This window comes from Typopeltis vanoorti, chromosome 14, assembly GCF_054136105.1.
Source record: "Typopeltis vanoorti isolate ZY-2024b chromosome 14, IOZ_Tvanoo_1.0, whole genome shotgun sequence".
Lineage (NCBI taxonomy): Eukaryota > Metazoa > Arthropoda > Arachnida > Uropygi > Thelyphonidae > Typopeltis > Typopeltis vanoorti.
In genome coordinates, this window is record NC_143562.1 from 22,382,139 (window position 1) to 22,605,074 (window position 222,936).

Here is a 222,936-nt window from a genome sequence, read left to right on the forward strand (position 1 = left end):
TTCCTATCTGTGAAAACTGTGTGGACGTACCTAATATTAAAGATGATAGTCTTATCGGTAATTTTACTGAATGGATAGTAACATACCTGCTCTCCGACTGCTCTAACAATTAGCTTCCACTTGACTGTACAGCACAGTTGCATGCAATCAGTTTGCGTTTGTGCACATAAAAGAAAACCGCTTCCAAAAGTGTATGATTTATGCGGACTTTGCAGGCTATCTCCTGTCATGTGTACAATCCACATCCAGTGCTTTGTGAAGTTCATCAACTCGCGTACAAAATAAAGTTTCTTAATTTTGATATGCAATTACGCTAATTGCCAAATGCCCAGCCACATTGGAATTAAGAGCATTGAGACTGCAGATGTTAATCCCGTATACAGACTAAATAGTTTATAAGATCAAAGCTAATTAACCAATAACAGTGATCACGGCAGGAAGCATTGACAAATAAATTGCACGAAATTAAGCCCGAAATTATGCACTGGTACTCTAATCAACGTAAAAACAGAAGAGAGGAAGTTGTTCTTGCTAGGATCCGCAAGTTGGTTTAGGAGATCCACTGTGGATCGAGATTTACGTAACGTATACTGATTGTAACCGATTAATCTGTGAGCATCCAGATGGTGAAGGAGTTGCCTCTTGGTGATTTTCTGTATTATTTTTCATTGAACTCAGATGTTCAATGAAAAATAAACCTGTCAATGAACTGAGATAGGGCTTAAAAAAAAACGGCCTCGCCTACTCCCTATACGGAAACAAAAAGGCGTTAGCTGATTCTGATTTTTTTTTTTAACTCAGATGAGAGCAATGAGATAATAATTATACGCCAGTCTTTTATATTTCCTTTTTTTTGTTCTTTTCAATTGACTGATCAAAAAGCTTGCTTACACACTGAACGATGGATACTGGATGAACAGAAAATAGTACAGAGACCCTATTATCAGGAGTAGATCTGTTAATAAGTACACCAAATAATACCTTTGGTGTGCTGTTCTCGGTATAATAGGAGAGAAAAATTATGCAAGAGGAGAGTTTTATCGTTGGGTTATTCGAATAAGAGACAACACCTTGGAAGGAGAAAAGTTAGGTTCATTCCTATCTTTGCGAGAAATCAAAAGGGAAAACTGTCGTTTTAAACAGGAGAAAAATGTTTTCCATTTCGCACTTTCATTTGAATTTGTTGAATTTTCTTCTTTTCTTTTTCTTTTTTTTTTGCAATTACTGTTGCAACTTCAGTGTACGCTAACAGTGTACCTGAAGTTTCTGTCGCAAGCCACTGGCGATATGATAATGTTTTTTAACGACTACCTTAATACTTTTTTTAATTCTAAATTTTTTATTCTAACTTCATATTATACTACAAAAATTTGAGTAATTATACACCTGTGTATAATTACTTAAAATTATGGCATTCGTAGATGTAAAGTTGATTCTACCACAGCCTGGTAGAATCAACTTTCCATCTACGAATGCCATAAGCAACACTGGATTTCAGTATACCGAGACAAGTAGCAATGTCACGGACAGAAAGACCATTGATGTGACACCCAACTACCATCCCACATTGGAGGTCTGTCAGTTCAGCTGAACGTGGCATCTTGACCTTGAGTACAATACAAAACATGTAGCACATCCCACCGTCTTATGCAGACACTCCCTGAATATTTGCATATGGCTGGATCCGAAATTTGAATGGCATGTAACGTGTCCAAATACCTTTGTCAACATGGTGCATATATACAGAAAAAAGTTGAATACAATAATAACTTTTGGAACAAAATAAAATAAGGTGGTTAAGTAACATTTGAATTTTACATTTTACACATGAGACTATATATTTGAATATCAGTTTTATAATTGTATAAATATGCTAGAAACCATTATCTAAAACCAATAATTTATACAATTATTTTGAAAAGAGATTCCTCATTTCTGGAGAAAAATAAATAATCTTTAATTAGGATTTTGTATTTGTTTGGATTCGTTTCACTTCTTACTGTTCAAGGTAAGATGCGTATTGAAAATATTCGTGTATCGGTTCTTTATTTGATTTAGGAACTACTGTATATATTTTATGCCCTTATGTCTACTAAAGAAAGCATCTTGTTTGATATTTACGTATGCATTATAGTTTTATTTTAAATGAATAGCAGTAACCTATAAACTTATATAAGGGGTATGATGTATTTATTGCAGATTGCAGCATTCTTGTATTTCTCGTTAAGATTTGAATTACTTTAATCTGAGTTGAAACTAACGGTTTCAGTGTAGTACGATAGATTCCTCCCCAACTTAAAATACCACATTATAGCATGCTTGGAATCTATGCAGAATATAATATTTTTAACATATTTAAAAATCCTTTAAAATAGTAACGTCTGTTTAGCATAATCCTCACTTTATTTACGGCATCGTGATATGGTAATAATAATTCCAAATGAGTAGTGTAGTCACTTTTGACCAGATCAAGATCAAGATAAGATAAGGAATCGTGACATGTTTGGTTGTTCATTTCATGACGTCATTGTGTGTGTGACGTCATGGGTTTGGAATGTTGCGAATTTCCCAGGGCCATATGTGTCAATGGCTTCAGTTCTTGTGTTTTGGTTCGCGTATGGAATTATAGGTGATGGTAGAGATAAGGATTCGTGTTGTGATTGGTGGGACACTTCTGACCAGATCAAGATAAGATAAGGAATCGTGACGTTTTTGTTAGTTGTAAATAAGTGACGTTATTGTTTTGAATGGAAAAGGGAGATATATTAGTGGATAAGCATTTGTGTCGTGATTAGTAGGACACTATGAACCAAATAGGGTTAGGGTGAATGTGAGGAAGCGACATCACTGTCCTGGAAGTGTGTTGTTATGAGTTGTAGATAAATAAATGGTTTGCGTATGGCATTATGGGTGATGGATAGTGATAAGATAAATTTTGGAATGTTTGGAATTTCACTGGAGGTCCCCTTCTGTCAGGGACATTACGTGGTGTGTTTGGTTCGCGTTAGCATTGTGGATTTTATTTAGAGATAAGCGATCGTGACGTTATATGTTTGGAAATTTCTGGGGAACATGTCTCTCTGTGATATCACATGGTGTTTTGGTTTGCCTATGGAATTGTGGGCGATATTTTTGAGATAAGATATCTTGGAATTTTCGAAGGGTGACACACATCCATCATTGTCATCATGTTTTGTTTTTGGTTGTCTATAGATGGCTGTACTAATTTTCCAATACATTTTGAGGTATTTCTTTCCTGTTAAAGGGTGGGAATTCTTAGAGTAGAGTCGTGATGGCGGCAGTGATTAGGCTTTTCTGAATAATTTAATTATATGCTGGTGTCCCTCAAACAAACACACACACATTAGACATGAAAATCGCTAATGTATCCATGTTGATACTCTAATATGTACCCTATGATTATTCTTATGAAAACAAAAATATTCAGTATTAGAATTACGCTCACCAAAACATGCGAGCTGTGATTATTAAAATTACAATTATCAGTTGTTATGTTTAAGTTAAAAAAATTAACTTACATTTCTTTCCAGAATGGGAACATCTTGATACTATCTAGGTTTTCTGAATATTCCAAATTGTTGATTTTTAACATATATTCACAGCACAGAACTCAAACACAAGTCTGAAAATGCAGTTAACTCTTTCATTATAGGTTAATAGGGTTAACATATATTCACAGCACACAAAAGACTATGGAACTGCAGTTTAATATGTCTGTATTAATCACATCTTGTAATATATGAGTTATGGTGTTGTTCAAAAGGTATCATAATCCCACGGTTGGTTGTTTCTCAAACACTTACATGTGACTAACTGATTAGTATTCACATGATTGTGATGACACATATCCTAAACTTATTCATTCCATTAAGGATTTTATACACTTATTGTTTTCAAGTAGATGGCTTGTTTGTTTGTTTACATTTTGTGTTACTAGGAAACTGGAATTTATTTCAAATGAATATTAACTCTGTAATATATGTTTTGTTAATTTCTATGTTACCTTTTATTTGACTGTAATATTATTAACAAATTGTATTTACTGAATCTAACATACAGAAATTAAATAAAGTGAAAAAGACAGTATTCATTTATTTTTTCTTCTTCTTCTGATTTAACATCTGCGTTGATGTTCATAGTGTATGATTTGCCACTGGTGCTTATGTGTAATTCACGTGAATTTTGACCATTTAACATTTCAAAACAAGTTGAACTATGGTTTTTACATAGTTCAACTATGTAAAACTCATTTCCGTTAGTCCCAACTGACTGTTGTCCTCTCAGCCCGATATTTATTTCACAGTAGGGATATTTATATATATTTTAACACTATTATTATATTAGATATTCTTTCCAATACGAAAAAATTATTTATTCTTATTTCAAATGAAAATTAGCTCAGAAAGAAAGAAAGAAAGAAAAAAAAATGTTTACCATCAAATAAATATTTATGATCACAGCAAACAAGAAATTCATCAGCTTTTTCAAAGTTTTGAAATTCATGCAAATATTGTTTTCATCATTTGGTATAATTTAAATGAAGAACGAGTCTGCTATTAAGTTCGTTAATTTTTTCCGCTTCCAATGATGAGTATTATTTGATATATGCATGTTGATTCACTTGATATTATCTGCACACTACGATACCTTGTTTCTACACCAATAATTTTAAGAGTTTTAGTAATGTGTGTGGATTAAAATATCTAATGTCTCTCTCTCTGTAAAATAACCAAATTCTAACAGTGATATACTTTCAGTATGACTGTTTTTTCTACTGTGTTGGAGGATAACAGCTATAATAACAAAATTGTGACTTTTCAGGTGAAATTTTCTCCACTACAATTCTATCTATTAATTTAATACCCGATTCCTTTTGCTTCCAAGAGTTGACAGTTTCTTGAAATATTTGAGGGATTGCATGAACAAATAAGACATTTAATTCACTGAGTGGATTTTCAAAAAAAAAAAGTGTCTGATTAGATTGTGACATGAAATGTCACAAAAAAAGCGCTTCCTTAAATTTGTATAACACATCGACAACACCCAATTTGTTCATTCTAATTTACACATTTTATTTGAGTGAAAATTTTATTTATAATGTATTTACTGAATCTAACATAACAGAAAATAAATAAAGTGAAAAATACAATATTATATTTTGATCCTTAATCTGCTTATTGTTAATTTTGCACTGTTGTTCAATGGTTTTTCCCAATGCTGCGGAATTGCCATCATGTGGTTTACGACAATGTGGCTCTCATCTGAAAGTTTCTTCGTTTGTGTTGGTTGGGAATTTTTTGCTGCAGTAAAATTAAGGGTCAAATTTTTATTAATTTGAACCCAATACATATATTTTTGAACATTATTAAAAGTACAAAAACGTTCACTGTTTCCAGAAGTATTTAAAAGTACACCTTATGTTTTCAGGTTTTAAGCATCCAATTTCATTTAAATCAAGAACAGGTCTCTCTAATAATCTTGTTAATGTTTTTGATTTTTCTCTTCTTTTGGCAAGTAATATATGATATTTGCATGCTGATTCTATTATCCAATTTTTTCTTAGTTTGTCCAGAGATAGTGAACCAATTTCCCACTTCAGCTGATGGTTATATTTTATTAACCAAGAATTCTGTTTTTTTTTAACTCTTTCAGGTAATTTATTCCAAATACAAGGTGAATTTGTCAATGCATATCTTAAAATAATTCCATCAGAAATACAAATTTCTTTAGGAAATAAATTTGACGTCTTATTCAAAAGAAATTGAACATCAATTATACCAATGATAACTGAAAATTCGTATTTTTCACAACTTGTCAATTTTTCACATTCGTTTTCCTTCATTCTTCTTCTTAGATTACTTCATATGCCACCACAAATAAATAGTTATTTAATTATTATTATTTCACTGATTATTAGCTCTGATCGTATATTTTATGTTAACCTTCTGTTACAAAATTATAAAATAAAAAAAAAAATTATCTAACACCTTTTTATTCCCGAATACGGGGAGTAGGCGAGGCTATTTAGCCCTATCTAACTTTTGGAGACTAAGCGGGCAGTTCAATCTCCACTGGTACCAATCAGAGATCGATGGCCCAAGGCTATCACTAATTAAGCGGTACGTAGTGAAGAGAGACAGCTCAAATGTGCCGCCATCTCGTGGTCCCTAACCCTAACACAATATATTTAATGTCTGAAATAATGTGTGTTCTACGGTCGATTATCTTGAGTTTACGGGTCGAAAAACCCGAGTTTCCAGGAGGAAAAACCTGCTTGCCCGTGCCAGAGATCGACTAACTCGGGAACTGGCCGATAAAAGGCTTAGAAAAATTTCCTCTAGTCGCCGACTAGACTCGAAACCAAGTCTTCCTTCGTGCGGCCAAGCGCCGTGGTGTGTAAATGCCACATCCACTGAGCTACACAGGCTTACAAAATTCTAAACAATTAGAACTTTTCACAACGAAACTTTCAAAGAATTTTGTGGCTCACTCATTATTTTTACATTACCGAACACAAAACACCACAACACAACACAGCAGCAGCAGTGGATGAATGATTACCTTAAGTCCAAAGTCACTCAACTCTATGGTTTTTTCTTATAGTATTGTTTACCCTTACAATGCCCTACCCTGACCGTTCCTTCAAAAATGAACCTTTTGTGCAGATGACTAAACGGCATGTTTTCGCATGCTGTTGGATATACTGTTGGTGTGTTTTTTTATCTTACTTTGTGTGAGAAAAGGTAAAATTTGTATTTGTGTTATTTGGAGAGTACAAACATTTTTTCTATACCAAACTTTAAGAGTGTAAGTCACGTTTTTGGGTTAAATTATCTGCTGTCTCTCTGTAAAACCACCACATTCTAACAGTTCGGATTTTCGATTATGTTAACAAAATGTTTTCAGATAACTCAAACAATATCAATAGGTAGCATTAGACAATTTCTAAAATAATCAATTACATGGATATTAGTTTTCACCACTTTTTTTTCACCATTACCTGGCATTAATTTCACAGTAGTGATTTTTTTACAATAATTAAACAGAATTGCATTAAGGTATAAAGTTGTGGATTTAATATCAATTTCTAATCAGAATAACTGAGTAAAAAATTCACTGTGAAAAAACACAACAATGAAAGCACACATCTTTGTTCATTTAAGTTTACAAATGCATATTTTATTTTGCTGAAATACTATTTACAAGTATATTTACAGAGAAAAATTCAAAACATGTAATTACCTAAGAATATTTCACAATATTTAGTTTACATTCTTAACATTTTCCAAAGAGCTCAATGAATAAAATTTTCATTACTCACTATTTCTTGGTTACATTACATCAAAAGATTTTTAAAGCAGATAACATGGTAAGCACAGATTCATACATTTGATATTGCATCAGTCTGGAAATGACACACCATGCCTCCCTAAACATTCTGTGTATTCTTTTGTCACCAAATATACACAAACAGTTTTCGTAAAATGTTCATAAATGTCCCAAAATAAAGAATCTTTATTGAATTGGATAAAAATCTTGTAAGTCTCATTTTACCATTCACGAATTTAAATGATTAGCGATAATTTTCCCCATGATACAAATAGCTGGTAATTGAGTTTCCAAAAATAGTAAATGATTATCAATGTCGTACATTTTTGGTGAAAATCTCTCAGCTTCTTCACAACTAATAGAAAAAACTTTACTTCCATCAGCTCCTGTATCATCAAGTATTAGTTCCCCATCTTGGCATTACAGAATATAACACTCACCAAAGTCCATTTCATAGTCAACTCTTCTTTGCAAGTAGCCGAGGATATCAGAATACTTCCTGTGTAACTTTTCCCAAGTGGTCCTTGATAAATACATCACAACGTACGTCTTCTAAAATAATAATCGTTTTCCACCCTTTTAGAGCTATGTGAAGAGTTTTGTCTCATGCTATTTTCCTGAAGAAAGAAATTTTCAATGACTTTTGTGGCTCACCCATTATTTTACTTTACTTTCCTGGATACAAAACACCACAATACAATACGATACTTGCACTGGATGAATGAATTGCCATAACTGCAAAGACACTTGACTGATTAGTTTTTTCCTTATAGTACTGTTTACCCTTTGGAGGGGAAAAAACTCACTTTTTTTCCTCCAAAGTTATCAGTATCAGTCGGAGGTGAACATCACTAAAAGATATCTTTTAGTGATGTCACCTGCAACTGACACTGATAGAGGTGACATCACTAAAAAGATATCTGGAAATGATGAGCTCGCTCATCTCACTAGCCTGAGCAGCCCTCTTATCCCCCTCTCCTCCAGAAGATGTCTGCTCAGGCTAGTGAGATGAGCGAGCTCATCTCACTAGCCTGAGGGGGAGAGCATTGCAAGGAAGACCCCTGTCACCCTCTTGACTACCCTTTCATTTCCACCACCTAATGCTATTTTTTTCCATCCCAACAATTTAGGACATATGAGTGAGAGAACTAGTCACATGATCTAACATCAAAAACGATGTTTGAGGATAAACTACTGAACATAATAAGGACAAATACAGAGATAAGGTTTGCCCAATGATATCACAATGTAAGATAATCTCACATCAACATCATGTCCATGAATCATCTGCAAGAAAGTTTGAAAGGAACCCGGTCAGGGTACTATTTACCCTCCAAAGGGTAAACAGTACTATAAGGAAAAAATAATGAGTCAAGTGTCTTTGCAGTTATGGCAATTCATTCATCCAGTGCAGATATCGTATTGTGTTGTGGTGTTTTGTGTCCAGTAAAGTAAAATAATGTGTGAGCCACAAAAGTCATTGAAATTTTCTTTCTTCCAGAAAATGGCACGAGACAAAACTCTTCACATAGCTATAAAAGGATGGAAACCGATTATTATTTTTATAGAAGACACGTACATTATGATGTAATTATCCAGTACCACTTGGGAAAAGTTACGCAGGAAGTGATCAGATATCCTCAGCTACTTGCAAAGAAGAGTTGACTACGAAATGGACCTTGGTGAGTGTTATATTCTGAAATGCCAAGATGGGGAACTAATACTTGATGATACAGGAGCTGGTGGAAGTAAAGTTTTTTCTATTAGTTGTGAAGAATCTGAGAGATTTTCAACAAAAATGTACGACAATGATAATCATTTACTATTTTTGGAAACTGAATTACCCATTATTCGTTTCATGGGGAAAATCATTGCTAATTATTTAAATTCATCAATGGTAAAATTAGACTTTCAAGATTTTATCCAATTCGATAAAGATTCTTTATTTTGGGACATTTACGAACAATTTACGAAAACTGTTTGTGTATATTTGGTGACAAAGGAATACACAGAATGTTTAGGGAGGCATGGTGTCATTTCCAGACAGACACAATATCAAATGTATGGAAGTGTGGTTACCATGGTATCTGCTTTAAAAACTCTTTTGCATGACCAGCTATTTTGATGTAGTGACCAAGAAACAGTGAGTAATGAAAATTTTATTCATTGAACTCTTTGGAAAATGTTAAGGGTGTAAACTAAATATTGTGAAATATTTTTAAGTAATTACATGTTTCAAATTTTTCTCTGTGAATATACTTGTAAATAGTATTTCAGCAAAATAAAATATGCATTTGTAAACTTAAATGAACAAAGATGTGTGCTTTCATTGTGTTTTTCCACAGTGAATTTTTTACTCAGTTATTCTGATTAGAAAATAAATATTTAAATCCACAACTTTATACCTTAATGCAATTCTGTTTAATTATTGTAAAAATCACTACTGTGAAATTAATGCCAGGAATGGGGGGAAAAAGTAGTGAAAACTAATATCCATGTAATTGATTATTTTAGAAATTGTCTAATGCTACCTATTGATATTGTTTGAGTTATCTGAAAACATTTTGTTAACATAATCGAAAATCCGAACTGTTAGAATGTGGTGGTTTTACAGAGAGACAGCAGATAATTTAACCCAAAAACGTGATTAAACTCTTAATGTTTGGTATAGAAAAAATGTTTGTACTCTCCAAATAACACAAATACAAATTTTACCTTTCCCCACACAAAGTAAGATAAAAACACACGAACAGTATATCCAACAGCTGGTGAAAACATGTCGTTTAGTCATCTGCGCAAAAAGTTCAATTTTGAAGGAATGGTCAGGGTAGGGAATTGTAAGGGTAAACATTACTATAAGAAAAAACCATAGAGTCGAGTGACTTTGGACTTAAGGTAATCATTCATCCACTGCTGCTGCTGTGTTGTGTTGTGGTGTTTTGTGTTCGGTAATGTAAAAATAATCGGTGAGCCACAAAATTCTTTGAAAGTTTCTTTGTGAAAAGTTAGAATTTTGTAACAGAAAGTTAACATAAAATATAAGATCAGAGCTAATAATCAGTGAAATAATAATAATAATAATAATTAAATAACTATTTATTTGTGGTGGCATATGAAGTAATCTAAGAAGAAAGAAGGAAAACGAATATGAAAAATAAGAATTTTCAGTTATCATTGGTATAATTGACGTTCAATTTCTTTTGAATAAGACTTCAAATTTATTTCCGAAAGAAATTTGTATTTCTGATGGAATTATTTTCAGATATGCATTGACAAAATCACCTTGTATTTGGAATGAATTACCTGAAAGAGATAAAAAACAGAATTCTTGGTTAATAAAATATAACCATCAGCTGAAGTGGGAAATTGGTTCACTATCTCTGGACAAACTAAGAAATTGGATGATAGATTCAACATGAAAATATCAGGTATTGCTCGCCAAAGGAAGAGAAAAATCAAAAACATTAACAAGGTTGTTAGAGAGACCTGTTCTTGATTTAAATGAAATTGGATGCCCAAAACGTGAAAATATGTGTACTTTTCAATGCTTCTGGAAACATAGCGAACGTTTCTGTGCTTTTAATAATGTTCAAAAATATATGTATTGGTTTCAAAATAATAAAAATGTGACCCTTAATTTTACTGCAGTTAAAAATTCCCAACCATCACAAACGAAGAAACTTTCAGATGAGAGTCACATTGTCGTAAACCACATGATGGCAATTCCGCAGCATTGGGAAAAACCATTGAACAACAGTGCAAAATTAACAATAAGCAGATTAAGGATCAAAATATAATATTGTATTTTTCACTTTATTTATTTTCTGTTATGTTACATTCAGTAAATACATTGCAAATAAAATTTTCACTCAAATAAAATGTCTAAATTAGAATGAACAAATTGGGTGTTGTTGATGTGTTATACAAATTTAAATAAGAGCTTTTTTTTGAGAAATTTCATGTCACAAACTAATCAGAGACTTTTGATTGATTGGTGAAAACGATGGAATGATAACCGCTGTGGAGGATATAGTTGAGATATTTAGTTAGCAATTTCTAAAGGTATTTCATTCTTGTGAATGTGACATCATGCAAAACTTGAAAGCAGAGGGATAGGAGGAGGAGGAACTGTTAGTAAGTAAACAGGAGGTATATGAGGAATTGAATAGACTTGATGTAAATAAGGCCGTGGGACTTGATGCTATTTCACCACGTGTCTTGAGGGAATGTGCCAGAGAGTTAACAACAGATTTTGTATATCTTTTCAACATGAGTCTCTCAATGGGTCAAGTTCCAAAAGAGTGGAAAGAGGGTAAAATTGTTCCAATTCATAACGGAGGTGATAAGAGTAAGGCTTTGAATTATAGACCAGTCTGTGTGTCTAGAGTTGTGGTCAAGGTATTAGAGAAGTTAGTTAGGAATAAAGTTCAGAATTGGGTTGACAACAGAAAAATACTCTTTGGTGGCCAGCATGGATTTACTAAAGGAAAATCATGCTTTAGCAACCTGCTTACTTTTTATAATAAAGTGACAAATGCGTTGGATAAGGGTATTGCATATACAGTGGTATATTTAGATTTTGCAAAGGCGTTTGATAAATTGCCACATGACAAGCTGGTAATTAAATTGGAACGGATGGGGCTGAACAGTAGATTGGTTTGCTGGATTGGAGATTGGTTGTCTGATAGGTATCAGCGAGTTGTCTATGGAGGAGCGATATCCCAGAAGAGGAAAGTTACTAGTGGTGTACTTCAAGGGTCTGTTTTGGGTCCATTTCTGTATAATTTGTATGTAAATGATATCTGGAGAGGTCTGAATGGTGATGTACAGTTGTTTGCAGATGATGCAAAGTTGGACAGAGCTATCAGGAGTAGTGTGGATGCTGTAGCTTTGCAAGAGGACTTGAATACACTGTCTGAATGGGTAAATAAGTGGGGATGTCAATTCAATGTTTCAAAGTGTAAGGTTTTGAAATTTGGGAAGCAGAGATGGGATGTAAAGTACACAATCGGTGCAAATATCTTGGAAGAGGTAGAGGGAATGAGAGATTTGGGCGTGATTGTAGACAAGGACCTAAAATTTCGGGGACATGTTACTAAAATAGTGAAGACAACACAGCGGATAATGGGAATGATGCAGAGGACATTGACTTGTAGAAGTAAGGATGTTATGGTTCCTTTGTATAAGGCTTTGATCAGGCCACATATGGATTACTGCACAGATCTGGTCATCTGGTTTTCAAAAAGATGAAACTGCATTGGAAAAGGTTCAGAGGCGATTGACTAAGGTGGATTCTGGTCTCTGGAATGTAGAGTATGAAGTCAGATTGACAAAATGCAATTTGCAGAAATTGGTGGATAGAAGGAGGAGGGGGGGATATGATTGAGACATATAAGCTGTTAAGTGTTTATTACCAGATTAACATCAGGGAGGTTTGCACAGAATGGGTGAGGATAGCAGGAGAACAAGAGGTCATTCCTGGAAGCTGTATAAGGAGGGTGTGAGCAAGAGAGTGAGGAGCAGGTTTTTTGCATGGAGAGTGGTGAGTGATTGGAATGCTTGGCCGAGAGTGTGGTGCGTGCAGAGACAGTGAATATATTTGAGGTACAGTATGACAAAGTGTGTGTATAACAGTGGACCTCCCATGATGAGTCTTTGACTCCATGGAGGTTTTTATAATAATAATAATAATAATAATAATAATAATAATTTTTTTTGAAAATCCACTCAGTGAATTAAACGTCTTATTTGTTCATGCAATCCCTCAAATATTTCAAGAAACTGTCAACTCTTGGAAGCAAAAGAAATCGGGTATTAAATTAATAGCTAGAATTGTAGTGGAGAAAATTTCACCTGAAAAGTCACAATTTTGTTATTATAGCTGTTATCCTCCAACAGAGTAGAAAAACAGTCATACTAAAAGTATATCACTGTTAGAATTTGGTTATTTTACAGAGAGAGAGACATTAGATATTTTAAACCACACATTACTAAAACTCTTAAAAATATTGGTGTAGAAACAAGGTATCGTAGTGTGCAGATAATATCAAGTGAATCAACATGCATATATCAAATAATACTCATCATTGGAAGCGGAAAAAATTAACGAACTTAATAGCAGACCCGTTCTTCATTTAAATTATACCAAATGATGAAAACAATATTTGCATGAATTTCAAAACTTTGAAAAAGCTGATGAATTTCTTGTTTGCTGTGATCATAAATATTTATTTGATGGTAAACATTTTTTTTTTCTTTCTTTCTTTCTTTCTGAGCTAATTTTCATTTGAAATAAGAATAAATAATTTTTTCGTATTGGAAAGAATATCTAATATAATAATTGTGTTAAAATATATATAAATATCCCTACTGTGAAATAAATGTCGGGCTGAGAGGACAACAGTCAGTTGGGACTAATGGAAATGAGTTTTACATAGTTGAACTATGTAATAACCATAGTTCAACTTGTTTTGAAATGTTAAATGGTCAAAATTCACGTGAATTACACATAAGCACCAGTGGCAAATCATACACTATGAACATCAATGCAGATGTTAAATCAGAAGAAGCAGAAAAAATAAATGAATACTGTCTTTTTCACTTTATTTAATTTCTGTATGTTAGATTCAGTAAATACAATTTGTTAATAATATTACAGTCAAATAAAAGGTAACATAAAAATTAACAAAATATATATTTCAGAGTTAATATTCATTTGAAATAAATTCCAGTTTCCTAGCAACACAAAATATAAACAAAAAAACAAGCCATCTACTTGAAAACAATAAGTGTATAAAATCCTTAATGGAATGAATAAGTTTAGGATATGTGTCATCACAATCATTTGAATACTAATCAGTTAGTCACATGTAAGTGTTTGAGAAACAACCAACCGTGGGAATATGATACCTTTTGAACAATACCATAACTCATATATTACAAGATGTCATTAAGACAAACAGATTAAACTGTAGTTCCATAGTCTTTTGTGTGCTGTGAATATATGTTAAAAATCAACAATTTGGAATATTTAGAAAACCTAGATAGTACCAAGATGTTCCCATTCTGGAAAGAAATGTAAGTTAATATTTTTAACTTAAACATAACAACTGATAATTGTAATTTTAATAATCACAGCTCGCATGTTTTGGTAAGCGTAATTCTAATACTGAATGGTTTTATTTTCATAAGAATAATCATAGGGTACATATTAGATTATCAACATGGATACATTAGCGACTTTCATGTCTAATGTGTGTGTGTTTGTTTGAGGGACACCAGCATATAATTAAATTATTCAGAAAAGCCTCATCACTGCTGCCATCATGCCTCTACTCTAAGAATTCCCACCCTTTAACAGGAAAGAAATACCTCAAAATGTATTGGAAAATTAGTACAGCCATCTATAGACAACCAAAAACAAAACATGATGACAATGATGGATGTGTGTCACCCTTCGAAAATTCCAAGATATCTTATCTCAAAAATATCGCCCACAATTCCATAGGCAAACCAAAACACCATGTGATATCACAGAGTGACATGTTCCCCAGAAATTTCCAAACACATAACGTCACGATCGCTTATCTCTAAATAACACCCACAAAGCTTACGCGAACCAAACATACCACGTAATGTCCCTGACAGAAGGGGACCTCCAGTGAAATTCCAAACATTCCAAAATTTATCTTATCACTATCCATCACCCATAATGCCATACGCAAACCATTTATTTATCTACAACTCATAACAACACACTTCCAGGACAGTGATGTCGCTTCCTCACATTCACCCTAACCCTATTTGGTTCATAGTGTCCTACTAATCACGACACAAATGCTTATCCACTAATATATCTCCCTTTTCCATTCAAAACAATAACGTCACTTATTTACAACTAACAATAACGTCACGATTCCTTATCTTATCTTGATCTGGTCAGAAGTGTCCCACTAATCACAACACGAATCCTTATCTCTACCATCACCCATAATTCCATACGCGAACCAAAACACGAGAACTGAAACCATTGACGCATATGCCCCAGGGAAATTCCAACATTCCAAACCCATGACGTCACACCACAATGACGTCATGAAATGAACAACCAATCACATCACGATTCCTTATCTTATCTTGATCTGGTCAGAAGTGACTACACTACTACTCAAATGAAATTACTATCAATTTTTAATCCCAAATAACTTATTACACTGACGTTTTCTACTTCTATACAACCGCAATTTGATTTTTGTTCTGCAATTCCAATGATATAAGAATAATTGTGCAGTGAAGTTTATTTTGCTTGTTGCATTTCGCATGTTAAAATCGTCTTTATTCAGGTAAGGATTATACAGAGGATATAATACGAGGATAAAAACTCCTCGTATATATTATATATAATGTACATACGAGTGTTCTGAAAAGTTCTCGGCTTCGGCCATAGATGGCGACACTTACGGCAAGTTTTTTTTCCTAAGTTGGTACATCTGTCATAAGCATCCATGTTAAATTGCAAGTCATTCAATCAAGTACTTTGTTTTATACAGCTGTCTGAAGCAAAAGTGTTGTATGCATTCTTTGAAATGGATAAAATTGAGTATCGTGCAGTTATAAAATTCTTTGGAAATGAAGGTTTAACTCCAAAAGAAATTCATCCGAAGTTCATAAAAGTTTATAGGCACTATTATTCTTCGTTTCCGACAATCAAGAAATGGGCTGCCCAGTTTAAACGTGGCCGTACCAGCCTTGAAGATGATCCACGTGAAGGACGTCCAAAAAGTGTAACAACACAAGAAATTATTGATCAAGTGCACGATATGGTATTGGATGGCCAGCAAGTCAAAGTGCTTGAAATTGCTGAGACTATAGGCATTTCAAAAGAACGTGTAGGATATATTTTGCATGAAGAATTGTATATGAAAAAGCTTTGTGCAAGATAGGTGCTGGGCTTGCTCACAGCAGATCAAAAAGGCACTAGCATGAAAATCTCTGAACAGTACTTGGGGCGTTTTAACAAGAAAAAACTGATTTCGTGCGTCGCTTTATTACTATGGAAGAGACTTAGGTTCACCATTATACACCGGAATCCAAACAGCATTCAAAACAGTGGACAGAAGCTGGTTGTTCAGCGCCAAAGAGGTCAAAGGCACGAAATCACTTCCATCAGCACGAAAGGTCATGACATCAGTGTTTTGAGATGCTAAAGGCATTTTGTTTATTAATTATCTTGAAAAGAGTAAAATAATAACCAGAGAATATTATTCCGATCATTTAACCAGGCTAGACGAAAAAATTCGTGAGGAAAGACGGTTTGCAGAAGAAAAAAATCATCTTTAATCAGGACAATGCACATGCCCACAAAAGTGTTTTGGCAGTGGGAAATTAAGGGATCTGCACTATGAATTGTTGGAACATCCACCCTATTTCCCAGATTCGGCTTCCTCTCCCTCTGACTTTTATCTCTTCCCAAAACTAAAACTGTTCCTCGTTGGTGAGCGTTTTACTTCGAATCAAGAGGTGATTGGAGCTGTAGAGGGGTATTTTGCAAATCTTACTGAGAACCACTACAGGGACGGGATAATGGCTCTGGAGCATCGCTGGAATAAATGTATTAGTCTTAAGGGAGATTATGTTGAAAAATAAAAATAATTTTGAAATTATAAATTCGTTTTTTCATTGTTAGGCCGAGAAATTTTCAGACCACCCTCGTATGTGTATATAATGATGATGTGTTACATTACTTTCTCTAACTAGATGCATATCGTAACCTGGACGAGCTGTTACTCTTATCTGAAAGACCAAGGTTTGGATAGTATGCAGGGATATTAAGTGGAAGGAGATGGGGAAATAGTCTTTATTCAGGCAAGAATTATTTCTGTAAATAGATCAGAGCAACTGTTTTGAGCACGAGAGAGCTAGTGATCACATGGAAAAGAATATAAATCACAGCAGCCATCCCATTTAGCACCATTTTGATATGAAAGAAAACGAGACTGAGAGTGCCTGAGGGAAGGATGTTCCGTAGTAAAGGCACTTGGAAGAGATTGTGGTCTCAGTTACCAAGGCGAGAACGAACATCTTGGGTGTATTTCATATAAACACCGGTTCAAAGCAGGTAAAAAGTGTTGAGGCAGATTATCTGGTATTCTGTTGGGTAAATGAAGGCCTTTGTTGCATCACTGCTAACAGCAAGGTACTTCAGAATCTTTTCCATGGTTCGGGAGAACTTGAAAACAGAAGTCAGATGAAGTAGCGAACGTTACATTCTCAAGAAAGGTGGTGTCGCTATCTGGATAGTTGAACTGCAGAAAATCGAAATTTAACAATAAAAATCCGTAGAAGTCGGGGGTGATTAACCAGATTTTGTACAGCTACAGTAAACGAATGTAACAGAATAGCCAAGAAAATTTTTAGCCACCGGAAATCAAAAACGGGAGATTTTATATATATGACAATCTCTGGGATGGATGTTGAAATGCCCGACTGCACCACTGGCGGAAGGCCGTGCAAAGTATAGCTTGGGCATATTCGGCAGATATTTGGTAAATACTATTTCATTTAATTTTGGTAAACAATAAATAATAATAAATGTCCTACAAATTCTTCAAAACTGTGGCTGCACTATATAACACTATTTTTATCATATGTTCATGATTTAACAAATAGCTTTTCGTTAACTCAGCGAGATTATCCTGGTATCTTTATGCTTAGATTTACCCTGCTCCCAATATCAAAATATTCAATCCTCGTGGCAGGGGCAGAAAACACGTTAAAATGATCAATCAATACTTATCTACCTATAATCCCCTTTTTATCTATCTATCATTTTTTTTTCTCTCTCTCTCTCTTTCTTTATCGTTCAGTGTGTGCGCATATGCGGGTGTGTTCGAGCGAGCGCGAAAAGAGGGAGAAAGAGAAAAAAGAAAGATGCGTCAGTATTACGGTGATCGCAGCCAGAGGCATAATACTGGGTGAACGACCACAACGGAATGTCCACAAAACCTCCCCGCCGGCTTGGCGGCCTTGCCAGTGTGCCCTCGTGGTCCGAGCTGTCACCCTTTTCTCTGCAGCCTTCTTCGAAAAGAGAAAGCGAAGGTTGTTTGAATGCAGGATGAGGCAGAGATGGTGTTCCAGCTAACTGATGACCGAAGAATATGCCGGAACACACGACCGAAGATCTGGTTTCGTCAATTCATCGCGCAGTGTTAAACGGAAACAGGTGTTGACTCCGTACATGTCCTTGGCTGCAATGTGGCGGCCTCGAAGTCACATTAACATGTTTTGCACATCGTATTTCGAGTTTTCTTCTTCTCGGGTGATTCTATGTTTGAATAGTGATTGGGACACTTTCTTTGCTTCGTTTTCTTCATTTCTATCTTCAGCAGATTCACTTTGCAAATAAACATTCATTCCCTTTAACTGTATGTCTAAATATACCTTTGTATATTTAGACATACAGTTAGCTATGTACTTCATAATAATCATTATTTGTAAAGGGGAGGGGCTAATACACAATGATATAACAGTCTTATAGTAGAGGGTTTGTAGCAGAGAAGTGTACAAATGAAACATTTAAGTCACTCAAATGTTTCATTATTTGAAATTTGCATTTCTCTGAATGCGTCTTTATTTTTCTGTGAAAATAATAGTTTATGGTGATCAAACTTATACTCAGAGGCAATTGTGATTGGTTGGAATTACTGCCATAAAAAACAACTATTATGTCTGTTAACTGTGTGTTCTTCTAGCCAATCTGACTATTTTGCCGGATGAAAAACTGGAGATTCCGGGAAGAAAAAAACCTTGCCATCTCCGAATGAGACTGGCTAACTCACTTACTCTACACGTTCTAGAAGTGATTCGAACGTAGACTTTTTCAAACGAAGGGTAGCTTCAATACCGATGGAGCATAATTTAATCACCTTAATATCAAATAATATCCTGAAAGCTATCACAAGTATATATGAAAATAATCAAATACAAATAAGATTAAATCACGAGCTATCATATACGAGAGAGATAAACCAAGGGGTCCGACAGGGATGTTCCCTCTCAGCAACTCTCTTTAATATTTACCTAAATGAAATAACAATAAAATGGAATAAAAATTTCCATCAAGGTATGAACTTTCTCTTACTGTGAACTTAAATACCCTCCTTTTTTCCGACGACCAAATAATAATTACAAATTCTGAAGATAACTTACAGAAAGCTATTTTAGATCTAAATGAGATAGTCAAAGATTATGGTATGATAATATCAACAGAAAACTAAAAAACGATGGCCTTTAAAGGACAAGATCCAGTAAGAACTAAAATAGTAATAGATAACAAGATCTTAGAACAGTGAATTCATTTAACTACCTAGGATGTATGATCACATATGAAAATGAAAAAGATATAAACCTAAATGCAAAATAGTTAAAAATAACAGGTGTAATTAACTCCATATTTAAACCAAACCTTGTTCAAAAACAAACCAGACTAAAAATATACAATTCATCAGCCCTACCTGTCTTATTGTATGGAAGTGAAATCTGGACAATAAAACAAAAAGACAAACGAAGATTAACAACAGCAGAAATGAAGTTTATGAGAAAAACTGCAAAGTATACCCTATTTGATCACAAAAGAAACGAAGAAATTATGAAAGAATTAAACCAAGAACCAGTAATAGAAAAAATTAAAAAATATAAACATAAATGGATGGAAACACGTTCAAAGAATGAAAACAGAAAGATTACCAAAACAAGCCTTAAAGTACAAGCCATTAGGGAAAAGAAAACCAGGACGTTCTCTTAAACGATTCAACGATGACTTCTAAAGCCGGAACAGGCCACACTAGGCCTAAATCCTTGATATGCATGATGATGATGATGACTAATGTTCTTAATAGAATTTACATCAAAATACGGAATGGTTTAGTATATTTCAAATTGTAATGGCGCTGTCAAACAGTCTTTCAGCTGCTTGTTTGAAAGATGGGAATCCACTACAGCTATGGTTAGCTATGGTTGGGTTAGGTTCTTTGCAGTACTATGAAACGAGTACATCACGTTTGCGTATGTTCTCCGATCATTTTGTCTATCTAGAAGTAAAACCCTAGTTTGCAAGCGAAAAATCTCACCACCACAGTCTGAGACTACACAACTCAGCTTCTGCAGAAAAGTCAAGAAAATGTTCCTCTAAGGATTGCAATTCAGATAATCAGGTCGTTCCAGGAGGAGGAAATGCAAATTCAACTACCTTGAATTTTTATTCCAAATCGTATTTTATGTTGTCATCAGAATTGTCGCAGTTCGCGTAGAGATTGCTTTAAAAATATTCTCGAGCTAACTTGCAGGCCAACAAAATAAATACTGATTACTTCCTAGTCCGTGGTTAGTGTTATTGTTTCATCACACAGGTATGCTGATAGTTAACTCAATAAGCATATCATAAACATATTATTATCCGATATGGTATTTAAGTATACGAAAAAAACTCATTAATTTATATGTCATAAGGGTTTAATGAACCTTATTTTAGCTATAAAAAAGTAACAGAGAGAGAGAGAGAGAGAGAGAGAGAGATTATAATAACAGCTCCTTAAAAAAAGGTGGTAAACCAAGCGGTTGGTGGCTACTGAGCGCATACACCACCTATGGTGTACACTCAGTAAGCTAAGAATCAAAAGAATTCAATACAAGCCCTGCAACGATATTTACAAATAAACTGCAATTCGCAAATTGTTTTATTTATTCGATGCTAATGGATAAAGGATTATTTTGAATTATTTATCCGCACTAAATATTTTACTAAATATATTTTATTCCAGATGAAAGTCCGTTTAGGCATAACAAAATCCTTCAAAGTAAAAAACTCAGGATTTTATTATTTTTAACACCGTTTATAATGAAATTGTGGATGGTCGGTAGCACCTGTCAGTTCTGCAGAAGAAAAGAGCTAAGTAAGTTCTATCTTCCGGCTACAAACGCGGAAGATGAAACATCTTAAAAAGAAGAGTTTTTTTTTTTTTTTTTTTTTTTTTAATCCTTCCTCTTTCTTTGTTACGAAAGATAATTGCCGACCTTTCACAGATTGACTTATCATGCAGGGAAAGTGTTCACAGACATTAAATACAAAGAATGCATATGCGATCGGAGTTGGGGAGTTTTTTTTGTTTACGGACTGTTGATGGATTGCGGAGTCCAACAAATAAATGATTATTGTAAAAACACCTGTAGCCACAGCGTTATTATAATTGCATACTTTCCACTTTGGTTCCTTCCTTAACGATGCGCGAATGTGAAACCAGTCAGAGTAGAACGACCATTGTTATCGGTTGTCATGGAAACATGGGCTTCGCACATAAAGTACTGGCAACTAGAGTCAGCAAGAATTTTAATATCAATTTCACACAGTTCAAGTTAATGATTAGGTTTAGGAGATAGCGTGGGCTTCATAATTGAAATTCGCGGAAAGCTGGAAATTATATCAAATTATTCAATTCAATCATCGTAGTAAAACAGAGCAAGTGGCCCATCTGGAAGTAGAATATTAAACAGCGTAATGCATATAAATGAATAGAATTAGCGTGGGATGGTAACACTGCACAAGGCCATCTTTTCTCTTATCTTACTCTCATACTTGTGCGTTCACTAACCCATCTCAAATGCCTGCGGCTGAACTTTATAGCATTGTCGTCAATGGTTGGTCCTTCAATCAGTTACACTTCCATACTAGTGCTTTATGTGCTACCAAGCATGGTCGAAAGAAACACCTGCAAGTTCGACGTCCGCTCGTCTTTATTCTTAATCCTTGCCTTCTGGCCACCCACTAGCGTGAATTTTCTCCGTTTGATATATGGTTGACAAAAAAATAAAAAATAAAATAAATTAATTAATAAATAAAATAAAAATAAAACGACGTTTATTAGACTTGTGCGAATACAGAATTTAGCCAAGGTGTGCTGATACACTTGTTCGGCACTGTTATGTAAGCCTTTTGCTACAATATTGTGCATCGATACACCTTTTTGGAAGGTAGTGTACGCTTTCCTATACAGGTGGTTCAAAATAAAGTTTCAAGCAACGAATCACTTAAATTCTCTGACAGTGGCCTGTAACGAGTCGCTTGCGTGGACGAAATTGCTATAATTGAGCTTGACATGGTGTTGCTGCCAAAATACGTCAAGCGATCAACAATGGTAGAAGCTCGTTAGGCCTAATTGTGCAGTTTCAGTGCCTGTGCACAAATACGTAAAATCAACAATAGCCTAATGCAAAACACAGTTAAGCTGGTTAAGCCTGTTCTCATCATCTGTTCTTCCTTCCTGCTCTCCCATAATTCCTCTGACAAAGAAACGAGTGACGTGAAGTGGAGGATATCCGGAGTAAGCGTCCGGACTCACGACACTGGATAGAAATTGAGAAAGAGAGAAAGAGAGAGAGAGAGAGAGGCTGCTCAAAAAGACAGGAAGACGCCAGTGTGGAGCGAGCCCGGAGCGGTAGGACGCCCCTTCCCGTGTGCAACGACCGAGCCCTTCCCCACGCGTACTCCTTTGTTAGTCCTGTTGCCCCAACAACGGGGTATACAATTCAGAAGCCGCTACTTGGCGAGTACGAAGTTTTTCGGTGTATGCATGTGTGCGGTGACCAGTCTGTAATTTTAGGAGCGCCATGCCGACAGTGATACGTCAGACGCGTTTGTAACGAGACTGGCCACAGTCTCCTCTAGCTGTCCCAGCTGATCGTTTGGTGTTGTCGTTGGATATGTGCATGTGCAAGGAAAGAAATAAATGGAAAGTCCCGTTATAGTGATGTGTACCAACGCTGCGGGGTGGTAGGAATGTCTCTACGGGGTCTGCATGCAGTGGAACAATTTTTTGAGACTGGAATAAAAAAGTTACAATCGCTTACCCCTTTCGTTACTCCAGTCACTAGTCCCGTTGGATCGCCCCGGTCGCTAAGAAAGAAACCCCGCCATCGACCTGCTCTGTGTAACAAATATGGGGATGAGAGGGAAGTGGAAAGTTGCGATGAGTTGGATGGAGTCGAAGATTCATATCTCCAGCAGGTAAGAGAATATATTAACTGTTTATCCCTTGTTCGTAATGTCCACTGTGGCACGGAATTTCTTAAAATCTATCTAGAGATGAATTTACATTTAGTATTATTTCTATAAAATTCAACCATAACAATAAAAAAATACGAAATAACAAAATCCCACAACGAAACAGTTATTTCGTTGTGAGATGGTTTTAAATAAACATGCACGTTTAAAAATAGCGGCATTTTTTGCTGCTACACTGCATTAGATTTGTTAAGTGGGGGTTGTTTGATGCTCAGCATGGGTGAGTGTAGCTGAAAATGGCATATTTACTGCGTACTAATTTGAATAATTTCAGTACAAATAGGACTTGGCCTCTGATGGTAAATCTTCTCGTATATACCTTTTCATTTTTTTTTTTTTTCGTAATGGAAGGGGGAGGGGGTAAACTCCCAGCTGTTGTAGCTCATCCTGTCAATTGTTGTCAGGCATCAAAAGTCTTGAGGCGATGCCGCAAAGCAATAAAACCGAAGTCTCAGTCGCCTTACTAGTTAGTGACCTTGACCGTATCTAGCAAAGAGGCAGGTCAGGACTTCCGAACACACACACACACACACACACACACACACACACACACACACACACACACACACACACACACACACACACACACACACACACACCCTGGAATGACAAAGATACAATTAATTATTAAACCGTGTTTTATTTTCGACGAAGAGTATCAACAACACTTTTTTTTTGTTTTAGTTCATTTATTTATCAAACTGAAAACTGAATGTAAAGAATTTGTTTAATTCCAGCCTTGTCTGTATGCTGCAGGGATGATTGGTTTGTTAAACTATCTAACATTTTCAACTGATGGATAATTATAGAACGACAGACTTCTGGAACGATAGTTTTAGAATGCAAAAACTATCGCAGATGAGAGGCTGTCAACAGATGAACCGGTCAACGTCCTGGTGTGATTGCTCATTGTACGATAATGATGAACAGCGTAGGTAATTGGTGTGATGGATCTGGATGATAACTCAGTCATTAACATACTTTGATGAACGATTTTTGTTCTTAAGAGTTTTTTTTTTTAAGTTTGAAAACGTCACCTACCAGAACAAATTAGTACTTTAATCGTATTTTTTTATATTTATATTTCGGTGCAAATTATTGTAATTCTGAGACACTTTGGCACGGTGTCATCAGTACTATATCGTCACTAGTGTGTGTGTGTGTGTGTGTGTGTGTGTATATATACATATATAAGCGAGGAACAGTCTTTAAAAACTTTTCAAGTGAAGGTGACTTAACCGCTTTATACGGAAGTGATGCTGTTTTTTCTCCTGCAAAATAAACAAACCGGAATGGAATCTTGTTTAAGGTATATATATATATTACCATATCAGGTTATCATACTTATATGCGAGTATTTTAAGATACAGTGAATGGGGAAATGTATAAGATGAGTAAGAAATGAACAAGGATTTATAATACGCTTAGTTTGTTAGTATGCTAATCCCTTCCCCCAACAGCCTCCCTTCATGACAACTTTTTGTCTCTTTTCTCTGCATCTTCTATTTATATTTATTCTAAATATAAATTGAATATGGCGGTATCCAAGTTTCTTTCACCGGATATTATACGTGATACAGCAATGTTTTTTTTTTTTTATTTTATTGATCCCATACATCAGAGATGGAAAAATCTATAGCACAATGCGATGTATGTGGTACAACACGAGGATTGAGAATAAGAAATTTATTGGCTTTTTTTTTTTTTTTGAACAATTCTTAAGAAGCTAGTTCCGGAGTAGAGGGACATATTGAATAAAAGAGGAAGAGTGTGTTTTCAGTTATACTAAAAAGGGATGCAGGGCAGCTACTATTCTAGTTTTAACACGCCAAGCAGAAAGTGCAGGAATGATGGTTGTCAGTTCAGTAGAGCAGCAACCGTAGAAATATCTGCAGAAAATATATTAAGATGAAACAGTGCTCAGTAAGATAGAGGATGGCGTTAGTCTGTGAGGGAGAGATTATCTAGGAGTCTAATTGCTCATAGAATCTCCTCTGAACAGCATCAAGAATTTTTAGGAAGATTTTAGGAGCATCACCCCAAATATGTGAATAGTATTCCAAGGATGGGCGGATTTGTGATTTGTATAGAGTTAATAGCTGGGTGAAAAATAGCAGCTTGAGCAGAATAGAGTGCCTAATTTTTAGGGGCTGTGGAAGCTATTGATCTGATATGTTGATACCAGGAGAGATAAAAATCAGTACATGGAGAGAGAGAGAGAAATGATCCTGTCTTGTGACTTGTGTATTACTGAGAGTAAGGAAGGCGAGCTGAGATTTTGCAAGAGAAAAGGCAAGAATATGCTTTGGTGGGATTGAGATCAGGTTATCCTATCCCCGCTGAAGGATGGTACAGAAATCAGGTTTAAGGCGCTGATTACAGATGATCTTATTATATGATATTAGTGTAATATGTGAACACTGCATGGTCCATGGAATGAATGGAGAGTACTATCATCAGAAAACATGTGGATAGCATTAGCGTTAAGAGTAGGTCGTTTATGTATAGGAGAAAGAGGATAGGTGATAGAGCAGTGCCCTAAGGCACTCTTACATTGGTAGTGAAGCTTAAAGAGAGGGAGCCAGCTGTCATGATATGAGTGAATAACCAGAGAGAGAAAGCGGGCTACCCAATTACAGAGGGCGGCAAATTTTTTAGCAGGCTTCAATGCCAAACACGATCAAAAGTCCTGGAAATGTCAAAAGTGACAGCACATGTTTCTCCAAACTTTTCCCTCGCACGTGTACAATTGTGGGTTGTAGGTTGTGTAGGTTATTTTGTGCAGGATTGAGGTGATGCCGACTGGTTGATAGTTGCATGGCAAACTTTTATCTCCCTTTTTGGAATAGTTTGGTATATGGTTGGTTGCTTGCTTCCATATGTTGGGATAAGTGTTGACTGAGTTTAGAAGATTGTAGAGAAGATACACGGCAACTGTTAGCTACGGAGCGCAACACTAATTTGAATACAATGGAGAGATACCATCGAGACCAGGTTGTTTAGTATTCTCTTGTCTTTTTGCAGAAAAACAACAGAAAGCATAAGGTGCTCAGATTCTGGTATGACTGGAGGCAATTTGCCTTGGTCATCCATAGAGGAAAACAGTAATGTTAGGTGGTCAGCTTTATTTTTAGGTGCTGTAGCAATAGTGCCATCTGGAGGACAGAGAGTGGACAGAAGCGCAAGTGAGCAAAAGTTTTGTCAGGTGGCTTTACAAGGGACCAGAAGGCATGGCTTCCATTGGATAGAAGGCAAGTTTTCTGCTATTAGCGTTTATGAAGTCAGAGTTAGATTTGCTGATTTGCGTTTATTACATGCTTCAGCATACGCTCAGTATGAACCTGCAATAAGCTGAGATTTTCTTTATCTCTTTTGGTACATCTGTGTACAAAAAGTGGGCGAGAATTTTGGGTGGAATGAAGGCCTTCATACCGGTAAGGATAATTTCTGTGACTTGTTCAAAATGGATGCTTGGGTCAGCTGAGTGGAAGAGGTAATCAAACGAGGTTGAGAATGGATGGAGTGAGGACATTCTGTGTGAGAGAAGACTTGCACAAAATTGTGATCTGAGTTAGCGAGAGGAGAGGTGAACTCAACGGTGTGTCTGGGAGATGAAAGGATTTAAAAAGGGGGAAAAAAAGAGAGAGAGATCGGGGGGTGTTGGAAGAGTGGAGATGATTATCAGGAATTCTGGTTGGTAGCTGTACGATTTTAGTTAGGTCAATGCTTATAACAATTCCGCATGAAATCCAGGTTGGTTAGTGGTGTTAGAAAAGGGGAGCCAGTTGGAGTAGTAGATCACCCAGGAAGACTTGTGTCCAGAGGCATGGCTAGAGGAGGGGCGGAGGGGGAGAGGTCCGCTCCGGGCGGCACTTTGAACATTTTTGAACTTTTGCAGTTAATTCTAAAATATAGTCTCCAGAACTCAGTTCCAACTATTGTAATACTACTGCAAATTTTCCTCACAACTGCTGTAAGTGTTGCTAGTTGGGAGAGGAGTTTTTCCAAATAAAATTGATTAAGAATTACCTACATTACTATGAAATAGACTTCGCCAATGTCATCGAAGATTTTGCTAACAGAAAAGCAAGAAAAATAACATTTTAGAATGTTGAAATTAAAGTTTTACTTCAAAAATAAACATAGTGTTTTAATTTTTTTCCCTATACGTTGTTTTGACTTTTTGTAGTATTTATGGTGTGTATTGAGAGGGGCAGCAAAAGCTCTAGCTACACCACTGGTTGTGTCATATTTCTAGATGTATAAAAAAACAGCCACAAATACCAACACCAGAAGGGTGGCATTCAGAACCAAACACCTCAGTCTTACAGCCTGCAAAAGCTAATTTGACTATTTCAAAAATCAATAAAACAAATAGTTCGCCATTCATGAACAAAAAAGCCACAAGTAATTACGAAAAGCCAACCAAGCACGGGGGGGGGGATATAACCAAGAACCGAACACGTGTGGCCTGCGGCTCTTGAAAGGTAAGCTGACCTTTTAAAGTCAGTGAAACCAACATATCACCATCCCTAAGGATACAAACCCAGCCGGAAATAAGAAAACACCAAAAACCACCAAACACCTCTAGCCTGCGGCCCTTGAAACAAAAAAAAAAGATATTTCTCTTAAAAATTAATAAACTGCAATTGATAATCACAAAAACAGACATCTTAAGAAAATAAACACAAAAAAGCAGGATATCACACACCTCTTGAAAAAAAAAAAAAAAAACTACCACTACAAACAAAAAGATTAAAACAAACCCATTTCCAGCGACATTGCTACCAAATATCAATAAAACATGAGCACGAGAAAAATTAATTAAGCACCATTCCAAAAACACGTACATCGTTCCCCCCACCACACACACACATACACACATACCTCAGTAAATCTAATGAAGTCAACCGATAACATCACGTCCGATGACGTCAATCACGTGACACATGAGTTTTTCGCGTGTTTTTTTCCCCCCGATTTATCGGTTACTGAAAAAAAAAAAAAGCTTTCGTAAGGCAATAACCTACTCCCTGCCGAAATATTCATTTAAGTCACGGTCCTTCATTGGAACAACTTAGTCAAGAGCCAAAGAGAGAGTGCTTAGAGCCGTAATAAAATTCCCCTAAATACTTTCAAAGCTTTAAAATTATGCTATTATTTTTTCATAGCAAGAAATTCAATACCCAGTCTGGAAGGTCCAGAACTGACCTGTAAAAAAATTCCAAGAATAAATCGTATTCGTATTTCTAAAGTAACTGAATACTGTCGGCAAAAGTTTGTCTGAAGTTGCAAGTGATGATGCTAATGAATCCAAAAAAAAAAGTAGTATTATTTATTTATTTATTCGGAATACCTAGTCATTAACTTTGAATAATGGACATCTGGTAACCTACCTAAAGACGACCTTCAAGCGAAAAATAAAAAAATAAATAAATAAAAGAGTTAAGGTCAAATTGCTTTAGATCACGTGATATTTGTACACATTCGATTGACTCTATTTGTTTACGAAAATCTTGGTACTCAAACTGGAGAAGTTTTATAAAAATTTAGATGACTAAATCGACATATTAGTCCATACTGCTAATGAATATGGTCCAGAGATGATATCAGAAACGGCTGTAGCGTGTGATCATGGATCGTCTTGCAAGGTCGCCATTACAGAAACATAAATAGAAACAATGCTTCTCCGAGATTGGTTGGTTGCACGTCCATAAAATACAATCTTCCTTGAGACAGAATTCTTTCTGGGTGCCTCCCTTTTCCTATAAAATCAGAAACTAATCGATTTGAAAAACATATAGAAACATATATAAAGCAAACACACGCATAATGATAAGTTTTAAACCTATAGTTACATTCTGGAAATTATGTCCTCTGGAATTTGTTTCCAGTACACTTCTCAGCATTCATTAACCGGGGTGATGGCATCACACCGAGCGATGAAATTCATTTACCACTAAAAATATTCGCAAACATCTAAGCCTGCAGTGGGATTCGAACTCCTGACCTATTGATAGATGAGCGGATACACTAACTGCTTGACCAACCAGGACGGTATGGGGGCCAAAACTACTTGTTCCACCAACACAGCTCTTATTATCTACGCCACTATTGTTGAGCCAATAGCTAAAAACCTCCGTAAAATAGATAGACCATTATATTCTCTCTCTCTCTCTCTCTCTCTCTCTCTCTCTCATCATATACATGTATAATGTCATAAAAAAAGTTTCACGCATAACCAGAAAAAAACTATCTCAAGGTATTTTCAATTTGCAGTCGTATATTATTTAGTCCTAGCTCTCTCTCTCTCTCTCTCTCCTAGGAAGGTCACAGACTAAAGCATCTGAAAATTCTGACAACAAATCCTATTCAGGTATTCAAATGAATATTTGGGATAAATTCATTACCGTGGCCTTGTGACCCTCTAGGACACTGGGGCGTATCATTCCACAGCTTGTTTATAAAAATTTGATCAAAACAATTATACAATGGAACTCGTCAAGGCGTGGGTCAGTAAAGGAACTTCACACTTAAAAAAAGAATTGATCCGTTAACTCTTTCATTCAAGGGAAAGAAGAAGAAAAAAAAAAGACGTTGGATTATTTGCAAGGTCATGTGATCATCTGGGTGTGCACGTGTTTGTAATTGTGCTTGTCTCAAACAGACACCGTTCGTATGTTTTCTCGTTCGTTCTTCCTGGTTACGGGAGAAACTCCACCCACCCACGCGGGGTCACTTGGCTGTCGGAATTGTTAGCACGTCGATCCACCCTTTAAGAAATAAGGGACGATAGCGGGGAGAGGCAAGAGGGGGAGAGAAGGTGAACTGCCAAAACAGAAGCAGCAGGAAGCGACCTTTTTACAGAGAAAGGCGTCGAGGCAATTGTTCAATTCGCTACAAGGACAGAAACGGATATCCTTGGTATCAGCTTTGTGTGATAGAACAGGATATACTATAGAAAACAGAGGAAGCACAACTAGGTGATATCGTGCATAACAAATCGATTATCTGCAGCTACCTTTTTATGCCCACTTCATTCTGTAAGGGGTAAAAAATAAATAAATAAAAGTAATTCAGGATAATAACTAAGTCCAAATAAATTTTCAATGTCTCCCAGTGAGTGGTGGTTCATTCTATGTAAATTCGTTTGGCAATTACTTACTGTAGTGTAGTATCACGAAAAACATTTTTTGTTGTTAAAACATAGTTTAGTTTCGGAGCTCAGTCATATATTACATCAAATGTAGCAAAACAATTTATTTCATATAGCAACTAGCGACCTCTGTCGGTGTATAAGTACTAAAAGTATATTTCATGCCAAAAGATAATTTATTATTAAGCCTTGTACGACTATGATTATTACTTTTTTTTTTTATTCGCGTTTATCTTTCTTTATTAGAAGCACATTTTCGAACACCAAACTTTTTAATAGTTTACACAAAAACTTGTTGGGTTCACACTGATCTCGACGTAATTTTCAAAAGAATTATCTTTGGCTTTAACTTAATATTATTATTAACATCAGTGTTGCTATAAAAATTAAACAGCGCCCTATAATTTGATCGTGCATTTATCACCAACGAAATCTAATTATTTGCTATCTTAACACTACGTTTATGACTAAGAGAGCCAAACAGGATTTTCCCAAACATTTTCTGTTTTTCTTTACTGATAAGTAAAACAAAAAGTGCGATCTTGATTGATTACTATTGGGAAAAAAATCCCACGTGAATATCTTGCCTTGTCTGCTGCAGTGTTATTGTCCTTGGTTGGTTGGTTGGCGAAGAAGAGAAGTGTGACGCCAGAGCCATTGACCTGCCAATGGGATGAGACAAACAGAAGCTAGAAAACCGCTAATACAAATAGGAAGCCGTCTTATTTGCATGAATATTTTCTTGTGCGATTTAACAGTCACAAAGGCAACAGATTCCATCCCTATAACCTCGCCTTTGTTTCCTGTTAACTAGCGGTAGCAGATACTTCCTACTTCCTTGTTTTAGAGCACAGTTTAATGAGAAACGGCTATGCTTTGATTTCTCCGTTGGGATTTCCCATAATTCTAATCAACCCACCTTATTATTTTGTAGCATTATTTTGAAATAATACAGCAAATTGAAATTTTATGAACTGACGTGTTTAAAACACCGATATAGACAAAATTTTAATAGATAATTTCCCATAAACAATTCATGGGAGTCCGCAGAAAATTTTCCAGGGGGGGAGGGGGGGGAAGCTTGGAAACAAATAATTACATCAATAATTTTTATTTAATTAAATAATATAACTAATTAATTAATAATTAAAATAAATAAATTATTATTTAAAAAAATAAAATAACTCCATATCACAGAGTTTTCTAAATCCTAAAATTTCTTGCCTTATATTGTTATTTTCGTCAACAAACCTTATTAATAGCAAGTGAAAGCTGCTCTATCCCAGCAATATCTGCGGTTTCGTCAGCTAACCCTGAAAATCCAATAGATTTATTTGCAGCAAATACGATGCTTTCTCTTATTTCCATTTCACAAACTTCTGTTAGTTGATGTTTATTTCTTACAGAAGTGTACCGGCCATTTGCAAGAGCTTTCATCAAATGATCTTTTACAATTAAGTCTCCCGCTTCGATTCGAAATTGAAATAAATCATGTAAATTTCCAGAATCACTCATTTGCCCCCGTAACGGCAAATCAAGTGGCACGAAATACAATGGCTGATAAAATAAAACCTAATTTAATTCTATTGAACTCTATAGTTTTTTTTTTTTTATTGATTTATCAATTTAACAAATTATAGCTTTTTCTGGATGTTTATGGATTGTTATAAAATTCTGTGCATCAATAGCAGCTTCTCTGTACCATTGAGATCACATGCGATTTCTGGCGGCTTGGTTAAAATCTTTATATTTTATAAATGGAGTTTTTATAAATGCGCTTTGACCATCTACTGAATGTGCCCGTCTTTTTTGGGCCAGAGCTTTTTGAGGATTGTATGATTATAGTCAAAGGAGGTAAGCCTCGTCCTCCTCTTCCAAATTTTACACTTTTCAGTAATTCAAATATACCAACCAAATATAGCGTTCTCCTTCATTATTGTTTACTAATATATCTTAAAACAAATACGTTGCCCCACACTCCACGCAGATTTGGTTACGATTAATTGATAAATTAAAGTATTCAAAGTTATCCTACAATTAATAGCAATGGACCAATTAAGATGAGCGCTGGTGCACTCTTAAAACTTTCATACATCGATAAAAATGCAATCATACTGAAACTGATGTGAATTTTGTAGTATGGGTTGAATAACCACACCCAACCTAAACTTAAGTAAAAACAATAGACGTCATGAGGGTTAGTATATATAGAGTCAGATATCGCCAGGATGTGGTCCTCTAAGTTTCTGCTTGAGCATATCGCTTTTTGTGCTCAGACATAAATCGTTATCGTCTTTTTTCTTTATTTTCGTAATGCATTATGTCTTCGAGAGCTGGAGTGAACAGTGCAAGCATATTTTGTTATATCTGAGAGAGAGTTTGGATAATGAAAAAAATTCAACGTTATTATCGAATTGTGCATCATGCGCGATTTGGTTAAAATTCGGGGGATGAAATTTGGTTCTGCTGAAACTTGGGATCAAAATAAACCCTGGGTGCTACGTATAGATTGCCAGATATTGTTGAACAATTGAAATGGATTCGAAGTAACAAGAAAGCACTTCATTTTGTCTGTTCCGATTATGTGAATAATGGAGAAAACTGCTGTGTATACTTAACCAATATGCAAGGCATAATATTGCTAAGAAAAAGAACATCTAATATCCAAATCTTCCATCTGACATAAAGCTTGGTGAGATGGGCTCCTTATACCTCCCCCCCCCCATAAACTTCGCGTAATATACTTCTTTCGATGCATTCGAAATATGATGACAATATAAGCAAAGACAGTGATGTCTTTATCTGCTTGAAACAGAGAGAGAAAAAAAACAATGATGCAAACTTCGCACAAACCGAATCAGATGATCTGGTGAGATCTAATATCCAAAGGATTATGCAAGGATTCGAACCTACTCAAGGGGTTCTATTATAAAATGGCAATATTTTGCTTGCATTTCAGTCACTAATTCTGTTCATTTAAAAAATGTTTATGGAAGTCTTGAACTTCTTTATACATTGAAATATATTCGCTCCAGTCAAAATATTATGACCACTCCTTATTTCACAATCAGCATTCTACCGGATACACCGAATAAAAATTTAAAAAAAAATTGTATATTGCCGCCTCTTTGATCAGCCGACTGTTTGCAATTTTGCAGCGAGAGCAAACTAAATGCTTGCCTGCAGAATGTTGTGCCCACTGCAGTCTATCTAAAGTGAAATGGTGAACTGTTTTTATGCACAGAAACGAATTTTCGTACAAAACATTTGTTGCTAGTTAACCAGTCATATGGTACGCATCTCAGTAGGCTACTGACAGTAGCGCAGTGCGGACTATTATTTCTTCTCTGTGTCGTGTTGTGTAATAATTTCTTGTGGGTATAAAATAGAAATGGAATCAAAAATTTAAAAAAAGTTATCCGGTGCGCAAAATCGTAAGCGTCATGCTGCGAAAGAAGCAGATGTTAAGAAACAAACTGGGGCTCTTAATGAATTTGTTAAAATATTAAAATATTCTGATGCAGATTGTAACCAACTCGATACATCAGAAATCAGAGTTGAAGAACCGTGCACATCATCCAGTTTTATGAAAGTACTCTTGCAACTATTGAACAAGATAACAAGACGATTGATTTAAGTGAAAAACAGTTAGGAGAAGATTTAGTTGTAGTTAACCACGAAACTAACACATTGTTAGTCTCTGTAAATTTAGAAGATCCAGGTGAATGGGGAAATATTGATGAAAAATTACGAGTTGTTTTAATTGAAATGGGGCCTGTTCAAAAGAAAAATATAATATATCCCTGAGATACATATAGTTGTAAATTTGGCGACAGGTATTATAATAGAAAAACGGAAAACGGGGAAGTTCGTGCCGAGAACATGGCTCATTTATTCCGAAACTTTAAATTCTGTTTTTTCCTTTTGTTGCAAACTTTTCGCACCTACTGAATCAAGTAGTCTTGTAGATGGTTATAACGATTGGAGAAATGTAAGTACAACTTTACATAGACATGAGACTAGTTTAACTCACATGAAAAATTTCATGAAATGGAAGGAAGGTGATAAAAATTTAAAAAACAAAACTACTATTGATTGAGACTCAAAGCATGTATGAAATGGAAAAGAAACATTGGACGAGTGTTTTAGAACGCTTGATTGAAATTATAAAATTCCTTGATAGCCAAAATTTAGCTTTTCGCGGATCATATGATAAATTATATGAAAGGAATAGCGGCATTTTTTTAAAATTAGTCGAACTGTTTGCGAAGTTTGATCGCGTTATGGAAATTCATGTTGAAAGGGCCATACAATGAAACAATAGAGTACACTATTTGAGTAAAGACAGTCAAAATGACATATTGGAAACTTTAAGTAACGCAATCAGGAATACAATTTTATTATCAATTCGAAAATCTAAATATTATTCCACAATTTTAGACTACACACCTGATGCAAATAAAACAGAACAAATGACCATTATTATTCGCTTTGTTTCCTGTGACAATGTCAATATCAGGGAAAATTTTTTAGGTTTTGCAGATATATTATCAGATTCCACAGGATGGTTTATGTGCAACAATAATGGAACAACTGGAAAAATTGGAACATTCCCATTGAAGACATGCGAGGTCAAGAAAAGACAACGGGGCAAATATGAAAGGAAAAAATATGGGCTCCAAAATTTGCTTCTGAACAAAAATCCTCGAGCCTTTTACGTGCCATGTGTAGCTCATACTCTAAATTTAATTATTAACGATGCAGCCAAAGTGAATGCAGATACAATTAGTTTCTTTGCAATTATTCAAGAAATATACAATTTCTTTTCATTCTCTTACAAACGTTGGGCAATCCATTTAAAGTTCGTAAAAAAATTAACATTGAAACAGCCATCAGAAACGTGACGGGAAAGTAAAATTAATGCAATCCCCCCTCTACGATATCAGTTAGGAGAAATTTACGATGCACTTTTTGAAATTTTAAATAATGAAAATTTTAATAAAGAAACTCCGCATGAAGCACAAACATTATGTGCTAAAAAAAAGGACTACAAATTTATTTGCTCTCTTATAACTTGGCATGATTTACTTAACAGAATAAACCTGTGAGTAAAATGCTTCAAGACAAAAATATGAACATTACACTTGCTTTAGAATCTATCGAAAACTTAAAAATATTCTTACAAGAGTATCGATCAGATACAAATTTTAAAGAAGTTCTAAAAACGACAAAAGAACTGAGCGAAGAGGTGGATGGAGAACAAGAATTTAAAACTGGTACGGAAGTTCGACGACGAAAGAAGACACGCCAATTTGACTATGAGCATCATGACGAAACGCCACAATCGCCAGAAGAAAAATAAATTTAGATAATTTCAATTTCTTGTATAGATTACTACAAATTAATAACGAAGATTTACGAAAAAATTGTGACGATTTAGAGATTCTCTTGAAGGACGGCGACAATAAAGACATAAATGCAATAGAACTATATGACGAGTTATGCGCTTTCCGGGATATTTTTCGGAAGGATAATTTAAATATTCAAAACCCTTTCTTAATTTTATTGTGTCCAATAATTTATCGTTCCCTAACTTTTCAATTGCTTGAAGAATATTATTAGCCTTACCTGTTAGTGTAGCGAGCGGTGAATATTCCTTTTCCAAGTTGAAATTGATTAAAACTTACTTAAGAACAAGTATGTCACAAAAAAGGCTTGTTAGTTTGGCGTTAATAGCTATTAAAAAATATATATGTGCGGAATTAGACGTTAAGACCATTATTTCTAATTTTTTGAATATGAAATCAAAAACCCTAAAATTTGAATAAAAAAAATTGAAGTATATTTATGTAATTTAATTTATTTTCTGTTATTCTGTAAAGATGTTTTTTTTTGAATACTTATATTAAATGTTCTAATTATTTCTGAATTCTTTTCTTATTTTCTCATCTATCTCGAGTTTCGTTTATTTTACTTAAAGATAGTTCCACTTATAAAAATTATTAAAAAATTTTTACAAGTTACTAAGAATTTACTAACTTGTAAAATGCAAGAATTTTTTAAACTTTAGTTCAAATAAATTTTAACTTTAATTAAAATTCATTTTAATTTTATTAGCGATTCGGATCTGTGAGAAGGCTTTAATCCCTGTATCATTATATTCAACGATTAAAGTAATGTGGCTTTATCAAAATTTGGTTTAACTTTTGAGAATTTTTTGAATATTCGGGTTTTTAACGATTATCCTGCTTAGTCAACACCCCCGGTTCGTTACATTTAGCGAACCAACGTGTGGCTGCCAAAATTTATTTAAGAATTTTCAAATAATTTAAATTTTTATTATCGTAAAAGAATCACACACGCCCGGATCGTTACAGGAGCGCTTAGATAGAAATTGCATGCGGACGGCAAAGACCCTAGCGCCGGTTCTGGTGGTTGTATCCAGAAAGATGACAATATTGTAGGCTGTTTGCGAAATGCTGTAGGTGTTCCAGTTTACTCTTAACCATTGACGGCTACATCTATAGATTGCATTTGAGACGTGTCACATGACCATTGAAGACCGAAAAAAAAAAGTTGCCTTTTCAGACGAATCTCGTTTTCAGCTATGCCGTGTAGATAGACGATAGGATGGAGGGTTAGATAAAAACCTGGAGAGAGGAATCATTCCGGTGTCATTTTCCAGCAGAAACACGGAGAAGACAGCTTTATGGCATGAATGGGAAATATTTTCCTGGGAATCTTTTCGAGCTCTCGTATTTGTAAACAGTTCTATGAATGCCACAAAGCACCAGTAAATTGTAGCTAATCAAGTACCCCTTCAGGCTTCTTTCAAATAAAATAAAATTTCAGCAAAATAATGCACCATACCATGTTGCCGGTATCATTCGAGACTGGTTCTCCAAACATGAAAGGGACTTTCAGGTGTTATCATGACCACCGAATTTGAATTCCACAGAACATCTCTGGGATTACGTGGATCGAGAGAGCTGCCGTTGAAAGTGATAGAGAATCCTTCGACATTAAAAATCATATACAGAGTCCATGCCATGCCGTCGTGTAGTAGCAATTCTAGGTAACAAGAGCGGGGATAAGAACTGTTAGGCATTGGTCATAATATTTTTATTGCACCGTATAAAGTTTTTTTTTTTCTTTGTAAATGGGACAGCAGAGTCCGCATATAGCGGACTCTGAGAAAAACGAAACTCGAGATAGATGAGAAAGATGATATAGCACTGAATAAAAAAAGAAATAGTCAAGGGGGAAATTTTTTCATCAATCTTAATAAAAAATATTCTTCGTAATTCAAATAAATTTCTCATACCACAACTTCCTATAAAATTAGCGATAGCCGCGACGATAAAATTCATAGTGATCAGCAATGTCGTCTTTAAACAAGATAAAGACCTCAGAATAGTGATTTAAAAGACACCCGAACAAACTTCTTCAAAAAGCATAGGAATAGGAATTCCGAATTTTTTTTCATTGAGTTTTGTTTCAGTTCATTTTATTCGTCATTTTTAAAAGAGTGCTTAAATAAACTTCAGGAAAATAAAGAAACCTGTTGTACATTTTTCCTTTATATCATCGAAGCCAACTTGGGCATCGCAAGTTATTTGAACGCAAATCCTGTTCGACAAGTTTTGATATGTGGGCTGTGTTATCATAACTTGGTACTTTTTTTTCGTTGCTTCATGACTTTGCGCATATATACAATCGGTTGAATCTAAACTCAAAGTTCCTAATTGTAATAAAAAGTTAAATTTCATTTTTCTACGTACTAAGAAAAAAAATTTTTTTTTTCAAGAAAAAGTACACTTTTATTGTCTAAAATTCCCAATAGATGGCAGCAATCACGTTAAAATCAAAATTAATAAACGAGTACCGTTTCTTTATGTTACCTATTTTTTATTTTTTCTGTAATGTTTTATTTTCTAGGAATAATATAGAATTCAAGCTAGGCCGTTCTATTTTTCAAAGAAAATTTATAAGGCACGAGAGGGTAAATTATGTTTGACAACACAATGTGACCATGCATCAAACAAGCTGTTAGATCTACACGATGCATAAAACAACATTCTAGCGATATCATTCTACCGTAGTTACTCCCTTATAGCCTCTACGTGCTCTTTCTCGGTTAGAAGAGTTAGTCAGCAACATCAGTGTACGCAGATGGCTGACGAGTCAGCTTAAAAGGGGGAATAAAAGGTTAAGTTGGTGTGCTTTCGAGACTTGATGAACATAAAACGAACAGTTGACGGCACTGAACTTTAACCCATGAAGGTTAAAACAACTGTCCTTGTCCTCAACGTATCAGGTGTTTGTAGGACGATAAAATAGAAAACCAGTTCTTCAGAAACATGCAATGGAATTTCACTAAAAGGTGCTAGTACAATGTCACTGAAGAATTGAAATTCTAATATTAACTTCAGTTACAGAGGAGGGGGGGGGGGCGATGAAAATGCACCCTTAATGTGCCTCCTTTCATTTATAAGCCCGAAAGTTTAGAGTAAATTTCTTAAAAACAAACAAATCAATTTTCGGTTGGAAGGGATCAAAAGTTACCACCGACACTTTGCTACATTTGTTAATAATTTTCACATGTATAAAATACCCATTTATTGTTTGTTATTATAATTTCAGTTACTATACAAAACACTCGTACATACTTCAAAAAAAAAAAAAAAACTACAGTTCGATTACTCTAAGTGTGTGATTAAAGTGTATCTGAAATGGTTTCATTCCTATTTCGTAATGATCAAAATGGTCCATAGATGGCAGTAACAGCCATTAAAAACCGCAAGTGTCTATTTCTTGTTTCTCTTCGGTATTTCTTTTTTAATTAGATATTATAAATGACATTACTGTAATACATGTAAGAAATTTCCGTTCAACTATAGTCAGCCTATTGGGTTTTCTTATATATATATATTAATCTCTAAAATAAAGCAAAAACAAAGTTTCTCGATTGCATTTGTTTCCACCAATCAACTTTGTGGCGCTATCTGGCGCGAAAGACTACAACTAGTAGCACTTGATACTATATTAACTCGAGAGCCAATCTTATACATTTGAAAATGCTATTTTTCTCTAAAAGCAACTAAAAAAAAAAAAAAACATTTTAAATGATATCTTAAATAATGAAAAAATAGTTTTCCCCGTTGATGTCGCTGTAAATATGTTTCCCGTAGATAAACTTTAAATATATTTGTACACATAAAAATAACATGCACAGACATATTTAAATTCTATCGGTAAAATTTGTAAAACTATACATATATAATTTTCAAAAATTCTAACTATATTTACTTAACTTCATCTGTGTACAAACTGGCGACACGAATCTGAGCTGCCATTAAACACGCACAATTTAACATCGAAAGTTTACGTATGTTGGCAATGTGACTCATCAGTTAAAATAAATGCCTTTCTCTGGCGTAGCCACTGCCATGTTCGAGATTTCAGGGCCATCCTACACTAATAAGTATGAAAATATTCGTTATTATAATAAATTATAACGAATGTTTTCTCTTTTGGAGTCCGTAAAAATTCTGTACCTATGGTCCGAACTCTTTAGTTGTTTATTGGACGGGATAGGGAATGCTGGTACAGAAGTAGGTAGTCCCCATAATCAGTTATCTAGGTACCTTCTTTAACGTAGGACCCTGATTTTTCTTCTACCTTTTAGCTCATCTTTCCAATACTCTAACTGATCCATTCCTACCTAGGCTTCTTTCTTCTCTAGGGTAAATCTAAGTTCCCTAATTTTTAGGCTGCTCCCCCAGCCAACACTCTTCAATCATGATCCGACGGCCCAAACCCTTCAAGGCCATGAGAAAAGACGAGTTTAAGTAATGCACCTAGCCTCGTTGAAAGATTAGCGTGTCTCTTTTAAAAAATACTAGAAACCAGCCCGAGGCTTCCGGTTTCTTTTTTAAATCACAGGGCTTGTAAATGCATCAAGTTTTCCTCCATCAGCTGGAATTATCCATCATCAGTGGCATCAAAGCGTTTTAATTACGTGTAATTATTTAATTCTTCGTGTTACTAGCGACATCTAGCGGTTCTAAAGAAAGCTACTAGTTGTCAGGTTATTGATGTAATTTTACGTCAAGGCGGGAAAAATGCTATTATACATTTTCTGTATTCATCCTAAAAATGTTATCATAGTATTTTCTGTATTCATCCTATATTATCGCGCAATTAGCTGGTTTAAAATATAAGGACGTTCGTCTAAGTCGACTATATCATAGACATTCCACCTTGAAACAGTTAATGATCTGTTCACAGATTACTCCACCTCTTAATAATACCCCTTAGTGTTCAGAGCACCTGCATGAGTAGGAATTCTTAGAACTCGTACTCTTTAATTATCTACTTGCTGGTCAACATATTTGCAATTTAAGTTTTAGTTGAGCAAAGGAAGATACATTGTAAACACAAACTCGATACTTTTCTTACTTTTTTTTGATAAATAGTTACAATTTAATTTATTCCAGACAAAAGACTAAATGAAGAGGTATATAAAAAATAATGAATACGTAATTTTTTTAATAACTACAATAACCTGCCTGCAACTAAACCATCCAATTCCTGTCTTTGCTGACGATGAACTTAAAACCGGAAATGACATCATTTACAAGCCGGTCTATGTAGTTTTATGGAATGTAAAAGTTTGCACGGCGAGTCCCCTTAGAAACCTTGTGGTTTTATTTGTGCTGGTTTCAACCGGAAGTGACGCTGAACACCGGATATTAATCCCACCTTTTGTTATGTAACACGAACAGTAAGAGTGTTTCCTCTCATGCGAGTTAGGTAAATATGCTTTCTACGTAATTGCGAGTAACATACGCACAAAGGCAGTTTGACTCAAAAATTATTCGTTTGTTTTTTAATAATTTCTTTCTCTAATTGTTTAGAAAATATTTTACAATATTTTCTAAACTACATTTTCAATAAAAAATAAGACTCGAATTTTCAAAGCTCATAATACTCCGATTTTCATGTTGAAGAAGAAAAATAAATTTTTAAAAAAAATCACAAGTAATAACTCAAAATAAAAAATTTAAAAAAATATATATATAAAAAAAAGCATAAAATATCGAAATAAATTATACGAAATAACAAAATTATTTCTTATAATTTATTTTGCGTTAAATAAATATGTATGTTATGGAATGTTATATTTTAATAGAATGTCTTTAATTGCTATAAATGTTTTTTGGATTTCGCTTTCTTGATCTGATCTCATAGAATGGTTTTTTTTTTTTAATCCAGCAAAACAGATAGCAATTTCATGCCAGAATATTTTAAAATGCTTCTTCCCCTAGCCATTTAGAATGCTAGGAGCTTGAAACCGGTAAAAATGAATTTACTGGTTGTTAATAAAAATAAAAATAAAAAATACTAATAATATATAATAAATAAACATTTTGTATTATGCAATAGAAAGAAAACGCGGTAGGCAACACAACTTTTCTGGGAAACGGACATCAGGCTGAAATTTCACAAGAATTGGAGAAACTAAATATCGATATCAAACATTATTGATTGAATTTACAAAACAAAGCTTGCTCCACCTTTGCAACGAGTTGCCCTGGTGTGGCACTACCAAGTGGTCACTTACGCTTGGATACGCTGACAGTTCGTCGGCATGAAACGTTCAGATCGTAGTTTTCGATCTTAGTTTTGCTTACTGGCTGAAAAACAATAAGGGATTTTTATCCCCTTAACTTAACAAGGCAATAATGTTTATGAAATGCTGCAAACCTTCTGATGCACTTAGGTTTACAATATTTTGCGAGTGGGATTATCATAAAAAAGTTACATAAGAAAAAGCACATTTAATGAGAAATTATTGGTGTATAATTCGCAAAGAAAAGTCTACAATTGCATCAAAAATATTACTAAAAATGTTAGTTATTTCCTAACAAGGTTGAAAAAGACCAATAGCTAAGATATGTGATCAAAAAGTTTCTCGACTCACTGCTTGATAACAGTACTGTAGTAGTATAAAAATCCTCCGCTAGGTGTAGGTAGATTAGATCAGCTGTCATTTGACGTTTACTTCAAAGTTGAAAAAGTGATCGTCTGTTGTGTGTTTACAATTTCCGTACTATCAGAAATACCGAATTTAAAACGAACAGCATAAAAGAAAAATGCATGATGTCCTGCTTCGAACTGGGAAAACTTGTCATAGAAACGCGGAGATGTCAAAACTTGCGTTAGGAAAAGAAACAAGGAACAGAATGAAACACGTTTGACTTTTTTTTTTTTTCCATATTCAAAAGTGGAGTTACGTCGTAGGATGATACTGAACTTTAGAGAAGTTCATCGAACAGCCAAATGGATGAAATATGATACGGATCAAGGAACTGTTCCAGGAAAACAGAAACGATGTATATGTTTTCATGTGTAATATATGTCCAATAATGCTCCACTCACTTTGATTTGTATCTGCAGGAATTTCTGGCTAAAACTGATAAGATAACACGATTAAACAAATAAATAAAGATAACTAGAAATGACTGCAGCATAATGACATGAAAACTGCCGAGACGCTAGCTCAGCGAAAGAAACATTTAGAGATTCAATTCCTGTTACTGACAAAAACAACGTTTTTTAATTTTTTTTTTTCGCACAGTCTCCCCCACCCCAAGTTAGTCGACCACTAGTGAAGGTAAGTAGAATTTTTTCTTCCCAGAAGAAACGCGAGCTTTTAATCTCACAGGCTCGGAAAAATCGACCATAGAACTCCAACGATTTCACGCAATAATACTCGTTAGTATTAGAACCACAAGATGGAAACCGTTCTCTGTCATTTTGTCATCGCACTTTCGCCTACAAAACGGTTAGCAGAAATGAACTCAAGCGATGATATTCGAATGGAGACCGAGTGCTTACTTCATTTTCAAAATTAAGGCTAAGAGTTCTGCCTTCTCCCGTTAGAAACATAATGGCGTTCAAAAAGATTTTTAAAAAAATTCAGAAAACGGTCAAAACCGATAAATCAGTGACGCGAAAACTGATCTCGCTGTATCGAAAGAGAGGGACCTACTTCGGAAGGGACAGTATGGAACAGTAGATGAACGACATTATCCTACGGAGTAATCTACCCTATATATATAAAATGATAAGCCTTTTTATGTCACGTTTTTTGAAACGTTTTGAAACTCAGGGGGCTACCCTGAGTGTCGAGTCTCAAAATTCGAGTCATCAGAATTCAAGGAGAACCGGCCTACCAGTCCGGAACTCGGGGGGTTGGGCGCCGTAGCCCCCTCCCCCTAGTGTATATATATAGCTTAGCAACCTGCTTACTTTTTATAATAAAGTGACAAATGCGTTGGATAAGGGTATTGCATATACAGTGGTATATTTAGATTTTGCAAAGGCGTTTGATAAATTGCCACATGACAAGCTGGTAATTAAACTGGAACGGATGGGGCTGAACAGTAGATTGGTTCACTGGATTGGAGATTGGTTGTCTGATAGGTATCAGCGATATCCCAGAAGAGGAAAGTTACTAGTGGTGTACCTCAAGGGTCTGTTTTGGGTCCATTGCTGTTTAATTTGTATGTAAATGATATCTGGAGAGGTCTGAATGGTGATGTGCAGTTGTTTGCAGATGATGCAAAGTTGGGCAGAGTTATCAGGAGTAGTGTGGATGCTGTAACTTTGCAAGAGGACTTGAATACAGTCTGAATGGGTAAATAAGTGGGGATGTCAATTCAATGTTTCAAAGTGTAAGGTTTTGAAATTTGGGAAGCAGAGATGGGATGTAAAGTATACAATCGGTGCGAATATCTTGGAAGAGGTAGAGGAAAAGAGAGTCTGGGAGTGATTGTAGACAAGGACCTAAAATTTCGGGGACATGTTACTAAAATTGTGAAGACAACACAGCGGATAATGGGAATGATGCGGAGGACATTGACTTGTAGAAGTAAGGATGTTATGGTTCCTTTGTATAAGGCTTTGATCAGGCCACATATGGATTACTGTGCACAGATTTGGTCACCTGGTTTTCAAAAAGATGAAATTGCGTTGGAAAAAGTTCAGAGGCGATTGACTAAGGTGGTTTCTGGTCTCTCGAATGTACAGTATGAAGTCAGATTGACAAAATGCAATTTGCAGAAATTGGTGGATAGAAGGAGGAGGGGGGGGGGAATATGATTGAGACATATAAGCTGTTAAGTGGTTATTACCAGATTAACGTCGGGGAGGTTTTGCACAGAATGGGTGAGGATAGCAGGAGAACAAGAGGTCATTCCTGGAAGCTGTATAAGGAGGGTGTGAGCAAGGGAGTGAGGAGCAGGTTTTTTGCATGGAGAGTGGTGAGTGATTGGAATGCTTTGCCCGAGAGTGTGGTGTGTGCAGAGACAGTGAATATATTATGGCACAGTATGATAAACTGTGTGTATAACAGTGGACCTCCCCACAATGAGTCATTGACTCCATGGAGGTTTTTATAATAATAATAATAATAATAATAATAATAATATATATATATATATATATATATAAAAGAAAAAAAAAGGTTCAGTGAGGTTTGAGTTGGACTGCAAAAGCATGTTGAGTAGCCACTCCTTGTGTTTTAACAGGTTTGATGAAAAAGTGGACTGACGAACGGCAAGGTTAATAGAGCACTTAAAAAATAAGAGGAATTGATGTGGGCGAAATCGGTCTGTGACAAAACGAGAACGATAGATTTAACAGAGAGTGAATGATAAAATAGTTAATTAGGGTGGATTAGCAGGAGAATAAATGGTTTACATTTGTTTCTTGTGAATAGTACCATTCACTGGTTCAGACATATGCAACTCGAGGGTTTGAAGATGAATGAGATTATTTTCGAGGAGCAGTAAAGTGTTAATACAGGGAATATCCTAGTTTCGAATGATTCAACATGTTTGAAAAGTCCAATCAGAGATGGGAAAGATATTGGAATCACGTGTTTGGGATCAAAGAAATGAAGAAAGACAACTGTTACTAAACTGAAATTAGAAATTATTTCAAAGCAACAGTTAGCTCAGAAAAAAAATAAGCAAACGTACACATCATGACACTGTACAGCTGGAACAGCGAACATTAAATCTTCGTCGCTGATAAAGAATTGGATAGAACGCGACAGACATCTTTGCTACATTGAGTGAATATAAAAAAAAAATATGTAAAGAAATACGAGTCAAACATAAAATCAGGATATTAAAACAGCTTGAATGGAAAAGAGTTCCAGCCTAGGATTCGAAACTGAAACTTCTAAATAAGTGACATGTAGTCAAAATGAAGAATGAGAGAAATTTTTGGAGGTAACAGTGCAAACAGCAGAAGAATTGTGTAGTAAGATCAATTAAGAAAGAAAAGAGAGGATAAAAAAAAGTGATGGATATAAAAATAAACAAACAATTATTGTGAAGAATAAATTCATGAATCTAGTTCAAATGATGACAGGATTGTTTGCAATAAGAAAAACACAAGGTAGAGTTTACGAGCGGGTTGAAACAGATAACAAAGGAAAAGAAAAAAGAGAGAGAGAAATCGGAGAAGATGAATGATGGCCAGCAGAAATCAGAAGTTACTCAAACATCATTTAAGAGATTTTCTAAATTCAAATAAAAAGAGGAGTAGGATTAATAAGCATAAGTACGTTTTAGGCAAGAAAATATGGGACTTAGAAGATGAAGTATCCAAGAGAATTAGGAAAAGCCTGAATTACCTGTTGAGCTAGTTACTGCTTCTAATATAGGATCAAAATTGTTGTGTGTTGTTTTTCAATTAGCCTGAAAGTAAAATATGATAACTGATTGCTGGATAGAAGGATTATTCGACATATAAAATATGCCCAAAGAGGAGAAGAAGAAAGAGAGAGAACAGTGAAGGATGACATGACTATGTCATACAAATCTATATGAAAGTTAATAAATAAGGGATAAGATCCAGGAGGACGTTAAAGAAGTGGAGTTCAATTTCAATAAAGAATGGGAAGAAGAAAGAAAGAAAGTTTGGCAAATTATTTAGGTTTTGAGGTAAGAAAATAATGGAGAGACATGCATAGAACAACAACTCGTGCAGATAAAGTTAATTTTGAAGGCGAGCCAATATGCTCTGTTATGTACCAAATGGTGAATGTCAAATGATTCATGCGTCTCATCATCAAAAAGAAGTTGTTATATTTTGCGAAAACTGTTTTCTTGGTCTTCCTCCGTGTCCATTAGTTGGTCTGTAGAGAGCACGAGCATTGGACGTAGGTGAAAGTGGTAGGTGCTGTCTTTTTTTATGGTATTGTACATTTGAAAAAGACGTCCAAAAGGCAGAAGAAATAAAAAGTTTGGTAAAAGTTAGGCAAAAATAGAAATAACGAGATGGTTGTGGTTGTTGGAATTTACGAACGAAACTATTAAAACTAAGAAGTCAGTGTATTATGTCTGTGATTTGCGTGTGTGTGTTCTGGTCGATATGCCTGTTTTGTGAAAAATGAAAACTGCCTTCTCCATATAAGATCGGCTAAGTTCTTATAGAAAGGTTTTTTACAGATGAGATTCAAACCGAGGTATTTCCAAAAAAAAAAGAAAAAAAAAAAAGGAAAGAACATAGTCGATATCGGGTGAGCTACGGATGCTTGAAATAAGGAGAATTAAAATGGCAATGATTAAAACGAACTGTGTAAAATTCGAAATCTGCACAAAGGTGGCATTCGTTGTGGTCATGAGCATATAAAGATACAATGAAAATTCGATAAAAGGAGTTATAAAGTACAAAATTAGGATTAATAAAAAATAATAAATTTTAGACATTTTGACTTGGGAAGTATGATTTCAAGTGACAGAGGGCTACAGTAAGAATCGAAGAGAATGATTTGGTGGGAAGAGTTTTTAGTAGTGTGAGAAGATTACTCTGGGTTGAGATTATTTTTTACTTGACCTGTACAAACAGAGAAACCACTGGTTTCTCTGTTTGTACAGTAACACGATTAACTCTGGGTTGTCTATACTACCAGTGGTAGTATAGACAGCCCAGATGAAGTTTTCGAAACTGATAAATAGCAAAAGCAATGAGAAATAATGTTGTTATTGTTTAGGAACACGTCAAAACAACTAAAGCCTTAAAGCAAGTGCATATCATCAGAGTTAACCGTGTGGGTTCCCTGGTACTTTGTCACTGTTGAAATTGGCTGGCTCACTTTTAGCTGAAAACAAAATAAGAAACGAGAACAAGAAAACGAAGAAAAAGAAGCCTGAAATAATCTAGATATATTTTTAAAAAATGAGTCGTGAAATAATAGCAAGAATAAGAATGTTTACTGTGAAGAAGCTGCAGAAAAAGGATGCCTGAGATTTTCACTCAACTGATCGAACAATTTATGCTGAACCACAGAAAAAAATCAACTAATAATGATAAGTGTGAAGATGTATCATTACATCCTGTTCATGTAGCATTTCGACAGATGCTAAGTCATCAGTGATTCCAATTATCTAGGAATTAAGTGGGGTAGAAAAAAAATTTAGAGGGTGCTTCTTAGTTTAAAACGTGTAAATTTTCCACTAATCCAAACATCATGCGTTTCCCATATTAGTGCCAGTAAAGTGCTCTAGACGGCGCCACAAACTGCTAGAATGTTTTGCCGAAATAAACTGTCAACTGTGTACATAGTAAGAAAAAAGTAAAATAAAGATAGCGCTCGTCTAATAAAAGTTTTAACGCGGCTTTTCAACGTGAAATTAAGAAAATAAAAAGTATATTGGGGTCAATAAACTGAGGTTTTTATGTACTGTCAACCTTTATTAGCTAAACGTGTGAAGTGACAGATCCCACGAATCTGGCATGAATTCAACAAAGCCTTGCACTGTGCGCGTCTTGTTTGGAAGTGGTGTGAGGTCAATATGTCAGGTCATTTGGAGACCTCTATGAATAAACGTCATGACAATAATTGTCCGCTAGATGATATGAACATCACCTCGCGGTGCCAGTTGCTCCCGGAGGAAGAGGGGGGGGGACCTGTCAAAAATGGTTGCAATACAACTTTCCGGCTGGCCATCGTGTTCCTAAAGAAATGTTTCGAGATTTAAACAAAAAGAGCTTTTAAAACACAGACATCGTCATTCTTTAACACTTAATAATGTTGTTAAAGACCAGGAAGTATTAATGGTTCAAAGTGTGCTGTGGTTCGAAAAATAAAGTAATTGCAATAATCGCGATATTTTAATTCGTTGTTTACAATGAACTGCGTTTAAACTTTTACTCACCATTTCAACAAATGGGTACAAATGTCATGCATTTTCATGACGTGATGACTTCTTTTATGTATTTCGGTACTGAATGCAGACAGTATTCGTGCAATAAGCATTCTCGAATATTTAAACAATATGCTCAGATCTAAACAGATTAAAAAGGGCATTTCGACTTGACTAGCCAATGAAATATTAATTTTGATAAAACAGATTCGCCTCCTCTGTCTCTACTATGAATAGTCATAAGTGGAAGATAGGATGAGTGGAGAGAGTTTGGATCTGTATCTGTTGTTGAGTTGAAAGATTTGCGGTGGCACTAGTAAGGTTTTTGCAATAGAGGCAAAAAGTTTATATTCAATAGTGTCAACAACACAAAATTGCAAGGTCCTATGTATCTCTCTCTCTCTCTCTCTTTTTTTTTTAACAATCTTATATAAGATATGCTAAGATTAGATAATCGGGGATCCCTATTCTAGAGACCAAACCGGAACTTTAAAACGTTCCATGATAGATGAATGTCATCGCTCAGTGTAATGAGAATATTACTCTGCTTATTAAAATTCATGTCATAATGGGATTCGACGGCTTGCTGGTTAGAGATTGGAGATGTTATTCACCAGTCCAACCACGTGACTGACTTCTTTAAGCTATTTTTCTATTAAAAAATCTGAAATATACCTTTATCAGAGTTAGTTTGGTTCATGGTCTGTTGTCGTTCAATGTAAGCAACATACTCGAGGAGACAAATCTAGGGATGACCGAAGGTAATTTCCTTAATTGCAAAAATATCAGTTTCAGCAGGAAACAATATATTTACCCAATAAAATTGTCACGGGGGGGGAGTCACAGGACACTGGAATTTCTTCCTATCAGTTTTTTTTTTTTTCCCGGTGTTTTATACAATTATTTTTAAATTTATTTAAAAACAAAGAGTATAAAACATTCAAAATCTCGATTTATAAAATACCATTTTATTTATCAAACATAGAAAAACATCTTAATATGTACACGCAATGGCCAAAGTATGAGCGAGATTGCCATGCTTTCCTGATGCCGATGACGTTGAACATGGGATGATAGCGGAAGACAGATACGCCGATAACAGTATTTCGCAAATCATTAGCATGAGCGACATGCAACAGCGTTTCAGGTATACGGCCGGAAACAGACATCCGCCTGAATGGGGTGTAACAGCAGACGTTCCATGGGGTTCTTTCTTTAATCATCTGATGTCCAATGCCAATGTTCCTTTGCCTACCTTACATGTAGTGCCTATCTTTACTGGGCAGGCGTAGAACCACAAATGGCTCGTGATGAAGATTTTCAACAGGATAACGTGCTATACCAGAGGATTGTCCAGAAACTTATAGGGACATGATAGTGATTTTTTAGTGAGCTCCAATGACAAAAGATATTCTATCCCTTAATGGGTGGGATACTTTAGTCAGTGAATCATAATCACAAAGAATTTTTGGGATGGTAGAACGAGGTGGTTGTGACAGGATTAGGTTGGATTGTTTTGAATTAATGCAAAAAAAACTTATCTGTAGGATTACAATCTTTCGTGAGTTGGCAGCCACATTAAAAAAAAGAAAAGAAAAGAAAACGAAAAATACTAAAGCCGCTAAGCGACTATGCTAGTATAGTTCGCCCACCGTTTGTAGGTCTCTGCTTCGCGTCTTTCCAAGAATAGTCGATTCATGCTGAAATGAAGGACGTCCGAATTGGTCGCCAACACGTGAAATCACGTGCTTTATAGGTAAAAATTTCCAAATGTTATACAAGCAACATAGTTAACTACGATAATCATAAAAGAGAAGTTAATTTTCCGACCGGTAATAATAAACAACTCATCCCACAATACGGACTGATTACCCTATTATCGGAATGGATTCTCCTTTTTCTGAGATGCGCAGAAGTGTCGAAGGATCTCTAATCGGTGGGCGAACTATATGTATGTTAATTGAATGTGTTGTGGCTGGTTTGCCTTTTCTGGATGAGAAACCTGAGTTTTCCAAAGGGAAAAACCTTACCACTTCCATAGGAAACCTTTTGTGGCAGGGATCTATTGGGAAGAAATCTGATGGAACTACAGGAAATTATAAAGTCTGAGCTGTGAAATTTTTTAAAATCGCGAAGTTGAAACCTTAGTATTGAATCCATGGAACTCCAGAAGATATCCACTGTCAGGTATATATCTCAAAATAAAATTTTTATTCCCAGTTCAAAATAAAACCTGTGACTTGAGTTTGGTCTCGAATGCGAACGCTCGGAAGTACTAGTACGTATCTTACCACTAAGCTACTAAAGATGAAACCTATTATTGTCATGCAAACGTACATCACATCTGTCCGATGCCTCATTATTGAGTACAGCAGAAATTATTGTTAACTTACATTATCGTTCATTTCGTCGCTTTAATGAATAATAACTGACTCAAAGAAATCAACTAACTAAATATCTATTTCATTATTTTATTATTGCCAAAATATTTCGAATTATATGTTGTGTGAAATGCTTTATTACATTATTTAAAGCATTATTGCAATAAACGATAAATTGTCTTCATTATGGTGATGTTTTGTTCAGGGACCAAAATGATTTAACATTTTTCATGAATGAAAGGGTAGGTAGGATTTTAATAACAGCCTCCTCAGCCCCTGTAGCATAAAAGAGGAAGGCGCTGAGATCCTTAATTATAATATTAACTATAACTATTTAATTATTCTTATTTCAGGATTTAAAGTTTTCTCATTAAATACTTTAAAATAAGTATAATGATTGGGTTTTCATTAAATAAAATCATAACTATTGAAGTATTGTTTAAATGGTTGACAACAAAATACAAGCGTTTTTCCTGATCTTTCTTTATGTGCTGTAAAATGGAAGATGAAAGGCACATATATTACAAAGAAAGGAAGACTGTTTTACATTTAGAAGCCATATTTCTTTAAGTAATGACTTATATTTTGAAAAGTAAGGCAAACAAGGACTAGGACAGCGAATACAATATCGCACTGAGGTTCACATTATCCTACACGGAAAAGCATTGAATCTGTTTTATTAAGTAAGAATTCTAATTTTTATTTATTAAAATTAAAATTAGTATGTTTTTTTAATCTCTAGTGATTCAGTATGTAATACTTTGATAAAATCAGACTACTTCGTTTACAGTATGTCTCTGACACATTATAATTTCAACCACACAAGCTGCTCGTTATAAGGCAATATGTTTTACGTAATTTTCCATAAAACCTGTAATTATTCCTTATAAAGGCAATGTGTTTTAATAAATATTTTCTACTTTTGTTTATCAAAATGTGTTAATAAACAATCCTTTCAAATTATACGTGACAAGTGAATAAAGACATCAATCAGGAAACAACATAAGGAGGTTATAGAAGGCAAACAATCTGCCTCAACCTGTGATTTTTCATTTATAAAAAAACTTACTGATTAGGTGATACGCAAGCTTTAATATTTCGTAATTTCAATCGAATACATGTATTTCAATCAAATTCGTTTTTATTATATTATTGATCCTTATTCTCGTCACGGCAATATTATTTTGTTCAACTCTTGAAGCTGATGCCTTCCTCAGCAATATTTCTGAAATTCCGCTTCCCTGGATGTATATAGAAAATGTTTTTATTATTTTATTTTTTTTATAAATTTTGTCCAAAAAGCAACTCGTGTTTTAGTCAGACGAAGTTCTATATTCTGGAGCAGAGAGAAAGAAGAAAGAAATATTGCACATATTTTGGATCAATAAAGTGTAATAAAAATACTGGAGTATATCAGCAGGACATAGAATGTCCATGCAACAGCGCCACCTATAACAATAAAGGCTCTTTTGCGTTATTATGTCTTATGCTTACTCACCTAACTACACGCAATTAAAGGCGACCTCCCCAAATTGTCATTTCGTCATCTGAAAGCGGTTCAAAACCTCTCCACCCAACTTGCTGTTGCTCTCAAGAACAAAACACGGGAGGATACATTCATTGCATTTTGGGTGTACTAGGGGAGGACCCCGAATTCTTGTGTGTTTACAAAAAGCGCTAATAGTTAAGGTCATTTCATGGCTGTGGTTCCTTAGAGAGTGGAGAAATATTAGAACGTCGGCTAATATATCTATTCTACGAGGCATGACTTTGAGTAGCTCATCCGCGCCAAAGAAGGAATAATAGAACGATCCGTCTTATGGAAGATACGCGAAAGGCCAAATGTGTCAGCATTAGCAACTGGAACACGCGCAATTAATGAAGCCATACATGATAAGCAGGAAGGACTGGTTTGAGATTAAAAAAAAAAAAAAATCTTTCTCCCTAGATTCTTTTATTAGAGCAGTAGAAAGAGCAAGTAACTACAATGAGCTCTGTTATTAAAATATGTGATAAAATATTCGATACAAAGCTCACTGTACTTATTTTCTCTCTCTCATGCAGGCTTGGTTGGCCGAGTAGTTAGCATATCCCCCCCCCCTTTCTAGTCAATAGAATGCGCGTTCGAATCCTGCCATGGGCATGGATGTTTGTGATTGTTTTTCACTAATTTCACACATGCATACATTCAAATATACACCCTCCCAAGGTGGACTAGATCATCATAGGAGAAGCAGACCTAACACTCCAGCCTTAGGGAGAAGTGTTCTCGCTACAGGGGGAATTCTAACAGGCTGAATAGTATTAGCATATATATGCATACATACATATTCGATTTGAAACTACGCTTCCATTAGTAGCATATAAAAAGTTTCCCTATGATTTCTCAAATTAGAGCTTCTCTTTTCCATGTTGAGTATTAGATTTTTTCCTAGTGCTAAACAGGCCTGTTTACCTAGTTGACGGGTATATTTTGACCACATCTGTTTAGAATTATGGTATTCTCTGAGACGAGATTATTTTCATAGTTGGTGGATTTTTCATAAACTTAACCTCAGCAACATTAAAGCTTATTAATATATAATTTTTAATAGAGCCTCAAAATTCTCAAGTCTTCTTCTTCTGAAATGCACGCATTCTTTTGACTTCAGAATGATAAGAAAAAGAGAAAGGTGGTTCCTCTAGAAGGATAATGGCTAAATATTAGAATATGTTAATAAAGAAGAGACAACACCTTGGATGTTGTCTCATTTGTGACCCATAAATGCAGGAAGAATGGGGCATTTACTAAGAAAACTCGTTCCGGTTTAGTGAGATATATGTTTACCATCATTTAACGCCTACTCTCTCTCTCTCGTACACATATAAAGAAACTACTTGAACGTGATTTTACTAGTGTTCTTTGTGTGTGCAATACTCGGAATGAAGAAGTGGAGGATTCCATATATAAACAGACTCTAAAGAACAGATTGTTAGTGCACCAGTCATCAAAATAACAAATTAGTGTCCAATGGGTAATTCAGTGTTGTTCCGTGAGCTGCTTAGGTCTCTGAGAATTATTTAGTACCTGACGGAACACTCTCTCGGTCTCTCAAAAGCCAATGACCTTCCTTTAACCTTTGAACTCATCCACAGAAAGTGCGGTCTGTTTGTTAATCATTTTCTTCGTGATCTTCTCAACCTGTGTAGCGTTATCTGATCTTATCTGAACCTGTCTCCATAAATAACGAAACTTTTTATCTAAAACTGCTGGAGTGCTTTTATAATGAAACCATACGCCCACCTGATGAGGTCTAAAGACGGAAACCATATTTAGTTATGAACGTTACTTCCGCTGCTATTTGACGTTATTTCGCATTCTTGGCGAACGGAACATGTTTTGAACTTTTAACCTAAGCGTTTCAAAGGTCATCAAAGTCCTCAGTGGACTACAAACTTGTAGAGGGCAAAGTTCACGAATGACTTAGAACTTTGAGCCTTCTAATATCAAATTGACGCTCTCCATCTTCAAGAGCATAACAGAAAACAGAAGTAACGTAAGATTTCTTTCTGCATTTGGTTTCGCTTACCAAACACTCCAGGGTAGCTGAAAAAAATGAGCAAATTACTGCAGCCGGTTTCTTAACAAGCTCGATACATGGTCTTTGCTGCACCGCATGATGCCTCATTTTAAGAGACAGTAGCTTGTTTGCATCATCAGCCAGCAGGGGACGTTAATTATCACTATTTATGGTTGTTCACCGCTTGATGAGCATCAAAAGGGAACATGCAAAGTAACAAGGTTTCGTTCCTGAAGAATTCGTCCAGTAATCAGGTCTCTCCCTCCCCCTTTACCCCCACGTACACGCGTTGTTAGCCTACAGTTCTGGTGATCCTGATGACTCCGCAGTGAGAGCAGTGACAGAAACCAGATATGAAATTGCAGATCGCTAGTGTTTTGGATAAGAAAAATGTGAATTTGTAATTGATTGTCGTAATCCGTCCACAGTCACTGAGACCAAACAGTGATATTTACAAGATATCTATATAAATCACGCTCAGCTTGCCTCATATGAAAATTACTTGATCACGTTTTGTGGCCAACAGAAGAACACCCTGTGGACAGACAGCAACAATGTTGTATTCGGGTCACGGATAATTTGAAACAGTCTAGAAAGATATGCTAATCGGACATCTTATAGGTAATAAAATTGCTACGCCAATAGACTGATTCAAATAACTCTTCCTTAGGATTTTCAGAAAAGTGTCAATAAAACATTCATATGAACATTGTGTTTAAACACACTTCAGTGCCAATAACTGGCTCTTCCATAATTTCTTCTCCTGCTCAAGGAGTTTAGAAACATTTAACACATTCAGCTCCGATACATCTCTTAAGGGGGATGAGAAGTATATTTTTGTTGGTATGTGTGTTCACTGGGCAGATTTGTGGCTTGACGGAGGAAAAATCTTTATATGATACTGGCTAGCTCATCTTCAGTTGAAATGCTCCTTATAAAGTTTTTAAATTTTGAAAATCGTGTTGCTCCTATATTTGTAAATAAACAAAGAAAGCAAAACTATTTTGGTAATGGAATGTCCCTCTTTTTAAAAAAAAAAAATAATCAAACTAGGTTACACAGATGCTAAATAAATGGGATTACACCTAGTCTAGCCATAAATACTGTTACAACTTGAACAGCGCATAAAAACCTTTAATCCTTAAATCGTTCACAGCTTTCAGCGCATACAAATCAAAGTGCATATAGCAGCACTCAATGTCCGAAATGTCCCCCTTTTTGCCTTCACGCATGCCCAAAGTCTGTGAGGCCACATATTGATGGTGGCAAGTGCAACATCCAAAGAAAAGGCTACCACTGCTCGCTCCAAATCCGCCTTCAAGTTGGCGATGCTGGGGGATGTCATTTCTTCTGAACTACTCTCTCAAATTCCGACAACAATTTGAAGTCCAACGGATTCAAATCGGGACTTCCAGACGCCCAATCAGATCAACCACTGTTGTGTGGTCCTCGCCTTGTGTGCAAGGGCTCAGTCCTTTGGAAGGTCCACTGCCTACCGTGAAACAAGGTGCTATTTAGGGGCTGTACCACAGGTTCCAGCATGGTGTATTGATACACTCTGGCGGAGGTTTTGACCCCTTTCTCTCAGAAACAATTTGAATACCCACTGATACGTCACTCCCACCAAACCATCACTGACACAAGGTGACACAACCATCACTCAATCCTGTGTGTTATGGCACGTGCTGTGCGACCATTTAGTGCATATACCCCATCGTTTTGGCAGTTAAATGACTCTTCAATGAAAATCGTATTTGTGAAGAGGATATCTTTGTGTCTGTCGTTCGCGTACCGACGGAGAAGTGCCTTTGATTTTATCACCCTTTGGTGCCAGGAAGCGTCCAGTAGAATGACGATTGGCCCTCACTCCCAGGTCATTAGTTAGCACACGTGACATCATACTCTGTAAAACGTTCATCTCTCGCGACATCACTTTCTGCGTTCTCACAGAATTACGAAGGAGGCGTGCCTTCACACAGCTCTCACAAGTTGTTAACGCAGCGTGGTCGACTTGTTCTTTGGTAGTCAGATACATTTTCGGTATCGTTATAACTATTAATAGTCCGATACACAAATGTCCTACTGATTCCGAGTGCTTTTAGCGTGTTGAAAATAACAGATGACTGCATTCCAATCTTGTGAAATGGTTTACAGCAACACAGGTCCCATAATTTCCCCACTGCATGTTAACTCGTACAACTACTGAGTGGCTTTGAACAGCGCCACTAACGGAACCGGACTTGCGCAATTATGTGGGCAGCACGGGTGTGTGTGGAAGTTGTAACAGTATTTATGGCAAGACGATGCATTAAATAAGGGTTATTAATGTGACATACTTGTGTGTAATTGTTGAAGGTAAGGATGATACGGTACTTTGGACCAGGACTTAACTAGACTTAGTGGGCATATAATTAGGAGGTACTGAAGATGAAGAACCGATAGTCTGAATGAAGATATACTGTATTTATATTTATCAGATAACAAATAACGTGAATAAACCAATAATGAAGAAATGAAGTAAACAACTAAGAATTTTCAAGTGTTGAAAATAATGAATAAAAATGAATATTTAATATAATCCAATTTAGCATCTCTGTAACCTAGTTGGATAATTCTTAAAAATAAAAAAGGCATCCCATTACGAAAATAGCTTTGTTCCTCATAAAGGTTTCTTGCGTCGACGGAATTCGAACCAAAATGAATCCCAACTGAAGAGTATACGTCTCAACTTAGCTATGGAGACTTGGCAGTTAGGACCAGGCTGAAAATTCTGCTCTGAATTTTTAAAAAGAATACTAAAAGGTTCCTTTTAAGTAAGTTTAAAATGCATCTAAAATGGTGTGTGTGTGTGTGTGTGTGTGTGTGTGTGTGTGTGTGTGTGTGTGTGTGTGTGTGTGTGTGTGTGTGTGTGTGTGCGTGCGTGCGTGCGTGCGTGCGTGCGTGCGTGCGTGCGTGCGTGCGTGCGTGCGTGTGTGTGTGTGTGTGTGTGTGTGTGTGTGTGTGTGCGGGGGAGAAATGAGCGATTATTCGACAGTAAACCATCCTAGACTAGCTGTCTAAGCTACAGAAAACGACTGACTGCTGCATTAAATTGAGCAACACACCCACCCTCATGTTCCATTCCCACAATTCCAATTTTAGAAACTAAGCTCCACACTGCGCATATTCAGAACTTAACTTAACTAGACCATACTTTATGAGTGCAGATGCAGAATTCAGTAAATGCTGGTAACTAAAGTTTTTCAAGCGGCTAGAAAAAAGTTCCATGGTAATCTCAAGAGTAATGCTTCCGGTGTATTTAACCCTTAGCTCACCTACGATATTAATGTATGATGGCTTTATAACCTTTCATAGGCGAGAGTCACATTAAAAAAAGTTAAAATTTCGAAGGAGTTAATATTTTTGTGGTCAAAACACACAAACTATGTGACCTGCAATGTATTAACAGTGTGGACTACTGGACAAGAGGAGTTCTACTGGCTGAACTAGCAGTTAAGGATTCACTTGGAAGATCTTAATTTATGAAGCAGTCAGGATTCAGATTTGGTTCATTTGACCCTATGATGGAATATATATGGGTCCATATTTCGATGTTAATTTGATCTACAAATGGAATATAATCGCAACAACAACGGATGCTTCCATCTACACAGCCAATATTATAAATTCAAGATTCCCATTCCAATTATGATTATAAGATGAAATAAAAATATGCATTCAATGCATGAAAACTCGATTTTCTCAGTATTTGTAAGGTCTCTGGCATGCTATACAGCAGGGGTGATTAACCCATCGATCGCGGAGCGATTTTTGGTCGATCTCTTCTGTATTCCACCTTACAAATTTAATTAAAACCGAAAACATAATATTTTATTTATCATTATTTTGTATTATTTTTAATTCGCTTTAAGTGTATTGCTACTGTTTATTTATTTTTCGTTAAAATTGTCAAATCAGTAATTTTGTTATAAGTAAGGTTAATGAATTAATTTGTATCAGTGGAAGTCAAACAACGAGCCGAGTGAATAGTATTCACTCGGCTCGCTGTTTGAACAAAGTGTAAAAACTCGATTGTAGCTTAAATATTAAATATTCCAAAGCACATTACATCAAGTTTTTACTTACGTTAAGTCCCATGTGAATATTGTAAAAATATAAACTTTGTTTGTCTCGGTATAGTTTGTATTAGATGTTTTTGTAAATAACTCTTTTGAAGCTAACTGTATATACTGCTTTAATAAGAATATGTTATAGTGTTAAAAACAAAGGCAATGTTTTTGTCTCCGAAGCTGTACATGGCGTCATTGGAAAGATTGTTATTGAAACTTGTATGTATGAGAAAGGCTTGCAGGCTCTAAGTGTAAACATCTCCGAAGTCAGTCAGAAAGAGTTCAAACAACTTTCCGATGGCCGGCAACTTACAATCAAAAGAAAGCGGAGGAAAACAAAAGGCGTGCCGAACTTGAAAGATTCATACCGATTCTTTGGGGTTGCCAAACTTCATGCGAGGTCTCAGAGGAGGCCTAATAAAAAGGGACTGAAGCAAGCAGAAGGGGTTCCGGTTCCAGAATTGCTGTCAAAGAGGAGGCCGCCCGGTCCAGAGTCGCCGTCAGAGACACTGCCCGGATCAACGTTGCTTGAGAAAGGAGTTTCCCGCTTCCAGAAAGGAGCTTCTCGGTTCGAAACGTCGCTAGAGAAACACTACTTCTAGGCCGCAGACAAGGTTTCAAATTGACGACAGAAAGAGTTCCAACTGCCGGAGAAAAGTTTCCAGGCCAGGTTAATGTCAGACATTCACCAGTGTGTTGCGTTTTCATTACAATTTGATGAGTCAAACGACTTCACTGATATTGCTCAGTTAATGGTATTTATTGCATGGTATTTCAAGATTATTCAAGTAAAGAAGAACTTTTGAAAATTATACCATTATTGGGAAGGACTAGGGGAGAAGACATTTTTTCAGCATTTGATGAATTTGTGAAACAACACAAACTTCCGCTTTTTAAACTTGTGTCTATTACTACTGATTGTGTTCCTGCAATGATAGGTAATAAATCAGGCTTCATTTCATTATGTAAAAACGATGACAAATATCCAGATTTTTTAACGTACCACTGTATTATTCACCAACAAGTACTGTGTAGTAAAAGATTAAACACAAAAGATGTTTTGGATATTACATTTAAAATTGTAAATTCTGTTCGAGGAAAAGCCCTGCAACGGCGGTTATTTAAATTACAGGCAGATGATGATAGGGAACTTCTGTTGTACAATAATGTTCGCTGGCTCAGCAGAAGTCAATTTTTAGAAAGATTTCTTGTATTAATTAACGATATAAAAATTTTTCTTGATGAAAAAGGAGATATTTATCCACAATTGAGTGATAAAAGATGGTTGTTACACTTATCATTTTTAATAGATTTCTGTACGAAATTAAGCAATTTAAATTTAGAGTTACAAGGTAGAGATAAAAATTTAATTGACATGTTAAGTTCAATAAAAACTTTCCAATAATACTTACTTTTATTAAAGAAAAATATAAATGACCGCGAATTTAGACATCTCCCATATTTATTAAAATTTTTTGAACAAAATCAAGAAATGCTTCGCTATTATTTAAAAGAATTTATTCGTGAAATAGAATTAGTTGAGGAAGAAATAAATTCAAGATTTTAAGATTTTAATAAAACTGAAATGATTGTGTCTTTTATTAATAATCCATTTCAAGAAAACTTGAACATCACAGAAATTTCAAATAAAATTAGTGGGCTGTTTGATATAAACCAAGCTGAAGTAGAACTTGAGATAATAAACATTCATAATAGTTTACATTTAAAATCAATAAACAATGAAGTCATTTGGAAGTATGCACATGAACAATTCCCAATATTAACTGATGTTGCGCGAAAAATTCTGTCGTGTTTCGGATCGACATACTTGTCAGAATCCGCTTTTTCAAATATGACCGTCATAAAAAATCAATTAAGAAACCAAATTACAAATGATCATTTGGATGATTGTCTGCGATTGGCCACTTCTTCATATCAACTTTACTATGAAAATATTGCGAGGTCCAAACAATGCCAAATTTCACATTAACTTTTTTTTTAATCAACCAGCATTTCCTGTAACTTGTGAGTTTGTAATCAATCTGTTGTTTTTTTCTAACTTTGGTTTTCCAAAATACAGAAATAAATATTTTATTCCAATATATTTGTTTTTGTTGTATTAAAATAATTAAAAGTGATAAATAAATTTTTAAATACACAAATAAAGTTTTTAGTTGTTTATTTGTGCGTAATCAGATATCAGGCTGGGGGAACGTGATCTATATAAGAGAGTAGATCGCCGAATAACTTAGATATAAGAGAGAGAAGATCGCCGAATAACTTTTTATAGAAAAGTAAATGCTTGCGTAGTAAAAAAACTTGAACACCACTGCTATACAGGATTCGAATTGAAGTCTATCAAACTACGCTGAAAGTAAATTAGTAGGTCTAATAGGAAGGTGATAGGAGTTTTATTATTATTATTAGTCTTCCAGCAGGAGAGACATGTTCATCTAGGGTAGCAACAGCATGAACTCCACGAAATATCCAAATTCATATTTGCACTATGACATACACATAACTAAAACTCAAATGTGTTCAAAGTCGATTTTAAGTTTGCTTAAACTCGAGTTTTTTTTTTTTATGCAAGCAACTCAAACAAATGCTGAAAACACGTGGCTCATAGCAAAAAATAGCCCTGTCATAATAATACCAACAAGTGCCACTGATTATCGAATACGAAAATATTCCTCCAGATATCGCTCAACCGCTTGTAGCTGAATCATACATAAATAAACACACGTATCTCAAAGATGCAATTCTTTCTAACAACTTTTAGCTTATAATTCATAGACCAAGGCTATTTTATGTTGTTCAAGTACGCGTTTTATTATGATGCGTTTCGCTATGACGATATACGTCATAGAACAACTTGCTTTCTCTCCCCGTCCCCAGTAGATATAAAACAGAAATTGCTAACTTGCACTGAAATAACTGCTTACAGTTTTTCTAGATGTAACTAATACTGTGAAAAGAAACACCTTTTTTTTTTTTTCCCCGTGTAAGATTCGAGTTCCAATTCGCGTGCATGCAATTAATCCACCGGTAGAAACACAGACAGTGCCAATATTAACTAGCCAATCTATTCAGCGTTTTCGAACGGCTGTTGGCAATAACGCTGAAACACCTGCTGGATGTCAATGGGTCCCGGTTCATCGACCTGTCCTAATTTGGTGTGATGCCTCGCATCCGACCCCGCGTCCCCTTAATACACAACAAATATGTAAATTACACTCGAACCTCCACTCGTCCTACAACTTCTGTGTTTTTTACACACGTGTCCCACTTTGCTATGCAAGTCTGAAACACCATTAGCTGATCTAACGTGATCGAAGTCCTATGTATCAAAGAGAAACAAGACACGTGTCAAGCATGTGCAAAAGAGTTAGAGTGCATACCTACCTTACGTTGTTCGTATTTACAATGACCAATACTGCATTAAGCCTAAACGACTTAAGTCAAAGGGTTGAAAAACAAAGAAAGTTCTTTTTTTTTTTCCTTTGCAACCGCTACACGAGCCTGTTAGCTATACCTACTGCAAGACCCGTTATCTGTTTGACTTAGGAGGGCTGTCAGCGAAAGGGAGGAGGTGGCCATGTCAAAGGTCATCCTCTTCATTACTGGGACTCTGTTACTTGAGCTAGCCGGAGGGACTCTGAAAAGGAACCGAGCTGCTGCCTGTCAAATGTCAGACTGAAGGAGAAATTTTCAAGTGTGTGTGGGGATGAAAGCATGAAACGGAGGAATGCTGAACTGCGATAAAAAGCCACACTCGACCGCCCAATATAAACAACCCCCTAAATGGGCTCATTAGAAATGCGGTTACACGAATGTGGGGCCATAAATTTCTGAACCCTATTGCAAATCTGAGCGCAATTAGTTTGTATCATCATTCCAGCCATCTAAGGATAGATATTTCAAGAGACTGAAAAAAGACTTCAGCGTATTTCAATCTAGAAGGATAAAAAAAAAACGAATCCTTTTTTATGATCAAGCAACAGACAGACCAGAATGGCTTAGAATTTTACTTTGCTCATAATAAGAAAAAAAAAAAATTAGATCATAGAGACCATAGAACAGTAGAAAGTAATAATAATAAGATATCTACGTCCACTAGAACTTCCAGCTTGGAAAGAAACAGTCAAAACAAACTTAGAGAAGGAGGTTTACAGAGCTTTTGAATTTATTTATTTTTATTTTATTTTTTTTTAAATATTTGAATCGTCATTCTACCTACTATGCAGCAGCTAGAACAACCATAAAGGAACTTCAGGCATCGTCCCAAATGTTTCTGTTATAATTTATTTGTTTATTTTGAAAGAAGTTTCACAAACTTTCATATTACCATTCACCATGTAATTCGTATCCTCAGCCTGTTAGTGGCAAAGTAGCACATTTCAGTCACCCAGACCAGCAAAACCTGAAATGTTTAGTACGGATGGATAACAAAGCTTTTAAGGGGAAATTGCGCTTAGCCTCCGATTCTCCTGTTAGAGAAGCAATGATAACGGCTGGATAAACTATGAAGTATTTCTTTCACCTCTTGAGGCAGCTCATCCTTCAAAAGCATTGGACAGGATTTATGAACTTCTTATATATTCCTTGTACTTAATACACTGCAGCTAAAAGGAATACAAGAATGGAGAGGATGTGGACTTGCGCTCTGATGGAATAAGCAAAAAATTCAAGTTTTGTAGAAAAGGACCATCTGCGAAGATGTAAAATGGGCCAGAGAACAAGATCCCTTTCCAATTTATCTAGGGAAAGATGAGGACGGGAGAAACCTGATCCCTGACACAAAAAAAAAAAAAAAAAAAAAAAAATTGTTTATATACAAATGCTTTTTTTTGTGAGAATATACGTACAGCAAGAGCTGGTTTCGCTATAGCACCGTTCATTATTTTTAACTGTATTAATATTCCGACTGGACTAAAATTCTACATACATATTTGTAGTGATTCAGTAACGGCTGTATCGATGTACTCTTCACTATTATTTCACCCTGGATGCAGCAAAGTCGTGGTAGCTCTACAAAATATTTAGTTTTTATTAGATACGAGTAACGTTTTTTTTTTTTATTATTATTATTATTATTAAGAGAGACCTCCAGGGAGTCAGAGACTCATCGAGGGAGGTCACATATTACACACACCAGCTATCATATTTATTCTTGAATTCATTCACCCTGCTTGCACTCACAACATCCAATGGCAATCCATTCTGATCACCCACCACCCTCTGAGAGAAAAATCTAGTCCTCACACTCTTCTTGGCGGCCTTCATTCGCAGCTCCCAAGGATGTCCTCTCCTCCTTTTCCCAGTAAGTCTCTTTTTAACAGTAAGTCTCAATCATATCAACCCCCTCTTTCTCCTGTTTGTTAGTGTCTGCAGTCTACAAATTATCAATCTGTCTTCACAATCAGTATTCCACAATCCTGATATCATTTTTAACACTCTCCTTTGTACTCTCTCCAATATATCAGAATCACAACGGAAACCAGATCTGCGAACAACAGTCCAAGTGAGGTCTTATCAAGGCCTTGTAAAGAGCAAAATAAAATCCTTATCTTTACATGTGAACGTTCGTTTCACCATTGCAATTATCTTTTGAGTTGTATTTGCAATCTTTGCCACATGGCCCCTAAACTTCAACTTCCTATATATTAACACTCCAAGATCCCTAGCCTCATCAGTTTCTTCTAGCCTAATCCCACCAATATAATACGACATTGGATATCTAATCATGCCGAAGTGAATGCCTTTACATTTATTGACATTGACCTGACACCCATTTTCCCATGCCCACAATTCCAGCCTATTCAAATCATTCTGCAAAGACCGCATATCAGCAGCTTCCCTGATTACCCTAGCTATCTTTGCATCATCAGCAAATAACTGTATGTCACTTGTCAAATTCTTCCCAATATGATTAATGTGCAGATTGAATAACAGTGCACCAAGCACTGATCCTTGTGGTACACCACTTATTACCTTAAACCTTTCAGACTCAGATCCCCCGTATACCAATTTTTGATATCTGTCAGTCAGTCATCCTCTTATCCATGCTAATATTGTATAACCCAAACCCATTTTCTCCAATTTATGCAGCAGTCTGCCATGCTGTATTCTGTCAATAGCCTTAGCAAAATCCAAAAGTATCATGGTGTATCCATTCCCCTTGTCTAGTTCAATGGTAACATTGTTATAGAATGTGAGAAAGTTGTACCTAATAAACAACATGCAATGTTGTTCATTGCAAAGTAGATATCCACTGTCAACCCATTTCTGAATGCGGGCCCTAACGAATTTTTCCAAAATCTTCACCACCACTCCTGAGATACTAATTGGTTGATAGTTGGATACATCGGTCTTTGCACCACCTTCGTGCAATGGAATTACCATACATTCATTCCATTCCTGCGGAATCTTCCCTGTTCTGAGACTCATATTAAACATCCTGGTCAAAGGAATGGGCAGTTCAGCTGAACACTCTTTTAGCACACGTGCTGATATTCCATTAGTCCCTATTGATGAATTCTTATCCAGTTTGTGCAACAGCTCTAATACCCCGGTCTCACACACCTGCGTTTCTTCATCTAGTGAAGAGGTAACAGTGAGTTCAATGTTGCGTTCACCAGGTTTATAGCTTTTAACGAAATGGGCACTCATTAACTGAACAACCTCTTCTGCATCTGTAACCCTTACGCAATCTGGATTTAGAAGAGTTATTCTTTCATATCCATTCTTTCTTTTACTTGCAGCATATCGATAGAATTCTTGTGGGTTGTCTTTAGTACGCAGAGCCAGTTTCTTTTCATAATCAGACTTTGCTTTCCGTACAACAGTTATGACTATTCTAGCCTGCTGCTTATAACGTTCATAACGGACGTCATCCTTATGCAAACGGTATTCCTTCTACATCGTCCTTTTCTTACGAATCTCTTGCTTAATAAGATTACACATCCATTTGACTCCTACTCTGTTTATTCTTCGAACTCTCGGAACACATTCTGATATCGCATCATTTAAGTATTGTTTAAATGCTTTCCATGCACTGTCGATATTCTTTCCATCCAGCAACCGATCCCATTCCACTAAACTCAGTATTCTCCTCAGTTGGTCATAATTTCCCGCTTTGTAGTTCAGCATGTAACCTTTTCTGAATGGAACATTCATAAACTTAGTCACTTCCCAAGTGAGTACCGCGTGATCACTGTCACCAACTGGAGGCAGAATAGTTATGTCTTTAACCGAAACGTCCTCTGACACTATAATAAATCTAACACTCTTTGACCTCGAGTTTCTTCTGTCACATGCTTCTTGAGGAAGTTGTCCCGCAACAGCTCAATAAATGCATTTTCATTCTTCTCATGAGACTCTACTGCTACCCAATCAATATTTGGATAATTAAAGTCTCCCATTATGACTAAAATCTTTTCGCGCTCACCTTGTCTATTTGGTGATGCATTTCTCCATCACTAGCAACCGATCCACCAGGTCTGTAACAACACCCCACTATGTAATTTGTCTTGTTAGATTCCACCTCACACCAGATGGCTTCAAACTCACTGCCACATGAAATATTGTTAGTAGTATTACTACATTCATAGGTCTCAACTCGAACTGGATTTAAGTCATCCAATATCATTAGCAGCACGCCCCCTCCTCTCCTATACACTCTATCCTTCCTAAAAATACTGTACCCATGACACTCGATACTAGTTAGTAGGTCTGTTTCTGATAGCGACGTCTCACTAATTCCTACAATCTGAGGTCGTAACATATTGACTAAGGCAACAAACTCTACCCCTTTGTTTCTGATACTCCTAGCATTCGTGCACAGACATAATAATCTACCTGCATGTTCTTTTGTATACTTTTGTTTGCAGTCTGCCTGACACAGTTGAACATCTTGCAGATCTCTAATCTCCTCTGATGCCTTACACATGTAGACATCTTTGCACACATATGATGAGTCCGAACCGGACGAACACAAACCCGAAATCGTTCTCGCCTCGTCATCATTTCCATGACAAAGCCCATTTCGTCATTAACATAGTTACATAACATTGTCGCTCTTACACACATATTTTCACCATTCCTCCCATTATACTTTAGTTTTCCTGACTGTCTGTGTTAGGTCTCATACCAGTTCCAGACTCCTGATACCAAACGCATTCAGGTGTAGGCCATCCCTCTTATACAAATCCAATCTTCCCTCAAACTCACATCCATTCCTTCTACATAGCCGATGCATCGAATCGTTTGCCATCATAGCCCTTCTTTTTAATTCATTTTTATTATAGCGAGGTAAAATACTAACGATTTCACTTTCTCACTCTTCACTCTCACCTCTTCCAGCAACCCTTTCATGTCCTTTCTCATACTGAACTTATCGCCAGTTAAATCGTTCGCACCTACTACAACTACGATTTCGTTTACTTTTCTTTTCTGTTTTTGAATTACTTGAGTTATATTTTTAATTTTCGCTCCAGGAAAACTCGATGTTATAACTCTCTCATCTATAGCATGTTTTATTATAGAGTCACCATACCAAATAACTTCTTTCTTTTTACACAACGTCACTTACCTGATTTTCGTTATTTCCTGATTTACCTGTTTCCTTGCTTTGTTGTTTCTTATTTTCCTGTTCATTTTTCTTTTTCTCCCTGTGCTCATTTAAACGTCTCTCAACTTTTTTGCAATTCCCGCGTTGTCTCTCTGATGATCTGCTTCAACTTCGCTATTTTGGCGGTTAATTCATTTTCGTTAACCTCCTCCATGTGCACAATAACCTCGTTGGCAGGGCTAACCTTCTTGTTCTCGCCTGCGATGCTTTTTTTAGCATTACTTTTCTTGTCCTTTTCTGGTACCATTTTAAACGTATACTAAATATTAAAATATCTTTAAAAATATGATAAAATACTAAATACACTATAAAACACTAAAATCTACACTAGTACTACAAAACACTAATTTTCTAAATATTTTTCTAAGGGAAAACACAATAAAAACAGACAAAAATCACCAAATTTACAGGAGCACTAAATTCGCCGATCAACCACTATGTATCCTCGAACCAATAATTCCAGTTTGTCACTCTTCTCTCATAATTATGTTTTATACACAATTATGAGAGAAGAGGAAATGCAACGAAGCATGCGCACCTTAACAAAAGTAAATAGTTAACAAAATATGAAGAGGAAGATAAATTACATGAAATTATCGCTGAAGGCGCATACAAAGGAATTCTCATTAAATGTGCTTTTCATTTCCTTCTTTCTGACTGCTGCTGATTTTCTTATGGACACCGATCCTAACATTGAACGAAGCATAAAAGTTCGGCGAACACTGCAAAATGCTATTCAATGTTACAAAGATAAGCACTGAAGAAGAAAATGAAGAAAAAACCTGTGCAAACTCCATCCATCTATTCATTGTCATGATGTCCTGAGTGACCATACAACATCTGTTGATGTCGTGTGGCCATTCAGATCCTCGGCGATGTGCCACGCCATGTGGTCCTGTTACACGCTTTCCTTGAGGCTTCAACACTCTGGAGATCAGTCACACCATTCATACATGTCACTGTCCTTTCCTCTTTTTCCAGGAACCTTACCTGCTATTACTGTTTTGAGAAGTCCCCCCTTCCATCCTTTCATTGTGTCCAAAGTATTTCAACTTTCTTCTGTCAATATCTTTAAGGAGCCTTAAAAGTTCTGCCAATCCTTTCTAGCACCCATCCGATAGCCCACCTTTTAGTATGTATCCTCAACAGCCTTCTGTAACAGTACATCTCAAAAGCAGCTTTCCTTTTCCTATCAGACTTAGGTTCCAAGTCTCACATCCATATCCATATCCATAAGTCGCTGTTGGAAAAACAGCTGCATCCAAAATCATCAACTTTGTTTCTATGGAGATTGATTCATCCTTCCAGATTTTAGACAAGTCTCTGACTGTTGTTTCAGCCTTCTTAATCTTCTTCTGGCGTCTTCTGAACAGCAATTCTTCACATTAATAATGGATTCCGGTTACTCGCTGACTTCCTCAATTCTTTCTCCATTAAGGTACACTTGTTTCTCAAGAGCTTTGCTGTCTGTATTTCCCTTCAGAACCATAATCTTTGTCTTGCTAGGATTGAGCTGAAGTCCTCTGTTCTTACTGATTTCGTTAACTTTATCAAGAATTTGTCCTAGTTCTTCCTTGTCATTACAGAGGAGTACAGTATCATCAGCATACCTCAGATTACTGATCAACCTACCACATATCCTAATTCCTGTCTTGAGCTTATCCAATGCTTCACGCATGATGTCTTCAGTATATATACTAAACAAGTGAGGAGAAAGTAAACATCCTTGCCTAACTCTCTTTCCAACCTGAAGTCAATCAGTTAATCTAATACCTGTTCTTACCGTGGCTGCTAGTTCCCTGTACAAGTTAGCTATCAACCTGATTGTGTGTTTAGGAAAACCAATTCTTTTCATTACATCTCACAGTTTCACATGCTGAACACAGTCAAAAGCTTTAGAGTAGTCTATGAAACACATTACCATAGACAGTCGAAATTCTTTATACTTTTCTATGATCTGTCTAAGGCAAAGATTCTGATCTCTGGTACCCTTATCTTTCCTAAAACCTACTTGTTCTTCAGGCATCTCTGGTTCAACTTTGGCCTCAATCCTATTTAGAATGATCGTTAATAAAATCTTGCTTGCATAAGCGATTAAACTAATAGTTCTTGCACTCCTCCTTCATATCTCCCTTCTTATGTAGTGGTACTGTCTCCCCTATCCTTGTAATCGACATATGAAACACTCTTATCCCTCGATCTCCTGCGGCCTTAACCCTACTGGGATTCCATCTGTGCAAATATTTTCCAAATGAAAACTCGTGTTCAGTTATCAACAATAAAAAATGTTTATTATTTTTTAGTTTTATTTTAATCCTTTTTAATTTTTCTGTGCACATTAATTGCCATTTCTGGTGAGCCTGCAGTAAACAAATGCCGAGTAATTATTTCTTTTTTCCCCCAACCAATATTGTAATTGATTGGAACTGATTACGTTATTAATATATTATAATAATGTGTTAAATAGTGCAATTATGCATAGCACGGAATTTTTTCGGCGCCTATTAATTGCAGGGTATTACTGTATATATAAGATAGCTGGTGCGGATAGTATGGCCTCCCTCGATGACTCCCTAACTCCCTGGAGGTCTCTCTTTAAAATAGTAATAATAATTTATTATTATCCCATAATGCATAACATTATGCACATCCGAAAGGAAGTGTGTTCTGCATTGTGGAATACTGAGACAACTGAAGTGAAGTAATCAGTTTCTATATACAAATAGCCTAGAGATACTTCACGCGCAAGCTGGGCATCATTTTTTTTATTTTATTTTAATAGTTTAAAGACAGCTATTTATAGTGGCGCAATATATGCGGAGGCCATGCCCCCCCCCCCCCCCCTCTCTCTCTCTGACACGTTACTGCTTCAAATTTTCACACCACTCCTCGGAATGGTTCAGTTAGCCTCAGAGAGAGCGCCTCGCCAAGTCAAGGAAAACCCCGAGTACCTGTCAAAGTACTCGGTTTTATGATCTGACAGGCATATGATCTGACATTCAGTTATATGATCTGACAGGCACTTAAGTGAGGTTATCTAACAGTTTTTCAAATTCAGATGAGTAAAGGTGTAACCTGAATGTATGCATAGTATCATATGCAACTGAAGATTCGTCCATAAAGGCTATAGTGGTTTCCGATAATTTTATTTTGAAACTATTCCGTCAAATCGTTAATTAATCTTCGAGGTAAAAATTATCAGTCACGAAGAATTCTTTGAACCTGATGAAAGAATGATAAGTGGTCGAAAATGCAATAAGTACATTATTGAACTTAATCAATGAAGAGATCAAAAAAGATGCCGTTCTCCTACTAAATAAATAAAAAGCCATAATAACAATAGAGTCTCGCATGAGTACACTTGAATCAGGTTTGTGTGTTCATGTACTGCCATAGCCTAGTGACTACTTGAATGGTGAGGGGGAGGATGGGGATAAGAATTTTTTACCCTACAGGAGAGGTAAACGAACACCGGTTTTAGCATCCAAAAGAGTTTCAAGTAGAATCTCTCATTTATCATCTTCAGTCATCCTTGTGCTTTGCACGCGACAAGTGGGTGTTTGTTTTGTTCTTTCTTCTTCTTCAGGTTGTGCTACATCGGGATGCATAATTACTTTCTCTGACATCTCATTAAATCCCTGCCAGCGTGCAAGAATTACGTGTGGCCCCAAATACAGTAAAGGAGTCAGTCTATGGAGACCTACACACCATTTGGCACGGTAATGGTGCTTTGCGGACAGACAAAATCGCTCGTTTGTTATGCGAACCAATCCAGGTATTTGACAGACGACGTTTTTAGAATGACACGCTTGCGCAGTGACCGAAATAAGCTAATTAACATTGTAACTAATGAACTAGCAGCAACTTTATTAAAACGAGGATGTTTCTGACCTTCGCCGAAACATTATGACAGCTTCAATCTCTGACTTTCTCTAGTTTCGTCAGGCAAGCATAAGTTTAAGGCCCACGCTCCAAACTGGGGAGGACTGGTAGGGGGTGAAGGACTCCCTGTTGACTTGATTAGAGTTTTTCGTCTGGTGAAACATTCCTCAGTAAGATAGATGAGCGTGTCTCCTACATCCGGTCTTGAGCGGGTAGCACTACCACTTTCTACGTCACTCCAATTGATAATCACGTGGTACGTTTCCGGTAAGGCGCTGCAATGTTCCAAGTGCAACTTGCACAGTCGTTCGTGCATGTGTTTATACTTTCGTTTCATCATGATATTGTGCTAATATTGTTGTTGTGAGCTGGCTCAACAGGTAGAAAGGTAGTCTTGTTTTTCTCCACCCTATATAAACGTCGCAATCTCTCGCTGCTACCTTTCCCCATACTTTCCCATTTGTCTAGACGTTATTTGGCATTTGCGCCTCCTCTCCCTGTGACCTCATAACAATCGAAGGACGCGCGTATTTTCATGTTACACAACCTTCGTTTTAATGTTTGATTCTGTTTATTTAAATCTATAAGTCAGTGGGTGTGTGATGTATCACCTTGCTCTCTCTCTCTCTCTCTCTCTCTCTCTCTCTCTCTCTCTGTGTCTGTGTGTGTGTGTGCGCGCGCGTATTGACTAGTCTCACAAGCTTTAATATACGGCTATAGGTATTTTGCTATCTATTTTAATTTGCCTAAGGTGGACAAGATCAAATGGACTGACATATAGTAGGCCAAGACTTTTTTTGTAAATCTGCCTGTCTATCAGAGAAATTTATAGAGAAAAATTTATCTATAAATTTTTCTCTGTACATATTTATTCATTTTTGTTTTTGCCTATCTTTCTGAGATTTCTGCGTCTCCATCCCCATCCATGTATTTGTGTTCAACTCTATTATTTTTCTATGGTGAGTCAGTTCATGTTGGAGAGGCGATGGTGTTGCAAACACAGAGCTGACAAAAAGTGATAAAGATTCTGTTACTAGCTGACAGGGCCCATTCCAACTCGATGACTGCCGTAAACTAGATTTTGTATATCCAGCAGATGTGATTTACATCTGCCACGCAAACAAGCCACTCGAGCACCATAATGCATGCGTGTCTTAATAATAATAATCTTATGCTCAAAAACAGAACCAAATAAACAACCGGCAATTACTTACTCTCATCATGCTGCTGTTGTGTAATCAATGTATCGTGACTAAGAATCTTTAATCATTTCAATAGAAACCTTAAGACTTCAAACAGTGTCTATGAATTTACCGAAAACCATTCATAATACTGAATCTGACTTAACTCTTTGATGTGACATCACGAAAATCTATTATGACAGTTTCAACAATCAGAAAATGCAGCCAAGCTGCCACGAGTTATGCATGACTACGTTTTGCTCACGACTTCAATAATTATCAACTTCGTTTTTGAAACTGACAATAAAAACGTGTCTGGCATGGGAAAATGAAATGAACAAGTTTGCTTTTTTTTTTTTTTTTTTTTGTGACGGCACCCATTTAAACCAGCCTAAATGGCTCGAGTGGATAGCGTCTCCGCTTTTCAACCAATACGCTGAGGGTTCGAAACCTCTGCCTTCCCATAAGCATGGAAGGCAGAGGATTCGAACTTATGCTTACTGGAGACCTGAAATTACTTGACACAATTCCCTATTTGGTGTCTAGAGCTGACTTCCTTCAAAGGCTGGCATCTAACTTTAGCCTATCCATAGTAATAATGTGTTATAGATTTCTAACCTTGAGTGAGTGAGATTCGTATTTAAAAAAAAAAAAAAAAAATTAAATATGCATAGATAACGGGACTGCCTAAAATTGATAGATCAAATTGGACCAAAAATGAATTTTACAGATGTTCTCTGATAATGCACTCCCCACCAAATTTCATCAAAAAATCCATCGCGTGATTTAAAAAAACGAAACATAACAAACAAGATGTGACCACAAATCAGCTTCGTGAGTGAATAATGCTTAACAGGTGATACAATAAACGTTCTCAATGATAAACAGCATTTTAGAAAGATAATTAAGAGTTCTAATATAAAAACAGAACCTTTCATGTCAGCTAAAGGTTAACCAGCGCCAACTATTGATTCGATGTTTGCTAAAAATATAGCCTTATTATCACTCTGTCTGACTATCGGTCTATCTATCTCTAGTGACCTTTATCTGTGCATTCCTCATGTTTCTCCGATCTAATGTTACGCAACAGGGAAGGGCCGCCTACATTCCGAACGAAGATTGTTGGCACATTGCCAAGAACCGTTAAAAATTCATATTTACATGCCCAAAAGTATGTTAGGTGTGTCAAAAGTTAATTTGCGCAATCAACCAAGCTTCAAATTCAATACGCCAGTGAAACCGAGGCTTTTTTTTTTCGTGTGTGTGTGTATGTGTGTGTGTGCGCGAGAGAGAGAGAGAGCGTGCATGCGCATGTATGTGTTCCTACTAAGAGACAGCGAGCTCTAAGACTATTGTTACTTTCTAATTTACGGTGATTTTAGTCCCTTCCTCAAAGATAAACGTCTAGTGTAGTCATAATTCCGGATATGTGTCACTCTCAAAATTTTTGTCGTGTTAACCCCCCCCCCCCCCCACTAAGTAACTAACGTAAGCAGTTTTACGATATATACGTCTTCCTGATTGCCAAGAATCTATAAATTGTCTCCTCTACCTGTATACATCAGTATGACAGATTACAATCCACTGCTTAATGCATCAAAGCGCTAATAATCAGGTGTAAAATGCTTTGAAACCATGAGTTGTGTGGCACAAGAATTTCGCTGCAGCATTTTAGGAGATCGAATCTCTTTAACCTCCCCCCCCCCCCAGCTTATGTCTTCAAAAGAAAAGAAAAAGAAAACAAGGCTAGAACGCTAGACTTCATATAACACAAATTTACCCATTCTATCTATTTATCTATCAATTTTTTTTCGATATCCAAGTATTTATTGCAACTACTATAATTATTCCACCAACCCATCAGAGGATCAATGATCCATTGAAGGGTCTAATTTAGCTTGTCCTCTTAGCTGCTATTACCTCACCTGCAGCATCCAGTACTTAAAATCACTTTCCGTCTAACAAGTTGCTGTTGCTTCGTCCATCGATGCATGACTACGAACAGAGATATTAATAAAAACTAGCTTGTTAGACCGAAAGTGATTTTTAGTTTTATTATTATTACATATTTAGAATCTTTTTGTTGCTTGTAAAAGAAGTTGACTCCAAATCTATGTTGCAATCAGAAATTTATATACTTCGGGAAAGAGATTTGTAAATCTGGAATTCGCTAAAAGGAGTTAAGATTTTTTTTTTTTTTTTTTTTTTTGCATATGTTTTAGATTATCAGTTATTAATTTAACCGTAAACCAATAAATATTTCGTAAAATGAATAACAATAAATGATCTGACCAAATCAAAATTGAGATGACAAATTTTAATAGCAATTATACCGAATTTCACCGCATTCTGACCAGCCCCAGCGAAAAATGAACTAATTAGTGCTTAGAAAATGCACCTTAAAAAAAAAGCGATTATTTAAAGAAAATGAATCATGCAGATAGTTTTCATTTGGCTCTATTTAGCTAATAGGATCAGCAAAGCAGTCAACTAGATTGTTCTAAACTATAAACCGAGTAGACTGGCATATAATTATCTTCAACCTTGCAACAGTCCGCAATCCGCTCGTTAAGAATGCTGCTTGAAATGATCTGTTTAAGTTGAATGGAATTTGTATAATTGAAAGCATTAAAACAAAAATAGATAACATATACAAAGCGATGATAAAGTTTATAGCAGGGTACGTTAGGGAAAAAAGTATGATTAATTGTACACAGATAGCCAGCTTGAATGGAAAAATATGCACTCAAAAAATGTGATTTTTGATTATCTTATTTAATTTCTTTGGGTATAATTACCATGAAGGTTTTCACTAATGTTATAACTATAATCTTAGATTTATTATTTTCATCACCGACCATTTCATCAATTGTATGTGGAATCCACAGAATGTGCTGCATGTCAATCATGACCTTAGTCGTTGAAGACAAAAGAATAAAATGACAAGCTGGTTGGTTGGATTATGCTAAAGCAACTAGAAGAGTGTATTAGGAGTTACTTTTGAATGTTTTCTGGCTGATTTGCATGTTAAGCGCGCGCGCGCGCACACACATACACACACACACTCACACACAAAACAAAAACGCGTTTCCATGAGGAAAGTCTTGCTACCTTTATATGAGAATAGCTAACGAATTTTTAGTAGGACAAGCTTTATCAAATAATTATCTTCACTAAATCTAAAATTTCCTTGCAGCCATCACGTCTGTTATACTACTTTAAAAAACTAAGAGATTATGAGGCTTTTTTTTCCCCCGTTTCTTTTTCCTTTTTTTTTTTAAATCTGCTATTAAGAATGGAGTAGACTTGCCCTTGAAAGTTGCTACGTGATTGGGTTGGGTTAACAACTATTTCTATTTAAGTTGTCCGATGATTACTTGTTAGCAATGCTAATGAAGAAAACGATCAGTGGAGGCAAGAAGTGGGCATAAATCAGGCAGACAGAGAGTGATCTTTCACCGGAAGCAACCTTCACACGTGAAGTGCTTCAATCAGTGCCTGTCCTCTTGTAGACGAGAATTTTGTTTTGTTCGATTCGTGTTTTCAATAAGCAAAAAGTACCACTGGAGTGGGCAGCCAAACTCAGTTTAATGCCAACCTGGTGCTCTAATGAGGCCGTGTGTGTGACCCCGACCACCCAAACGTTTAAGTCATTGACGGAAAGCAAAGAAGATAAACGTGTGGTGTTTCATCCTTATTAAGGAAGTTCGGTCAGCTTGGACTTATCGTTTGAATGTTCTCGTATCCATTTCTCATCCAGAGCTTCCTTGCGTGTTGCGAGTAGTGTTAATGACTTCATTTACTTCAAACCCCATGGAGCGTGTCGATGAATCGCTTACACTGCGCATGTGTACTTTGCACGCGCTTTGAAGGTATCATTTCATTTTGTCTAGTAGCCCTTTAATGTAATCTTGTTAACCGCCATACGACAAAGTACATTACACAGAGCCTACACGTAATCTAAGCAACATAATGCAAGTGCGAATGTAATCGAGTGGAAATATCCCTCAAAGAAAAAGAAAAAAAATACAGCTTGAAGGCTTTTTTTTTTTTTTTTTTTGGTGATAACCACGTGGAGATAATCGTAAAGAAAGATTAACGTTACAGAAAAGAGAATTCACATTCCGAAGCACAGGTAGCCTTCTATATTTTTGCTAAATATCCATATACATGCAACAACATTATATAATCGTTAGTGTATAAAACAGTTCATATTGAAAACTGATGTATAGGAGAGCAAAAGAGGTTTGAATTGGAAACTCATAATCTATTGGAACGACCGAATCCTGGAATGAAATACTTTGATTAGACAGACCACAAGCAATACCTATCTGGTCGAGTTCATGAAAGTATGAAGGTCAGAATTTTGAACAAGGAAGAAGTAAGCGTTTTTCTAAGGGAAGTGGTCTGATAAAAATCAGGATACACGTGCACTCTTATCGGGTATACTTGTTTGATGTGAATCCTATCCATGAAAGTTGTGATACAGTACATTTGATAATCCAAAATCCTACTGTAGAGATCAAAACGTTTTTGAAACCATTTCAGGCCTCCCTCCAATAATCAGGTTAGTGATCTCACACTGGACGATGCAATTAATCTCCTACTTACTGGTTGGAGAGCGGTCATGCTATCCATTCGGCCAACTAAATCAGCATAGCCAGAACGATGGTTAAGTAGACTGTTGTGTGTTTTGCATTACTTTTTGATCAATGAACAAACAGTATGACAAAAACCCTGGAGGTGCTAATGCAAGAATAAATTCTTACTTTTTTTTCCCTTTTTTTTGCGACAATTTTAAAGTTCTCGTTATTAACTGTGCTATTTTTGAAAATTTAGAAATGATGTTTTCAATATATTTTCTTTCATCATGAAAAGTATTACATCCTAATTAATTAAATGTATCAACTTGTTCTATTATACTGTTCTAACGATTTTACTTCTATACCTTTGAATACTATTGATTTTCTTTTACTTATTGAAATTATTAGTTCCCAAGTTCCTTTCGATTTCGTTTAACTAAGTCACTGCACTTGTTTCATTCTCGTGTTGCTATAACAACCAGATCATCTGATTGTTATTGCAACAATTTCTCTTAATTCAATTCCTTCTTTATATGAAATATTCCATAGGAGACATACGACATTTTTGTCAATATCTTCTGTTAATAATTTTCCATGCTGCATTTCTACTTTGCTCTTCATTATCTTTATATATAAAGAATGTTTTCGATAAATAGAAATAGGGACTATTATAGATTCATCCTTATTTCACAGCCGAAGGGGGGGGGGGGAAATAGAAACTTTGAAACACTTCGAAAAACTTTGAAAAGTTTTCGAAAAATTGACCAGAGAGCTTACAAGAATACAACCCTCGGCATCGAAGTTGCCTTAGAATGCACTACTCTGACTAGGCATCCAAACAGTCTTTTATTGCCACTGGCCCAACAGCTGTTTCGAACTGGTTGGTTCTCATCAGTGACCAGGCAGAAACCTTAAGGCAAGAATACCAAAGCAATCCAATGTCAATGGCTCATTTTTTGGTTACTGCAATTTATTCACCGAATAAGAGTTCACTTGCGTAAAATACAACTCACTGACATTTCTTTTTATTTTTCTAGAAACTGTTCTGAGATTCTTGTAGTAAATATATTGCCAATAACCTTGGGTACAGCTTGAATCTTAGACGAGGCGTAATACGACCTCATTTTCCCCATGCCCCACTTCTTAAGTTAAATACTTAAATAATTCATTATCTAATTAATTAAGTGATTAATTAATATTTAATAAATTATGACTAAATAAATTAAATATTAAATAACTTGTTAAAGAAATTGAATAAAAAACTTCACTATAATTCTTAAGATTTCTATCTATCTCTCTCTTCTGGAATATTGCCATTATTTTTTTCTCCCACTGTCTATGGATTGTCATAAATATGCTATTTAAAAAATTCTATAATCTATATCATGCACATTTCAACAATCTTTCAAATATGCGTGATATAGGAATATTTGAAAAGATTCAATGATTCTTTATGTATTTTTCTCCACTCTCTCTCTCTCTCTCTTTTTTTTTTTGCTACAGCATGTTTTCTTTATAGTCAATTTTATCTTACAGATGAAATCGACTATAAAGTTATAAAAAACCTCATTATCGATCCTGCATGATCTGATCAACACTCTCATCCATTCATCAAGTCCTGACTATCACGCTCCAGTAACCTTTATTTGGAAATTACTGTAAAATTCCTGTAAGAAACTATTGATCTCATCTGGTAGAACCCATGAAAAAGAGGATAAAGTTATCCATATTATCTACGCCAATACAGTAAACAATATTTGCACATGAAACAAAGTTTCGAAAACATCGGTGGTACATATGAGAAAACGCAACCTTAAGCATAAATTGCCTCGGTATAGTCCTACTTCAAGGCCTCAAACTCCGTCCCATAATCGGTATATTGTCTTTTATTCGAGCATTAATTTATATTTATGATTATGTTTAATATTAATATGCATCTCTCTTTAAATTATGGATTTTCAGAGTAAAGAAGCATCTCTCTCTCTCTCTCTCTCTCTCTCTCTCTCTCCATAATTCCTCTATTTTTTCCCTCATAAGCATCCACATGTCTTGCTCTTTTAAAAGAGACAAACAATTAATAGTTCTAATAGCCTTCACCAAGTCCAGCCAGACCATATTATCCTACACGAATGCGGAAGACAGTAAAACACAATAAATTCCATTTTTTTTTCCATCCTGGAATGTCATTAGGTAGAAGACGTGTTAATGGCACGCGAGGTGTATGCGTTCAGCTATTGTTTCTTCAATCACAGCACCTTTTTCTATGCTCGCTCTTTCGTGGCCTTTTTTCTTTTTCTTTCTCTTTTTTTTTTTTTTTAATCTGTTTTTCTCTGGCTTGCTTTTAACGGGCGACCACACTTCATGAGCGAAAGAGGGCAGAGGGGTAATGGATCGTTCAAACCATTTTAACCGACAGACGGCGCTGCAGAGATATTATTAACACAATTGCATGCTGCTGTTTGTTTCTCGTGTGCGTCTTAATTCCTTTTCGACATACATACGTATTAAAGTTCTCTAAGTGGGTTGTTAAACCATCGATGACCTATAGAGACAGGTTGATTGTCGGCCTGTATCGAGACAAAGTGCCTCAAAACCCCTTCCAAATTTTCGATAAACTCTCGAAAGAGGAAGTGTTAAGGAGGAAAAAAAAAAAAAAGTGTTTGTATTTGCGTGTGTGTGGTCAGAATTATACTTCGTTTGTCTCCATCTCTTCCCCTTCTACATACTTGACACAGTTTATTAACCTACAAAAAGGTGTGCAAAGAAATGTGTACTTAGTCAATAGTGATCAAATAACTGCAGGCATTCAATTTTAGTTGTTATAAACCTTACTACCATTTGACTTTTTTTGTTTTTTATAAAGGTAATAAAGCGCATTGAAACTCGTGCTGAATTCTAAAATTAAAATAACAAAAAAGCAACGGTGAATATATTTAAAACCAGAAGAGGAATGGGCAGGACGTCTGACTTCGATAAAAAGAGTACATAACAAAAAAAGATAAAACAATACGTAGGAAAAATATATAAAGAATTGTAATGATATACAAAAAAAAAAAGCATGCTATTAAGGGATATGATTTCCCCCCCCCCCCCGCTAATGTAAAATTCACGTCATTGCATACTACTAAGTGAATTTACTAGGTCAAGTAGGCAACAAAGGAAATTAGTACAGTACAGTAGAGCATTTAGAAAATTCACGAACAAGACTGAAGAGTTGTAGCCAGATATTCTTGAAAGTTATATGTGACTAAACATAAAGGAAATATTAGTAAGATGTTTTTTTTTTCTTTACCCAAAAAGTCTAAGATGAGATCGATCATCTGGCCTTCTTACCGAATGTGTACGCAAAGACTTGAAATGAAATCTCAATGATCTCCAGAAGATGGTACACTCAAGACCGCTGCTAATATGCAAAAGTGAGGTATCTTCCTTGATGCCAAATGAAAAAGTACTGATTCACGTCTGACTTCAATGAAAAGAATACATAACAAAAAAAAGATGAAGCAATACGTTGGAAAAATATATAAAGGAATTGTAATGATAGACAAAAAAAAACATGCTATTAAGGGATATTATTACCCTCCCCCAAATTACTTTCCCCACTGTCTAATAACCTGCGTTGGTTCTGAGTGTCTTTTTGGAGAAAACTCTGCATGTAGAAATTGAGAAAGTAATGTGCTCAATTTAATTTTCTGACATTTTGCACAAAGTGTTTGTCTCTTTCTACCATATCACTAACAACCTAAAGACCTGGAGAGAACGGGGAATTCCGATGTAATACAAAACACTGTTGTATGAGAAGCATTCAAAATCCATAGGTTTAATTGTGTAGGTGAATTTTACGTGGACCATGAGTTTTTATTTAGGACTCTTGAATGCTTTTTAAACTGGAAAAGAAATATTTTAAGACATCCGAGACCTAAATTCTCTCACATATCACAAGATTATGAACTGAAACATCCTTTAACTTTAGTTTGAGAATAATTTTACAACAGAGACATGAGTTCAAACTGTACCATGGAACTGGTTTGTAAGGAAGCAACTGTCAGTTGCTTCCTTACAAAGGACACAATACAGAGTTCACATTGCCGCACTGCATTATCAGGAGCAGCTCGTGCATAAGCACTGCGGAACTGCAGCACCCCCAATTTTTATCGAAATATAAATATATTTATTAATTGATTTATATTTGCTTGTAATATTTAATTTGATCATCAATAATCCTATCCAATTCTCTTATTTTGTATAAAAAATAATAAAAATTCATCTTGTAGCACTTAGGAGGGCGAAGGACGCTAGCAGCACTGGGTTTACCACAGTGTCGCATCTCACTATGACGAGCGCAAGCATATGCACGTCATAGTGAGATGCGAGCTATTAGCGTAATGCGGCACTGTCCGTCGCGCAGTTCCACTGTTGATTATATGCAGTTTGCGCCAGTAGTAGAGTGTTCATAGTGCTTATCGTGTTTACTCCGTCTCTTTAAATATTTGGACATTACAATTAAAGACACAACATTTGTTATAGTTTTTATTTTAAAACATTATTGGTATTATGATAATGGATTTTATTTTTAAGTAATTTTGAATTATACCAAACTGTATAATTTTATCGATAATAAACAATATTTTTTCATGTTTAATTTTTACCATCATTTTGATATTTTATCCAAACACGGTTACACTGTACTTACAGTGTGTATGGATATTTCGAAAGTTGCAGCACCCCCACGATTTCAAGCCACGAGCCGCCATTGTTCCCAATACTAAAAATCATTACATCTGAACTCTTTCTACCAGCGTTTCATAAGGACACGTGATTGGCATTTCGCCATGCAGAATAGAAGAATATTTTGTAGGGTGAAGACAGCTAACAATTATCCTGCTTGTGAGCAGTAGTCAGCTGGTTGCTTTGAAAGAAAAACTACTCATACACAGCACAGTGCTTCGCTCTCTCTCCTCAAACACACACGCACACACGAAATCTGCACACTGCGATCTCTAGATTAAGGGATTACTTTCTGATCATCTTTCACAAATTAAAAGGGTATGAAAAGAAAATTGAAAAATTATTTACTGATATTTTTATTTCATAGCGCGATATTTTTATTTTTTTATTTTATTATTATTATTTTTTTTAAATAAAAACAGCAAATTAAGTATATAACTTCAACATTAAGCATACATTTAGTGTAATAAATTTATAAATTTATTACACTAAATTTAAAAATAAATGAAGCACAAATATATAGATAATAAGCAAAATAAATGTATACAATAATTAATAAAAATTTTAGATAGCAAATATCTTATCAACAGACGTAAATTTCATTAAATAACCAAGGTGTCGGTACGTGTACCGTCCCAAACAAAAGTGATTTGTTTCTGTGTTTCTATATATATATATATATATATATATATATATATATATATATATATATATATATATATATATATATATATATATATATATATATATATATATATATATATATATATATATGTGTGTACACGCACGCACACACACATATATATATATGTGTGTGTGCGTGCGCGCGCGCGCTTAAGTTAATTCTGATTGATGTTTCCTGATTCTGTGCATCGATTATCTGGTTTGTCGAAGGGATAAAGGTCAGTAATCAAACTGCACGTGAGTTGTTTTTATTTATTTATTTTTCTTTTTGTAATTTTATGGGCAAGAAATACCGAAGGGTTCGTGTCGATAAACTTGTTTCACTCTAATGTTGAAGCAAGTAAACTTTTTTTAGCTAAAAAAAATTAACAAGTTCTTATCTACGTCCCTCACCGCAAAGAACGTGTGTGTGTGTGTGTAACTGTTGCGGTCTGATTGTCAAGTCTGTTTAACCCACAAGACAAAAAAATAGCACAAACTATCGGGGGGGGGGGGATGGTAGACTGCTTCAAAGGTGATAATGTTAGTGTTAGGCATCGGGGATGTTAAGAAAAAGAGCGGAAAAATTATGACGACAGGAGTTCGTAAGGAATATTCTCGACATGACGAAGCCGTAGGATTAAGAAGCCTTATCCTAAAGAGATAGCTTAGCAAACTGCGCTGAAACACTCCTCGAAGCGATTAACCAATTTCCTAGAATTCCCTATTTCCTTGAGGCAGTTTCCTATCGAAAGAAAGACTTCCTTGGGTGACAATAATAATAATAATAATAATAATAATAATAATAATAATAATAATAATAATATCTAGTTTAAGTCATACGTTGCATCTATGACACTAAAACTGTTCCCGTAAAGAAGTACGTGAAAGTTCTCTCTGGACGTTCAAAATCACATAACAGCGTTACTCTTAGAATTCCCAGACATCCAGATTATCACAAGCTTGTACAAACGTGTAAATATTTCCCACATTACGTTCCGAGTTTTAAACTGCATTAAAAGTTTCTTCAAGTCCAGATGAATCCCGATTGCGAATATATATACAGTGGTGGAATTTTACCCCCCCCCCCCCAAAAAAAAAAATAAATAAAAATAAAAAATAAACCCGTCAGATTGTACATGATTTTTCTTCGCTGAATCCCATAATTGACTATCCAATTTGGCAATCAGCCAAATTTTTCTAAAAGATTCTACGTGTGGACACAGACACTGATTAAATGTCTGTGTCCACACATGAAAAATCTTGATTACGACATATTATTAAAATATGTCGTAATCAAGATTTTTCAATTTTCCAAAAGAATTAATTTTGGTTAATACTGAAGCAATAGTTCGCATCTCAAAATTTTCTTATACAGTATTTGAGAAAATAATAATATAATTAGTTTTATTTTTTGTTGGTTTTGTTTTTTGTAAAGTGGTATGCTTTTGCAATTTTCCAAATGTTCATTCCTAGCTCCTGATCCTGAGGATCTGAATAAAATCGATCTTACCACAACATTTCTTTTCATCATTTGCAAAAGAGTCCTACTCCCAGTTACACAGTAGCAGTTAATCGAAAGCAATAGGTCTGGAATCTGGGACAGCAAAATGCTTTCCTGGCTTTCGCTGACGTATTTCCTATGAAAGCCATTTATGAATGAACACAGTGATTGTGGCATTCGATCACCTCTTCTCAAAATTAGTCATCGTTAATTTTGAGAAGAGTAATCTGACGTTAATTAATTTTTTTTCATAGATTTAGCAATATGCCGAATATATTCCTAATCTCATCTCATCTTCCTTTTCCCCTCTTTTACCTTGAGGTGTTGAGGGTTTATCAATCATCGGACCTCAAACCGTTCACAGGATAAGGTGGTCAGCCCTACGCCCCGGTGTATCCTATGTCCGTAGTGTTGAATTCTCAAGGCCAGTTTGTCTGCTTTGCGGGATGAAAAACCCAAGGATAAACTGGGGAAAAAACCCTACTGTCCACGCTCAAGACCGGCTAACTTGGCTATGGCTGAGGAAGATCCTTCAGCTCCTCACGTCACCGACGGGAATGGAACCTAGGACACTCCTTCCCCAGACATATGGTTGCGAAGCGCACAGCCACTAGGCTAACCACGCGGACATATTCCTAATATATTATTAATTTATCTTGATAAAATAATCATTTTATTTATTAGGAATACTTTCGGGTATAACTCGCATAGACCATATTTAAATAGGCCAATCGATCTTAATCCATAATCAGTAATGCTGTGTTCGTATGTCCGAGATTTGTACCAGAAGCAAGCTTGATTTAATCGCCAAAAACTGGTTGGCTGTTTTGATTTACGGCCGAAGCAACTAAGACTATGAAGTTAGTACGGTATGTCTGTAAATGGCGTGTGTTCCTCTGCCCGGTTGGCCGCTTTAGCAGGATGAAAACGAAACTCGGATTTTTCTCCCGAGTTTCTGGGAAAAACACCTCCATATGAGAAGGGCCTAATTGACCTTTAGATGAAGGTAGAAAAAAAAAGTTTCTTCGCGTCCTAGACTGGATTCGATCGCGCAAGGAATCGAATCCCGTCGCCAATAGATTCGCTATGAGAGAAGAGGTTTCATTATCGGTTTAACCGCTAGTAGATTCTCTATTTTATTATAGTAGTATAGGATAGTATATAATAATATAGTTGGCTTAAAGTATTTAGCTTTCATATATTATTTTAAAACAAGTTAGTTTAATCCTTCCAAAGCCAACCTGCTAATATATTAGCTTTCAACAATTTGTAGTATTTGCTCCAAACGTATAAAAGCTAAAAACGTTCATAAAGCAGCTCAAAAAATAAAAAAATAAAAAAAATTCTCGAAATCCATTCCCGGATCTAAATTTGATCATCTTTAAAGAAGCTGTGTTGATGCTTGAAACAACCTGATTAAATGTTGTTTTGAAAGAGGTATCTCTGGGAGTATTTCAAACACGTGATACTGGGGGGGGGGGGAGAGAACGCCATGCTCAAGTCGGGAGAAAGTAGAGAAAAGTGACCGGATGTGTGTATATGCCGACAGAGTCAGTCTGTTATGACAGAAACAATTGTTTCAGTTATCCCCCCCCTCTTCCACACGCCACCCCTGCTATCTCGTCTTAGCCCATCGGTCGCTCTTTAAGATATCTATTTAACCTTCTTTCTGACTCTCCGGACGCTTCAACTGATTACCGAGCATTCACGCGCTAGCGACTGCAACACCCTCTGGCAGTGTCCTGAGCAGGGAGATGTGGGACAAGCCAGACGAACTATGATTGGCCGTCGATAACGACCTTAGTAGGTAGCAGTGGCCGACATAGAGGAAGTACGGCTCAGCTTGGCGTTGGTTTGCCGCTGCCGTGCGACACTCGTAACACAGACAAGAGGAATAACGCGGGAGTTGCAAAGCATTTCTGGTTTTTTTTTTTTTTTTTTTCCGAAACACTATCCAAGCTGGAGGATGGCTCGAAGTGTGTGACCAACGCTGGACAGTTGAAATAATAGTCCGCGGAGCGATTATCCAGTTCAAGATGAGACTCCGAGCTCTGCCGTCATCCCATGCCGGTCTGTGTCGCTGATGGCGGTGTCTTTGCATTGTCTGGTTTCCAGTTAGGCATCCCGAGGAGCAGGCAATTTACAGTGAGGAGGGGTTTCCTCTCCCCTTCCCACCTTACATTATCACAGCTCTCCCACCGATAAAAAAAATTTAAAAAACTGTGAAATCTTGTGGTGCCAACCAATAAAATAAAATAAAACAAATGAACGCCAAGCAGTCGTCCCAGACTTCATGTAACCTTAAGAAACGCAATCACTTCCTCCCAAATAGACCAGACGTCAAAGAAGCGAGCATGTTTCATTCGTGTCCTTTCTGGAGTCTCCGAAGAGCCAGACAGAGTGGCGACGTTGGGCAATGTGAGGTCGAAGAGGTTTTTATTCGTATTTAAGACATAAAGGATTTCTTACAAGGTAAGACCAATTGATACTTCGTTCGCATTCGGAATGTTTACTGCTTTGAATAGTTCTTTTTCTAGAAAAAAAAAAGATGTATGTGTAAATGAATACGGTCATCTAATGAATCTCTATATTAAGCTATATTAATATTTTGGTCAGTGACTATTGTTACACAACTGCCTTATTTTAAATAACGAATGAAACCACTGCTACTATAATCAGAACTCGGTAATTAAAATGTCATGAATGAGATCCAATCAGAACATGACTATTTTGAACCGTCTATGAACAATCACGTAAACAGCGTTATGAAATTAATATTATGACTGCCAAAATTATCATATGATACTTCGTCTACTCATATTAATGTATTTCAATAATAAGGTTATCAAATCCATTTTTTAAAACTGAAATATTGGCATTTCTTAATATACACCCCTGTTAACAGTAATTAGGAAAAAAATCAAGAGTGCCTTATGCGGCCGAAATATTCTTAAAATTCAGTAGATCTTTATATAATTCTTGAAATATGTATATTTTTTCCCCAGAAAATCTAGCCAAAATGTTCCATTTCTTGTATTAGTGTTCTAGAACGTTTTCTACTGCCCAAGATATTTATCCAATTAGCGTTTCTTGCTAAATTTTAACATGTTTAAACTTGGTAGTGATAGTTTAGATAAAAAAAAAAAAATTAACTCATATGAGTGTTTATTTCTGTGTAATCAATATTAATCAAACTATATAAGAAAAAGAAAATTTGGATAATATTCTCTCTCTTCTGAAAATTCTAACATTCTAAAAAAAGTGAGGAATTGGACATCGTGTTTTATACTTTTAAAACAGATTTGAGGAAAGTAAAAAAGACTTTCACTTTCTAATTTCATGGCTTGATATCCATTATATAATCTGAAACTTAAAAAAAAAAAAAAGACCAGGAATAGATGAAAATTTATCAGCTAATTTCATTTTGATACTGTATTCATTTTCTTGGTCTTATTCTTGAAATTTCACTTGATTTCGAAGCGTTTACATTTTATTCATAAACATGTATTAATACTATTTTTTTTTTAGCGCCTTCAACTTTTTTAACCCAAAGTAAATTAGCTGGCTACATATACATATGACAAAGCGTTACTTTCAAAAACTGCTAGCCGGAGATCACATACAATCAATAAACAATACTATTTTTAATGGGTGGAATAGTTTCCCCGAGATGCCCATAGAGGTCCATGAAATATAATAATACTTAAATAAATATACTTAAAACCGATCATATAGTTTGTTGCTTAATCGCTGTACGTTTTTTTTTTTTTTGGCGGGGGGGGGGAATCACAGCAAAAAGCAAAATTATGCTTGAATCTTTTAAGCATCTCATTACAATTAAAAAGCAAACAGCTAAAAAAATTGTAGAGTAAAATATTTCGTAATAGATAGTTACTAGTCGATATTCATAGCCCAATGTGAGATTGCTATTTTACCTAATGGAGGTCTGAAGAGACTTGAAAAAAACGTTCAACGTTTGATCTATAACAGAGTTCCTGGATTATCTGACCTAACTAGACCCAGATACTAATGGCATAAAAAATGTTCCATACATAACCAGAAAAACTCTCAAGATATTTTCATTCGCAGTCGTGTATTATTTACTCCTAGCTCTCTCTCTCTCTCGCTCGCTCGCTCTCTCTTTCTTGGCTACCGAAGATTCCGACGTTCTCAAATCCTTCCTACATTGTTTGTAGGTTGCGTAACAGTACTGGGCGCAACAATAAGGCGCGAACAGTTCCTTCGGCTTAAGTTCCATTCTGATGACGTCATGTGTTGCTACACACGCTAAGGTAAATGGAAAGCCAGTAAAACAGGATTTTATTTCTTGTCGAGAATAAGAAGCGTTATTCTCCAACATTATTCTGTTTGTTTATCTGGGTGCTGTTTATAGCAATTTTTTTACTAACTTCTTTTCCATCAAAATGCATGAATGTGTTTTCTTGGAAATAAATGTTTACCAGAAGACAGAAAAACAAACAAAAAAAAAAAAAAAAAACTGGATTTTATGAGACAAGCCGATTGCGAAACTTCTAGCCGATGATCCATCTCAGACATCTACGGCTAATTGGGATATCAACCAAATGAATTTAATTCTAGGGAAGCGAGATGCCGTCGAGATCCATCCCTGTTGGGATTCGTTTTCGTCCTGCGGGCGCCTGACACTTCCTTGTCCCACTTCCACACTCACCTGGGACTCCCAAACGAAACCATGTCGTCGGTAACGTGTGCAGAAGAGCCTAAAATCGCTTCGTGTTCAAAATCTGTATGGCGTATATCCGGTGAACGCCTTAATATACGAGAACCATTAAGAAGTTAGCGGCCCGTGCAATTTCCCATGTCTACAACCCACTGAAAACAAAGGCAAAAAAGAAAGAAAGAAATAAAAGCAAGTAACAACACCAACTCATCATCAGGTCAAAGGATGACCATGTTTCTCGCATAGATCGTTAGAAGGTGTGAAGTGAATTACAGCAAACCCCCTGATGTTAATGTTTTGTGGAGTGCACATACAGGTCACTACCAGTCTGTTTACGAACAATATAGGCCGCCCTGATGATGTCATAATCCATTGTGGACTCACCTTCACTAGCTACTAAGTGTAACCACTGTTGTAAAATACATGTAGGTGGCGTAAGAAAGAGGAGTATATACAAAGGATGCATTCAGCAGGGGGCACGTTTAAAGAAATTGTATTTGCCCGAAGATTGCTAAATGCTAGATTTTCTCTCTTCCTTTCCCTTTCTGTTGAAATAACTACACGCTTTACCAGCGGGATGCAATAATCAAGTAGTGACGGATATACACTACCGAAAGACCTCAAAATACATCTTTTTAAAAGTCAACAAAAAGTTCGCACGTGTCTAAGTCACTTTACAGAAAAATCGTATCTTGTAGCGCCCTCTCTTGGTAAAAACAGATAAACTGATTACGTAAGATTCTGAGAGCAGCTTAGGCGTTACTCTATCATAAAAATGGTAATTATTAAAGGGTATAACAAATACATTCTTGATGACAGAAATTCGGTTTCTTTGGTAGGTTATGGAGACTACTGGCCAGTCGCTTTCCCTCTGGTCAGGACTTCCAAACAGACAAGAAATCACTATAAGCAAACAGTTATATACGATATCTTATTGTTTGGAAGTTTTTTAGGCAATTACAGTCCAGATGGATTGTTCAAACTTTCTTTTATTTTGACACGATATTTATCAGATCACAGCAATTAATGAATTGAAAAGGTTGCCTGCCCTCTTTCTTATCAATATCAGCACCTAGAGCGGGAGTCGGGTAAGCTGAATTTATTATTTTTTTTTTTTTTCATCTAAATCTTTGGCAGTAATTCCACAATGCTTTTAAAACACAGTACGAGATATAATATAAGGTGGTTTTGTTTTCAGTATTACCCCAATTCTCCTCTAGGCCAACTCAGATGGAGCAAATTGGCTGTTCATAATTTGGCGTATACCTGTTTCCAATTTCCAAATTAACAGCGGTATAAGCATCGACGCAAAGGGACTTGGGAGGGTTTACGATTCGGTGACAGTTTCGAGAGATTGACAAAGAGTACATGAACTCATCGAAAGTTTCATGTACGCTTCATGTTGTTTTGGGAGATCAGGACAACTGTAGTTAAGACAATTGTCGAACTTGAAAAGGAACCATAGCGAAGTTAACTTAACATGGATGAAACGCCTTTAATAATAATAAATCAATTTACGTGGAGCACAAACTGAAGTTTTGACTGCCTTTTCTGCTTGATTAGAATGTAAGGATTTTTATCCGATTTATAAATATTTATTGCTGTTATATCGTAACCACAAGATCTGAAACATTTTTTCCCCCGGTTCTATCATTCATTTTCCAAGTTATGTACACCAGTTATTTGCATAATTATATATTTTTCATTTTATATCACAGTTGAGATTACAGCCTGATATACGATTTATACTAGTTAATATATTTTTCAAAATTTATACCGGACGGTTTTCCAGTATTTTATTTATTTTCTTTTTTAATTCACACGTTCATCCCGATTTTCCTTTCTAGTGGCAGAAAGACATTCCCCTTATGGTTTAAAACATACGTTAAATCATCTACAATATGAACGTGTACATTCCAACACATACAAGCCACGAACTATAACTTTATCACGCATAATACACGAGTGTTACCACGCCCATCAACTTGCTACAGACCTGTTTGTTACTTTGGTTTTAGTTTAAATTTTTTTGTCGACATAACATTTTCGAGCAAACATTTTTCTCTTATGGAAATGAACATATCTAAAACTAGAAATCGGATATCTAATAATCATCGTTACCATTTATTGCGTATTATCTCTGGAACCCTGGTTAAAAAAAAAAAAAAAAATGGCCGGAATAGATGATTTAAAATAACCCATTCTGGGCAAAGATTTGAAACAGTCCAAGAATATGTATTTATATATTATTTTTTATATATCTGTGTATTGCATTGCCAAGTTTCTTTTCCTACCCTGACATTTCAGATATGGATGAAATGGTAGTCTGAATAGTTGCTGATAGTCTGATTCTTCATATTCGAAAAAGGTGGGCAACACTTTCCCCAGACAATCACTCAACCACCTTGCACTGTTGTAACAAAACATGGATCCATATCTTCAAGTTGTTTCTATACGAAAGAAACTACAGGAAGTGAGATTCATCACCTCATGAGATTTTTCCCTCCTGCTGTTTGGTCGGTGGTGATGGTCCTTTATCTACCTTTACCTTGTATTCCATTCGGAGCAGTGTCCGACGTATGCTATTCGCCACACTATTTTCTTAGTATACTCACTCAACAGTATACTCAAGAAAGACACTACTGTATAGCCAACTTGAGAGAGCAACAGTTCCGAAACACTCTTGCCATTCTCCTCTGGATCCCACTATTATCTTTCATCAAGGTACTCGTGTCTCGACCTATGCCCATCACTACATATCTGAACGCATATACTTTCCTCGAAGACACAGTACCGTTTAATTATACTTAGTGCCCCACACGTGTAACTAGTCGCATGTTACGGATGAATTGTGTTTATTATGAGATGTCTCTAAGTAACTAGGACCTGCCATTGTGGAATTTGAATTCTCATCCTATAAAGGACAAAGATTTAACTCACTCGACGATCAATTCGCAAATTAATTAATAAATACCGACCTGTGTTACACAGAAATACGTTTTTGTGGTACTATCGTATGCATTTTCTAGAATTTCGAGAATATTCTGTTTAGAATATTCTCGAAATTCTAATTATCATTAATAATTTTTCCACTTTCTTCTTAAATGTTTTAACTTTCATTTTTTTAAAGACAAATTTCCTCTTAATGTGCACCAACTAACACATTCCTTCACCTTCTCTACTGCTATTGCTGTAAAAATTCCCATCATATGTATTTAATAAAAATTTATAGCAATAACTTTTTAGGAAATGCTATGATAAATAATTGAACATGCTTAGGCCAGATTATATACACGTATAAATCGCTGATATTACGGGAATAACTCTCTCAACCAGCTGGCAAACAATTGGTTAATGTGCTATTTGCCACTTATTTCAAGGCCAACACACGGAACATAATTTGAGGGCATGGCACCTTTTATTATCCCCTTCCCCTTCTTTCCTAGGGGATTTTCCAAAATAAAAATGGTCCTGACAAATATTAGCCATTTGAAAACGTTATCATCGATCAGTTTGTTTTGACATAGTGACCCCAATCCAGTCATCTAAAAGCATAACGGCCACAACAGACTGTAATAAGGCCCTATTTTATTTCTTAATTATGGTTAATTACAGACATACAAGGTCGCATGCATAAATTTTAAATTTCCTTGTCCTATTTCATAACTGTCAAATGCGGTCATACAGTGTCTAGTTTAAGATCACGGCCTGGATGAGCAAAATATACACCATCCGGATATGGGAATAGAAGTTTGGCTTCTACTTCTACGTTTTTATGCAAATTTATAGTCACTATACTAAGAATGAAATGTTCTATCTTTTGCAGAAGTATTATGTACAGGGGGGAAGGCGGGAGTACTCGAAAATGCATTACTAAGTACTGTAGTTTTCGAAAATATTCCAAGCTTAATGGGTGTCCAATACTTGGATTAAATATGAATCTTCGTGTATCAAGAGAGTAGCAAAAGCAACAAATGGGTAAGCAACCATTCATTTCTGTATTCACCCAATGGAAATATATAACCGGTATTTTATTGTTCGCGGTAAAAATAATAAAGATAAAACTACAATTTCGAACAACAATAACCAGAAATATTTCATTCATGTTATCACTGACCTAACTTGTTTTTAACGATGTAATTTTCCTATTGGCCACCAACAAATTCTTGCAATACAGAAAACTTCATCACCACCTGCGTTTGATGGGACTTTAATATACCAGTTAAAGGCTGTTAATTGTTGTTATTTACCACCCCTTTCCCTTAACTCAGATAAGTATATATTATGATCAGTTTTTTCGCGGCGTTTCGTGAAAGAACTATGGTACAAAGAATCGCGTGATAGCGTTAGGTCTGCTTTCACTCTACCCCCTGTGTAGTCTATTCTTTGTCCTTTAGGGGCAACACATCCCACTGCTATTGAAGACCGACACTTTCCCGATCGCCTGAAGTTATTTTGGTAGTGAGTACTTTTCTTGAATGAACAGAAATTGTAGTTCAGTGTGTTAATTTTAGTGTTAGCTGGTATGTGAAGTCCCAATTACTGTAGTATTGTTAGCATGCCCTGCGTGCGATGAAAGTTTTGGGGCAATTTATTTATATTTTTTTGCTTCTAGATCACAGAAGGTATAGAGGCCATTTGAAGATTTTTTTATTTTTTATTTCCACATTGTATGGCAATCCATTTGTATTATCAAGTTTTCTTTTCTTTCTTTCTTTTTTTTCTTTTTTCTGATATACTGTATTATTGAAATCGGCTTCGTACGTCATTAAGCTGCTTTCTGAGAAGAGAGAGAGGTTCAACGAGTGAAGGACCTTCTCCTCTTATTTTTTTCCCTCCCTTCCGTCCCCCGAAATCTTTACAATCACCCTTCTAAGAAGTAACCCTCGTTAAATCTGCCAACTCTCAAAAGTTTATTCTCAATAGTAATGACTTGTACATGCCAAGCATAAGTTTAACTCAAATGGTGTAGGGGTGGTAATGAAGCCTATAAAGAGCTCATTACTATCAAAGTTGTTTCTACAACCGCCAGAGGGACATTGGAATTAATATCAGAATGTAATTCTGAACAGCGACCAAGTTTATATATATAGCCCGTATGACCGAGAGGACAAAAAATTGAATAAACAGCAGTCGAAAACTATGTGGCTAACATGACCAGATACACACAAACTCTAAATATAAACAATTACAGTATTAATCACTTCCTCAGCCAGTCCACGACGGCTTCGTTTGGAACAGACAACCGGAAATTCAACATTCGAAGCCAAAAATAAAATTAAAGATAAAACAGAACACCACTACGAGTAATTAAACAGGCAGAGCCTGTAGTACATCAGATTATTTAAAAACATTTAAATGATTGGATGTTGCCCATTTATCTTTACCGTCCACGCACGCGCGCGCACACACACACACACACACACACACACGCGAGTCATCATTTGACCGTTCCAATACGTGCTCAGAATCGGGAATCGGATAAATGAAACGAAGTCCGGAAAGACTCCGGTAAATCGTTTTGTTCGGCAATCCTGTTTACCTTTTTATTTCACTAAAAAAATATATATATATAAAGATTAATTGTATTTTTGTATTTTAATCCTGTTTGAGATACTGTCGCTTAGAAAATTTTCCCTTCTAAGAATCACGTCCAACTTGGGACAACTGTAGTATCGTTCTAATTGCGGTCATACTTGAGCTTGATCAAGTGTAAGGTCTTGATTAATTTTCTTAAATTTGAAATGATGCAAAGTCTGCAAACAAGTCCTCCATGTATAGCGGTTAGTAGCCAGGCCTTGAAGGCAATAGACTAGGATTCGATTCCACCTAGACAGCAGTATTTTTTCTAGCAGTATCACGAATTTTATCAATCGCTTCGGGCCACTAGATAAACAGGGTATTGAGAGACCACTATCCTGTTTTTCAAACAGGGACAGTGGTCTAACACTTGAAAAAGTTCTAAGTTTGGTCCACAGACAGAGTTACTGGATCACCTAAGCCTTAGCCTACCAACTGTACTATGCATTACATGCATTAAAACTAATATATTGTATGTAGCACTGATTTCAGTACGAAGGTAGACAAATCAAAATAAAATAAAATAAAATTGACAATCGAAATGGGAGTAGCTAAAAGATCATCTTGTTCGTAATGTTCTTAACAGAACAAAATGAACATTTTACCCATTTTTAAGTTAAAATTCTAATTTTAATGTATAAAAATTTATGAATAGTAAATATATTTTATAAACCGGATATTCCAAATTTTTTTTTCAAATAGTACTCAATGCGAGGTTTATTTCTACCCTAAATATAAAATATTTGGTTCATTAATATTTAAATACTGTACTCGTAATATAAAATAAATTTTAATTAATTATAGAGCCATCGTAACTCAGTCAGTTTCGATGATGTCCTTTGATTGGAAAACCTGGATTAGAATCTCGTCGAAGACGCAAAAAATCCTTTATCAGCGCTCTTCAATTAAAGGTGAGCCAGTCTCATACGGAGTTGGCAGTGTTTTTCATCCGGCAAAACAACAGACCGGGATAACAAAGAAATAACCACCCTATCCGTTGGATCTAGTTTCGAAAGCCGGCATGATCTATATATTAGCATAAAACAGAAAGAGAATTTAATTATAAACATAAAATATAATAATCATAATTTCCTGGTATAAAACTTAAAAGAGGTATAGGATACAGTGATAGTTCAACATAATTTATGATTACTATTTCATTATTACAAGTTTCTTATTAATAATTTTCTTTCAGATTTGAATTTGATGTTTATAACATAATCAAATATTTATAGTTAAAAGGTATTATAGAATTAAATTATTTGTAATCCTAAAACAGTTTCTGAAGAGAATGTGGCAGTTTTCAAAGTAAAGTACTTTAATGAACACAATCTTTATTTTTATTTTTTATTTTTTTGATAAAATTCAAAACTTGTTTTATATTAAAATGTTTGGCATGAAATTAGCGTTTAAACATATTTTGTGCTAGAAACTGTTAAAATATAATTGCGTATCACGCACGATCGTTTCTCATCATTAATCACTAACTTGAAATCTGAGAAATATGATATGATCAGAACTAAGTCAATACCGACAGGTCTTGAAGCGAGATGAAAAACAAAGCCCCTATGATAATAAAAACATGTGATAAACACGTAGTAAATAAACAAATTCCAGTGACTCAAAAATGGCGCCTAGAGACAGTCACTTCGCGGACAATGGCTATATCTCATTTTTCACTTAACCATAAAGCAAATTGGAGCATCCTGGCCACTAACTTGGCTTCATATAAACTTAATTAATGCTGTAATTAAATAGTTAAAGCTCTCTGCACATACTGATTGTTAATGCGTGTATTCTCTCTGGCCTCGAGCTGTTTTGCTAAATGAAAAATCTGAGATTCAGAAAAAAAGAAGAAAAAAAAAATCACCTGCATCCGCAAGAAATCCTTACGAAGGTTTCTCCTTCCAGACGTGATTTGAAACGACTTAAGTTTCCTGACTGATTTTAGTTTGGACGTTAATAGTGAAGTAGTTCAGCTTTTCTTTTCACTCTCAGGAAACTATCCACTATCCATTACTGTTATTCACGATATATATAAATTTGCATTTTACGCGCGAAATTAAACTGAAAAACACGCTCAACAATACGCGATTAAATTTATGAACAGAAGAAAAGATAGAAAAGAATAACAGAATACATTATAATACTTTATACAGCATCCTTTTAAATAAAAATCGCTATACTCAATGAATCATAATTGATATTGCCAAGTGCAGTTTGTAGAAAGTCTGTATGGGAAGTGCAATATATGGCCTTATAGACTTGTAAAACCCGTGAAACGAGTTATAAGCTAGTGATTTAATAAGCAACGCAAACCTAATAAAACTCGCAGAACCTCCATAAGACGTCGTCTAGCTTAAGACTGAGTACTTGAAAAACATTCAACAGCGTTCTATTTAACTAAATATTCGAATAGCAGACCGAGTTACTGGAGTATTTTCCATGCTCATACCGTGGATATAATTCCAACCCAGAGTATTGTCTAATTTCCATATTTTAATGTCATGCTTACATTTAGGAAGGTTTATTACTCGTAACTGAAAAAAAAAAAAAAATAAAGAAAAGCCCACTTTCATTAAATTGCAGGTAAAATAAAATAACACACAAACACTCAGGGCCTGTACCTCAAATTGAAAACTTTCGATAATCCTCAACACATCAATATCCTGGATTAAAAGAAAACTTCAGCACGAAATCACTTTAACTTCCTAGAAAAAATCTTGCAAGGCCAAAAGTTGTCTTTCGAGGCCACTTTACAGAATAAAAACCTTGAAGACATTCCTTGATTACTGCCGGCAGGGCTCTCTCTCTCCCTGATATTGACAAAGGAACCATTTAACCATTGACAAAATAATGGTAGCGGTATACTGCTAAGATCTAAGGAGCTCTGTCTATAATTTGATTCATAGGAGGGGGAAAAAACTTCTCACAGATATACAGATATGAAATAATTCAGACACGAAAAGTTCAAGAGGATTTCATAAAGTTTCGATTTATTTTATTTTGCTTTAAATGTTTAATTTTTTTACGTGTGCTATGTAGAATTCGGGAATTCTAAACTGGCTGGCCGAGTGGTTAGCGTATCCGTTTCCCAGCCAAAAGGCTGCGGGTTCGAATCCCGCCGTGGGCATGGATGTTTGTGATTATCTGGGGAAATACTAGTGGTGGTCGGCGATAGATAGCGTTGGTGCGGTCAGTTGGTGGATTGTGAGTGGTGGAGACAGAGTTGTAGAGCAGATGTTCTCCCTGGATGAGTCTTTGGACTCACTGGAGGTGACAAATAATAATAATTTTGACACACTTACGAAATTTAAAGCAGTGGTGTAGCTAGAGCTTTTGTCGCTCTCTCAATACACATCAAAAATACTACAAAAAGTCAAAACAACGTATAGGGAAAAAAATTAAAACACTATGTTTATTTTTGAAGTAAAACTTTAATTCCAACATTCTAAAATGTCATTTTCCTTGCTTTTCTGTTAGCAAAATCGTCGATGACATTGGTGAAGTCTATTTCATAGTAATGTAGGTAATTCTTAATCAATTTTAATTTAGAAAAACTCCTCTCACAACTAGCAACACTTGCAGCAATTGTGAGGAATATTCGCAGTAGTTTTTGAACTTTTATAGTTAATTCTAAAATACAGTCTCGAGAACTCATTTCCAAATATTTTAGAATTAACTATAAAAGTTCAAAAACGTTCAAAGTGCCTCCCGGGGCGGATCGCCCCCCCCCCCCCCCCTGTAGCTACGCCTCTGATTTAAAGTGTGTCAATTGTAATTTTTCTTAAGTGCATTTTTCTGTTGAGCAATTAGTTTCATTCTTAAAAATTTAAGTGTTTTTTATTATTACTATTATTATTATTCAGTTTCGTTTCTGTTAGAATGGAGTGCTAACCAGCTGGAACTGGTTGGCCGAACAAATAGCGTCTCCACTCTCCAGCACAACAGGGTTTAGGTTCGAATCCCAGTGTGACAGAGATATCTGTGAATGAATTTCATCGCTCCGTGTGAGACCACTGTCCTGCTGAGTGGAAGCCTAAAGTGGCTTGAAGAGAAAAAAAAAAAAAAAAAACTCCGTGGGTCTCTTAGAGCAGCGTTTCCAGATTACCTAACACGCACACCTTCATTTACTTGTTGTATGATTTGCTTTAGTACAGCTTTTGTTTTCGCATTTTCAATTAAATTAAAAAAAAGTCCCAAGTTTAATTATATTCGAACTTTTTTTATATATTAAGGAAAGTTGGAGACATGGAAATCTCTTCTTAAGATAATTTACTCTCATCATGTAAGACTTTGCAACCTTTAATTTTATTTACAAGGAGGAAGAGAATAAGAAGCTCACAATTTCACGAAGAGAAATAATATTTAAAACTATTCCTTTTTATGCTGTTGCGCACAGTCAATCGATCTTACAAGATCAATACTTACCCTACAAAAAAATAAAATAAATAAAATAAAATAAAAATTAAATTAATGAAGAACTAATGTTCGAATCTCCTTCAATAAACAGCACGAATATAAGTTTTGTCATAATTTTCTTATTTACTCAGATAAAATTAAAGGAAATGATCTTTTAATGACTGCTCGAATGAAATACATAAACGACAATCTTTGCTGATAAAGAAAAAATGTCGAAAAATAAAATACATCTGGTGAATGTTTCGGACAACTGCCTTCTGAACAAAAAGAAATTCACTAAATTAAGCGACAGGTTTCACGGATAGAAAGAAAGCAATACGAAAGGCACACATATATTCTGACTTCACTTAGCAATGAACAGTTGACAGATAATGAAAAGCAGAAAGACAGAAACCTGTTATAGCAAATGTTTCAGCTGTCATTCCAGGATTTCGCTCAGCATCCATCTTAAATATGGGGGTCCGGACTAAACATGTGCTATTAACGAAAGCGATATACATTCGAAGTGCAGAGTCATTTTCTGAAGTCACGTGACGCTCTGGTTAAATGAACGGATATAGGACTCAGAGCTTAGGAATTACAGAAATAAAGAGTAGCGCGCGCGCGCACGCACGCACACACACACACACACACACACACACACACACACACACACACACACACACACACACACACACACACACACACACACACACACACACACACACACACACACACACACACACACACTCAGCTGCATAAAATGAAGATATGTTGATCTTCTAGCATCGTTGCTGAAACAGCCAAAGGTTGTCTTTTTTTTTTTCTTCTTTTTTTCCATAAGCTTTTTCTAGAGGCAAACTGAAATCACATACAATGACAGAAATGTTGTTTGATTATCTCAGATAAGTCATTTGAAACTCAGTAGATTTCGTCGAAATGCTTGTTAGAAAGAAACATCTGTGGTTGCTAACTATTTCTGGGAATTTTCGTTAAACAGAGATAAACAAATACAGACATACACATTATCTCATTGAAAGAACCTTTTTCGCGAGTTCCTGGATGATAATGGGCCTCTCTTGTGCCCAAACATGATACACAACAACTCAGTTCTTCTTAATGAGACAGCAACGGACTCTCTGAAGTGCAAGTGGCCGTCTTTAAATATTTCTGCTTCAGCGAATCCCCTTCTACATCAGCAAATCCCCTACGACATGTGTTAACGGGAGGCTGCAAAGAACATGTTTGTCCTTCTCGAAAAACAAGGCGACAGTATACTCTAACAAACTGACTGCCATTTTTACCGTGTATGTAAACATCGTGAAAGGCCTTGTTTGTGGGCAAATTTACTTTTTTTCTCGTTATGAAAGGGGAGAAATAGAAAGAAAGCAATTATTCATGGAAATCATAATTGGTTTCTCGGAATCACATAGTTTAATATTATAAATGCAAATAAACTTGAATGATAAAATCCCTTCACCAGAAACAAGAAAAACCAAAATCTCACATTACAATAAAATGCATATCCAGAAAATGTTACAATAGTGAGAACGGTTGCGATCGCCGGCTAATCCAAGATTTTCATTCTTACAATGTTTCGAAAGTAAACACGATTACCAAAAATAAAAAAAATAATAATAAATAAATAATCTGCTTTTTAGAGCAAAAACACTAAGAGAAAGAGCATGAAAGTAACTACCAAGAAGTCTAAATTCTAAACACTAGAGGAAAGAAATCACAGCAACCAGTTGATTGCGATATTCAATTAAGGATCACAATAAGGCGGGAAGTCAAATATTAAAGACGAATTGGACCAACTAAGGAAACTTTGTTGGGCTTGGCTCTTGCCTTTTCCACGGTTACTTATCATACCAATCCTGGCTTTCGGTAATAAAATAATTGTGCAGTATGCTCAGATATCCACTAGTTTCCTCTATAACAAAGATGCTTAGTCTTTGTAAGCGTAGGATTGCTTTTTTTGTTTCCGTTTTCATTTTCATGGCAATTGAATGTGCCTAAAACAAAGCAATAAAAAAAAGTAATACAAGAAAACATATCGTCAATGCATTGTCTTTGGAAATTTGTCTCAGTGTGTATGTGTATTTGAGCAGTTTGTAATGTGATTATTCTATATATAGAGCAGTTCCACCTAAGAAAAGTTGAAACCCATAGTACAATACACACTATTACCACAGATGAGTATCCCTTGAGGGTTAGGTAAACAGAAAAAGAAAATTATTGGCATTTTCAAAGACAAAGAAAAAGACTTTGAAGAGGCTCATTCACTCAATTATACACGCACGCACGCACGCACACACACACACACACACACACACACACACACACACACACACACACACACACACACACACACACACACACACACACACACACACACACACACACACACACACACGCACACGCGCGCACACCAAGCATAAAATACAAAATATTGTTCTAATTCATTAGGTAAAAAGATCAGCCACCTAGTAAAGCAATAAAAGATTAATACCCGTGTAATAAATCAGGTTACCGTCCAAGATGTCCAGTTAAAGCAAGACTTAATTTCATATTCATGTAATGCTAGATTTCCAAAGGTGAGCGTGCTTACGCATTGTCTAAAACAAATCAGGCCTTGGCAAGGGAGAAAATACTAATTTACGCAGTACATTTTATTGAGTTACTTAACCGTGCATTGCACCCAACTCTATTTAGAATGGATGAAACGTATCTTTCTTTTATTATTCGCCTATATCCTATTAAGAAAATAATTAAGAGAGAGAGAGAGAGAGAGAACGTGCATCTTAACATCCTTAAGCTGTTTAAATGTGTATAAACTTAGGGCGGAAGAAGATGAAGGAAATTTGTGTGTGTGTGTGTGTGTTCTATTTTCAAATCAATTTCTTCATATTAATTCAATCTCATATATTTAACTTACTTAATTTATATTTATATTTTTAATATACAATAAATTAAAAATATAAATTTATATTTTTAAGACAGCTGCCTCCATCTTGTGTTTCTAAACGCGAACTGGTATTACTATTTGAAATAGTGGAAGTTCAAGGGTTTTGTGATTTTTCTTAAGTTCTGGAAGGGAAGAAAAAAATCTACTTAAATTTGCGAACCGGCCAGGTATGGAAATATAAGCATTACTATAAGGCAACATAGGCATTTGAATGTTATTTAATACATTTTTTTTTCCAGAAAAGTTTGTAATCATTACCTTATCTTAATTTAGAAAGTATGTACCTTAAGGAAAATTAAAGCAGATTAAAAAAAAACATTTAAATTAAAGTCATTTAAAAATGTATAACAATAAATGATAAATTCTTAAAAGCCAGTATAAATATGTTGAATCGACTATACCGTTAGAATCTCTGTAGATGTTTGTGCTTACGATGCTATGTGATCGAAAGACCTAGTTGGATCTCTCTAAGAGAACGGAAGGAACCCTGTATAAGTTATTTTGTTATTTGCAGGTGAGGATGAGTTAGCCAGTATTGTATGAGAAGTGGTCGATGAATTTTCTTTCAGGAAACTTCGTTTTTTTTTTTAACTTTTTTTTTTCTTTCACACTGGCCAGAGAATGTATTCTTGGGTATTTCTCAAACATGTAGATAAGATTAATCCCCCCACCCCACCCCATCCATCCTAGCATTAAATACGTTTATGTAAAATAAGACACTTGCCAGTGATAGCCCATCGAGATTTCTTAGATGATCAGATGGTCGCTGTTCTAAATCTTTGAAGTTTTTAATTTCTTTTTAGTTGACTCTCTTGCATCTGTCATATTTCTCGTATTATCAACCAGGCTTGGTTGGCCGAGTGGAACAGCGTCTCCACTCTCCAACCAATAGGGTGGGATTTAGTCCCAAAGTAGCATGGATGTCTATTAATGGCACAGATGATTTTCATGGCCGGTATGAGATTTACCATTCCGCTTACTGGAGACCTGAAGTGACTTGAAAAGATCTCTAGGAGAGGATTTTTGGAGTATTTAACCATTTGCCTACCCACTACTAATGCACGCCAACCTTTCGTGTTAGGCGTGACACACACACACACACACACACACACACACACACACACACACACACACACACACACACACACACACACACACACACACACACACACACACACACACACACACACACACACACACACACACACACACACACACACACACACACACACACACAAATATAAAATCCCTGAATGGAAAAAGTAATAAACTATAAATTTTCACACGAGTCAGTCCTTTCTTGATTTCGGACAACTGCAAACTATTGATATGCGTAATAATGTCAAAAGATAGATTCATCTTTGTCATATTTTTTTCTTCTTTAGAATTGTCGCTCCTGGTGAATGTTATCTTGCAGTTATCTTCTTTCCTTTTGTTTGTTTATTAAGTAATAGTTATTAAGTAACATACCTTAGTACTGCAAACGCGCTTACAGTTACGTTGTATGTACATTTCCTAATTTGTTTCTCATGTGAAATTAATTGAACGATATAATTATTGCTGTTGTTATTTAGAATTACACCAAGAAAATCAAAGCTATGATGCCATGAGGTATTAAGTCAACTGCATGCATACTCCTTCAAGGTAGCCTGTTTTGAGAGGGAAAAGAATTCTTTGTTCCAGTTTCAGGAAATATATGAAAAAGTAGTTTCATATATATATATATATATATATATATATATATATAAAATAACCAAGTTTATAAAATAACCAAGTTATTTTATAAACTTGGTTATTTTAACTCCTAATCCCAATTATGCAAACAATTAAGTTTGCGCCTGAAACAAAGTTCAAGTCTAAAGATGATACAACACCAGGGCAACTCATTGTAAAGGTGGGTAAAGTTCTGATCACTATTCTTAGTATTTGATAAGTTGATAAAGCTCCGTATTACTATAACCTTGGTATTTAGGGTCTAGCTACTCACTGAGGAGACCTCAAAAAAGGTTGAAACCGGTTCCACCGGTTTCAACCTCAAAGGTTTCTGGTTTCAAAAAACCTTTGAAACCTCAAAAAAGGTTTCAAAGGTTTCTGGGTAGTGACCCCAAACATAATGCATTGCAGTATACATCTTCTAGCGAGATGTACTTTACATTATGGGAAAATACTAAGAATAGTGATCAGAGCTTTACCCACCTTTACAATGAGTTGCCCTGGTGTTGTATCATCTTTAGACTTGAACTTTTTTTCAGGCACAAACTTAATTGTTTGCATACTTGGGATTAGGAGTTAAAATAACCAAGTTTATAAAATAACTTGGTTATCCTAATATATATATATATATATATATATATATATGGAGATAAAATATGAAAGGCTAGCAAAAAGAAGTGTTTCAGGCAAAAAAAAAGGGGGGGGAGGCTGATCAAATTAGATCTCAAAAAATACTACAAAAATCCGGAAGAAAAACTGATGACTGAGATTTCTTTGGCCTAAGGTCGTAGGATTTTTTTTTTCAGTATGTATTTATATTTATGATCAAAAAAATATATACTTTGAGTGGCTTTTTAATGCTAAATTATCATTGCCATCTCATATAAAGTCGAGGGGAAAGGATAGAGTGATAATAATTGTATCCTGTGTGGGGGGGGGGGAGAAAGAGAGAGAGAGAGAGAGAGAGAGAGAGAGAGTAGATTCCTAATTCGAGAATTTGCGGTATTGTTTCAGATGAAGTAAAAAAAATTGTATCCGTATACCTCGTTATTAGTTTTATGAAAATAATAAATATAGAGTAGTCTTATTATATTCTATTCATATTTTCAGAATAATACCCTTTTTTCTGATTATGAGAACTATTTTTCTGAAAAAAAAAAGAGAGCTAATACAGTACTAATTCCACGAAAGCAATTTTAACTTTTTTTATTTTATTTAAATTGTTTATTTTTTTTTTATTTCTGTGCATATTAAGTCTGAGCCCGGAATAATAATTTAAAAAGTAGGACAGTAGGAGTGAAATAAGAAAGTATAGAAAAATACAGAAAATAAACAAAAAAAATGTAAATAGGCGTGTGGATCATGTAAATTATATCTTAGAAAATAAATAATTTGCCTTGATCTTAAATAATCCAATTCTGGCATAATACAATGAACAAATGGTACAAAGAGAACAAAAGGTCTGTCATGTGAAAATTAGTTTGGCGAAATGCCACCAGGTGGCATCTGTTAAGTACGTTAAATTCGTGCTTATGAATTTTGTCTGTCAGTTGAGCGAACGTACTCTGCTAAACATTATGGCATGAAAAAAAAAAGAAAGAAAGAAGGGAAAAAAACTTGAAACTGGTTAAATTACAAGGCGATTCGTATATAAGCAATCCCAACTGTGATATCCTCAAGGAAAGAATGTAGGGAATGCTAAAAATCGAATACCATTAGCGTCATGCCATGACTTATTCTGACGCTACACCAATTGAAAAACTTTTGCCACTGTAAATCACTATAAGCAAACAGTTAGTCAGATAGTCAGATATGTTAGCAACCACAGAAATATTGCGTAGAACACAAGACAAACATTTTTCAAAATCCCTTTCAGTTGCCAACAGACACCATGAAACTCAAGCAATAACACAATGTTTAAATTTTCTTGCCACTTACCGATGGCATGCAGAAGAGAGTACGGGGGGGGGAGGATAGTGTTGCCCTGAGTCCAACAGAGAGGTCTAATTGGAGAGGTATGTCTCCCTGTCCCTGATGCCCCGCCCCGCTCTCTCTGTGCACTCCCTGGGAGGTGGGTGTGTTGATAAGTAGGTGCAGACGCAACGTCATCACGAAAGGAGGGAAGGAGCGGTACGGGGGGGAGGAAGATGGTGAATAAGGGATATAACAAGGGTGAACGACCATCCCTTACAACCCCTTGTGAGGTGAAGGTTAGAGTTCATCAAGTGTGGATTCCTTGAGAGATGATACACTTGGCATTTCTACGACACCACCCAATCCACCCCTTTCTAAAGTAAAGGGAGTTGTGTGCCGAGAACTGAACACATTCCAGAAAGGCTCGTCATTTACGATCTGAATCGCGACCGGGTTTCTTCATTACGATCCATTATTTCAACACTACATTCGTACATTGTTTACAGAGATAGTCAACACGTGTAGAAAGCTACGCTTCGAGAAGATATTTCGTACTTTGTAACTTCGTTTCGTGTCTGGGCCATTTAGCGTGCTGTTTACTCTCTGGAAGTTATATGACTCCTCTTGTAGGATCATCTGAATGTTCCTGCTTGCTATGATTATAGATGACGAAGTTCAACATGCGCCACTCCCGTCGTAAATACTTAAGAGAATACTAAATCTTCTTGGTTCTACTGAGGATGGCCGTAAAGTTCGAGAGCAAGGAATGATTAAAATTCCCGAAATAAAATTTGCTGGTTACTCTACAGATCTGTTTTTTTTAATTACAGCTTGTTTGCGCTGTAATTTAATCGCATAATGTATGGATTTCTTAGAAAGAGACATTATTTACAGTTTTGAGAAACACAAAAATTATGAACTTTAAAAAGCGAAAAGAGCGAGATCGTTCATTGTTACAACAGTTACATCTGGAACCCATATTAGCAATATGTATAACAGGAGAGGCGTCCATATTACATACTATAAACAGTTTATTTTTTGTGAATCCCACCCACTGAAGGTTGTAAACCTATAGTGCATTAGTACCAAGGTTAAGGATTAGGCAATTTTGAAATTCTGCTCTACAGGCCATCTTTTTCAAGCCACTTCAGGTCCTCCAGTAAGTAGGGCGGCAGTCACATATCGGCAATGAAATTCATCTGCTACATAAACATAATTTTTCATTTAATAATATCATTATATTTTTACTAACTCGTTTTCACATCTGGTGATTCATAAAGAATTCTTTTATTTTCCATTTCATTTCTCAAATTGAGCCTACTTTTCAAATTTCCAATTTTTAAAGGGGGATTCAAAAAAATTTTTTTTATCAACAAATCTAATGCAGACTGTAAGGGCCGAATGTACTAAGCTTGCCTCCTACTCAAATGGAAGTTGATCCTTCTAGTCCTAAGTCACTAGACAAAACTTCTGCCTTACTATGTTTCCACTTCTCTCTTTCGTCTTGATGGAACAATGGTAACATTTCCTAAAGATAACGCAGACCTCTTGGCATCAGTCCTCTCTTCCGGCTGTTGTTCAGAACACCAGGGTAAATCTCCTGCTGCTACTATTCCACAAATCATCTACAGTATGCCTCCATTGATCTTCTGTCAGAAGCGCATCAAAATACTCTAAATACTTTATTCCCTTGACAGCAATAAATCCCTCGGTCACATACTATCTCTTCAATTGTACTAATATCATGTGTGCCAGAACTAACACATCTTGTATCGCCTTTACAAGCTGTCCTACTAATCTGGCATCTATCCAACAGCTTGAAAGCAAGCTTTTATCCAGCCTATTCCCAAAAAAGGAAGATATGTCAACCATCAAATTATCGTCCTATTGCCGACTTCAATACCCTCAAAAATAACATAAATGGTCATCAACAATCAAGTACTGCACTACTTGGGAACTCATCAATCACTTAGTGATATCCCATATGGATTCTGCTATACTCGCTCTACAGCAGATCACCCAGCGCACTTCACTTACCTTTAAAGGACACAGGCTATGGAAAAGTTTGAAGAACTCAAGTAGTTGCTCTTGATATTTTCAAGGCATACGATCGAGTCTGGATCGCGGTCTTCTTATCAAGCTACCTTCTTATAGCATTCTCCCTACCCTTCACGAGTAGATCGTCAGCTTCCTCTCCGGTAGTTCACTGCGGTCGTAGCGGGTGGCTTCCTTTCATCCGATTTTTCAATCAAGGCTGGTTGTATCCCAGGGCGCGGTGCTTTCACATGCACTCTTCCTCCTATACATCAATGCTCTCTCTCTCTCTGTCTGTCTGTGACATCCAATCCTATTCATGGCTTTGATGATGATAATACTCTCTCCATTCCTCTTTTTTGATTCTCAAGACTTTGTAGCACTCAGGTGATCGTGATTCAGACTTCAAGATCCTTTATAACCAATACCTTAAACACCACCTTGCTAGTCCCAAGTGGGATGTGAATAATTTGGTGAGTTTTAATTCCACCAAACTGTTATTCCGTCTCATTTCATTGAAGAAAGATCATGATTCACTCTTCCTCTCTTTTCACAATAATATTCTGTTTGCTTCAACTATCCAGTTTTGGCGTACACGAGATCATGCCAACATGAACGTACCCAACAAAATACCATGCATCCACAAATGTTAGCAGTATATTTGCAAGTTTATTTATAATATATATATATATATATATATTGCTAGCAAAACTAGCAAAAACTATAAAATCAGCAGATGTGATGCATTATCAGAAAAGGCTAGAGGTATAAGTTACATACGAAAGTAAATTAGATCTTTCCTGAGTATCCGAGTATTACCAAAGTAAGTGATCTTAACATTGCCAAAGTAAAAGGAGGTGTTTCTTGGAAGAAATAGGAGTTTTGGTAGCATTGACGTTCACAAGATTGTTCTCACATCACTGCGGAATGCCACGGAAATTAGTTGTTATGGAGGATGATGAAGCTTGGAATGAGCGAGCACTACAAGATTTGTTCAAATGAAGAAGAATGGAATGCACTATCATCGGCAAAACTATGGATATAATTTGAGATCAGTGAAAGAGTATTGTTTATGCATAGAACAGAGCCTTGGAGCACTGCTGCATTGGTAGAAAAACCTAAAGAAAGAAAGTGGTTCATCACGACACACGATGGTCAATGAGAAATGAATACTCAATTATAAAAGACGATTCTAGGTAGACGATTAGATGTTAGTTTATAAGTAAACCTCTGTGCCAAACCCAATTAATTTAATGACCTGAAAATGTCTAGAACAACTACAAGAGTGTTTTCAAACTTCTCTATTATTTTATTAAACTTCTCATTTCCACTATTTTATTATTATTATTATTTTTTTAATGATTGAATATAGGTTTCCTTCTATGCTATGGGGAAGATGCCAGGGCTAATATAAAAGAATTTCTAAGTGAAATATGTTTACATATTTTTGAAAAGTACATGAAAAAGCCCTTTCGTTTGATACACGGGCACTAGCTGCACTGCAACATGAGCAATGGGAAAACATATTATTTTATACATTTTGTCAACTGTGTGAGAGCCACCCCCCCCTTCTTTTTTTGTGAGCGCAACATATGCGCAGAACATTGTCGAAATCACAAAAATCCTTTTTAAAATTAGGTGTCATTTATGTTGGGGGGGGGGGGGAATAATTATGGGTAGTGCTCCCTGAACACCCCAATGGGATTAAACACTAAAATTATTTAAGCTGGGCTATTAGAAGGATCCACATCAAATGATTAGGAGATTACGGTTAGTTTTAACTCTTAATTCTTATTATTCACTAACAACCTAATATAATTAACTCTTAGGGGATTAGGTTGATATTAACTCAAAAATTAAGAATTTTGAGTTGTGCCACTATTGCACAAATGAGCGATATGTGCGATTACTGTCTAAATGAGTTTAAGTTCATCTCGGCGACAGCAGCATGAAATCCATGAATTTGATCACTAAAGATGATCCGATTCAAATCAAACACAAGATTTTTCCACAAATGTTAATAAAAATCTCAAATCCTAAATTTGAAATTTATTCATCGATTTGTTATATTGATTACAAAAAAAAACAGACAAAAAGAATGCAACTTAGTCTTTTGAGGAAGTAAAGAGAAAGTAATCGGTGGGTGAGAGAATCGAAAAAAGAAAGAAGAAAGAAGCAATGGTAATGGATAAAGAGTTGGAAGAAAGAAACAAAAAAAACCACGAGAAAAGAGGGGAGGGATTAAAGAGAATGTGTGTGTGTGTGTGTGTGTGTGTGTGTGTGTGTGTGTGTGTGTGTGTGTGTGTGTGTGTGTGTGTGTGTGTGTGTGTGTGTGTGTGTGTGTGTGTGTGTGTGTGTGTGTGTGAGAGAGAGGGGGGGGGGAAGTGTACACAGCAGAAGGGGAAAAAACTGAAGAAGAGAGAAAAAAAAAGAACTAGCACAGCCGAAAACAGGTTTATTACAATCAGACATATACTGTGCATAAAAAGTGACAGATAAAGAGAGACGATTGTTTAAGTTTGTATATATTTATATTCAACCTTGAAGTTTGTAAAATTTGTATATCTTCTTCTTATTATTCCTTCCCTCCTCTTTTACCTTGCTGTGCGGTGTCGAGGATTTGTGTACATTTATCCGCTACCATATTGGGATAAAGTGGTTAGACCTATGTCTCCCGGTGTGTCCTATGTCTGTAGATGCGTGTGTTCATGAGTCGGTTTGCCTGTTCTTGGGGATGAAAAACCCGAGTTTCCGTGTGAAAAAACCCCTACCTCCTTATGAGACCGGCTAACTCACCTTTACTCCAAAGAGACCAGATAAAGGTTCCTCACGTCACTGACGGAATCGAACCCAGGTCTTTCCTGACCAAAGGCCTTCGTCTATAGTACTGACTGAGCTACGGAGGCTCTTGTATATATTCATATACAATAAGTTTGTAAAAGAAGTATCTATAATATATACAAGCCTACAGAGGCAATATTACTATTACGTGATATGTTCCGACAATATAAATATAAATAGATGAGAATAAGGAGATTCGTATCATCAGAGTTTGCCGTATCCATTTTCACACACACAATGGATGAGGAAATTTTTCCGTTTATCCCATTTTGTCAAATCAATGAATGACGTTACTTACAGAAAATTCCTCGTGCTAATGGCAGTCACGAAGCTAACATTACGTAGTTTTAAGGGTAGATATGGGGAAGGGAGGGAATCGCTAAACAAAGCCTGTTACTTATGTGTGCAATTTCTCCATACGCGGAACAGTCCCTTGACCTAAATTGAGGCTACAGCATAGCGTGACTTGACTTTCCTTTTCTCTAATTGATTCCGCATAGTTTTGGGACCCCTGCCACTCTTGGTCAAAATGTTCGGTCATTCACGTGATCCCTACAAAGATGGTGGGCGTATTGACACACGTAATATATATGCACCTAATTTCTGTTATTACTAAGTGATGGTTATCCTTGTTCTGCTTTAATGAATGGGCAGTCGATACAAGCGCCCTCTGTAGAAAATAAAAGTTATATATGAAACTAATATTTAAAAAAATACTAGTTCTCAAAAATTTCTTGCAAATCATATGTTAATGCCAATTTTATAACTATTGTTTTTTTTGTTTGTTTTTTTACTTACAGCTGGAGCGTCTTGCCCAGTATGAAAGATACCTGTCTCGACTGGCTGCGCAGACAGCAGAGGAGCATCGAGACAACAGTGACGCCGCGCGGCAGCCGGGAAAAACAAAAACTGTGAGTTTATTTTTGTTTTTATTTGAAATCGCAGTAATTTATCATCGTCACAGTTTCCATATCGCACGGATCCTGTTACACCAGATTCCAAAATACCGCTCCGTACGTAACACGGTTAGTCCTCACCAACTTTTAGACCTCTTAATTTAAGAACACGAACGAACTTCTTTGAATATTTTATAATTGGCCCTTATGAACACTATGGCAGTCATAACATAATGGACGCAGCAGTTGTTTAGTCTGTAAAACGGTGGGATATCAAATTATCTGAGTAACTTTGAGCCCCATCAATAATGCACATGTCAGTTAGCTACCATAACCTTGAATCACAATCATGTCTTTTGTATAAGTGAGACGAAACATCGCCTCGGTTGCTGATGGCAGGTATCAAAATCATTACCGTATACAAAGAGATAAAATTCATCATAACATGGATGTAAGTTAGTCATAAAAACGAAATACCAAATATTCGTCATTTGTAAATGATATCGGTCTAGTTCTTTGTTATTTATGATAAAAAGGAAAAAAAAAGAAACATCATTTCGATTTTATTAATTTCCGTCATTTCGAACCACAAATTCCGTTACTTCGGATAACGGAATTAAACGTGGTATGCATTTATTGCATTTGACATATAAAATTCGCTAATTATTCAAACGAATTTATAAGCAAATAAAGTTCTGTATAAACATAGGGACGGGAGTAGAGTGTTCAAAAATAAAAGGAAACAAGTTAGTGAATGCAAATTTAAATGAGCATCCGGACGTGTAAATTGAAGCTACTCCCCTGTTACACATCCGCGCGAAGATGTATAACAACCTATTGCGCATGAGTGGGTGACATGACGTGTGGGAAAGAAAGAAAGAAAAAAAAAAAAAGTCGTTTTTCTAATGAGATTCGTTATAAGTCAAATAATGACTCACGGCTCTTTAACCGAAAAACTATAATCAGGAAAGACAAATAATTAAGTCGTACTCCAAAACACCCATGGCTTCGCCCCTCGTGATCAGTTGCTTACCTCCCTGTCCACCTACATATCCATTCTTTTACTTCCTTTCGTGCTATAGGTAACACTCTCCTGTCACGGCAGGTGGAGAACGAACTTGTCGATGCTTAACAATTAACGCCCTGAGCATACACCCATTGGGAAAATAAGAGATCAGTTCTCTGAACTTCACACTTAAGTATGTATAGGTGAAATGGTAGAACTTATAAAAGAACTTTTAAATAATATATATATATATATATATATATATATATATATATATATATATATATTATTTTTTTAAAAATTACACAGTATCGCAATATCACAATTAACTGCACGTTTGAGTGATTTTCGCTTTAGAATTTTACGGCTTACTATTATTTAAGGTCCTGTTTTGATCTAAAACTGCTTTCAATGTATTCAAAATATTGCTTTGTAAATTACAATGACTTGCACAAAAGATAACTCAATATGAGAGTATTTTTCAAGAATATTTTCCTGATCATCTGGAGTATTATCTACGTATAAATACGGCTTAATTATACGTTGTCAATAGAAATATTGCAGAATTAGATTTAAATGTTTTTCGTGGTTTCTTATCTGTTCTGATGGTACAGTCTCGTAAAGAAAGAGGAGGGAAATACTTGGAGAAGCGTCAACACGAACACACAAGGCGTTGGGTATTACTCACGAATCGCCGTCATAAAAAGGGCAGGTAACACATAAATCAGGTGTTTAAATATAGTTATTACTGCATTCTGCTGCAGAAATGCAAAGATAAATATAGACTTATAGCTTATCGTTAACGTTTCAAGGTTCGACGACCTACTGTGGGTGAGGTGTATTGATTTACGATCGAACTGATAAAATTCAGCTAACCAAAAGCTGCATCTTTCGATATATCTTTATCGATGCGATTAACAAAGAACAATAAGTGGTTCAGAGACACGTTATAAAAGTCGAAAACTCAATCGAGATTGATAAAAACAATACTGTTATCCCAATATGCTAAAATTAGGAAAACATGTTGCTGGTAGTATATTAGCAACATACTACGCGAGGCAATACGACGCTGCTGAAAGCAAGGTTAAATTCGTCGAGTAGCTAGCTAATAACTGTTCCATTATCGTTTACGATTCACGGTGTCCTTCTGAGAAATATTAATGACTTGTCTATAAGCTCACAAAAGTGACTCCGACAGTGTAATACGAATAGATGGCCAAGAACACGCCGTATTAAAAATTTATAATCGCCACTATTCCTAGTGGATCAGTTAATTCCTGATTGGTCAGACAACTTCCGTGAGAGTGACGTATTATAAGTCCACAAGAAAGAATTTCATCAAAGTGGGTCACTGTCCGTCTTGTTATAAACCATGGCTGGAATTGGGCTGGGCAAAGTCAACTGTTGTTTGAAGTTGATTGTTTTAAAACTGGACAGACATTAACTATAGAACAGCAAAAATACTAAGGAATCATGCTGGCAAAAAAAAAATAATAATAAATAAAAATAAATAAAATTACTATTCTTAAACGGTATAGTTTTTATTAACCCGGACTCTTTCTTTTCCTTATGTAGGTAAAAAAAAAAGGAAAGGGGACAATAAAAATAATACTGCATATAATAAACTATTTCTCTCTTCAGTTTCTTCTTGTTATTCCGCTCTCTCTCTCTCTCTCTCTCTCATGCGGTCGTTCAGTTTTGTAGTAGATCACTCTCAAAACTCCGTGTTACTCTCCAATCTTTGAGCTTCGCCATTTATTCGAACGAAGCTAGGATTGTCACATATTGAAACTGCAGTGCTTTCTCGGCACTACTACCTTAATCACGTGATCTTCTTTTGCTCGTGCCACCGACCCTACATGCATCGGTCTGTAGCTGTGTCTACAATACGAAGAGGAAGGAAAAGCAATAATTGGGACCGGGGATGTTCTTTGATGGTTTCCAGGCCATTTACAGCACTAACAAGATGGGACAATGCGGTAAGACTGCCTGCTTAACGAGCCTCAAAGACAAAGAAGATGGACCATGATAGATAGCCGACAATTTGAGGGGTGTTTGGGGATGTGGCTCGTTGCTTCTTCTATAATGGTATCCCAATAATTCAGAGCCTTGCTCATAACGATGAAGTCACTTCAGGGGGAGAAAAATGAAAATATTCCCCATCAAAAAAAAAAAAAAAAAAAAAATATATATATATATATATATATATATATATATATAGTGGAAGAGAACTGAGGGGAATATCCCTTCACTTTTCTTAGAATGAAAGTCATGCACTCCTTTTCGAAATCAGATAGAGAACGGCCTTTCGTTCAGTTAATACTGAGACCTTCAGGGCTCACAATTCGAAACCTCTTCCCACGAGAGCCACCTCACTTCACGTCCTAGAGACATTTCAGAAAGCGCCCTATTTCATCACACAAAGCCAACTGATAGAAGACGTCTTTTTACGAAGGTCACAACATTTACGTACCCATTAAGCACGTGATGCAACTCCAATGGCATTCCTCTTTTTTCTTTTCTTTTTTCACTGCAAGCATTTTGTCGATGTATGAAGCAGAGTTCAAATCACGCACAGCATAATTGCTCTTAACCTTGTAACAAGACTCACTGTTCTCCCAGTCATTGTCTTTCCTCCATAGCTCTGTTGAGCTACGGAGGAAAGACAATGTTGAAGTTGAGCAATACACATTGCTCAATTTCAAAATATCCAGTTGCTTCAAAACCGTCTTAAAAATTGAGGGGTGAGAAAACATTTCGATGATAGCATTTTCACTGCAACAACTCAGATCTTGAAATATAAGATTTGATGCCAGCTGGCACAAAAGTTTAATAACCAAAAGAAATTGCAATGGCATTCTGCCACTCGAGCCTAACAGAATTCAAAATTCTTATTATGAAAAGTTTCATAACTAGATATTTATTTATTTATTTTTTTATTCTAGGTTTGTTTCACATAGTAACAAATTCACGTATATTAATTGAAATAAAATGAGCTTGCGTACAGATTAAATAACTAGTTCTTCAAGTGTACTCAATTTAAAAACGAAAAGCAAATAGCTTTATTCCAGTTAAGAAAATATTTTCCAAATCTATCATATTATTTATTCATTTAATCAATAGTAGGATTAAGATGCATTACAGCTAATCTTCGAAATAAACAGGTTGACCGAGTAGATGGTATCTGCTTTCCAACCAACAATATATGTCATTATATGTCAGTTTGGTAGATGAATTCCATCACCCTGTGTAAGGCTATCATCTCCCATAGCTTACCAGAAATCTGAAGTATCTTAAAAATTCAATACGAGTAATTTCTCACTAGATCAAGGTTTATCTGACTCTTGTCCGACGGATTACGACCTTTCGTAGGTGGGATTCATATTAAAAAAATTAATGTGTCCTAACCAGATAATTTCCATAATATGCATCATCCTGAGCATAGACGTGCCGACAGAAAACAAAACCATCCGTGTAACCAGTAGTGAGTTATAAGGGGCTCGCCCGAGCCCTTTGTTAAATTTTCTCAAATTTGAGAGCCCCTTGTTCCTATTGTTTACTTTTTTAATTTTTCAAAAAAAAAACAAAAAAAAAACTTTTTGAAATATATTAAGCGACAAACTCATACGGTAACCTAACAAAGTGATTTTATTAAATAAAATATTATAGTTACTGTTAGTACCATATAAAAATAAGAATTCACTTTTGGTAATCGCATATAAATAAATAGGACTATAAAATAATGCCCCATGATTGGTACCGTTGATTATCACTTGAAGTATAAAAACAAAGAGAAATATAATGTACTTCAATATTATTGTGTTTAGATAATATTTATTTATTATTTATAAAACTTCTATCGCAAACAAAAGAAATTTAGTTTGTTTATAAAAAATGCGGAGACTATTTCATATGTGCGATTACAAAAGATTTTATTCTTATTATATTTTGATAGTAAAAAATGTTTTTCTTATGTAAGATAAATTAGCACACATGATTGTGTGCAAATATTTCATGTTTAAATCATGAAATATTGGTTAAAAATGCCTTTACAGGTTGTCCCTTCATACTTTTTGATTGGCATTTGTACACAAGCTGTATTAATAAAAGTTTTTGTGTGAAATGCAGCTTTTTTTTTTGCTCGACGATGCGAGCCCTTTGTTAAAATTTCCATAGCTCACCACTGCGTGTAACATAACACAAACTTCATGAAAAGATATAGTGCTATATTACTAATGCCTCGATATCTCATCCGAGAGGCATTCTCATCGGGACATCATAATGCAACGGCGACCTTAGTAGATGTGCCACAGAAGAGAATACCTCCTGTGGTGGTCGCTTGGTAATAATTGCTGAACCTGCAAGCAGGAACTGACAGAACGATACATACGATACGAATATTCCTATAAATGATAGGAAGCGCAGACTTTTTACTGGAACTGTTTCTGCAAAACAAAAAAAAAAAAGAGAAGCCATTTCAACGAGAACAATGAATCCAGAACTCCAAATGCACAAATAGGCGTCTCATAGTGATATCAGAAGCAGGTTTTTTTTTTTTTTTTTTTTTTTTTTTTTTTTTTTTTACTCATGGCCAGTTGCAGAAACTTGCTTGTTACGAATCAAAATTCCTACAAATCCGTGCAATGATAGCAGAGCCATAGCTTGGAGATGACTGCAAGAGGATTTAGATGGATCCAACTTGCATTGCCGATAAGGTTCAAATTGTCTATTTCATTAGATCTGGTCTTGTAATAATTCATACGCAATGTCTGAATAATACCTATGGCTCATCAATCAAGTATATTCTAAGGTAGAAACAGTCCCACAGAATGCTGGAATCTTCCACTGTGACAGTAACTATCCATTCGAAAAGGGTCCAAGAACAGGTTAGAAAGCATGACAAGCGTCAGTATATGTCAGTTATTATTTATAGGGAACCCTTTTACCTACTTGCCTGTGCCAATAATCGATTTTGACAACATGATCCTCCTCTGACCTGAATAGTTTTAAGTAGCCAGCCCTCAACCTCTCTCGAGCAGGAGATGCTGCTAGAAGTAATCCGGAATTCACCTGAATGAATGAACTGAAACGATTTTTCGACTAAAGAGTTGAAAAATGGTTTACAGAAGAAACTGGTCTACATGCTATATAGAGCAGGTTTAAAGGCTAGAGGTGACTCAATTCATTAATAACTACATTCCCTTTTTCTTGACTGTCTCTAATCACCACATCTTAGTTAATAAATAAATAAATAAATCTTCTAATGCCTTTTTAATAATTATATGGAAATCTTTTATCCTACTTGCCAGTGCCAAAAATCGACTAACTGAGAAAACCAGCTGAAAAAAAAGTTCCTCTAGAGGGCGACTAGAATCGAACTCTTAAGATCTATCTTCTTACAATCTACCATTAGGGTAGAGTTACCATAAGACTACACAGCCAACCAACATCTTTTAGAGGTTGAGAGTGTACTATCTACTGTAAATCTGATTCAACTCCAGTAAATATCGTCTTTGCTAAATTTACAATCTTCGACAAGTCATTTATTCACTTACAGCCGATATTTACATATCTTTTAACCCTTTTTAACCTTGCGGTGTCGAGGGTTTACTAACCAACGGACCTCAAACTGTTCACAGGATAAGGTGGTCAGTCCTACGCCCCGATGTATCCTATATCCTGTAATGTCGAGTTCTCAAGGCCGGTTTGCCTGCTTCGCGGGATGAAAACCCCCAGGATAAACTGAGGAAAAAACCCTACTGTCCACACCCAAGACCGGCTAACTTGGCTATGGCTGAGGAAGATCCTTCAGCTCCTCACGTCACCGACGGGAAACAAACCTAGGACACTCCTTCCCCAGACATATGGTTGCGAAGCGCACAGCCACTAGGCTAACCGCGAGGACGATATTTACATTATGCTGTTATTTATTTTCACATCATTCACATTGCTCACAAAAGCAATGTTTTTCTTTTGTGAGCATGTTAACTATTTTTATTTTTCTTCTTCGTAATTTTTTTCCAGAATTCGAAAGTAACTAAGCGAAGCCCCAAAATCATTCAATGTCTGCAGAAGAAAAAAGAACTTAATGCCGAAGGCATGGTACAGCCCGAAAAGGATGTGTCATTCTATGTAACAGTAAAATGGGCAGTCGAATTCTGCTACGGCCACGACTCTCTTCAAGACGATCCTCCTTCCAGCAATCCATCAAATTCTAAAGTTAAGAAAGTCGACAAAGTTCATGATTTAATGACATCGAATAGATCATCAATGACCACTAAGTACACCGCCAGTGTTACGGACGTCTCACAAGAAAGAGCCAATCACATTCTAGTTAACATGCAGGAGATGAGAGGAGGATAGTTGCAGTGCGTGACTGTGGCTTTAAAGTTTATCGAACATTCACATATTCCTCTGATCTTGCTCTATTAGTAGAAATCGACCATTTCGTCCAAATATTAAAATTCAAAAAAAAAAAAATTTCCAATACCCATTATGCTTGATATCTTGCGAGGGAAGTTTTTTAATGCAAGACACCAACTTCTTTGTGAATGGAATCAGAGCATTGCAGTGTCGTTAGAAGTATGTTGACCTATGAGGAGACTATGCAGAAAAATCATGAACATTCATTTCAGTGTAGTCCTTTATAAACTACGAACTTTTCATTCACTCTTCATATGCTCAGTCATTGAAAAACGTTATAAGGAATTTCATAACCGCATCAAACGTTTGTGCTGAGGCCCAAAAGGTATTAACCCAACCTCCAGAAATGTTCTGAATAATACATCGATATCCTAAAAACCTAAAAACGCAGCATATATGCATTTTAAACTGATATTCGATCACAGAAATATATCTAAATGAAACTTGATAAAGTTATGACAACGTGTCATTGATAAAGTTCATCCAACTTTTGTACTAGAATCTTCCAAACCGGTGATCTGATCTCCACTAAAATTAGCGTACAGTTCACTAGGTATTACTAGAGGAGTTATGGGAAACACCAAAAAATGAATTAATAAATAAATAAATAAAAACCCAAGGGCTATTGTTGGTACACAGATCGCATACTGTCATTATTAGTATCCATTTTAATTGTATATTTTATAAATATTTTTTCATGGTAAAGATCATAAATAACAGCATTCACTAATATTATGAAGAGAGAGAGAAAAGGGGAGGGGACGATTTCCTTTATTTCCCACTATGCTATTGGAAGTGAGGGTACGCCTTATGATGCAAAATGAAGAGTTTTAGGCCGCAGTTGTTGGAAACAAGACGTTTTCGTGGAATGTGGTACAGATGTACCAGGTTATGAATAAAATGTTCATGATTTTTCTGCATAGTCTCCTCGTAGGTCAACATACTTCTAACGACACTGCAATGCTCTGATTCCATTCACAAATAGAATAATTATGATTCATAATTATTTGCAAAAAAATAAAAAAAGAGAAGTTTTTAGTTACCATTCTTCAAGCTGGAGAGAGAGAGAAAGAGAGCAAGTTTGATGAACGAACAGTTTTCATTCTCGATTTCTTATTTTTCTGGATTAAATTCATTTAATTTATTCACGATAGAATAATTGCTACAATATGAAGGTCAGGCAAACTACATTTCCTTAAGGTTCAACTTATTATGAATTAATAAATAAATAAATAAAAACCCAAGGACTATTGTTGGTACACAGATCGCATACTGTCATTATTAGTATCCATTTTAATTGTATATTTTATAAATATTTTTTCATGGTAAAGATCCTAAATAACAGCATTCACTAATATTATGAAGAGAGAGAGAAAAGGGGAGGGGACGATTTCCTTTATTTCCCACTATGCTATTGGAAGTGAGGGTACGCCTTATGATGCAAAATGGAGAGTTTTAGGCCTCAGTTGTTGGAAACAAGACGTTTTCGTGGAATGTGGTACAGATGTACCAGGTTATGAATAAAATGAATAACGTTAAAGATGGAAATCTTTTATGCAATTGGAAGGCAAACGTACACTAGACCGATTTTAAAAATCGAAGCAGAATAATAAGTTGAACCTTAAGGAAATGTAGTTTGCCTGACCTTCATATTGTAGCAATTATTCTATCGTGAATAAATTAAATGAATTTAATCCAGAAAAATAAGAAATCGAGAATGAAACTGTTCGTTCATCAAAGTTGCTCTCTTTCTCTCTCTCTCCAGCTTGAAGAATGGTAACTAAAAACTTCTCTTTTTTTATTTTTTTTGCAAATAATTATGAATCATAATTATTCTATTTGTGAATGGAATCAGAGCATTGCAGTGTCGTTAGAAGTATGTTGACCTACGAGGAGACTATGCAGAAAAATCATGAACATTCATATCAACAAATTTCTGTTGTAGTAAAAAAAAAAAAATTAAGAAAAAAAAAATCTCAAAATTCCAAACAAAAAATACAGTACGTTTCCTCCGTGAGAATCGTGATAGCCCCGCTTAGGTATATGAGGTCACCTTTCTGACATCTACAAAAACTTACCTCACTCAACTGACAGTCGCGCCATGTCACTCGTTAAGGGTGCTGGGCACAACTTCTGCTCTTCCATGCCTCTAGTGACCTCACCCAAAGATAAGGCCGAACGGAAAGAATAATGCCTCTTGGCATTATTCTTTCCGTCCAACTCGTGTACAGACAATCACGATAAATTACTTCCCATTATAATAAATAAAGTCCGCTGAATACCTTTGCTTTCGTCAGAAAGGCATTAGAAGAATCTCTAGCATTTGCGTACCAACAAGACTTTTGGTCCCGCCAGTATCTCCCCAATGATCAAAGTTTGGGTTTCATAATTAACACCCATCCTATATCGTCTTTACAAGCCCTGCCCTCATCTCAGTTCTCATGAAAATAATAAAGCCCATCGACAGTTAACTCTATTTGGAGACCCACCAATCGATGACCAGGGCTCTTAGGATTCGCCACTCTTGATGCATAACTGATGCCTTAGCTAAGATCTGTTCACCTGTGCACACAAGTAATAGAAAGGTCTGAAAAAACTGATGTGGTCTTGACATTTCTAGGGCATTTTATAGCGCCTGACATACTAGCCTATCTACCAAAATACCATCTAATGAACTGCCTTTCACTCTTGTTAGTCAGACAGTTTCCACTTTGGTCATTTACTACGTGTCATGATGGTTTCTCCTCCAGATTTCCCCACCATTGCTAGAATAATTTGGTAATCTCTAACCTCAAATCTTACCCACATTTCTTTCTGATGACATACGCTGCATTCCTGTTCTTCACTTGACAGATCTTGTAGCGCTCAAATGTTCCAAGTTGCAAGCTCATTCATAACCAATACCGTAAACACTAATCTCGTTTGCATTCCCAGTGGGTGAAAGCAACTTAGTGAACCTTAATGTTAATGTTTTATTCTTGTTCAGAATTACGATCGAAATAACTATGAAATAATAATTTATATGAGTTAATTACGTATATTCTAGCAGGTTTCCCTGTTTTGTGGGATGAAAAAAATCCTTCACCCCCGTATGAGACCGGCTAACTCATCTCCAGATGAAAATTCCTTATAAAGGTTCATCGCATTCTAGAAGAGATTCAATCTTCCTCAAGAACTAAATCTGCAACTGTTCAAAGAACATCAACGGGCTTCTTTACCTAAAGTGGCAGCGTTTGCCTGCAGAACATCGGATTTTTCATTCCGAAAAAAAAAGATAAAAACAGCCAGAACACACACACACACACACACACACACACACACACACACACACACACACACACACACACACACACACACACACAAATAATGGACATAATACATTGCCTCCGTTTATTCGGCCGTAATTCCAACCCATCTCTCCTTTGGCATTTGATCACAAATAGTACTGTTATGCTATAGTTTTTGCAACATTTCACATGTGGGTTATATTTTAAAAAAATACTTTTCATAACCCCTGTTTTCTTCAAAGGTGCACACTCGGAATGCCCTATCTCACAGACTTTCAACTGCGTAAACACACACACACACACACACACACACACACACACACACACACACACACACACACACACACACACACATATATATACAGTATATTATATGAATCCTTTCGCGAGTGGAACATTAGAACTGGATGAGCAAATAGTTAGATAATCCAGAAATTCTGCTCTAGTAACCAAACATGCAATTTTGCAAGCCACTTCTGGTCTCCAAAAGAGGAGAGTAATGATCTCACATCAAGTGAAAAAAACTGACAATCATTTAAAGACATCTACAAACATTCGTGTACTCTGTGGAATTGGACTCCTCGGCCCTACTCGATAGAGAGCAATAGCACTATCCTCTCGGTCAACCAGTCGACAATATGCTGAATATTTAAATAGCAAAAAATACCCATGATCTTATTAACCACAGAATGTGGAATGTTTTTTAATGTTCATCTTCCAGAATATATACTACACAAATCTTATTTTTGAATGTTATAATATTATACTCTATCAGATGATACATAACTATTATATGTAAAACATATATAACGTATTGACTGCATTCCCCATAGGAACATCTACATTAAATCATCTTCCATCGGATCAGATATATCAAGGAACGCAATGAGTTTTTAGTTAGCAAATACATATTTGCTAATGCATGAATATGAATACACATATTTCACAACGCTGAAGTCCACGAATTCACATTACATTACTAACTATAGTAATAAGTGAATTTAACTCGAGATGTCACGTCCACGGAAGTCTTAAAAGTTAACTAGCAGCCTCGTTTGTTAGCATAACGATGAGATGGCTGGATTGGTAAACGCACTACTGATGGATAGATGCATTTTTGTCTTTACAGACTGCATAAACATCTACACTTCAAGTGAATAAAAAGTTAGTTTATTCTTTCTTTCGATTTTTCGTACTGAACGTAAGGATATTTAGCACAGCACTCGCCAATCAAATAAGAATCGAAATGAGATCACGTGTTTCTGTTGCCTGTTACGTCGCCACTGCAAGAACGCCATATCTTGGGTGCAAAGCGCACTCAGTTTGTAATAAATGTAACAATTATTATTATTATTATTATTATTATTATTATTACGTGACACCTCCAGGGAGTCCAAAGACTCATCGAGGGAGGGCACCTACTCTACAACTCTCTGTCTCCATCACTCAAATCCACCAACTACAACGAACCGCAACTACACCAACGCCATCTACCGCCCACCACCACCACCAGTTTTTTCACAGACAATCACAAACATTCCTGACCACGGCAGGATTCGAACCCGCAGCCTATAAAGAATATTTGTAAATATAAAGAGTATTTGTAATAATCCTATGTACCGACTCAAGCACGTAATTCGACTAATAAAAATAAACAAACAGATAACAAAGCACATTCTGAAACATATTAGAACGTTAGGTATGTAACTAAGAATCGTGGTAAACTGACTACTAAGATTTTTTTTTTTTTTTTTTTCATTATGGCCAATGTCAATCTGGGCTCAAAATGAGAAAGTTTTGAGCAGAGACTGAAATTCAAAGGAATGCTAAATTTAATTAACGGAATATTACAGCACTTTCTAAATTGACCCCATATTTTATTCCTCCCATTCTATTCCACCTTTCCGAGTAGATTGATAACAGGAAAGAAACGAAGGTTGTTGACCTTGTTTGGGGTAGGGGGACTTTTCTGTAGGGTTTTTTTTTTTTTTTTTTTTCAAAAGGGACATGTGAGTAGTCGAATCTCGAGCAGAGATAAAGTTATCAACAGTCCACTCTGCGGTTGACATCGCGCGGTCAGAAACCTATCACTCTGTCCCAGCTATGTGCGACGCCGTCTGACTGACAGTAAACAAGATAATGTCAGTGGACAGCCGTAAAATGTGAATGACGGCCAATGAGCAGAATGCCAACTTGGTTCAAACGAGACACTTGCAAGTCGCAATCTCTCTCTCTTTCATACTCACACACACACACACACATGTGTGTGTGTGTGTGTGTGTGTGTGTGTGTGTGTGTGTGTGTGTGTGTGTGTGTGTGTGTGTGTGTGTGTGTGAATCGTGTGGAAACTAGGAAACGATGACATCAAACGCCAAAATAAATATCACCCCCAAACCATTCAAGAATTTCTTCACTTAAAATTAGTTATCCTAGTATAGTTCCGAATTCAATGCTTAGAGGAGCGATTCAAGTTTGGGTACTGTGAAGCCCCTGGTGAATCACAAACAGAAATCACAAGCACAACACAATCCATGAAAATGAAAACTCTTCAGGAATGCCATAAATATATTCACTATATATATCAGTTTTTGTTGTTTTTAATCTTATTGCCTCTTGTTTGCCAGGCGATAAACATGTTCTTTATGATGTGATAAAACGACAACATATTTGTTAGAAAATTCAAAACGTCAAAGAGTAATAATAATAACAACAATAATGATAAATTGACAGACAATTTTTTTTTTTTTTTTTCGCGATAGGAGTGAAATCCATAATTTTTGCTTACAAGAAATAAAGATTTAGTTCGTTTCCATGACAACCACTTTCTGGAATGCTGCCACTTAATCATGCGAACGAACGTCAACAGATTTAATCCAGAAGTGAACTGTGACAGCACGGTACAACACGGAGCTGTAGTCTCCCTCCTTCCGGTATGCTATCCCCCCCCCCCCATTCCCTATTTCATCCGCCTACTGCGAACGCTAAATTCTAGGTGACACTTGAAAGAAACACAGCAGATTAAAGCCTACGTGTTCAGCAGAGAGCAGGTGAAGGAAATATTAGCACACACACACCTGTTTCTCTCTAGCAAGCCAATCTTTCTGAATTACTCCTGCCGAACTATGCGATATCTTATCTACGATGAAGAAAGCCATCACTGAAAACGTCTGCGCCATTCAAACTTCCAACAGCTGACTAATGCCATTGAGTGTTTCGCGTAAATGGACAAAGGCCATAGAGATCAACAGCAGACGCGCAAATTCTATTTAATGTTTCTTTGACTGCAAGTTAATATCGTTGCCATAGCAACACGAGAAAGACATGAGAAATACGAACGTGATGTTTATTCGTAGCTTCACTGACTAGTTTCAGGTCAGCAAAAGAAGTTTATACTAATCTTGGCAGTTTTGTTTTAATTTAAACACAACAGTTAATCACACTACGTTGTTGGTGCACGTGGCATAAGCATTTTTTAAAAATTATTTTGGACAAAGGTATGCATTCCACACGCCAATACAAACCTTAGCTATTGGATTTTATATTTCGATGTGTAACAGGATAAAAACAGTATCTGCTTCCGTTTCTGGATAGAATTCTAACCAAGTACGGTCAGAACAAACTATGGCCAGTTGTTGATTGTTGTTAATTCTTCCAGTTTCATTCTGGGAAATTGCGTTTAACAATTCCAATCATGCACAGTGACGGAATTGTTTATTCTTTTGTCACAAAGTAGAAACCTCAATTTAATTGATTATGTTCCAATCTTTCTCTCTCTCTCTCTCTTGCAGTACTTATTTAATCTCCAATTTCATTAGTACAGCGCTTCATTCTGCAACTTTTTTTGCAGCGATCCCGGGACATTTTACTATTTTTTTCCACTAGTAATATAACAACACCATTCTGTCCTATTTTTAATCTTCACCTTCACAAAGAAATGAAAAACAGTAAATCAGAGTCAAGTTTTACATTGAAATAAGACGGGGCATACTATGAAGATTTTTCCTCCTTCCCAATGGAAGGCCAGGAGTCCCCCATCACACTGTAGATTATCCTGGACAGTAAACATTATTATATGTTCAATGCAACAACAACAACAAAAAAAAGTGATTGTCTTTTTCATGGTGAACAAGAGAACAAAAAATGTTTCATTCCTTCACGCGTACAAAATCAACGGAAAGGAGGGAGAAAAAACGAAAGCAAATAAAATTTAATCTCGTACGCAAATCAACCCATTTTTAATAGATGTCAACCAGATCCAAATTTCTTTTCTTCATAAATTAAACAAATTAAGCATATTACAAAGAACAAATAATGGATAGAACATTAAATCGGATAGACATTGGACAACAGTAGACTACCAAAAATATTATCTACCTATATATATAAAATGATCAGCCTTTTTATGTAACGTTTTCATGTAACGTTTTTGTGTCACGTTTTTTGTCGAGTTATTTGAAACGTTTTAAAACTCAGGGGCTACCCTGAGTGTCGAGTCTTCAAAATTCGAGTCATCAGAATTCAAGGAGAACCGACCTACCAGTCCTTAATTCGGTGTGGGGGGGGGCGTAGACGCCAGGGGGACGGATCCCCCCCTTTTTTTTTTTTTTTTTGAAGACTCGACACTCAGGGTAGCCCCTGAGTGTCGAGTCTTCGAAATTCGAATCATCAGAATTCAAGGAGAACCGGCCTACCAATCCAGAACACGGGGGATTGGGCGCCGTAGGCGCCAGGGGGAGGAGCCCTCTAATACAGATATAAAGTAAGTGGAAAAAGAAGAATTGGAAGACCAAGAAACAGATGACATGAAACCGGAACAGGCCACCTGGCCTAAAATCCATGTTAGGCAGAAGAAGAAGAAGACAAAGAACAAATATACCTTAATATATAGTCTTGTCAAATGAGATATTTATTTTACAAGAAACTGTTATGAGACCGGTGTTACGTTTTTAATTTTATGTAAGTCCCATCTTCCCTTTCCTGTTAATCTCAATGGCCTGTCACGGCCAAGTAACTTGACATCTTAGAAATCTGATATTGCTTATGATAGGGCGGTAAATCCTATGAGCACGGTCTGCTATGACTGTGCTCATAGCAGACAGGCTGGTTTTCCTCTTTTGCGGGATGAAAAATCGGAGGCCCCAGGGGGGGGGGGGATGAATCCTGCTACAACCATATGAGACCGGCTAACTCGCCTTCAGATGAAAAGTCCTAATAAAGGTTCTTCGCATCCTAGAAGGGATTCGAACCCAGATCTTTGCAACCAAAGAGCATTGCCTATAATGAAACTTTAATTAGAATAAATGAAATAGCATCAAGAAGCAAGAGCTGCATAAAAAGAAGTTGATATGAGGGAAATATAACAATAAAAGTAATATAGAAGAGTATGGATGGTAGAGAGTACAGTCTATAAAATATACAAAAATCGTATCATTAGAGGAAATTAGTTCAGCTCATCTAAAAGAAATTCTAAAGTTGTTTAATAATGTGACTAGTAAAGCGAAGAAGAATTATGGGAAGAAGAAATAAACTTTGGTGAATGTAGCCTGTAGAAAGTGATGCAGTACAAATATATGAATTATTGTACAACCACTTTGTCGGTATACATACCATTCGTGAAAATGATATATCTCATAATAGAGGAAGAACAGATGACAGCATGGAATATCTGGAGATTTTAAAGATATCGCAAAAAAAAAAAAAACGTCGATATAAAAAAGCAATAGGATATCATTATAGGCGTTAGAAAAATGTGCAGATAAATTTGTATTATTTTAGCATTGTTATGCGACTTTTAATTATGATATAGTGCCAAAGGAAAAGAAAGAGAATAAGATAGTCCCGCTGCACAAGAGATACGCCAAAATGGAGTCAGCACATTACAAACCTATTAGTATTTCTGGAATGTTAATTCCAAAATCCATACTGACGGTTATTTATTAGTTTTTTGCACCAGAACTGACTCTTTTCCTACCGCGTCTTATTCTATTCACACCTATCCCAACAGCCTGGAAATTGCCCTGTGTTCAACCAATTCCTAAGAAGGATAACAAATCACTACCATGGTCGCCCAATCTTTCTCACGTTAATCCTCTAAAGCAGTGATTCTTAACTTTTTTTTACCTGATGCTCCCTTTCAACTATTTGTATGGCCTGGAGCCCCCCCTGCTCAATTTTACACTAGGTTAATGACTCAATAAGATAATTATAATATATTATTCGGCAAACCTAAATTACCATCAACATATTTGAACTGATAGTTAATTAAAAATTAATGACTTTGATACAAATTAATTTTTATTCAAAAATGATGTGAACTTACTGTATTTAATAAGCCAATCATTAATGGCTACCCTGAGCCTGATGAGATCCTGCAAATTTTTCAATATCAGGTTTGATGTTTGACAAACGAAGTCTCAAGTCTCTTTCACTTACTTGCAATCTATTTCGCTGCTTAGCTAACAATTGCATCACTACCCTGAATCCTTTCGTGACCAAGTATGAAGGAAAAGCAATGACCAGTAATTTTATTTCTTGCCAAAGCTGAGAATACTTGCATTGCATATTTGGCCAGAATCTTTCATATCTACGCTGTTGAAATTGTACTTTAGCTTCAAATTCATTTTTTAAATCAATAAATTCTTCGCACAAATTTGAATGAACAGACGTGGCATCAGAAAGAAATGAATTTATGACCCAATCGGGTATTTTATGTGAAGCAAAAGATTCGTCTTCATTTTCATGGCAAAGTTCCCGAAAAATACTGGTATTCAATGACTGGGCTTTTATTTTATTTACCGCTTTAATAACATCATCCAAAGTCTTATGTAGTCTACCGCTAAGATGTTTTACAGCTAAGTGTATGAAGAATGCAGAGAATTGTAAAGATGTTTGGAACTGCTTTTTTTAAGTCCACGGTGACGACCAATCATAGCTGGTGCTCCATCAGTTGCACACGCAATAATATTTGTGAGAAGAATGTTTTTAGCATTAAAAAAGTCTTTAACAACCTTAAAAATTGTAGAAATTTTTGTGTCAATTTTTCAGCAAATAGAAATTCTTCAATAATTTCTTCATTAGTATTTATATAACGAAGGCCATTAACAAAGCTTCGTTGTCACGTAAAGTTGATTCATCGAGTAGCAAAGAAAATTCTATGCAACTCGATTTTATGCAACTCAATTTATTTATTTTTTTTCCCCAATGTCCTTTGCCATTTCGTCAATTCTTGTTGATAGTGAATTATTGCTGAGAAGAACTGACGTCATATTACTTTTACCTGGGCCAATTATCGTATCTAAAACTTTATTTATAGCCGGTAAGATTAAAGTTTCGCCAAAAGTATGTGGCTTTCCACATTTGGCAATTAATTTTGAAAGTTTGTAAGACACAACAAGTCCCTTCTCTTGTTCGTTACTTTGTTTTGCAACCAACCCTTTAAGTCCAGGACGATTTTTACATTTAGGCTTTAATTCGCGAAAGTACTCCACATCTTTTTTGCTTTATTTGGATGCTTTGTTCTTAAATGCGCTATCATTCCTGAAGGCTTCAGTCCTTCGTTTGAGAAAGTTTTTTCACATATTACGCACATTGGTAACTGCTCATTATTTATAGACGGAATAATGACAACATAATAAATTAATGAAAGCACTTTCTTTTTTTTTTTTCACTCATTATAATAGCCCAAATTAATGGTTTTCAATGTAGAAAATTCACACCAAAAAGTAGCCCAATTACTTAACTTTCAATGTAAAAATTCTAAACAATAAGTAGCAAATAAATTTGAACAGTATTGCCAGCCATACAATATTCTGTGCCAAACATACAATATAAATAGGGATGATAGATTAAATACGGAATTTTTTGCTTTTATTATATTAGCAGTATCATAACCATCAATACCAACTCCTATGCAATCTTGAAGGTATACTTAACTAATAAATAATCGCCAGTATGGATTCCGCCGCTAGCGATCAACGGGAGATCTGCTCACATATGCCACCCATCTCTGGACAAATACTATGAAATCTCAAGTGACTGCACTTGGTATTGGTTAACTTTAAACCATGTCCCATTTTTCAAGTATTGTCTGGTCAGAGTTTTTGACCAGATCTGTCACAAAGGCCTGTTAAGGAAGCTCCCATCATTTGGTGTGTCCCACGACTTCTGCAATTGGTTTCCCAGCTTTCTGACTAGACGTGTGATGATGGCAGATGGTTCCTTATTGTCTTATTATGCAATCTAATGCCGAGGTTCCACAAGTCTGTTCGCTCACCAACCCTCTTACTTCGGAATATCAACAACTTCCTCCATCTGACTACCAACGCAATACACTTTCGCTGAAGACATCACAATGCACTCCTTCCTTTCATTTGACAAACCTTGCACTACACAAACCACTTCAACTCAGTTGCATCAATGTGCTATACCCTCAATTCTGATCTCTCCGCCATCCTCCAATGGGGTGCAGCTAACCCCGTCAATTTCAATACTAAAAACATAGTTCTGCCTTATTTCCCTCATAAAAAAAAGACCCATTTTCTTCCCGTATTAACTTTTTGCAATACACAAATCTCTAAATAAGATGAGATATCTCTCCTTGGAATTACTCTGACATCTCATGGCATAAAGACATCACAACCATTGCCTCCTCAGTTTCCAAAAAAAAAAAATAGGATTTCTCTTTCGCTCAAGGAGCTACTTCACCTCTTAATAGTTGTTAGTTGTTAACCTTATACAAATCATAAATCCACCCCAAATGTAAACACAATATTAGAAGGCAATCAGACTGAATGGTTGGGAATGAGTAATAAGCTGGTGACGTGGATAAGAGAGTGGTTTCTAACAATAGCTCTGGAGTTCAGTACATAATATTCTGGAACAAACGTCTGCAGCTGTGGAAGTCCTGAATTTGTGATCGAGAGAATTTATTGATGCAAGATAGAAGGAATACATAACTGTCATCGCTTTCGTCAGTTTGTGGCTGACTTTTTTCCTATCACGTTTCCATCTTTCATTGATGTTAGATACAGTTGATTTCGGATGCAGTAATTATCAGACAACTGCCCAGATTAATGAATGCCAAGGATGGGTTAACTTTAAACCATGTTCCATTTTTCAAGTATTGTACGCAACTAGTCATTTAGCGTGCATTCCTTGTTTAGCGTGTGTACTTTGTTATGCCACGTTATTTACCACTGATAGTGTATAAGAAACATGCGGGTGTCCGAATATCTTCGTCACGTAATATATATAAGATATTGTAAATTTAGACATCCATTCTGAATGGCTTCTTATTTCTTTACAGTATTTTTACGAACATAAAATTAAAACGAACGATGAAATTAGCACCTGCTCATTTCATTAATACGCTAAGTAATTCAATAAAAAAGTTTGTACTGAAATATAGTTTTACAGGATCATTTGCAGGATTTTATTTCTATGAAGTTATCATTGATGCAAAAATATGAACTTGATTTTTCGAATGAAAAATTCTTATAGGTGCACTTTGTTTTTTTCTTTCCAGATGGTAAAGAAATGCGAAGTGCGCAAAGAGGATTCACAGCTGAGCAGAATCCAAGAACTTTTCCCATCAGATGATCTCCGACTCTTAGAAAGAGATCCATTATCTCCGGTAAGTTTTAATATTTACATATCTGAATGCGTTTAACAGAGTGTAGTAGGTTATTAGAAATGCACACGAGAAAGTCAATAGGAGAGTTTGGGTTGACCTTCGATTTATTAAATCACGACTGATGCAAAAAAAAGCCAATGAACTCATATTTGTTCAAATATGTGCGCGTCTGGTCACAGCGTAATAACTTATTACGGTAAACAAAGCGCCATGTCTGTAATCGGCAAATTTCGTCCCTTCAGGCTATTATGTCAAAGGCATCTACAGTTAAATATATGACGAAATGAATCGTTACTGAAATAAATTCAGCCCATCGTACTCTTGAACAAAAAAAAAAAAAAAAAATTAATTGAAGAAGATCAGATTAAATAAATAATACTAAGTAGTGATGCAAAAATAAATAAAGAAATAAAAAGAGTGAAGATACGTTTAAAAAATAATTAGAAATAACAATATCTGTTTATTAGTGTCTATTGCATTTCGGTTTGAGGTGCTAGATTAAGGCGTGTTGGTAACATTGTCCATAGTAAACAAATAAAAATGTAAATTCTGATCTGTCACTAGTGAAGCATACGTATGAAACGATATTTTAACAGTACCTAATGCAAGCGATAATGAAAAAAAAAATATATATATATATATAACATAACAGACATTATTGTGAAGTATATTTTATTATCCCAATTATTTTAGGTTTTATTTTTTTTGCTAATTACGAATAAATTGGACTGCATGTCACTTGACTCCCGCCATGAACGATTGTAAAATTATAGTACATTACTATAATTTCTTAGCTAAGGCTGATAATAATAATTATTATTATTACTTTTTATTTTATATATATATATATAAATTAACAGTCTACCCACTGCAGGATAAGGCCTCTCCTATTGCGGGAGGTTTTGGGTCTATTACTCCCCTGGCGACCCAGTCCATATTAGGAGAAGACAATCACAAACATCCATGCCTACGCGGGATTCGAATCCGCAGTTTCTTGGCTGGAGAGCAGATACGCTAACCACTAAGCCAATTTCTTACAGAACGCTGAAACCTTGATTTAGAGACCAAATATGAACTTTTCTTGAAGCCACTTAGGTTCCCGCTGCACAGTGGTCTCCCATCGGCCGAAGAAGTTTATCTCCCACCTAAAGACAATCATAAACATTGTGACTGTCTTTATAGTTATATACACTATACCAGGAGGAATGTAACGAACCTCAGGGTTGGACACCATGAATAATTTTGAGTAATGAGACATTTGGAGAAATTTCTCAGCCTGGTTGGCCGAGTGATCAGCATGCCCGCTCTCAAACTAATAACAGAGGTAACCAATAGGCAGATGGTTCGCATCCGTATGTATGGATGTTTAGGATTGTATTTAGGTGAGAGATGAACTTCGTTGCCCAGTAGACCACTGCCTAGTTTATGCGCAGTGAAAGCCTGGAGTGGCTTGAAAAAGTTCATATTTCGTCTCTAAAGTCGGGTTTCCACATTATGCGAAAAAATAACTTTAAAAAATAATAATAAATATTCTTTATTTAGTGTTTATTTCTTAAAATAAGTTATTTGACGTTTGGCATCTTCTACTTTTGGTGTCATGTATATACAGTACGTGTGTGTGTGTGTGTGTGTGTGTGTGTGTGTGTGTGTGTGTGTGTACACACACTTTCGGGCTCGCAGAATGTTGTTTTGTTATTAATGTACACGCTATTAAATATAGAGCTGTATTTGTTGCAATAAATCAATTTTTAGAATATGTTTGCATTTTTATATATACATTGGAAAAGTGTCAAAGTCGAGAATAAAATTGCAAAGGAAGAAAAAATAATGTCATATATTTAAAAAATATATCTGCATATTATTTTAAAATGCTGGGCGTATTTTTTTATTGCAAATAGGACTGTTTAATTAATGCTTTTTGACTCAGCTACAGCAGACATTTAGACATTCGCTACAGTCAAGTGTTTATTATACAATTATAAATTCAAAATATTAAAAAAATAAACTTAGATTTTTTTCTCCTAGTACTGTATTGTGAAATTCTATTGTTATTCTATGCATATATTTAGACTGTATTAAAACTGTCCAAATGTAAAAATTTCAGAAAAAGAGTATTCTTCGGACGAAGTCCGGACCCGCAACCAAACTGCAGAGGGTATTGTCTAAATCGCGCATATCGCCTGTCGAATTGTAAGTCAACTTTGCGATTTTGTAAAAATTTTAAATTTATTTATTTTAACCAGCTTCTTCTGTTGGTTAAATTTAAGTTGTTTTAACTTAATTTGTTAATTTAATAATTTAAATTAAATTACTTATAGTGATTTCCAAGGAATATAAAATACATCTACACGTTATAATTCCGAGAGGGAAAGAGAGAGAGAAAACGAAGAGGATATGTAGGAGAAATACAGATATAAACATAAATAGACAAAAGAAAAAAAAGAAGATGAAAGGGGGGGAAAATGAGGAGACAAAGCCAAAGGAACTGAAAACGATGAGAGACCGAGAGTAGCTGTTTAAGGTCTTTGGCTTAATCAAAGTTCAACGTCCACGAGACACAATCAGCATCTTCTACAATGATTATACGATGAAAGACCATACAGATGAAAAGGCGATATCAAAAGCCCCAATAACAGGGAGAAGCTGATAGCGAATGGAGAAAAAACGGTGGCCTAATATCTACCTATCTGTGCATGTATGTAAGTAGGTATGTAATACGTAGTTGCTGAGGTCAAAGATGCCGACCTTCATTCCGGGCACTTCTTCCCAAGGTAGATGCCGTCGACTCAATATTAGCATACTGATTTAACACCTTTTTATACGCCGTCTATCAAACTAACTGCCCATACCTCGTCCAGCCGGTCACGCAACCACAATCTGCATACCTAATTTTTAATAAAGCCACAGTATGACGTTACTAAACCAGCAGAAACACTTACGATACGCTTGACGGCCCAACTTATCCGATTCGATCTTTTCTGGTGATGGTGTATTGTGTGTGTGGGGAAAGTGATGGGAAGTCTGGTAGGGAGGGGGGGGGGAAATCGTGTACATTTTGCAGGTGTTTTTTTTTTTAATGCTTGTCGAACTTTAATTAACAGTATGTGTAGATACATCATGAGTGAGTGACCTAGACACCCAGTGAAGAGACAATGGCGGACAAATAAACAGTACCCTTACGAAAGATATCTTCTGAATGTGACAGATGAACGAAAGTTCATCTCACTACAGTGCAGGCCAGAGATGAGAATGATAATAATAACGTGATATTACCGATGAGTTTTTGGATCCGTTCATTCATTTACTTGACTACTTGGCAGTTGATTTATTTTTATTTTTTATTTTTTACGTATGTCATCTTTCTACTGGATATAATAATATACACTGACTAGCCACCATATTAGGACCGTGAAAAATCAATCAACAATGTCTATTCATTTATAATGTTCAGAAATGACACAAGATTACGACTAATCCCTAAAATTCTCAACTAGACTTGTGATTCAATGTGGATTGGAGTCTAGTTAATATGGTCAATTCCGCATTTAACACGGTAAATGTCTAAAATTTTGGCTGTGTTCATCAGACCATGAACTCTGACGAAGCGAATGAGACCTTATTAGCACGTTTGCGGGTAGTCAGTTGTGTTACTCAAAAGCTAACGTTTCTTTGTTTTGCTTACTGGTTCAACTAAGAAATAACGAACTAAAAATAAAAATATAAATAAATAAAGCTACAGCATTCCTGTTCATGCCGTCTCTGCCGTCAATCAATCAAAAGGCAGGACCAGTCCATTGTTTCTCGTACTTTCTCAAAATTTCAACTATTCCGCCTGTGCAGAAGGGTATGAAATGTCTTGCACTAGACCAAATGATCATACTCCAATCCAGACTAATGTAATAGGTGCATTCTTGCATTCTTGATATTGCCACTGCGGCCTCCATTTTCAGCATCTGATTTCAGTGGCTTCTAGAACAGTTTCGTTTATTGCGCATGCTGCAGGTTCGAATCGATTGAATATTCCTAACCTAAAGCCCACCATAAATTCTCTCTACTGCTTGATGTACTTATAGAAACTAAGTTCCACTTTGAATAAAACTTTTTAAAAATATTTGTTTGCAACTAATAGGATTGTCAGAGCTGGCAACATCCCGCATCAGCTAATGCTTACGGCTATGAGATCGCATATTATGTCTGTTGTGTGTATTCTTGGGTTGATTTGCCTGATTTATAGAAAACTACAAATTATTTACCGTATGAGATTCGTCTTCAGTCGAAAAGCTCCTATAATTATAGATTCCTCGCTTCACAGACGGGATTCCAACCCACGTTTTTCCTGACCGAAGGACAAATACGGAGAAGACATCAGGCCTGTACTATAGAGGCAGTGCATAAGGATTCGACTATTAACTGAAAAGTGACAGCGAAGCACATCTACTTTTCAGTTCCTTGTAAATAAACATTCTAAGATAAATATAATTTTCTGTTAGATTGCATATATGAACAAAGTAGCAATTAAATACCATAAAATTCAATCATTGCATTTGCTGATTAAAATAAAAGATCTGATCATAAATTATGTAATCACTAATCTGATTACTCAGAGTGAAAATTGAGCATAAAAGCGTTGGAAGTAATTCTGTATCGCTCAGTCTGTATAGTTCAGTGACTGACCACTTGGAATATATATATATACAGTAGATTGTTAATGACATTTAATAAAAAAAATGAATGGAATTTGTATAATTACAGTAGATTCTGTCACCACAACCATACTGAATGCGGCAAGGAAGAATATAATGTTAGGTAAAGAGCGAAGTTCAGAAAACAATAAATACAGAAATGAAAAAAGGGACGCGACCTGAAAACTTTGTGTATCATTTGGATAAAATATTGCTGACGGCGTTTAACCTGACTGCGAACCATCCACAAGGCTTGCAGACTTGCATAGTCTGTTATCACAAAGGCACGAATGGACGACATAACTGAGCCAAACCAGTGACGTTGTGTAACGATGTAGGATAAGAATTCTGCATCCCTAATATAGCATGGCGTGTCAGGTCATCATGAAGTGCTTCTCATTCTTGGATATGCATTAAGATATTATACAGTCATTATAAAAATAGAGACGTCCTAATAATAACAGACCTATTTTGTTTCATCTTCAATTTTCTGATTATCAATAAACAGTAATTCTAATCTTTCAAATATTTGACATATCAGAATTACTGTTTCGCATCTCTTCACTTCGTATCCCTACACTTAAATAAAGTATATGTAACAGTACTTTGAACCAATCACTTTTTTCATTTATTTTCTCTGATGGAATGAAGGAAAGTCCTGATACTTCAAACGAGGTGAAATTAGGGAAAAGAAAGTTATTCCAAGTCTCCCGAAGAAAGGAATGGAATGGAATGGATACAAAGTATTTTGGATTCCAAATTTTGGGATTCCAAAAATTTCGAAAATGTCAATTATTTATTAACTTTCCATAAAATTTAATTTAGAATAATTTCATACTTGTAAATATTTATATGCACTAAATAACAATTATAAGGGAAATCCGAATCTGCTGATAACTGAATAATTTAATAAATAAAAACATACATGATTTATCTATATACTTAGTGCAATATTAAAAATGTTCTTGTCTGTTATAACAATGTTTTAGTTTTTGTATTTAACATCATAAATTTTATAAAAAGGATTAATTATTAAAATAAGATTCCGAAAAATGTCTTGCATACAACCTCCCTATATGATTTGTCTTTGTCAGTTCTGCAACATGGTGACGGAATCTCATTAAATTCTAATAGTTATATATATATATATATATATACATACATACACTATGTTGACAGAAGTATTTTGACACCTAGGTATGGTCAAAAAATGCGTTTTAATTACATTTCTAGTACTGAGTGAGATCACGTTTGGTCTGAATAAGAGCAACTACCTTCGGACATGCTTTCAACTAATTTCTGATACGTCACAACAGGAATATTCTTCCATTCCTCGTGCAAGGTCACCCCCCGCCCCCATTGCTGATGCTGATGACGGTTCCAGTGGTCTGGAGCGAATTCGGCGTTCTAATTCGTCCCAAAGATGTTCGACGGTGTTGAGGTCCAGTCCAACACTTCAATATTGTTTTATAGAACGAATCTCAGACACGCAGTGCAGTATGGAAAGGAGCACTGGCGTGCTAAAACATGCAAGGATCACTGAAGTACTTCCACATGAAGCATAAAGTTGTCTAGGATGTCCAGGTAGCCTTCAGACGTTATGCTTTTGAGCAGGCCACCAATGGACCAAGTCCCATCCGACTGAAACACCCCCCATACCCATTACCGAGCCTCCACCAAACTTGACAGTCCTGCCGGAACCGTTCCCTGGATGATCTCCAGATCCAAACACGACTATCAGAGTGAAGCATTTGGAAGCGTGATTCATCGCTCCACAGAAACCTTTTCCAATCATCTATAGTCCAGGAAAGGTGTGAAAGCACCAGTCCAAACTGCTTGTTGAGGGATTGATGCGTGGCTTGTTCGTAGCATCTCTGCTGTAGTAACCTAAGGCATGTAACTCTCTGCGGACAGTTCTAGTGCTGGATGTCCTTGCGGCATGATTCTGAGACAGCTCGTCGATCTCAGTGAGTGAGTGTCGGTGGCCTCCCAGAGCGTTTTTCTGCTGTGGTAGCATCATCAACTTTCCATCTACGAATGACATAAGCAACAGTGGATTTTGGTATACTGAGACGGGTAGCAATGTCACAGACAGAAACATCATTGATGTGACACCCAACTACCGCCCCACATTGGAAGTCTGTCAGATTAGCTGAACGTGGCATCTTGACATCGCGTACAATGCAAAACATGCAGAACATCCTACCGTTTATTACCATACTTACGCAGACAGTCCCTGAATATTTGCATGTGTCCGGTTCGAAATTTGCATGGCAAGTAAGATGTCAACATAGTGTATGTATTTGAGGAAATTTAAAATACAAATCCTTCAAAACGTGGGATTATAAAACATTTTATTGGATTGATAATATTAACGTGGATGATGATATATAGTCAGTCCTCAACTCAAGACAAGGTTCCGTTCTGACGATCCCATCGTAAGTCATTATATGAATCATGAGGATATGTTAACATGCCCGAATGCTAAAATGCGTAGGAGGTTTGTTTGTTTATAATTTGACTCTTTATTTATAGTGAAACAATACAATGTACAAATTCTAACATAAAACTTCTGCATACATTACTGTACTGTAATAAATATTGAAACACGAGTACATAGTGCTGCTGCGCATTTACCAGTAAAATAATCAGCTAGAAGAACACACGAAGCAAGAGTAATTCTTGAAAGCTGCTGCTTTATTAATTGGACGATTCAGCGGAGGAGGCAGGAGAGGCTAGGTCAACAACAAATTTTTCAAATTCAGGAAATGCAACAAAGCGTTCTGAGGATAGTTCACCAGATGCGCAAGGCCTAGGGTCATCGCCAATGGGCATCTTTAAAATTGTACACATTACATTCAACTTACTCTGTATAGTTTGCCTTTTTCTTTTCTGCGTATATTTCTCTTCAGCTTACATCATTCTTTTACTTTGCTAAATCGCTCCGTGTTGGGTGGAATCCGTTTCCTTAAAAATTGAACTGCCTTATTAACAGAGGCAAATGCCTGTGCTAATTTTTTTGGAGCACTGTGAGGATTCAGCTTCCTCTTATTGTTCTGCTTTTTTTTCTCCACTTCTTTTTCTTCTACAACTTTCTGTACTTAATGTTTTATATGAGATCTTAATTCTTCCACAGCTTCTAAATGGATGTTCTACATCTTCACTGTCAACTTCCAATTCTTTAGCCAACAGCACTTTCTTGTCACCAGTCTTTTGTAAGGCTTTGTTCTTTGTCGAATCCTGTGAATGTATGAACATATTTTCAGCAGCTTCTTCCAAACACCATTCATATGGTCCACTGTCACCTCACTCTACACTGCAACTGCAAGATATTATATTCCTGAGGTTTTCTTGTCCTCAGTAGCAGCAACAGCTTGAGCAAAGATATTTCTTTAATAATATGCCTTGAAGATCCTGGTCCATGGGTTGCAGAAGTTGAATGGTATTCGATAAATGCTAATGGTATAGCCGTCGTAAGTCGCATACGTCATAAGTCGACTAACTGTTTAACTCCACATTACAGGTTGCAAAACTTATTGCATCGATATCGTGTATGGACAATTAGTTAAGAAAGAGCCTATTGATTTATTTCTTGAACAGGTGGAGATCATAGTCTTTGGAGAGAAATAGTGTGAGTAGGACCGTTGATCAAATAAATTAAGTAGATGGAATGAAAAAGGGCGGTAAGAAGTAAGCGGTAAGTCTGAATCTGGACTACCAATGGATGCTAACTGTAAGCATGTTCTTATTATCTTTGAAGAAAGTGGAAGCAGAAAAACGTGTAGGATATACTGTACTTAGAGAAAAGGCATAATGCAGAAACAACATCTAACTGAATCAGACTGGAGTGACGCTGTGAGAGGGAATGGAGGGGAATAATCGTTTACGGATTTTCCTGTTTACGACAGCATCAAATAAGAAAACTATTCTAAATTAGAGGAGTTTTATATAGGCTTATCAACTATACAGTGGAAAAGTTAAAGACGGCGCACCAAAGAAATCGTCAAAAGATGATAAAAACTGGGAGGAATCAACACCTGTTAAGTTACTTTTTAACATTGTTTTGATATGTATACGTATATTTTATGTCCAGAACTTCCGTAGCTCAGTCGGTATAGACGAAGCCCTTTGGTCGGAAAAACTTCAGTTCGATTTCTGTCCATGACGTGAGGAATCTTTATCTGGTCTCTTTCGATGAAAGGGAGTTAGCCGATCTCATACGGAGGTAGAGGGGTTTTTTTTTCACCTGGAAACTCGGGTTTTTCGTCTCTCAGAGCAAGCAAACCGGTCCCGTGAACATACATGGATTATAGACATGCAGGGCCGGCTCTACCGACGGTGAAAAACGTGCAATTGCACGGGGCAGTAAGTTTTTTTGGGGCGGCAATATTGGCATAACTATGCGAAAAATAAGGGGGAAGGGGCGGCAAAATATGCTACTGCATAGGGCGACAAAAATTCCTAGGGGCGGCTCTGCAAACATGAATACTTACGACCCAGCCATAGACCTGATTCGTCAGCTATATGCCGGTCCCAAGTCCGAATCAAATAGGAGGGTTGGGAAAGCAATAGTGAACTATCCTGTAAAAATCTCACAAGAAACACTTTGTGTCAAGAACACTTTCCTACAAAGTTACCAAGAGTCGGACACCACTGAAGGATTAAATCGATCAAAAGTTTATGTACAGTTACATTTTAGTTGAATAAAAATATGTAATCTGAATTTTTTAAAATAATTTTGGCAGTTTATAAATGTAAAATATGCGCTTTTTTCGAAAACCACTTTTCCCCACCAGCAGTTACCCAGACCAATCCAGTTTGCTTCTCTGCCTTAGAGGGTACGTTGGTTGTTATTGTTACGTTTTTAATGAGTTTTCTTTTACATCATTTGAAGAATAATGTACTCAGAGTCTTGCTATAACAAATTTTTTTTCGAGGAAATTATGCTTTCAAACCTTGATAAAATTTTGAAATGAAATTCTTAAAAAATGATTAAAGGTTTTTCTCAATCTTGAATGTTGCAAAAACCTACATAGCAAAAGTATGTTCTGCTTTCTAAAACAGCAATTTCCTCTATCTATTATAATAATAGACTTGTGTAAGGGGTCATGCTGTAACTAGCTGTGTAACAGTAGACATTCACCGTAGGGCGTTAAGATCGATTGCGAAAAAAAACCTGTATTAAATCCATACAGGAGTTGTTCTAGATAAAATGTGAAATTAAGTTATGAATCGGAAATTACTTCATCAGAATATTATCAGATTAGAAAAATTATGAGTATCGTGGACTTTGGAAGCACACTTTTCTTTTACTACTACTGCTGTGAGAAGGGAAGTACCTCCTTTAGAGGACACTAAGCTTGCAATTATGAACTCTATTTTAGAATCAAGAGTTATATATAACAGATATTGCTATTCAAATATAAAGTTTAAAAAAATAGCCTTTTTGGAAATAAGATGGGAAAATCGTGCATTAGTTTTGACATAAATCAGTAACTGATCTGTTGCGTAAACTAAAAGGTGAGAAAAAGAGAATTACTTCGCTTTTTTTTTTTATGAAGTGTATTCGTCACACTTCTAGAGAACGCTATGTCAGGTGCGATCATTACAAAGTTTGCATTTTTTAAAATGATAATTCGACCCCAAAAAATTTGTAAAGCGCATCAAGTAGCTTGAGAGGAGGACTAACGGCTATGAAAATCTGAGAACCTTGCTCTAGCGGTCAACTGTAGTGTTTTAAGCCATTTCAAGTCTCCAATAAGCAAGGTGGGTCTCAGAGGGGACCACGAAAACTGTCTAATACCTAAAAACCTATCAATAGCGTTTAGTATTGTTATCCTTAAACAGAATTTAAGGTGTTTTTTTTTTTTGCTTGTTTTTTCTCGTTGTGATACACAGTGGCGATTGGTATGGATCTCGACATGCTGGAGCAAATGTAGAGTTAATAACTCTATAATAAGTAGACAAACTCTATACTAAGTAAACAAACTCGACTTAATAATAAGTAGAGTTTGTTTGATTAATGCTCTGAATCGGCAATTAATCTTGTCTGCATAATGCATTATAGTTGTCAGTTGCGCGTGTTCTTCTGACCGGTTTGCTTATTTTATCCGATGAAAAAACAAAAGGAAAAATTCTTTCACCTCCGTATGAGACCAGCTAAATCACCTTTAATTGAAAAGTCCCGAAAACAAAAATGGTTCTTCGCATCCTAGACAGGATTAGAATTCAAGTCTTCTCAGTCAAAAGACATCGTCGAAACTGACTGAACTACGAAGCCTCTGTGAAAGTATTCATTTGAACCAAATAATAAATTTTGTATTAACTCGTGGGTGTAAATATGAGAAGTAGGACTAAAGTAATGCTTCCTATATTTATCTCAGAAAAATAATTTATATAAAATGAATTTTACGTGCATTAATCCTCCGTCTTTCGCGAACATTCTTTGCTTTTCAACAAAGTCTCCATCATTTTTGCCATCGCTGAGTGAGATGCTGTATGCCGACCACATAAAAGTCTTTATTCCAACGTCGGAGCTCTTGATAAACAACTTGATTCAAATCCTTACTGTCCGCAAAATGGCATCCTCGGAGGGCATTTTTCAAAGGTAGTCAGGAAGGTCAAATTCGGATGTCCAGACAAATGTTGCAACTGCACTCCTTGTGCGAAAAGTGGTGTAAAGTCGGGCATTGTCATTCATGGAGAAGGAAGACCTCAACCTTCTTAAAGTGTCGGATTCAGCGTCTAAATGTATTCACGTCAACAGTATTGTCTCCGTAGACATTTTTCATTCGGTATGAATTCCCATCGGACTTGCATCTTTCCTCAAGTAAGTCATTCAATCGCAACCATCACTCTGATTCGTACGTGCAAGTATAGCAGCCGCCATTTTGAACCATTTATGAGTTGCGCTCAGCTTGTGATTGATCACAGCACCATTCACTGTTGTGGAACTAGCGACTACCACTACTGTTGTCCATTCAGTGAGGGAACAGCCTTCCCTCTTTGTCTTTTTAAAGAATACAAAGAGGTCTTCAAATCCAATGTTAAGTTTCTTCTTTCTCCTCACATTTTTGTCCATCCACGGTATTAATGTTCTCTTGGTTGAACAACCTTTTCGAGTATGGAATTACCTTCAGAGAGAGAGAGAGAGAGAGAGAGAAGGACTACCTGCCTACACCAAAGATCACTTAAATCTGGAATCGAATGTAAAAATAGTCTAGAAAAAGTTCTAACAGACGACTAGAATCGAAACTATATTTAATTCATATATAAGTCAACAGAAATGATATATCAAATTTTAGGGGAGCTGGGATTCCTAACAACCGTTTCCCATTTGAGTGACTTAGTTTAATTTTAGTGTTTTTCTGGACGGTTTGCCTGTTTTGTGGGAGGACAAATCCGAGTTTCTTGAACAAAGGACCATGCAATCTCCTAGCTAACTCACCTTCAGAATGTTTTTCATCCCACATAAGACAAACCAGCCGAATATTGACCGGTCTGTCTCTATAGTGTGGCTATATTATGTCTGTGTGTGTGTTCATGAAAAACACACGCACTTTACAGACATAATATAGCCTCACAGCGTTAGTTGATTTGGCGATGATTCAAAATAATCGTTCAAGCTCCAAATCGTCCAATTAGATGCAATAATTTATTGTCGCATTTTTTATGTAAATCGTTGATCGTATTTTAAAATTTCATTTTGCACACATTTCTTTATTTACTTAGTTGCAAAAAATTCGAGAGACAAAAGACATACTTTGATAAACATTAGATGTGAAATTTTCTCCTTATTATCGAAGGCATGTTCAATACAAAATTGCGTAACAGAACGCAATTTTCAAATACAAATAATAGAATAATTTTAAAAAGTCATTACAGCTCAAACAAGAAAACAAATTTCAATAAAATTCCCAATTAAAAGCAAAAAAAAAAAAAAAAAAAAAACATAATGTAAAGTTTTTTCTCTCTCTCTCTCTCTTTTACAAGACTATGCTTAGTAGAGCTGGCATATTCAGCCAAGCTACATTGCCCGGGCATGACAATGATATAATATTTGTGTTCCTTACGACGGCTAGCACTAAATGTTCATTTCTGGACTATCAGCTTATACTGTTCTTCATCGTAAAAAAGACTGAAACTATATTGTATAATGACAAAGTGTGACCTATCTTTAGACATACGCAAGTTTTCTACGCAAGTAACTTCTGTGAAAATCTTCTTAACCTCCCTTCCTTGTCATTTCTAGCTGTTTTTAAAAACACCTTGCTTTTGTGATAGCAAAGGTCATAGCAGAAAGCATGATTACGTAGATATTAAAGCCAAAACGATCTTGCAAAAGTGGAGCCATCGCCACGTGGCATAAGGAAGAGAATTCACACTGACAAAAACAAATTCTGTACTTGAAGATTTCTGAAATTCCAATGGCTTCGCTGTGAATTTTACGATTGCCGTACCTTTTTTTTAATTTGTTTGTTACAAGACGGTTGAATGCTCTTGCTATTTCATGTACTATTTCAATATAGGACACAAGGAGACCTAGTCGTGTGTAGGGAGAACGGGGGGGGAGGGAAGAAGGAGAGGTTAAAGTTAAAAATTGCCCACAGACGTTTAGTGAAAGGAACCTAATGTAGGTCATTAAACCGTGTTTTGTAAAAGATCAACTTGCGGAAGTTTGAACTCCACGAAACTGTAGTTGATTGCTTCGGTGGTCGCTAAGTGGCACTAAAATGTCTTCTAGAATCGGATATTTCCGACAATTAGGGGGGAAAAAAAACTATTACCATGAGAAATGCCTTACATCTAAAAAGAAAATATCAAATTATATTAAAATAAAATATAACTTACATATTACTATAACAGCGAACATGTTCTAATATCTTAATTATTTTTTTCGAAACTATCTGAATGGGCTGTTAACTTCGCGCCCCCCCCCTTATCATTACAACTCTCTCTCTCTCTCTCTCTTCTCTTTTTTTTTTTTTTATCTTACTGGTGTCACTTTGAAGTCTTTAAAAAAGTGAAAATTTCAAGAGGTAACTCAAATTACAGCAATTTTCATGGCAACCATAACATCACTGACAGCAGAGCCTTGGGGATGAAAAAGGGCGTAATTTTCCCTGCACTTTTCTTAACAGGAATGGGGACGACCACCGTCATCTCATCTCACACCTGTGGCTTTGCCCCTTCTGTTTCCTTGAACTGGGACCGCAGTAGTAGCATGCTAGCAAACATTGCCCCACCCATTCATATATTTTCTCCCTCTAGGTATTCTGTCTTCCTTTTTCTATTTATCTATTTGTCTATACACATATACATGTATGCTTATATATTAGAGCTAATTTATTTCAGTGACTGTACATTCATTCCCCTTTATCTCCATACCAAATTCGCTTCACACCGAAAAGAACAAGGAAATATTTTATTTTACTTTTCAAGTGTTTCTTATTTTTAAACTCTCTCTTTTTTTTTTTTATCCTAGAAATATTTTATTGTGGAATTAGTTGACCGTTGCGTCGAGCCATGTATAGTCAAAAATAATGATGATAATAAATTATTTTAAGCGCTTTTTAAATATATCATCCTTCTCTGCACTAAGTAAACGATCTGGATCACCATGCTTCTTTACTTTTTTGAGATCGCGGCATACTAAAGAATAATATTTTAGTTTAGAGGAGTATCTACAAAAATTTACTTTAGAACCTGTTATCCTAAAACAAACAAAAAATTGAATGAAATAATTAAGGAATCACAGCAAGTGTTTCTCAATTGTGAGAAACACTTGCCCTTCTATTTTTTTCTTTTTTTTTAATATATATATCTGACCGATACACTAAGGTCACAAGATTATAGCATATCAGTGTCGTCTGTGGATAAGAGGAAAGGAGGAATCTGTTTATATCTTTTTTTTTTTTTTTGGTTAACAACCACAGGTTGTCTCTTTGGGAAAGGCCGAGTGTAGCCTTTTCCAAAGGGGAAAAAAAAATAAATGGAATGAAAGAGGAGGTAGAAAAGTTGGTTAGGTGGGTTTCGAGCTGGACTGTAAAAGGTAAAGTAGGACTTGGGTTCGAATTCCATCTACGATGCAAGGAACCTTTATAACGGCATTTTCAAATGAAAATGACTATGAGTTAGCCGATATCATAAGGCAATGGCAAGTAGGCATGCATGGTTTTTCCCCACTAAATTGTGGGCTTTTCATCCCTGCCAAACATGCAAATCGGTTGGAGAACACACAATAACATACTGGGCATCACAGTCGTAGTTACTTCAGCCACAATTCCAACCATCTTAGTCTGGTTTTAATAGCTAAAGTTGTATTATAGCGTAATATCAAACTGGCTAACCAAGAAAAGACATAAGTAAACGATCTGGATCACCATGCAAACGCATTTAGCATAATATTACACCAAAACCATATACTATTGATAATAAAAAACTATAAATCGTAATGAAATGAATGGGCATGTACACGGTGGCATATTTTATTAATGTGCGATTTGCAGGAAAAAAAAAAAATGAAAGTCAGTCCCCCTCATCCCCCAATGCTTTCGATCCTATTGGCTGCGAACTTTGTTCAAGATTTTTCAAGTAATGAACTCTGTTTAAAAAAAAAAAAAAAATTCAGTATGACGTCTGAGAAGAGCAGCTCGGTCAACATCTCTTTCTCCACGATAAAGTATCTGTTTGACTAGTGAAATGAATTAAGATAGTAAACGAAGACTAGAGGAAAGGGTGGGCTACCACAATGTTAGTCAACCTTTCTGTGTTTCTACACTGTTTTTATTCTTGCAAGATATAGATATGAAATTATGTTTTAGTATTTCTCGTTACTATACTAGTATAAAGTTTATTGTAAAACTTTGAAATATATTTCATCACTCTCGAGGTATACCTGCAAGGTGTTTACAGAATACTAGCGAGTACTTTCATCTCTCACTCTACAGAATGATTGATGATATTGTATAGAAAGAAATTTAATTCGTTGCTAATAGATCTAATGAAGTAAAGAATATATAATGATATTAATCGAAAATGTCCAGTTTTCAAACTGCAAACTTCATGTAAAACTCGGTTCGGGGGGGGGGGAGGCTACCCTACCCCAAACCATAGTCATTTTCTCCTAAAATATAAAATTATAACTGGAACTCATTCCCCATTCAATCTAATCTACGTCCTGTGTGTTGTCCTGTATGAGTACAGATTTTTTTTTTTTTTTCTTCTAAGTAGCCTGTCATCCAATAATGCCCTGTACGACTTAAGTGCAGTGGCAATGGAATCATCTTCTTCTCGACTCCGATCGAAGTATTTGCCATGCTGGGTGTGAGGATTCTCAACGAACACCTACACTCTGTCGGGAGTTCCCTATTTCTTGGCGAAGTGCACGACCTTCGAGACGGGAGCCTTTAGCACATTTTAACGCTGGAAAGCACTTCCAGTTAGAAAGCCAGAGAGAGAGAAAAAAGAGCGTGGGAGAGAAAGATGCAGAGTCTCCTTGAGATACCGGGAGCACCCTGCAATGGAATTAGCTGGCGATTGTTATATCGCAGACGACCACGTGTGTGCGCGCACCTTGGGGAATAGCTGTAATGGGGGGAGGGTCACGTACTCCGTGAAAACAAGGCGGCCACTTCGTAGAACGTGAGATCTCCCACGCACGCTCACAGAGAGAGCGAGAAAGAGGGAGGCAACACCCTCGGGACACCGCGTTCTATGTGTGTGTGTGTGTGTGTGTGTGTGTGTGTTGTTTAGATGCAAGCGTGAGACGATCCCAGCTAACAAATAAATGAATTAGGCTTTTTAGGAGTGCACGACAATCGCTGTCCTGGTGCCTTTTCTTTCCCGAGAACTACATGGGGTGCACGTGCAAGAATGAGCCGCACAACAAGACAAGACACATGATGGATAGTCCGAGCACACGTCCAGCCACCTTCGAGGCAAGCCAGCATCCAAATGTGTTGCGTAACAGGAGCAGCTTTTACTGCAGCATTCATCTTGCAGGATATTCGCTCGCTCCATCAGTCTGATGGAAAAGTTTCTGGCAGTTTTTACATATCATCCAGCAGTTTTCCGCACTGATTTCGCAATTAAAGAACATAAGTGTTACTCTAATATTAGACGCGCTTCACTTTAAGGAGCTAGTTAATGCAAAGCCTTGCAGACAGTTCCCTGAAACTGTAGGTAAACAAATCAAAACTCGTTCCTTCCCTTCAGCAAACCGTGTCCGAATCAATCCAGGGCATCAATTTCGTCCGTCATCGACAATGTCGTGACGATAGAATATTTGGGGAGTGTCATTACACCTTGACACTGACAAATTGACGGTAAGTACCGGTTGGGAGACAGCGAACGCGCGCGTACTTGCATACTACGTGAACACTTGCACGTTCGGCGACAAGGTGACCTTTAACGGTCACAAGATTTTTTTTTTCCCACAATCGTTTGGATAGAAGGACCCAGAGAACAGAATGAAACATCAGATTCATTGAAAAATGGACAAAAGAAACAACGTTGTAGAAATTTATATTTTTTTATCCATCAGCACATACTCTATTGTAGAAATTCAATACCAACTTCCAAATGAAGAGCATAGAAGTGGGACATTATGAAATTACAAACAACGTTTATCGATATAAATATGTTTTTGTTTTTTTTTAAAGATGACATAATCGTCTACTAGTTATAGTTATATGGCCACAGATAGGTAGGAGATTTTCATCGCCCAGTGTGAAACCACCACCTTCCTTATGGAAGACGTGAAGAGGCATGACGTGAAGGGACAACTTTTATTAAACTATTGAACTCAATATAGTATAACCATTTATACAATATCATGGAAATTGTAACGTTTCAGTGGTAAAACTTAAACGATATAATATTTGGAAAGTATCCACACGATTTGATATTTTTGATAATCGTTATTATCTGTGGTACTGTTGCAGAGATGAGTGGGAATGGGAAGTTATCTAGAACGATTTGAACTAGCACAGCATCAAAGAACTTCAGAGACTTTTTTTTTTCCCTGGTATCATTTCGGGAAGAAGGTGAGACGGAAGCCGCTGTGTGATATTATTACTTCATTAAACCAAAACTATGCTACTAACTAAACCACAACATGTTTTGTCATTTTTAAAGTCCTTCATGAAGCAAGGAAAATAACATATCCTTATTTTATGTTATTTGCGATTTTTATTTTATTTTCTTTGCAATCTGGAGATTCTTAAAAAATCTCCAGATCTTATGGGAGGGGAGAGAAAAACTTTTTGCTTATCATCTAAATGTGGGCTATTTCAGTCCAGTCTTGCATTTCCTGTTTACTGCTACGATCTCACCTCTCACACCCCACTTATTTTGACCTACTGCTCTCCGGTACCTTCCTAAAAGACCACCCTTCATGCAGAATACGTGTTTTGGCGCCCCAAAGGTCGCCATAAGAAGAATGACGTGGTTCCGATCTCCCCCCCCCCCTCCACTCCCATGAAATTCTATTTTTTTTTTTCCTGTTAAATGTCCGCATATATTATCCAGTTCAGCATTACGGGAGAATTCGAAGCCAAAAAAGCTTGCTCGAGGTGAGCGAACCACGACCCACCACAGAGCATTACTAATAAAAGTTCAGCGCTCAAGAAAGAGAGAAGAGAGAGAGAGAGAGAGAGAGAGAGAAAACGTCTTCTAAACATAAGAGATCACTTTTTTAAAACTTAAAAAGAGACGATAAGATTCTATAATTGGTTTTATTCTTTTATTTATTGCATTTACTGAAAGCTATATCGAATGCAATCTGTTGGCGAACCTCGTTAATTTTCGGATAAATAGCTAATTATCTAGCAGTCATGCTAGTGATAAGCATAATTTAACAGTCCTTTTAACTTCAAGTTAAAGGCCACACAACATATGCACACGTGAGAACACCCAGTGGGATTGATTCTGAAGAACAAATCAGTAACTGTGTTATACAGCTTTGACTTCCCAGTGTTCTCTCTTCACTTGTTGCGTGAGAAGAACTTGTTACCATGGTAGTCACGGGTGACAGCTATGGATTCGCTTTTGTTTCCTTCTGATGCTCATGATTGAATTGTCAGATACTGAACACGAATAGCCCTCGTCTTATAAACTCATCCTGGGAACTAATTTAAAGCCTTTTCTCACCTTGTAGGTTAATCCTTTAAGGCAATGATCTCCACCCATTTGACGGACTACCAAAATAATTCTTAAAAAAAAAAAAACGCTCCTGTAAGTACGTCTTAATATAAATAAAATGCTTAGAATTAAGATTAGTTGATATTTTTATACAAATTATCAAGGTTTTTAATATACTTTGTGCATCCATGTTTGAGCACTGAACTGGAAATATCAATCGAAAGAACTTCGAATATTTAAAATTACTCTTTTTCCATATTTAAAGCACCAGCTAGCAAAATGTAGAATGCATTGCTCACTAAAATTCACTATATATATAAAATAGCATTAAAAATTAGGTTTGTGCATGAATTAGCATGTTTATTTCTCTGAAGTTTTAACCTTCCCCCACCTATTAATAATGCATTGATCTTGAAGGATATTTATGTTAGTCATAAATTAATAACGTCCACAGTTTTAACTTAGGAACTATGGATTTAAAAAAAAAATCTCTGCAGTAAGATATTCCATTGTGTTTGTGAAGTCTACGGGGGTGGTCTGAAATGTTCTCGGCCGAACAATGAAAAAACGAATTTATAATGTCAAAATTATTTTCATTTTTCAACATAATCTCCCTTAAGACTAATACATTTATTCCAGCGATGCCATTATCCCGTCCCTGTAGTGGTTCTCAGTAAGATCTGCAAAATACCCCTCTACAGCTGCAATCGCCTCTTGATTCGAAGAAAAACGCTGACTAGCTAGGAAGAGTTTTAGTTTTGAGAAGAGATAGAAGTCAGAAGGAGCCAAATCTGGGAAATAGGACGGATGTTCCAACAATTCATGCGATGCGCTTCACAAAAAATAAATAATATTTTATTTTTATTTTTTAATATCATTCACTATAAATTACTACCTTATGAAAGGTAGTAAATTTATAGATTTACCATTTTTCCTATGCAGTTCCATACCACCATGCCTCCAATAAATATGGTGTAGTTATTGGAGCTAACACAGTCAGTATTGAGGCTGTCCTTTGAATAGAAAGATCCAGGTTTTAATCCACTCTAGGATGCGAAGAACTTCATAAGGAATTTTTCATTTGAAGGTGAGTTAGCTGGTCTCACATACGGCAATAAACGGGTTTTTCATTTCGAAGAACAGAAAAACTAGTCGGAAGAACACACACACACACACAATTTACAGACATAATACACTGGCTTAGCTGCTTCGGCCGTAATTCCAAAACAACCAACAATCACAATCTTGCTCACAATAGGATTCAAATTCACAGCTTGTCAGATGGGGAGTGGAGCAACTACCAACTTGACTGACTAGGTCAATAAATGCAAAATTAGCGCAAATTAAAACATATATTATTGATTTCGATTAGAACATTGATCTGATGAACAGCGTTATATATGATCTCAATAATGAATCAGAAATTCGCAATACTGTATTTGAATTTATTATTATGCTAGACTCAAGCCGTCGACGACAACATCAATACAAAAATTAGTTTTATTATAAAACACGCTGTTTACGATAACACCGCAAAGTTTTTCCTGGTATTAGCTTCATTCTAATTTGTCTGTTCAGTGGGGAGAAAATCTTGCTGGCTCCGTCTTTGCATTTGATGTAGCGGTACATTGTCCGTACTTGTATATCAGAATAATGTTTCTCATGTCTTTTAAATTCAAACCAAGGTTTTTCAGTCGAAGAGCCGAGGTGCTTCCGACTACGTCCCTACTTAGTTAAAAAAACACATGTCATTCTTCCGATGATTCCACGAAGGGGGAGAGGAGGGTTCCAATTTATTAACAGTGGCCTCGCTTACGTAACAATAGCTTGCTATACGGAATGCGTGTAGCGTGTCTTTCTGCATTTCGCTAATAACAATAGGCTCAGCGAATGATCCAAGATTTTACAATGAGCTTACGCTAGTTCAACTGACCTGCTGTAGAACACCCCGGTGTACAATATCCCTCAATCTCCTTATGAATTCAAAAGTTATATGATTACTCTCTAACAACAAAAAAAGTGGAAGAAAAAGCCTATTAGGCTTTATTTTGTAACTCCTATTATTGAGACATGTACAAAAATAGTGCATTGTTGTTAAAATGAGTTGTTCTTAAAAGTTTTAGATTTTAATACAATTTTTCTCCCCAAAAATGTGTTCGTTTAGTTATACAAAAAAAAAATCTTCAGATTCAATCCAGTTGAAGACACGCAGAATATCAAATGTGGAAAAGAAACGTTCGCTCGTGTGGTTATGATTTCTTTCCCTTCTTTTCTGTATGTTAAAGAGAAAAAAAAAGGGGGGGGGGGGAAGACAGACGTTGACTGCACCTAGCAATCGAATGCGTAGACTTGCGTGACCACACCGCTATCTCGTAAGCATAGACGTCGTTTGATTTCGTCTGTTATCATAGAATTTGCGATTGCTGGACGCTTTAACGTGAGCTTCTTGATTGGGTGGAGTTAAACAATAAAGAAAACAGTCCTAGCGTATCTGATAATGTTCTTCAAGGCTCCGTTTGTAGTGACAGGAAGTGGAAGTTGCAATACCCTCACTCCCCCTCCCCTCCAATGTCCATTATTTCTGAAGTACTCGTCTTGGGTGCGTGTCATGATCAGATTACATGGGAATCTCCCAAGACAAAGTCATCCTGCCATAGACTTCATAACTTGTTCCCAGAGAAATATCTAAAAAAAAAAAAAACGAAAAGAAAAAAATAAATAAACCGGTAAAGCACATCTTAATGCATACTTTTTAGTAAGCGATTGTGTTCGGAAGAACACCTACCACATTCTGTCAATGAATTAGCCATTTTAGGCGAAGGATTAGAGGTGCAGTAGAGAAACGCAAAGTAGACCTGTAGAACAACTATGACAAATAATAATAATAATCAAAGTATCATTCAGTTTATTTCGAACCTATTACTAGCTGCACTTATTAATATCATTAATGGTGTGAGCCAGTAGAAGTTCTGAATCTTTGCTTAAATAATACTAAAAATGAAATGACACCACATACAAACAGTTCTTCAGATTAAATGATTGAAGGATAACAGTTATACATGACTAATAATAAAATATGAATCTAAGAATCAAATTAGCCTCAGAGAGAGAGAGAGAAAGAAAGAAAGAGAGAGAATTTCGGTGACAGAAACGTTCCTAGAACCACAGACTGGATTCAATTTGTGAAAAAGAAACAGTTTTCTCACAGATCAGAACAGAAACGAACTAACGCATTGTCTTCGAACGCTGTTCGAATATTCGGTGAATGAAAATTATTAAATAAAAAACCCTGTAAAGTGTATTTTGAAAAGCGAATATTGGAACATCATGGGCTCAAAAAAGGATGAAAAAGTTGGTTACTCAGCTTCTTTGAAACTTCGTGTGCATTCCCTTGGTACCGAAATTCATAGCAATAATAAGAAAAAATGAACGTTATTAATTAATAAATAGGTTTTTTACACAGCATTCGACAGAAAGATTTGAAAATCGTTTCCGAATTTTCTTGTGTGGTTGTAAATTCATTATGGCATTTGATACTATTGTTAATTAATTCGTATTTCTTCCACGTGTTCTCCGTTCTTCACCTAACAGACTATACTGTAAGTTCGAATCTTACTCAGTGAGACACTACCACCATACTTGCTGAAAGCCTGAAGTGGCTTAAAAAAAAAGTTTCAATTTCTGCTGTAGAGTTTTTTTTTTTTTTTCTAAATTATCTAATCTTCGGAGCCAACTCATGATGTCAATATACGACTGGTTCGCAATCGCTCGCGGATGGAATTCATAAAAAAGAATTCTATAGCAGTGTTAATAGCATCAGGTAATTCGATTATACATAAAATTGTTGTCAGTCAACCGAAACATAGAGGAAGAAATGTGAAACTACAATACCCGAATGAATATTAACTTGTGGACTAATTTGACCAGCTGCGCACTCAGGATTTAATCTTGGAAGGGGGGAGTTGAGTAGACGATTTGAGAATACACACTACACATTGCATATGACCTATGACTGAGCATCTGCAGTGATCGACAATACATGATCTCCTCTGGCCCGGCTCGGGCAAACGAATTAGCTCTCGGTTCGCTCGAGAGCTAATTCGCTAATTCGTCGCCTTGCGTTCACAACGGCCGTGATTCCAGAGAGCTATAGGGTATTCCCACCTTAAACTCAAACTTGGAATGATATATATCAACTCTCTGTATTCTTAAGAAAGCAATCAGCTAAACACTTAAAATTATGTGAAATTTTCTGAAAAGTCCAGTACTGTTCTGAAGTAAAAATGTATCTGGTGAAACAACATATATATATATATATATATATATATATATATAGTTTATACTGCATATATATATGGGATCGTTAATGTAAACGATTCAATATTCAAATTAATAATAATAATAATAAACAACCGCGTTTAACAGCTAAGAATATCTGAGATATAATCACGCCCCTGAAAAGAGATAACGTTGTTTTTTCAGTTATATTTGTTAATAAACTGTTTACGCACTTGCAATCCCTCCACCTTCCCCTCTCTCTCTCTCTCACACACACACAGACTGTTATTATATATATATATATATATATATATAAAAAAAAGAAGCCTTTCCATTTACCAGTGCCGTGGCGAAAGAGGCGCCCGCCACGGACGCAACTAGGTTTGGGGCGCAAAACGTAAAAAATGTAAAAAAATAAAAAAAAATAAATAGATATAAAAGTCGCTATTTTATATTGTATTTTTAAATTTCGGCAATACGCCACTTTAGACACACACAAATTCTGCAACACACTGCAACTCATTTTGATGGGGTTAATAGTAAGTATTTAATATATTACATTTAGTAAAATTTAACTTGTTACATTTAAATTTTTCAAAATTTTTGTCATTTTTGGGTTAGGGGGCGCATGTTAGACACTTGCCACAGGCGCTTCGTACCCTCGTTACTGTACTGCCATTTACTATTTATGATCAATTCACTAAGCTACAAACCACAAGTGCATAGGAGCATGCACTCGTACATGCACAGAGGTTTAAAAAAAGGGCGCTGAATGAAACCGATTAATTGCATGACTGACATAACTCTCATTAACCGAGAGAACGACATTTTGCCGCGGGTGGCAGATGTTGTAGTAATACATTTATACAGAGTTGGAAAAGAAATTATATATATATATATATATATATATATATATATATATATATATATATATATATATATATATATTATATTGTATAATAAAAGGCATTTCGTTTCTTCCCTATAGCTAAATGGTGATAATGGTTTTAAAATTCTTAACTTTGGAACTATATATATATATATATACAGTATATATATATATATATATATATATATATATATATATATATATATATATATATATATATATATATATATATATATATATATATGGAACAGATGAAAGAAAGAACTGAAAATCTGTATGTATTTACTCTTTAGGGTTGCCAGTCCATTACCCAAAGATGACATGCTGTCAACAGCTACTCCTGTTATGGAAAACGAACCCCGAATATTCATTATGGATGGACCAGTTCAGTTTACAATGGTGTGTGCATTATTATATACAGTACTTTTAGTATTGCGATAAATGGCCAAAACGCACTTAATTCTGCAAAGATAATATGCCCAAATGTCAAATGATAGATAATACGTAGACTGAAATATAATTCATAGTACTTATAAAAATACTTATAAAATGTATAACAAAAGTGCTTATAACATATAAAATAAAAGTTTCAGGAACTTGTGATTTTTCTGCAGATCGAGCATGTTCACAAGAAGAAACTTGAATAAAACTTGACCGACTTCATAGATAAAATAATCTCCCTATCCACTTCTTAAACTTGCGGAGGTCACGGTCGAAAAAAATGCAGCGTAGGTCGCGTGTATCTGAGATATACATTCATTACTAGTATGTGCTAAAATGCGATAAAACTTAAAAAAAAAACACTGCAAATATAATACATGATGGTTTATTTATTTTCAGCAATCTAGACATATTGAACAAAGAAACAAAGGAAAAAACAACTAAACCAATACTATACAGACGTTGGAGGTCGCGGTATCTCTCAGATACAATTTACTATCAAATATCACTTTCACTTTCGGACTCGAGTAACATTCGCTGAATCTCTTCAACATCTGATGGATTATCCAATCGATATATTTTTCCAGCCATTTTCAACGGTAAATAAAAAAATAATAAAAAAAAAAACTAAACCAATATTATACTGACATCGGAGGTCGCGGTATCTCTCAGATACAATTTACTCTGAAATATTACATGCCTTTACATAACATGTGTTAAACCTAAACTGACCGCATAAACAGTGTGGAATATCACTCGTAATATATGTATGCACAGCTAGTCATGCCCTCCAAGCTATACACTGGTTATGTGTAAGAATATTTATATTAAACAATTTATTTGTATCTGTCAGATCAGCCGCTTCCTCCGCAGGGTTAATAAATCATCGAACATTGCTAAAGCAAAATCGCGGATTATCATTGGAAGAAGCTATGTGTACTGCAACATTTCTTCATAAGAAGGAATGTTGTTCGTAGAGATTCATGATTGCTAAATCCGATGACAGAATTCTAACGCCTAATCCCATCGGAGCATTTATACTTTCGTCGGGCTTTTTCTTTTTCAAAGATACCTAAGATTTATATAGTAAACTTGAAGAAATAAAACAAAATCGTGAAGTTCGAGCTCCCATCCCATAATAGATTGACACACTTCGATTGGTAAACTTCACATCTCCATCGGCTCATTTGTCTCAGCAGAGCGACAATCTTATGTATACTTATCATCCATCACACACAATGAAAAATATAGCTTAAGGTAGTTGTATCCAACTAGTATTAAGATAACATAGAGTGCTGCTAAATTTTGTATATTAACTGAAAAGATCATTTCAGGGGGTAATTTCTCTGGAGTACCTCTGCTAGTCGTAATCGGATAAATAACAAATAAGTATAGAAACGATCTGAGACAATTATAAAAAAGGTGCATTTTGCAATACAGTGTTATTATATACATCGATATAACAACAACTGAATTTCGAACTTTTGATTTATTTTCATTTGAAACATATACTCCTGTACAGTTTTGCCTAATGTGGCCACTCAAACTTATCCTTTTAAAACTAAAATTGGATTCACTAAAAATATGCTAACATAGATCCTAATTACCAAATATCAAACTTCGTCAAGTCAGTATGGAGTTATTACTACCATTTCGAATAATTGTAATTTTTTTTTCACTAAAAATAGCCAACTTTAAACCAAAACCGAGATAAGTGACCAAATTTTGGTGTCAAGATCATAAATATGAAATTTATGCATGTTATCTAATACATGTTAGCTGTTTTATTTATACTTCTTTTCCATTTTTAGGGAGTTCAGCGGCAGGAGAGGCACTTGTTTCTGTTCAGTGATTTACTGCTTATAGCGAAGCCTAGGTTAGTATTTTGAGTTATTTCTTTCGAAATGATATTTTAACAAAGCACTTAAGGTAAAAAACAAATTATGCCACGAATACAGAGAGCAAATAAATCATATGTATACTTCAAGGGAATGCTGAAAAGTAATTTGGGGGGGGGGGGGAGAACAAATCCGAACGATGGTGTTAGTGAACTACACTGCACTCATTCGGTGAACTTTCCCGCACTTCTGCGTGGATTCGCAGGTCTGCCAATCTCGGGAATAAAGTACTGGAAACTGTGAAGGTTTCGAGAAGACCATGTCAGTGATAATGAAGCACCTTGTGATTACGATTACGTTGCAGAAAACGTTCCCATTAACTCTTTTGAATGTTGTCTATGGGAATGTACAGACATTAGCACTGTTCGATGTTGAGTTGAAGTCGTTTGCAATGCCTTCTGGGACATGAATGGTGCAGATCATGCCTGCTGGTACTATCATTAACTCTGTGCGCTAACGTTGGGAGAGTGAAAAAAAAAAAAAAAAAACTGAAGGCATGGATTGTAAGCGTTCGTTCTGACATGTATATATATTTTTTTTTTTTTATCCACCCAACTTACAATCTATACTTTACTCCATCTGGCATCCCGTTCTTCCCAAAACTGTAGAAATATTTGAGAGGAAAATACCGTGTTGGATGACGAAATCAAGAAAGCGATGATGACGTGTTTCTGGAGCAACGGACTCATGACACTACCTGAACGATGACGAAAGTATGTGAATCAAGAAGATGATTGTCTTGAAAAATAATTACGCATCAAGTTGCGGAATAAAGTTCAATCCGTTTTTGTTTCAATGTAGCATCTTCTTCTATTATTATTATTATTATTAAAAAAAAAAAAAGATTACTTTCAGTACATCCCTTGTAACTAATAATTTGCTATAATCTGCTTTCCTTTGGACGTGTAACTTTTCCTGATAGGTATCTTTGTGTTAATTTTTAAGATCATCTGGTGCCTACAAACTGAAAGAAAAGGTTCGAGTATGCGAACTTTGGCTCTCTAATTGTCTCGATGACGTGTGCGAAGCGCTCAAATCTATCGAAACATCATTTGTCATTGGATGGCCAACAACGAATATTGTAGTTACGTTCAGGTAAATATTTATAGTTCTATATAGTTCTCAGCATGCATTTACTATTCTTATATGTTGCTGAAAAGCCATCCCTATATTCAGAGATATGTCGTATTCGCCATTTCGAATTCCACAAATATCGATTAATTAATTAATTGGTCATTGAAATGCTTTTTTTAACATTATTTTTTACTGAAGTCTTTGCTCCAATCTGCACGTATTATTACCTGACAAACAATAGGTAATTTTCATGCCACCTGGAATGACTAATCGCATTATTACCAAATCACTCCTAATTAAACCCTCAAGTCAACTAGCGGCTGACAACAGGGCTAGCTAATAACAAGGAACGCAGTCGTAATAATCCTAATAATGATTTTTAATACTGTTATCTATTACTTACCTTCCCTGTTCTCATTGTAAGGTCATTTTTAAGTGCAATTTATATTTTCTTTCCACTGAGATCTCATAGTAATCTGTTAACATGTATAATGCGATTTGATGATTACTTAAAGAAGTGGCTAATAACGAATTCTCAATAAGAATAAATAAGAATTATTAGTATGAGATGTGTCGTTATTTTGTTTGTCCCAATTTTGAGATAAATAAAAGCTTACCTTTGGAAAGCATTATGTATTATTCTCATGATGAACTTTAATTAGCAAAACTGTATAAATAAAACTATTACAAGACGTCTGTTTTATAATATATGTTTAATAATAATAATAATACTAAATTTAGTTCGTATTTTCTCCTAAGCGACATTAGCATTAATACCGTAGGGAAAATAAGAGTTAGATAATCCGATTATCCTGCTTTAGAGCCCAAACACAACTGTTTTTAAAGCCACTTTAGGCCGCCAACAAGCAGAATGGTAATCACACCAGGCGAAGAAATTTATTTATTACCTTGATAAGAAGATGTCAAAACTAATAATTGTTCAAAAATAAATACTACCTTTTTATGTTACTGTGGTTGCTTGCTTGATACATGGCTTGAAACGCTACCTAATCAAAAAAAAAATACATTTTAAATATATCTTGTCCTTTCCGGATGTTATTTCTGTAATTATAAGGCCTACTGCGTTTAGTGCACACACATTAGTAAACAGATTTTTCACCTAAACATAAAAAAAAATAATAAAATAATAAAATAACTACACTTCACAGCCACAACAACACAAATTCTAAAGCCGTATTTCCAAACGACTGAACAAATTACTGCGATATGTAAATACTCTTGAAACAGTATTGATTATAGAGTGCGCCTTTTTTGAGAAGAATTATTAATGTTTCCTTTTATTTTGTTTTAATGTTTTGTTTTTAATAAGGAGTGAAGTGATCACTATATTAAAAATCAGCGTAATTTAATTATGCAAAAAAAAAGAAGAAAATTGAAACTAAACATGAAAAAATTTATTGCAGGGTCTCACAGCAGTTTATACAGTAACTAATTTTAAAGCAATTTTATTTTATTTTTACGTTTAGTGCAGCATGGGGAATAAAAGGCGTTAGCGAGTATTTATTTATTTAGTGCAGATTATAATTAATGATAATTTTATTATGAACACTCATTAAGCAATAAGCAACCTTAAGGAGAAAAATGAATTTAGATTTTTAGTAAAAATCTAACTATTTTAAATTCACGAAGTAATTCATATATTCTTAGACTCCTCAACTGTTCCTTGATTTATTTTTTGATCACCATTATTTGAAACAAAATTCTTTTTGAATCTCATCGTCATGACTGACTAACTTTTCAAGCTTGTAAATATAGTTTTTGAAAATTTAATAATTGAAGCGTGTTGTAATGAATTATTGAGTAAATTAATATGAAGTTAGTATATTAATTTTGTTAATAAAGTGCTAATTACTAATCATATTTATTTAGATAAATTTGTAAAATTGAAATCCAAATTAGCTTTTCAGGCAAGTTTTAATTTGATCTGGAAAATATGTTAGCATCGCCTAATTAGTATAATCTGTTCTTGCTTAACAATATGACTAGTGTAAACTATTATTTCTGGATCAATGCATGGTTCACAAGTTGAAGTTCCTCTTTTAAATACTAATAACGCTTAGAAAATTTTCAATGGCGCCTCTAGACATGGCGTTAATTGCTAGCCGACTTAGTGTCTCCCCTTTCAATCCAAAGATTCTGCTATATGACGCCTTCAAATGCCAGTTGTGATAACTAGTAGGCGCCAGTCAAAAACCATCTCTTAGTGGATTAGGTCCGTTTCCTACATTGACCGTCCCGTGGACACCGGCCAGGTTCTTTAGAGACATCTGAAGGAGACTGTATACGTGTTATCCATTAGCCTTAAGGCTGCACACGTGTGTTAAATCTTCCCCAGCTAGTCGCTTTATGCTCAGAAGTTGGTATTGGTCACTGGAGGAAAAGTGACGTTCATCTGTTGGGAGAATGCTCTTGGTGGTAAACAACACGACACGGTCAGAGACTGTTTGAACTCTAAGATGCAGACCCGCTTTAACTAGTGAATGGACAGGTCTCAGTTGCTTCGACTAATGCGGAAAAAGTAATACTTGTTAATAGTATACTTCCAAACCAGAGAAGAAATATAAAACTATTCGATTTCATTCACAGGTAAGTTTTTTACAAATCAAACTTAAGATTATTCTGGATAGAACTTCTTTTTTTGGTATTTTAAAACAGAAAAGGAGAGCGAAGCATACATCTTATATCTAAGAATCATTGCTACTCTCTCTCTCTCCCTTAATTGTACTCCGTGTATCACAATTTTAGTCATAAACAATCTCGCACTTTGCAAATCCGTTATGAAGATAAAGTACATAAACAAAGTTTGTTTACGTACTTTATGTATATATTATTTCTTTGAAGGTATGATTTGAATGAAATATGTTAAGTTTAAATAAGAAAAATTTTAGATCGAAACGTCTATCTTTTGTAAGATTGACGTTTAATCCGCGTGGTTCTGGTTTGTTTATTTTTATCTTAGATTTATATATAGTATAGGATTCTGTTATTTCGTATTATAGGATTTTCACAACATTCTATAAGTGCCATACCATTTATAGGACATCTCAAATTCTTTAGTTCAGCTATCTCTTCGGAAGTTGGATAAATCAATCATTATCCTATCTTTTTTTCCCATCAGAGATGCGGTTTAGTTCTTAGTTATGCAAATTTCCTCAGTAATCTATCCGGGGGGGGGAATGAAGAAGAAGAGAGTTCATTCTTAGCATCGATATTATTTCAACTAAAACTACATTTAAACTGCTATTTTTAGATAACTTCTTAGGATTAAAATTGTTCCTCGAATTTTTTTAGTTAGTTATGAGCATATCTTACCTTATAAGAAGAATGATACTTCTCGTACGAGCTCAGGTCAATGAAAACTTGATACCCGGTTATAAGTAATATTTTCACTTATCCAGAATTTTAATCTCAAAATTTGGGCGTGATGTCCTCATCAGCCTACATGGCGTAAAATACGATGTGTACACGGAGTCAGTTTGCCTGTTATGAAGAAGAAAAACCAGAGTGTTTGGGATAAAAACCGCCACATCGTATCAGACCAGCTAACTCACCTTTGATTAAAAAATCATCATAAAGATTCTTTGCGTCATAGACGTGATTCGAACTCTGGTCTTTCCAACCAAAGGGCTCCCACGAAACCAACTGGATTACGGAGGCTCTAAAATACGATGAAAAAAAAATAGTTCTTGAGAAAAAAAAAAAAAAAAAAAATATATATATATAGATATATACATAATGTGAATTCCACCCTGGAAAAATTACACACCTATCATTCATATACATTTAGTATCATAGGCATGCTCGTTGTTAGGAGATTAAATGGGGTGGGTGATCAGCCAATTGTAATGTGCCCACCAGCTGAACTCTTAGAAGGAGTATTTTCAAACTTTACCTGGCGAAGCGTAGAAAACGTCTGGTTAAGGTCTGGTTTGTTGAGTAAATAGCCTGTCCACTCTCCAATTAATGGATTGGAGAGTGGACAGTGATGCTCCGGAAGTGATGCTCTGAAAACTAATCATGGAACTTTTCTTCAAGTTACTTTAAGCCTCCAATAAGTAGGATGGGTGTCACACACCGGGCGATAAATATCATATACCACCTAATGACTTTCACACACAAACATGCCAAAATGGGATTTAAACTCACAATCCATTAATTGGAGAGTGGACAGGCTATTTACCTGACAAACCAGACGTTTCCCACGCTTTGCCAAGTAAAGTTTGAAAATATCCCTTCTAAGAGTTCAGCTGATGGGCATATTACAACTGGCTGATCACCCACACACATACACATTTTTGTTAATTAGGATACTCTTGTAGGAGTATCCTAATTATCTCTGGGAGAGAGAGAGAGAGAGAGAGAGAGAGAGAGAGAGAGAAAGAGAGAGAGAAAGAGCTTCCTTCTGATTTATAGTTACCAATTAAGAGTAGCAAAAAATATTTTGGGAAGATTATATAACCTGACTGAGTAGCCTTTTTGGCTAAATATTATACAAATATGAATGATCACAAGTGATTCTAATAAATTTATTTCTCGTTTTCAGCAATTAAAAAACATTTATCATCCAAAGGAACATTTACAACACACTGTCGTATGTATTATTATAATTATAATTTAATTTTCAAGTCATTTCTTTAGAAATGATTGTGTTATTTTTACAATATAAAGTAATGAACAATAACTAGAAAATGTCTCCAGATCTTTTGACCATGAAATTAATTTCCTTCATCGAAACGATAACATTTTTAAAACGTCTGTTAACGAAAATAACAAAATTGCAAATATGCTATTATTTAGTCAAGAGTAATTAAATAAATTAAATATTTTTTAATATTAATTCATTCACTTATTCTTTTCCAGATTCATATGCACTAAACAAACTAAATAGCATTTTAAACCAGTGTTATTAGAAACTTTGTTTTCATAACACTTGGTTGTCCGGTAAGATACAAAATGCTTCATCCGTAATTGAAACATCAACAACAATCTCTCTCTATATATATATCCTCGTGTATTCGTGTGTAGGAACAAACCACAAAGATAAATCTAACAACCCTCTGCATGCCCCGCTTTCACAGCAGTCAGCGATGGTGAGGCACAAAAGACGCTAAAGAAGACAACTGTCGCAGGTCGTACCGGACATCTGAGGTTCACCGAACAATCGCTTCATGTCTAGTGTCTGTTCTGCTTTCCCACTGACTGTACATTCATTTCTCGGCTGGCTTATAGGCGAGAAGGTCTATTCACAAAAAATGTAGTTTGGAAGAGTGACTGTATATCATGACTTCTGATTTGTCAAATACTTTGTATCCTTCATACAGTGCTGTACATGGGTGTGCCAGAAACCAAAAAAAAAAAAAAAATGAGTGTTACTTTGTAAAGTCTGTATGGATAAACCATGGTGGATCCAGAGAAAAATTATCACCCCTTCTATACCCTCAACTGAAAAAATCAGTGTAAAATCATGTTATGAATGTTATTGAGAAAATTAAGAATTGGGATGGTTTAAGATGGTCGTTTCTAAAATCAGGAGACACCACTGATTTCCATGTATGTTATAAGATGTACCAAGAGTTTTGCAATTATGATATTTCGATGCCTCAACACACACACACACACACACACACACACACACACACACACACACACACACACACACACACACACACACACACACACACACACACACACACACACACACACACACACACACACACACACACACACACCAATTTATGCAAATGTGGCTATTTGTTCAAAAGAATTGTATTAGGGGAAGTTACAGGTTGATATATTTATTAAGCATATAGTTTTTGTCATTCATCTGAAAGTTAAAAAAAAATCAGCTAATTCCTTTTATTCCCCTTATAGGAAGTGGGCTTAAAGCCTTTTTATCCCTATTTAACTTTTGGAGACTGAGTGGGCAGTTATACAAAAGGAAATCAAAATATTTGTTTTAATGACATTTAATATTCGAGTATTAAGGCTTAAAATCTGGGAGAAACTCATGTTAGAGGCTTAATGGAGTGAAATAGCACTCAGAAAGGATTTAAAATATTATTTAATTCTTCCAATATTTCGTCTCAGTCACTGAGATATCGTCAGGCAGTACAATATGAGACATGTAACACACACCCATACACAAAGGCAAACACAAAACTAAGCGAAACATGTGGACAAAAGAAAACATTCCTAACTATGTGGGGCACCTGTTGGCGGCCTAGGATGTAAACTGGAATCTCGAAGTATTAGTGTTTCCCATATTTTGGAAAGTTTAATGCAACAAAATTTATTTAAATTAGGCTGAGTTCCGAAAGCAGATTCCAGAATGATATTTTTCTTCTGAATTTACTGCGACGGAGTATCATGGTCTTTTTCTAATTAACTCTGTGAGCCGTATTCAAAGCATGATTCGCAAGGTCCAATTCACCATAGTCATGACTGTAGATGTACCTTTTTTGTGTTCTTCCATAAGAGCAGCAAGCCTTCAGTGGAGCTTGAAAGCCATGCAGAGATTGTATTTGTTTAAGACTGGCTATTTTTCTGAAGTGCCTCGGACATAGGGACTGACTGATGATAGCATTACTAAAATCTTTCTGAGGGCGAGGATTGAGGAAAGGATTTATTATTTTTTGATACTGTGGGAACTGTAGCCATTATATAAGAAGGCAAGAAGCCATTACAGAAGATAAGCTCGCTTCCCTTATAAAGAAATATATATAGAAAACGAAAAGCGGGGGAAGCTACCTACTGATTTCCAAAAGTTTGGCATAAAAAAGTTCCACCTGTTCCCTTGAGGAATGAAAAAGCTTTAGATGATATTTCTTAGCCATTTTAACATAAACATGGCGTTCAATTAAAAAAAAAGACGTTTATTTCAGTTGTATACACGTTTTATAAATGTTGCAATCCTAGATATGTGTTTTCCTGTAGTCAAAGCATTCATTTTAGGTTGTCACTACTTTGTTGGTATGTAACTAACTGGATATTTTTTCAGTTTTACATTTTCAGTTTTTGAATTATCTTGCTCATTCCGGGAATATTTTGCAATGGAGCTCTGTTACTTTACTCTTTATTCGCACAAATTATTTGTAAAAGAACGGAACTGCAAGGGTTGTTTCAGTCCAAAGGTTAACGCGCATTCCAATTTAAAACTGTTGAAATACTAAAATACAGAGACAATGTTAAAATCAGTACGAGGTCGAAATCCCCAGGTGCTGCAGATCTTCGAATAGCTTTTAAAATTTCTAGAAATCGCAAAGTTCAGACAAATCCACTTCGCCACCGCCTCCTTCAAAAATAAGCTTTCGATGGACGAGAGTCCACATTTGTTGACCTCACTAAGGCCACCCCCCTCTTTCTCTCTTTCCCACCCGCGAAAATGGCGGAGAAAGAGGTTTCATGATACCAAAGGAAGATCAAACAGGCATGGGACTTTGTAAATATGGAAATCTTGGTTCAGAACAAAGCGTATGAATAAGTAAAAAAATATAATCTACCAAAATATGTCAAATATTCATTACATGACGACTCCAATTACTTGTAATAATTTATCTGGTATTCATACTTCAGCAGTTCGATACCGCAGTCTGTTGAAACACATTTATTTTAAAAACAAATTCACATGGATTGTGCTTAAATTACCTTGACGGGTTAAATGATTCCAGGAGGTTTTTGTAATATTCATAATTTAGGCCTTTATAACTCCCTCTGGATTTCATTATTAGAAGTAGCAATTCAATTTCTGCTTATTCGATGCACAGGAAGATAGTGTGTGGTTGGGTGTTTTGTAATATGAGGGTGAATTATTCTGGTGCTGTTAATTTTCCTGAGAATAGATTACATGTAGAAAGAATGAGGTGTCTGTTTGAAAAGGTAGGTTATATGAAAACAGGATTTAATTTAGCTGATCAAAATTCTTTTTGTCTGCTTGACTAAGTGCATATCGTCATCAAAGTCCGGATCCATATGCACCTTCAAAGGACGGGAGGAGAAAGTACTACACGATTAAGTTTATATTATTATTCTCTTCTCTAAGCAATTATCTTTAATAAATCTATTTGTTTTTAGCATACCACAAATTTTTATTATGCAAAAGCAAACAAAAAATTTTTAGGATTCAAATCTTTCTCGTATATAGTATCACGGATTATCCAAGTTTTTTTTCTTTTTTTTCAGCAAATATTGATTTTTTTTTTAACGTTGGAACGTAAATAGCGAAAGATTAAATCTGAAGAATATGGAATTTTAAAGATACCTTCTTTAATAGAATGAATAACATCTAACAAAAAATAGAAAGAGGCAATGTTAAGAGTAGACTTGTAATAACAGCTATTGCAGTCTGAAAAACGAAAAATGTTTTGCTTGAAAAAAAAAAAATGCATCCGCGTTTACAATATCTTTCTGATGAGAGGCGTATTCGTAACCATTGTTTTCGCGCCCTTAAACCTCTGGGGATCACCTTGTCGAGGGTCGTACGTGACACTGCCCACTCGAGCTTCACGCGCGTGTTTTAAATGTAAATTACTGTAAATCCAGTTGGTTGTAGGTCGTAAGTCATCTTTGACGTTAGTTTGCCGTAGCCTTGTTGCTTATAGTATTTTTTTTCTCGTTTTTTTTCCTATAGTTTACCACAGACGAAAGAACTTTGGCAGGATAAACTACACTGGTAAGTTTTTATTTTATTTATTTATATATATATATATATATATATATATATTATTTATTTATTTATTTATTTTTTTTTTTTTAAAACCGAAATGCAGGCTAAAAATACTTAAATATTGCCACGCATTTTGCATTATGATCATATGAATTATGGAATAGGTAATTATTAGAAACATATAACAGATACATATAAGGTTTGTGGTTTAAATAAATTAAACACATTATGATAACACATAAGAAGTATGGATAATGGTAATGAATTGCATTTTCTCAAGGTGAATGTTCCGGTTAAATTCAGTGGCGGATTCAGAATTGCGGGGTGGGGTGGGGATGTTCCGCTTATTTCCCTTAAGAAATCAGAGCAAAATATTATACGTTCAGTTATATATAATGAAAAAAAAAATGCTCTTTTAAATTATAATACAGATTAAAATTTGAAATGTTAATAAAACAAGAACTATTAAAATATCTAACAAATAACTCTCAATTAATCTAAAATAAAGTCTGGATATGCTTCTGATTAAGCTGGTGTCATTGTTTGAACAAGATATCATCCACAGAGACACAAATATTCCCTATATCTTCTCTTTTCTACGATCCTTAGCCACTAAGTTTTTCCTAAAGACGTCCACACATCCCAACGATTTGGTTCAACAAGCTACAGCATACGATCCAACGGACATATTCAAATACAGAAGACCAAAAGCTATATTGGCCTCCTTTAGTGATGCATAATCTCCATGCCCAATCAGGGCGAGCATTCTGCTCATAAATTTTACCTTCACTGCAACCACAACAGATAGCGGGGAATATGAAAAGCATCTTGCTTCACCCCTAAAGACATAAATGTCAATTGTCAACAAGATATCAGCATGATAATAGCATCATCTTCTTTTTGAAGACGTAGAGATTTTTTCAAGAGAAGGAGTTTCTATTTGTGGTACAAGTATCCTCCAGCATTTGAGGTATTAATCCAGCTTTGTATCTAGGACTGTTAAGAGAAGACTGGTATGTCAAGAAGTTTTGTATATTATATGTTATATAACTGATGTACATATGAACTCAGTGAAAATGTTCCAAGTTTTTTTTCTGGATATCTTCCTGATACAGCAGGAAACAGGTTTTACAAATCGACACTGACCACTCTTTTACACTTTTTTTTTTGGTCCATTCGATAATTTTCTCTGTGATACTGTGTTATGGTCAAAATCAGGAGCGAATAGTGGTCTTGAAATTCACGCTTGCTCTTGTTATCATTCAGGGAGTGAAAGGTGTGATTAAAGTCTGATTAGCGGAGTAATGAATTACTGACCATTTGGAACTATATATTTAGAAATATATGTAATATATTTAGAAATATATGTAATATATTTAGAAATATATGTTTAATCATACAACATTTATTTTACAATTGATATTCTATCTTTTTCAATTTAGCTACTTGAATATAAACTCTACCCTACAGTTCTTCTTTATGAACTGGTCAATAACATCGTCATAAAAAGTTGGTCGTAACTTAATTTTCCCGAGCAACACACTTGTAAAGGCAGGCTGAAGCTCACTGGCTAGAGCTACGTTGACTGTGTATGGCCTGTGTTTAAGCAACAGAGTGAGACGACATGAAATGGCTATGTGTACGTATTAAATCACAGTGCTGCTGCTGCGAGGACCTGGAAGCTCCTACAACCGAGCAAGCATCAGCCTTCGATACACAAGGCAAAGCTCAATTATTGCCACGCAAGCTTAAGACGTCTTCTATTTACAAAAATAAAAGCCTGAATGTAATGCTTATAAATGCATGCATGCATTTATTTAACAAATAAATATTACTTCTTTCTCAATTAAACCGAGCTTGTGTAGCAAGCATGGAAAATTCGTCCCTGGTCAAAATCATAGTTATGTGTTCATATAGAAAAAGAATCACAATCTGAAGTGATAGACTACATGCAGAGTAGAAATAATTTGAGGAGGGGATATTTGCCTTCATTTAACTTGCAATCACATACATACCACTTTTACCTGACTTAGATAGCACAGGAGTGGAAAGTGGAATTTATTCATAACTTTATTTTTTATGAATTAAACATGCACAGTAGTTGGCCTCATGTGAGGTGGTAGGATTTCTGAAAATCCTAATTTTTCCCGAGAAATTGGAACTTGACCATTAAGTTAAATGTCATTTACAGATGCAAAAACTTATAAGCCATACTTTAAAATTGGTTACTATTTTTAACTGTTTTAACGTTACTTTTTATTTTATTTTTACAGGTTGATTGCAGAAGCTAAAGAGAAAGAAGGATCTTTGCTCACATCTATTCAGATCACTTTTTGGGATCGTAGCTTAAACCGAGAATTTGTAAGGATTTGTTTTGTGATTATTGAAAATTGTAGTCATGTTTAAATAAATATTCTAGAGTGTAATATGCTTATACTAAATGATAAAGTAATAATAAATTTATTGTAATTAATTTAAATGAGCTGAGTAGTGATTCATTTGTCAGTTTTCTGAAAAACTGTTGAACTAGAAATATAACTACTCATTTAAAGAAATCCAAATTATTCACTGTTTTGCTAGCAAAACAGTGAATCAAACTACCATCAGACACACACTAAAATGACCTATGAAGAAATTTTGTGTTGGATGGTAGACATGAAATTTGATAATGAATTAAAACTAATTCATCAGTTATATTTAAATTCAGAGTTTTGTAGGACTTTAGGTTGCTTCCAAAAACAGTCTTTGCAATTAGAAACTCAATTTATAGCTTTACTTTCCTTCATCTTATATATTTTTTTACCATGGTATGCTCTTTATAATATAAAGATTTCCACTTATGTGTATTGTCTTTGCATTATGTGTAAGTATTTTGCTGAAAGCATGTGGAAGCACCTCTGAAGGGTACATGTAAAGAATACGAAAATAGCACTATGCAGAATTGATATAAATGGTATTTCAGGATAAGTAGAAACATTCAGCATCAGGTCCATTTAGAATTAAAATGGCAACTTTATTATTATGTGACACCTCCAAGGATTCATTTAGTGGAGGCACTCTACTCTACTCCACAGAATTCACCATCCGCTACGTAATCCACCAACTACACACAATCCCACCACAAATAGTAATGTTTGCTCTAAACTGTGTCTGCTTGCTGATTTGCTTGCATGCACAATGAGAAACCTATCTCCATATGAGATTGGCTAACTCACCTTAAGTTGAAAAAAAGCCCATGTAAAAGATGCTCTCATCACAATGAGAATCAAACTCAGGCTTTTTCTAATTGGACATTATAACATCAATTCTTCCAGTTGCACTACTTTGAGTATGAACTCTTGTTATCACATTCAATGAAGATATTGTAGTAGTGCTTAAACTGCAAAATCTGTCTATAGATGATGGAAATGTTGGAATGATGAATCCTGCTGTAGTCTGATTTCATTAGATAGAACTGGAATGTTCAACAGCCAATTGTCCACTGTTTTTTACCAATGCTCTCATGAATGGAGAGGTGTACATCCAAAAATATGATTGAAAAATAATGTTATCAAAAGTTATCCATTATAATTTTCAGACTAGGTATCTGCCTTTGTTTCAAGATAGGAAACAAGGCAGGAACAAAGAGTTATAGCCACAACTATAACTCTTTTTTGAAGTTACATAAATTCAGTACTTCTATATACCATTGTTGAAATCCATTCCATTTAACTATAACCATAAAATATGAACTTAGAATATTTTCTCCTCTTTTGCTCACTATCTTTTTTTATTATGTCATCTAATAAAGTTGTTCAGCCAAGTGCAACAAACTGTTAGTTAAATTTAAAGTACATGTGTAGGAATTGATTCTTATAACTATTTTGAACCAGTCGTACATGCATTTCATGAATGTTCTATGAATATCTTCAGTTCTCTTGACATTCATTCAACACCTGCATGAGTAAAGTTGCGAGGTTGACTGTGGTTGACTTTTACAGAGTCAACCATTTGGATTATTTGGAAAAGTGAGCAATTTTACTCTTAACATTTCAATCTAAATTGTTTATAAAACAATGAGGGGGCCTTGGCAATGAACCCTAAGATACTTCATTCCTAACATATGACACTTAGATTAACTTCTGAAGACTATTTCTTGTCATCTGCCTCTCAAACAATTTCCTGCCTATCTCAATTAGGTAATCATGAATACCCTGTTTTGGTGCATTATAATTAGCAGGCTATTATCATGAATATCATCAGAGCTTTGCTGAAATCCAAGTAAATCACATCATAAACATCTTTCCTAGCAAATCTGATAAAAAGTAAGAAGTTTGGAGTAATTAATTGTTCCTTATATGTCAACAAATGATTCTATCATGGATATCCTGGATAAATTCCTAATTAATTTTATTTCCATTACCTTGTTCATAACACTAATAAGGTGAGCAAAATAAAATTAATTAGGAATTTATCCAAGATCAAGCCACCTTTGATCATCTTCAATGAATCTCTACGAATGAGAATAGTTCCTTGAAATTGGCAGGATTATTCCAAATCACAAGGTGGCTCATCTCATAAAGTTGAGAATTATAGACTAGCCATCCTTGTGAATTGGAATAATCCTGCCAATTTCAAGGAACTATTATCATTCATAGAGATTCATTGAAGATGATCAATAGGGGCTTGATTAATCCTTACTTATCAAAGAAGATATAATATTCCTACATCTGACATTATTTGCCATACCATTTGAGATATCAACAGTTTTTTAAAATATCTTCCTACCATAAGATATTGTTAAGTAAATGTTACCTCTCAAGCAATATTTCCTCATTGAACTTTTTTATGTTGATCCCATCAAAGGTTGCAAACCTATAGTACATTAACTATCATGAGTGGGCTGAGGGTTAGATACCTGGATCTGTGCCTGAGAACAAACATGGAACTTCAAGTCACTTCAGCCCTCCAGTGAGCAGAAATAGGCTCAGCTGGGTGGTGAGAGTCTTGTGTCACTTAAAGACATTCACAAATATCCATGCCTCTGGTGAGATTCAAACCTATAGGCATTTGATTGGAGTGCAGAGATGCTATGCATTCCACCAGTCAGGCCAGCAATTTCGTTAACCCTGATATTAATTTAAATAATTCAGTCTTTTGAGTTTACACATTTCATTTGCTAATCAAAATATTTTACTATATTTTAAAGGAACTGTATTACTTAATATAGACTTAGGTAAAATATTTTAGAAAGTCTCTGTTGCAAAGTTGACATACATCACTTATTGAATTTTTGTTAATCATTAATACACCCTGTTGTGAACTTAGTAGTTAACAGTACCCTTTATTTGGATAATTATAGGTTTCATCTGTTATAACATGAGGGTAAATGTTTATAAGGTTGTGACCTCCCTTTTCACTAAAAGTAAATTAGCTGGATTTTTTTTTTTTTGGTATGGAGGTGGTAGGGTTTCTTTCCTGTTCATCTTGTTTTTTTTTATCCCAAATAAATGTTTAATTCATTAATATTCAAGTTATGTTAGTATTACAACTTTTTATTAGTTGTAAATTTTTTTCACCACATATTTTTTCTTGATTTTTTAAAACCATTCAAATAATTTTTTTATAGCGTGAGGCTGTGAAAGTTAACAATCGGCATACAGTCCTGGATTGCATAAAATTTGTGTTAACCCAGCTGGGAAAAAGAGTAAGTGTCTTCATCTGCTTATGTATTTATTATTATAAAATCTTACTTAATAAAATTAAATATTTTTGAGTAGTAATTTACTTTATTTACTTTTGGCTAATGCAAGTAAAATAATCTTTAAAAGAATTTAAATATTGTAAGCCAGTGCTTCCCAAACTTATGGATGTCAAGGCCCCCTTTGGAAAAATTAAAAGATTTCACGGCCCCCCCCATCCAAAAAAAAATCCTAATACAGACATATATTATTATAATATTTATTGTATTTATATTCAGTAAAAAACATGCACACCTAGCATATTTTTTCCGCATCGGCATACATGTGTACACTAGCAATGAAACATTAATTTAAAGAGCAAAAAACTTGGCCGTTTTAAATGAGTGCAAGATTTTGTTCATAAGCTTTTTTGTGCTTCTTATCAATACCTTTTTGAAATGAAACATATGAATAAGCATATATTTACTAATATTCATTGAGTACCGAAATACACAGGAAGCAAAATTTGTGAACCAACCAATGTGTGAATTTTTCCATTAAAATATAAACAAATAATAAAAATTAAATATGTTTCTTTAAAGATAAAAAAAATCTACTTAGTCATAAAACATTTTAGTTTTGTTTTCATTATTTCATGGCCCCAAGAGGGCTGCGGCCCACAGTTTGGGAAGCTCTGCTGTAAGCTGTTTGACTTGGGTGTGCTTGGAGTACTTTTTATTTTGATAGATTCATCTCATGAAAGGTTAGTAACCTATGGCATTTTTAGTTTTATGAACAGATTGAGTACCTAAGACAGCTCAGTCATCCTCCAGGTGTTTAATTCTGAGTAGATTGTTTGTCCTTGTCTTTTCATTTAGTGAATAAATGTTCTTCCTGGTGGCTATTATGGTCTTCTACCCTTTTTAAATTTTCTACAGCTATTGTAGAATTAGCTGTAGAAAATTTACTGTCATGTAAATTTTTTACATGTGAAAATTTACTGTAGAAAATGACTGCCTAGTAGGCAGTCATGTCTTAACCATTTCAATCTTCTCATCCAAATATTGTTGAGAATTTTTCTCTTATCTCTATTTTTATTTATTTATTTATTATTATTATTATTTTTTTTTTTTTTCAAAAACTTCTCTGTTTGTTCTGTGTGTAGATTCACCATTCTGAATCTCCTTCAGTACCACATCGTATAGGCCTCCATTAGGCTTGTTTGGTGTCAGCCTCCATTTCCAAAGCACAGTTCTCTGTACATAGAAAACAGTGTTCTCTCTTAAGAACTTTTTTTAATACTGATTAATAAATCCTCGACACCGCAAGGTAAAAGAGGGGAAAAGGAAGATGGATGGTTATAATGAGTGTGCTCTGTAATTATGGCTATTCTTGATTTTCTTTCTTTCAAATACTTTGCATTTTCTGAAGAGGATTCTCAAATAATTGAATTTTATTGTTGTCTGTAGTCAAATTTAATCTCTTCATTTTTATTATTCCACATTCTTTTGCTGTTTTGTTTAAACCATTTATAATTTTAGTCATTTGTACTTTGGGAGCTTGATGGCTTTATCCTCTCTGGTTCTTATAAACTTTAACTCTTTCTTTAACACCTTTTTCCTTTTTTTTTTTCATAGTTTTATTTCCCAGAACAGTTTTAATGTCTTCTGTAAAGATGTTAAAGAATGCTTGATAATTTAACCTTTAATGGACAAAATAAGTATTAAATAACCGAAGAACCCAACTTTGGAGACCAAACATAGACTTCAAACTACCTCTTAGGTGGGTAGTGATCATCTACCACATAAGCTTCCCCCCCCCCATATTAAATACTATCAGCAATAAAATATTATTTTTACCAGCATGCCACAATAATAAACAAACAAGCACTTAAGTTACTAAGCTGGATTATCTTTGGATATGTAGTTCTTTGTCATGTTTTTTGTATGTGTATTTATATATTTTTTCTTATTATGGACAGTAATTTTTTTGGGGGAAAAGAGCATACTCTGATAGAACAGAGGGATCCTACTGATGACAGTTTCTTAATATTGCAAGTACTGATAAAATATGTACAGAATAATTGATTTTAATCCTTAGCTATCTTGCATTGCAAATTATTGTGGTTCCTTTTATAAAATCATCAAGAAAGTACTTTGTGTGCTATTGTCCCATCAAATAAACAGTATAGATGATGTTTATGCTCAGACTGTTTAGAAAATTACTTTCCCAAAATAAATTCATTTGATTAAAGTTTTTGTTTTGTTTTAAGGAACTTGTAAGTGGTGAATACCAGCTGTGGGTAAAAACAGGCAAAGATGATGCACCGTATCCATTAATAGGCAAGTATCTGATTCATTGTTTTCATTCTACATTAAGACATATGGACTCCAGTTAAAATATTATGATCATCATCATCCTAATAGTTCATGGGTAACCTCCCTTTCTCCTAGAAATGCTGCTCTACAGCAAAGCATGAATTCCATGAGACCTAAACATTATAGGAGGTGGTATGCTGTACCACATTATTATGACTGCTTCCCATAGATCTGTGAGTGTTCAGGATGGAGAATTCAAATGCTGGTGTTCTTGATCCATATAATCCTAGAAATGTTCTGTGGAATTCAAATTCTGCAAATTTAGCAGCCATTGTGAAACACCTGATAGCCACTGTGTTAGTGATACCAGCAATGTGGCACAGTGCATTATCCTGCTGGAATATCCTGTTGTGCTCCAGTGGAAAGACAGTCACCATTAAGAGGGTCTACCTGATCAGCCACAACAGGTAAGTACCTTGTAGCATTCATGACCTGACTGGTGTCAGAGTACTAAGAGATTCCCTGAAAATCTCTCATACCATGATTATTCCAAGAGTTGAAGGATACTGAGAAGAATGGCAATTGCCAGACCTGCTTTTGTGTGTGTTTTTTTTTTTTTTTACTGACCCATGACATCAGGGTGATGCACTTCTCCAGGTTTCACCTAATGTCCACATAGTATAGTTGGAAAAGAGATTCATAAAAAAAGCAACTTTTTTTTTTTTCACTCTTCAATGGTCCAGTGACATCTCTCATGGAAACTGTAAACATAGTCATTTACACCTAGACATCGCACAGTGATGACTAGGTGTAAATATGGATACCTTCAGTACATCCTCTTCAAAGGTCCATATATAGGAGAATACAGGGATTGTGATTCTGTGAAACACCACCAGTCAGCCCTTGATTAAATTTCCTGGTCAGCCATTCCACATTTTCTTTTTTTTTTTTTTCTATGGACTTGCACAAGGTGGACCAACTTATGTTTACCATGAGCATTATTGAGACTAGTATGCACATCTGGTCTGGTGATTGCCATTCTTCTCAGTATCCTTGCACTCTTGGAACATTTTTTTTTTTTTTTCACATTTGACGTCTGTAGACGTCAAATGTGAAAATATGGTCACTGCCATACCGCACATTGTTTTTGGTAATGATGTCTTCTGCTAGAATAAGTGGTAGTGTCGCAGATTCCCTTTCCACACAAAGTTTGTGGGACAATCACAAACATCCACGGCGGGATTCGAACCCACAGTCTCTTGGCTGGAAAGCGGACATGCTAACCACTTGGCCCACCAGGCCCTACATAAAAACAACTTACAGCATTTGCAGTTTCCTGGATACTGCCATTCTTCAACTGGTACCTGACAATAGTGATTTTTTTTATGTCTATCGGATTGCATCCTTTTCATGTTGATTGGCAGCTTTGAATGAACAGTATATTATACACTTCCAGTATCATGTATATTGGCTTTCACCAGGATATGAGTGCCACCTGGCAGAGCAGAATGGGTGATTACGAAAAATAAGGGTGGTCATAATATTTTTACTGAACTTTGTATATTAACAGAATTATTTTAACAGTAATTTTAAATTCTGATCTTTGAGTAGAAGGTGCTAAATTATTGTGCTGGGAAGAACTTTGCACTGTACTCTGTATTTTATTAAAATATATGCTTTCACTCACAACTCTTTAAGCAGTTCATGCACAAGAATGCAATAAGTTAAAAAAAAATGTCTTGTTATAGAGAATTGGTTACAATCCTAACTGGACAGACTATTTAGACTAGATGATTTTATTTTTATTTGAATTGAGGAAATATAACTATCTTTGGCCATTTTTCATATTCTTACCTGTTATTAACTTGTAACATAAATGAAAGAATGATTACAATAATTGTCAGACTGCTTGTTTGAATTTTAAAGTTGTCAGTTATTTCTTTTTACTGAAATTTTAAAACTTGAACTGCAGGTTCACAAACTCCGAGTAGGTCTTAATGTGTAAAATTATTTTTAACAGGAGGCTGATTTAAACATAGGCAGCTCGATCTGTTTCAAACTTCTGTCTGAATTTTATTATTCTTTTACCTTTATTGAAATAAACCACTCATAGAAAAAGACTTCATTTTGGAAATGAAGTAACCATTGATCCTTTCCTCACTTCAATTCAACTAACTAACTATAATTGCCCTTTAGACTGATCCTTCGCATTATTGTTGGTTGTAGCTACTACTTATCTTATTCAAACATGTTGCCTTTACAAGACTTCTCTGCAGAGTTTATTAAATCAAAACATTTTAGTAATTTTATCTAGTTTACAAACTATTTTTTTATGTGAAACCCATACTAATGAAAGTTAAATCTATAGTACCTGGTGGACCCAGGACCAGATTTAAAGTTAGTGTGATCCTTAAGCTACAACATTAAGAGGCTCCCTCTACTGGGTAAATTCTAGGTTATCTGTACTGAGGCAGAGGCTACTTATAATATGTGACTCTAAGCTGTAGCTTGTCTAACTTGTATGTAAATCCAGCCCTGAGTGGATGAGAGAACAGATAAGATATAAGCCAGCTTATCTGGCATCCAAACATTTTTATGCTACTTCAGGCCTCCATACAGCAAGAATCAGTTACCCCTAGATTATAAAATTATATTGGCTTTTGGCAGCCAGATATTTATAGTAAAACTGTAAATATACTGAAGAATAAGATTTGATATTGCAGTTTCAAACTCATTGGTTTATCTCGGAGATCAGTTAGAAATCCAAATTAACTTCAGTAGCTCATGTTGAAAGTTAGCAAACTCATTAGTTTGCTGTTGATTGGGAGCGTGAAACTGAAGAATGAGTCTAGTCTTAGCATTAGTATTACATCCAAACATTTGGATGAAAAACATGAATTTTTATATTTTTTTCTTTAATAGCAAATTATGCATTATTGAATACATTATCAATAAAATATAAAAAGAGATTGATATAGATCAGCTTTAATAGTTTTTCAAATGGTTGACAAAAAGCATGCTACTGATTGTTTATTCACACTAATAAGAGAAAAGTGGAGTATTTACAAAATATCCATTTTTATCTCCAACTCCAGCCAGGAAACAATATAGACTCTGAAATAAATAACTTACAAGTTGACATTGCCATCTATTTGTGATAGTAGATAGCTGCTTCTGAGAGAGCAAGCTAGAAATAGTAAAGTTTTTTAATCCTGCTTCCACTTATTATATTATTATTCCACTATTATTCTCATATGTAAATGTTTTATATAAATAATATAAAAATACATAAAAATCATATATATAAATATTTTATTATATTTTTATTATCATATCATGGCAGAATCCAAACTGACTGTCATTGATTAACTAGTGAGCCATCTCTATGTAATGGAAATTGTTTAGAAGTTTCTCCCAAACAACATTGGAGATTGGAGTTACTAATTTTCTTCCAAATTGGCAAATATGATAATAAAATATTTATATATATGATTTTTACGTATTTTTATATTATTCATATAAAACATTTACATATGAGAATAATAGTGGAATAATAATATAACAAATAAGTGGAAGCAGGATTAAAAAACTTAACTATTTCTAGCTTGCTCTCAGAAGCAGCTATCTACTATCACATTAGTAACTCCAATCTCCAAAGTTGTTTGGGAGAAACTTCTAAACAATTTCCATTAAGTAGAGATGGCTCACTAGTTAATCAATGACAGTCAGTTTGGATTCTGCCACTCGAGATCCACAGCTGATTTTTGGCCTATGTCACCCACCACTGGATACATGCCATGGAAAAGGTTGGAAAAATGTGCTGTTCCTCTTGATGTTTCCAGAGCATTTGATCATGTCTGGCATTGAGATCTGCCCAGTACATTCCTTCTTTCCTTCCTTCCTTCCATTAGTCTACCTTCATACCTCTGTAATTGGGTAGCCAGCTCCCTGGTCATTCACTGTGTGTGTGTGTCATGCCATATGTTTCTCTCTCTTTGAGCATTTCAGACTGTGTTCTATCACCAACAATCCTATCAATAGCTTTGCTGCTGATAGTACACTTAACCTGTTCTACTCATTTAACAAACCATGCAATGCTCAAACTTCCCAAGCTTCAAGATTGTTTGCAATCGGCATCTTAAACACTGATATCCATATCGCGTTTCAGTGGAATGAGGATGCCTTCATTACTCCCAAAAGGCACTCATGTCTTTTTTTTTTTTCTTGCAAAAGGGATCTCAGTTCACTTGCTCTTACCCTCAGAAATATGCAAACCACATCAATAGCTTTCTCAGCCCCTAAAAAACACTAGACATTCCCCTCTAATCAAGACTTTCATCCATCCATATACTAACTTAATAGAAATCAAGCCAAATCTGCCCATCCATAGAATACTTTGCACCTAAAAAATTCTTGATTATAATGTTTAGAGGAGGGCAATAACTAACAGATGATCTCTCTTTTACCTTACTTTAACCACCACCTCATAGACACGCTGCTTCAGCTCTGTTTTTTCAACAAATACTTCCAATAGACATTGAACTGAATTGACATCCATCATTCTTCTGCTTTTTGTTGGGCCTCTTAAAATGCGATCAGCAATAGCTCAGCATGCCTTTTCATACCAACTCTTTACCTCTTCCTATTATTTCATTTACTTCTATCCCTGGGAATAGTGTTCCCAAACAACTTGAACCTGAACTTTTCAACAAAAATGTCAAAAAGATGTCTTCCCAAGCCTGTCCTCACCCCCTAGCACTAATGTGTTGTAGGGTCTTCTACCTCTTGTGTATGGGATCAGTATAATAAAATTCTGTAGTCCAAACTGAACAATGATTACAAACTCAATATAAAAAGTAAAAGTGCTTCTTATAAAGTGGATATAAATAATTGCTTCATTTAAAGCATTACTGGTGTAAAGTAGCAATTGGTACTTATGTCAGGCATATGACTTAAATTGGGAAATGCAATTAGTATTTGAAAAAAAATATATAAAATAAATAAATTGCGCTACAACTAATTTATGAAACACGTTTTCTCTTTTGTAGGTCACGAATTTCCCTTCTGTATTAAAATGAATTTTATTCGTGAGTTGCTGAGGAAGTCTGAGTTAGATTTGTCTAACTTTAAAAATGTTAGCACAGATGCAAAGTGTACATTTATCCTGAGAAGTAATTCTAATAAATCATCATTACTAATAGGTAAAATATTCCATATTTAAGTGGCATTTCCCTAATTACTGTATATGTTGGCATATAAGACGAGACTCAAATACTATAGAAAACCCCTCGAAATCATGGGTCGTCTTATACGGCAAGTATAAAAAGGGAAGCTTAATTTCTTGGATGAACATTTAAGTAGTTACAATACATAGTTATATAAGAAAATAGGCAGTGTTTATAAACAAATCAGATTAATTTTTTGTTACATAAATTTATTTAAAATATTACAATAGATGTAAGTCTTAAAAAACAAATAATAATTATTAACCTCAATTTTTATGTTAATTTTCTTCATCATCTGTTGAAAATAGTTCTTCAGATTCATTGTTTAAATGATTGTCATATGAATCCCAGTTCGAATCCAGTGAATTGATTTAGTTTTCATCGTCATCATTGTCCCACAACAGATCATCTTCCATACCATCCAGAAGATTAGAGATACCACACTTTTTAAATGATTTTATTGCAATCTCTACTTTTACTTTATTCCATGCTTTGATCACAGAATTGCACAACGTATCAAGTGATGTAGCATGCATAGATCCACTATTTCGTAAATGATTTTTCATCGGTCAACATCCAATTATTCCACTCTTCTCACACGTGATCTTTAAATGGTTTGTTCAAGCAGACGTCTAGTGGTTTTAACATATAGAAGTTAAATCACCTGGTATAACAGCAATTTTTGTGTTATTTTTTTCTAGAAGACTTTCAGTATTCTCAGTTAAATGACTGAAACATATCCCATACTAAATAAACTGCGTTTCTTCATTATACTGCCTGGTTGCGTGTTCCACACATTATTTATCCATAATTTCACACCATTTTCGTATATCCATCCTTTTTTGTGAAAATGTACAAAAACACATGAAGGAAATTTTATATTAGGTTTAGTTTTACGTTTGAAGATGATCATTGGTTTTAACTTGGTTCCATCAGCCAAACATGACAACACAACCATAAATCTTGATTTTCATGACCTGTACTTCAAACTAGCACATTCTTACTACCTTTTAGCCTCCACTGTTTTATTGCTTATCATATCAAAGCTCATAGGTTTCATCCATATTTCCAATATTTGACAATAGAAATTTATGTTCTTGTCTCAACTGAATAATAAATTTATGGAAACTGGTAAGTTTGTGGTCAAGATCTGCTGGTAGTTTTTGAGCAATTTTCGTTTTTTGTCTTATTACCAGATTTTGTCTGTTCATAAAACGATTACACTATTCTGAAGTAGCTTGAAATTCTATACTTTCATCCGGATTCAATCTTGACCATTTTAGTGCATATGCTCTAATCATATTTCTTGTAACAAGATAACCATTCTGCCTTTGTTCGAATACCCATTGTGCAACATGATTTTCCAGTTGTGGCCATCGGGTGATTCCCGTTCTCATTGCACATTTTTTCTATGGCAATTTTTTTAAAATATCTTCTTTCTTCCTCCATTCTCTTACCATCTTGGTTATGTTAAACTTTCTTGCAGCAGCAGCACAGTTATTAGTTTGCTTTGCCATTTCAATTACCCTTATTTTAAATCGAGCTTCATACTTTTTTCTTTTTATTGCTGGTTCCATGATTTTAAATGATAACAATTTTAATGATCCTAAAATTTAAAAAAAAATACAAAATTAATAATTAATTACAATTCGGGCTAATTACTTTTAATTAGGGTAATTTGTGTAAATACTAAATCTATGCTATGCAAAAAAAATAACAGATATGCATCGATATAAAAATAGCAGATATAACAACAATACCTAACGTTGCATTAACACAAGAAAGAAGAGATTGGGGGTCATCTTATGCAACTGACAGAAGCTTAAAACCTAAAAATAGTCTAAAATTTAGGCCTCGTCTTATATGCCGACATATACAGTATATTCAGTTTCATATTTTCCTAGACTATTTTTTTGTATTAGAGCTTTACTGCAAGCTGAACAGCCAATTTATGATTGAGCTTTATTAGTTTGTTTTCTATCATAAATAGGATGTTGATTTTTTTTTAGCCATATGCATAAAGTTTTATTCTTTAATTGAGAATTATTTATATGATTAAAATTGTGTACAGTATTATTATTTATATTTTTTATTGAACAGGTATATTATTCCTTCTTTGAAATATGAAAATATAATAATTGATGTACTCTTTGTGATGTCTCTAATGAAGAAGATAATGTGAATTGTCTTCTTCATTGGGGAATTTAATGTGACAAATCAATATGTTCATCATATCAGTTTTTCACATTCAAGTTCAGAATCATAAATACTTCATACAGTTTCTTGTGTAAAAGTTGCATTCAAACAACATAATCATAACTGGTTTATGCTCACAAAGCATTTGATTAGTTGAATTCCCTCCCCTCCCCTTTCAAAGTTGAGTAAAAAATTCATAATGAAAAAGTATGAATTTTTAGCATGGGAATTTTTCACTTGAAGCAAATTTTGTTTTTTGTAATATAAACACTAACATTCCCTCAGTTTTAAAATTAAACCTCCTTTATTTGTCACTCAAGTTACTACAAGAATGTTAATTGAATGTCATTTAGGATATCCATCCATAATAGCATGTTGTCAACTGTAGGTGCCAAATCAATGCATTTTTTGGTACTTTGCCAGATTTGTTTAATTGAAACTCCTTGTAACTTCAAATAAAATCTAAATTATCATTATCTCCATAACCACCACAGTCATTAAATGTATGAGTGATAATCATCATAGTATGCTTTTCAGCTTTATCTCTTTATCTTTTGCATCATGCTGTTAGCTATTATTATTATTATTAGCACTTTGCAAATATATCGTTATTCTATAAATACATTATGACCATAAATGGTTATAAATCTGACGTAACTGGCTGACCATAATTATTATTATTACTTGACACCTCCAGGGAGTCCAAGGACTCATCGAGGGAGGGCACCTACTCTACATCTGTCTCCACCACTCAATCCACCAACAAGTCGCAAACTAGACCAACTCCATCTACTGCCAACCACTACTATTTTCACAGACAATCACAAATATCCTTGCCTACAGTGGGATTCAAACCCACCACCTTTTGGCTGGAGAGTGGATATGCTGACCACATCCAGAAGTCTCACATGTGATATACTGATGTCACCATTCTACATAAATAGAATAGAACTTAGAGCAAACACTATCCAAAAAATTCAGAATTTAGGTTTATAAACATGTACTGAAATTGAAAATAATAAATGGAATTGTATATCATACAGTTTGCTTTTAACAAACTGTATGATATATAACTGAAGTTCTGCATACACTAACTTACTATTTCAGGATTTGATCTGTGATTGAAAAAATCTTAAAGACTATGAGGAAACGAAAATACAACACCTTTTAGACATCACTTGACTCTCTAAAGGAAAATCTTTGTTCTGTTTGCCCTTCTCAAAAAAGACAGATGACTACCTCTTGCATCGATTTGCACTATGCAATGTATACTACCTTAGGAAACAGAAATATATATGGAATATGCAAAAATCTGACTATAGTAGGCATTGAACCCACAGCCTGTTGGTTAGAGAACAGATATGATAATCTATTAATCACCCAGACTGGCAATACAGATGTAGAAACTAAGCTATGTTGGATTATAGTACTACAAACAAATTAAGAATATACCATGCAAGACTAAAAATGTTTAAGAATATACTGCGCTTCCAAAGGAAAAAACATATAAGTAGGTTCTCTTTAAATGCCTGTGATTTAACTGAATGACAACCCTACTTATCAATTACCTAACCATTTGTACTCTTAATTTTGTACATCTTAAACAAACCATATTGAGTATAAATCCAACTCATAATTAAAAGTAGCACATAATTTCTTATTCATTATTTTTATTCAGAAAAAAAACCATATATTGCTTGTGTATGCTAAAAAAAGACATTTTCATTTCATTAGGTACCTTTCCTAATAGATTTGTTTATACTCAATTGTAGGACCGAGAATTGTTAAGAAAAATAAAAAGATTCGCAAGCCAACGCTAATCCATTGGCCATTTAAGCGCCAGTCCAGCAAACAGGATTCTGTGGATGGTAATTCAGCATCTCTTCAGCCTGGTAATTTATTTGGCCAGCCACTTAGTGAATTGTGTAAGGATGGCAACATTCCAAAGCCAGTGGCTGTAAGTATATTTTGAAATGAAATATTGTATATTCTTAGCTAAGAAAAAAAAAAACAGTTGAAAATATTTCTTGGTATATATCCTCAGCTCATGGACAGGATATAATATGATAGTAATGCACAACTAAGTGTACATTATTACTTATTTTCAATAGTTTTCTTCCAGATCTCTTGTCAAGTCTTCAATATTATCAAATCTTATATTTCATTCTTTGAGTATTTTCATGCTTATCAGGTGTCAGACACCTGTTTTCCTAACTTTTTCTCTCTGTTTTGTTTAAGTAACCACACGACTTTGGATTAATTCTGTTCACACATTCTTTTTTTTTTTTTTAATACAATTCTGCCATTGATATTATCTGTTCATTCCCCTGATTTTTCTCAGACCTCTCATATCTGCAGTCTTGATCTCTAATCTTTGATCAGCTGATTTATGTCTAACCTATCATTTAAAATTAAAAATTTCACATTTGACGTCCGTAGACACCCTACGGTCACTGCTGCACCTCACATGGTTTTGGTAATGATTTCTTCTGCTAGAATAAGTGGTAGGGTCGCAGATTCCCTTTCCACACAAAGTTTGTAGGATAATCACAAACGTCCATGCCCACGGTGGAATTCGAACTCACAGCCTCTTGGCTGGAGAGTGGACACGCTAACCATTCGGCCAACCAGGCCATAAATTTAAATTGGTTTAAACATTCTTTAGCCAAAACACTAAACTAGTAGTATAATTTCTCTTATTCTATAAAAACTTATTCCACTGGCTACCCACCATACTAGCTTTACTTATTCTGTTGTCCTGTTTTCAATTTTCCATTTTCACTAAAAAAAATTATGCTAAAATAGCTAATATATTTTATTTGTTCTATAGGTTCTCCATTGAAAATGCAGCTGATATTTTTCTGTTTATTTTCATAGGTTTTTTATTTACTGATTCAAACCAAACTTTTTATTTTTACAGGAATTAATCAGTTTAGTTAAATAAATGATTGTATACCCCTAACCCACACACAATAATAATGAACTATAGATCATAAACTTTATGGCACATTAGTGCCACAAAAAAAAACATCAATAACTTGTGTAATATATTTTTTTTTAGGATGGTTTCAGATTAAATAAACAAAAATAATTTAATAAGATAATGAAATTAATGAATTTTTGTATGTGAATCCCACCCACAAAAGTCTTTAAATCTATAATACGTGAGTGTCGTGATTAGGCTAAGGATTAGATAATCTGTGAATCCTACTCTGAACATAGGACTTTTTCTGTTCAAGCCAAATAAGGTTCCGGAAAACAGGAAGATAGTCTCTCAACAGGAGCAAAGCAAATCTTCTGCTGTGTAAAGCTTTAATAACACCCATGCCCCTATGGATTCAAATCTCTGGTTGAAAAGCAGATACTCTGTCCACTCAGAAACTAGGCCAGCATTTAAAACTGTTATTAAGAACAGTTTCAGAAACTAATCAAGAAATATACAGTATTTGATTTGTAGGAGAATGGGATCAACTTTATATAACACACATTGAATTAAAACAGAATTAGTGTCACCAGATTTTAGCAATAGAGCAAAACAGATTTGCAATTCAGAACTTGCCTAAGTAATGAAGGTATGGCTATGTTATTAATTTTATTATTGGAGCAGTACAAACCATATGATAATTTTAAACAAATGCTTATCTAACCCTTACCTCATTTATAATACAAATGTTTTCTAGGTTTCAAAATATTCTGTGGGTGAGATATAGATATATAAAATGCAAAAAAAAAAAAAAAAAAAAAGTAAAAAATGTCTTGTGAATGAATTATCCTAATTTTTTCAAGAAGTTATTGGTTTTAAAATCTTGAGGATTTAATTTTCTAGTATTGGAAAATTTTTCTTAAATTTTTGTTTTTATAAGTAATCCCATTTCCTCTCCTAGGCAATTCTTAACCAGCTTTTCCAGAAAGGTCCTTTTACTGTGGGAATTTTTAGGAAATCTGCCAATGCCAAGACTTGTCGAGATTTCAGGCTCAAATTGGATGCACATCCAGACTGTAATCTACAGAATGAACCTGTTCTTGTACTGGCTTGTGTTTTTAAGGTGAGATTTTTTTATTATTTTAACCTGACTGTGCATAAAAGGCTCAGTTTGTTAATTTTTTTTTTGTTGTGGTCTCTAGTCAAAGAGCAACTAATCAATTTTTAGACAATGAAAATTAAGTAATGAGGACAACATGGTTCTCTATGGTTTTCTGAAGCTATGAAGTGAGAGTAAGGAAATCTTGAAATTTAATCCTGCTATCAATCCTTATTCACTGCAAGAGGGAGGGAGATAATGGAAGTAAATCTGCTTCAGCCCAAGACTTCCTTACCTAACTATATTGCTTTTATCTGCTGCCATTGTCATGTTCCTAATTCAGAAAACACAACCATGTTGTCCTCTTTGACTATTTAACATTCACAATGCAAACTGACTCCACTTTTCCTCTTTCAAAAATCAAACCAGAAGGGGAGGCTGAATCATTTGCTATCAGTCAGGATCTAACACAAATTGTTAGATCTTTGAGGTAAAATCAGGTGTAATGGGTGCACACTATCTGCATATTCATCATCTGTTATGACTTATGAATGAAATTGGAATTAAACCTGATGTTGAAATTGGAAATGTTAAACTCAGCTCTTTAACCGAGTAACAAATTTAGCTAGAAAGTCTGCAATAAAAAAATAGACTGAAAAATAGGCAGGAACATGGAAAACATCAGTTGTATCCTGAATGGAGAATCTGTAGAACATGTAAAATATTTCCATTTTAGCAAAGATGGCAAATTAAATATGGAAATAGAAAACATAATAAGCAAAAATTTTAAAAGTCAATTGAATAAATTTATATGGAATATGAGAAATTAGTCAAAATATGTTCAGACCAATTGTAACTTGATTGAATAATTGATCAAAGATTAGAGAGAGAGACCACAGATATGAGAGTTTTGAGAAAAATCAGGGGAGTAAACAGATAGCATCAATGGTAGAATCATATGCAAAATGATATTAAGAAGCAACAGGATCAGGAATGAGTGAGTGAGAGAGAGAGCAGAGGTAATCTAAGATGGTATGGTCACTTAAACAGAATGGGAAAGGAACGATTAGCAAAACAGGTATTTGAAGTTAGGTAGCAGTAAAATGACCTAGAGGAAGACTCAGATCTAGTGTGGTGCAGTTAGATGTGCCTTAGAAGACTGAAGTGGGAGATCTCTGAATGTTGGAATCTTGATAGAATTGAGGGGGGGGGGAATTGTCAATAAGAAGTTAGTAATAATGCAATCTTTATCATGTAGTACGCTCTTTGAGGGTACTCATCAAGAATTTAATATTGCTTATGCTTGAAGAGAAATAATACACTGAGCTTGCATGATTTGACTGCAGTTACAGTTTTGCTTAAGAATCTTTACATGTATAGCATTTCATCACAGATTCATGACTAACATTTAATAATACAAGTGATCATTACTCATTTAACTTGGAATAGATTAAAAATAATTAGTTGTCAATGCCAGGCTATTGTGTTAATATATCCATCCATCCATCCAAGGACTGGTTGAGTAAACCCACAACAAACCCCTCCTAATGAGAGGTTTTACTGGCGTATTAATGCAGCCGGCTTGCCATTCCTCTGCCGCATCCTGCAAGAGCGGTATTCTTGACTAATCCATGTATGTTTAACAGGGCTGGTTAGCCTGCTTGTGGGATGAAAAACCCTGCTGCCCAAGACCGGCTAACTTGGCTATGGCTGAGGAAGATCCTTAAGCTCCTCACGTTGTCAACGGGAATCGAACCTAGGACACTCCTTCCCCAGGCATATGATTGCGAAGCGTAAAGCCACTAGTCTAACCACGCGGACGTATTAATATAATGCGGTCAAATTAGATTGTCTATTCATTATCACCAATGCTATATTAATTCCTTGAAAAGGTTTTTTTTGGAAAGAAACATAAATTTTAAATATAGTTTGCAAACTAGCTAATAAATAGTAAATTATTATACACAATTAGTAGGTACTGCTGAAAATAAATTAGGATCTATTTTTCTTACAATAGTGATTTGCATTTAATCCACAGGAATTCCTTCGTTCACTGCCTGATTGTCTGTTGATGTCTAGCCTGTACAGCGAATGGCTGGAAGTGGGTGCATTAGATTCCGACTGGGAATTTAGAGAACAAATACTAAGGTGTGTAATTCAAATTTTATATATTTGATTGTATATAATATACTATATTATAGTATTTTCATAGTAGGAAATCTTGACTAAAAATGTGACTCGATTCATTTATAGCATTCAATAGGTGTGATGATTGTTATTTTTAATAACAAAATAGCATTATTATACAAGAAATTAATTGGCGATGCATTTTATGGATCATTTCTGTATTTGTCCTAACTATTTTAATTACTTCAGTTATTACTTTAGCTACCTGCAAAATATTTTTGTAATTCTTCTAACTGGAATTCTTATCTGGAGAAGAATGTTTTTTTTTTTTTTTTACTCGAGTCCACTTTGAAAATAGTGTGTGATATTGAGACCATATATAAGTAGTAAATTCTCATTCTCTAAGGTAGTGGTTTTTAAATTTTAAACAGATGTCCCCTTCCTCCTTTTTTTTTTACAAAAAAAAAAAAACTTGACCCTCCTCCCCCATTTATAAAATATAAAAAAATTTCACGTTTGACATCCGTAGACTCCGTATGGTCACTGCCATACCTCACATGGTTGTGGTAATGATGTCTTCTGCTAAAATAAGTGGTAGGGTTTGCAGAATAACCACAAACATCCATGCCCACAGCAGGATTCAAACCCGCAGCCTCTTGGCTGGAGAGTGGACATGCTAACCACTCGGCCAACCAGGCCAGCACACACATAAAACAGTATCAACCTTTTTATTTGATTAGTTTGATGGTATCAATGGCCAACAAAGTAAGGTTTTTATAGTTTTTGATAGTTCACAATTATACTTCGAACCAAACTAAAATTAAAATCCGTCATCCATCAGTGGCTTTAACAGGTAATTAATTGCCCATAGCCTTCCAAGTATCCTTGGATTTTTTCAACCATAATACAAGGATAAGGTGGTTACCCCTATGCCTTCAAGTATTCTTGTCTGTAAATTGCATGTGTTCTACTGGCTGGTTTGTCTGTTTTGAGGGACGAAAAACCAGAGTTTCTGGGAGAAAAAAAACCCTCTACCTCCATATGAGGCCGGCTAACTCACCTCACGTCATGGACGGGAATCAAACCCAGGTCTTTCCGACCAAAGGGCTTTGTCTATGCCAACTGAGCTACGGAGGCTGAAAAGTAAAATAGCACACAGAAATATTTATTCTAAAAATTACAACTTTTAAATTTCTAACTTAATATAAATGACAAAAAGTATTTAATGAGTTGGCTGGGCTTCAGCACATTTTTTAAAACATGTAATTGATGATGATATTGCCACTCTTAATTCCTTGTAATTAACTCATGGTTGGGTGGGTTCTTTGTGAGAGTTTCTCAGCATTTTTGCTGTTGCTTAGTTCAATCTTTTAAATGTGATCAAAGAGAATGCATCTGCAGTGTGGTAGCCTAGCAAAAATTAAAAGTACGATATAAACCCAGATGTGCAGAACAGTTATGTATTGGAGAATTTGATAACATCTTATACATATTGAAATAAGTGGATGGAATATTGAGTGCATGCAAGAGTTGCGCTTGAAAGTATAATACTGACCATTACATAAGACTATTACACTTTTTTATAAAATCTTTATCAAGTAGCTTTATTTTTATCCTCCTACATGTTTCGCCAATCTGTTTCTATTGGCATCCTCAGGGAATACAAATCAGTAAGCACAAAATGAAGGTTACAGACTAGGTTATAACCGATGGTTCTAAATCATACAAAAATTGGTATTGTGCGTGACAATGTGTGTGTCTCGTTAACGTGATTTATTCGTGATGACTCATGGACGTAATTGTTATGAAAGTTCATTTCTTTGATATTTAATGATCTGATAAAAGTTTTCCAAATTTCTGGTAAAATTAGACCTTGATTCTTGTTTAGGTTTTCAGTTTTACGGACGACTGTAGCTGCTTCTTTAAAGGTTCTTGAATGGTAGTTATCTTCTATGTATGGCATAAGGCTCTTATCCCACTCAATGTGATGGTTAGTAGAGGCAAAGTGGTATGAAAGGCATATAATACTGACCATTGCTTTGTTTCCCTCCCCCCCAGTGGGAGGACCTCACTGCTGTTCTAAGAAATGCAGATAAAGTACTTACCCACTTTCTTTTCTAGCACTCGCTTTCCTCAGTCTTATTACTGTTCCTGGAAAAGAGGAAGTGGCAGATCGTCAATGAGATGGATGGATGGTGTGTCTGGAGTGGCTGATCTTCAGAGAGTTGAAGATGGTGAGGACTGGTGTGGCACATCACCGAGCATCTGAGTGACCATACAGCATCTGTTGATGTCCAGTGAACAGATGGATGGAATGAGAAATCCTAATAATCATCAAATAATGGCTACTGAAAGAATGGAGCAGTTATATAGCACTTGTACTTATTGGCCAACACCATTATAAATGATTAAACTAAATTTACCATTATAGAGAATTTTCTCTAACAGATTAATTACAACAACAAAAAATAGTCCCAAGGTGGTAGTGCTGTTTTAAGTAAATTACAGAAACTCTATCACGACTTTGATCCAGATCCACACCAGTTGCTATTATATATTGAGAGAATTGTGTTTAACACAAAACTGGATCAAAAGCAATTTAAAGTAATGTTTGCCAGTTTCAAAATGGGGAAAATTGAGCTGTACAACTTATGTGCTTATGGTCTCCCAACAAAGTACTATGAAGGCAATAAGAAAGTAAGTCATCAGAAAGGATAAATGATTTAAAAAGCTTTTTGTAGATTTAAAAGTACGATAGTATAGTATGAATTCTTATGTTGGGAAAATCTGAAGGAAAGGGGGGAGAAAATTTAATTAATAAATCCTTCATTTCTGACATTGATATGGTCTGATATGGATACTAACACTATTGAAACAACACAATGTGTAAAATAATGTGAAATTAAAATGCATTGATCATCAAATTCCTGATATGTAACCTACAAAAGTGTATACTGGATACAAAATTTTCCTAAAAATCTTCCTCTTTTCCTCTCAATCCTAAAGAGTAAGTATACATTCAGAGAACCAAGCAGGATTCTATAAAAATAAGATGCACTCTTGTTTAAAAAATATATAATTTATTTACGATATCTTATTGGAGAAAAATATATCAAACGTTAAAAACTCTCACAATTTAACTTGGAATACACAAACAAACAAAAAGTTAATTATCAAAAGCCTAAATGAACAAATTGCAAATATTTTACATAAATTGTTATGCTGCCTAATAATATAACTAATTTTATTACTATTAGTTAATTATTAATTTATATTAAATTTAATTATTAATCTAATACTATATTAATTATCAGACATGTTTCAGATAAAGTCTTAAAAAAATTAACAACAAAGGCTAGCAGCATAGAAGTCATAGAAGCTAGAAGTCCGTCCTTTGTTGTTAATTTTTTTATTTAGTTACCATTGCCACAATTATTGTCTCTCTGACCAACTATGGAATTTAGTGCTTCTGACTAAAAGATATCTAGAAACTAGACTTTCTGGATGAGTTTTGTGAATTACAGTTGATTTTCACTGTAGCGAACATGAAGAAACTGAATAAGTTTAATAGTGGAATGTTTTCTATAGTGAATTTCCTTTAGAATATATTGATGCTGTGGAGATTGACTTTTTTTTTTTTCAGTAGTCTATTATGATGAGTGAGTTTCTATAATGGCAATTTACTGTCATCTAGTCATGGATTTTAAATGCTGGTTGCTAAGAATATGTATAGTTTGGTATTTAAATATTATTATTATTATTTTAAATTCTGAGTAATGTATCTATCAATTTTGGTTACAGCCTTTTGAACAAGCTTCCTCCAGCCAACCTTCATTTGCTGCGTTATATTCTTTGTGTGTTGTGGCATATTTCTCAGCGATCATCAGAAAATAAAATGACCACACTCAATTTGGCTGTCTGCATTGGTCCAAGTCTCCTAAGTCCAAGTGAATCAGTGTACCAGCAACCTGTTCTGCAACCTGAGGTAGATTCATTTTGTATTTTATGTAGGAAGAAATTTCTAATGAAAATGAAGTAATATTTAAAAAAAAGTTTTTTTTAATCTGAATCCTGCCTACCCAAAGACCATCCCCATTTAAAAACCCAAAGAACTATAGGCTAATAGCCTATAGTTCTTTGGGTTTTTAAATAATTTGTGACCACTTTTTTCCAATTTAAGTAAATTAAGTTTTATCAACAAATTTTTATCCAAAGTTAGTCATTTGAAAGTAATATGTTGGTTACTTACTGATCTTAGCATACTTCTGTTTTGAGAAAAAAAATAGCTTAGCTATTTCTCTCTCTCTCTCTCTCATATAAAAGGAAGATTTTGCATGTACTCTATAACTCTGTCTCCACCACTCAATCCACCAACTGCAACTACAGCAATGCCATCTACCACCACTTCCATAGACGATCACAAACATCCATGCCCATGGTGTGATTCGAACACACAGCCTTTTGGCTGGCGAGTGGATATGCTAACCACTTGGCCAACCAGGCCAGCTACTCTAGTTCTCCATAGAACTCCTTAAATGGTTGCTCCTCTGTTTATTGATAGTATTTTCATCTACAGCACATCTCTCATCATTTAAGGCCTATCTTTAGTAGTCATATGCTTTAAGGTTTCAAATATGGGACAATCTTGCTACCATGATTCACTTCAAATAGAACTAACCATATCAAAGGTGATATAAACGTAGGTTTGGATTAAGCTTCATCAAGAAACACATTCCTTTTCTTCTTCTGTCCAGATCACTTACACGCACATATTGCACTGTCATATTATAGGTCTTAAGACCTCTCGTGTGGGATGATATATTAAATAAAACACTTACCACTTTGGAGAGGTAATAGTGTTTTAATATCTACAAAGCAGAAGGCTAAATGAACAGTACCACATTTTAATTAGTTCATATAGTTCAAAACCAGTAGCATCTCTCTCTCTCTCTCTCTCTCTCTCTCTCTCAAAGACCATCCCCATTTTGAATGGCTACTTTCACTCAATCCCAAGACTCATTCAATGCTAATCCAGTCACAAGCAATCAGTTATTGTTGGATAAACTCAGTACACCAAGGGAAGTTGTCAAAATGTTCTGCATGAAATGAAATCAGAAAATGCTTAATAACTTGCTAATGTCGCCAGAGAATTGCTCCTTGATGAACCTACTTTTCATTGCAAGCAATCATTTGTTTGAACTTGTCATCAAATTATTACCTATAATAAATAGTGAGTTTACTTCTGTCTGAACTCGCAAATTCCACTGGTCACATGGAATGTGCAGTGCAGTATTTTCTTGAAATTGAAAAAAAAACAAGATAGAAAATAGTATAAAATTAAATTTTGAAACTCCAGAGTTTTATCTGAGAATAATATGTATTTTGAATGGCTAAAGAAATATAACATTTACACAAAAATTTTTAAGTTTCTTAACCACCTTACTGGCTATTATGGATCAAATACGCATCCTCATATACTTCATATCCATCATATATTTCAATGTAATATCAATGGTATTGCAATTTTAATATGCACTTCGCATAGATGATAACCTTGACATCTATAGACGTCATGGCCGGTAGTGTGGTTAATTAACAGGCAACAATAAGGGCTAATAATAAGATACATTTCCAATATTTAATGTTACAGATAGTTTGTCACTTAGCACATCATGCACTTAATGTAATTTTAAACTTAATAATTATTTTAAAAAATATATAATTTGTTAATTTTGTGTAATCTTTATTCATAGCTGGTTTCTAAACTAGTGCCAAAAGTAGTTTCATACCTCATTGACCATTGTCCACACATTTTTGGAGAAGAATGTTTGCACTTGTTTGGAGATGTTCCTGATAAAGATCCTTTAAAACAAGATTCAGGAGCAGAGGAATCAGACAGTGTGCATAGTGCACATGGAGTTGGAAGTGAGTTTTCTTCTATTAATCTCTGTAATTATTTGATTATGTAGTTGCTTATTAAATGTTAAACATATCATCAGTATTTTTGTTTTATAATGAATTATTGTGCGAAATCACTGTTTGTGGGAGGGGACTTTTTTTTTAAAGCAAAGAAACATTCGAATTGAATGTCCATTTGCTAATGAGAGTCAAATTAGCCCATCCTTAACATTTTTAAAGATGCAAATATGAGTAAAGGACAGCCATGGAAGTTTGTGCACAGTTAAGAGCTAGATTTTCTCTCACAGAACAGTGGGTGACTGGAACAGTTTGCTTGTTGAAGTGGTGAGTGCAGCTAGTGTGAATGAGTTTAAGAGAAGCTAATTACATTCACAAGGTATCTGGTTAACGCCAGCTAATAATAGAGGTGACAGTTTGTTTTTTGTAGATGGCAATGGATGAGAAATTTTGTTCATAGGAAAATATGCGGGAATAAGGTGATACTTCAAAATTCTGCCAGTTAGTTCAGAGATACCAGAAATATGAGGGATTGGAACCCTGTGGTCTGTTGAAGAATCCTGAGATGCTGGAACATAGTCAGTTATCTACTGTATTTGATTAGGGTTGTAACCATTAAAGTTTAGATAGTGAGATGTTCTTGTTGTAAGCTTAAGGGAGAGGAACATACCTTTATGTGCTCTATTAATTAACAACTTGATAATATCAAATTTTTTGAGAAGTGTGATGAATGATGAATGACTTTTGATGAATGTATCTGCCAGTAAAGGTAGATTTTTGTTAAACACCAGTTGATAAATTACCGGAGGCTATGCCCTTTTCTTTTTCCATGGTGAATTGAATGCGTGGATGAAGTCTATTGATCTGTTGTAGGAAAGTGGCAAGTTCATTTTCAGAATGAGGCCGAACAGCAAAAACATCATCAACATAACAAAACCAATGAGAGGGTTGGGGATGAATGGATGAGAACAAGGTATCTTCTAGATGGTTCAAAAAATAGTTTGCCAAAGGTGAAGACAGAGGGCTGCCCATGGCAGTGCCTTCAACTTGTCTATAGATCTTGTTTTTCTAGCTTGAAATATCCTGATTCTATAACAAATTCAAAAATCTTTGAAATATCAGGAAGGTAATCATCATATAGTAAATTAATAGTGTCTGATAATGGAAAATGTCAAAGCTGACTAACAAATCTGACTCTTGTATTTGAATATCCTTGATTTTCTCAGCTGACTGGAAAACAGGAATTATTATACCAATTCACAAAAAAGGAAGAATATGTGAAAATTACAGATCCTTAACACTCTTAAGTCATAGTTATAAACTATTCATTCGAATTATACAAAAGAGAACACAGGTGCTTACAGAAAAAATCATAGAGGAAAACCAAGCAGGATTCAGGCCACATAGATCCACTATAGACCATATCCTCACCATTAATAATATAGCAGAAAAATATTGGGAATACAACTTGCCCATATACTGTTGTTTTATAGATTTTAAGCAAGCCTTTGATTCAGTTAATAGAAACAAACTGATTACTATCCTATAAAACGTAAAAATGGATTCTGATATTTTAACATTTATTACAAATTATTATGGAGACACCAAAGCTTTTGTTAAAACAAGCAACATTAAAACCGAGAAGTTCAGAGTCGAGAAAGGTGTAATGCAGGGATGCCCTCTCTCACCTCAACTCTTTATCCTCTTCCTAGAAGAAGTCTGTAAAACTATAGCTGATGAACCAGGTGTAAAAAAAATCAATGGTACTAACATTAATCACATAAAATATGTGGATGATATCATTATTTTAGCAGATTCTAAACCACAGCTAGAAAAAACTATTAATATTTTAAATGACTCTTGTAAAACTTATGGTATGAAAATAAATCTTCATAAAACAAAAATAATGAAGATAGGTAGAGAAGAAGAAAATATTTCTATAAATCTTGAAAATCACCTGCTGAAACAAGTTAATAAATATGTTTATCTTGGCAGTCGTATATCTATTAACCTCAACAATATGGAAACAGTAAAACACAGGCTAAACCTAGGTTGGACCAACATAAATAAACTAAACAAAATATGGAAAAATAAAAAAATCCCGACGAGTCTAAAACTAAAATTATATAAAACAATTATTATCCCAACGGCTACTTATGCTTCAGAAGCCTGGAGATTAACTCAACAACCAATCAAGAAACTTCAAGCATTTGAAATGAAATGCCTCAGATGAAATGAAATGCCAAAGTAAATTAATAACACTCACTGGATGCAACACAAGACTAATGATCAAGTCAGAACAGATTTAGACTTCCCAGATAATATAATAGACACAATCATTAAGCATCAACTGAGATGGTTTGGTCATATTTAGAGAATGGCCTCTCATAGATTTCCATATTTAGCTCTGAATGGATATATCGGAAGAAAAAGACCTAGAGGCAGACCAAGAAGTACTTGGATAAAGTTGCTGAAAGAACATTCACATCTACCCAGCTATAGATCATGATTGAGATGGCTAAAGATCGCGATAAGTGGAAAACCTTTCTTCTTAGTGGACTCAACCCGTTACCAATCAGATGAGATGATGATTTTCTCAAGAAAATGTGTGGAATTCTTGAGGAATGATCTAGAATGTCTAGTTTGGACAGTTAATAAATGTGACAGAAATGTAGCAATTCTATAGGTGGGAGAGTCGATACAATTCATAATAGGTCTTTCTGGATAACTTTGTTTATGAATTTTGGGAAGCTATATATAAGGAGTTCTTCCAAAATGAGTGCGCAAATCTCCCAAAACTGGGAGATTCTGATTTTATGTAACCATCAAAAATAGTTCTTAATTGGTAAACCACCAGTTGCTGTATGTACCTTGTATTCCCATTTATTTGATTTGCTTGTTTCTATGCACTGATGTACTGTTATGAAATATCTGTACTTTCATTTCATTAAAGTTAATTACTGTGGTTATTGTGTAATTTGTTGTCTATAGTCATGCCACAGGTACCCTTTTTTAGATTATACCCAAAGTATGTTAACTTCTGTTTAGCGATCATTGTCTCCTAGGCACATCTGTCTTTATATACTCTCTAAAACCTTATTAGTCATTTTTGCAGTCCATGGGATTCTTAAGTCTCCTCCACACCCATAATTCAAATGAGGAGTCGCTTTCTGTCTTTCTTTTTTAATAATCCAGCTTTCACACCCATAGATCACTACTGGAAATACCATTGCTTTGACAATTCTAACTTTTGTGGCTTTACTAACACCTCTGTCTTTCATAATTTTTGTCAGGTTTAACATAGCTCTCCTTCCCCCCCCCCCATCCATGGCTATCCTTCTTTTAATTTCATCTTCACACATTTTAACATAATTTTATTATTCTTGACCCCCAGCAAATCATAACTTTCAACACCCTAGATTTTATCTCTCTCAATCATATTTATCTAAATTCCCAGAAGCCATCACTTTTGTTTTACTGATTAATTTTTGTTGCTTTCCCTCTTAACCAATAGAATCAACTGCTCCAAATCTTCCTTAGTTTCTGCTATGAGGGTTGTATCATCTTGCTTATCATAAATAATTTATTTTTCTGCTACCAGTTTTAATTCCTTTTGGGTCTTTATCCAAGAATCAGTAAAACAGATGAATACATCCTTCTGAAATTCTCTTGTTCTTTCCATAATCCATCTCATGTTTATCTAGTCTCTAGTTCCTCTACCTCTCTCAAAGCCTGCCTGTTTTCCAAATCACTTACCCCCACTTATATGCCACATCCTTTTTCTTTTCAATTCCCACATCAGCTCTCTTTATTTCTTTTATAAGAGGCAAACATTTTCCACCTCAATCTGAGACTGGCTGACTCAGTCAAAAAAGATCTAAAATCTTTCCAATTTTCTTTTTGGGAATGAAGTTCAGGTCATCCTAATCATGCCATTGTCTTCTGAAGGCACCACAGAGACTGAGAAAGGGATGACCTGAATTTCATTCCCAAAAAGAAAATGAGAAAGATTTTTAGATCTTTTTCGACTGAGTCAGCCAGTCTCAGATTGAGGTAGAAAATTTTTGCCTCTTATAAAATAAACAGATAAGTATTTATTACAATTAAGATTCAAATGAGTAATAAAGCCTATTACTCTTCCATTCCTCTTTTTCTTTGGTACATTCATATTTGAAGATGCTTTGATAATAGGAATTTTGAATTATCCCAAAGAACTATAGCTAGTGTTGACTCCTTGCTGAGTCAGTCCAGACAAACTTTTTTTTTATATAAGACTGGTGTTATAAGCTGAATATGGTGTGATGTTTCAGAGGTCTGCTTTTCAGCAACTTGTCAACTCCTCAGTAACTTGCTCGCATTTTATAATTCAGTGACAGCTGAGTTAGATAAAGGTAACATGGATTATAGTGTATGCTGGCCTTTGATAGGATACCACATGGAATTCTAATCAGTAAACTTCAGCACATAGGGATGGATATAGGGTTGTTGAGATGGATAGGAGTGTGGTTGATGGAGAGATATCAGATAGTAGTTTATTCAGGACTAGTCCAGAAGAAGGCCTGTGACTAGTGGCATGCCACAGGGTTCTGTTCTAGGACTGCTCCTGTTTAATTTGTGCATTAACAATATAGACAAGGATCTGAGAGGAACCGTTCAGTTATTTGCTGATGATGCAAAGTTAAAAAAAAAAAAAAAAAAAACAGCTAACGCCTTTTTATTCCCGTATACGGGGAGTAGGCGAGGCCATTTAGCCCTATCTAACTTTTGGAGACTGAATGGGCAGTTCAATCTCCACTGGTACCAATCAGAGATAGATGGCCCAAGGCTATCACTAATTAAGCGGTACTCAGTGAAGAGAGACGGCTCAAATGTGCCGCCATCTCGTGGTCCCTAACACAATATATTTAATGTCTGAAATAATGTGGGTTCTACGGTCGATTTTCTTGAGTTTACAGGACGAAAAACCAGAGTTTCCGGGAGGAAAAACCTGCTTGCCTGTGCCAGAGATAGACTAACTCGGGAACCGGTCGAAAAAAGGCTTAGAAAAATTTCCTCTAGTCGCCGACTAGACTCGAAACCAAGTCTTCCTTCGTGCGGCAAGCGCCGTGGCTGGCAAACACCACATCCACTGAGCTACACAGGCTCTGGGCAAAGCAATAGTTAATACAGATGATGTTAAAATTTTGCAGGATGATTTGGATAGACTGGCAGACTGGGCAAAGGATGTTAGTTTAACATTGCAAAGTGTAAGGTTATGCATTTTGGGGTGAAAGATTACCAGTGGTGTACCACATTGGTGGAACTGTACTCCAAGAAATTGAGGAAGCCAGAGACTTGGAGTGTTAGTGGAAGTTAAAAAAAAAAAAAAAAAAAAAAGTTTGGGGGGGGGGGGGGGAGTTGCGAAAGTGGCTTAAGCAGCTCATCAGATTACTTGGTTACTGAAGAATGCTTTGACGAGCAGAGATAAGCAGGTTATTGTTTCCCTTTATTGAGCCTTGATATGACTCCATCTTCTACTGCATGCAGATTTGGGCACCAGGGTTTCTTGGTGATGAGAAGGAGGTGGAGACGATCCAGAGGTGAGTGACCAAGATGGTAGCAGGTCTATGGAATGAACCTTACGAGAACAGGTTGAGGATTTGTGGCTTACAGAAACTGGTTGAGGTGGAAAAGGGATGATATGATTGAGACATACAGATTATTGAGGGGGTTTTTACAAGATTTATTCAGAGAAAATTTTTCAGAACAGGCCTGGTGGTGGGAGAACTAAGGACCATCTATGGAAACTGGGAAGAGTGTAGTTAGCAAGGGTGTTGGAACAACACCCTTGCTAACTACACTCTAGGTTTTTTGCTTGGAGAGTGGAATAGGTTGCCAGAGTTTGTTGTTGTGCCATGACTGTGAATGAGTTCAAAGCAAAGTATGATAGATACTGCACAAATGTTGGATAGTTCTTGACATGATGTTTAGGGGTGTCCCTCTATGAGTAAGTATAATCCTTGTAGTAGCCCGTAATAATAATAATTTTGTATTATATAATAGAATATGAAATCTGTCAAATTACACAAATCATTTAAATATATATAACAAAAAATATTTTAAAAATATAGAGAAAATTCATCTCAATTTGTTTGCAAGCATTTCATTCTTCTTGTCAATGGCATATCAATATTGGAAAAATTTTTCTACTTCCAAGTTGACTCTTTAAATATAGATATACAATGTGAAAATACTATTAAATAGCTTAGTTTTTCCTACATATAAATATATAATATAATTTAGATTACCTCTTGTTTTTTATTTGCAGGTGTATATCGGAGGGATGACTCATCAATAGATAGTCTTGAAAGAGAGTTGCTGGAGGAAAATGAGCCAAGTCCAAAACTTCCTAACAAAAACAAAATGTCACTAACCAATCTCAGCCATGATTCTGGATTGACTCTCAGTGATACACAGCTGTATACACCTGATGATGAATTAGATAGTGAGGGATCAAGTAATGGGGAGGGCAGAAGAGGACCACTACACCACTTAACTAAGAGTGTACCACATTTAGAAACAGCTGGATTGGAAAGTGGACCAAACTCTTTTTCTCTCTATGGGAGAGCTGGTATTAGCATTGATGGTTCCTGTAATGAAGTAATGAGGAAAAGAAGACAGGGTCTTGAGTGTCCTCGTTCACGAACAGCTATATCCAGTTCGGGAAAGGATGGAGCAACTTCCTATTATTCTGGAATTAATGTCCACACACCCATACAATACTCTCGGTCGTACAGCTGTGGAACTGCTCAGTATCTGATGCCAAGGAAAGTAGAAAATTGTGAGCAAAGAGAATGTAGTGCTGATGTTCATTTGGGATCACTAAATCAAACATCGAAACAGAGAGAGAGCATATTGACTTCTGCTACTCTAACACGAAGTGCTTCAGAAGAAAGTCTTTTAAATAAATACACCCAAGTGACATCCAAGAGACCAGCTCATCATCATAAAGGTCGTGCTCCTTCCCCACCTAGTTTCAAAAGTATGTGGAATCAGCAGGAAGATGATAATTGCATACACTTAGGTAATGGAAGTAGCATGTCACCATGTTACAAATCAACACCCCTTCCTGACCGACATGCCCTTTGGTTTGCTGCACACTCACGCAGGATGGAGTGGAAACGGAGTCAGTCAACTTCAAGAATTGATGACATTGACTGTTCTCATGACTCCAGTACACTTTCCTTAGTATCTAGTGAAGACAGTACTCCCCATGTATCGAGAAGTAATTCAAAGGTACAGGAGTTTGCTGGAAATCCTCATAGCGACTTATGTGGTGGAATTTATAGTAGTCCCAACAGAATTAGCAGTGTGTGTAGCTCCTCATCAGAAACAAGCCAAAAGTCTCACATTTCTAACATTTCACATTACTCCCAAGGCTCACACAGTTCTGCACGGTCTCGAGAATCGCAATCATCGTATGATTCAGGAAGGTCACAAAGCTCAACTATCAGTAGGCCGCGCCAGCCACCAAGTTACCAGGAAACAATGAATCGTCGGAAACTGTGCCACATGCATTCACGTTCAACGAACTGCAGCAAAGTTACAGAACAGATGATTAAAGAACAGACAGCACTTAGTGCAAGGGCAAGACAGTTGTATGAAGAATCTGTTCGAATCTATAATGAACAGGTTGGAACTACTGTGGATACGCACCATGCAATACTTGTAAAAGTTGATAGTGGCAATAGCTTATCACTGTCTCCCCATGGTTCTTCCAGACATGGTACTCTTCATCGTACTGTAAGTGAAGGTCCACGGCTAAAGCAACTGCCTCCAGTACATGTGAGTGATGCTCAAATTATCAAACATAAGCGAACACAAAGTCAAAAAACAATTTCATGCTCACATCTGCGAGGAACCTCATTAGTTTATCCACAAGGAATACAATCGGAGAATTTAGAAGACTGGAAAAAGGAAATCAACTGGAGTGTTGCTCAGTTGAGAAACATGTTTAGTCACCAGAAGTCCAGGGAAAATGACCTCCAACCCACTCAAGGAAAACAAGAGTTTTCTCATTACTGCTCACAATTAGATTCTTCTAATCATCCTAGAGAGGAGTTTGTAACTGTAGTAAAAGTGCTAGGACACCAAAACAGTGCTGGATCAATGCATAAGCGATCCGATTCTATAGATAGTACTCATAGTGGAGAAGAATCTTTTGTCTAAGTCACTCTAACGTTTGTACATAACCACAAGTCATCAAATACAGTTAATTCAGGTTTTCTGAGATTTCCTGGATGGAGTCTCACTGTCAAAATTTTTCATCGAAAGCCATGTGGAACTTTTGCATAGTTTTTATTGTAAAATGTCATTTTTGTTGAAGTTATATAAACTTGTACTGATTGCAAATTGCACATACATGTGTAGCCAGTTTTCAACTTTGGTTACACTTGGTATTGAACATGAAAATTGTTGCCTTTTTTAGAATTCTTCAGTGAAGAATTTGCAGATTTCTGCAAGGATATTCTTGTTTAATTAAGCATTTGAAGAGGAAAAGTCGTCATTTTACCATTATTGTGCTACATATGTATAGGTAATTGCATTTTTGCCAGTTGCAGAGTAATATGGCATCTTCCTAGGAAACATTAATGGTTGAAATTTAAAACATTTAGTTTTGATGTATACTTGTATAAATTCCATATCAACTCCGTAAAAATAAAAGCTAATGTTAAGCTTATTTGCCAAATTGCATGTTTTTGCTTATTGTATAATATGGAAAAATTTGGTTAGAATTCTGTTTTGACACAGGATCTTTATTTGAAAAACAGAAAAAATATACTCATCAAAAATCCTGCTTACCTTTATTGTAGATTTGTGCTTGTATCCATATTTTGAAAACTATTGGTTATCTCAAACTGCAAAGCATGGAACATTTTTAAGTTACTTGGTATGTGAATAGTTTGGTTTTGAACTTTTTTCCTATGACTTATTTAAATAACTGACACTATTTGAGTATCTATTGCAGTTTAATTCTCAAATCAAAATAATGAAATATATGGAATTGTTAAATTTTGATATGCAATGTTTATGAAAATAATAGTGATGAACTTCACTTGTTTTTGCTGCACATCTTCCTTTCTTGTTTTTGAAAATTGTTGTTTCCAAAGTAATAAATTTTTATATTAAAAATATATCTTTATAAATATGTTTTTGCATTTTCATGACTGTTACATTCTGAAATATGAATGGTAGTTTTTTGAAGTTTAAATATGAAATTTTCAGTGTATTTGAAATATTGTTTTAAAATTTAACCAAATAAATGTTCAGTATTTTCTTATTTGACCAAATTCAAAGTTGCAAGTGCATTTTAGTAATTTTTTTATTTTTATATTATAGTTTTTATTTTTCAATAACGTTAGCTAGTAAATAAGCAAAGTACTTCCTTATTCCTTTTTTAAAATAATCATCTGCATTAATTATTGATATTTTAATGAATTCCTTGATTAAGAAAGTAACCAGTTTCAAAATTTTTTGTAAATAAGTGTTGGGGGGTTCAAAGCCCTAGTCAGGTTTTCAGCACTGATGCTGTGAATTTGCTGTTAATGATTTTCCTTACCAAAATTTTTAAAAATAATTTGCTTGTAAAGATGATTGCCCTGTTGTGGTTGTATGTTGACATCTTGAGATAAGCTAGCATACTTAACCTGTTGTGGTTGTGTATTTGTTTTGCATATTTTGAGCACATTGTATAAATACATTGCAAAAGGTTTTCAAACTTCCGAAAGACTGCCGTTTTTTTATAATTGCAAGAAAGGTGCTTCATTTTGTAAGAATGTTGATTGTATATTCTTTCAAATGTATATTTTTACTAACGTGTCTTGTACAGAATACAATAAAATAATTTTACATGTATTGTTTAATTTGTTCTTTTGAATTAATAATTTACCCAAGCCAGTCATGTAATGCAATTTGGCTGCCAGAATCTGGCTTGTCATGTTAGTATTGGTGTGTGTGTGTGTGTGTGTGTGTGTGTGTAAAAGAGAGGAAGAAGCCACACTGGGAGATTTCATTCATCAATGGTAATTTACATGCCCTTAGGATCTATAACTGCCAAGTATCCTTGGCTTCCATAATTTTAATGATATAAGGTAGCTAATCTTATGCCTATAAGTAAACTGCATTTTACATTTTTACACGAAACCAGCTAACTCACTTTCAGCTGAAATGAACTTGTAAAGATTCTTTGTAACCAGTGAGGATTCAAATTTCCAACCATAAGAACATTACCAACTGAGTTATGGAGGTTCTCACACTAAAGTATTACTATTTGTTATTTCTACTACGCAACTCCAAGGAATCCAAAAACACTCGTAGAAGGACACCTTACTTCACAAAGCCACCTTCTATAGTTCTTAATTGACTATCTAAACACTATTTATACCATTTGCATGCTGTGCTATCTACTGTTACCCACTAATAGTATTTTTGTCTGTAAATGTATTTTCTAGCTATTTTGATTGTATGTGAGATGAAAAATCCAGTTTCCAGGAGAGGAAAAAAAAATCTTCCTAATTCTGTATTGAGAGTGGCTAATTTACCATCGGTTGAAAAATACTTGATGCATGTTTCTTATTTACTTTAACTATTTGACTTACAATCCTAATTAACACTTAAAATGAATGTTAACTGAATTGGTATCTCTCAAAGTTTGCCATATATGTTGTAAATGAATCTTGAGACATTTACAACAGATCATTCCCTTAGATTCAGATTATGACATTTCTAGAGGGCATCACTGATGTGTATAAATCCAAGCAATACTGACTACTGAATTTTGTACTAAAATATATCATGTCCTAAAAAATATCAGTGGCATCATGTGCTCATTTTGGTTGGGTGTGCTGTCATGTGGCTTATTCAAAACTCGCATCAATTTGACATTTGACTGATTTTTATCGATGTATGAAAGTTTTAACTCATCTTAATTGGTCCAATGAAATTAGGATAACTTTGAATACTTTCATTTATCAATTGTAACCAAATCTGCATAGAGTAGGGACAATGTGTTTGTTTTAAGATATATTAGAAAATATTAATGAAGGAGAATGCTATATTTGGTTGGTATATTTGAATTACTCAAAGGTGTAAATATATATAATAGTAAATTTGAAAGAGAAGGACATGGCTTACCTCCTTCGACTACAATTATGCAATCTGCAAAAGCTCTGGCAGAAAATGCGACATTCATTGTAAATATGGGGAGGAAAAAGTTATCAATTATATTTATATAAAATTATATTAAAAACTTGTCTATATCAGTGTCCTTAATACATCAGTTCACACTTCACTCATGCAAAACAGATGAAACTCAAAGCAAAAACAGCAACTCATGGCAAATGGCAATGTTTAATTGAACTGCTTGGCACAACGACCAATCAGAGCCACTGATTTCTGGGTGCTATTGTCTCAGTGCACACCCTGCCTTGCCTTCTGGGTGGTTTAAAAAACCACTGAAATGCTAAGAATTTGAAGCACTGCGTCGTCTGTTCAAAAGACTCAAAGGTGTCCAATTTGTGACTGCACACCCGAACTATAAACGTGAATGTGAGGCAGTGCTTATGCATCAAAGTGTCCTCTTCATGAAGCATTAGTATATTGTTGCAAAACCAGGAAAAGGGAGGCTTTAACAGGAATAAATGTAATATCATTAATATATTTATTCTGTGAGTGTGCCCAGAATATATGGCCTTGAGATATATGTGGAGCCTCCATAGCTCAGTTTGGTATAGACGAACCCCTTTGGTCGGAAAGACCTGGGTTCGATTCCTGTCAGTGACGTGAGGAACCTTTATCTGGTCTTTTTCGACTAAAGGTGAGTTAGCCAGTCTCATATGGAGTTAGAGGGTTTTTTCACCTGGAAACTCGGGTTTTTTGTCCCTCAGAACAGGCAAACCGGCCCTGTGAACACACACACTTCTACAGACATAAGACACTCCTGGAATAAGGAGTAAACCTATTCCATAGGGATTTCGGTTTCAGGTGCCTACAGGGTAAAGTGTGGGTCTACGCAAGACCTTAAATCAGGATCATATGTGTGTGTGTGTGTCTGTCTGTCTTAAATAGAAACTGGGAAATATTAGCATATTTGCATTCAGAAAACATTGTGGCCTATACTTTCAAATTTATTATCTTGTATACAGTGTGATTTTGAAAATAGCAGAATTCTACAATAGATATAATATAATATATTCAGGTTTAAGGGGGGGGGGGACCATAAAGATTCCTTTTGTCATGACAAGAATCAAACTTGGATCTTTTACAGTCAAAGGGAAATACAGAAGAAAAAAAATCTAGGAATTGAAGAATACAAAATTTAGAACTCTATCAGAATAACTGACCAGGCTACTAGACTAGATATAAATGTGATCACTTGGATTTTTTTTAATATTTTATTTATTGTTTACAACAAATTACTAAAATAAAATATTAGAGCTATGGAAAATTAGCTATTAACACAAAGTGATGGAGAAATCTAACAGAGCTGACTTGGTAAAAAAAAAAAAAAAAAAAAGGTATACATAGAAAAAAAATTTTTTGGTTGGATGACACTAGGTACTGCACTTATTCTTGGTGAAAAAATGAGTGCAGTGGTGCAAATCCATATATATATATATATATATATATATTATATTATATTATATTCTGGTAATACCTTGGCCAAGTGGATAGCATCTCATATTTACAACATATAAGCTGAAAGTTTGAATTATGTTGTGACATGGATGTTCATGAATGTCGTTAGGCGATAATTTTAATTTCTTAATGTAAGACCTCTCTCTTAATTATAAAAAGCCTTGTATTAGTTGCAAAGTTCAAAGATAAGAATTATTTACCATCATATATGTGTATCCAGTCACAAAGCTGGCAATTCAGTTGCAAAGATTAGGAGACAGAATGATGGGATCTTAACAGACCTTTGTAGCAGTCCCAGTCAAAATTCTTGGAGATATCAAGAGAGACCACTTATGATTTGCCAAACTTTTCCATATTTGTCCAAAGATGGGCAACATAAGTAATCATATTCCCTTTTGATTAACAGTAGCAAAATCTATACTGGTAATCATTTATTAGTTGAGAGTTTCAGGTAATGTAGGAATTGAATGCTAATGGTTCTTTCCATTCCTTATGAGAAAACTAAGATGAGAAAAAAATTGTCATCCTTAGGAATTTGTTTCATATGGATTAATTTTCAGAAATAAAAGGATGAAAAAAAAAAGTGACAGAACAGGAGTCAGCTCTGGAGAAGAGATCTTCAGGACAATGAGAGAAATACCATCAGGATAATTTTTGATATTCAATTTGCACAAGAATTATTCTGATATCTTTATGGTGAAAGGGGATGTTGTATGTCAGAATGGTTGGGAAACATTTACTAAGATCAACTAGGCAAGTATTTGAGGAAAAAGTAAGAGGTCAAGAAATTAGTCTTTTCTGTGGGTGAAGATGCAGTAAAATCATCTGAGTATAATGGGTGGAAACAGTATTGGACAGAAGTTATGGCAGATAGCTTTAGAAAGAAACGAAGGTATGATGAGCATTTGGACCAGATGCAATGTTCCTGTTTTTAGCTCTTTTGAATTCAGTTTTGGAGGTATTAATAGTTTTCTTGTAACTATTTCAGGCACTGGTGCAAAGAATAAAGGAAGAAACTATCAATATCTCCAAAACTGAATTCAAAAGAGCTAAAAACAGGAACATTGCATCTGGTCCAAATGCTCATCATACCTTCTTGTTTCTTTCTAAAGCTATCTGCCATAACTTCTGTCCAATACTGTTTCCACCCATTATACTCAGATGATTTTACTGCATCTTCACCCACAGAAAAGGCTAATTTCTTGACCTCTTACTTTTTCCTCAAATACTTGCCTAGTTGATCTTAGTAAATGTTTCCCAACCATTCTGACATACAACATCCCCTTTCACCATAAAGATATCAGAATAATTCTTGTGCAAATTGAATATCAAAAATTCTCCTGATGGTATTTCTCTCATTGTCCTGAAGATCTCTTCTCCAGAGCTGACTCCTGTTCTGTGTCACTTTTTTTTTTTCATCCTTTTATTTCTGAAAATTAATCCATATGAAACAAATTCCTACGAAGGATGACAATTTTTTTCTCATCTTAGTTCTCTCATAAGGAATGGAAAGAACCATTAGCATTCAATTCCTACATTACCTGAAACTCTCGACTAATAAATGATTACCAGTATAGATTTTGCGACTGTTAATCAAAAGGGAATATGATTATTTATGTTGCCCATCTTTGGACAAATATGGAAAAGTTTGGCAAATCATAAGTGGATCATAACCAGCCTTCTTCCAAAGAAATTTGGATGAAGGCTGGTTATGCCCAGTTCTTTTCTTGTACAGCTTTAACCCACCTTTCCAATGCTTAGATGTGGAATGGGAAATAAATGTTTCCATACCAGTAAGAATTACTTTTGGATCAGAAGGCTAAAAACAATAACAAAAGGAAAGAGGCAGAGACATCATGAAGATGCACGCAAGATTGCTGTGAATGTTGCTCTGTTGGAAAAGATCACTAGATTGTCTGAATTAGCTAGAGGACAAAGAAGATTCACAATGTACTTGAAAAGATTGCTCGCTATAAGGAATAGAATCATGGTGTCTGGAGAATGAGGTACAAATGTAAACAATTTGTATCAGATCGCTCGTGATAGATAACATCTCTGCATAAAGACTTGTTTGATCCATGCAGAGGAAGGCCAACTGCTTTAAAAATTAAAATCTCCAAGAAAAATGATTTCACTGTTAGGAAACAAAAGAAAATTTAATGTTTAAGAAAAGGAAATCAAAAGTTCAGATAATAGCATTAGGAGAGTGACTGAGATAGAGGATATATTTAATAGATTGGAGCAGAAATTTTACCCAAAGAAAGAGATTCTAAGTACTCCAACTGCTTTACTGACTAGAATACTTAGCATTTGAAAAACATCTTTTTCTTCAGCCATTCTTATCCCTCTAAGAAGAAATGCTTTACTAAAATGAAACATCCTATAAAGTAATCATTAAACATCTCTAGCACATCATTTGTACTGGTCATCTGACTATCATCTCTATCCAGCAAAGTCATTTCTCCTCCTACTGGCCACATAATGAAAGAATTTCTTAGGCACTTGCTTGGACTGTAGTTTTAGTATCTCTTGTATTGTGTAAATTTTCCCTTCTCACTACATGTTTCCTTCCCAGTTTGAGTCTTATATTCTACATGAAACTGTTCTCTATTTCTCTCTCTTTATACTTTTTCCATAATCTTTCTTTCAGCTGCAATTCACATTTGATTTCCCCAGTCATCCATTTTATTTCATCTTATTTTTACACTTAAAGCATGTAATTTGCCATTGTTGCTAACAAATATTTTTTAACTAGTGCCCACATACTACTCATCTCACTTCCTTCAATTTTTTTTCATACACTTTACTCCTCCGAGCTGGTTTCTGTCACCTGGCTTATGATTCCACATAAATTTCTTCCTCCTTGATACTTCTGCATTCCTATTCAGCCTCCGTGCCAAAACTACATGGTCACTCCACCAAATGGGAGACAAGTTATGGCATTCCAGGCATGATCAAATCCTCTGATGCTATGACCAGGTCCCAAACTCCTGATCCCTTTGTTCCTTCTGCCATATGCTAAGATATTTGTCCCTGAAGAATTCCAGAAATTTGGTACTGGTTCCTTTTTTTTTTTCAATAGTTAAAATCCTCCAAAATGATTACTCATTTTATACCTGCCAAAGTAATTAGCCTAAACATGTCCTGCTCATCATCCTCCATATTCCCGAGCTTGTGCAGGAGGCTAGACACAAACCACAATATCTGCTGCACCTTACCAAACATCAGATGTCATCCACTAATAAAATGCAATGCACTCTATTCATTCATCACTTGAATGCGATCCTGCATGACGAGTGGCCATTTCACTTATGTGACAGTCCGTGCGGGTTAGCCTAGTGGCTATGTGCTTCACAGCCATATACCTGGAAAAGGAGTGATAGCCAAGTTAGCTGCTTTGGGGCGTGGACAGCAGGCTTTTTCTCCCCAGTTTATCTGGGGTTTTTCCTCCCACAAGTAGGCAAACTGGCCCTGTGAACACATGAGATACAGCCATAGGATATACCAGGAGGCACAGGGCTAGTCGCCTTATCCCAGGGACGGGTACGACTTAGAAGAGCTCAAGTCAGCTCTGTAACAGGCCAGTAAGGCGTAATACGTAGTAAGAAGAAGACGTGACATTTGTAGTTTCCAAGGATGAATTCTCATTCTTTCATCTATTGCTCTTTGCAATAATTCCATTTTATCTATCCGATAGCCTTCTCTCACCAACTTATATCTTGCAATCATATTACTTCTTCCCTGCCTATCTATCAAGAAGCTATGCAACCATATTCCCTTGATCTCTCTTCATACTCAACATTCTCCAGATTCCTGAGACAGTCTTGTTTACTTGCCTCTGCACTTGCTCTAATAATGTTTCTTTCCTTCTCATCCATATAACCAATGACTAGATCTGTGCACAGAGATCCAAATGTGGACTGATCTGTGCCATATACAATGGAACTCTCGCCTACTTGTCAGGGTTCTTCACATTATAGCAGCAATTTTCTGGGTAGCCTTTACAACTTTTGTGACATGTCCCCTGAACGTCAGTTTCCTATCTTCCAAAATCATCAGATCCTTCATCCCCCCCACACACACACCCTGTACCAGAGTTCCTCCAATAACATAAACCTCATTCCATATTCTCTTCCCAAATTACATAACTTTACACTTAGCAATGCTGAAGTGAAATCCCCATTCTTCAGCCCAACCAAACCAACCCATAAGAGGATTTGCCCTCTTATATTGCTTATATAATATCTCCTTCCTACTTTAGCATCATCAGCAAACAATTGAATATCTCTTCAAACATCTAACCATCTGATATATAAATTAAACAACTGTCACAAATCACAACTCTGTAGAACCCCATTTGTCACCTTTCATCTTCAAGACATTGCACTCCATACACAACTTGCTGGCTCCTATCAGCCATCCCTGTAACCAAACTACCAACTGACTGTCCATCCCCTTTCCACTCAATTTTGACAGAATTTTATTATTGTTGTTATTACATGGATATCTCAATGGTGTCAAAAGATTCATTGTGGGGGAGCTATGTTAACCATTATTCACACAATACCTATCTTACCTGTCCTTAAACTCATTCACTGTCAGGGTGCTCACAACCACCTCTGGCAATCCATTCCAGTTATTCATCACTCTCCAGGCAAAAAATTTGGCCCTGATTAACCACATTCTCACACAACTTCTAGGAGTGCCAACTCATCATGTATTGAAAACTTTCTTTTGTATCAATCTTACAGAACCCCTCTGGTCAAGTTCTAAGTTTTATTTTTATCATGTGCTCTCTTTGCTAATTCTCGACTAAACTTCACAATCAACACATCTTCAATCTATATGAAGAGCATTCCACAGAACTGTCATCATCTCAATCACTTGTCTCTGAGCTAGTGGCAGCCCATGAAGTTTTAAGTGGGGGTGCTGCCTATACAAAATAATTTTTTAAAAAAAATCTTTTTTTCCTAATCAGTAATCAATTTATTAATAAATCTACATATTTATTTATTAATAAATTGGTTACTAATTAAGAAAAAAAAAGAGTTTTTAAAAATTTTGTATAGGCAGCACCCCCACTTGAAACTTCACGGGCCGCCACTGCTCTGAGCCCTCTCTACCACTTCCTCATTCTCAAAAACCCAAGTGACCAAAATTGTGCACAGTAGTCAAGATGTGGCTGTATCATAGCCTTATAAAGAGGGATAATAACTTCCCTATCTCTACTTGTATTGACTCAACATCCAAGTGATCCTTTAAGCTATTTTGCCAACTTTTACAGTATGCACTCTGAACTTCAACTCTGCCCAAAATCTCTACCCATATCAATTTCCTACATTCCAGTACCATCAGTGTAATATGCAGTATGGAATCTTTTCATCCCAAAGTGCATAACCTTATATTCTGCCATGTTAAACTGATAACCATTATCTTTCTTCCCACACACTGTCAATTTATTTAAATTATCCTGAGGGATAATTCTACATCACCTTATTAACTTGTTTTACATCATTAAACAGATGAATAATTCTCCCCTCAAATAATTTTCCCTACATTATTAATATACACATTAAATAATAGTGACCCTTGTGCATTTCAAGCTAAGGATTGGTTAGAAAAATTCTGGATTTGTTGATCTCAGTCTTAAGTACAGTAACTATAAAACTGGATTCCACTCCACCGTATACTACTCACTGATGTCAACCATCCTCTATGTATACCACCAGCTTTATACTCATTCAGAATGTAATTACTTAGGCAGGACCCACCTTTCACAAAGCTGTGCTGTCCACCACAGAGTGTCATATCCCTATCCATCCATTCCTGAATTCTACTTAACTTTTCATACCTTAACCACCACTCCTGAGATACTAAATCATCTGTAATTCTACTGCTGTCTTGTAGCCTTTATGTAATGGAACTATTCTCCCTCTTTCCACTTCCTTGGAACCTTGCCAGAATTGAGACAGTAAACAGCTTGGTCAGAAGCACTGACAGTTCTCTTACACCTCATAACATGTGGACTGATATGCTATCCAATCCCACTGTTGTATTCACACTGATATTTCTCAATATGCACTACTGTAGTACTTCAGAAAAATCATTGTATAAGCATCTCCTCTGTCTGATACACTTGCCACCTTATTATAATTATAAAATGTAACCTAGTTACATCCAGACCCTGGAGCTGAGGATTAGAAAAATTCAGGCTTTGTTGACCTTGGTCTTTTGTACAGTAGCTATAAAGAAATATAGGTGGCATTCTTTATATGTTTATGTTGCTTGACTAAACAGATCTGCCTTAGCCTTCATATATTTAGTAATTACTTCATCCTTTGGTTATAGTTGCAATGGCAAGTGCAGAAAAGTACAGTTATCTTTAAAAAAGAAAGTTGAAATTTTGTGAGAGATTGAAAGAGGAAAAAGTTATCTGAAGTTGCTAAAGAATACAAAATGCCACCTAGTATAGTTCACCAGAGATAAGGAAATGACTTTGAAAGCATTTATTCCTTCAAGGAAATGAGTTCAGAAGTCAGATTATTGTGATACTGAGGATGCAATGCTATTATGGTTGACTATTCTTGAGTTGAGGTCAGTTCAAGAATAGTCACTTCTGATATCTGGAACGGTACTTAAAGGAAAAGCTATAGAACTCTCTAGAGAACTGGATCGAAATGAATTTTGTGCAAGTAATGGATGGTCAGACCGCTTTAAGCAACAACATTATATTATTTTAAGTAAAAGAGCTTCAATTGTTAAAAAAAAGCGGTCGGTCAGAAAAATGATAGTCTTAAAACAATATGATTGGTTTCAAGACTTGCAATGTGTTTAATTGTGGTCAAACTACACTTCTTTACCATGTTCTCCCTGGGAGAACTATGACATTTAAGGAAGAAACATGCTCTGGAATAAAGCAGAGCAAAGAAAAATTAACTTTATTTGTTGCTGCAAATATGGATGGCACAGAGAAACTTAAAATGATGGTTCTGAGCCATATACAACTGCCACAACTATAACGCCAAGACAACTTGATTCGCGAATATAACAAAATTCACTGGAACCCACTGCTTCCTATACACTCTGATATTGACAGCTTTACATCACATAGGCTTAAGTCAAGACTCCCACCTATTACAACAGCACAACAACTTGTCACTGAGGGCTATGATGCAATAAGAGCATGGCACACAGAAAGGACTGCCCAAGTCCCAATAATCTGGCAGACTGTCTTTAACCCAAACAGCCCTCCATCAGGGTTTGGCTTACCTTGAAAAATATGGACCTCACTGAATAGGATTCGCACCAACCATGGTAGATGCAGATCTTCCTTGTTTACTTGGGGAATAAGACCAAACTCATCTTATGACTGTGGTGAGGATAATCAAATTATGCAACATATCACACTTGACTCTTCGCATAGAGCTTTCATGGGACCAGTAACTGACTTTGTAACAGTTTCTACTGATGCTGTTGACTGGTTGTCTAACTTAGACATTCAATTTTAATTTTATACTTATTTGTATATTTTTATATGTATATATGAATACAGTGTCACTTCACGCTATTGTATTCTTTCATGCATTTTGTTTGTTGTCTTGTACGTGGTTTTTTTTTGTGTGTGGTGGCATATGCATGTATTCTTCTTAGTCAAATGCTAAATAAATAACTTAAAATAGTGGTGATGATTGACATCTCCTTTCTTTTCAAGAGCTGAAAGTTCTTCCAGTGGAATACAATCAAAATAGACATGCTTCTATGACAAAATCTATGACAGAGACATCTGAAAGGTGGTTAAGAAAACTGGATGAAAGATTTTAATGGTTATAAACAGTTGCAGATTACATTTGCATCCAGTTATGTTTTTTGCTCTATGTTCCGATCCTATGGATCATGGTGTGATGCATAGTATAAAAGTGGCTTACTGTAAGCGACTGCTGAAAAAATGCAAAGAAAGCATGGATGATACTGGTAATGTGTGTGTGTGTCCATTTCTGGATGCCATAGAGATAGTTGATGCCACATGGAAATCAGTTAGTGCTGCTACAATTAAAAATTGTTTCAGTCTTGTAGGTTTTCCATTGGAAACCTGCTGTGATGATAGGAAGAATAACAAGTTTTGCACAGCTCAATTTGCACTAGCAAATTCATCTAATGTAATGCTCTAGTGTCAGAAACATCAGACACTAGAGCATTACATTAGATGAATTTGCTAGGATAGATGATGAGCTTATTAAATTGGAACCATCAGAGAGTGATGACAACATTGGTCCATTATCACAACGGGAAAAAACTCTGTGTAAAAAAATTGTGCCCTCCAATTTGGAAGCCTTGGCTGCTGTCAATACTCTATAGATATTTGCAAATGCACAAACAAGCAGAGACTCCAATTACTTATTTAAGTGATAGATTTTTTACTGTCACTTCCAAACAACAGTTACATACTGAATAGTAATCAGTGGTGGCCGGTGAAAATTTTAATTACATTTATATAATGTTGTAATTTACAACCTCCCTCGATGAGTCCTTGACTCCCTGGAGGTCTCGGATAATAATTTAAAAAAAAATAATAATAATAATTCAGCCTTGTATCTATAATAAAAATTTATATGTTATTTTAACAAAATAAAATAAGATTTGCAAAAAATAGTTCACCCTCACCACAAACACACACTAATAATACAAGTTTCATATCTCACAGAAATAACGCGTGCAAGCATACGATACGCTGCTCATTTGAGCAGTGTCGGAATGACTTGTAACGTGCAATCACAAGCACAAATGAATATCGGCGAGACTGGCTGCAATTGATCAAACGTGATAATATCGACACTGCGTTAGATCACAGTGTATTTGTTTCGTAATCTAAAGCGATAATCGAACAATTCCAATTATTAACTATTCAATCACTATCAAAACATAAGCTGTAACCTTTAACATGTTGTATTGCATTTATATAATGTTGTAAGCATTGTTATTATTTATAAACACAAACAAAATTTAAATTTTTCATTTTTTCCTTTGGGGTGTTGCAGTCAGGGCCGACGTTACCATTTAGGCAAACTAGGCAACCTCCTAGGGTGCAAGCCATGAAGGGGCACAAAACTTTCAAAATTTTGCAAAATTGAAGGCAAGAAAGATTAAAATTTGATTTTCATATATTATACATATTATATATTACTTTGTGTATTATTAATAAAGCATGCCAAAATAATTTTTATTTTTTATATTTAAAATTTCATTTTAAAAAAATATCCAATTTGTGAAATAAGGGGCACACTTGTAAACTTTGCCTAGGGTGCAAAATAACCTGGCACAGACAATGGTCGCAGTGCTTATGTATGAGCCGCCACTGATAGTAATCAAAATATTAATAGATAAAGTATTGCTATTTCAGAAATATATTGTTCAGTTATACCACATTTGTTCAATTGATATTATCTATATTATCTATTATGTTCTTAATAAAAAATTTTTTCTTTTTTTTAAATCGTCTTAGTTCTCATGGTACAGCGATTTAAGAGAATTATCAGAATAGTGTAGAGAAAGCAGATTTTTTTTCTCCACATATAAATTGCAGGTTAAACAAAAGTTCGCTAAATTTAGGTGTACATCAGTTTTGGGAAAGGTGATGGACAGCTGTTAGGGAAGGTAATTAAGAAATAGGTAATGACATTATAATCAGCATGTCACAGAGGAATCACAGAGGTTATTATGTCTACCGTGTCAAGTTGCCTGCCGCTGTCTATGTAGCGTATGCTTATTAGTTTAATTTTTCATTCGGAATACAATATTGCCAGTGACTACAGAAAATCATGGCGTGTAAAGATGTCTACATATATACATTATATAAGAAAATATAATGAGATGAATTATAGAACAAATTAATATGTAAATACTGAAGATTTTGTATTTACTTAACTGTATTTGTATATTTTCATGCAAATAATATGGAACATTACGAAAGAGCAGGACATTAATATTTAATTTTTTTTTAAATAAAAATTTTCATTTTAAATTAAAATATTTAAAACTGAAATATTTTCAGTTTTAATGATGGACATAAACTGCTTACTGTTTTGTTTTTAAAGTCGGTAAAATTACTTTTTTTTTTAATTTCAAAATTTTTGTTATTTCTTAGAATATGCTTTACAGATTCATCTCATAGCTTGCACAGATGCTAATTTCAAAAGTTTATTGTTCCCATGGTAAAACTTGTCTCTAGTCATGTTAGAAGGATGGCTAGTTGTCATGCTAATCTTTCCATACTACACAATTGTTGTAATATGGACCAAGTGGTACTCCGTGCTTTTTTTTTTTTTTTAATTTATCATTGCAATGCCTCATCATCAGAAAAAGTAAAAATATAAATCAATACTGAAAAGCAAACATCCTGCACTATCTTCCGATGATTTGTGCAGTGAGAACATACACGCTATTTACACATTGCAATGAAATAACGAAGGATTATTTCCAATAGTCTGTGGTAAGCAAAACGCCTAAAAATTGTGGTAGTTGATGCATTTCAGCACAGAAATATGTCAGTCAGACGATTATTTCAAGTAAATAAGAAGAGAAACAACCAGCGTACAACATACATATTATTTTAACATTCAGTGTTTCATTAAGTAGAAGCGACGGGGAGTTGCGCATAGTGCAGTGGAGTGCCCTCTTGCGACGAGTCACATAATAATCATAATAATAATAATATAATATGTAATAATAATATATAATAATAATGTGCAGTGTGACCATGACCAGAAAGGATTATCTGAGAAATGACTATGTAAGGGGAATGGTGAAAGTTACGAACTTTCAGTATGTGGAAAGAAAAGTCATACAGATGGATGTGCAGGGAAGGAGGAAGCATGGGTAGCCAAAGAAGAGTTGGAGGAAGATGGTGGAGGAGGACTTGAGGATGAAGAACTTGGATGTGGTTACAGCCCAAGACAGGAGGATGTGGAGGAGACTCACTACAAACAGTGACCCTACTTAAGTGGGACAAGCTACAGAAGAAGAAGTTGTGTCGTGTCTTCTATTTCTATACTACTTATGAATTAGCAAAATTCATAAGCCAGATACCAAGTTGGTCACTTACCTCTGAATCCTTTCTGCCACTTCCTTATCACCAGAACTTATTGGGAATACCTTATAGCTTTCAGGAATCACAGCCAGTGTGCACAAGGCAAATGAAGTAGTGCTCGGGCAGACCGAGCTCTACTTCATTTGCCCTAGTTGGCCAGAGGAAATCATGGGTATCATGTATTGTTGGCGATCATTGCAGATGCTCAGTCATAGGTCGTATGTGATGCATAGTGTGTATTCTCAAATCGTCAACTCAACTCAACTTGCCCCCCCCCCCCCCCCGCCCATTAAATTCTGAGTGTGCCACTGGCTTGGATAGTAATGGTACCGTGTTGTAATTGAAAATTTAATAAGTGGTAGGAGATGGAGAGATGTATGTAGCGGAGTAGAGTGACCCACAGTGATGAGTCCTTGGAGGTGTCATGTTGTAATAACAAATATTGTAATGATTATATTCATGGCATAATTCTAGAATTGACGAAGGCATGGATTTGAGAATAATAGTGGACAAAATCGAAATTCATAGGACATATTGCCGAACAGCACAAAGGATCACTTGAATGCTAAAAAAATACACTAAGGACAAGGAAATTATTTCTTCTTATAAGACTTTATATCCTACATCTAGACTGCTGTGCTCAAATTTATTTGTATAAGTTCTGGTAATAAGGAAGTGGCAGAAAGGATTCAGAGACAAGTAACCAACTTGGTATCTGGCTTATAGAATAGACTGAAAGTAGCAATAGATACAAGGGAGATTTTGCAATCCATTACAGAATGGGGGGGAAGAGCATACAAAGGGGTCGGTCACCCTTGGAAGGTGGATAAAAGTGTAATTATGAAGAAATGTCAATGACTAGTAAAACAGCTGTCATGTACAAAAATTATTGTACTGGAATTTTTTTTATTACATATAGTTCAAAACCTGAATAACTCATTGTTTCCTTTGCAATGTAGCAAAGCTTTACCATACTTCAACTGTTGTAAATTATACTGTAATGCAGTATTCCTAAGAATTCCAAGAAATTTTTTGCAAGCAATTTTTTTATCTTGCAAATAAATCAGGGAAAAACAAAGTTTTAAAATTGAAAGGATTTTTTTTTTTTTTATTTATTTCAAAGTTTTGTCAAGTGAAAGTTATTGGTGTAACTCTATAGGCGATAATGTAGCTTTCAACACTGTAATGTTGAAGTGTTGGTATTGAAGCTAAACCTGTGAATGAAATCATGATTGTCACAGATGTAAACATATATTATTATTATTATTATTGTTCCGGGAAACTCCAAGGAGTCGAAAGACTCATCGAGGGTCTGTCGACTCCTTGGTCGACAGACCCTCGATGTATAAAATATATAAATTATTAAATGTGCACTTACTTAACAGTGGACATATTTAGTATTTTTAAATGTCTACTATTAAACAATTTCAAGGTGACTTTTATTTATGAGATATATATTTCCATAATTTGGGCCTCTGCACTATTTATGAAGGTAGTCTATTACTATATTCGTGAAAAACAAATCGGAATTCATTTTATACTTTTTATTTTATTTTATTTTTCTCCTCTTATTACTAGTCCCAGTAAAAGTTTAAACAATAAATTACACAATAACCACAGTAATTAACTTTAATGAAATGAAACTACAGATATTTCGTACTGAAAATAACAGTACATCATCAATGTGCAGAAGTAAGCAAATCAAAGAAACGGGAATACAAGGTACATACAGCAGCCAGTGGTTTACCAATTAAAACCTGTTGCCACGTGCTAAAAATTAATATTAATAAACAGTATTATTAAAAACTTTTTGATAGTTACATAAATTAAGAATCTCCCAAATTTTTGAGAAAGAGAGAGAGACAAACTTTTTGATTCAGATTTGGTCGGTGTAAAAGGGCTTCGTAACTTTCTTTGAAAAGGCATTAATATTTAAACCAGCTTCTATGGAGAAGATGAGCTTAATTGGTAAACCACCGAATGCGGTATGTACCTTGTATTCCCATTTCTTTGATTTGCTTGTCTCTACGCACTGATGGTGCACTGCTATTTTCAGTACAAAATATCTGTACTTTCATTTCATTAAAGTTAATTATTGTGGTTATCGTGTAATTTATTGTTTGTAGTCATGCCACAGATACCTACCTCTATTGTACTGGAATTTTTTTATTACATATAATTCAAAACCTGAATAACTCATTGTTTCTTTTGTAATGTAATAAAGCTTTACCATACTCCAACTGTTGTAAAGTAAATTAAAAACTATACTATGATGCAGTATTCCTAAGAAATCCAAGAATTTTTGGAGTTCAGCTGTGCTTTCACCCTTTTGCTTAAAAAAAGTATCGATATCCTCCTTTTATAGCAGCAGCGTTTCTTTCTCTCTCTCCTCTAGTTTTCCATTTATTAGCCCTTTGTTGAAAAATTTGGGTTTACAGTACTAGCACATGATTAGGTGCTAGCATATGATAAGTTTACAAACCTATGTTAGTGATATTTACATAGAAAACAACTGTCATATGACAATCTTTCAGAAATCATTGCAGAATCTAGAAGTATTACTGCATATGCCTTCCTTATCCTCATCAATTACTGCCACATCCTTATTATAAAATGTGGTTGTTTACTAAAATAAGATCTTCTCAACAGGAATTCTATTCAACCCATGTGTTAAGGCTTAAGTACCAGAAGGACATCATGTTGGAGTTTTAATGGAATATTTACAGCACTAGGAAATGATTAAAAACCAATTTTAATGCTTCCAATATTTCATCTCAGTTATCTTCAGGGATTACAAATAACATCCATCTACTCTTGTATTCTAGTCCTAACTTTTCCAGTAGCTTTAGTGCACCACTGAAAAAATGCACTGTTTTCTAATTTGATACTTTCTTTTTTTAACACAACCATTATGCAGTGGTCACTATCTTGTCCTCTTTCCACTCCTTTGCAACCCTTCAGTTGTTAAGCTTTCATTAAGCAGCAAAGTCAAGGGTCAGAACTAATTCCTCATTGCATTCCCATAAAATTCTACTGTCTTACTAATCCAAGGTATTCGAAATTTGAAGCATTTCTAGTTCAGCCACCTCATGCCCATCTACCAACCTTTCCTCCCTAGTAATATAATAATATATAATATAATAACATCCCACAGGATAATTTAAATAAATTGGCAGTGTGGGCAAAGGACAATGGTTATATATTTAATGTTGCAAAATGTAAGGTTGTGCATTTTGGGATGAAAAAATTGCATACTTTGTATAATATTGTTGATGGTACTAGATTACAGGAATTTTAGCCTATGTATTACACTTTTTGCCATTAATGGTTAATTTTTTTTAACCCTTAGTATTTTATGAGCAACAGTATATTGTTTCATCCATTCCATTAAAGATGAGTTGAGTCCCCTAATTAGGAGTTTTAGGCAATTAATCCATCTTATCAGTCCTCTGCTACATCTCCAAGGGCACATATTTTATTTCTGTAGATACATGGGTTCATGGGGCCAATTTGCCTGTTTTGAGGAACAAAAAAATCTGAGTTTTCAGGAGGAACAACCTCCACCAATGTATAAAACAAGCTAACTCACATTTAACTGAAAAGCCCTGATACATTTGTTTGCATCAAATATACAAGATTTGAATCCACATCTTTCCAATCAAAGGACACTGTTGAAACTGACCAATGAAGGTTCTTGTTTTTAGCTTTTTGTTCTTTTGCCATAAAGTTAGTTTGTTAGAGAACTCTTGCTGCAATGCATCATATATACACTTTACTCTACCTATGAACTACATGTGACTTCTGATTAGCTTGTAAGTTTTGGGCACTGTTCCTGGAAGCAGCACAAGTTCTACAGAACCTGGTTAACTGTAACAGAATGAACAGTATGATTTTATATAGATTTTGGCGCACTATCATACACATCTCCTACACATCAGCATTAACAACAGGAATCACCACAAAGAACACCACAGTCGCCCTCCATGCACATGATTATCCTTGTTATCCAGGTCAGTTTGGTTTGTATCTTAAGTGAGGGTGTGTAATATTAAATTGCTTCTGATAATGCTAGCTTAAGCTAGAAAATTAAAGATGACAACCAAGAAATTATATTATTGGTTTCATCCTTTATCCAAGTATTATTATTCCGGGCAAATTCCAAGGAGT

General features: G+C 35.3%; 1 protein-coding gene across 2 annotated transcripts; it reads left to right on the forward strand.

The window, feature by feature from the left end:
- The first annotated feature begins 23,012 nt into the window (after window positions 1–23,012).
- LOC150099291 (uncharacterized) lies at window positions 23,013–204,154 on the forward strand. Of its 2 annotated transcripts, none has more exons than XM_090403549.1 (18): window positions 23,013–23,407; window positions 111,018–111,128; window positions 131,353–131,460; window positions 133,565–133,650; window positions 155,745–155,850; window positions 157,704–157,768; window positions 158,736–158,885; window positions 167,512–167,553; window positions 169,821–169,908; window positions 173,156–173,233; window positions 175,480–175,549; window positions 180,574–180,726; window positions 184,719–184,903; window positions 186,831–186,992; window positions 189,007–189,116; window positions 192,897–193,080; window positions 194,849–195,020; window positions 201,319–204,154. In XM_090403549.1, exons 1-18 carry the CDS (start codon window positions 23,180–23,182, stop codon window positions 203,217–203,219), a joined length of 3,999 nt encoding a protein of 1,332 aa, XP_090259675.1. In that variant the 5' UTR covers window positions 23,013–23,179; the 3' UTR covers window positions 203,220–204,154. The 2 variants fall into 2 exon arrangements, with proteins under 2 accessions (XP_090259675.1, XP_090259676.1); XM_090403550.1 differs by lacking the exon at window positions 23,013–23,407 and adding an exon at window positions 85,772–86,539.
- The last annotated feature ends 18,782 nt before the right edge of the window (window positions 204,155–222,936 follow it).

What these genes read in the sequence shown, in the direction of transcription:
- LOC150099291 (XM_090403549.1), top strand. Translation starts at nt 23,180, where the DNA reads ATGTCTCTACGGGGTCTGCATGCAGTGGAACAATTTTTTGAGACTGGA. An exon ending in TAACCCAGCTGGGAAAAAGA is followed by an intron (nt 173,234 to 175,479) that starts GTAAGTGTCTTC and finishes TTTTGTTTTAAG; the next exon opens with GAACTTGTAAGTGGTGAATA. An exon ending in TGCACCGTATCCATTAATAG is followed by an intron (nt 175,550 to 180,573) that starts GCAAGTATCTGA and finishes TCTCTTTTGTAG; the next exon opens with GTCACGAATTTCCCTTCTGT.